This window comes from Alternaria infectoria (genome assembly GCF_024043175.1).
Source record: "Alternaria infectoria strain BMP 0036 chromosome Unknown scaffold_17, whole genome shotgun sequence".
Classification (NCBI taxonomy): domain Eukaryota; kingdom Fungi; phylum Ascomycota; class Dothideomycetes; order Pleosporales; family Pleosporaceae; genus Alternaria; species Alternaria infectoria.
In genome coordinates, this window is record NW_026250706.1 from 339,893 (window position 1) to 604,115 (window position 264,223).

General features: G+C 46.0%; 65 protein-coding genes across 65 annotated transcripts; 34 read left to right on the top strand and 31 right to left on the bottom strand.

Moving 5' to 3' along the window:
* Window positions 1-7,619: 7,619 nt before the first annotated feature.
* On the top strand, window positions 7,620-10,882 carry J4E92_008554 (uncharacterized protein; the record flags this gene model as incomplete). The annotated part of the gene is made up of 4 exons (XM_051499905.1): window positions 7,620-7,689; window positions 7,789-7,843; window positions 7,921-9,768; window positions 9,826-10,882. The coding sequence occupies 4 exons, from the start codon at window positions 7,620-7,622 to the stop codon at window positions 10,880-10,882; spliced, it is 3,030 nt and encodes a 1,009-aa protein (XP_051349918.1).
* Window positions 10,883-15,131: 4,249 nt separating this feature from the next.
* On the top strand, window positions 15,132-16,033 carry J4E92_008555 (uncharacterized protein; the record flags this gene model as incomplete). The annotated part of the gene is made up of 3 exons (XM_051499906.1): window positions 15,132-15,192; window positions 15,243-15,719; window positions 15,768-16,033. The coding sequence occupies 3 exons, from the start codon at window positions 15,132-15,134 to the stop codon at window positions 16,031-16,033; spliced, it is 804 nt and encodes a 267-aa protein (XP_051349919.1).
* Window positions 16,034-17,769: 1,736 nt separating this feature from the next.
* Window positions 17,770-18,303, top strand: J4E92_008556 (uncharacterized protein; the record flags this gene model as incomplete). The annotated part of the gene is made up of 1 exon (XM_051499907.1): window positions 17,770-18,303. The coding sequence occupies one exon, from the start codon at window positions 17,770-17,772 to the stop codon at window positions 18,301-18,303; it is 534 nt and encodes a 177-aa protein (XP_051349920.1).
* A 518-nt stretch (window positions 18,304-18,821) lies between these two features.
* Window positions 18,822-20,128, top strand: J4E92_008557 (uncharacterized protein; the record flags this gene model as incomplete). Its single annotated transcript, XM_051499908.1, has 2 exons — window positions 18,822-19,832; window positions 19,898-20,128. 2 exons carry the CDS (start codon window positions 18,822-18,824, stop codon window positions 20,126-20,128), a joined length of 1,242 nt encoding a protein of 413 aa, XP_051349921.1.
* A 66-nt stretch (window positions 20,129-20,194) lies between these two features.
* J4E92_008558 (uncharacterized protein) lies at window positions 20,195-22,901 on the bottom strand (the record flags this gene model as incomplete). Its single annotated transcript, XM_051499909.1, has 3 exons — window positions 20,195-21,052; window positions 21,103-22,737; window positions 22,797-22,901. The coding sequence occupies 3 exons, from the start codon at window positions 22,899-22,901 to the stop codon at window positions 20,195-20,197; spliced, it is 2,598 nt and encodes an 865-aa protein (XP_051349922.1).
* A 331-nt stretch (window positions 22,902-23,232) lies between these two features.
* J4E92_008559 (uncharacterized protein) lies at window positions 23,233-25,005 on the top strand (the record flags this gene model as incomplete). Its single annotated transcript, XM_051499910.1, has 1 exon — window positions 23,233-25,005. The coding sequence occupies one exon, from the start codon at window positions 23,233-23,235 to the stop codon at window positions 25,003-25,005; it is 1,773 nt and encodes a 590-aa protein (XP_051349923.1).
* Window positions 25,006-25,831: 826 nt separating this feature from the next.
* On the bottom strand, window positions 25,832-26,994 carry J4E92_008560 (uncharacterized protein; the record flags this gene model as incomplete). The annotated part of the gene is made up of 2 exons (XM_051499911.1): window positions 25,832-26,730; window positions 26,781-26,994. The coding sequence occupies 2 exons, from the start codon at window positions 26,992-26,994 to the stop codon at window positions 25,832-25,834; spliced, it is 1,113 nt and encodes a 370-aa protein (XP_051349924.1).
* Window positions 26,995-27,744: 750 nt separating this feature from the next.
* On the top strand, window positions 27,745-28,677 carry J4E92_008561 (uncharacterized protein; the record flags this gene model as incomplete). Its single annotated transcript, XM_051499912.1, has 1 exon — window positions 27,745-28,677. One exon carries the CDS (start codon window positions 27,745-27,747, stop codon window positions 28,675-28,677), a length of 933 nt encoding a protein of 310 aa, XP_051349925.1.
* A 672-nt stretch (window positions 28,678-29,349) lies between these two features.
* On the bottom strand, window positions 29,350-33,095 carry J4E92_008562 (uncharacterized protein; the record flags this gene model as incomplete). Its single annotated transcript, XM_051499913.1, has 8 exons — window positions 29,350-29,466; window positions 29,516-29,986; window positions 30,039-31,304; window positions 31,359-31,420; window positions 31,580-31,596; window positions 32,328-32,338; window positions 32,394-32,891; window positions 32,952-33,095. 8 exons carry the CDS (start codon window positions 33,093-33,095, stop codon window positions 29,350-29,352), a joined length of 2,586 nt encoding a protein of 861 aa, XP_051349926.1.
* A 930-nt stretch (window positions 33,096-34,025) lies between these two features.
* Window positions 34,026-34,613, bottom strand: J4E92_008563 (uncharacterized protein; the record flags this gene model as incomplete). The annotated part of the gene is made up of 2 exons (XM_051499914.1): window positions 34,026-34,378; window positions 34,445-34,613. The coding sequence occupies 2 exons, from the start codon at window positions 34,611-34,613 to the stop codon at window positions 34,026-34,028; spliced, it is 522 nt and encodes a 173-aa protein (XP_051349927.1).
* A 1,370-nt stretch (window positions 34,614-35,983) lies between these two features.
* Window positions 35,984-37,660, top strand: J4E92_008564 (uncharacterized protein; the record flags this gene model as incomplete). The annotated part of the gene is made up of 2 exons (XM_051499915.1): window positions 35,984-36,400; window positions 36,455-37,660. 2 exons carry the CDS (start codon window positions 35,984-35,986, stop codon window positions 37,658-37,660), a joined length of 1,623 nt encoding a protein of 540 aa, XP_051349928.1.
* Window positions 37,661-38,017: 357 nt separating this feature from the next.
* Window positions 38,018-41,193, top strand: J4E92_008565 (uncharacterized protein; the record flags this gene model as incomplete). The annotated part of the gene is made up of 3 exons (XM_051499916.1): window positions 38,018-38,041; window positions 38,096-40,985; window positions 41,042-41,193. 3 exons carry the CDS (start codon window positions 38,018-38,020, stop codon window positions 41,191-41,193), a joined length of 3,066 nt encoding a protein of 1,021 aa, XP_051349929.1.
* A 301-nt stretch (window positions 41,194-41,494) lies between these two features.
* Window positions 41,495-42,432, bottom strand: J4E92_008566 (uncharacterized protein; the record flags this gene model as incomplete). Its single annotated transcript, XM_051499917.1, has 3 exons — window positions 41,495-41,732; window positions 41,779-42,176; window positions 42,226-42,432. 3 exons carry the CDS (start codon window positions 42,430-42,432, stop codon window positions 41,495-41,497), a joined length of 843 nt encoding a protein of 280 aa, XP_051349930.1.
* A 580-nt stretch (window positions 42,433-43,012) lies between these two features.
* J4E92_008567 (uncharacterized protein) lies at window positions 43,013-46,332 on the top strand (the record flags this gene model as incomplete). The annotated part of the gene is made up of 4 exons (XM_051499918.1): window positions 43,013-43,828; window positions 43,875-44,306; window positions 44,361-45,408; window positions 45,455-46,332. 4 exons carry the CDS (start codon window positions 43,013-43,015, stop codon window positions 46,330-46,332), a joined length of 3,174 nt encoding a protein of 1,057 aa, XP_051349931.1.
* Window positions 46,333-48,806: 2,474 nt separating this feature from the next.
* Window positions 48,807-52,223, top strand: J4E92_008568 (uncharacterized protein; the record flags this gene model as incomplete). Its single annotated transcript, XM_051499919.1, has 4 exons — window positions 48,807-49,040; window positions 49,436-49,561; window positions 49,610-50,328; window positions 50,390-52,223. The coding sequence occupies 4 exons, from the start codon at window positions 48,807-48,809 to the stop codon at window positions 52,221-52,223; spliced, it is 2,913 nt and encodes a 970-aa protein (XP_051349932.1).
* A 1,830-nt stretch (window positions 52,224-54,053) lies between these two features.
* J4E92_008569 (uncharacterized protein) lies at window positions 54,054-54,861 on the top strand (the record flags this gene model as incomplete). The annotated part of the gene is made up of 2 exons (XM_051499920.1): window positions 54,054-54,176; window positions 54,229-54,861. The coding sequence occupies 2 exons, from the start codon at window positions 54,054-54,056 to the stop codon at window positions 54,859-54,861; spliced, it is 756 nt and encodes a 251-aa protein (XP_051349933.1).
* A 607-nt stretch (window positions 54,862-55,468) lies between these two features.
* Window positions 55,469-56,366, top strand: J4E92_008570 (uncharacterized protein; the record flags this gene model as incomplete). Its single annotated transcript, XM_051499921.1, has 2 exons — window positions 55,469-55,705; window positions 55,767-56,366. 2 exons carry the CDS (start codon window positions 55,469-55,471, stop codon window positions 56,364-56,366), a joined length of 837 nt encoding a protein of 278 aa, XP_051349934.1.
* Window positions 56,367-56,617: 251 nt separating this feature from the next.
* J4E92_008571 (uncharacterized protein) lies at window positions 56,618-56,862 on the top strand (the record flags this gene model as incomplete). Its single annotated transcript, XM_051499922.1, has 2 exons — window positions 56,618-56,759; window positions 56,798-56,862. 2 exons carry the CDS (start codon window positions 56,618-56,620, stop codon window positions 56,860-56,862), a joined length of 207 nt encoding a protein of 68 aa, XP_051349935.1.
* A 205-nt stretch (window positions 56,863-57,067) lies between these two features.
* Window positions 57,068-58,018, bottom strand: J4E92_008572 (uncharacterized protein; the record flags this gene model as incomplete). The annotated part of the gene is made up of 1 exon (XM_051499923.1): window positions 57,068-58,018. The coding sequence occupies one exon, from the start codon at window positions 58,016-58,018 to the stop codon at window positions 57,068-57,070; it is 951 nt and encodes a 316-aa protein (XP_051349936.1).
* A 1,747-nt stretch (window positions 58,019-59,765) lies between these two features.
* On the bottom strand, window positions 59,766-61,310 carry J4E92_008573 (uncharacterized protein; the record flags this gene model as incomplete). The annotated part of the gene is made up of 1 exon (XM_051499924.1): window positions 59,766-61,310. One exon carries the CDS (start codon window positions 61,308-61,310, stop codon window positions 59,766-59,768), a length of 1,545 nt encoding a protein of 514 aa, XP_051349937.1.
* Window positions 61,311-61,952: 642 nt separating this feature from the next.
* Window positions 61,953-62,914, bottom strand: J4E92_008574 (uncharacterized protein; the record flags this gene model as incomplete). The annotated part of the gene is made up of 2 exons (XM_051499925.1): window positions 61,953-62,327; window positions 62,378-62,914. 2 exons carry the CDS (start codon window positions 62,912-62,914, stop codon window positions 61,953-61,955), a joined length of 912 nt encoding a protein of 303 aa, XP_051349938.1.
* A 305-nt stretch (window positions 62,915-63,219) lies between these two features.
* J4E92_008575 (uncharacterized protein) lies at window positions 63,220-64,248 on the bottom strand (the record flags this gene model as incomplete). Its single annotated transcript, XM_051499926.1, has 1 exon — window positions 63,220-64,248. One exon carries the CDS (start codon window positions 64,246-64,248, stop codon window positions 63,220-63,222), a length of 1,029 nt encoding a protein of 342 aa, XP_051349939.1.
* A 471-nt stretch (window positions 64,249-64,719) lies between these two features.
* Window positions 64,720-65,743, bottom strand: J4E92_008576 (uncharacterized protein; the record flags this gene model as incomplete). The annotated part of the gene is made up of 2 exons (XM_051499927.1): window positions 64,720-65,451; window positions 65,507-65,743. The coding sequence occupies 2 exons, from the start codon at window positions 65,741-65,743 to the stop codon at window positions 64,720-64,722; spliced, it is 969 nt and encodes a 322-aa protein (XP_051349940.1).
* A 52,612-nt stretch (window positions 65,744-118,355) lies between these two features.
* On the top strand, window positions 118,356-119,132 carry J4E92_008577 (uncharacterized protein; the record flags this gene model as incomplete). The annotated part of the gene is made up of 2 exons (XM_051499928.1): window positions 118,356-118,998; window positions 119,053-119,132. 2 exons carry the CDS (start codon window positions 118,356-118,358, stop codon window positions 119,130-119,132), a joined length of 723 nt encoding a protein of 240 aa, XP_051349941.1.
* A 224-nt stretch (window positions 119,133-119,356) lies between these two features.
* On the bottom strand, window positions 119,357-121,880 carry J4E92_008578 (uncharacterized protein; the record flags this gene model as incomplete). The annotated part of the gene is made up of 2 exons (XM_051499929.1): window positions 119,357-120,655; window positions 120,702-121,880. The coding sequence occupies 2 exons, from the start codon at window positions 121,878-121,880 to the stop codon at window positions 119,357-119,359; spliced, it is 2,478 nt and encodes an 825-aa protein (XP_051349942.1).
* Window positions 121,881-123,834: 1,954 nt separating this feature from the next.
* Window positions 123,835-125,524, top strand: J4E92_008579 (uncharacterized protein; the record flags this gene model as incomplete). Its single annotated transcript, XM_051499930.1, has 2 exons — window positions 123,835-123,991; window positions 124,038-125,524. 2 exons carry the CDS (start codon window positions 123,835-123,837, stop codon window positions 125,522-125,524), a joined length of 1,644 nt encoding a protein of 547 aa, XP_051349943.1.
* Window positions 125,525-128,331: 2,807 nt separating this feature from the next.
* J4E92_008580 (uncharacterized protein) lies at window positions 128,332-130,637 on the bottom strand (the record flags this gene model as incomplete). The annotated part of the gene is made up of 2 exons (XM_051499931.1): window positions 128,332-130,420; window positions 130,471-130,637. 2 exons carry the CDS (start codon window positions 130,635-130,637, stop codon window positions 128,332-128,334), a joined length of 2,256 nt encoding a protein of 751 aa, XP_051349944.1.
* Window positions 130,638-132,064: 1,427 nt separating this feature from the next.
* Window positions 132,065-133,016, bottom strand: EMG1 (18S rRNA pseudouridine methyltransferase; the record flags this gene model as incomplete). The annotated part of the gene is made up of 3 exons (XM_051499932.1): window positions 132,065-132,541; window positions 132,593-132,858; window positions 132,926-133,016. The coding sequence occupies 3 exons, from the start codon at window positions 133,014-133,016 to the stop codon at window positions 132,065-132,067; spliced, it is 834 nt and encodes a 277-aa protein (XP_051349945.1).
* Window positions 133,017-134,157: 1,141 nt separating this feature from the next.
* Window positions 134,158-134,376, top strand: J4E92_008582 (uncharacterized protein; the record flags this gene model as incomplete). The annotated part of the gene is made up of 1 exon (XM_051499933.1): window positions 134,158-134,376. The coding sequence occupies one exon, from the start codon at window positions 134,158-134,160 to the stop codon at window positions 134,374-134,376; it is 219 nt and encodes a 72-aa protein (XP_051349946.1).
* Window positions 134,377-135,053: 677 nt separating this feature from the next.
* Window positions 135,054-135,892, top strand: J4E92_008583 (uncharacterized protein; the record flags this gene model as incomplete). The annotated part of the gene is made up of 2 exons (XM_051499934.1): window positions 135,054-135,173; window positions 135,227-135,892. The coding sequence occupies 2 exons, from the start codon at window positions 135,054-135,056 to the stop codon at window positions 135,890-135,892; spliced, it is 786 nt and encodes a 261-aa protein (XP_051349947.1).
* Window positions 135,893-137,238: 1,346 nt separating this feature from the next.
* Window positions 137,239-139,008, top strand: J4E92_008584 (uncharacterized protein; the record flags this gene model as incomplete). Its single annotated transcript, XM_051499935.1, has 4 exons — window positions 137,239-137,330; window positions 137,379-137,448; window positions 137,498-138,679; window positions 138,733-139,008. The coding sequence occupies 4 exons, from the start codon at window positions 137,239-137,241 to the stop codon at window positions 139,006-139,008; spliced, it is 1,620 nt and encodes a 539-aa protein (XP_051349948.1).
* Window positions 139,009-139,702: 694 nt separating this feature from the next.
* J4E92_008585 (uncharacterized protein) lies at window positions 139,703-140,812 on the bottom strand (the record flags this gene model as incomplete). The annotated part of the gene is made up of 1 exon (XM_051499936.1): window positions 139,703-140,812. The coding sequence occupies one exon, from the start codon at window positions 140,810-140,812 to the stop codon at window positions 139,703-139,705; it is 1,110 nt and encodes a 369-aa protein (XP_051349949.1).
* A 3,356-nt stretch (window positions 140,813-144,168) lies between these two features.
* J4E92_008586 (uncharacterized protein) lies at window positions 144,169-145,297 on the bottom strand (the record flags this gene model as incomplete). The annotated part of the gene is made up of 3 exons (XM_051499937.1): window positions 144,169-144,530; window positions 144,582-145,132; window positions 145,194-145,297. 3 exons carry the CDS (start codon window positions 145,295-145,297, stop codon window positions 144,169-144,171), a joined length of 1,017 nt encoding a protein of 338 aa, XP_051349950.1.
* Window positions 145,298-146,839: 1,542 nt separating this feature from the next.
* Window positions 146,840-149,343, top strand: J4E92_008587 (uncharacterized protein; the record flags this gene model as incomplete). Its single annotated transcript, XM_051499938.1, has 4 exons — window positions 146,840-146,927; window positions 146,981-147,212; window positions 147,260-147,573; window positions 147,624-149,343. Coding segments are annotated over 4 exons (2,354 nt in total), but the record flags the coding sequence as incomplete, so codon positions are not given.
* Window positions 149,344-150,020: 677 nt separating this feature from the next.
* J4E92_008588 (uncharacterized protein) lies at window positions 150,021-151,770 on the top strand (the record flags this gene model as incomplete). Its single annotated transcript, XM_051499939.1, has 8 exons — window positions 150,021-150,181; window positions 150,241-150,317; window positions 150,393-150,435; window positions 150,486-150,555; window positions 150,603-150,662; window positions 150,710-151,052; window positions 151,104-151,369; window positions 151,417-151,770. The coding sequence occupies 8 exons, from the start codon at window positions 150,021-150,023 to the stop codon at window positions 151,768-151,770; spliced, it is 1,374 nt and encodes a 457-aa protein (XP_051349952.1).
* A 1,439-nt stretch (window positions 151,771-153,209) lies between these two features.
* Window positions 153,210-155,684, bottom strand: J4E92_008589 (uncharacterized protein; the record flags this gene model as incomplete). The annotated part of the gene is made up of 2 exons (XM_051499940.1): window positions 153,210-155,509; window positions 155,570-155,684. 2 exons carry the CDS (start codon window positions 155,682-155,684, stop codon window positions 153,210-153,212), a joined length of 2,415 nt encoding a protein of 804 aa, XP_051349953.1.
* A 623-nt stretch (window positions 155,685-156,307) lies between these two features.
* ATG4 (Cysteine protease atg4) lies at window positions 156,308-157,747 on the top strand (the record flags this gene model as incomplete). Its single annotated transcript, XM_051499941.1, has 2 exons — window positions 156,308-157,224; window positions 157,282-157,747. The coding sequence occupies 2 exons, from the start codon at window positions 156,308-156,310 to the stop codon at window positions 157,745-157,747; spliced, it is 1,383 nt and encodes a 460-aa protein (XP_051349954.1).
* A 731-nt stretch (window positions 157,748-158,478) lies between these two features.
* On the bottom strand, window positions 158,479-159,049 carry HTB1 (histone H2B; the record flags this gene model as incomplete). Its single annotated transcript, XM_051499942.1, has 3 exons — window positions 158,479-158,569; window positions 158,625-158,784; window positions 158,884-159,049. The coding sequence occupies 3 exons, from the start codon at window positions 159,047-159,049 to the stop codon at window positions 158,479-158,481; spliced, it is 417 nt and encodes a 138-aa protein (XP_051349955.1).
* Window positions 159,050-159,537: 488 nt separating this feature from the next.
* Window positions 159,538-160,162, top strand: HTA1 (histone H2A; the record flags this gene model as incomplete). Its single annotated transcript, XM_051499943.1, has 3 exons — window positions 159,538-159,593; window positions 159,761-160,053; window positions 160,107-160,162. The coding sequence occupies 3 exons, from the start codon at window positions 159,538-159,540 to the stop codon at window positions 160,160-160,162; spliced, it is 405 nt and encodes a 134-aa protein (XP_051349956.1).
* A 1,693-nt stretch (window positions 160,163-161,855) lies between these two features.
* On the bottom strand, window positions 161,856-163,406 carry KGD2 (2-oxoglutarate dehydrogenase complex E2 component; the record flags this gene model as incomplete). Its single annotated transcript, XM_051499944.1, has 4 exons — window positions 161,856-162,545; window positions 162,595-163,025; window positions 163,075-163,205; window positions 163,258-163,406. 4 exons carry the CDS (start codon window positions 163,404-163,406, stop codon window positions 161,856-161,858), a joined length of 1,401 nt encoding a protein of 466 aa, XP_051349957.1.
* Window positions 163,407-163,706: 300 nt separating this feature from the next.
* J4E92_008594 (uncharacterized protein) lies at window positions 163,707-164,267 on the top strand (the record flags this gene model as incomplete). The annotated part of the gene is made up of 5 exons (XM_051499945.1): window positions 163,707-163,729; window positions 163,787-163,919; window positions 164,007-164,085; window positions 164,155-164,196; window positions 164,245-164,267. The coding sequence occupies 5 exons, from the start codon at window positions 163,707-163,709 to the stop codon at window positions 164,265-164,267; spliced, it is 300 nt and encodes a 99-aa protein (XP_051349958.1).
* A 195-nt stretch (window positions 164,268-164,462) lies between these two features.
* On the bottom strand, window positions 164,463-166,547 carry J4E92_008595 (uncharacterized protein; the record flags this gene model as incomplete). The annotated part of the gene is made up of 2 exons (XM_051499946.1): window positions 164,463-165,827; window positions 165,933-166,547. The coding sequence occupies 2 exons, from the start codon at window positions 166,545-166,547 to the stop codon at window positions 164,463-164,465; spliced, it is 1,980 nt and encodes a 659-aa protein (XP_051349959.1).
* A 191-nt stretch (window positions 166,548-166,738) lies between these two features.
* J4E92_008596 (uncharacterized protein) lies at window positions 166,739-168,069 on the top strand (the record flags this gene model as incomplete). Its single annotated transcript, XM_051499947.1, has 2 exons — window positions 166,739-167,576; window positions 167,624-168,069. The coding sequence occupies 2 exons, from the start codon at window positions 166,739-166,741 to the stop codon at window positions 168,067-168,069; spliced, it is 1,284 nt and encodes a 427-aa protein (XP_051349960.1).
* A 352-nt stretch (window positions 168,070-168,421) lies between these two features.
* Window positions 168,422-169,647, bottom strand: J4E92_008597 (uncharacterized protein; the record flags this gene model as incomplete). Its single annotated transcript, XM_051499948.1, has 2 exons — window positions 168,422-169,597; window positions 169,642-169,647. The coding sequence occupies 2 exons, from the start codon at window positions 169,645-169,647 to the stop codon at window positions 168,422-168,424; spliced, it is 1,182 nt and encodes a 393-aa protein (XP_051349961.1).
* A 1,646-nt stretch (window positions 169,648-171,293) lies between these two features.
* On the top strand, window positions 171,294-172,541 carry J4E92_008598 (uncharacterized protein; the record flags this gene model as incomplete). Its single annotated transcript, XM_051499949.1, has 1 exon — window positions 171,294-172,541. One exon carries the CDS (start codon window positions 171,294-171,296, stop codon window positions 172,539-172,541), a length of 1,248 nt encoding a protein of 415 aa, XP_051349962.1.
* A 506-nt stretch (window positions 172,542-173,047) lies between these two features.
* J4E92_008599 (uncharacterized protein) lies at window positions 173,048-177,829 on the top strand (the record flags this gene model as incomplete). Its single annotated transcript, XM_051499950.1, has 2 exons — window positions 173,048-176,500; window positions 176,552-177,829. 2 exons carry the CDS (start codon window positions 173,048-173,050, stop codon window positions 177,827-177,829), a joined length of 4,731 nt encoding a protein of 1,576 aa, XP_051349963.1.
* Window positions 177,830-179,000: 1,171 nt separating this feature from the next.
* On the top strand, window positions 179,001-180,368 carry J4E92_008600 (uncharacterized protein; the record flags this gene model as incomplete). Its single annotated transcript, XM_051499951.1, has 1 exon — window positions 179,001-180,368. One exon carries the CDS (start codon window positions 179,001-179,003, stop codon window positions 180,366-180,368), a length of 1,368 nt encoding a protein of 455 aa, XP_051349964.1.
* A 1,709-nt stretch (window positions 180,369-182,077) lies between these two features.
* J4E92_008601 (uncharacterized protein) lies at window positions 182,078-185,269 on the bottom strand (the record flags this gene model as incomplete). The annotated part of the gene is made up of 4 exons (XM_051499952.1): window positions 182,078-182,412; window positions 182,461-182,582; window positions 182,633-185,112; window positions 185,183-185,269. The coding sequence occupies 4 exons, from the start codon at window positions 185,267-185,269 to the stop codon at window positions 182,078-182,080; spliced, it is 3,024 nt and encodes a 1,007-aa protein (XP_051349965.1).
* A 421-nt stretch (window positions 185,270-185,690) lies between these two features.
* J4E92_008602 (uncharacterized protein) lies at window positions 185,691-188,464 on the bottom strand (the record flags this gene model as incomplete). Its single annotated transcript, XM_051499953.1, has 2 exons — window positions 185,691-188,142; window positions 188,265-188,464. The coding sequence occupies 2 exons, from the start codon at window positions 188,462-188,464 to the stop codon at window positions 185,691-185,693; spliced, it is 2,652 nt and encodes an 883-aa protein (XP_051349966.1).
* Window positions 188,465-189,326: 862 nt separating this feature from the next.
* J4E92_008603 (uncharacterized protein) lies at window positions 189,327-192,034 on the top strand (the record flags this gene model as incomplete). The annotated part of the gene is made up of 2 exons (XM_051499954.1): window positions 189,327-189,331; window positions 189,418-192,034. The coding sequence occupies 2 exons, from the start codon at window positions 189,327-189,329 to the stop codon at window positions 192,032-192,034; spliced, it is 2,622 nt and encodes an 873-aa protein (XP_051349967.1).
* Window positions 192,035-192,142: 108 nt separating this feature from the next.
* Window positions 192,143-193,405, bottom strand: J4E92_008604 (uncharacterized protein; the record flags this gene model as incomplete). The annotated part of the gene is made up of 1 exon (XM_051499955.1): window positions 192,143-193,405. One exon carries the CDS (start codon window positions 193,403-193,405, stop codon window positions 192,143-192,145), a length of 1,263 nt encoding a protein of 420 aa, XP_051349968.1.
* A 1,196-nt stretch (window positions 193,406-194,601) lies between these two features.
* Window positions 194,602-194,960, bottom strand: J4E92_008605 (uncharacterized protein; the record flags this gene model as incomplete). The annotated part of the gene is made up of 2 exons (XM_051499956.1): window positions 194,602-194,778; window positions 194,847-194,960. The coding sequence occupies 2 exons, from the start codon at window positions 194,958-194,960 to the stop codon at window positions 194,602-194,604; spliced, it is 291 nt and encodes a 96-aa protein (XP_051349969.1).
* Window positions 194,961-197,011: 2,051 nt separating this feature from the next.
* On the top strand, window positions 197,012-197,343 carry J4E92_008606 (uncharacterized protein; the record flags this gene model as incomplete). The annotated part of the gene is made up of 2 exons (XM_051499957.1): window positions 197,012-197,119; window positions 197,188-197,343. The coding sequence occupies 2 exons, from the start codon at window positions 197,012-197,014 to the stop codon at window positions 197,341-197,343; spliced, it is 264 nt and encodes an 87-aa protein (XP_051349970.1).
* Window positions 197,344-201,351: 4,008 nt separating this feature from the next.
* Window positions 201,352-201,993, top strand: J4E92_008607 (uncharacterized protein; the record flags this gene model as incomplete). The annotated part of the gene is made up of 1 exon (XM_051499958.1): window positions 201,352-201,993. The coding sequence occupies one exon, from the start codon at window positions 201,352-201,354 to the stop codon at window positions 201,991-201,993; it is 642 nt and encodes a 213-aa protein (XP_051349971.1).
* Window positions 201,994-202,478: 485 nt separating this feature from the next.
* On the top strand, window positions 202,479-204,251 carry J4E92_008608 (uncharacterized protein; the record flags this gene model as incomplete). The annotated part of the gene is made up of 4 exons (XM_051499959.1): window positions 202,479-202,601; window positions 202,649-203,245; window positions 203,293-204,011; window positions 204,065-204,251. 4 exons carry the CDS (start codon window positions 202,479-202,481, stop codon window positions 204,249-204,251), a joined length of 1,626 nt encoding a protein of 541 aa, XP_051349972.1.
* A 3,224-nt stretch (window positions 204,252-207,475) lies between these two features.
* On the bottom strand, window positions 207,476-208,528 carry J4E92_008609 (uncharacterized protein; the record flags this gene model as incomplete). Its single annotated transcript, XM_051499960.1, has 2 exons — window positions 207,476-207,977; window positions 208,029-208,528. 2 exons carry the CDS (start codon window positions 208,526-208,528, stop codon window positions 207,476-207,478), a joined length of 1,002 nt encoding a protein of 333 aa, XP_051349973.1.
* Window positions 208,529-209,459: 931 nt separating this feature from the next.
* On the bottom strand, window positions 209,460-210,472 carry J4E92_008610 (uncharacterized protein; the record flags this gene model as incomplete). Its single annotated transcript, XM_051499961.1, has 3 exons — window positions 209,460-210,183; window positions 210,232-210,329; window positions 210,377-210,472. 3 exons carry the CDS (start codon window positions 210,470-210,472, stop codon window positions 209,460-209,462), a joined length of 918 nt encoding a protein of 305 aa, XP_051349974.1.
* Window positions 210,473-218,450: 7,978 nt separating this feature from the next.
* J4E92_008611 (uncharacterized protein) lies at window positions 218,451-219,664 on the bottom strand (the record flags this gene model as incomplete). The annotated part of the gene is made up of 2 exons (XM_051499962.1): window positions 218,451-219,618; window positions 219,660-219,664. 2 exons carry the CDS (start codon window positions 219,662-219,664, stop codon window positions 218,451-218,453), a joined length of 1,173 nt encoding a protein of 390 aa, XP_051349975.1.
* Window positions 219,665-221,865: 2,201 nt separating this feature from the next.
* Window positions 221,866-223,286, top strand: J4E92_008612 (uncharacterized protein; the record flags this gene model as incomplete). Its single annotated transcript, XM_051499963.1, has 2 exons — window positions 221,866-221,872; window positions 222,052-223,286. The coding sequence occupies 2 exons, from the start codon at window positions 221,866-221,868 to the stop codon at window positions 223,284-223,286; spliced, it is 1,242 nt and encodes a 413-aa protein (XP_051349976.1).
* A 134-nt stretch (window positions 223,287-223,420) lies between these two features.
* On the bottom strand, window positions 223,421-226,037 carry MON1 (Vacuolar fusion protein mon1; the record flags this gene model as incomplete). Its single annotated transcript, XM_051499964.1, has 3 exons — window positions 223,421-223,936; window positions 224,420-225,291; window positions 225,344-226,037. 3 exons carry the CDS (start codon window positions 226,035-226,037, stop codon window positions 223,421-223,423), a joined length of 2,082 nt encoding a protein of 693 aa, XP_051349977.1.
* Window positions 226,038-227,061: 1,024 nt separating this feature from the next.
* On the top strand, window positions 227,062-227,845 carry J4E92_008614 (uncharacterized protein; the record flags this gene model as incomplete). The annotated part of the gene is made up of 2 exons (XM_051499965.1): window positions 227,062-227,065; window positions 227,091-227,845. 2 exons carry the CDS (start codon window positions 227,062-227,064, stop codon window positions 227,843-227,845), a joined length of 759 nt encoding a protein of 252 aa, XP_051349978.1.
* A 265-nt stretch (window positions 227,846-228,110) lies between these two features.
* J4E92_008615 (uncharacterized protein) lies at window positions 228,111-229,920 on the bottom strand (the record flags this gene model as incomplete). The annotated part of the gene is made up of 7 exons (XM_051499966.1): window positions 228,111-228,730; window positions 228,808-229,043; window positions 229,103-229,155; window positions 229,202-229,314; window positions 229,377-229,460; window positions 229,508-229,687; window positions 229,737-229,920. The coding sequence occupies 7 exons, from the start codon at window positions 229,918-229,920 to the stop codon at window positions 228,111-228,113; spliced, it is 1,470 nt and encodes a 489-aa protein (XP_051349979.1).
* Window positions 229,921-232,608: 2,688 nt separating this feature from the next.
* Window positions 232,609-233,487, top strand: J4E92_008616 (uncharacterized protein; the record flags this gene model as incomplete). The annotated part of the gene is made up of 1 exon (XM_051499967.1): window positions 232,609-233,487. The coding sequence occupies one exon, from the start codon at window positions 232,609-232,611 to the stop codon at window positions 233,485-233,487; it is 879 nt and encodes a 292-aa protein (XP_051349980.1).
* A 441-nt stretch (window positions 233,488-233,928) lies between these two features.
* Window positions 233,929-235,530, bottom strand: MCA1 (Ca(2+)-dependent cysteine protease; the record flags this gene model as incomplete). The annotated part of the gene is made up of 5 exons (XM_051499968.1): window positions 233,929-234,178; window positions 234,242-234,680; window positions 234,733-235,198; window positions 235,258-235,354; window positions 235,403-235,530. 5 exons carry the CDS (start codon window positions 235,528-235,530, stop codon window positions 233,929-233,931), a joined length of 1,380 nt encoding a protein of 459 aa, XP_051349981.1.
* Window positions 235,531-238,003: 2,473 nt separating this feature from the next.
* On the bottom strand, window positions 238,004-242,846 carry J4E92_008618 (uncharacterized protein; the record flags this gene model as incomplete). The annotated part of the gene is made up of 3 exons (XM_051499969.1): window positions 238,004-238,312; window positions 238,362-240,094; window positions 240,143-242,846. 3 exons carry the CDS (start codon window positions 242,844-242,846, stop codon window positions 238,004-238,006), a joined length of 4,746 nt encoding a protein of 1,581 aa, XP_051349982.1.
* Between the last annotated feature and the right edge of the window lie 21,377 nt (window positions 242,847-264,223).

Below are 264,223 nucleotides of genomic sequence, written 5' to 3' on the forward strand. Positions count from 1 at the left end.
GATAACGTATCCCACAAGCACTTAATGCACTAAACGTCCAAAGGAGGGACTGCCTGCAATTGCATGGATAATGGGAATGAATGATGTTCTCGATGCCCACACAAAGTCATTCTGCAAGTCACTGAGACTTACTCGTTGACTGTCCAACAATTAAATCCACTTCGTCACGTCATGACAGCCTATAACCATAGTCTTGCACAGTGCCAAAGATCGCCAGAATATGAGTCGCATCCATGTGAAGAGACAATTGTTACGTGCTATCTTGCATTAGTTCAAAGCAAAACCTCTCGAAATCAGACACCGAATTTCCTCCACGGAGACCGAGAATCCCATGATGAAAGCTCTTCTCCATCCACAGCGGCTTTGATAGCCGTCTATCACAGTCCGAACCGATCCCAGCATAGGGTGGGGCCGCTGTACAAGTAGGCATACGCCCGACCCCTTCCATTGAGTTACTATCGGTCATGATAATAACAAGATTGGGCAAAGTCACATGGGTAATGGTGGAGAGCTTTAATGGAGAAGCGTTGCGTTCGGAGTGGGTCATCATGTTCTGAAGGCTATGTGCTAGAATCCGAGGCTGCAAGTAGTTGTAATTGCATATTCAGTGACGATATAGACCATCAAGCCGGTGCACAGTGGAGTTGTGAGTTCCTTCCGGGTTTCATCGGCGACCGAAAGATTTCCCGCACCTAGATGCCAACAAAGGTGTAGAATTTCGGTGTTACAATGGGACGAAGAATCCAACTACAAACTTTTTGTAAGACCTTTTCCAGGGTTAGCAGTACTTTTGCTCTCCGTATGTCAATATTCGACGCCATAATGCGAAGGATGATTGCCAGTTCCACATGCTTGAATATTTTTAGGCGCTGCAACGTGGCTAGGTATCTAGGTGGCTATCTGGTTGTTCAAGAGCAACGGGAACAGCACGTTTAGATCACGGTGTAACATATACACGACGCTGTCATAGACCTACTGTAGTTCAGTCAGCAGCTCCTAGAGTGTTGATGCGGACTGAATCGAGCCTTTCCAAGCATCACTACTTCCTTGTTGTGTCCAAAAGGAGGCTTGTCACGAAAAGCGCATGTACACAGCATTTTCGTCAGGCCGTACATCGTGAGAACGCATGAGCCATCTCACCGCTGTATCGTGAGGCAAGTCGAATAGTGAGTGATCACCGTGCTTGTAGCACTGTAGGTATTATTCATTTCTGGTGTAAATCGTCTTCATGAGTCTTCAGACATTATCGTGCCGTAGCGACGCTGCATGCAACGCTTTCAAGGTCCGATGCTTGTACTACCCGATCTGGTATCACGGTACGGCATCCATCGACTGCATCATGACGCCTTCGACCCCTCGGGCGGACCTTCTGTGCCATGGACTTCTGAGACCCGTGGACAGTTCGTAGCACCGTGTGCTCAAGGGAAGCCACGCGCGTGAGCACTGAGCCACGTTGAAGCTATGCATCAAATCTCGTGGTGCATAATCTAGCTCGTTACACGACTTGAAGTCATGGTCGTGCGAGCGCAAGTAGCGGCGTTTGACAGCGGCTCGTCATCTCCGCCAGACTGCGGAACAAGCGATGGTTTTGATACCTATAGGTACGATGCAGGGTCTGCTCTGGCTTCACAAATCTGTGTAATGGTTTCAATACCGCGTAACTTTCGGTGCCTCGGTATGCTTGGAATGTGAACGCGGACACGATCATCCTACAATCAACCATCCGGAGCGCTGCTCCGTTGCATGCGAAGCCACATCAGATGTCGTGGTACTGCCTGTCGCCAGCAATATGACCCCGGGCTCTGGACTCGATGGACAATGGAGCATGCTACCGCAGCACTTCGCGTGTTCTTCTTGATTCTGGGATAAGCAAGTTTGGCTTCGGCATGATGTTCGTGTTACTATAGTGATGAGTACACTCCTGATATAGCAAACGGGGCAAGGATGTAGGCGACTCGGTAAACCCGTTCGCAGCCCTGATTTAGTACATTGCACATTCGCCTCGCAGGCCGCTTGCGAGATTGTGACTGCCTGGGGATCCGGATTTTTCATGCGCGCACATTACGGGATAAATGCAATGAAAGGGAGAACGCAAGTAAGACAATATACGTACTGGAGCCGCAGTCGGCAAAGTTGGCTCGTCGACAAATCATGGATAGAAATTGAGAATTTAGATTGCGCGACCATCAGAGACAAGTACCGACCCGGCGAGGCCCTCTCGGTCCGCTTTCCAGGAGCCGCGTTTGAGGGTAAAAGCGTGATACGAGGATTTCGCTTCCGCTGCACTGGTGCAGTCCCTGCTGATAAAGAAGTATAGCAGACAAGAACAGCCACAATCATGTAAACCGCTTACTGCACCTGAATACCATATCTTCAAGCGATTAAGATAGCGACTGCATGACAGCGTAAGAACCGCGAGTTGAGGATAATGCGTCGTCCGAGATAAGGCATGTACTTAATCTAGCATAAAACCGTGGCGTGATACCGTGAGGCTGTAATGTAATCTTGCTCCCTTGAGAATCACGGCCAGCTCACTTACCATCGTCTACGACCATGCGTTTAAGTAGGCATGATCTACCCACGATAGGCCGCAGCTTGTATACTAATCTTCCCTTTGAACACAGATCTAGACTCGCTCTTTCCAACGGATATGGCAAGAAGATTTTTCGTCTGCGCTAGAGAGCGCTCGCGACTAGAAGATCAACCTCAGTTGTGCCAGATCCAGCTCGCAGCTGACCTGCTTCGCTGAGATGGCAACCATATGGGTGGGATGGATTGTCGCGTTTGTTGTGTGCACGCCGAGTCTTCACATCCATCTTCCATTTAACATGTGAACATGAAGACTGAGATCATGTCGTCGTCTACACACACACTGGTGGGTTAGGGCAAGCCTAGAACACGCTCTGAACGCCACAAAGAACACAAGCATCCGCTGTCAAGAGCACTAGTGAGCGCCTAGCAGCGGGAGCTTCCTTGCGAAGTTTGGGTGTGCTAAGCAAGAAGCTGAGCCGTGGTGACATTATGAAATCGCAATCATGAGCCAGAAGCTGAGCGCAAAGCTGATGGCCATCGTATGTTGCCTTGCAATGCCATCGGAGAGATTGTGGAGACTAGTGAGATTTGGTGATGCTTAGAGCCCGATGGCGAAGGAACACATTACAACTAGATGTGCATCCGTATAGTAGTGCAAACTCGCGGAAGTAACGCAAGCGCGAGGCCATTTCCTAGACAGGCATAGCAGATCGTACTAACAGATTCGATAGGGCTTCCGCACAGTGTGCAAGGTTGTTTGGTTGGGAATAATGCCGAAGAGCGTTGCGGTATTCCGTGACCCACGGAGCTCCTCCAGCTGCAGGTAATCCTCTAGAAATTCCTTGCCAAACAAGACGTGGCGAGATGCGCGAGTCTCGTACGAAGGCGGACCTACCAGAGTCAATTTGGATGTCGCATTGCATACATCCAAAGCATTCCTCGATTACAGCTGACAGATGCGCAGCAAGTGGTGTGATTCCCGACAGCCTGTTGCTGTTGCCCCAATGGGAGCAGTCTGACCGAACGCGTCTTGTACCCGCAGGCTAAAGGTTTAAGCCACCTCGACTTCCTTGGTAAACGTTCTGGCGCTGCTTTCTTGGTATTCATTGTCGCCCTTCTGCGGCTTGCGGCTTGCCGTTTGAGATTGCTGGTGAGTAGATCCCCAGAATCTTGGAATGAGGGGAGTTTGCAGTCTGTTAGCGCAACCGCTGAGAACGCTAGCATCTATTGGGAGCTTCTGCTGGGCCACCAATATTTCTGTACATAAGCCCTGCATGATCGTCATCGATGATCAGTGCGAATGGTTTGCTGGAAATGCTGTCATCTTTTGTGTGAAACTGCCGCGGTGGTCGCGTTGCTCTTATCGTCAAGAGTCGCAAACGGTGAACGAGTGAGCAGTCTTCAGACGGGCTGTAGTAAGCACCGTGTGCCGGACGGGGAACCGGAACCTGAAAATACTACCCATCCACGTTGCTATAGTGTCTCAGTGTCTGACAGGCGCGCGATCTCTTCATAGCGGGATCTCTCGGCAGACAGCCCATCGCAGCTCCGCTCCCGCATTGCAGTTCCGTCCAATGGGCGATCACGGAGATTTCATGACGATCATGAGCTGTTCGTTCTCGTTCAAACTTCAAAGGTGTCGCATGCGAGTGCGAAACTCAATTGAGAAAGCTGACACGACCTAACAATGCTTTGATGCTATCAATTTCCGACAGGCGTCCAGCATCACTGTGAAGAGCTTTGCGCGGCCTTATCCATAACCTTTTCGCGGACCGCATCGTATGCTACCCTATCGCAGTCGCCCATGACTCGAACGTGAATTGTCCCGCTGGAATTCGAAGCCACGGTGGATCGAAAGCAGCGCTGTTAAAGCGTTCTTGATATGACGTTGCCGCACTGCACGGTGCGTCAGGTTCTGGCTGCTGGAGGACGAGCTGGCTGTCGGGGCGCCGCCCGCTCTCGGTGTTGCCGCTGGCGAACCTCCACACATCGTCAGAATACGGACAGACACTCAAGCCATCAAGCCACTCCAGCGTGCTTGACGTCTCAGCCTACGTCATTGTGGAGTTTCAGAGGCAGGTCTCACCTCAAGTGCCGCGATTCAACCGGCAACGAGCTCGAAGGTGACCGTAGGAGACTTTCGAATGAGTCTTTGGACGCGCTTGTATGGCGGGCTGCACGCAATTTGGTACAGTCCAGCCAGCCATAGACGCAGACTCCTCTTGGTACATCGTGCCAGGGAAACACGTTCGCCTCTGCATATGTTCACTGTTGCGGCCCAAAACAAGCCTCGTGTTCTTAATTGGGGTTGATTGAATCTTACCCACCGCGGTCCGCCATGCCCAGACTTCTGGTTGAGGGGATGGAGATAAGGCGGGTCGAACGCGTTCTAAGAAAGGAGTTTACAGTCTGCAATATGGCCAGGTGGATATTTCGCCTGCGTGCGTAGTAGTGAGGCAGCGGTTGACATGAAACAATAGTTTGGAAATGAGGTCGGCCGTGCGTAAAACATCAGTGGCGTTGGAGAACGCACGACGCGACTGCAAGAGCGTTAGAGGCCAAGCTTGTTTCAGTTATCGAGTGCCCTAGGTTTTGCGAATACCATTCTTAGCAATCGTTGTCACATTGGTCTGAGAGTCTGAGTCGTATCGCGAAATCGTCCGTCGTGGCTATTTTTGCTCGTGTCTTCACGAACCCGTCAGTGATGTGGCGTGGGACATGGCACCGAAGCGGAAGCGAATCGTAGGACCGACCTCGTTGGGCCGATCGTTTGGCTCGAGCACCCTGTTTCCGTCAAGATCGGCCTTAGGGCTGGCGTGGGGTTCCCGCATCTGGTAGGATGCTTTGAGAAGAAGCGATACCTGCTGGCTTCTAGTTGGAGGTCTCAGGCTGAGATGATGATCTTTGCCATTTGCAAAGTCGACTGCGGCTTTCAGGTAGCCTCTGTCGTGCTACGAGCGCATGTCTACATACATGGCGTGTCAGGCGTTGCGGAACGCTTCCAACACCGTCTGCATCATGGAAAAATGAGGTAACAGGCGTGTATATTACACCCTGAATGGATGGTGCAATCGCGACATTAGCCTCAGCGGCATACCGCAAGCTTCTGGGTACATACAGCCGGGTTCACCGACTGATTCGTGCGGTACACCGTGTACAGTGACCGCCCTCGAACTTTGGTAACCTCTGCGACCAAGGGAAAAAGCAGAAGTGAGAGCTGTCAGAGTAGACCGCAACTGATCGCCAAATAAAGCAATTCACTGTTGAATTGCAACAAACTTTTGACGGTGAGCAAGCAGCTTGTGGCTACAGGCGGGATACTGCATCCAGACGTGTCAAGCGCACCGCTTGGCCATCTAAAACCGCCCTGCGTTGACTAAACATGGAGCTGTAATAGAACCACTTTTGTGTTCCGGGGTCACGTGCAGTTTTGGTACGCGCGAGGCAACACGCTACTCGAACCTGCCATCCATGGATGGCGCCCGCGATAATCATAGCCCCGCCAGAGCCAGTGCCACATTCGGCTCACCGTTCGAAACAGTTGACGACCCACTGAAGTACGGGGACAGAGCAGGAGTATCCAAGTGAGCCGTGCAAGCGTCGAATCGAAGTGGGGTTCTCGGTTGGCGTAGTGAGCCACTGTCGCAGTGGCCTTGCAAAGCGCGAACCTTGCCGAAAATCGATATATTTTCGACGACATCAATCTGGGATGAGGGTACAGAGGACTTTTATCCTCCCTCGTTTAGTGGCCGCGGGACGAGAGAGAGCTTCGTGTTACGTTCCGAGACGGGTGGACAGACTCGAGAGATCTCCAGTGAGTCGGCACCTGTCAACCACGACTCAGCCGCGTGATGCTGACATACCTGAGTTGTTATCTCGTATGTCGCGCCCATCACTACCTGCGGGAGTAGGAAGACGCGAAAGGCTTCGTATAGCTCGCAACGAGAGCTGAGGTGGACTCACCGCTGCCAGCAATCTTAGTGGTTTCCTCGAAGGCGTCTATATAGAGACATTGGTGTATCTTACAGGCATGCCCAAGGCCCCCGCCGGTGCTGATTTGACGCATGTGCGGGCGCCGATCGTGGCAGTAATTTTGCCGTATTGCAGAATACATTACGGGTGTACGGGTGTCTTGCTGTTCTTTTCCCAGGGAGCCATGCGCCAGCTCGGTTCGCGGACTTGTGGCTGACGCGGGCTCGGCGCTCGTCCCCCGTCACTCTCAGCACGAACCTCCACCCTGCCCTCCACCAATCTAGTCCGCGGTGCAGATCTCCAAGATGCATCCCTGTTGTCGCTGAGTCTTATCATCAACGCCGTGCAGATGCCCCTGGTCGCTCGAACAAACATCGGGCTAACCGGGTCAGGCTCGACCCACCCAAGAGCCTGGCGCGCTGCATGTAACTGCGAGGCACTAGCTCATCCTCTCGTGCAGCAGGATCCCTCCTCAATTGATGAATTCATCGTCGCTCAGATGCATAATCAACACTCCCTGTTGGGAAAGCCCGCTAGTCAAACCCGCTCTTACATTTCCTACCTCTATACGCTTGAGAAATATCTCTCCCCACGCCAACGTTCTCCCCGTGATAATCTTCTATCTTTACCCATCTCTCGTCACCCACTCCAACGTGCTCAGCCTACTTGACAGCCGCTGTACCACGGGGCCTGATCTTGACCTCGTCCTTCTCAGACCACTGCTAGACGACTCGTTCTGCAGTCAGCGCCACAGCACTCTTAACACACGGCTTCCGTCTGACGTCCCAACGGAAAACGTCTAGCTGTCGACTTGACGTCTGCTATTTCTCTTAGCTCCAGACTGGTTTCCATGCCCGCCCCGTTTTAGAGCTCTCTCAGGACTACCGGACTTCGGACCCATTACTCCATCCTCGTCCCACTCGTTTGAGCCTCGCCAACCTCACTTTCGCCTCGATATCCCCGCCTTGGAGTTTATGGCATTGATCTCTTTCTGAACCTTGGTACACAATATCATCCTCAGACCCCTCCTACCACCCATCAGCCGGCCATCACCGTGTCGACCAACATATCAAGTCTACTTCCACCAGGATCACACGCTTAATTCCTCCTTCAACATGGTCTTTTGCACATACTGTGGACAGTCGTTCACCAGAGACGAGCATCTCGAACGACATATCTTGACTCGTATGTTGACCCCGCGTCTTTCGCTCTTTATATCTTCCTCACACCAGCTACCATCCAATCTTTCTTCTGGGATATCTGCTAATCACTGTGGATGAGCAGACACCAACGTCAAGCCTTTCAAATGCTTCACATGTCATATGAGCTTTGCTCGACGGTATGTGGCACCCTTCCTTGCTCTTTCTCATCCTGTGGCATCGACCGTTCGGAACAAAGTACTGACAGCCTCTTCAGAGATCTTTTGCAAAGACACTACACCGTACACGGCCGCAACCAGAACAACGAAGAGGGACTCCCCCCACAAGGCATAATACCAAAGTCCGCCGGCCGCACACCCATCGCCTGCAGTAATTGTGCCAAGACAAAGACCAAGTGTGACAAGAAGTTTCCGTGCACCAGGTGCGCTCAGAGGAATCTGAAATGCACATTGCGTCCTACAAGGCGGGCATCGAAAGGTGTCCAGCGGGTTGGCGGTCCTCCTGAGGCTGGGAGCGGGGACTCGAGCGAGAGTGGCAGCAACGCGGATAACCACAATACATCCGGCAATGTCTCTCCAAACCACGATAGCCAACCGAAACAAGCGATGTCGAAGTCCTCTCCTGCTCAGATCAACCAGACTGCCCATATTCCGGACAGCCAACCACCGTCGCAAAGACAATCGCAGTCGCCCTCGGCCCCTCATTCACGAAACCCTTCCATCTCACAACCGGTACAGCCACCGACACACATAAATCCCGAGGAGAAGTCGTTGCATCTTCATATGCCGATCTCCGATACGCCGCCCTTTTTCGACCAGTCCCCTTCCAACGGACTTGCTCAATCATCGTCGCTTCTTTCGCCACTCCCCACCCCGGTGAACGGCATGAATGGATTCGTCACCTCCACACCTATGTCAGGATATGACGACTTCGTCAGAACGGTACGGGACCAATCCGATAATGAGAGCCCTCAATTCATGATGGACCCTTGGAACGGCATGCCCATGGATACAACCTTTGATCCCATGCGGATAGACCCCGCGTTGATGATGAGCATGAGTATGGACATGAGCATGGGACCACCTCAGGATGGCATCCTTGGCATGATACCAGAAATGTCGCCTGCTCAAACATTTGGACAGCCTGTCCAGACACCTCGCATGGACGAGTCCTTTTCGGACCTGCAAATTGGTAGTTCGGCTTCGATGTTCTACCCCTCCAACAGGCACTCTTCGATAGCAGATGCCGGCATACCTGATCTTGGTGCCATCATCGCGGCTCAAGATGGCTGGACTGTTTTCCGTTGCACTCCTTCTATTGCTTCAAGCTCGTGTCCACGCACAGCGAGACTCAACCTCGAGCGGTTAGAGCTGAGCCTCAAGAATCACGAGGGCTGGGCTAACTGGTCCCCATCGTGGGATGAATCCGACTTTCAACAAGGCGGGCAAATCGCGGTATCGAAGTTGCAGGAAGCCACGCGAGACAAACTTCTCGCCATCACCCAAAGTTTCCTCCACAAGGCTTTGGACATCCACAAAGACGGAAGCAGCTCGTCCAGCAGTGGCGAGTCTCCAGGATCCACGGCCTCTCACTCCAACTTCGTTCTTCTTCCACCTGCTCGTGTCCTGGAGTACTTTCTCAAGTCATACGCCAACTCTTTCGAACGCTATTATCCCACCTCCGCCAGAGGTGTGCTCGATACGAATGAACTAATGCAAAACTACAACGACAAAGCGTCGAGCTTGCTCATTCTCATGATGATCGCGCAGGGCGCCATGACCATTCCATCCATAGAGGCCAGGTGGCTAACTGGTGGCTTCACCGAAGCCTGCCGGATATCGCTCTTCGACCTTATTGAGAAGAACATCATCATGGCTGGTGATCCTATCGTTCTGCGTGCAGCCCTCCTCTTCACTGTCCAGGCGGCGTGGAGTGGCGACAAATGGCAGATGGACATCGCTATGGGCCAGCGTGGCATGTATTTCTCCATGTTGCGACATTCCGGTATTCTCGATGTGCGACCGCCGGCAACGCCTCATATCAACGGAAATATTTCGACGGATGCGTTGTGGAAGGACTGGCTTCAGCAAGAAAGCCGCAGTCGGTAAGTGTTGAAAACTTCGGTACCGTCACGTGAACGCACTTACTAATATTGGCGCAGCCTCATCTACTCCTGGGTCATGGTAGACCAAGACTTATCGCTCTTCCACGATACCGCTCCACTGTTCTCAGTAACAGAGTTTGGCGCGCCGATGCCTGATTCGGATCGACTTTGGCAAGCGCAGACCGCCTCAGAGTGGTCTGAGATGTTCAACCAAGTCCATGAGTTCTCGAACGGGTACTCTTCAGTAGGCTCTGGGGCCAGACCACCCAGTCTCAGAGACCTGTTCCGTTACTTCCTAGATGACGAAATCGTCGTACAGGATGTACAGGAGATTCATCTGACACCTATGCACCTGCGTCTGCTCCTCCACCCCCTGCAGACTCTGGTCTGCCAGTATTGCCAGCTTCTCAGCTGCTTTTCCGATAGCGTCGCTTCACGATCGCGGAATCGCGCACTGACAGCAGCGTCGACCCGCGTGCGTCTCGAGGAGGTGCAGGCGTTGCTAGGGCGTTGGTTCGATTTGGCGCAACGGTACATGAAGTCCAACCCAGTGTGTCCGATGATGCAGGCGAACCTTGTCATGTTCCATCTTATCAGCTTGAACGCTGTGTCCAACTTTCCAGAGATAGAGCGCCTTGCGCGTCGAGAGGGTGTGGACGGCTCATACCAGCAGATGCTGTGGATGCACAAGAAGTGTCTGTCCGATGTGCAGGAGGCCATCACCCACGCCGGTCAGGTCCTTCGACTCATCCGTGAGATGCCAAGAGGTATCCGGCCGCCATGGTGGGCTGGCGCCGTCTACCGTGCGGGTTTGGTCTTCTGGACTGATTCGCTGGCACATGGCGAGTCCTTGAGTCCCAACCACCAAGGATCGTATCAGCCATCGAACTCCGCGTTCTCTGTGGATCGCCTTCCAGCTGACCATCCTACCATACTGAGGTACATGTCTCGTAGGGAGGGCATACCCACTCTGACCAAGCGCGACGGTGCACACGTCCCCTTGGATAACGGCTTCGCGATCCTGTCGCATTGTATCGACGTCCTTGATGAGGGTGTTGCCACCAGGTTCTCCGATGGCATTCGTAGTAAACTCGAGAAACTCGCGCGAGGATAACCTCCCACCTCCATCTCTTCTCTTCTCTCTGTCTTCCACCGTACCACCACGAGCTCATGATGTATTAGCGGGTGTTTAGGTGTTTCCCGTCTTATCGTTTCTTATCTCGTTCCATCTCTTTCGGGTGTTTTCCATCAGCATCGACATCTTAGGATGCTTGGGAAGGATATGCGCGAGGTTCCAAGCGTTGATTGGCGTTCAAGGGCATAGACACAGCATCGGCGTCGAGTGATGTCCGTCTCGGTCGCCGAGGTGCTTCGTGCCTGGAATGAGGTCATCAGAACCGACTGCAAGGCAGTCCATAATGTATAGTACATAGACATGATGATCAAATAGCACCAACCGACTTGGGAATAGCAAACCTATACACTTCAGCGGACTGTTGTTGACGATGAGTGTGAAGCGCTTCGAGCTGATCCTCGGCCAGCTGGTCGCAAGCAACGGTGGGTGTCTCCTCGACCAGCCTGCCAGTGAAAGTATACTGACCATCTTCATTCGCAGGAGGCTCTCAGCTTCGGATGAAATCTCTTCATGTCGTGATGGTGGATGCGGGGCTCTTCCGTGGCACGATGGTCGAAGGTGTCATGAGTGTATGCGTAACGGCTGATGTGCAACACATATGTCCCTTACCACCGTGTAGCCCCTCCGTCATCACTATCTGCGGGTTCTTGATTGCTTCGTTTTTCTCCTAACCCGCGCATGTGTTTCAAGCGTAAGCAGGGCATGGGTCGGATTGCGTAGATAATTGGTGTCTTCGAGATTGGAGGCTTGATGGCGGGGTCGGCTAAGAGTGCGAATGGTGTGTGTGTAAGGGCGGCACTACGGCGGCGGGGTTTCTTCGAACCGTGTGGGATGTAACAGAGTGTCCCTACGAGGATGTGGACTCGTCAGATGCGAACGATGCAAGGGTAGTAGAGGGGTTGAGTTCAAAGTGAACAATGGCCGAGGGAAGTGAAATGAGCCAGGATGGCATGTTTGGACTTCTGAAGTTGATTGGAGTAGTACTGTGTCTGCAATATGCTTCCAACAGTATTGGTAACACCGTGGAGAATGCAAGCATGTGTATTGAGGCACGTACCTCAACCTCTCCCACATAGTCCCCTCGCCTCTCCTCTTTCCGCGGACGTTATGCAAGGACTTCGTCGCACTATGATGGTGCCGCTTTATCCAGATCGTACTATGTCTCATTCACCCCCAGTAACCGTGCTGATGCATCGAAACCCGTCATCGCTTCCGAACAAACGGCAACGCAGTCTTACGATCGCCGCCTTATTTGGACTTCTCCAGCCCTCAATGTGGCCGGAGAATGGAGACCACTACCCGATGGAGTTACTAACCAGATTCCTTCTGGCCGTTAAGTCGAAGGATGGGTATATGCAGTATGCTTCCGTATCACAGTGACAGAAAGCCGGTACCAAGACGTCTTCCTGCAGGCTCATTGCTTGACAAGCTTACGCGTTCAGCGTGGCTACTTGCGTATGGAGGTAGCATATGCAGCCCTAATCAAGATGACTGGCTGTTCGAGCACACAGGAGCGGCTAGAATCCTTCGGTTCCAAGCGGCCATTGTTACACATCACAATAATCTACGACATGAAGGACCACTTTCCAACATTGAAGTACCCAGAGCAGTGGCTCTTGCTCTAATCCGCATGGCTGATACGAAGATCGTGCCAAGCCTACGGATGCCCGCACGACAGCCGTAGCTGTCAGGATGTAGCTGGCCCGTGCCATCGGGCTTTGATGTATATCACTCACCAGAGGGTGGTGAACATGCGAGTGACCCCTCGTGAGTTCCATCCAACGGTCGGTATGTCGGAGATTTTCGTCGCCGTTGCGGCTTTCACCCTATCAAGAGGTGGAGATGGATGTGGTGGTCTGGACGCGCTATCCTGACCAAAGACACGCCCAGTGCCGATCAATGCACTTCCGTATGCCAGCCGAGCTTGAGTTAAGCATCGGGGACTTACCGGGTAGTATCCGAACGGTTTGTGTCAGCGGAGGCTTCGTTGTGTCACTACTGCTGTACAAGTACCTCCATATATGTCTATCATCCATATCGTGCATCACTAGATGTTTTCGGTTAGTTGCAACATTGTTGTATTAGTAGGCACAAAAATGAGCATCGTTAGAAGACATATAAAAGCGAATGCGAGGTTCGATAATGGAAACCATGGCTGTCCCGTGAAAGAATGCATTAGCATAGGGCGATCTGGCAGAAGGTCGCGTGAAGCGCCCAACAACAGCCCCTTTCACCGCTATGTGTTTGACGGGAAACGGAATGAGGGGGAAATGAATCGATTCAGGTATAGCTCTGACAACTCCACAAAAGAGCTCCTTGAGACGACTACACCACCCCGTACTGAGACCGGGAAGGTATGTGATTCGTGCGGTATTGATAGTTTCAATATCTCTGAGCAATCAGGGTGCAAGTCTTCTAGTTGGTGAGTAGGTAGCTCCCACGATTGCATAGCCCTTGACGGATGATGCATTTCTGACATAGGGTTATCCGCTACGCTCTGCCACGCTGATGCCATGACGCGAAAGCATCCACCCTGGGCGTCTATACGCGTGGCCTTCCCAACAAGAGAACTCTTCTAAGCCCCTTGCATCCCCAGTCGTCTTCTAGAGAGTGACATTCCACCTCGTGTGGCTTTATCGGGTCACCCCTGCGGCTAGTACTGCGAGAACAGAAGCGCCACACGAAGAGCATCCGAAATATTCGTCAGCGCTGGATGTATAGGCACCGCGATCGGATACTATCGCTTGAAAGCAAGCCGTTCTGGGGACGAAAGGGCCGATGCGTGGTGGTGGAGACGCATTGGTTTGCAACTTTGGGTCAACGGACGCCGTCGATAAGACACAACATGGCCGGTGAAGACGACTCCCTGTTTCCAGAACAGGGGATTCAGAGGATTGAAAACCTCGCACGTAGACGCGCAGCTATTTTGTGCTCTTGGTACAGGTATGTAATCTGGATAAAGACTGGCATGCATCGTCGGTGTACGTGCTCGGTTATGGTCGCTCGTATATGGACTCTTTATTAATCTGTGCGCAGGTCCCTTATCTTCAACAGCTCGTACTCGAGATGAGAACGCTCACAGCTCGTTGCCCACCGTTTGGAACACTCCATCTATCCCGACGGTACAGCAGTTGGAAGATGAAGTGAAGTGAAAAACGCACGGATGTTTTGTCGACGGATCCCCGCTGTGGAAGCCGGCAGCACCCATTTCTGATTGCGACACCTAGCCACGCTTGGCCGACTTGTAACACACTTCCATTTACCGGGTCGAGTCCGGACTCTACGGCACTCAGGGAGTCATGATGACCGTTGGTGTATGGGGAGCCATTGAGGTTCCAGTACACGGGTGTGCTGAGAAGCGTCGGAGTCCTGCCGAACCCTGAGCGAGTTCAGGCTAAACCGTTCCAAGGGGTCCGAAGTTTGTCCCAGAACGTCACATGACCGTGTCGGATCTTCAGAACCCTACGGCCCTGGGCTTACCCACGACGGACCGAGTCGTCGCAGCGACGTTCGAATCTGTTCGCGTCACATCACGAAGCAACGAGCTCCCAGCAAAGACTCTCGGCTGATGGTGGACATGCGAGGATGCGAAAATAGATGTTTCGATGCCGCCGGTGTCGCATCAGCCTCGCGATTCGTTGTCACTGTCAAACGCGAGTCTTCGCAGCGTCATACCTGGTGCTTCACCAGCAGAACTCAATGAGATGCCAGCATTACTCGCGGTGGACAAAAAAAGATGTTTCGATCTCGTGAAACGGGTGCGTGCTGCACGAGAGGCGCTGGAAGTTTGGTGTTGCTCGGTCGGCCCTCGCAGCTCGTGGGAATTGTCCAATCGCAAGCGCTCCTGCCCCCTTCGGCCCCTCTGTCCGACGGTCTGTCCCTGAGGCTCAGGCTCTCCTACGGGGACAGGGACCACGCTACGGGACAGATGCGGCGCAGGTACACAGTTTCAGCCCTAGGACTCACGACTCCTGGGGGCGATGCTGAGTGCCGAACCGGACGCTTCGAGTTGGGGGAGTGGTATGGATGTTGGGATACCGGTGGTGGAGCAGATGGAAAAGAGCTACTCACTGAACGCGGTCTCCGCTGGCGTTCCGAATAGCGAAAGGGTATATATGTACTCGTCTTGACCGTGGAAGGGAATTATCATCATCACAACCACTCTCATCACTACTACAAACACCTTCACACTCCTCAACTCAAAATCTCAACACATCAACACATCAAAATGGCATCAATTGAGCAGACATGGAGCCTTGCTGGCAAGGTCGCCGTTGTTACCGGCTCAGGTAAGCTTCATCATACCCAAGCTTCACCTCCCATACTAACAAACATGTAGGCCGTGGTATCGGAAAGGCGATGGCTATTGAGCTCGCCAAGCGTGGCGCAAAGGTCGCCGTCAACTACGCCAACGCCGTCGAGGGTGCTGAGGCAGTCGTCAAGGAGATCAAGGCACTCGGCAATGGCTCAGACGCCGCTGCCTTCAAGGCCAACGTTGGCAACGTCGAGGAGTCTGAGAAGCTGATGGACGATGTTGTTGCCCACTTCGGCAAGCTCGACATCTGCTGCTCCAACTCCGGTGTTGTCTCTTTCGGTCACTTCAAGGACGTCACACCCGAGGAGTTCGACCGTGTCTTCACCATCAACACCCGTGGCCAGTTCTTCGTCGCTAAGGCGGCTTACAAGAGGATGGAGATGGGTGGTCGCATCATCCTTATGGGATCCATCACCGGTCAGGCTAAGGGCGTACCCAAGCACGCTGTCTACTCCGGCTCAAAGGGAGCCATTGAGACATTCACTAGGTGCATGGCTATCGGTAAGTCACATCATGCTCACTTCCACTTCATCTACTGACCCAACCTAGATGCCGGCGAGAAGAGGATCACCGTCAACTGTGTTGCACCCGGTGGCATCAAGACCGACATGTACCACGCCGTCTGCCGCGAGTACATTCCCGATGGTGACAAGCTCAGCGACGACCAAGTCGACGAGTACGCCTGCACATGGTCCCCTCACAACCGTGTTGGTCAGCCAGTAGACATTGCCCGCGTTGTCTGCTTCCTTGCTTCTCAAGACGGTGACTGGGTCAACGGAAAGGTCATTGGCATTGACGGCGCTGCTTGCATGTAAGCGTGTTGTCTTTGATAGAGCATGTTTTCTTTGGATGTTTTCCGCAGTCACGAGCTAGCATGTATTGGCGTTCTTCTTGAAAGAAGAAAATAATGAAATTTTACACCACCTCCATTCTCGCTTGAGTCTTTCGTTACTACTGCGATGCAGGATCTGGCAAAGCAATTCTCTCTGTGCACACCACTACAGTGTTGTGGTGGTGTGGAACCTCGCAGCGCGGCTTTTCTGCTTTTTCGGTCTAGGTCGCCTCAAGGATGTATTAACAAGACTCTTGACCGCCAGATCTCCTACTTCACCGCTGTCTTCATATCCTTTTTCGCGCCCGAGGAAAGATATACCACCATTCACCACCGTGTTGACGAAACATGCCCCGCCTTCACGAGTTCGACTAAGACTTCACCGTGTTTCTTGACGGCAGCTCGCTAGCGGCCTCCACAGATCATCCATTGGGACAGGATCAGCGCATCTACTAGGCATTCGCTCTAGCATCCTAAAAGTGCCTTACGCGAGTTCGGGACAGGACCGATGACTAAGAAACAAAAGATTGAAGCTATGCAGATACATCAGTACTGATGGTGGTATTCTTGGTATGAGCCTTGTGCACGGACGTTACCCAGGTAGGCAAAGCCAGATCGCTCCCAGAAGGTCCACCTTCGCGTGCGCGCCGCGTGGCCGATTCCACCACGACCCGGACTTCCGTCGTAACATCACCAGCCCCGAACCTTGGGGCATCGCGTAATACGCGCTGGAAATGATAACGCGCAAGCGACACTGTTTCAGGTCCTGGAATGAGGTCTTGAGCGGCGAAGAGGCGTCTCGGCATGTACCTACTTGGTTCTCGAAAGGGCAGCCCCTCCCAGATCTATAAGCGCTCACTTAGAACCGAAAATAGCCAACAATTACAAACAAGACCAAGACCATCTAGCGGACGGGAGGAATGTCATACTGTGGCACAGTACTCAGCTGTTGGACCTGTGTGGTGTTTCCATCGTCCATTCCTGCTAGGCGTCGACACGTGGGTCACCATCGCAAAGGCGCATGCGGAACACGTTCAATGAGCATCAACCAACACTACGAGCTGCAGCGAATGTTGTGATTACGCCCGGAATACCCTCTACAGTGGACTTAGTCGAGACCTAGTAGTAAAATGCTGACGATTGCGCTGTTCGTTGTTTCTCGTGGTGGGGCTAAGCCACGCCCTGGGTCAGCTATTTCAGCCGCAGTGGCAGGGCTGCTGGACGCTTATTGGAGCTGTGTTTAGCAAACGCTGGAACGTTTTCTATCCGAGATGGCTTTTGCGAGTTGTGACCTGTCTATCTTAGGCATCCTGTCATACTATTCTCCGCATTCTGGTCGTGTGAAGGGCCTGATGCGACGCTGCACTGACGAAGGATACATCTTACCATCAAACGGCAATTTCACCAACCGAGGGCTATGTGTAGAACATCAGCAACCTTTGATTTGTGAGCACTCTCGCCAGACGAGTATATATCTAGAGAATATCTTGTCTGTCAAGTTCATTTTCATCTTCAATACATCACCTTCTTCACAGCATCTTCATCACTACATCTGCATCACATCTTCCACATCAAACTACTCTCTTCACAGCATCCACAGTCCTATTATCGTCGATAGCACTTCATAGCTCGTCTCTGCTTCCTAGTCATCATCGCTTTAGTCGCTTCCTTGTCAGATCACCACTCCTACGACATCAACAGATAAACTCATCAGACAACATGGTTGCCTTCACATCTCTCGCCTTGACAGCCGCCGCCCTCGTTGGCCTCACCGTCGCCGTGCCAGCACAGCCAGTCCGGCCTACCGGAGTAGTCCACCGCGTCTTCGCTGGCTCCACCACCGCCAACGGCGGCCTACATTTCGAGCCCGAGAACGTAGTCGCAGAACCGGGAGATCTCATGGAGTTCCATTTCCTCCCCAAGGCGCACACTTTCGTGCAGTCCTCGTTCGACAAGCCATGCGAGCCTCTCGGCGGCGACAACTCCATCTTCTCTGGCTTCAACTTCAACACCACCGCGGGTGAAGCGCCCAACGTCTTCACTTTTACGGTGCAGGACACGAACCCCATCTGGTACTACTGCTCTCAGACAAACGGCAATCACTGCCAGAAAGGCATGAGCGGTGTTATCAACCAGAACTTCAACTCCGACAAGACGCTTGCAAAGTACAAAGAGAATGCAGTCAACACCGTCACCAAACAACCTTCTGTTGACCCGCTTGCTTCTCAGGGTGGCTCGATTGTGCCTTTGTGAGCACTTGGTGGAACCCGCTGCACGTGGCATGGGCGGCATGGCGATTGCATTTCATGCTAAAGACGGTCTCTTTCTGCACGGTTGATGTTTTCGCATTACATACTTGACTTACTTTTCTGCATGGCATTGGTGTTCTGGTTTCAGTCTTTTATACTTGCCCTACGCATTCCACACTACTACAGTAATGATATTTCTATCGCATTACAATTCATTACTCCTCCGTGTCGGATCAATGACCGTGCATTCTTACAGAACCTTTTACCTAGGCATGACGTCTGAGACCAAAAGTTTGCTGGGAATGAATGTTGCTTCAGATTGTCCCTGTCAATTCTTTAACGTTCTTTCTGTGTTGCACATCTGCAACATAGACAAACAATTGCTTTGCAGCTGATCTTCAGGACTCATTACCTCATTGAGTCGGTGTCATCTTTTCAGTTATGATACGATAACCAAAACAAGTGTCTACTTATCCGCAATCCCCCCCGGAGTCTTCTCGATACATCACTTGAAGTCCCATCATGGCACGAACCCGAGTCTGCAAAGCGCGTTCTAGACCTCCCTCTCGCAGCACCATCACCAGAGTGACTTCGGGACATGGATCTACAGTGGAGTCACTCCGTGCATCGACAGTATCCGTCGAAGATAACAAGGATAAGAGAAGTTACTTGCGCGGCATCGACGGAGAAGACAGCACCGTCAAGATCAAGCAAGAAGACAAAGACGAAGATGTGACAGCAGTAAACGAGACAAGAAAATCGCCAAAGAGACGAGCTCAAGAAACGAAGGCAAAAGCTCCGGTGGCGAAGAAACACAAATCCTCCCCGCCTGCTGTCGCCGCTCGTCTCACGCGCTCCAAGACTTTGCCGCACAGGAGAGAAGCGAGTAGTACCCGGTCTGATAGTGAGTCAGAGAGTGATATCGAGACCGACGCACGCACCAAGACGCGCTCCATCAACTCGCCTCTTCACCTACTACGCCCATACATGGCCTTCCAACTCTCCATCTCCGGTCTTTCGGGCAAAGCATACAACGCCGCACAAGCATCGATGAAGTCCGTCCTCGACGTCGCAGAGAACTTTGAGAAGCAGTGTGGTGGAACGCTTGCAAGGGCACACGACAGCCTCAGCAGTAGCAACAGTGAGGATTCCGAGAAGCGAGAGTCACCAAACAGACAAAAGCGGGGAGAAGAAAGACAAACATACAAAGTCGCGAAGCTTGGAGCAAAGAGAGACGACGACGTGTTACCGAGAAAACAGCAGGAACTGAATGAACAGACGAGGAAGAGACTCGCGCAAGAGCGAAAGGGAAGAGGAAGGACAAGACGAGATCTGAGCGACGATGAAGACTCATCCGCCCCTTCCTCTTCGCCTTCACCTTCCACCACGACCTCCGAAATGGCAACAGAAATAGCCAGTGACACCGAGGACGAAGCCAAATACCCGCCAATCAAGCAGCTTTCCGTGTCGAGTACGACCTCGATCTACGACTCGCTCCGCGCATCGACGACGGATTCTGGCGAACCTAGCTCGGTAAGTTCTTGCTTTGATTTGACTGTTGCCATGACAGTAATGATGATGCTGATCAATTATAGTAGGAAGGCGAAGAAAGCGATGTGATTGAACGCCGCGAGAAGAACGCATTGCGACGGCAGAAAGCAAGGCAGAAGAAGCGGAATGCGTGGAAGAGGGAAGAGCTAGAGTCGGAGAGCGATGCAGAAACGGAAGTGGATATTGTTGAGAAGATGGAAGAAGAGAAGATGCCCGTGTTTACGGAAAGTGACTGTGGGAGGGAAGTCACAGTAGATTTCTGTCCGATAGCATGGTGATGGTGCTTCGACCATAGACCAGCATGATAAATATTTTCATATTTTTATCCGGCTTACAGGGAGCTATCACATCTTGATCCTCAGACCCGTGTTTCCTGTCCTTTCTGTGCCTGATCTCCCGCTGGTGGCACCCATACTGTCTGCATCGCTATCATCATCTTGATAATCATCTTGTTCATCATCCATGCTGCCCAGTCCTAGCGTGCCGACTTTGAACGTGTTGACGCACCACTCACTAAACACGTCCGGATCCCAGACTCCATCTTCCCTTCCCTTACCCTTCGTGCTTCTGCTCGCCCCGTTTTGGTTGGAAAGAGATGGCGAGTATGACGAGTCGTACCAGTCTTCGTATGCTTGGGTGACAGATTCCATGACAGCAGCTACAAGCATCTCGCGTGTACGAGCGTCGGTGATGTATTCTTCCAGCTTCGATCTCAGGAACGGCGTCTCATGCTCAATGTTCTGCCGGATCTTGCTCGTGCGCGCAGGAGCTTCACTCACAGGCACCTTTTTGTTGCCCTTGGTATCGATCGGTGCCGTCATTCTGGCGACGAATTGACCAGTAAAGTCATTAATCGCTTGGCGCAGGCGTGCATCCACTTCAGCTTTGGCATCCAACATGTTCTCTACGACCTTGGGTATCAAAAGACCAACGAGATTACGCGGGTTGAAGAGGCCGCCCCGAGCACGCAGCTCCCAGAAAGTATTCGTGAGGCTTGCGAAATTGTACTGGACTTCAGTCTCAGGCGTGACGAACTCAATGTCGAAAGCTACGATTTGTTGTTTGAGGAGAAGGAGGTGCGAGACGAGGAAGAGGGCGGCATCGGTGGGTGAGGCGGATTTAGCAAGCAGCGTGCTAGCTTGCGCGAGAGAAAGCGTGGTGCTGTGGACGATGTGATGAGCCAGATCATCGAATACAGAAGACTAGGAGCACGTTAGCATGATGAAGGGTATGCGAGCGTTCAAGGACTCACATGAACGAGCCTGTAGATCTTGCTGAGCAACCAAATCGCTTTGCGCAATGTAGGGTACCAGTCTTTGAAGGCCGCTTCGGTATTGAAGTTCCACCGGGCATCTGGGTCGTCGTCTTCGACTATTGTGGGCGTCTTTGGCATCAAAGGGGTGGGCGGGACCTCGGACTTGGGCTGCTTCTTGCCAGACAGAACGGGTTGGTTCGACTTTGTCCCAGAAGTGGCGTGCTTCTTGTTCTTTGCTGGATAATCGAGATCTTCTGGTTTAGGCTTGTATCTCTCAATGTCGTCTCGCAGGATCGCAAGCGATAGGAAAACCAATCTGTTTTGTGCATCTTGCAGGGCGGGATGTACAATGACAGAAAAGTCCAGCTTGTTCGCCTCAACCGGCGACTCCTCCTCTTCTTCCTCCATGTATCGTGTCTGTATCAGCGTGCAGAGTTCGCATAGCTTGAGTATCTGTGTCTCGTGGATGGTGCGCGGTCGCAGGTAGTCGTATAGAGGCTCGCATACAGCTTCGAGGAAGTCGTACAATCCGCCGTCGCCCTCAAACCACTCTCGCCATAAGTCGCACTCGTCGAAACATATGCCACGTATGTAGCTTATGCTGCTCCGCGCAAAGGCTACGAGATCCGTCGATGTGCTTGGAGCTTGTGCGATCTCGCCAATCTTCTTCGTAACGATGGGGAGTATGAGTCGGCCACGAGTGGCTGAGTAACTCTGGTACAGCTCGTTCATCAGACTTTGGTATTCGGCTTCTCCGCCCGGCGCTGCTCCAGCCGGCAGTACTGCCCGCTTTTGTATCTCGATGCCTATACTCTTCAGCTCCGGCGCGCCGACGCGGAATTTGGCATACAACAGCGCAGACATGGTGGTGTCGTTCAGTTGTCTATCCGCTATCCGCTTCGACACATCGGCTGCGATTTCTCGAAGCGCTTCGGTGAAGTGGACGCGGATGAGGGTGAGAGCACGGGTAAGGAGCAGTCGGTATCTGGATCGGTACGTTTCGGCTTCGCGATGCTTGGAATGCGCCTGCATGTATTCGAGGCAGCTGTCCAGGTTGGCCAGCATCTCGACGAATTCTTTACCCCGCACAATCTTGCCTGCTCCCGGAGCATTGAGCCGTTTCGTGGTAGGTTCGAGGTAGAGGTAGTATCGCAGATTCTGCTCCATATCGTCTGCGAGCTTGGTGATGCGCTTCTGGTCGTCGATGAGGCCTTCGCATTGTGTACGGAAGGCGTTTGTTTGGGCTTCGACGATCTTGAAGGATTCGGAGAGGGAGGAGAGAACATCGAGGGTCGATGTTGTGTCGGAGATGATGTTCTCGAGGTGGTTTCGCGTTATGTGTAGTTGGTTCTGGTAGAGCCTGTACTCCTCGTGGCTGGCCTCGAGTAGCTCATCGCTGACACCGCCGTACCAGTCGGCAAACTCCAGCTCGGTGCTGATGTCTTCACGTGACTTCTTCTTCTCGAGGGCCCTTTCCTTCTTCAGATGTGCGCGCACGACGGTGTAGAAGTCGCTGTACGACTTGGCGCGTCTGGCCACGGTGGCCGGTGGAGGGCCATTGAGCTTGCCGGGTCGATCTTCTTCTGCTGTTTCCGCGATGGCCTCTGCGCGCTCGAAGTCAGCCTGACTCTCCTGCAAGTACAATCATCAGAAGTGCTCAGACGTACCCAGGCAGCGGATGGTGGGCTTACGTTCTCCTGTTTAAGCAGGCTCTCTCTGCGGCGGTGCTTGCCCTTCTCCTGGGGCTTGGCGGTGCGCGGCACAAAGGCAGTGTACCACGAGTCTGCTTCGTACATTCTGGCGCAGTTCGGGGGTTGGTGGGTTTGTTGTGTGTAGACAGCAAACACGACGCAGCTTCCACATGTCGGAGCTCGGTGATGCTCGTGGGGGTCCAGCGTGTAGTGCTAGGCCCAGTTCGCGCTAGACTCATCTGTCAGTGTGGAGCAAGTCTAGAGCGTCATTGATCACGCAGCTACGATCTAGAGAAACTATCCAAACTGTCCAATTACCAATGCTCCAACCGTAATCGGACCTTCGATCGTGCTGCAAATGTTGCTCTCTTGATCTATCCAGACGCCCACGGGACGACACCTGCCACTACGAGCCCACCACTCCATATACCACACTATGCTCAGCACAAAGTGTGTAGCACGCGCGACCCTCCGAACGCCGCATGCCCCGCGAGTATGTAGGAACATAGCGACCAGACCCCCGCAATCACACGTCCGGACCGCATCCCATCCCTATGCACAACGACGACAGCAACACTTCGTCCGATCCATAGCCACCGTCGGCGCTCTCTGGGCTACCGCCACGGCATACCAATGGTGCAACGGAGACTCGATCATACGAGATGCGCACGCGGAGGAACAAGAGGAACCGGAGCTGAAGTTTGAAGCGCCACGGCGGCAGGCCAAAACTGCCGATGACAATAGAAATATCATCAGCTCGCAGCATCTTCAAGTCATCAAGAGCTGGGAGAACCCTGGAGTCTACACATGGGGTTCCAACTCAGGCAAGGTCGTGGCACCCGACTCTGACGAAAAGTACATCAAGACACCAAGACGCTTGACCTTCTTCGACGGAAAGCTATTGCGGGACATCAAGCTCGACAGAAACTTCGGCGCGGCTATTGACGAGAAGGGCGATCTTCTACAATGGGGCACCGCCTTCGCAAACGACATCAAGGAGCCTACCAAGACTCTGACGGGCCATAACCTGACCTCCCTCGCCATCTCCCGCGATCGCATCATTGGCCTTTCCAAGAGCGGCTCCGTATACTCGATACCCGTTTCACAGGCGGAGCAGAAGGAAGGCCCAAAGCCGCCATCTACATCCTGGATCCCTTTTTGGGGTGGCTCCAACAACATCTCATATCGCAACCGTACACCTGAGAACCTCGGATGGAGCGAGCGCGTCACGGACATCTCATCCGGGCTAGAGCATGCGCTCATGCTCACCTCTTCTGGCCGCGTCTTCTCTTTCGCGTCAGGCTCACAAGACTTCCCTAGCAAAGGTCAGCTAGGTATACCGGGTCTATCATTCGAGAGCCGTCCCACTGGCGCGTTCGACATTCCCCACGAGGTCACTACCCTCAAAGGATTCCCCGTCAAGAGGATCGCTACTGGTGACTACCATAGCTTAGTTTGCGATTCCGAAGGACGAGCTTTTACTTTTGGCGACAACACTTCCGGTCAACTTGGTTTCCCGTACAACGCTGAAGCGCAAAGCGTAGATGCGCCATCTCTACTCCCAACACAAAAGCTATACTCTGGCTCGCTAGGCAAGGTGACAAACGTCTTCGCGGGCGGGAATACATCTTTCCTTGCTGTCGAAGCGACCAAAGGCAACAAGACTACTGCAGACACATGGGCTTTTGGATTCGGTCTCACAGGTCAACTTGGTGTTGGTCGATGGGTGCACACGCAAGCCGATCCCGTCAAGGTTCCCGCCTTCTCCGGTCTTTTCGAGTGGGACGAAGCCAAGAACACTGCAATTCCGATACGTCTATTGAACATCTCAGTCGGCTCAACCCATGCCGCCGCCATCCTCGACAACGTTGCCAGCGTCGCTGTGACCGGTCGGTCGAAGAAGCTCACAGACAACGACACAAACTGGGGTCGCGACATTTTATTCTGGGGTAACAACGAATACTACCAGATTGGTAGTGGCAAGCGGAGCAACTTAGCTACACCAACATACATCCAACCACTTGACCAGGCCGCTGAGCAAGAGCGAGCAGCATCTGCGGGCGGTTTTGGGAAACAACTAAGAGAAAAAGAGATGCATCGTTTCCAAATCACACCACGGAACAAGGTCAAGGTCAATGGCCGCACAGTCGAATTCGAGCAAAAAGTGGAATGTGGACGAGGATGCACTGCCGTTTACTCTGCTGTTTGATCTACCAGCTACTGTTTGTGTTTTTTCTTGTACATATACCTTCGCCTTTTAGGGCGGGCACCGCAACGTTTGATGACATGTAAGAGTAGGTTGAAGGATAGGCTATTTCTCTCCCAAAACAAATCAAATCAAGAGTGTTTGATCATCAGAATCACACCATCACAATGATGACAAAATTTCCACATCTGTTAGCGTGTCTGTGTGACTAGTGTCGGGTATAAGCGTCGCCCGGACGGCTGCTGGCGTGCGCATGTCGTGGGTCCGTATACTCCACTATTCAATCAATTTGAGATTTGTAGGGAGTTGCGATACGCGCTGATGCGATTGGTGGCATTATTCTCATACCGGAGAGTAAAGATGACGTCTGTGTTGTAAGAGGTAGAGAAAGGACTACAAGATGGTCCACGACACTTACCTACAGAATGTGGCCATGACAAGACGTGTTCGGAGCGATGGATTGAGGAGGGACACTAAGGATGTGGCAGTGGATTCGAAGAGGAGTTTTTATGGAGAGTAGCGGGAGAAAAGAGTAGTCATCGAGATGTTGAAATATGTGTGATTGCACCGACTACAAGCCTGTGTCGGCGACCTAACTAGCTGATGTGGGTATATGGTACAAGACGCGCGAAGCTACATGACTTTTGGTACAGATGATAACAATAATAAAAAAGAATAGCTCGCAAACTGGAGGAAAAACGTATGAACAAGAACGGCCTACGCTAGTACAGAAAGACAAGATTAGACAACCGAAAAACACGTACCCAGGCCGCCGAAGAAACTCCTCCGAGCTCGCCCGAGATTAAAGAAATTGGGGACGCAGAGTCGATCAAAGCCCCATTCGCTGGATCATTGCTCGTGATTCGGCTTCAGATAGTTCGTTGCCGTCGATGTTGATGCGACCTTCCTCGACTTGCGCGAGGTCCGGCTTGACGAGGCCTTCGTGGAGGTACTTGAGAAAAGATAGTAGCTTCTCTTCGAACTCGGCGTATGGATATCGTTCCTGGGCTGCTTCTATCGCCTGTAGACTTGATTGCGCCCGACCGTTTGGTAGTAGTTCGTTGATGTATTGGCGCTTGATCCTGGTCCACTCGCAGTTCTCTTCGCGAAGATTACCTTCAGCACAGAAGAGTCTCCTCATTGCTGCCACGTCCGCTGGTTCTTCGGCCCATCGTTCGACGCCAGGGCAGCCATAGGCGAAGATGGTGTTAAAAGCTTCGTCACCGTAAGCACCATTGCGAAGATATTCGCCGATAATAGCCTGTAGCATGAACTGTGCTGCCAAGTCGAACCACTCAGCCGTTGGCAGCCAGTCGTCATCCAGATTGACACGTGCGGCGGTAAGCTCGATGAAGACAGGGAGTAAACAGTGGAGCGAGGGCGTGCCTGCTACATCGGTCACCCACCTCCGCTGATCGACAGGCATTCTCAGTGCGGAGGCAAGAGCAGAGCGGTTTTCGTAAAGAGCGCCATCGGAAAGAGGAAAGTCCTTCTGCTGGTCGAAAGGGTCCTGAAGCGCAGCAGGATGCTGAGTTCGTTGCCGCCAGTACTCGCCACGGGATTTGTTCTGCTCGCGCAGACTGTTCAGTGACTCTTCGGTTGTCCAGGTCTCGTCGTGATGCAGCCGATGTGTGAAGATCAGGGCAAACTGCAACAAACGCGATCGAAATGACGCCTTGGCATCTAGGCGTCGGCCATGGTGTCTATGCCCGAGGAATGTCCTCCAATCTGATAGTCGTGAGCACGTGATGCATTGCCGTAACAGGCGCAAGTCATACCAGCAGTCATGTTGACGAGCGCATTGGGCAGATCTGAATGGTATGGATCACTGCTCGATTTCCACTCAAAGACCAAGTCAATGGCCTTGTAGACAAGGAAATCTAAGATGGTGAGATCGACGTCAAATTGGTCTTCCTCTTCAGTCTCCATGCGCCGGGTCAGGTTCAGGTAGCCTTCCCTGGGGTGTCCGTTGCTGTCGTGTGTGTTTGCCATGGCTTGGTGCAGGGCGCTGTAGGTGGGGAGAAGGGGGCGGGAGGCGGTCAACATGGAAGGTAGGGCGATATATAGGCAAGTGAATGACGGAAAGGACTGTACTGTGCAAAGGCTGGAGGGAGCTGAGGGAGGAAGAGCACTCGAGGCGTGATAGCAAACGGGTTATAGCAGAAGGATGCCCCCTCTAGACCCCACAGTTAGCCCACCCTGGAGGACAAAGACATTGGGCGGCTGGCTGGATGCAGGGTCGACTTCATGCGTCGTGACCCGAGAGTTTGTGTCGCTGCAGGGGGAGGTTCGCACGGCATGCGCAAGCGAGGCGAAGGAGTTCACGTCAAACAGACAGGCTGAGTCGCGGCGCAAAGGGCTCCACCAGCATCGGGTCTGAGCAACTGGAGGGGAGCGGAAGAGACCGCACCTGCATGGTGGCTGCCTGGCTGAGACGCCGGCGCCGTCGCAGTCGCGTCGGGCACGACTGGAGGGCGCGCGAGGCCGTGGAAAAATTATCAACCACGGCCAACTCCTGTTCGCATCCAGAGTGTCGCATGCAGCACGCAAGCGGCCTAGCGTGAGGTACCGATGAGTGAGCGATGGCGCCGGCCGCGTCTATCTCGCCCGCGGGCTGCTGCGATCGCCCATGCGCCGACGCCACCAGCAGCCAGCACCCCACACGCAGCACGCCGTCTCCCACACTGACACCTGCCTGGAGCTGGGAGATGCGCGCCCGTCCACGCCTGCCAGTGCGCGACAATGCTGCCCAAGAAGTGCTCCATCCTCCTGCCCTCGTACACTAACCTCAGTCCCCTCTACTACTCCCACGCTGGGAGCTGCGCAGGTCCCCAGCCGGGCAAGTCATGCCGTCATAGATTCGCACGTCCTGAGGCCGCAACACAGCGCCGCTCCTACGCCCAACACCAGGACGCGCCCGCCTACCGCGATGACGCAGAGCTGCTCAGGTGGCCGGACGCCGTGAAGCCGCACAAGACGCCCACGCCCTACCAGATCCTGAAGTGCCGCAAGGGCGACGCCTACACCAAGCACCGCTTCTATGCCCTCGTCAAGCTCTACCACCCCGACCGCTGCCATGCCGAGTCGGCCATCGCCCAGCTGCCCCTCCACGTGCGTCTCGAGCGCTATCGAATGCTAGTCGCCGCCCACGACATCCTCTCCGATGTCCAGAAACGCAAAGCGTATGATGCCTGGGGCCACGGCTGGGCCGGTCACCACCAGATGCCCATGGGCCCCCGTCATAACGACTGGCACTATGATCCACATCGCTGGAATACGGATCCGCGTACCAATGCGACCTGGGAGGACTGGGAGCGCTGGCACTACGAGAACGGCGGCGGCGCCAAGGACTCGGACGCCCGCACGATTCAGATGTCCAACTTTACCTTCATGGCCCTCATCTTCGCCTTTGTCAGCATAGGCGGCGTCGTGCAGGGCACTAGATTCAACACCTTCAACAACTCGGTCATAGAGCGGCGCGACCAGATCCACCGCGAGGCGAGTATGGAGTACAGCCGGAGCAGGAATGCCACTCTGAGCTCAAGTGGAGATCGCGACGAGCGCATACGCACCTTCCTTAATCACAGGGAGTCGACTATAGTCGGCGAGCAATCCTACCAGCGCTTACTCCCGCCCGCTGACACCTGCTCGCCTGACGAGATCAGGAGGCAGTAAAACGAGTAAAATGAGCACATTGTGGTGCCTGATAGATTTGCTATACCCTCCAGCACATTTTGGTGCTATATCGTACGACTGTTATTACTTCGCGGCATGAATGGAGCTAGGGCGTTCGGTTCTGTATGTATCATTCGGCAGGCGGCACATATGCGCGCGGCGGGCATATCCTAGCCCTCATGCGCTCAGACACCACGCAAATTCAACGACAATCACCAACAGCACCCCCGCCGTGCCTGTGATCGTGTACTCGTTTTTCTTCTTCCAGCACCCTGGCCGTCGATCGTAGTATGACGGCGGCGTAGAATATCGACACTGGCAATATATCGAAGATGATCTACGCCAGAAGCAGCATGGCTTCCGCGCTATCGTCTACACCTAGGGTAGCAGAGCCTCAAACACTGCTGCAACTGTGTCACGCGGGTCCAGTCCCCTAGATGATGTTCCAGCTTGGCAATAAGCGAGATATCTCAAGGGTAGGGTATATGACAAGTTTTATTACTACATGTATGCGAACGCATGAATGCTCGCGCCACCAATGCTCCATCTCAACGTTTACCGATGGCGATCAGTAATAACTTACGCGATTCTAGGTTTGCACCACCACCTGACATGCTCGCCAACAGCTGCACCTGCATCCACGACTCACCCCCTGCGCAATCGCCCCGCGACCTATGGTGTCGTTGACACGCCATTCCTCAAGTTGTCGAACTTGGAGTCGGGATACAGTAGCCAATTGGGCGATGACTCGATGCCTGCACCACTCCCGCCGCCCATCTTCTCGACAACCTTTATACGTTAGCAAACTCGTCTCCACTCTCAGACACCCACGACTCACGTTTGTCACGATGCTCCCGCTGTCATCTGTCCTGTCACCGCTGATCTCCCACCACATTGCGCCACCCAACCCTTGTTCTGCAATGTAGTCGACCTTCTTGAGCGCCATGGCCACAGTATCATAGCTGACGAACTCGCCACTCGCTTCGTCGTAGCTGTACGTTGCGCCAGCCTCTTCATCGTAGTACTCCTGTGCACCTCCAAGGGGCAAGTCCTTGAAGTCGTAGACGCCTCGCTCAAACGATCCGGTGCCGATGCCACTAAACGACGTTCCTAGACCCTGAGTGTTGGTGAAGGAGCGACCGTAGAGCGGCATGCCAAGATTGAGCTTGGAGGAAGGAACGCCCGCGGCGCTGTAGGCGGTCAGAACGGAAGCCGTATTGAATGGCGTGCTCAGGGGAGTCGAGGTCGACGGGTAAAGGTTCGATTGATGGCCAGTCTGGTTATCCCAGGAGCCGGCGTAGTCGTATGCCTATTTTCGCGTTAGTTTATTTATTACTGCATCTGGAGAGGTCAATACTTACCATCAGATTGATAAAGTCTGTGACTGCACTGATCTCTTTCAAGGGCAGATGCTTGTAGTTCTTCTCTCCTGCCGGTGAAGCAATCGTCAAGAGGAACTTGGGCTTCAGCTCGCGTCCAGACTCATCTTCGTACACAAGCGTATCGGCATATTCGTCCAGGTGGGATCTGATCTCCTTCAACAGTGCAAGTAACTGCCCGCCTTGCTCCTTGTCGGTAGGATACTCCCAATCCACATCAATGCCATCGAAGCCGTAGTCGCGAATCAAGTCCACACAAGACGACGCAAAGCGTTGCCTACCCGCAGCCGTAGCCATGGGTCCATCCATGTGCTTGGCAACGTTTGTATACGTCCAACCACCTACACTGAGCAACACCTTCAAGTTCCTGTTCTTAGCCTTGAGGATCTGAAGTTGCTTGATGGATCCATAGACATTGTTGCCCACGTCGTTCCAGGAATCAGTCGGATAGTGCTTTTCCGCGTCGGCGTATGTGTCGGTGAGAAAGACGGTGCCGTCGGGCTTGTTGTCGGCGAAGGAGTAGAGGAGGTGGGTGAGTTGCTCTGCGGGTATTTGCTGGGGTTGGAAGTTGCGTGCGTAGATGTCCCAGTTCCCGTAGTAGGCTACTGAGCGGTAGCCGGGGTGGGTGGGGATGTTGGGGTTGGTGGGTTCGGGTGGTGTGTCGCTTGCTGTGGGCTCTGGTGGGGGTATGGCGTAGGAAGGCGTGGCTGATACTGAGGGTTGCGTGGCCACATAGCTGGTGACCAGAGATGAGGAGGGAACGACAAAGGTAGATGCTGAACTTTGGGGTGGAGTTGTTGCGTATGAAGGCGTAGCTGAGACTGAAGGTTGCGTGGTCACATAGCTGGTGACTATGGACGAGGAGGGCACAACCCAAGTGGAGGCAGAGCTTTGAGGAAAGCCGGATGTGCTAAAGCTAGCATAGTATTCGCTTGATGAGCTCGGCACTGTGGTGGGGACGGTAGACGTTAGGATGGATGATGAGGAATCGATGAAGCTGTAGGCTGAACTTTGAGGCAGACCGGATGTGCCAAAGGTGGTGTAGTATTGGCTCAATGAACTCGGCGTTGCGGTGGAGACGATAGATGTTAAAGCGGATGTTGAGGAAACAACGAAGCTGTAGGGCAGACCAGATGTGCCAAAGGTGGTGTAGGATTTGCTTGATGAGCTTGGAGTTGCGGTGTAGGCAGCAGGTGTTGGAGAGTACGACTGAGCTGCATACGAAGAATAAGCGTCGCCACCGGGGAACTATTTCGTGGTCAGCATGATCGATACCGCAGAAGGAGATTGGCCTTGACTTACCAGAGCTTGCTCTATCTTCGCATACTCTCGTTCAAGCGTCTCAACCCTGAGAAGCAAGCATTCTCGATCACACTCGTCTTGCGTTTCCTGGGAAGAAGCGACAGCGGTAAGGAGAAAGATGGTGGCGCATAGCCAGGTTGGCAACGACCGAGTGCACTGGTTATTTCGTCAGTCTTTGGTGAATGTCTTCCCTACGTCTCTTCGGTTCTTCTCGAACATACCAGCATGTTTCGCATCACTGCACTTCAGTAACAGTCGTAGTAAACAAATGTATCATGTATTTTGTTTCTGGATACCAGGTACAGCGGGTTCCTCTCCGTTCTTAAAACATGCCCTCTCGCGCGTCGTTGCCCCATGCTCCCACCCTCCTCCTTTCTTATCCAGAACTTCCTCGTGGGATCTGCGATACTCGCATGCGTCTCAAGCGTTATTTACGACCTGTCTTAGTACCTTTTGGGCTTTTCGTTCCTTGGGTGGTAACCGTTGCGCACGCATGTTGTTGTCCGTTCTTGGAAAAGGGTCCCGCTTGTTTTGGTAAGCAGGGACTTCAGGGAGTGGTTTGCGAGGTCGGTGCATGCAGGTACGCTATCTCAACGTGATAGAGACTAGCGTGGACTGTGGGAGATGTGGATGAGGTGGGTATGAATACACCATGATGCGCAGAAGTTAGGAGACGGGTTTGGGGCCGAGGATGGCTGGGTGCGGTTGTTTGGGGCGACGGGATCATATCCTAGACCCCCGTGGTGGGTATTGAACGGTACACAAGGCTGGTACCTGGCGATAGACCGGTTGTTATTATGTGTTCGCCTCCTGTGCGGCGGAGGTCTTCCCGGTCAACATCTACTCGGCTCGAGGCCATGCATTTTCAGCCTCTGCTCTACCGCCTTCTTCGTCTTCCTCCTCCTGAAAACCAGCACGAAAATTACCACGGTCAGTAATGCAGCACAGGCCTGCACAATACCAACATACCAACTTGCACTCTGCATACTGCGTTAGCAGGCCCTCTTTTCAAATTCCTCAAGATCATGCGCTTACCTGCACATTACAATAGCTGCCAAAGTCAATGTCGCCCACGAACTCTTTTTGTATCGCCCTAGCACCAGAACTACACGTCCAACCCCAAAGATCATCGCTCTTCCCATTCTTATCCTTCTCAGTGCGATACACCGTAGCGGCTACACACCACACAATAAAGTTCCCCAGCATGTTGACCCAGCTAAAGGTACTCGTGACAACAGCAGCTACATTAGCCTGCTCGATACCGCAGTTATAAGAAAAGATTGTCGCGAAGTTGAGTAATACGGAGATGGCTGCAACGCCAAAGTACATGTATGTTGGCCATGCCCGTGTATTCTTCGCCCAGGGTGTGCGTAAGATGTTCTCGCCGTTTTGAAGTCGAACAATGCGGTGAATGTTGCGTGTGCTGAGGAACTTGTGCAGTGTAAGGGCAGTGAGGACGAGAACTGCGATAGAGATGAAGAGAGCGAGGGTGCGCGATACAACGCGTAATTTCCGGATACGTATCTTGAGGTCCTGGTGTATATGTTAGTACCACTGATGCTCGCTTACGGCACCTCTTTGTTGAGGGCGTACCCTGTCTTCGTTTGCCGCTTCTTTGAGCTCCTCGAAATCGCCATGAGGTAGCGGTTGACTGTACTGTGCGCTCTGATCGTCAGTAGCCAATTGGAGTGTGATCGCAGGTATCGGTCTGTTAGATGAGAACTTGGAAGAAGTCATGGTCGATGGTAGCAAGTGTTGTAGGTCTTGCTCCTGCGAGGGGCGTTGAGGCATGGTATGTATGCGCAGTCATTGGATGTTTGTTGAACGCAACAAAGAATTTCGTGTGTCCCTTTTACAACATGTCCGAAGTCATGTAGATAGTTGGGGTGGCTTTCAAGTTGGACATGGGGGTTTCCCGATTTGTACCAAGATCTTCGTGGTGATCTCCGTGTTGTTACATCAGCAGCCTCAGCTCCTCCAGCTCCAAACATTAGTCGATTGATAGTTCCGCCGATCGCGCCGTAATGTATCAGCAAAGCTGAACTGCAGTGCTGATGACGTGCCGCTTGTGGCTGCGGTTGACCGTAAGCGGTATCGTGGTCGTGGCTGAGCTGATCCTGATTCGCCGAGTTGCCCACAGACTGTGCTTAGTGATGATGTCGCTATTCTGGGAATTGGTTGTCGTCGGCTGTTCATTTGAGGATTTCATGCTCGAGCTGGGCTGTCTATCGGTAAGATGGCTTTACGCCCTTCCGGCAAGTGCACAACACAATATTGGAAAGAGCACCAGCCCATCAGTCGCTGCACTCCCTCGAATCCGCTTTATTCTTATGTGAGGACTAGTGGGTTGCTGCACCTCGTACATGGAGGTAATTGAACAGGTGCGCTGCAGTCTACGTTAGCATAGAAAACGAAGTTGGCAGAATCCTAAGATAATGTCGACCCTGACGTGATTTCTGGTGCTCAGTGTGGGAGGTAATCATTGAGAATCTCTTTTTCAAACAGGGTGGCTGTTCCAGCCGCAGTCGGTCTTAGATGGATTTGATTGTGTTGCATTCGGCGACGTATTCATGAGCGCATGGTACAGCTATTCCCCGCGTCATGCTGAGATGATTGCAATACTGACTAGCACTGGTTCTCCCTCGCGTAACCCCGTCAGAGTTGCAGCTATCGCTGGAGGACGGACTGCTGTGTGAGCCATTCCTCAAGTTTCTTCTGTGCATCTTTGTCCACCAGACAAAACTTGATGGTACCCATTTCACTCATTCCCTCTTGCTCGACGGGTACACGGTCCAGGCCGGCAACCTCTTTCACTTTCTCTGCAGTGTTCAACAGTCCACCCAATCTGAAAAGAAGCATCATCTCCCCATCAGCACCAGAGGTTGGTATGAAGGCGCTCTGGCTCTTGAAGACTTTGAGGAGGGAAAGATTGTGCTCATAAGCTTCGCGATCATAGCCTAGAGCTTCTTTTTCCGTCCGGACAAGTTCCCAATGATGGTCTGTAATTCGCTCTCGGGTGACTGTAGAGATGCATCAGTACATGACAGTTTCACATTTAATAACCAGGACAAAGCGGTGTCACTAACCATCTCCGCGCTGATCACTGATTAGACGGACAGCTTCGATTCGGGAATATCCAAAGAGTCGCATCCAGCGCTCGATGGTTTCCGGTGTCGGGTATTGGGAAGCAATCTGCGCGTCAGAGGCTGATGCTGCATGCGCCATGCGCTCCAACTCGTCCCAACCAGCGTCCATAGTCGTGTAGCTGAAGTAGATTCTTCAAAGGTTGACTTGCGCAGTGCGATGCGCAATGATGCCGGTCGCGTGCGCGAGGTGGTGCTGTGGGCACCAAAGTCGGCTATTTATGGGTTTCAGGCTGCTTTCACATCGCGCCTGATCATCTTGGTGTGACGCGCAGCTTCAGTCTCAACTGGTAGAGTGGTCGTTCTTTCCATGGTTTGAGTGAGGGAGTCACGACTGGAGCGACTCACCTGGGCACCACCTGGGCAGCACGGAACCATTCCGGGCGCACTAGGCCGTGTTTGGGACTTTGCGCGAACGTACCAGACTGTAAGGAATTATGACTCAGCTGCCCGCGACACTGCTGCGGTCTTCTACTTCGCTAACAGAACATGTTTTCGCGGCATGTGGGCGCGACCGAGAACAGTGGAGAGCCTGCACCGCCATTTTGGCGCTCATCAAAGCGGAGGAGGCTACAGGGTACGAACAGATAAGGGGAGAGTCAACGACTGAACTGCTGGCACAAGGTCAAGCGGGTAAAGGCTGTATATCGAAGATTCCTACGATGGCTGCCTAGGTGTTATCGGAAGCAAATATCGCTCCCATCGGGGACAAGCGACCACGCGCGTCGGGAATGGCCTGTCTTCTTGGTGGCATCTCGCAAGTTTCACCAGCTTCGGACTCCTTGGCAGCCAGATGCGCGCAGTACTCGCACGTTTGCAGGCTGCAACCTCATCCTTCTGCACAATCACACGCGCTGCTGCTGCGAGTTCCTACGAGACAGGCGTCTAGACACACGGCTTATCGAGTAATCAAGAAACGTTGCAGGTGGATCCATTTTATTGTAAAAGATGGCACTTTACTCTTAAGCGACCCTTACATGCGCCTGAGCTCTTTAGCCTCCGACGCAACGGTCGCACGACCATAATTACCGAGGCGTATTGCACGCGAGAAATGGACAGAATTCGTCCGAGTAAAAAGTACGACTTCGCCAGAGCCAAGATGTCCGATGCAAAATGCGGGGAACGCGTGGCATCTCCATGGACAGCAGACCCAGTGGACTGGAAGCAGAATACCCGTAGTCAAAAACGAACTCGGAGGTCATAACTATCCGCTCCCGTGTGCGAACAGGGCGCGATACGGTTCCGAGGAACTAACGCCTGTGAACATGTGTACGCCTCGTGGGTCTGGCTCCTCTTTATCCTTGCGGCAGTTTACGTGAATGGCTGTTGCAGCGGAAGCGCCACAGGGACCCTGGCGCGTTGGTAGTGCGATTGAGTTCTATACCTAGATACTTAAAAGGGTCAATCCTTCTCGAGAACTTCTCCCCAACAGACGAAAGCTGCCACGGCTGCGTGTTCACCTCACATAGTTCTGTTACCAACATGCACAACTCCATCCTCTTAGCCGCTTGGGCTGGCATTTCTTTTGTCCTCTACAAGATCATCTCCTCAATCATCATCTCGCGTCGCCATGCTGCTAGAGCACGTCAATTGGGCTGTTTGCCTGCCCCTGAGACTCAGCAGTCTCCATTCGATCCCCTTGGACTCCAGAATGTTGCCAAAATAATGAAGGCGGACAAACAATCCCGTATACCGCAGTATTTGAAAGGTCGCGTTGATGATGCGTGCGCGAGGGAAGGCAAGATCGTCAACACATTCCATCAAAAGATCATGGGCGCAGAGGGATACTTCACAGTGGAACCAAGGAACATCCAGGCTATACTGGCCACGCAATTCAAGGACTACGGATTAGGAGAAAGGCGAAACGGGAACTTTGCTCCACTACTCGGCCATGGCATTGTAAGTACTATTCTCAGGAATGCGACAAGAACGTCAGACGCTGACATCAAGCAGTTTTCCAGCGATGGCGAGCAATGGGCGCATGCGAGGTCACTACTTCGGCCACAGTTCGCTCGCGACCAAGTCAGCGACTTGGACCTTGAGGAAGAACATATGAAGAACATGATGCGCGTACTGCCTACCAACTCAGACGGCTGGACAGATGTCACGGACCTGAAGCCGCTCTTCTTCCGCCTGACGCTCGACAGCGCCACTGAGTTCCTCTTTGGCGAGAGCGTTGACTCTCAGCTGGCATCCCTACCCGACTACAAGTCTAGTAAGCCCCCAATGGCTGTCAACGAACAAGACTTTGCCACGTCCTTCGACCAGGCGCAGAACACCATTGCCCAAGCTAGCCGTCTCGGAGAGGCCTACTGGCTCGTATACGACAAGGCGTTCAAAGACCACTGCAAACGCTGCCACGACTTCATTGATCACTACGTCCAACTGGCATTGTCAAAGGAGAAGGGTACTACCCAGGAGAAGTCACATGGCAAGCAAAAATACGTCTTCCTTGATGGACTTGCAGAGTCTACCCGCAACCCCATCGAGCTTCGCGAACACCTGATCTCAATTCTACTAGCCGGCCGCGACACTACGGCATCGCTACTGTCGTACGTCTTCATGCTCCTCTCAGAGCACCCAGAAGTCTACAACGCCCTGCGCAGCGTCGTGTTGGAGACTTTCGGCACCTATTCGAACCCTAAGAACATTACTTTCGAGTCGCTGAAGTCGTGCAATTATCTGCAGTGGGTTTTGAACGAGACTCTGCGTCTTTACCCAGTCGTCCCTGTTGATGGTCGCCGTGCCCTCAAGGATTCTACCCTGCCCGTGGGCGGTGGTCCAGACGGCACAGCACCTCTCTACGTCAAGAAGGGCATGCAAATAGACTACAGCGTATACATCATGCACCGTCGTGCTGATCTTTGGGGACCTGACGCTGAAGAATTCCGACCTGAGCGCTGGAATGGAAGGAAGAGTGGGTGGGAGTATCTTCCTTTCAACGGCGGCCCTAGGATTTGCATCGGACAGCAATTTGCCCTGACAGAAGCTGGATATGTCGTCGTAAGGTTAATGCAGAGGTTTGAGGCGATTGAGGGTGTTGGTAATACTTGGGAGCCGAAGGAGAAGGGTGGCATGGGTTATGTCAGGAACGGGCTGAGCTTGACGACTTGCCCCGCGGATGGTGTCAAGTTAAGGTTGAAGGAAGCCAAGGAGTAGGCTGGTTGTAGATAGATTGGTGGATTATGATTAGAAAATGTTATCCTTCCATACCTCTATTGAATGATGCGACGAGATTGTACCAAGCATCTCGACAATACTGCAGTTGAACATGTGTATTGCTCGTTCGGCTGAACGCTGTGTCCACCCTCATCATTTTATCCTCCGATGTCAAAAGCAGCGCGTCCGTGATACTAATTCTAAGTCGAGGCGTGCAACTGAAGAGCGTGGCCAATCCCCCAGACTGTGGCGCGGCGCTAGGACCGACGGGCGAGGCAAGGATCCGTCGGCGGGACATTTCCAAACTTTTGATGCACTCCAACATCTTCGAACCCAACACGCACCACATCGCCCAATATGCGGAGAGCGCGTGGACTTCGGGTGAGGAAAAGCAAAGCCAATTATCAACAAACACATTCTGACTAACAATGGCAGGCTTCTTCAACCCGCGACGTTTGCATCTTCTGCGCCACTCGTCAATTGGCCATCTCGAATACGCTCGCTACATCATCATCGGACGCTACACAACGACGGCAACTCAACTCATCTAGTAGAGCCCCGCAATCGGCCGAGGCCATCCTATACAAAGATGCCAACGAGCGCAAGGAGCCAATGTCGCAGGCACAGCGCATGCGGCAGGCGCTGGCCGCCAGCGCCCCTCAGCCGCAATCACAAGGAGGCTTCATGTCGCCGGCAGAGAGGATGAGAGCATCATTAGCACAAGCACCTCCGCAGCATCAATCCCAAGCGTCACGGCAATTCCCACCAGAGCGACGCGCAATGAACAGAGGCGGTCCTTTCGATGGGCCGGGGCGGAACCAGAGCAGAGACCGATTTGCACCTGGTGTACGGAGGACGACCGGCAACGAGCGTGGCAATGACTATCGACCTCCGCCCCAGAATCGCTATACCGTCAATATGGACTCGAGACCACAGGTCAACACCCCGGCATTTGGCTCCGGTCACCTTAGACGACGAAACGACGCACAGCCCGAACGCTCCCCGTTCGGATTAGACGACCGAAGATCACCACAGGCTCCTAGACCTGCACCACAAAGAAAGATGCTGGATCAAGATGAGATATCAAAGTTGTTGGGGAATGCGGCGTCGAACTCAACCCCGAAACCCTACACACCACTTGCAAGGGACATAAATGCACAGAGGACATGTTTCCACTGTGGATCGAAGGAGCACGCGAGCAATATGTGCCCATCAAAGCCGGTGCTCCGCGAGCCTCAACGGCAGGAACAACCAGCACAGAAAACGGCCATGTATACACCACCACAACGTTACAAGGAATCGATATCGGATGCTGCAGAAGCCTGGGCGCAGAAATCGAAGGGCAATTTGGACATTGAACAGTCGGCAAGATGGCAGATAGAAGAGGATAACAGGCGACGCAACGACGTGGACAGCGAGAGAAGGCGAAGTCGCTTTGCCTTTGACGAGCCGGATGAGTCCAAGAACCGATACGAAGAGCCCGCGCGAAGGCAGGGCGGAAACAAGGGCAGGAGCCGACGCATACAACGGGACGAGGAGGACGATGAAGACCGGCCACACGTCAGCAAGCAAGAACGCAAGCGGTTACGGGCTGAGGCGAAGAAGGCAGCGCAGTCGGCAAAGGCCGGTCCTACACCGATCTCATTACCAGAGTACATCAGCGTGGCCAACCTTGCGGGTGCCCTTAGGTTGAGAGTCGAGGACTTTGTGCGAAAGTTGGAAGAGCTAGGGTTTGAGGATGTGCAGAATGATCACATTCTGAACTCGGAGCATGCTGGCCTTATTGCACAGGAGTATAACTTTGAACCGATCTTCCAGGCACAAGAAGATGATGGCGACCTCTATCCCGCAGCACCTCTTGAGCCTGAGGCCTACGCCGAGCTGCCTGCTCGACCACCTGTTGTCACCATTATGGGTCATGTTGATCACGGCAAGACGACTATCCTTGACTATATGCGTTCGACTAGTGTGGCGGCTACCGAGTTTGGCGGCATCACACAGCACATTGGTGCGTTCAGTGTGCCGCTGGCAAACGGAAAGAAGATCACGTTCCTCGACACGCCCGGTCATTCTGCATTCGAGACGATGCGCGCTCGTGGAGCCAACGTTACCGACATTGTCGTCTTGGTCGTTGCTGCGGATGACTCTGTCATGCCCCAAACTGTGGAGGCGATCAAGCACGCGCAAGCGGCGAATGTCCCTATGATTGTCGCCATCAACAAAATTGACAAGGCGCAAGCTGACCCTGATGCCGTCAAGCTTGATCTCGGCCGTCACGGTATTGAGATTGAGGACTTTGGAGGCGACATCCAGGCTGTTTGCGTCAGTGGAAAGACAGGACAGGGCATTCCCGACCTGGAAGAAGCCATTTCAACGTTGTCGGAGATGTTGGATCACCGCGCTGATCCTGCGACCTCCGTCGAAGGATGGGTTCTTGAGGGTACCACGAAGAAATCTGGACGCGTGGCTACCGTCCTGGTCCGCAGTGGTACCCTTCGTCAAGGAACAACGCTTGTCGCAGGAACTACCTGGACACGCGTGCGTACTCTGCGCAACGAGGCTGGTGCTGTGGTCAAGGAAGTCGGGCCTGGTATGGCTGTCGAGATCGACGGCTGGCGTGATCAACCCATCGCTGGCGACGAAGTGCTACAAGCAGAAGATGAACAGCATGCGAGTTCGGTGACCGATCTCCGCAGCGAGAAGGTCGACAGAGAGCAAATGGCGCGTGACATGGAAGCCATCAACGAGTCTCGCCGCCTAGAAGCCGAGCGTCGTGCGGCCGAAGAAGCAGCTGCCAAGGCTCTCGAGAATGGCGAGGAAGCTGAAGTCGCTGAGGAGAAAGAGGCTGGTCCGGAGGTCGTCTCCTTCATTATCAAGGGAGATGTATCTGGCTCTGTTGAAGCAGTCATTGACTCTGTCTCAGCACTCGGAAACGCAGAGGTATCTACGCGCATCCTCCGCCACGGTGTTGGCGCACCCTCCGAATTCGACATCTCGCACGCCGCCGACGCAAAGGGACATGTTATCAACTTCAACACCACAATTCCTGGACACGTTGCCAAACTAGCAGAAGAGAAGGGCGTCAGGATTCTTGACAGCAACATCATCTACCGCGTAGTCGAAAACGTCAAGGATTTGCTATCCGAGAAGCTTGCACCAAAAGTCATCCAGAAGGTCACGGGTGAGGTGGAAATCGCAGCCGTTTTTGAGATTGGCCTTGGTGGCAGGAAGAAGATGAAGGTTGCAGGAAGTAAAGTCAGGAACGGTGTTGTCGATAGGGGTACCAAGGCTAGGGTACTCCGTAGCGACAAGATTGTCCATGATGGTAAGTCATTCCCCACTCGGTTTGCACTTGAAACATATGCTAACACAAATTATTAGGCGTGATCGAGTCGCTCAAGAACCAGAAGAAAGATGTCGAGCAGATGCGCAAGGATACCGAGTGCGGTATTTCGTTTGAAGGCTGGGAAGACTTCAAGGTGGGTGATCGCATTCAGTGTTATGAAGAGAAGTTTGAGAAGAGGAACTTGTAAGATAGTGTATACTAGGTACATAGAGTAGCGTTGAGTGGTTTGGGCTGAGGGTTTGATAACTACCCTTCTTCGTGTATATATGTAGATGTATGGATATGTAACTATCAATTATTCCAATCACGCAAGATATGAGTGTGGTGCATGAATTGGTCTGCCACCACCCACGCTTGTGACCTGGATATTATCACTGCAGACCGTTTTCGAGGTACTCTAATGCATTCGTCATTATCCTATGCCTTATTATACTATGACGCCCTGACACTTCCTGTTGCAGACATACAACCCTTTATATCTTGGCCTATTAATGCTCGCCGACGTGTTTCCGTAGCTTGGCCCCCGTCCATAATACCGGCGCAAAGTGTGTCGACATATTAAAGCTGAACAGCGACACAAACCACAGTATGGCCATAACGGCGACTGGGACGAGGAGGAGCTCAGTGTGGTGGAGGAAGGGCAGTTCCTTGTAGCCCAAGAAGGTGATGATGAAGTAGTAGTTCAATGCGGCGAGGTAAAGTGTGTTCGAAAGGAGTAGCGAAAACCTAGACATGTCAGCGCATATTCTGATACTGTAAGTTAAGAACATACCAATGGTGTGTGCCTATGAGTGGCATGCACAGGAACTGCACAACGTAGAGGAACACCCAAACCGGCACAAAGGCCCGGATGGCAACATCCCAGCAGTATCCAAACTCGAGCTCTTCCTTGCCCGAGTCTTCTCCTAGGTTGTACAGTCCCCTCCTTCGTCCTGGTAGCAGTGTGTTGTCCGGGCCTAATAATCGGCCGACCAGGAAGAAGAATAGCGTCGCTATCAATAGCGAAAGCAGCAAGAAGTGCCCAAAAATGAAGACCATGGTTATATGGAGGGTCTGTGTAAAGCCATCGGCGTATGCGAAGCCCCATGCAAGTGATGTGAGGGTCAGGAAGAAGGAAAGTAGGTATGTGAACGACGGGTCGGGGCGGTGGTATGTCTTGGTGGTTTGTTTCTACACGCTGTTAGGCACATATCGTCACACAGAGACCAGAAATACATACATGGTAGTATATCTGCCGAAACACCTTCTTGGGTGCTATTATCAGGCTCATGATCTCCCATATGGCCATTTCAAAGTCCATCTGGGGGAATTTGAACATGCGCTTGAAGAAGCGCGGCATCTTGGTCTCATTCCGCCGTGTCGATGGGGTCGAGCCAAAGTTTGAAGGTCCGCCCGTCGGCCTTGGGAGTGATATGTGCGGGTTCATGTTGGGCGTGCTTTGTGAGCTGGTGGCCGTCTATAGGCAGCTGCTGAGTGAAGGCGCGACGCCGGAAATGGAGAGATTCGAATGCGCGTCAGGTATTGGTGTCACCGCGAGTCCCAGACTTCCATCGTTGGAGGGACGCGTCAATCGTCCGGTGGTTCGGTGAATGGTGGCTATGTGTTCGGTACCTGAGCGATGACGCCGCCGTGTGAGCTAGCGCCAAGAACGAGGCTGACAGGCTCCGCCGAGAGCAAGCCCGCAACGCCGACTCGCAACCTTTGCTCCTCTCACGACAACGCGCCCACCCACCTCAACCACGGCGAACGGCGCATCATCTCCACCCCCGCGCGCATCTTGGAAGATATCGGCGCGACCTTTGCACCTGCCAGACGCACCGTGGAGACCTGCATCGCGCCTCCCGCTTCCGCGCGCACCTCTCGACGCTCCTTCTAGACACTAACCACGCGACAAAGACATCCATTGTCCACGACACTCCCGCGCCTGAGCATATCGTAATACAACGCCCAACATTACTTCGCGATCAGTTCTGACAGCCCACCACAGCTCTCACGCACCCACAGCTATGGCGGACGACGCTGAGCTCGCCTTCCTCGAGGCGCAAAAGGACGAATACGACCCTTCAGCCGGTTACACCATGCCCGACGCTGCTGCTGGACAGGACGAGTACGACCCCGCCGCCACATACTCGCCGCAGTCCTACCAGTCGGCATCGATGCAGCCAGAATCCGGCGCAAACTCACCACCGGCCGCCGACGCCGAGGGCGAGAATGGGGTGCAGCCTCAGCCTACTCAGACCTCCACAGAAGGCTCCGCAGCGCCGCCGTCGAAGCGACCGCGCACTGTGGGTGGTTTTGTCGACGAGAGTGAGGACGAGGAAGAGGAGCCCGCTGTGCAGCCGCAAGAGGCGAATGCTACACTGAGTGCTACTGGAGCTTCAGAGACTCCCCAGCCATCTTTTACAAACTCTCCAAACAATACACTCCCAAACCCAGATGTACAGTTACATAGTGCACAAGATCAGGCTCCCGCTTCCATCTCTGCTTCTGTCGCTGTCAATGAGCCTGCTCCCTCTGTTGCTTCTCTTCCTAACGGCAGTACGCCTGTTGCAGACGCTACTAAGCCAGGTGCTCCCGACGTCATGACTGCTGCTTCGGCACGCCCGTCTGTAGCCCCAGCTACTCCAGCTCCTATGTCTGCTTCTCTACCAAAGGCTCGTCTTCCTCAGGACCGAGTGGGTATTCTCGAAGATCGCATTGCTGAAGATCCGCGTGGTGACATCGAAGCGTGGTTGAGTCTAATTGAGGAGCACCGTAGGCGACACAAGCATGACGACGCACGAGCTGTCTTTGAGCGCTTCTTCAAGATCTTCCCTTCATCAGTAAGCAGGACTGTCGATATCTCATGTGATGTACTAACATGTCTAGGGCGAGCAATGGGTCGAGTACATTGCCTTTGAGACGGAGCTTGACGAGCTGCCAAGGGTGGAACACCTCTTCGGTCGCTCTATTCCTTCAGCCCAATGGCTCGGCATCTACTCTGCTTACATCGACTTCATCCGTCGCCGCTTCAACCTTACCACTGACCAAAATGGACAGAACCGCCAGACCGTCACACAAGCTTACGAGTTCGTCCTTACTTCAGTCGGTCTGGATGTTCATGCTGGAAAGCTTTGGCTTGACTACATCGAGATGCTCAAATCTGGGCCTGGTGTCCTCGGTGGCAGCAGCTGGCAGGACATGCAGAAGATGGATACTCTGCGCAAGGTGTACCAACGCGCTGTTTCAGTACCACACAACGCGACCCTAGAGATCTGGAGAGACTACGACAGGTTCGAGACAAGTCTGAACAAGGTCACGGTAAGCTTCATTGCATTCAGTCCCTTGTTTTTACGAGGCTAACATCGATGACAGGGCCGCAAGCAACTCCAAGAAACCTCGCCTGCCTACATGACTGCACGCAGCGCCATCAACGTCCTCGACAACAACATCACAAGGGGCGTCAACCGAACCACACTACCCAAGCTGCCGCCCGCCGCCGGCTTCGATGGCTACGAGGAGTACATGAACCAAGTGAAGCTATGGAAGAACTGGATTCAGTGGGAGAAGAGCGATCCGCTTGAGTGCGCTACAGACAACCGGGAGTTGTACAATAAGCGTGTACTCCACCTGTACAAGAATGCGCTCATGGCCCTCCGCTTCTGGCCAGAACTGTGGTACGAAGCAGCTGAGTGGTGTTACGAGAACAACATCCAGGCTGAGGGCGACAAATTCCTCAACGACGGCATCGATGCAAACCCTGAGAGCTGTCTCCTCGCCTTCAAGAAGGCCAACCAGGTCGAACAACGCACCGACTTCGAAGATGGTCAAGCGGGTATCGTTGCTAAGGGCAAGGCTGTACGAGAGCCATACCAGAGGCTGCTCGATACCATCTACGATCTCACAGCACAAGTCAAGAAGCGAGAGGAACACTCCATCTCCCGTGCGAAAGAGCAGTTCGAGGCACAGAAGGCTGCGGACGAAGCTGCCCGCGCAATCGCACAACAGAACGAGGACGCTGACGACGAAGACGAAGTCGTTGCTGCACGTCGCTTGAAGGAGAAGGAGGATGCTTTCGCACTTCAACTCCAGGCCATGTCTGCTGGATACAATGCGCAAACACAAAATCTTAAGAAGACACTCACGTACACATGGATAGCTCTCATGCGGGCTATGCGCCGTGTTCAGGGCAAGGGAGATCCCAGGGGCGAGATTGGTGGCTTCCGTGGCATCTTCACGGAGGCTCGCAAGAAGGGCAAGCTGCTTAGTGAAGCCTACGTCGCCAGTGCGCTCATTGAGCATCACTGCTACCAGGAACCGGCTGCACAGAAGATTTTTGAGCGGGGTATGAAGCTGTTCCCTGAGGATGAGCAGTTTGCGTTGGAATACATTAAGCATCTCATCAAGCTCAATGACTCTACCAGTAAGTGACAAAGTCTTCGCAACACAGTTCCTACTAACATCATCAGATGCTCGTGCCGTCTTCGAGACAGTCGTCGGAAAGCTCACGGCTAAGCCTGAGACCGTTCACAGGGCTAAATCGCTTTTCGCCTTCTTCCATGATTACGAAGCCCAGTTCGGCGAGCTGGCCCAGATCACAAAGCTTGAGCAGCGCATGGCAACTCTCTTCCCTGAAGATCCCCAGCTGCACCGCTTCTCGCAGCGCTTCGCGACCCAGACCTTCGACCCGATCTCCGTCCGTCACATCATCTCGCCTCGCACACAGATGAAGCCCGTCATGCCAGCGACCATGCCATCGGTTATGCCCTCCATCGAAGAGCAGCAGCAACAGCAGCAGCAGCAACCGATGCCTGCGCTACCACCCCAAATCGTAGCCGAACAACAGCGCCTCGCGTCTCCCGGCATTGCGAACTCCCCACACCTCGGAAACCTCATGCCTGTCACGAACTCACCAAAGCGCCCTCTCGATGACGCGGACGACGGTGGACAGCCTCGCAAGCTTGTTAGGGGCGAGTCACCGCTCAAGGGTGCGGCAGGTCGCCGTCTCGATGCTGCACGCCGCAACCTAGCCACCACCGGTGCGACACCCGTTGGCCAGGCTCCCGGCCCGCCACCTCTGCCTCGTGGCGTTAACTTCCTCCTCGGCATCATTCCTCCTGCAAGCACATACAAGGAGACGCGCTTCAAGGCTGATGGGTTGGTGGCTCTGCTGCGAAGCGTTGATGCCATTCCAGTTCCACCAGGCCAGGGTCCTCCGCAGCCACAGCGCTGGGGCACCACCCCGACAACAGCGCAGCAGCTGCAGAGCATACAAGAGAAATACGGCAATGGTGGACACATGCCCATGCACCCAGCTATGGCGGGCGCAAACGCTTGGGGGCCTTAGGAAAGGTATCCAACGTTCATCTTACTGGAGCTTGTGCGCCGGCATTACCGCGTTTGAGCAAGAAAGAGTCGGATTATCTTCACTCGAAAAATGGTTGTCTAGACCAAGAACATTGCATGGATTGGCGTTTATTCTTCTCTACTCATTTGTACGGACTCGATCACCAAAACACCCGGATACTGAGAGCGTAGGGAAGGGGGGCCGCATGGGGTATCACTAATGGAATAATGGAGGTTTGACTTGGCTTTTGCCAGCCTATATGTGTGAGCGAGGCGTTGGGTTCTTGATTGCGCCTTGGGGCGGCATTCTCATCGAAGTCTTGGTGGAAGGACTTGTAGCCTCTTTCTTAGATGTCCTTAATGGAAAAGATGGTTCATCTATCCTCCTTTGGTCGTGTCGTGATGCTATTCGAGTGACGATGGTTCATGAGCTAGCTCTTCCTGGATAGAAAGGAGGAAGATCATCTGAATTGATGTCTTGTTCATGCGTCACACATGTTATCTATCTACTAATACATGAATCTCTTTCCCAGTTCTATGTTGCTGACCATGTCCCTTCGCAGCTCGCATACAATACACGGCACGGCATCGTGTATCCATCAATGTCATGACTCACTGCCCCACTCGGGGTCATTGGGCTAGCGATCGAACTAGCAACGTCGCGCCTTCCTGACCGACATGCTTCCTTCCTCCTGTGCTACACACATCGCTATACGGAGACCACCACACTCAGTCGATCAAATCATCGTCTCCTAAACATGCACAGGGCACCTTGCTTTGTCGCCGTCACATGGCAGCACTTCGCCGAGCAGTCTTCGAAGTTTCCCCGACGTGATCTCCGACTTAGGGGTGTATAAGAGCACGGAAGGAACGCAGCATCTACGAGAACACAATGCCTTGGGGGTGTAGACTGGACTCCTCGATCTCGTCGCGCACAAAGCCTATTTGCTTCGTACTAGGGGCTGGAGAATCGCTTCTCCAGAATCGCTGACAGAGTTCCGACCATGTGAAATGTAAAATGGAACTCACGTTGAATAACGTGCTCGAGAAAGTGCACCCGACACGTCAATGTGACCAAGCAGATGCTTGCATCAGTCGGCGAGTGTTGGAAGCTCGTCGGTCTAGTCTGGGGTTATGACAGGGTTGATATCCATCAGTGTTCTCTGGTCAATCTGGAAATGCTTCACGGTTCTTCAAAGGGTCCACTATCCGAATGTAGTCATTGGATTCTCGTTGTCATTATTAAATTCAGGGGGCGCACTTTCCAAGCAAAGGTGGTCTTGGTCTCTGGCCGTAGCACTCCGGGACAGATTCTGCATGTGTCCTTGTTATACCAAGGTATCATCAAAGTCACACTTCGGCATTTCTTCAACAACTCCGGCCTTGGGGCTCTCGTTGCTCCCGTGATCTGTTCAGATTACGCCACCGTCTCGTTCCCGACGACGCTTGGTCAGTCTCTCACCAGGCCTCGAAGGCGGTTATCACGTATCCTGCGCCACCCGCCGGCAGTCACAACACCACAATATCTCACCTCGTCTACAAACCCCAGCCCCACTTAAACCTCATCTTTTACCTGTATACACCTCCGGTACGTGTCCGAGATCTCAGATGCCAGCAATTAGCGTATTCTGTCTGTCCATATAAGCTTGCCCACCCACGGCCTCAAACCCTCTTTCCTTCCTCACACTACAACGACAACTACTCTCCCCTCCCTTCCTGACTTGACAATTCTCACAAGGGACAAGTCTTCTATTCTCTACAAGCCGCAGCTACTTCACCAACATCAAGCCTACCTTCCTCAACCGCAACAAGAGCCGGTCTCACAATCGTCACTGCAGGCAGTTCAGTCAACACCACTGCAGGCAGTCTTCCGCGCTCAGCACCTTCCAGTAAGTTCCCAGTTAAGCATTCCTCTTTCAGTCACCATGACGACGATGATGGTGATCATCATCGCACTGCTGCCGCTGCGTACTCTGTGTCACGTCGAGGTCTTGGTACCTGCCGCGCAGTCACCGCCCTTATCGGCACGGTCACCACAGCAATCTCATCGTTCTTGCCCTTTTTGTTTTGACGCTACCACATGACCCCGACTTGGCATAGCTTTGGAGCTCATAACTTCAACAGTCTCACCTTTTGTTTCTCACCCCAACACATCATATCCAACAACACTCCTTTTGTATGCCGCTCCTCTCCCATGCTTTATCGCACATCGCTTTTTGTTCTATCTCCCTGTCGCGAGCACATCAGTTCGCAGCTTCTACTTTTGAACTTTGCTGACTTGCCTCAGACCCGATCAGCGATCCGGTTCAAACGCTCACGTCCTCAACGCCAGTCCCGCACGCGACTCAGATCTGAGATCAACGTACGTGTCCTCCGCTGTCGCCTCTAATCGCGCAAGCTCTATGCCGTCGTTGACACCGCCGGCAAACGCGTCCTCGCTCTCGATCACCGCTAATATGACTTCTAGAGTACGCAATGGCAGGTCCAGCCAAGAAGCGCGCGCAGGCCGAGAAGCAGTCCAACGGCTCGTCCAATGGCTCCTCCTCTGAGTCTCGCGACCCTACTCAGCGCTCCGCTCCGAAGTCCATTCCCCGTGTCGACGGCAACCGCGATCCTAACGTCCGGGCTTGCGTTGACTACACCGACCCCCGAGACCTCAAGAACATCTCCGATTTCCTTGGTATTGCCGGTTGGTACCAGGCTCGTGGTGTAAGTACAAACACTCCTCTGTCTCAGGCCGCATGAACATCTTGCATGTATCCTTCGTGCAAACACACCTCCCCGCACTGCCCAAATGCAAACAGCTTCGGGCTCGCATCCTACCGAGATTGGTATGGCTACGCTCTCTAGGCTGTGAGCATAAGAGCTACATCTCCGTGTGGCTTCCCTTCTCTCATCTTTACCCTCATTCTTATTCAAAACACCATTTGGATTCTGTTATCTTCCACTCCCACCATCCATTCACATTATCTTCATACTCCCAATTTCCCTCATTTCCCATCTTCATCATGGTTGACCAGGACGCCGCTCCCCATCGCTTCTACCAGGACACCAGCCTCTACACTCCGAGGCACAACAATATTCTCTTTGCTAACGACCATCAGCTCACCATCCCGGGCTCTCTTCCTCAACGTCCCAAGAACTTCAACCAGTTCGGCAAGGCCGCCAACATCGTGCTCAACACCTTCAACGTCGTCAAGGCCCCCGACACCGTCGTCCATCAGTATGATGTAAGTTTTCCTGTCCCCCAAGTTTGACTTAATACTAACTTCTACAAGCTCAACTACAGCGGCGACGCCCTCGACTACACCAAGCGTGTCCTACTGAAGAAGATCTGGAACTCCCCTACTATCAAGGCCGAGCTTGGTGAACCCGCCAACCTCTGGGTCTGGGACACCAACAAGCTGGCTTGGTCCGGTAAGCGTCTGCCCCGTGACGATACCCGCATCACTGTCGACCTCGATGAGGAGGAGGGCCGTCCTACCAAGCCGGGAGCGCGTGGCAACAAGCACACCATCCACGTCCGCTGGACTCGTAAGGTCGACTTCATCAACTTGAACGCTTTCCTCGATGGCCAAGCTTCTTGGTCTAACGAGTGTATCGACACGATCAACTTCCTTGACCATGTCATGCGCGAGTGGCCTTCTCAGCAGTACACTCAAATCAAGAAGTCTTTCTTCCAGCGCGGAGAAACCCGCTTCGACCTTGGCGGTGGTGTTGAAGCCTTCAAGGGTGTCTTCGCGTCCCTTCGCCCCGTTTTGGACGACAAGTTCAAGAAGTCACTGTCGGTCAACGTCGATGTCGCCAACGGCACCTTCTGGCGTGCTCAAGAGCTCACCCGCGCTATTGGCCAAGTCTTCAACTGTAACCCGCCTCAGTTCGCCACCATGTACAAGAACGCCACTCGTGACTGGAAGGGCTCCATGCTCAAGAGGGACCTCCGCAAGTTCAAGAAAGTAGGTGTATCTACGACACATACTAAGGAGCCTACGCAATGGTAAGTTGTTCTTTTCGGTTTGCCGACTACATACGCGTGGTGTACTAACTTTTGATCTCAGGACGATCGATGAATTCGTCAACTTGGACGCTTCCCAGGCGACTTTCCCGGATCCCGATGACCGCTCCAAGAAGATCTCGGTTGCTCAGTACTTTAAGAAGAAGTATGGCGTCACTGTCATGGCTGGTCTGCCGGTAGTCAAGATGACCAAGAAGATCCGCAAGGAGCCTGTCTATATGCCTGTCGACGTCCTGAAGATCGACGGCAACCAGCGCTACACCACCAAGCTCAGCGATACCCAGACGTCCCAAATGATCAAGTTCGCCGTCACCCTTCCCAAGGAGCGTTGGGCCGCTGTTCAGCAGGGAGTAAAGTTGCTCAACTGGCAGAATGACCCCTACCTCCGCCACTACGGCCTGAAGGTTAGCTCCGCGCCTGCCAAGGTGACAGCTCGTATTCTCCCTTCGCCCACCGTTCACTTCGGCGCCGGTTCCAAGGAAGCCACCATCAAGCCTGCGGACATGATCGCCGGTCGCTGGAGGCTGGACGGTCGCAAGTTCGCCATGAACAACAAGGAGCGTCCTATCAAGGCGTGGGGTGTCTGCTGTGTCCAAGGTCGTGGCAGCCCTCCCCCTCAAGCCATTGAAGCCTTCTTCCAGAAGTTCGTCCAGATCTACGAAGCCCACGGTGGACTTGTAGCCGCGCACCCTCAGCATGGCAAGAAGCCATGGATGGGTCCCGGTAACCTTGCTGATGGTGGTGAGATGATCCAGAAGGTCTGGAACCAGACTGGCAACAAGTACGCCATGCCACCTAATCTGCTCTTCTTCGTCGTCAACGACCGCAATGTCGACGTCTACCGTCGCATCAAGAAGTCTTGCGACATTCGATTCGGTGTGGCTTCGCAGGTTCTCCAGGCCAAGCATGTCATGTCTGCTTCGCCCCAGTATATCTCCAACGTCTGCATGAAGGTCAACGCTAAGCTTGGCGGAGCTACTTCGGTTGCGAAGTCTCAGCTCATTCCCAAGGTTGCCCCGAAGTCAGCATCTATTCCCACCATGGTTGTTGGCGCCGACGTCTCTCACCCTGCTCCCGGAGCCGCTTCAGGTGAGGCTGCATCCTTCGCTGCCATTACGGTATCCGCCGACGTCCACTTCGCCAAGTACTGGGCTGAGGTTCAGACCAACGGTAACCGCGTGGAAATGGTCACAACCTCCAACATCAACGACCACTTCGGGTTCATGGCCAAGAACTGGATGCAGAAGATCGGCCAGGGCAAGCCTCCTCAGCGTGTACTCTATATTAGAGATGGCGTGAGCGAGGGACAGTACGCCGCTGTCCTTGAGGAAGAAGTCCATGACATGAAAGAATGCTTCAAGAAGCTGGGCTGCAAGGAGATCCCCAAATTCACCGTCGTCATTGCTGGTAAGCGCCACCATATCCGCTTCTTCCCTGAGGCTGGCAAAGGCGACCGCAATGGCAACCCTCTTCCCGGTACTTTGGTAGAGACTGGCTGCACCCATCCGTTCGAGTTCGACTTCTATCTCTGCGCCCACGTTGCCATCAAGGGTACAGCTCGCCCCATCCACTACCAGTGCATCCTCAACGAGGGTGAGTGGCTGTCGGCCGAGCTCCAGCAGTTTATCTTCGAGCACTCATACCACTATGTCCGCTCTACTACTCCGGTGTCCCTGCACCCTGCGGTCTACTACGCCCACTTGGCTGCCGACCGTTCCCGTGCTCATCTCAACGACAACCCGGTCTCGTCTGGCAAGAAGGAGTCCAAGGCCGACCAGCAGTCTTCCACTGGTTCATCCAAGCAGAACGTCGAGATCGCTCCGTTGATGCCGATGCAGAACGCACGCGGCCTCAGGGATGTTATGTGGTACATCTAAGGAACGAAGAGAGGTCAAGCCGGTCGGTAGTGCTGGATAGGATGGCTTCACTGGTTCGAAACACGATGGAGGACTCGGTTGCGACGATGGCGTGAATCTGTTCACGGCGCATCAAAAGTCGGTGATTCGGTGTCCTCTTCAATCTTTCCTTGCGATATCCATATTTCATGGTCCTAGCGAGGACATCTCATGATCTTAGGTAGTATGCCTCGCCCGTCAGCGGCCTCGCAGAATCAATATGGTATGAAATAACTCCTGCTGCTTTGCGACGTTGTGATGTTGCGCATACGTGCTCAGCTTCTCGCATTTTTTAACATGCCCACGAACTATCGGCCAGATCAGTTTGATACAGTGTCCATCGCCGGAACTGAGTTGAGTGTCTAAGAGGAGACCGTCCATAGGCTCAGCCTAGATTTTACCTTGCTCTTCACGATCCGAAGGCTAAACTACCGCAGGCTCTGACTGCCGGGTGCTTAGCAGAAGTATAGCCACGGCCTTGACAATCCAAAAACGGCGCCTGACCCTGAGGCGAGCTTCCAATCAGCCTAAATAGCTGTTGTATCGATCAAGTGGCCACGAGCCCCGGAGAGTCGATGCGCATGGAGATCTTCGTTTGCTCTCGTTGCGATCGGGTACAAGCTGTTAATTTCACGAGGAAACGCGGCCACGAAGTCGAAGATCGCAGAGCTTGCAACTTTGCGCCGAAGAATGGAAGTCGTACTCGTCGGGCTAATGGAGAGGACTCGCGTATTGTATGGAATAATAGAACAATGAGAGCCGGAGTAGGAGTACAAGGAAGCCTGTAGTATGTGTTTCCAGGCTTCGACACAATTGCAGATGCCTGGTTGACACTGGGTAGATCGACACAGACAGATTGCTGCCTGTTGTTATTGCGAAATCGTGTGCGAAGGTCAAGAAGCACTTTGAAGGCAGGCAGAAGACGACAGAGGCACTTCTGGCTTGCTGGGCGCGCCGCGCATCACGAAGCGCGATACCAGAGGACTTTGCGCTCACGGCGATAGGACCATTATGAGCCTCCTATCACAGCTTCAGCGAATGCGAAACGACGATGGCAGGGTATTTACATACTCGATCGAGTCCCGGGCGCAACATCACATGCAGGCAAGAGGTATGTACCGTCCAATATATTTACCTTCGCTCCACCAGCGCAAAGCGCAGAAGAGAAGGGGGTAAGCGAACGCATAATCATTCTAACCTCCATTTTCCCCTCCAAATCTTCATTGATGGGAAGACACAGAGTGAATAATGGGGTGTTCAGTTTTAATGAACAGAAGAGGATCGCGCGACGCGTTGATTTTGATGGCTGCGAAGATTTCGGATGACTAAGGGGCGCTTGCAGGGTTGGGGTTAGCAGCAAAGCAGGGGTCATGTGAGCGAATCAAGGCTGGCGCGTTGGGTGTGACGAGTATGGTGGGGCAGGGGATTTTGGGCGGCGGCGCGGGGTTTTGTTGTCGGCCTGTGGGAGTGACTCTTTGCAATATTGAGGATCAAATTGAAGTTCTGGGCGTATCAGGTGAATAAAGACTTTGTAGGCGGCGAACAACGTGGGGTGGGAAGCTAACAACCTGTAGTTTGATAGACCTGCACTCTCACACCCGCCCTTGTGAACGGAGATCCTTACACAAACGCACCTTACCCACTCTCCACTAAAGCTTCCCACGGTTCGGACTACTGCGAGAAGAACTACACACTCAACCGCAACCCCAAACCCTTCGATACCGACAAAGTCCCTCGATCAGCATACGGACTCGACCTGCAAGCAGTCACCGAACACTTTCCACTTCTCTACAAACAACTCAGACACACAACATGTCTTCAGCAGGACGTGGCCGCGGCGGCAAGTTCAACAAGGTCAAGCGCGGAGGCGGCAAGAAGTTCTCACGCGACCTACAACCGCTGAACGCAGATGGCGAGGTCGTTGGCATGTGGGGTGTAAGTACCTGATTTACCAAAGTCGCAGAGACTTTCTAACAAATAACCGCAGGAACAACCCGACAAGGTTGACGAAGAGTCCTCTGAAGAGGAAGAATCCTCCGAGGAAGAGTCTGGCGACGAGGACGGCAAGCCCGCACAAGAAGAACTGACGCGCGAGCAGCGTCGCGAACTCGCAAAGAAGCGCAAGGCGGCCGCGATCGCGAAGAAGTCACAGAAGACCCCTGAGGCAGGCGACATGCCCACCGACTCCTCCGAAGAGGAAGACGACGATATGCCCGCGAACCCAAACCACACTGCGAAAGCCCGTACACAAGCCGCAAAGGCACCTGTCGACCCAGACGCTGAGCCCGCTGCTGCCGCTGCTAAGGGCAAAGGCAAGCAGCAAGACCTGTCTCAACTCTCTCGCCGCGAGCGTGAGGCTCTCCAGGCACAAGCCAGCAAGGACCGATACGATAAACTACACGCTGAAGGCAAGACCGAGCAGGCTCGTGCCGATCTGGAGCGCTTAAAGCTGGTCCGCGAGCGTAGGGATGCCGAGGCGGCGCGGAAGAAGGCTGAGGCCGAGGAGCGTGCTGAGCTGGAGAAGGAGAAGAAGGAGCTCATGGACCGTGAGAACAGGCGGCGGGAGCAGGCCAAGGGCAAGGCGGACCGTCTTGCTAAGGGCGGCAAGAAGAAGGCCTAAGTCTGACAGTTATTGTTAGGCTTGGAGCTTTCGCGACGTTACCAGTTACCTCTGCGACGCCCGGATGCCAGTATACGTGTGCGAACGCACTCCGTTCCACGCTTGCGGTTCGCGCGGTTCGCGCACGGCGTAGCCACTTCGAGCTACTGGTCGATGCTCATGATGCGATGATAGAATCAAGTACAGGACGGCGGCATGGTGTATACCATGTAGCCTGCTGGATGTTCCAAAGAAGAAACAAATGTGATCCAAGTTCACGAACCATGAACATCGTTTTGCTTGCCGTGAACAAATGTACCAAGACTGAGAACATGCACGCCATGTGACTGATACACAATATATCCCACTCAGGTAGCCCTTATGCTGCACGGCCTCTCGAAGTTTCGAAAGCACATACGAGTTCGTATGCTAAGCCGTGAGCCCTCAAGCCGCCCTTGTGCTTCCCCGCGAGTTAGTGTCTCGCCTCGCGAACGCGAAGGTTCACGACTTCGTCATCACTCCCTCCACTATATGAACATCGCAATGGAGCCACTGATGCTTCTCATCATGCGCATACACGCGCAGTTCCTCTCGCACTATTGCCCATCGCGTTACGACTCTGTCGAGCATGGCTGAACCAATACCTGCTGAGGAGCAATCCAACTTCGAAACCTTCCGCGACTGCTTGAGTGAACCCGTCCTCAAAGCCCTGGCTGCACCGATCGAGAAGCCTAAACCGAAGAAGAAGAGACATGCGAAGAAGGGGTCGAAGGATGGGAAGGATGAAGTCGTGAAGCAGGAGGCCATACCAACGATGGTGGAAGCCCAAGAAACGGATGCGGAAGACCTGGGCGAATTCATAGAGGTATACCATCTCTACAAACATAAACACACCTACCCTAGAACCTTAATAACAAGAAGAAAAGTACCTAAGCACCCTAATCTTTCCCTTCCTACCCGCCGAACTACGCACGCTCACGCACTCGATCTTCAAAGACTCACCGACCCTCCAAGACCTCTACACGACGCCCCTCTCCTCCTCAACCTCCACCACCCTCCTGCACACCATCCCACCCACCGCAATCGACAGCCTAGAAAGCTACGGCCTCCTCCCACCCACGTCCGACACCATCGACCAACACAACCTCCTCACACCGCTCCTCACAACGTACATCTCCGCCGTCACCGCCCCGCCCCCAATCTGGAGCAGCACGCGCGCCACCGCCTGCGAGCTCTGCAGCAGAGACTGGGTGCCCTTGACATACCACCATCTCATTCCCAAAGCGGCGCATGCGCGCGTGCGGAAGCGGGGGTGGCATACAGAGGATAAGCTGAATAGTGTGGCGTGGCTGTGTAGGGCTTGTCATAGTTTTGTGCATCGGTTGGCGGGGAACGAGGAGTTGGCTAAGAATTTCTATACGGTCGAGTTAATACAGGAGGGTGGGGTGGAGGAGGACGTCGAGAAGAGGGAGAGTGTTGAGGGGTGGGTTAAGTGGGTTGGGGGTGTTAGGTGGAGGAGTCGATAGGAGGTGGGAAGATGTAAGGGCGTTGGATACGATGTTCTGAAGTTGTTTCTCGAACGCTTTGGAGTACTTGTTGTATTGTCCCTGGATAGATGCGCGACACTCTTTGGGTTGCGAGTACCATGGGACGGAGGCCTCGCTTCTCTGTATTCTGCCACCACTTTCGTGCTCTATCTCATATTCACGTCTCCGTCGCACACTTCCTGTCCTCTTTTTCATGCGTATCGACAGCTGATATCTCACGTCAAGCGACCATGCTGCCACCCTTCGTCTACTCCGTCTTCCGACTCACGGTCTACCCCATTTTCATTGCCCTCATCACGACCGTAACGGCTATCGTCACCATGGACCCATTCAAGAACACCACACTTCAGTACTTCGCTATTGGAAACATCGGTGTAGCGTTATGGGGTGTACTTGCGGGAGCCCTATAGACCATGAGAAGGAGCAGCAAATGAGAAGAGAAGTCACAAGAGCAAAGAAGCAAGCGGAGACATGATTGTGGTGTGATAAAAATGGTATCGATTCATCCATCAGAGGTCAAGTCAACCAGACGACCTCTGGAAAGCACATATGCACGCTAAAATGAGGATATACAACGGGTATCCAGCCCTCAAAACGCCGGTGTCGATATGCGACAATGCCTAATCCAAACACATGTAATCGTTGATACAAATCTCTCAAGTCCAGCTTGGGGATGATGATTATAATGGCGCGTCGTCCAGGAATCCCTTCTCGACTTCGTCCTCAAAGATCGAATATGAACGCCCGCGCTCGCTCATCTTGTTCTCCTTCTTTCTCGCATCGAGACTTGCGCGAACATGTTTGAGGAAGGCCTCAGTGCTTGGGTCGCTTGGTGTACGGTGGAGTTCGCAAGGCATGTTCGATGCGTTCGCGACGGGTGCTGGTGCGATGATGTTGGAAGACGTGGTCGCTGAAGTCTTTGCCTTTCGGTCCACGGTGCATAGTCTCTTCGCAGACTCCCTGAACTTCTTGAAGGGGTCTTCGACTTTGGTCTCAAGCTTCTCGAGCTTGTGTAGCATCTGGAACTCCTCGCGGACTCGTCGTGCTGCCCACTCGCCGGCAGGGAAGGATCTTCGTCGTTGAGTGGTGGCGAGGTAGTCGTGGTATGTGTCGCTACTTAAGCGAAGCTCGAACTCGCTTGCTGGGTTGCTATGTGTGGGAGCAGAAACAGGCGCGGGAGCAAGTATGGGTTCCGGTGCGGTGGGAACAGGTGTGGAGCTGAAGTCGACGAGTTGACCTGGATGCACTTCACCCGTGCTGTCACACCGTGTGGATGGCGCCAATACTGTCAAGGTCTTCTCGGTACTGTTCTTCTCGGAGGCGAACAGAGCTTCAGCATCTGTCGCTCTTGAATCGACTCTTTGTCTCTTGCAGCTTTCCTCCATGCCCGACCTTGGAGAGCCAGAAGCCGACGATATGGACGTTCGTGGGCTGACGTCAGGGGAGCGATCTTGACTCTTCCGCCGAGACCCAAAGCCAAAGCTGAAGTTCATGTTGAAGATCTGACTTGCCCGGCGACGACGCTTCTTCTTGAGGTTTGGGAATGACCATGGAGCAGCGCTCTCTGGTTTCGATGCCATAGGGCCGGAGTGAGGCAGTAACGATGGGAGTGGTCTGCTTGTGACTGCCATCTTGGAATGGTTTGGAGTTGAAGGTGTGAGTGGCGTAAGGGGTTGGAACGGGTTGGTGAAGTGCAAGTTGTTGTTGTGGTTGTTGTTTGGTCCTTGCTTGGTGACTCTCGGTAACGGGAGTGTACGATGTATGTTCTGTTGTGGAGGATAATAGAGTTGCAAGTTTCGTGCTACCTGGCTCGCGGCGGTTGTCTCACTGGATAAGTAGGCGTCTCGTGTGAATGCATAGAACAAGTCATCTTGCAGGGTGTGTTCACGAGGCGCTGGTCGTGGGAGACGTGGGTCCGCGAAAGGCGATGCCGGCGAAGTGTTGGTCGAGGTTTGCTGCACGGGGAAATTCGGAAAAGGGCTGGTTTGTACTGGCCATGGGGGCGTGGTGCAGTCATATGGTGTTGGCGCGAACATTTGACCTGTGATCGCGTGGGTGTGGCCTCGTGCCGAGCACGCGGATGTGACTCCGAAGTTTTCCCGATAGCGGATTGGAGTTGCGGTGTGGAGCTGGTAGTCGCCAGCCATGTGTTGGTGATTTGATGGTGTCTCGGCAAGCGAGGTCCGGTGAGGAAATGTGCTGGACTATCTGCTATGTTTAAAGATCGTCGCCTGGGAGGTAGCCGCGGTAGCCAGAGATAACGATTTTGTGTCCTCTTGACCGCTGAAGTCGACTCCACGTTATATACCGCCTGTTCTGCATCATGGCATCTGCACGAGCTCGCCGATGAAAAGACTCACCGCGCCGGTACACTTGCCCGTGCACCGCCCCTCAACCTGCGCATTTGCGTGCCTCGACACTGACAGACCCGGATATTCCAAAAAGATAGAAAAACAACCTCCCCACGGGTCCTGTCATCATACATCACTCTTACACCTCATGCCACCGTACCTGCGGGCCCACACGCCCTCTGCCAGCGGTACAACCAACAGCACACCGCACATCGTGACCAGGTCCCACGCAACTCTGCGACACTAGCTTGATGACGGCGCGCTGTTGGTGAAGTTGATCGCTGGTTGGTTGCGGGGGCGCGACGTGCCGTTTGGCACCCGTGGGTAAGATGTGCGTCGGATTGTGGGTGAACCGTGGGCGGCAGACCGAGATCGCCGACTAGTGAAGTTTGGCATTGAGATCCAGGGTCCATGACAGATCTCAACGCATCTAGATCTGAACGCCTTAGTGCGCAGCATGAACCATCGCGGAGAACAGCATCAAAAGCAACTTGCGAACTGAGAGTTGTTATAGAAACAGCGGAGATGCAGGAGACGCGTGCTGATCCTTTCATCTCAGGTACCAAGATCTGAGCTCGCTTCTCGCCGAGCCGTACCGGGTGGCCTCCCAGTCAGAACATAGCTGTGAGCTAGTATTCAGGAGGCTGTGTATGGAGCTGAGCGGACGAGCGCATCAGGGTGACTCCGTGAACACGTCGTGCCTTCTTCAAAATTTCATGTGCCGAGGTCAACTTGTCGTACCTTGGGCGAACCAGCAAAAAGCATCGTGGATGTTGACGACCTTCTAGATCAGCAGTGCAGGTCTGGTGACGCACTCTATCCATAAAATTTGATATACATTTACTTGAAGAGGTTGAAGATGAACTACTACACTGCCTCAATGTGTTGACTGCGTAACAACCTCGGTAGATGAGCGCGGCACAGCTAGGCCCAAGCCAACCAAGAAGCAACGAGCACGGCAGTTATTCTGTCAACACCGTGTTGATCTATGACATGCGTACCTTCATCACAACCAAAATTCACTTCCTTAGTGAGTCTTCGTCTTCGCCCTTCTCTCTAACTCCATAGCCCCAATAATCGCGCAACCAACTCCACTCCCGTCTTCTGCGCTGGTAATCGTAATCGGGCCATCTCCTCCACAGTCCTTTTCCTTCCATCCCAGCACTTCACCCAGTGCCTTAGCCCATCTCCTCTTGAATTTTGGATGCTTGTTTGCCACACTCCCGTCGGCAGCTACATGACCCTTCTCGATACTTTCCATGGTGCAGATGGCAGCTACACCACAGGCACACAGTCGCGCACCACGCACAGCGATCATCTCAGCTAGTCTACGCGAGAGCTCGATCTCGACGTCTGTGGGCTGGATCGAGAGTGTAGAGTGGAAGAGTTCGCGTGTTTTGGTGAACTTGGGCGACTCGTCGTCTTCTATCTGAGATAGGAAGCCTGTATCGATACTGTATGGCTCACGCAGCTTTTGTAGTCCCTGGTCTGAGGCTTGACTGAAAACGAGACTGCGATCGAGGAGATCTACGAGTATGAGACGAAAGATCTCGCCTAGGTACAGGCCAGCGGAGAGCTTCTCGAAAGTCTGCTCTCCAGGTCGCGGGCTCTCTGCGTCGATCTGCTCGTCGTACTTTGTCAGGGGAAGCACACGCTTGGCTTGATCGAAGGCGCCATATTCGCAATTGATCGCCATCTTCTCTTCACCCTTCGTTGCGCCGTTGTGGGATGACGCGTCTGTGATTCTGTCGTCGTTGGAGTCCAGTTTTCCAATTCTTGAGAGGCTGGCCATGAAAGCTGCATTGCAGCCAGTACCAAAAATAGCGCCAACGATCGTTTCGGGGTCATTGTAGGCGGAGGCCACCATGGCACCGACGGTATCGTTGATCACGCAAATCAACTCGACCGGTAGCTTCCTTTCTTGCAGCTTCTCTCGAAGTTGCTTCGCGGCGTCCTGGCCTTCTACGCCCTTGATGTCGAAACCCTTGGTCCATGTCTGCAGGACTGCGTGGTCGATACGTTTCTGTGTCGCTGGGTAACTGAATGTGAAACCCAATGGCATGGGCTTCTCCACGCTGTATTGCTGATCAAGCTTGTGATCCTGGATGAAGGCCGCTACCTTTTCTGTAACGAAGTTCCATAGACTATCGGCATCCCCGGTCTTCATCTCCTCTGGTAACTTGTATTGTTCTTGCTCCATGCTGTGCTTCCCATCTCCTTCTTTCCCGCCTTCATCTCCATGCAGATCTACTTTGCAAACCCTCAGATTCGTACCACCAAGGTCAATAGTCAATATCGTTCCCTTCTCTTTTCCCGAAGGCAAATTATGCACCCAGGTGATGTTCATAGGGATGCCCTCCTGCTTGTCTTTGGTAAGGCCTTCTTCCAACTCTTCTCTGAAGCGGCTGACGATCTCCTTCAGTTTAGAACCGGAGATCCAAAACTGTTTGTCGAGCCGTGAAAGTTCATCGTCCAGACTTTGTGGTAGATCGGCCATCTTCTCGAGTTCAGAGCGTTGGCGCCATGATGTATTCGCCTCCTCGTCTATGCGCCGGCCTGCAGAAGTAGACATAATGGAGATTCAGTATTTCAGAATATGGAAAAGGTGATGAGGATAGTCTCAAAGGTATTTAAAAGTGCTGTCTAGAAGCGAAGCGCATGTACAGATTGTTTTGAATTATTTTCATGTTCATATTTACTGCGCTCGACATGATGACATCACACGGCGCTTGCCACGGTCCTGACTCCTAATTCAGACATTTATCGCAATTGTAGCGGATCTTATCGTTCCTGGAGGCCTTCTTTCGTGTAAATGACGTGCGTTTGGCATAGCAGAGTGGGAGCCGCGTGGGTGCCGCGTGGGTATTGCTAAAGCCTCGGGCCGAGAACCGCCGTAAGTTTTGTTGTTGAGTGGGCCGTGGGTTAGGGGCTGAAGAAAGGCCAGAAAAGCAAGCGAGAGGTATGCGAAAATAGATAAAATTCTAATGGTATGACTGATGTGTTCGCGCTTTCTTTATGCAGCGCCCGTGGTATCGACCGAATCCTTTACTCCGTCTAATGCGTAATGTACCGTCTTGTGATTATTGTAATCGAACAAAGGAAATGGAAGTAGCTGAGAGTTCAGCAAACGAATGTTTCGACAATAGTCGTATGGCGGGCTGCCTTGTGCAACGGTGTAGCAAGACTTCCGAGTTGGTTGCGCAGTAGCTGTGGTTTACGCAGCGCACTTCTGCCCGAACATGCCATGCTCGACTCTAGCGTGATTTGTTCGGATGGTTACGGGTGCGTCGTGTGTCGCTAGATGCTCCTTCCCCTCCTTTGCCGCGGCTCTTGTGTTGAGCAGACTAAGGTATGTCTGCCAGCCAATGGCAATGACACCACCAAATATGCTTCTGTATTCTATCGGGATGTACGTGAAGCTAAATGCCGTGACCATGGGCCAGACTTTGCAGCTGTTGATCCAGCTTGTTGGCACTGTGTTCTTGATGCGTTCGACGATTTCGGGTATCGTAGCGCCGGATAGAAGCGACTGCATGCCGAAGAAGTAGGAGTTGAATAATGGTGTGAAAAACGCCTGGTTTATGAAGACCTGTTGGGTAATGAGCAAACGTTCGCAGAGGATGCAGTAGAGGCACATACTTTGGTCGAAAGCGACAGGATCTTGGATCTGTAGTTGAAGTTGTTTGACAGCCACATGAACCACTTGAACGATGGGATAGAGCTGACTCCTCCAATTATCAGCGCTCGCCCTGTTCGGGCCCAGTCACGGCCGTCGCTCCATTCTTGAACCCAGCCCTTGTCGTCCGCATCTTCTGCCACTTTGTGGGTTTCCTCGGGCGCAATGGTCTGCGCAACGAGGTCGCCGATAAAGTATATGACGAGCGAAGATATGAGTTGTGTCCTGTATGGCCTCCTTTGTTGTGCGCGACCGTATGCGCGGAAGGGTCCGACAATGGGCTGGAGCCAAAGCCAGCTTGGCCCAGGAATCGTCTGCGCATTGTCCGCGACTCTGCCTGCTGTGTTTGGCCCCGAGACATGTGGCCTGCGGACGACATTCGAGGGGTGGACGTTGATGCGTGCGCGTTCGAAGGTGCCGGGATTGCTGTTCCGAGGGGAAGGGGCGTTCGGAATGCGCCTCAAGCCGACACGGGTAAAGGCGCAGGAAGGAGCGATCATGATGGTGGTTTGTGAGCTCTCATGAGGTTGGAGAAGAACTTAAGGGGGCAGGTGAAAGTGAGGCATGTTGTGATGTTTTAAGACTTGTCAATCTCCGCAGAGGCCCAGACACGGTTGTCCGAGTGTCGGCGGCGAAATGATGAGATTCAGGGTCGTGTTGCGCAAATAGCCGGCTTAGTCAAGCATGGCATTTGACCTGGCCCGGGTGTCCCAACCCAGCCAGGTACACGCCGTGACATGCGCACTGGGGTTACCGGACCATCACACACGTGGCACAGCTGACGTCTCTGCGCCATTCACCGTCACTACCACCGGCTCCGTCTCTTTGCGTCTGGAAGCCACTCCTGAAACACTCTCCTGAGGCCCTGCCAGTCACCCTCCATGGTCTCGCGCTTCTCGTCATCCACGAACTCCGCATTGTTCATCCCACCGAAATCAATGGCCCAAGCGTTCATCTCTTCGTCAATGAGAATGTTCATCGGGTGGACATCGCCCCACACAAGGCCGTGAGCGTGGAGCTCCCGCACGATGGCTGTGAGTTGTTCTTCCCACTGTTTATGCAAATCTTGTCTGTCCTGAAGGCCAGCACTTCGCAAGTGGGTCCCCATGCTGGATGAAGTGATCAGTGTCAACAACATGCCGATGGTAGCCTCGCCCGACACCACCACACCCTGCAGTCTAGGCACTCTGAGCCGAGCTGCCAGACCGGCTTCGTCGATGCATCTGAGTACACGGAGCTCACGCTCGAATTCTGCCTCACGCAACTCCATTCGCGGTTTGAAGTAAAGCGGGACACCCTCTTCCGTTAGTACTCTGCCCTGAATCGCATCGAGGTTCTTCCCCTCATTTGCTGTGCGCGCTATCCAAACGTTGCGCGCCTCAAAGTGACGTAGTGTTTTGCATGGTCCAGGCAAGTCGGCTGTGCGCATAGGGGAGGTGAAGAAAGCTGGCGTGTACGCGCACTGGTCTTCTCCCACGATCCGTACATCCTCGTCACTGTCTCCTTGGATGAGCTCTAGATCATAAGTAGGCGAGTGGAGAAAGGCTTCAATGCTAAGGTCCTGGAGTGACGTCCGCGGAGCCAAGCTCTCAAGAAGAAATTGGCAGTATTGATGCACCAGGTCGAAAAGTGGCTTGTCCCTCGTCTTGCTCCACGAACGCCCTTTCCTAAGCTCCATCTCTTGTAGCAGCTTTCTACCAAAAATTGTGTCCTTCACTCGCGCGACGTCGACTTTGACGACGAATCGTGCGTGGCCGCGCAGCACTGTAATTTGACATGTATCTTCAGTAGCAAAACCTGAGGGACCCATGCTGATATGATAATCTTCATCCATGGTGGACTATCTCAACGCAAACGAAAAGTCCGTGTGTAGAGTTAATGTGTAAAGTGTCAGTCGCGAAGTATTGCAATTCAGGCAGCCACCTAGCCACCTGGGCAGGTACGCGAGGTTTCTCACATCACGTGTTTGGGCCACCTAGGCAGAACCAGATCCGTCACATATGAGCTGTTGACGTTCTCTTCTGACAACCGTTGAAATCACCGGAACAAGGAATAGAGTAGGTGTAGGCAAAAGGAGAGCAGCAAGACCGGTAAAGCCGAAAAGGCGTCAAATCCAATTCGTCGTGAGGATTATGTATGTACATAAGAATCGAATGCAGCGACGCTCAAGCCGCTTATTGCAGGAGGCAAAGCCTACTAAACACTAACAAAATTTTACCAAAAAGAAGTCCATCATGAACCACACACAAAGACACCAGCGAAACGTTTTCGGTGTCCTGATAACGCCCGCAGCTCAGACGAGCGCTTACAAGCACTGGGAGTACCAGTCATTCTGCTTGACGCACTTGCAGCCTGAAGCGCAGCTGGTAGCACCGCTGTAGCCCTGGCCACCGCACTGGCCGTACTTCTGAGCGGTAGCACCGCCGGCAGTAGGAGCAGGCTTAGCAACAGTGGCGAGAGTAGTCTTGGCTGTGGTAGTGGGGGCAGTAGCCTTGGTGGTGGTAGCGGCGGGTGCGGCGACCTTTGTGGTGGTAGGCTTAGCAGGGGCAGCAGGGGCAGCAGGAGCAGCAGCACCGGCACCGTTCCAGAGCTTCGGGCCCGGGATGGGGTAGCTGGAGTATGAGCCGTATAGGTTGAAGTGGACACCAGCGTCCTGAGCGCTGAGGTGACCAGGGATAGCAACACCTGCGGGCAGAGCAGTGGTACCAGAGCCACCGACCTTTACGTGGATGCACTCCTGGTAGAATTGCGCACCACCAATGCGATCACCCTCGTGGAGGGCAATGATCTCGGGGCGGATGATGTACTCGCCAGGTGCAACCTTGGGCAGAGTGAACTTGTGCTGTCCTGGCTTGCCAGTGTATGAGCCCTTGATAAGCTTGTCAACAGCCCATGATTTGCCATCGTAGCCGTCCTCGGCAATCTTTGTCCATGACATGGAAGAACCAGCCTTGGACATGTAGACAGTGATGGGTCCCATGTGGGATGGGTCGATGATGTCGTCGCTAGCGTCAGCGTTGTTGTGGTGCCATTCAACCTGGAGAAAATCGTCAGTGCTTGTTCTATTCAGAGGATATCATAGAGGTACCTACAGCAATCTCATCACCACCGTTGACGGCAACGGACTTGGAAGCCTTGATGTTGGCTACGTTGCACTCCATAGCCTTAGAGGTGACATCAACGATGGGGTTGTTGTTGGGAGGAGAGTCGATGTATCCGCCCTGAACGTTTCCGAGACCCTGGGTCTTTCCGTTGACAGAAATGCTGTAAACAGTCGTGTGGGCGCTAGCAGCACCGGCAAGAGCGAGAGCGAAGATGGAGGCCTTCATTTTGGACTAGGAACTTTGAAGTGTTGATTGGGTAGTTGAGTAATTGTTCTTATAAAGAGTGACTGTCTGAAGAGAACGACGAAGTAAAGATCGAAGAATTCAAAGACTGGAAAAGAACGTGTAGAGAACGAGTGTGTTGAGCGTCAAGCGTACCCCTTGAACGAAGGCAGGCCCTGTGGGCTTTATACTTGCTGAATCCTTCCATACACGGAGTCACTGTCCCAAGACATCGCCATCTCGCTTGGTGATTACATGTCAGTTCAGTGCTCCGCCTAAAACAGCCACCAGGAACGTGGCGGCGGTTAGACGTGCAGGCAAACATGAAATACCATCGTATCCTACGGGAGACTAGTGCTTGGAAGGGGCTAGAGCCGCCGTTAGAAGCAGCTGGGCCGTTGGGCAGAGGCTGGCGTGACAGGTGAACGTATAGCTATACCGTATGGGGCATGCAGGATCCAAGAGGCGGTGTTGCGACACTGTGCTTCCCCTGTGACGATCGGTTCTAGGTGCAGCATCTTGGGTTCTTGATTCAAGCAACATGAAACATGAGCGAGGACATCCCTTCGGATGATCTAGCAAAAATCCTTCTAGAGCCATCGAAGCCCGAGAGCCTCGGTATCGTCTTGCTAGAAGGCTCCTGACAATGAGAAAAGGCCGCTATACGGCGTTATGTACTTGACATGAAGTCGCTGTGACTGCACGTCTCGGGCCTGGAAGTACGCGGAGCAAGCATGGAATATTTCTAGCAACCCTCATCTCGGTTCAGTGTTTAGAACGCCATATCCGGCCGCCCAGAACAGTACTGAAAAGCGGCGTCAAGATGTTCCGTCATGCCGCAGACGCCCACGAAGAGTGGAAATGAGCGAGGGAGCGCGCGTCGCGTTGTCGAGAGATGTCCAATTTTTCAGGAAACGAAAGCACCAGAAGTTCGCCGGGGAATCCAGTGTGTGCGCGTCATTAGCCTTCGTGTAGAACGATCATAGTGACTGTTGTGACGATGCCGTACTGGAGTCGTTATGATCAGTTGGAGGGATTGTGCTGATCCTTGGTTGCCGCACGAGCCAACAGCACTTTCCGAGCCCGCGGCTCAGTGCCTTGGCGTTCACAAATCAACCCCGAGGACGGGACGATCGGTCCGCCCAGAACACGGATATTCAATACATACAGCAGGTTGTGTGTTTCACGACAACTACTTCATGCAAGCCTCAGGGCGAAATCAAGGTGTGCGCTGGCTGAGCAGGAATGTCCTCCCTCTTCCTGGACGTTCAGATCCGACGCGCCCCTTTGATGCACACCAGATGGTGCAAGGAATGGAGAAGGGGGCACCACGACTAGTTAGGGGGTGGTGATGTTACTATTCATTGTTCGAATTATCACCGTGTACTTCGTGGCGTCGCAATAGATGTCGTGGATGACATCTAGCCATGATTGTGCTAGGTCGCTGAGAGCTCTGCACGGAAGCAGCCCAGCAAGATCTTAGCCACCATCAAACCGCTCTTCACAGCTTACCAGACCATACACTTTCAATGAATTGGCTCTCCTTCCTTTCTTGTCGAGCGAGCTTCTGGTGGACATCTCACCCGTGGACTCAACAACTTCAGGCCCAGTGCAAGTAGGCTCGAAGGCCAGGGGTTCTGACTCCAGGGAAGCGTTGAGCGGCAAACGGGGACCGCTAAACATCAATGTGATGGGGCAATGTAAGCCATGCGATGTGTCCAAGGACGAGAAGCAACTTTTGACGTATGGGCAAGGACGTAGCGCGGCACTTTGTAGATGGAATCGCGGTACGGCGAAAGCCGCGATAACTGACATAACGCTCTCCGGCACATAGGGGAACAAAACATGAAAGCAAGCGCGAGCGACGCGAATGCCGCTTAGAGATAAAGAGTAAAGTTTTACCGCGCGCGGCAAAATCCTTGTATTTACTAATTATTACTTATTAGCTTAATTTACGTACTAGTAGAGCTTAAGCTACTTACTTAGAAGAAGTAGTCTTTTAAATAATTATAACTATTATAATAACTACTACTTATAACTATAGCTTTAGCTAAGTTAATTAAATTTATATATAATAAAACTCTTTACTATTTATTCTATTTTTTTTATATTTACTACTTTATCTTTATAGCTTAAAACTAGTTTTATATTAACTACGCTAGCTTTATAAGTTATAAGGTTTTATCTAAATAAGCTATATTTATACTAACTTTTTACTTTAAAGCTTACTTTTTAATTTTTTACTTCTTTACTTATACTACTATAATTTAGTAGTTAATAAGCTAGTAATAATTTATAAGTTCTTTTTTACTTTTTTTCTAGTTTTTTATTTTAAAGCTTATTAATTCTAATTATATTTTTATTCTTTACTTTAGAGTTTAGTATAATATTTTTACTTTTAGCTATAACTTCTAAATTTATAAGCTTTTTTTTTTACTTTTTTAGTAGCTACTTTAAGTAGTATAAAGTTAGCTTTTAATTTTTAGTTTATATACTATATTTTACTACCTACTTACTTACTTTTTACTTTAAACTTTATACTTTATAAGCTTTACTTTCTCTTTTTTAGCTTCTTTCTTACTTTATACTAACTACTTTACTTTTTAGACTTAGCTTTACTTTTAGTAGAACTTCTACTAAGATTTATAGCTATATTATAAACTACTTTACTATCTAACTAGCTACTACTTTAGCTATTAAGATTTTAAGCGCGTTTAGCTTAAGTAGTAATAGTACTAATACTACTATAAATAACTTTAGTAAAAATAATAATACTATACTTAAAACTAGTAAGAGCGTTCTAGATACTATTAAGACTAGTAATATTAAGGTTACGTAAGAAGATAATATAAGAGTCTTATAGAGATTAGATAATTAAAGTATATAGAGATAATAAAGTTATTATAGTAGAGAGCTTTAGAAGAAGCTATTAGAGGTAAATATATATAGTAGAGGTATTAGTCTAATATTAGGCTAATAGAGCTCTAGGCCTAGAACTATTATATATTCTCTCTCTAAAGCGCTTAAAGTTCTATCTAAGTATAAACTTAGAAAATAAGAGCGCCTCTTAATAAGAATACCTAAATAATTATAAATAGTAAGACTATTACTACTCTATAGGCTAGAAGCGCGTTGCGTAATCTATATTATAAAGTATTATTATCTCTTAAGCTACTAGAGTGCTATAGAGAATACTATTCTAGCTAAAGCTAATAGATAGTAAGTAGAGTAGTAGACTATCTTATAGCTACTAATAGCTATAAAGGCTAAAGTTAAGTAAAAATATATATTATAATTAGCCTAGTAGGCTTTAATAGTAATATAGCTAGAGAAGTTTTTAAATAACTAGCTAGTCTTTTCTAAGTACTTAAAGTCTAATAGCTAGAGTAAAGTAATAGTAAGCTTTTTATTATTATTATAGTTATAGAATATAATATATAGTTCTAGGTAGCTAGAATTATAATTATAGAAGTTTTATATAGACTTCTTATATTCTCTTAGATTACTATAAGTCTACTAAGAGTCTAACTAATTATTACTAACCTAAACTATCTTATACTATAATAGTTCTTATTTACTAGTATATAAGTTAACTATATTATATTAGATGTAAGAGTCTATAATCTAAAAGATAATAAACTTAGTAACTCTATTATTAGCTAAATAGACTTTAGAAAAAGTAGTATTACTAAAATAGACTTAGCTAGAGAGAGTGTTATTCTTATATAGTTATAGTAACTAAAAGTAGAATATAAAGAATATAGCTTTAAGCTATAGTAAGAGATCTAATTTATAAGCTATATTATTAATAATATAAGTAACCTAATATAGCTTTATATTCTTATAGTCTAGAGACTTAACTAAGCGCTCTATCTTAATATACTTTATATTAAGTATTACTTACTTACCTAGCGTAAACTTAGATACTAGTAATTAGTTAGTATTTATAAACGCTTTTATTTTATCTTACGCCTATAGTATCTACTATTATAAGAAGTTATAAGTAGTGTTAATACGTTTAGTAAGCGTGTTAGCGTTACGCTATTATTAGATAATAGTAAGTATATTACTAAGAGAGTAGAGTTAGTGTATAGGCTCTAGCCTAGATCTTAGCTACTAGCTCTTTATAGTAAGAAATAGAGATAAGCTTATAGTAGCGCTTATTACTAAGTTAGCTTTAAATTCTACTAATAGTAGTAACTAGGCCTAGTTATTCTATAGATAATTAATAAAGGCCTTTAAGTACTACTTTAGATTAGCGTTAGCATTCTCTATTTAACTATTAGTCTTTAAGTAATATATAGTAGATAGCTTAAACTAGGTTTCTATATAGTTATAAAAGTAAAACTAGAAGTATAAAGTAAATTAACACTCTTAGTTAGAGACAACGCTCTTTAGGTATCTTTTCTTCTTTTAGATATACTCTATAAACTTATCTATAACTATAAATACTTCTATATTCTTTATAGTAATAAACTTCTTAAGCTTTAATAGATAGTTAATAATAACTATAATATAGTAGTAGAAATATCTATACTACACTAAAGTAGAGAGAGGCGTAATAAAGTTAATAGAGATATTATTCTAATACTATATAAAGATAAGTAAAGAATAGAGCAAGCTATACTTTATAGTATAGTTAACCTTAGTCTAATAATATACTAAGTAGCTATTAGTAAAGCGCGTAATAGTGTTAGTTATACCTTACTAGTAATACTACTTACTAACCTACTAGTACGTAGTAGTCTATCTACTATATTCTCTAGGTAGACTATTATAAAAATACTTAATAATTCTAGTGCGTAGCTTCTTACTAAAAAGTATTACTAGGTAACTATTACCTATAAAGAGCTTACTATTATTACTAACTTCTAGGTTAGCTAGCTCTATACGTATGCCTTCTATAATAAGATAATAAAAGATATAGTAGTTATTAGTAGTAAGAGCTACCTTAATATCTCTAAGTCTAGAGTTACTAAGATATAGTTTGTATAAGACCTTCTTAAGTAACTAGGTATTAGCGTTATCTAGATTATTATAGAGGTTATAGCTACTTTTAAGTAAGAAATACGTAAGCCTAATAAGTAGTATTACGCTAGAGAAAGTAGCCTCTTTATCTATCTTCTAGATAAGTATAAGTATAGATCTAAGGTTATAGTTATTATCTCTTAGGTATACGCTAGTAAGCTAGATAGTAGCGTAACTACCTCTATTAGAAGAATAATAGCTCTAGACCTAGTAGTTATTACTAAGAATAGTCTAATACTAGTGCTAGACCTAATTATCTATAATCTTATTAGAAAGATTACTAGTATAGCGCGTAAAACTATCTAGCTTAGTATCTTACTTACTAGGCTAGTAAGTAATTTTAAAATTAAACTTCTCTATAAATTCTATCTAGTAAACTTACCTATAGTTAAGAGTTTATTTAGTATAAAAGTACTCTAATTCTTAATAGTTAGTAAGAATATTAATATTAGTAGAAACTCTAGCTAGCTTAAGGCGCTATTCTTTAAAGGCTTACATAACTATAAGAAGTTTCTTATTATAGATTTTATAGTTATACTCTATAGGTATTATCTTCTTAGATAAATAGGTAATAGGCCTAACTATTCTATTAACTTATACTTAAGAAAGAACTACTATATATATATAGTTAAATATATTAGTCTCTACTATATACTTTAAGTTAAGATTAAAGTACGTAAAAATAATATTACTATAAAAGGCAGCCTTTAGATTATTAAAGAAACGCTCTATCTTATAAGTTATCTTAAAAAGCTTAGAGTTACTCTAGGTAAGATATATAAGAGGCTTAGCTATATCTAAGAACCTATAAATAAAGTAATAGTAGAAGTTAGTAAAGTCTAGAAATACCTAAACGTTCTTAAGACTCTAGAGTAGTTTCTACTTCTAGATAGTAGAGACTTTATTAGAATCTATTTTAATACTATCTCTAGTAATAATAAGCTCTAAGAACTTTATATTATTCTTTATAAACTTAGACTTAAGAATATCTATAGATAGGCTAGCTTCTACTAGCTACGTAACTACTTATATAAGGTAGTTTTTATATTATTCTAAAGTCTTACTAAAGATAATAACGTTATTAAGATATACTATATAGAACTTATTTAAGTATTTATATAGAACGTTATTAATATAGACCTAAAAGGTTCTAGAACTATTATATATACTAAATAGTATTACTATATATTAGTATAAGCTATAGAGAGTAATAAACATAGAGAGATATTTATAGTTATCTTAGATATAGATTTTATTAAACGTAGTAATAATATTAACTTTAGAAAAGTACTTTGCCTTAGACAGCTTTAATAGTATATTTTATATAAGTAGTAGTATATTATAGTTCTTTACTATATAGGCGTTAAGGCTGTAGTAATTAATATAGATTTATATACTACTACTAAGCTTTTATACTATAAGTAGTAGCGTAGCCTATACTAATATACTATATTTAATATAGCTCTTTTTTATTATATTATTAACGTAGAGCTTTACTACTTAAGCTTTATTATAAGATATAAGTTAAAGGCGCTATAATAAAAGCTTAGGTAGCTAGCTAGACTTATTAGGCTTTAGGTTAATATTATAATCTAGCTTACTATAGTGCTTAGAAAGCTTATTAGCTTTCTTAGAATTAAACCTATAGTATAGAGAATATAGAACTTTAGGTAGTTACTTAATAATATTCTTCTTAGATATATATAGGCGCTCTATCTTATTCTAAAACTTATTATAGTCTTTAGAAAGAACTTTAGCGCTAGCTATGCGCAAAGTCTAAGTGTTTTTCTATTTATTATTAGATAGCGCTGCTAGTTAGTATACTTTATTATATAAGGTAATACTAATATCTTAGTTCTAGTAAACTACTATAGTAGCTACTTAACTTAAAATAAAAGTAATATTAATTAGAGAAGAAGCCTTTAGATAGTAAGCTACCTTCTAGCATAAATTAGAGGTTTAGAGAAGTAGTTATTTCTAATAGTAACTACTCTAAGTGTATATAGGCTTATAGTTATAAATATAGATATAAAGGTATTTCTTAGAGCTAAGAGTTAAGAATATATTCTTCTAGTTAATAATAGGTTTATAGATCTAGAACTATAGTATTTCTAGAATTATTTAGACTCTAAAGAGCTTAGTAATATATACTAACACGTCTTTAACATAGTTACTAAATATTACCTTAACTTAGGCTATATATATAATGTTTATAACTTTAGAGCTATTAGTAAGCTCTAGCGTAGCTAGGCGTAAAAGAAGAATAAGTTTATATTTATATATATAGGTATAAGAAGAATTAATAAAGAGAGAAGTATAGCTAGTGTTATCTATAAGTTTAGCGTGTTAAGAAGAAGAAGTATAGTTAGATAATAATATAGTTTCTTTAAAGACTAGTTACTAGCTTACTAAGAGCTAATATATATTACTGCGTATAGTAGCAGTAGTAATAGTTAAGATAGTAATATATAATCTAGTTAGACTTTATTTAAAAGTCTTAACCTAATTAGTAATTACCTAGAGAGTAGAGTTAGAATTATTATTATTAGTACTACTAACTTCTACTAAAGGCGTTAGAAGTAGAGTTAGAGAAATAGAATCTAAGTTAGAGTTAGACTTCTAATTAGAATCTAAGACTAAATCTTTAATATTCTTAACTAATAGTAAAGAGAGGTAACTAGAGGTATTAGGTACTAATATAGAAACTAATATATATAGCTTCTTATACTAAGAAGGTCTCTAGAGATAATAATTACTAGAGACTAAACGTTTTCTAAAAGGTTAGTGTTAATAGCGTTAATACTAAGAGTAGCTTCTAGAGTCTACTTAGAATAGATAGGCTTACTAACTAGAACGCTATTATTAGTAATAGCCTTCTCTAAGGCGTTCTAAATAGTAGTGTCTAACTTAAATAAGGTAGAGGCTTAACTAAAGTAATAGCTATCTTTAGTCTTATAGCTATAGTTCTTTTTAAGATAGTTATAGTAGTAGTTTAAGTAATATAGAACTTTAATCTAGATCTTAGAGTAGCTATAGAGTCTAAGATCTAATCTACTACTACTATTACTAGTACTACTATTACTATTATTACTACTACTACTACTACTACTACTACTACCTCTACTACGTCCTCTGCTAGTGTTACTCTTATTACTACTAGTGTAGAAGGTATTAGAAGCTTAGTGTAGGTTAAACTATTTAAGAAAGTAGAAAGTATAATAGAAGTTAAGGTAGGTAAGCTTAGGCTTAAGAATCTCTATAGCTATTATATTCTTCTACTAAGTAGAAAGATAGTTACACATAAACTAGAGTTTAATATAGTCTACCTATTAGAGAGTAGAGACACTAATATTAAAGTAGATAATAAACTTACTTATTAACTTGCTAGTCTTTATATATAACTAGAAGCTCTTATACTACTACTACGTAGTAACTATAGTGTTTAGAGAGTAATAGATAGTGTTAAGAATAGCCTAGACTTTATTACTATATATAAAGCTATTCTAGTTAAAGAAACTATTCTAGATATTACTAAAAGCTCTATTCTTAGTCTTTTAACGTAAGTAACTTAACTTCTTAGCTTTAGTAGTAAAGTTATACTAATACTTATTAAACTAGTCTAGAATATCTATCTTCTACTTAGTGTAGTTAGACTTACTAGTATTAACTTCTAAAAAGACATTAAGTTTAGGCTTTTTAGGTTAGTAATAATAAAGTCTCTAGTTATAGTTAGTAGTGTTACAGCGCTGCTTATAGTTACCTAGGCCTAGAGAACTACTACTAGAGCTGCCTATAGATCTACTATAAGAAAGAGAATTATTATTATTACTATTATTATTATTAGAGTTAAAGTAGTCTAGTAGAATTAGGCTTATATAGAGTTAATGCGCTGTCTTAGCCTTCTAAGTAGCCTTCTAGAGTTATAGTTTAAGGTTCTTAACCTAGGCGTTAGAAGTAGTAAGAGCCTAGTTAATAGTAGTAACTATATTATATTTCTTATAATACTTAGCCTTATAAGCTTTCTTATTAATAGTTATTTACTTAAGCTTATACGTAACTTACTAAAGGTCTTAGTTATTATAGTAAAGAGTACTACGTATATTCTATAACTACTCTTCTAGTTATATAACTTTAAAGTTAGTAGCTTTCTATTATTAATAGATAGTATTTACGTTAGTAAGCGCATTCTTTAGGTTACTCTAGTACGCTATAGTATTATCTTAGAATTTATAAGTTTACTTTTATAAAGATTTTACTAGCTTTATATACTCTAGATAGCGCTTACTAAGAAAGTTAGCGTAGCAGCGCTTATTATTAATATTCTAAGTTATAGAGCGTAGCTACTCTATAATATTACTAATAAAGGTAATATAGTTATTAGTATTAGTAATACTAATATTCTCTAAGTTAGTAAGCTTTACTAAACTATTCTTGCAAGTAGCGTTACTATTAATATTAGTCTCTTATATCTTAAAGGTAGTAAGATTATTATTATAAAGAAGAATAAATAACTTAGAAAGCTATTACTTATAGTATAGTTATAGTAGAAGCTTAGGCTCTAAGGTAGATAATAGGTTATAAGATCTAGAGCGTTATAGACTAGTCTAGGCGCCTTTAAAGTTAGAGTCTTTATTAACCTAGGCCTAATAGAAAAAGTAGTAAGTAGCGCTTATAGATAGATAGTAGAAGTTATAAGAAGTAATATAGCTATCTTTATAGGCGCTATTATAGAAGTTAGCACTAAAAGTAATAAACTTCTTTTTATAATAGGTAATTATAGTAGTAGACTTACTACTTTCTAAGTTAGATAGCTTAAGCGTGCGCTCTTAGATAAACTATAATCTATTAGCTTTATTATTACTATATAACGCGTATTAACTAGGTATATATTAGATAGGCTTTTAGAGTAAGTTATTTATATCTAGTAACTAAAGAAGAGTGCTAGAGTAATAATTAGTTATAGAAAGTAATAGTTATAATAAGAGAGCTATAGCGTATAAGTTTCTAATAGTATAGAATAACTATCTAAAGTCTTAGATCTAGGTATTACTACTAACGCTACTACTACTACTAGTAAAGATAGCGCGCGCGTAGTTAAGAGTAGTAGTAGTGTTCTACTAGTAACGTAGTATTAGAGCGTATAGGTTAGTTACTATAGGTAGAACTTACTCTAGAGTGTTATAGCGCTACGCGTAGTTGTAATTAGTATTCTATATAATAGAGAAGTTACTAAAGATAGAGAAGCTAGGTAGTAGAGTATTAGAACGTAGAAAATAGTCTATAATAGTTACTAGGCTGCTCTCTTAAGTTGCGCTAGTAGGTAGTATTTAATTAACTATAATAACGTATAAAAGTTTTATAGAGATTAGATAATTAAGGTATATAGAGGTAATAAAGTTATTATAGTAGAGAGCTTTAGAAGAAGCTATTAAAGGTAAATATATATAGTAGAGGCGTTAGCCTAACGTTAGACTAATAGAGCTCTAGGCCTAGAACTATTATAGATAAAGAGGCACTTAAGTATATTAATAGTAATAATAAAAATAACTACTTTATTTCTAAAGACCTTATTAATTTAATAGATAACTATAGTAATAAGAGTAATACCTTATCTCTATTCTCTATCTCTTCTAAGATTATTTTATAAACTTCTTATAAAAGAGTAAAGAAGTGTAATAAGCTATATTAGCGTAAGAGAGAGTAGCATAAAATAAAGAGCTACACTAGAGTTAGACTTTTTTATACTTTATTTAAGAATTAATAAACTAAGCTATAACTTAAAGAAAAAAGTAAGAATATATATTTCTAGACTTCTAATTTAAAATCTTATTCTTTTCTAGTAACTACTAATATCTACTAAGTAAAATATAGTATAGAGAATAAAGTTATATAAGTAGAGCTCTATTTTTCTATTTTTTTTCTTTTACTATTACTTTTTTTCTATTCTATTCTTCTAGTACGCTTAGCTTTACTTCTTCTTTTTTCTAATATTTCTTTAGCTCTTTATTTTAAGATCTTAGTCTTTCTAGTATTATACTAGTGTATAAGGTGTTCTTATATAAATTAGATCTTTAATAACTTAAGAATTATCTAGAGAGAGAATATCTTTTAATAAGAGCTTTTTAGAATTATCTTATTATCTATTATCTTATCTTTTACTTATACTTTTTAGTATTAAACTCTTATATAATACTTTAGATAATAGAATCTCTCTATAGTAAAACTCTTTTTTACTAAACTAACGCTTTTATACTTTCTTATCTATACTAATTACCTTATATTCTTATAGTAATATATCTTTATACTTTCTAATACTAGTATAAATAGCAAAGCCTATAGAGATATATTTTACTATATAGTATAAGAAGTAGTTAGTATACGTTAATATAACGTATATAGTAATAATAACTATAATAAATATAATAAGTATAGACTTAGCTCTTTTTTTTAGGTTAGCTAGAACTATAATAGTAGTTATATTTAGGCTAACTACGTTCTTACTACTAAGTAATATTAGATAAGATAATTGCGTAGATAAGGCAACTACTTAGAAATACTAGAAAACACTAAGTTAACTAATACCTAAAATAGTAATATTAGAAGTATAATAAAATGCTAGGCTAGTTAGATTAATATAATACTATAATAGTATATTTAGAATATATACTAGTGTAGAACTATAGTTTAATAGAACTAATAACTTAATAAAGTATTATAGTAAGTAAAACGCTAAGCTATACTAACTATAAAAGTATTTAGAGAAGTATTCTCTACTATTAAGTAGAGAGCATTAAACACTATTAAGTATTTAGAACTTATCTTTTAATTATATAATCTTTATAGTATAATATCTACTTAGTATTTAAGCTATTAAGTAAAGAAGTATTAGCTTCTTTATAAGTTATTTAGAACTATAATAACTACTAAAGAAATAAAAAAAGTGTAAAGTATTAAGAGATCTAGTAATTCTCTCTTCTAAGTATTTATTTACTACTTTTTTAACTACTTTAATACTAAAGATACTAAGCTCTAGAACTATCTCTAAAGTAGAGAGTATATTATTATTTATAATAGTAACTAATAGTATAGTCTCTATAGTTTACTCTAGACACGCTGCTCTAGTTTTTACTAGTAATAATATTACTAAGTTTCTTAAAGACTATAACTAATAAGCTAATAATAGAGGCCTCTCTAATAAGATAAGAGTCTCTATTCTTCTAGATTATATTAGTAATAAGAATTACTCTATTACTTATATTATTAAGCTTTTTACTAGTTATAAAAAGAAGAACTAAGCTAAGCTTAAAGTAAATATAAAGAAATACTAAGTAGATAAAAATACTACTATTAAAATAGGTAAGCGCTTATACTTATAAGCTTTTATCTATAAGTATATAAATAATCTACCTAGTCTTACTAAGTATTATACTTACTTCTATATAATAGTAGAAGCCTATATTACTAATAAGTAAGTTCTATAGAAGAAACTTAGCTTTCTTTTCTACTATAGACTTCTAAAGTATAATAAGTAGATAGTTACTTTTATAATACTTAACGCTTTTAAAGATAATAATTAAGCTAAGTACTATATAGATAAGATTTATATCTTTCTTAAGAAATACTATAGAAAAAATAACACTATTAATAATATATATATCTAAAAACGTAGAAGTATAGATACTAAGATAAAACGTATTATACTTACTAATAAGCGTGCTACTTTTAACTTAGAGAAGATAAAGAGTATTATTACTAATCTTAAAAAGTAATAGAAGAAGTAAGAATCTCTACTTTCTTCTAATATAAATTCTAAAGTAGAATAACTTATAACTTTACTAAATAGACTAAGGCTTAACATAGATATAGTTTATTTCTTTATAGTCTACTTATTAGTTACTCTAATCTTTAAGAACCTTTATAATACTTTATACTTTATAGACTATATAACTAAGAAAGAGCTCTTTATTAAGAAAAATAATAGTTCTTTTATTACTAAAGTATCTAGAAATACTACTTCTAAGAGAGAAACTATTTAGTATAGAAAGGCTAAGTATACTAACACTTACTATATATATAATAAGAAGAGTTATAAGATTACTAATTATAAACTCTATAATAACTTCTATAACCTAGATTAGATTAGTTACTATTAAAATAGTAAGCGTAAGTAAGAAATATACTATTTTAGCCTACTCTATAATTACCTTAACTAAATCTCTAGTACTTCTCTATTAATCTATAAGCTTAAATAGCTTAGGTCTAAGATTAAAAAGTATTTTAACGTTACTAATAATATAATAAAATAGCCTATGTCTAGTATTCTTTCTAAGAAGTTTAAAAGAGATTCTTACTCTAAGTATATTCTTAAGTAATTAAACTTAGCTAATATAATTACTTACTTAGACTATTACGTTAGTTATAAGAACGCTTAATAGTAGTTTATCTAGTTTTAGAAAGGTGTTAAGTACTCTAAGAAAGCCTAGCTACTTAATAATATTAATTCTAATAGTATTATTATTAGTAGTAAGAATACTACGTTTCTTTATAGTACTAAAAGTAATACTATTAGACGCCTAAATAAGAGTATTCTTAATAACTCTAATTAAGTTTATAATAGCTATATTAAGAAAAGAGGTAAACTCTCTAAGTAGTTATAAAGCTCTTAGCTATTATCTAAGAAGAATATAATTAGATAGGTTTCTAACTTATAAGTATTAGACACTACTATAATACTAGAGAGTAGTTAGTTAGAATAGCTATTTCTTTTATAAGCTTCTAACACACTATTTATAGTTATACGTCTATCTACTAATATCTATATTAATAATAGTATATTAGCTAATTCTAAATATTTATTATAAGGCTATAAGAAGAAGGTAGTTAAGTTCTTAGACGCTCTTTCTAACCTAGAACTTAAGAAGCTTATTAAAGAATAGCTTAATTATATTATAATAGTACTTCTAAGTTAGAAAGTATAAGAAGTAATAGTTTCTAATTTAATTAGTTAGAATAATATTACTAATTAATTACGTAATCTTCTAAAGAAGAATAGTATTAGTATAGATAGTATTAGAATAGTAAATAGCTTTAAGGCTAGCTACGCTATAGATTTTAAGTAGGCTCTATTTTTATCTAAAATCTATACACTTTCTTACGCGTCTATACTCTACTATTACGCCTTTTATAAATATCTATTATAATCTCTACTAACTATATAGTTATATTAATATAACACTAATACCTCTTATAACACTATTAATATATACTACTTAAATACGTAAACTTAATATAAAGTTACTAGTTATAGTAACTTATAGAGTAATACTCTTAACTATATACTTACTAAGATAGTATATAGAGTATAGAGACGCGCTAAATACGCGTTTATATAAATAAACTTACTAAAGGTATAAATTTATATTTATAGTAATTCTATTAAATACTTTATTAATATAAGTACGTAAATAAATATTCTTTATCTTAGTATAGCGCGTGTGTTAAAGATACTATATAAGCACTAGATATAGAAGCTTAGTAACCTACTATAAAGTATTACTTCTACTAATAGTAGCTATAAGCTATTTATTAGTACTACGTTTAACGTCTTTATACGCATTAGCACTATAGTTATTTATACTACCTTCTATATTATTATAAACTTTACACGCTTAGTAATACTTAAAGAACTATAGTATATAGCGTTATATATTAGAATATAATATAATATATTTAGTAGAGTATAATATTATATTTAGTCTAAGAATAGAACTAAGTTAGTTTTCTTTATTACCTTAGACTCTAAGCCTATATACCTATTCTCTACTATAGACTATAAATAAGAGAATAAGAATAATAATACTATAAAATACGTATAAGTTAGTACTATAACTAACTCTACTTTAGAGCTACTCTAAAATTCTTCTATAGTTTAGTACCTATACTAAAAAGCGTAGTATAACTTAATATATAGTTTTAGATAATATAATATACTATTTCTAGTAAGTATCTAATAAATATAAAGAAGATAGATATACTCTCTCTTTAATAATAGCGTAGAAGCACCTTAGGTAGATAAGAACACTAAGCTAATTATCTAGTATAAATAGAAGCTTACTAAGTACACTATTATATATAAAATTAACTATAAGAAGATACTTAATTACGCGCGTAGAACTTATTAGTAACTAGAAGTTACTACTTTATATAAGACTATAGATAAGAAGGTTTAATCTATTAATATTTCTTAAGTAGATAAGCTAATAGAGTTTAGATAAGAAGACTAGAAGAAATAAGCTATTTAGTGTTAATAACTTTATCTATCTATTTGTAAACTAGATCTAGAACTATATAATAATATCTTTAAACTATAATACGCTATATTTCTATAAGAAACTTACTTTATATCTAAGAGACTAGCTAACCTTTATATTAGATTATAAGTTATATAAGAAGAGAGAAATCTCTTTATCTAGATACTCTATAATAAAGAGATAGCTTTATTATAGAAATTTACTAAATCTAGTAGAATATACTCTAATATATATCTACTATATAAAATCTATATAGTTAAATATAAAGCTTAGTAAGTGTAAGGCTTTACTATTTCTAAGAAGCTTAAGCAGGTTATAGTTAATATAGCTAATACTTACCTTAATAGAAGTACTTAGAAACGCTATAATAGTTAGTATTATAACTTATAGTACCTAGTTTCTAAGAAAGATAAAGAAGCTAGATAGATCTCTAATATATAAAAGATTAATACTATTAGTATACGTAATATAAATCTACTACTAATAGTAGATAAGTTCTCTAAACGCTTTGCTAGATATCTTATTAACTTTCTTATAGATCTCTATTCTAGTTATAATTAGATTACTCTTTACACTATAAGCTAGAATATAATAGCCTTTTAGATACTAGTTAGTTTTCTTTATTTATATACTATAGTTATAGAGGTAACTAACTTAGTTATAGTATTCTAATATATTATAATAAAGATTTTTAAGAACTATTAGCTAAACACTATAGTATTTATTAATAATATTACTTATAGAGGTTCTAAGATAGACTATAGTAGTAAGATAGCTATACCTAGTGTTAGTTACTATATCTATAAATATATTCTCTAACTTAACTATATTCTTATAAATGTTAAGCGTATAGAAAGAATAGTCTTTAGTAAGAAATACTACTTTCTTATAAAGCGCCTAAAAGTTATTAGCTATAAGATTAGCTCTAAAGAACGCTATTCTAATAGTAAAAAGGTCTAGAAGCTTTTAGATTAGCTACTTTACTATAATATATATAATATTTACTTATTTCTTAAACTATATATCTACTACTACATCTAAGTAAAAGAATTTACTACTATTACTAAGCTTCTCTTCTATCTTCTTTATAGAAATATAAAGTATAAGTAAAGTCTAGATTAGAATTAAGTAATATATATACTTAAATACGCTATATACTTAGCGCTAGCGCTAGTAAGCCTTAACTACTTAGATATATTAAAGTATAAGATTTTTCTTATAACTAACGCTAGTTAGAATAGAGAAAAAGCTTATCTTAAATAGCTATAAGCTAATAGTAGACGCTACTCTATTTAATTTAAAAGTATACTCTAGTTAGTAAGAGAATATTTTTAGTATTCTACTAAGTTAGAATATAAAGTAGTACTATAGGCTTTAAAGAAGTTTTGTATATATTTATATAGTATACACTTTACTATTAAAACTAATATAGTAATACTTATTATCTAGCTTAATTACTCTTCTATAGATAATCTAGAATTAGTTATAAATTAGTAGATCTTATTATAGACTAGCCTTAGAGTTAGAATATACTAAGTATTAATAGAATATTATAAGGCTTAGAACTTAAGAGGCTACGTACAGAATCTAGAGATTTATGTAGTAAGTCTAGACTTTACCTATATCTTTCTTATTCTAGCCTAGACTTAGGCAAAGCCTAAGACTATTATATACCTCTAAACTTACCTCTATTATATTAGTTAGAAAAGTAGCGTAGTATTATAGAGAATACCTTTACACTAAGGTTATAAGCCTAATAAGTAATACGTAGAAGTAGGTCTACGTATATAGAGTTTTTAGACTATATAAAAATTTTACTTATATAACTCTTACTACGCCTACGTATAAAGTTATAACAACTCTAAACTATATCTAGACTAGAGTTATATTATAATTTTTTATAATTATAATATAGCTTTTATCTAAGGCCTTACTTACACTTTAACGTAACTTACTTTTATTCTATTTTACTTTAAATTTTTTACTTTATAACTTTTGCACCTACCTCTTTTAAAAATCTATTAGTTCTAGACTACGTCTATACCTCTTATTATAAGGTTCTATATTATTCTTATCTAGCTTATAGCTCTAGTGCTATTTACTTTAGCTAGTTTCTTTAACGCGCAAAATAGTAGCACTAGTATTACTACTACTAGCGCCTTTAGTAGCTAAGATTTAAGAAAGCTAACTAGTCTCTCTAGATATAGCTTCTTCTATAACTCTAAGGTAAAAGCTTTAATTAGGTCTAGACTATACTCTAACTAATATATAATAGAGTAAGTAGTACTGCATAAACTAGTATAAAGTTAAGAGTAACTTTAATAACTCTAACTTTACTAAAGCTAACTCTAAGAATTATCTATATATTCTATATATTATACTACTCTTCTAGTTTAGAAAGTATAAGTATAAGCCTAGTGCTAGTTTATTTTATTTAGGTTCTCTTAAGAGTCTAGACTATAAGCTAACTTCTTCTAAACTCTTTATATTTTTTCTATAGCTATTATAAGATAAAGTACACTTTATATATACTTAAGTTCTCTATTAACTCTAAGCTACGCTACGTATTCTATAATTAGAACTACTACGTTAAGTAGAGTACTAGGCGCAGAAACACCTATATTATAGATCTAGAGACGTACAGCACTATATAGCCTATAACTAGAACTATACTAAAGTTTACGCTATGCTTTTACGTTCTCTACTACTACTTTAAATTAACTCTTGCTATAGCTAAGTAAGGCTCTAGTCTAGCTACCTTTTATAAACTTTCTACTTAACGCTAGTATAAGGCTTTACGCCTATCTAATAACTAGATATCTTTATTTAATCTTTCTTAGAGAAATATAGTTATTTCTATAGTATCTAGTTATAGCTTAAATAATTTAAATAATCTTACGTGTTTTGTTAGCAGCGCTCTAAATGTTATTAGTAGTTAGTTTTAGTAGTAGAAGAATATATTTAGTAAGATTATAGTATAGGCTCTAACTTTTTTTATACTATCTATATATTAACTTTTATTAGAACTAACTCTTATCTAGCACGCTCTTAAAGTACTACTACTAAGTAGACTATCTACTTCTAAGCAGCTCTAGTTTCTACTACTAAGTCTACTAGATTAATAACTAGTCTAAGAATAAATATAACTTAGATAATAAGAAGTATAAAGTTTCTACGCGCTACGCTAACTACTATACTAATTCTCTTTATAACTACTCTTAAACTACTAGAGATACTACCTACTATAGTTACTATTACGTTAATATCTAGCCTAGCACTATTTCTTTCTTAGACTTAAGCGTATAAGCCTTCTCTATTATATATAAGTAGCGTAGTACTTCTAGGCGTAGTACTCTAGTATCTATCTCTGTGTAGAATTCTCTAGCGCTTTATATAGATATAGTCTACTATAGTACTAAAGCTTATAAGAATATTAAGCAGAACTAGAATAAGCTAATAGAGAATTTTGCTAAGTAGTCTAGCAACTCTAGACTAGCTCTAGATTCTACTCTATCTACTAATCTTTCTACCTCTAACTAACTCTAGCGCTATATCTTAATATTATCTAGCTAGCCTATATCTAACTCTAAGTCTAAGGCTAAATTAGAGGCCTATCTTTTCTAGATCTTACTATTATTAACTTTTAGTAGTAATACTTTACGCTAAGACTCTATTAAGTAAGAAACTTTTCTACTACTATATAATAACTATTTTATATACTACTATATTAAAGGCTAACTTATTTTAGAGCTACCTTTCTAGAGCTTTAGCTACGTTTAGAAGTAGCTTCTACCTAAAAAAGAGCCTTTTCTACTTAAGAAGAATCTAATTCTACTTAAGAAGAACTTATAATAGTAGCTAGAGTAGAAGTTTTCTAAAATTAAGAAGAAGATTCTAGAGCCTAATAAGTAGTTTAATATAAGTAGTAGTCTTTCTAATAAGTAAATCTATTATAAGATAGAAGATAACTAAGTAGACTTTATATACCTTTAGTCTAGGTCTATATAGTACTTATAAAGTTACTATTTTTAAAATTTATAGTGCGCACTAGATAGTGTAGACTAAAGGCTATTAAATTAACTTCTTTATTATAGGCCTAAAGCTAAATTTATTATATACCTTTTCTTTTCTTATTATAACGTACTAGTCTATTATAAAAATACACGTCTTTATATTTAGCTTTAAAATAATCTAGCGTCTTAGTCTTAGAGAGTTTAAGTAGGTTAACCTATATTAGCGTAATGTAGCTAGCCTACTTTACTAAGGCTTTTTACTAGCTTTAACTAAGAGCGTTTTTTATCTATAAAACTTTCTTTACTATCTATTTACGTAAATTCTTATTATTCTTATATAAGTCTACTATAGGCCTTAGTTATACGTCTATTAGTAGCTAGCTTAGTAAAAGATCTACTACTACCTACTCTACTAGATCTATATAGATAGTCTTATATAGGTTTCTAAGTAGGTCTAAGATAACTATAAGAGAGAATAGCACTACTATTATAGTATACTTTGCTTAGAGCTAGTCTAATTTCTTACTAGGCTAGTTTGTCTTAATATTACGTATAGAGAACTATACTCTATTACTAACCTAGAATTACTCTATAGAGTAGCGCAACTAGTTTATAGCCTTTTATTACTACTACTAAGTAAAAATAATTATAGCTTAGGCTAGATTAAGCCTAGACTTTAGGTGCTTTATAAACTAGATAGCGTAGCTTTTAGAAGTGTGCGTAGACCTTTTCTAAGGTAGAACTTACTATAGCGTCTCTACTATATATCTATTAAGTAGTAGATTTAAGCTAACTTCTATAATACTTAAGTTATAGTTATTTAAGGTAAGTTAACACGCTAGAAGATAATTAAGCTAGTTAGTCTATTTAAAGTTTACTATTATACGTAGTACTACTTATACCTTTTAGTTTATATACTCTATACTTTTATTAGTCTAGAAGTAGTATAATATTAAGAGTAGCTAGTCTACTTTTGTAAGCTTACATAAAGTAGTCTAGAAAGCCTCTAACTAGTTAGAGCTATAGTCTATAATAAAAGCTAAGAGAAATTTATAAAAATACTACTAGTAGTTATAAAATATCTACGTAATATAGTCTAAGGCTATAGAAGAAACTACTTCTAACTAGATAAATTTTAATAAATAATTTATAATAACTAAAAGATACTATAGTAAGGTCTTATTATAGGCTAGTAGTTTTATTATAAAGTTTATTAAGATCTACTACTAGTACCTATCTACTACTAGAATAGGCTATAATAGCTCTTAGCACTTCTTCTAAGAGAAGTAGATAGTATAGTAGTAGTAATTTCTAATATAACGCGCAATATTACTTAATATACTATTCTAGTAATAGTTTTAGCGTATATAGTAGAAAGTAATATTCTTTTCTAAATACTTTACTAAGCCTAACTTATAGGCTCTCTAAATTACTATTATAGTAAGTAGCTCTTAATTTAGTAGCTATAAAATACCTTTCTAAAGTAGTATACTATATACGCTAATAGCGTAGTCTCTAATTTACTAAGTTATATTAGTTTTAGGTAGAAAAGCTTTTATACCTAGATAGACTACTCTCTACCTCTTAACGTAGCTAGAATTTTCTACTAGTATAGTATTTTATAGGCTCTATATATAGAGGTTAAGAAATACTAAAAAGCCTAGTAGAGGTATATTCTCTATCTAGACCTAAGCTATATCTACTAAGATCTAGATAGGTATTATAACGCGTGTTAACTAGTAGAAATTCTTTATATAGTCTTACTTATAGTAGCTTAATATATTAGAGCGCGCTATAAGGCGCCTAAGCTAATAATATAATATATACTAGAATTTAGAGAGGTACTCTACCTAGTAATACTATTACTTACTAAGGTCTTATATACTAGTAAAGTACTCTAGATTCTTATAGTTAGTAAGAACTTTAAAAGGCTTATACACGCTAGTAAGCTTAGCTACTTATACTTTAAAGTAGTATACTATAGTAAGTAACTTCTTATTATAAATAGTATAGTTACGCTTTTTACTTATAAGAGCTACTAAATAGTAAGTAACTAGGTATAGAATACCTCTAATATACTATAAAAGATATCTCTCTAGAGTAACGCCTAAGTAGTCTATCTTAATAATTATTTAGTAAAAGAGGTTCTACTAATAAAAAATAGAGCCTATAATAAATATAGACTTTAATATTTAGAAAGCCTAATTCTTTTCTAGTCTCTATTTAAACTAGATAGCTTTTTTTATAAGTTAGTAGAAGAGAGTAGCTACCTTAGAGAAGTTAGAGATAAAGTTATAATAAAAGTTTATAAATCTAAGAAAACTACGTATATCTATTACTATTATAGACGCTTACTAGTTCTAGACTACTTAGAGCTTATCTAGGTCTAGACGTATAGCGCGCTCTGCCTTAATAATATAACTAAGGTAGTAGATCTTCTTTACTATAAATATACTTTTCTTAAGGTCTAGGTTAAGTTAGGTATTACGTAGTAGAGTTAGAACCTATTTTACCTTAGTAAAGTAGTTAGCTTTACTTTCTCTAGAGTAGATTAGAATATTATTAAGGTACGCTATTATAAAATTGCCTAGTACTTTCTTTAGCGTACTATTAATATACTACTAGAAGAATGTAAGTATACTAGTTAGGCTAAAAGAGTAGATAAGCTACTTAAATAATCTAAATTAGATATAGAACGCTATTTTTATCTTATTACTATTAGCTATACGCAGCTTATAAAATATAGTATAAATATTAACTTTAGTAAACTAATAAGCCTCTAAAAGTATGCGTAGCGTTTTCTTAATTAAGAGTAGTAGATAGTAATTTATAACTATAATTTTATTAAGGCTATAGTAGTTAATATAGAGGCGCTAACCTCTAGAGGCCTTCTTTACTAAAAGAACTAGTAACCTAGTAGAGAAGAAGCTAGCCTAAATCTACTTCTTATTAAGTAGGTCTGTAAGCTACGCGCGTAGCTCTAGTAGCTAATTACATAATATTAAATATAAAAGGCTCTATAGCGCGTTCTACTTATAGCTATATATATTTATAGATAAGTTAATATAATAATTAAAGTAGCTTTAGTAAAAGAGTAGTCTACTAGCTTTATTCTTATTAAAGAGGTTGTAAAACGTAGCTAACTTAGGTAGTAATTTACTTAGCTTAGACTCTATAAAGAGTTAAATACCTTTTAATAAGAAGTAGAACTAACGTAGAGTATAGGTAAAAGTATAGATACTTATAATAAGAACTACGCTTTTATACCTAGAAATGCGCGCTCTATAACCTACTATCTTAGCTACCTTCTTAATACTAATTATTATAATCTCTAGCTACTTTAGAGCCTAATTACACTTATACACTACTATTTCTCTAGTATAACTTATAGTAAGAAGGCTCTATAGAATGTTAAGAACAACGCTCTTTTAGCGTATCTATAGCTTATCTAGAATAATATTATAATATAAGTTTAGAACTATATAGATAATAAAGTAAGTTAGCTAACTATTAATATTATACTCTACTATAGCTAACTATAAGATAACAGAGTTCTATAAGAAACCTACTACTTAGCGTAGTAACTATAAAGTTAATTTAAGAAATTAGATACTTACTCTTCTAGTAACTACTTTATTAATTATATAGAAATATTTATACTCTAAGTTAACTAACGCCTATACCTACTTAGCGCTCTCTAGAAATAAAAATACTAAAAATAAGCTCTTATCTATAGACTAGCTAATATTAACTAAGTAAGTATTAAAGCTACGTATTAGTAACTTCTCTACTAATATAACTATAGTCTACCTCTAAGCTAGACTCTCTCTAAAGGTAGTTAGTTTCTTAAATATACTCTCTCTTTATCTAAACTAACTAATTATATTATAATAAAGCGTATTATAGCTATATTTAGGTATACTTTTATATAGTAGCCTGCGCGCCTATACTATATATAGATACCTACTATCTTACGCTTACTAAATATATTTATAAAAATCTAGTTCTTTTAGTTAGAAGCTAGACCTTTATAAAAGCTTCTAGACGTAGTATTTACTATCTCTACGTTTACTATATAAATATTACTATTATAGTTCTACCTTTAAGGCGCTATAAGTATAGAGTAATAGAGCTAAGACTTTTAGGTAGACTTTATTTCTACTATCTTAAGATTAACTATAATAGCCTTATATATAAGAACTATAGTATTATAGTTAGTATATAATACGCTCTAGTTTATAAAAACCTCTTTTATATAATTATTTAAGGTATTACAAAGCTAGCCTAGCTTATACTTATTAGCTTAGTAAAGCCTATCTACTTACGCTAGAGTCTAGCTAAAGGTAATAAAGAATTCTATAAAGAACTAATGTTTTCTCTAGCGTAGGTAGTCTAAGTATACTAGAGCCTACTTCTTACTATAGATATTACTATAGTAGAATAATAAGTAGTTAAAAAACTCTAGTAGATTCTAAGTACTATACTTACTTATCTTAAAGTATAGAGTAACTTACTACTAGACTATAGGTAATAGTTTAGCGTTAATAAATATAAACTATAACTTTTTATTCTCTAGAAACTCTTAGTCTATTACTAGCTTATACTTAATTATTACCTTCTAGGCTTAGAAGTACGCTTTATTACTTCTAAAGCACTCCTCTATTTAAAGAGGCCTACGCTTATCTATATATATAGGTAGAGAAGAAGAAGAAAATAGAGAGTCTACACTAGCGCTAAAACTACTAATAAGTACCTCTATAGTAAAAGTAGTGTTTCTCTTCTATAAAGTATTACTAAAGAAGAGTATAGTATTAAACTATATACTTAAAGCCTTAAGGCGTTAAGTAAGGTATTTATTCTAGACCTAAAGTATCTAGAATAAAGCGTAGTCTTCTATATAGTCTTAAGTTAGTTATTATAGTTAGTTTAGAATTACTTATAAAGTTATATCTTTAGCTATTTTTATTTCTTAAGTCTAGCTAGTCTATCTCTAAACTTATATATAGTGCGTAAGAAAGAAGCCTTATAAATATTATAGACTAGCCTTAGAGTTAAAATATACTAAGTATTAATAGAATATTATAAGGCTTAGAACTTAAGAGGCTACGTATAGAATCTAGAGATTTATATAGTAAGTCTAGACTTTATCTATATCTTCTCTATTCTAGCCTAAGCTTAGACAAAGCCTAAGACTATTATAGATCTCTACTATTCTTTTTTAGAACTTTAATATTATTTATATCTCTAGAAAGAAAAATATTATTATAGATACTCTCTCTTACTATTTTAAATCTAATAATTAGGTTTTACTAGAAGAGTCTAAGAATAATCTTAAGAAGTTTATTAATTATATAATTAGAAGTATAGAAGAAGAGCTACTACCTATTAGAGTGTTCTAGGTACTTAAGTATAAGTATTCTAAATAATCTAAATAGGTTACCTAGTTTCTTATTAACCTTAAGATTTCTAAGAGTATAATACTAAAAGAGCTTTATGTATAGAAGAAGAGAGCTCTAAACTTCTTTATACGTAATTACGCGCTCTTCTATAAGATTTTAAAAAACGTAGCTATACGCTATATTATTAATAACGCTAATATCTACTTATAAACTATATAGTTAATATATAAGACTATTAGCTATTATAGAACTAATACTATATACTTTATACTTTTCTAATATTACTAGTAGTCTAATATATATAAAGACGTTTAAATAAGAATTTAGTATTATTCTAAATACTAGCTTTACTTCTTTAAGAGAAGAGTTAATATATTAACTAATATATATAGCTTTATAATCTAGAAGTCTATTATAATTAATATAGTTTATATATCTTACTACTAAGGTAAAAAGTATCTTATTATTACTAGAGAATACTTAAGTAGATAGCTAGAGGCTAGAGCACTTTCTAATAATAAGTCTAGCACTATTACTAAGTTTATTTATAAGAATATTATCTATTAATAGAGTATAATATATAAGCTCTTAGTTAATAGTAGACTAGACTTTACTAAGGTAGTAAAGTATCTTATAGCTAACTATAAGATTAAGTGTATCTAGTTATTCTTATATAATCTATAGGCTATAGGTAAGATTAAGAGTAGATATAAGCCTATTATTAATGCTCTTGCTAAGCTATTAGGCCTATAAGTAAATAACTTACCTACTATTCTTCTTACTAACTATATTTCTACTTAGTCTTAGATAGACTATTTACTATACTAGTTAATTACTAGTTAAAACCTAGTTCTACTATTAGAATTAGAGCTTCTAATATAGCAGACTCTTTTATTCTAAGAAGTAAAGAATTATATATAACTTCTAGTAATACGCGTAATATAACTAGACCTCTAGAACTAATTTACTAAGAATACTATTATCTATACTAATTAACTACGTTAAGCTAAGAAGAATTATTAGAATAATACTAAGAAGATATACTATAAGAAGCTTTAACTTAGTAACCTAGTTCTTTTATAAAACTCTATATAAAAGATTAATATATCTAGAGATAAAAAGCTTAACGCTAGGTAGATAGGTTTCTATTATATTTAATAACTATAGCTAGAGTAAGGCACTTACTAAATTAAGAATCTTAATAAAACTCTACTTTTATATACTATTTCTAGTAAGAGACTAAAGCTCTTTTACTAATAAACACTAGAAGATATTACTAAGTAACATTATAGCTAGATAAAGCTTTATAACCTAGATAACTAGAAGAATACTAACGTCTCTACTAATATACTAGCTAGCTCTATTAATAATAATAAGAAAGATAGCTAAAACACCTTTTTCTAACTATAACTTAAGAAAGAGAAAGTAAGTAACGCTTTAAGGCTTATTAATTAGCTAAGTATTCTTCTAAGACTTATTAGTTAGCTAAGTATAGTTATTACTAAGCGCTTTATAGAAAAAGAATAGAGAGTATTTAGACTAGACTTTATTTTTTTCTTTAATTTTAATATATTATTAGTATTAGATAGAGAAAGAGCTTAGGCTATAAAATAGCCTTTACTTAAGAAAGAGAAGAAAAAGTTTACTATAGGCTCTCTTATCTAAAAGCCTCTTTAATAATATATAGTCTACTATTACTAAGTATTTAAAGTATACTTCTTTAGTCTCTTTTTATTTCTTTCTTTTCTAGTACGTTAACTATACTATAAAGAATCTTAATATTATAAATATATATAGACTATATTAGTTTTATAAAGAAGTATTTTATAAGTTCTACTAAAACTAAAGAGATAATACTCTTCTTACTTTTAACCTTAATTTATTCTAGCTTCTTTTCTACTATACTTATACCTTAATAGTAATAATAAGTCTTTACTTATTATACTCTCTTTCTAGCTTTTATTAACTCTTACTACTACTAGTAAAAAAAGTATCTAACTTCTCTATAGTCTTAAACTATACTAAATAAATATATTATAAACTATAAGATAAGTAGTAATAAAGATAGCGTAGCGCTTATAGCAGCGTTTAGCTAGAAGCTACTACTAGAGCCTAAGGTAAACGCTACTCTAAGTACTTCTTACTACTTCTAACTCTTTTACTATAATATTAATACTAAATAATATAAATAAAGAGTTTACTATATATAGTAATACTTCTTTTTATAAGCGCTAGGTAGTATATATTTAGATACTCTTAGTAGAGTATAAGTACTATAAACTTTAAGATAAAGTAAAGAAAATAGCTACTACTATTTTTACTACCTTACTATATTTTATCTTATATTAGATTCTTTACTACTAGTTTACTAGACTATAGAGTTATATAACTACTAAGGCGTTACCTCTACTTAGTAATAACTACTTAGACTTAGTTAATTTACTATTCTAAGCTTTTTAAGCTACTTAAATTAGAGCTTAAAATAGTAATTTCTAGTTATATTAGTCTACCTATAGTTAGGTCTCTAGAAAGTAACTACTACTAGGTAAATAAGAATATATCTATTCTACTACTATCTTAATATACTTAGAACGCCTAGAGAATATAGTAGCTATAATTCTATATATAATAACTAGCTATAACTCTACGTATAACTACCTAGAAACTACTATAATAACTATAACTATCTTATTTTTAGTAACTACTTCTCTATTACCTTTATACGCTCTTAGAAGTAATAAGAGAAAGAGCTATAAGTATTATAGCTTTCTTATAACTTTAATATTAGAAATACTAGTACTAATTATAATAAGTATTACTCTTTTAACTATTCTATCTAGCTTTAAACTCTCTTTAAACTATATTTATATAGCTATTATAGTTTTTTAGCTATAATTCTAATAATTATAGTTTATAATAGTTCTAATATATAGATTTTAGATAGGTTAGAATTTTATTTAAAATCTAGTTATTACTACTATAATAACGTAACGCTATCTATTTACTAATACTATTATACGCGTAAGAACACTACTAAGTATAATAGCTAATTATATAATTAATTACCTTACTTTTACTATAATTTTATCTTCTAACTTTACCTATTAATATTATAATATTATTATAGTAAAGTGTTAATGCAGAGCAGAGTAATAAAACGTAGTTAGTAACTCTATATAGTAATCTTAATATAGGTATATTTTCTAAATACCTTATACTTACTATATATAGCTATAATAATTAATAAAACTCTTTCTATAACGTTTACTATAGATATAGCGCTTTAATAATAATAATAATAATAACGTACTTATAGAGGGCAATAGTAATAGAGGCTTCTCTAGTATACTTAGAGGTAGACTTAGAGATAGTAATAAGTAAGCTATAGAGCTATAGAAATATTAAAATATTCTTAAAAGTTAACGTAGAAGCTTTCTAAGCGTAGGTAAACTCTAGGTTTAGAGTAATATTAAATTATAGTACTATACTACTATAAAATATAAAAAGATATTTGCGTAGGTAAACTATAGTATAGAGAATAGTAGTCTAGAAGAGAATTATATAAAGCTTTGCATATAGAGAATACTTCTCTTTATCTTATATCTTTCTTAATACTTTTATATATATTTAAAAAATCTACTAATATATCTACTAAATATAAAGAACCTCTTATACTAAACTTCTTTTCTATACTTATAATAGAGGCTCTAGTTCTTATAATAATAATAATAATAATAATAACGCCTAGCGTAATAGAACGTACTACACTAGTAGTTCTTACTAGTTACACGCGCAGCGTGTTTAACTTTCTAGTCTATTCTAGAGAGTTCTTAATAAAAAACCTATAGAATATAGCTATAAGAATAGAGCTAGAAAAGAGCTTCTATTAAAATAGTATAAGATAGATAGAGATAATTACTAGTAATAGAAGACGCCTTATAGCTTTATATATTATAGGTATATACTATCTCTTCTAAATAAATCTTTTTTTTAATATTCTAGTAATTATAAAGAAATAGTTTAACTAACTTAGTACGTTAGATAAGAAGCTAGCTAAGTTAGTAAACACGCTAGTAACCTAAGATAAGCTTAACTTTATTAAGCTTACAAAAGGTGCTGTTTTTCTTAGCTAGAGAAAGGTAGCGCTTTACTAGCTATAGAAGGTAGTATATATATAGTATAGTATTAGGCTATACTAATAGACGCGTAATAATAAGTAGAATAGATAGTTAGTATACTAGAGAATAGCGTAATATAGCTACTAATATAGCTAGCTTATAGATAATTACGTATAGAGTATAAGTTACTAGTAATTATATAAGTGTTATGTGCGTATTATATAGATATCTTAGGTTAGGTTAGGCTTTATACTAGTAGTAGGCTTACTAGGTTACCTTTTAAAGATGCGTAGTTATATAAGGCTAGTATTAGTGCTAGTTAATAGTCTAGATAGCTATTAGTAATATATAATAAATATAAAGTAGTTAGCCTATTACAATTACGTATATTAACTATTATATTAGTAGTAGAGGTAGTGTAGGTGTAAGTATTATAAGTTACAAATCTAGGCTTACGTTAGAGATTTTTTAAGTTTGTTTTTAGAGTTTAATATAGTAACGCGTTATTGCGTAATTACGTAATTATATAATTATTTAATTTTAAAAAAAGTACGCTGTAGGCTCTATCTCTTAGACCTAGAAGAGATTATAATATTATAATACTATAATAAAGAGAGGTCTCTTAATTATATATATATATATATATCTTTTCTTAGCTATTACTTTTTTTTTTCTTTTCTAACTTTCTTAATCTTTTCTTCTTACTTCTATATACTATAGTTGCCTCTTAAGAGTAGGCTATATCTTCTTTCTCTCTTTATTAACTTAACCTTTTTTATTTTCTACTTTAGTAACTATAATAATAACTATAACTATAACTACTACGCTTAGTATAGAGAAGTATAATAAGTCTATAGGCTACCTAAACCTTCTCTATAACTTTTAGTTACTATTAACTCTATATATAAGAGCGCGCGCTTAGCCTACTATATCTATAACTAATTCTATAAATAAGTGTATAAGTGTAACTATATATATATATATATAAGCTTAGTACTATTAGTTCTATACTTTAAGCTAGTCTAGTAAGAGTTTCTTTGTAAGAGCTAGTCTTAGATTACTAAAGAAAGATACCTACGCTACTAGAGACTTAGTAGAAGATAGCTAGTAATAAGAATAAGAGTAAGAGTAAAGCTATAAATACTAGAAAGTTAACTTTCTCTTATAGCTAAAGCTCTTCTTTATAAAAAACCTTTTCTTAGAAAGATCTATCTTTTAAGCTCTATATACTTAGTCTAACTAAGAATTTTACTACTTTAGGTATCTATAGTTAAGCTTCTAGAAGTAATACTAGCTTTCTTTTTACTACTTCTTCTAGTTTATAACTAAAGAAAGATACTCTTATAATTATCTAGGCTCTATATACTAAAGCTAAGAACTAAGTTCTTACTTTAGCTTAGAACTAAAATCTCTAGAATCTAAATATTAATAGTAAAGTAATAAAGTTTATTACTAGTCTTAAATAGTAGTTTTCTAAGTAATAGAAGGTTATTCTTAATATATTTATAACTAATATAATCTTTCTATTTAACTAGATTACTAACTTTATTCTTAAAGTATCTAATATAGTTAAGGCGCTACTAGAGCTTATAGATAAGTATAGTAGTGTTAAAGTATTTAATAGCTAGTATTAAGTCTTAAGCTAAGCTAAGAATACTAAAGATAAGTATATTATAGAGCTAACTACTACTACTAAGAGTATTAATATATTAGAGTTTAGTCTTATAAGCTACGTTTTTTACTTTTTAAGTAAGATTCTATATAACTACTAGACTATATCTAATATATAGTTCTACCTTAGGCGTTTAGATATTAGCAACGTAGCTTTTTTCTTAGTCTAAGTAGTAGCTATTTATGTCTACACTTTACGTAAAAGTACTAAGACTAATATTATTATATAAGACTAGGCTACCTTAAAAGATTCTATTAAGATAACTATTTAGTTTACTAAGAAGAATCTACTTTCTAAGATACTATCTCTTTTAAAGTATTCTATTAAAGTATTAAAAAAGAACTATAAGAAGTATAGTATAACACTAGGTATACTTAGTCTTACTACTAAAAATATTATAGTTTCTTTTACTTATAAGTATAAGAAAAACAGCACTTATAATAGTTAATATAAGTTTTAGTAATATATCTTTCTATATATAGCTAATAAGTATTCTAATAAGAACTACTAGATTACGTATACTTTTTATAGTAGTAATAATATAATAATTACTAATACTATAGCTAGATACTAGATAAAGCTTTACCTAACCTATTAATTAGCTATTTCTATTATAATAGAACTTAGATTATCTTTATATAAGTTAAGAGTAATTAATAAAAGTAGTAATTATATTAAAGTAGAGCTAAAGAAGATTAGAGTAAAGCAACTTAGTAGAGCTAAATTAGTTACTTCTTTAGTAAACTTAAAAAAGTAGGTATACTAAGAGCGCTAGGCTAGTTTTAAGATAGTTAAAAAGAGAGTAGTAGTAGCTAAGTTATAGAAATTAAGGCTTTATAGTATATAAACTAGTCTTTCTTCTCTACTACTACTATTTAGCGCTAGCGCTCTAAAATCTACTCTAGCTTACTAATCTTTATCTAAGAAGATAGATACTACGCTTAATAAAGATAATTTAGAAGATAAAGACTAGAATTCTAATAAGCTTAAGGCTTTAACTATAGCTAAGAACTATAAATATCTAGATAGAACTTCTAATTTTCTTTAACTAATTCTTAATAGCTACTCTAAGTACACTAAACTTAATAATTATAAACGTATTAAAGTTATCTAAGTATAGTATTAAGAAGTTTATATTAGTTACTACTCTAATAGCTTATTAATTAATAGTACTTATATCTATTAGACTTATATATAAGTAATAGCTACTTATATAGATCTCTTTAAGTAAGCTCTAAATATAAAAGCTATAAATAATATTCTTTTTCTTTTATATCTTTTTTAAGATAAGTAGTATAAACTCTAAACCTATTTAGTTATATCTATTCTCTTTATTAAGTAATATAAGCTTAGTAAGTAAGACTCTAACTTTCTTAGCTATTACTTTTATTTTTAGATAGCTTATAATTTATATCTAATTTCTTTCTAGAAGATAGTTAGTAAAAAAATAGGTTAGAGTAAGCTAGTAGAAGACTTTAAGTAGAAAAGTAATATTACTATAAAGAACTTTAAGTAGCTATTCTTTAATAATAAGAAACTTAAGAAGATTATTAAAAAATTCTTTAAGATATATTATTACTACTTCTAACGTATTAATAGTAATAAGAACCTTAGCTAGCTTTATATTATATACTATTCTCTTATTTAATAAGCTATCTATACTAACTTTTATTACTAAATACTTTACTTAGTACTTTATAAAGAATACACTATAGTTTTCTACTTTTACTACACTAAGTATACTATACTAGGTAATAAGATATTCTTCTACTATATTAATCTTAATCTATTATTTACTTACGCTTAAGATTAAGGTATAGATATAATCTAAGAATTAGTTTTAATTAATAATAAGAACTCTTAGAACTATATAGAGGTCTTAGAGGGCTTCTACTAATATATAAAGCTATACTTATAATAGCGCAAGACTACTAAGAAGAATTCTACTAGCTTTATTAAAGAATAGTATAATAATATTAATTAGACGCTAGAAGTATAGGTAACAGCGCTAAGTATTAAGTAGAAGAAGTCTATTTATAGAGAAGAAGATATTTATATTATCTACTCTATAACGCTCTATAGCTCTATAGAACTAGTAAGTAAGATCTATTAAATAATTCTTCTATAGTATATTATAGTATACTAGAGCGTTATAGAGATTCTAGCTATAGAAACGTATAATAAGATTTTAAAGGCTTATTATAATTTTATAGCTTCTTCTATAACACTATCTAGATATTATAATAAGTATAGTAGTATTAAGTAGATATTTCTAGTAGATATATATATTAACTTCTTCTTTTAGATTTAGAAGGCTATTCTTACGTAAGTCTTCTAGAATAACTTTCTTATATATAAGAAAGTTTATAAACTTCTTAGTAAGAATAAAAATAGTATTCTAGAGTATATCTAGAAAGAGCGTAAGTATATTATTAGAGAAATTAAGATACTATAGCTAGTAGTTAAGAAGCTTAAGAAGGCTGCCTTTACTAAGAGCGCTAATAGTAAATACTTAGATATTTCTTTCTTTACTAATAAAGGCATACCTTCTTTTTATAAAAGATAGTAGTATATTTAGAATTATAATTATAGTATAAGAAATACTATTAGTTATCTTATTAATAAGATTAATATAGAACTAGATATTTATTACTACTTTTATAACGCTGCTAACCTTAATACTATACTTACTTTTTTCTTTCTATTTAAAACTTCTTAGGCTTACGCTAGTAGCCTAGCGTCTAGTCTATTATTACTTTCTAGCTTCTTACGCTCTCTAATAATATTACTACTACTAGTTTTACTACTTTCTTCTTAGTTTAAGATACTAATACTAGCTCTATTAGCTTCTACTACTAGCCTATCTAAACTACGTTATAGTAGATAAAATATAAAGTAGACTAGACGTACTAGTAATATTACTAGTACTTAGATTTTAGGTAAGCTTCTTATTTTACCTAAAATCTATCTACTACTTACACTATAGTAGTATATTACTAATATCTCTACTTAATTATTTATTTTACTTTTTACTTTCTTTCTTATATTTTTTCTTTATCTTTTCTTTATACTATAAGTAAGTAATATATTCTAGATAGTATAATAGAACTATACTACTAGAAAGAGAAGATTTATACTAGTGTATAAAGTATTCTTATATAAATTAGATCTTTAACAACCTAAAAATTACCTAGAAGAAGAATATCTTTTAATAAGAGCTCTTTAAGATTATTTTATTATCTACTATCTTATCTTTTACTTATACTTTTTAGTATTAGACTCTTATATAATACTTTAAATAATAGAATCTCTCTATAGTAGAACTCTTTTCTACTAAACTAATACTTTTATACTTTCTTATCTATACTAATTACCTTACGTTCTTATAGTAATATATCTTTATACTCTCTAATACTAGTATAGTATTTATATCTAGACTTTACTAACTATACTACTATGTAGAATTATATTTTATAACTATAATAGAAAGACTTTATAATACTTATTCTATAAGAAAATAAGTAGTGTATATATAGCTTATTTCTTCTAGAGATCTTAGAAATTCTACTACTTCTACTAATAATATTAGTCTATACTCTCTAAGAAGAATACTTCTAATAGTACTAAGCTATATATAGTTTACTTTTATAGCTATCTTTTTACTACTACCTTTCTTAAAGCTATCTATATAAAGTAAGAGCTCTACGTAGTATACTACTCTAAATACTAGTTATTTTTTAGCTTTACTAATAGAATATCTAGAAGATAGCTAAACTCTACTACTATAATAATAAGCTAATTAAGCTAACCTAGTTCTTTAGTAAGTATACGCTTATAATTCTTACTATATTTAAGATATACTTTAGTAAATTTATAGTTAAGAAGGTATATTAAACTTTCTAGTAGTAAAACCTTAAAATATATAAAAAATATAGCTAATAGATTCTATTCTATAGGCGCTAAATATTAGTAATATCTAGGTAAAGACACTATAGAGCTAGATTAATACGCGTAATACTTTAGAAAGTTACTTTAGTATATACTTTTATCTTTTCTAATCTTTAGATAGAACTTCTACTAATTATTTCTAGCTTCTACTATTAATATTAATAACTACCTAATACTATAAGTAAATAGAAAGGTAGTAAAGGCGTTAAGAGTAAAGTTAGCTTAGGCCTCTAAGAAGCGCTTTATAGAGCTAGATAGTAATAACACTAATATAGAAAAGATACTAGTAAAGAAGAAAAGTTATTCTATAAAAACTTATAAGACCTAGAAGTTAATAGAGGTTTAGACTAGTATATACGTTATACTTACGCGCTGTTATACGCTTTCTAGAAAGTCTAGTTACTATTATACGTATAACACTATAGTAGAAGGTTAAGTAATAAAGTATATATATTTAAGGTTAGAATACTAAGTTATATAAAATAGTTAATAGATTACTTTTTTATAACGTAATATACCTTAATTTTTATTAATTATAATCTTTCTTATATAATATTATAAAATTTCTACTTTTATATAGCTAACTTTATCTCTAGCCTTTTAATATAGGCTAGTTTTATATTACTACTAAAGACTCTATACTACCTATACGTAATTTAGCTATTTTACACTTAGTAATTTTAATAGTATTAATTAGTTAGATTAAAACTTTACCTCTTAAAAGCTTTTAATTTCTTAGTATATATAGAAAGTATAGAATAATTAGTATAATTACTAACTTTAGAAAAGAGTAAAGTTTCTTATAAAAAGAAACGCGTGTTTTATAGAAAAAGTATAAGTAACTAAGGTTTTATACTAAAAAGCTTAGAAATACTTACACTAAAGGCGTAAAAAATTTTTAGTAACTATATATAAATGTAAAATAACTATATTAGTAGTATTATAGCTATTACTACTCTAAAAGTTTAATTATTAGTTTTACTACTCTTTTAACTATATATTTTATAAATTATAAAGGTTTTCTAGTAATTATAGTAATACTATAATTTTTTAAAGTAACTTTATATTATAAGTTAATTATAAAAAACTATACGCCTACTTATAATAATAGAAAGAGAATATAATAGCTAGTTATACTACGTATTCTATAGTATAAGCTTGTATTTAATAAGTATTTTATCTATAACTTATATTATTATTCTTACGCAAAGTACTAGCTATCTATATATCTTATTTTATTATACTACTTTAATACTTTAAAGTATAAAAATAATAGTATATATAATTAATAGAGTTATTTCTCTAGATACTTATTATCTTTATTACTATTACTAAAGTCTAGCTAGTTATAGATACTATACTATTTTATAGTAATATCTATATCTCTAGTTATTAGTACTCTCTTATTTCTATTCTCTTTATATAAGAATATATCTATAAACTTATCTTTTAGTAAAGTATATACTTCTACTACTACTAATTTATTAATTTATTATTATTCTTTATAAGCTTTCTTTATAATCTTCTTTTAAGGTAACTACTTCTAGGTCTTTACCTTTTTGCTACGCTTAACTATTCTATAGTATTCTAGCTAGAAGCTATTAGAAGAATAATATATTTTTTATATAATAACTATAGTCTTTTTATATATTAGCGTAATTATATTAGTTTTTCTAAAAGTTATATACGTTTTACTTACTCTAGTGCTTTAAGTATATTACTTAGAAGTTAGAATCTTCTTTAGTAGAGCTCTTGTAAATCTAAAACTAATAGCTAATTAGAATATTTATTTTATTAATCTATAGTAGTAAAGCTAAGCTAAAGTTCTAGTTATATATAAAAGTTTTAATATTATTACTATAAATCTTCTATTCTCTTAGATATAGTACTATACTAGGTACTACTATAATACGCTAACTACTTACTATAATAGCGCAGCGCTTAGAGCTATTATAGAAGCGCTTTAAAGGTATTTAGAGTTCTAGTATTATACTCTAAGTACTTATAGTAATATACTTAGTATTACTAATATATTACTAGTTATTTAGCGCAAGACTTATTAGTAGTAGATTTACTCTAGCTTTCTAGTGTAACTAGTAGTAGAGAGCTATAAAGAGTGTAATATACTAGTGTAGTTCTATATAGAAAGTAAGTAGCTACTAAGGTAAGTTTACTCTTTATAGTAGTAGTATTAACCTTCTATTATTATTAAGTTTAGGTATAATACTCTTATAAATACTAGAATATTTATCTATTAACTTCTTACTACTAGCTTACTAAAATTATCTTAATAAATTTATATAATATAAATATATATAGAGAGAATTAGTAGTTATAAGCTCTTCTAGTGTATAGTAGTGTATATTCTATTTAGCTAGGCGCCTTACGTAAATATTAGTATTATAATATAATTCTAGCGTTTTTATAAAAAGCTTTTATATATAAATATATAGATTATAAAGTCTTACTTTATAAAGTAGCTATAGGCTATAAATTCTACTATAGCTCTATACATCTCTCTTATATTAGCACTAATATTAGTATTTTTTATATTTTAGGCTATATCTATTAGTAGCGCTACTACTATATAAGATAGTAGTTGCTATTTTTTATAGGCTTATTATCTACTAGCTATAGTTATAAGTATAAGTAAATATATAGTTAAAATAGAGAGAATATCTTATTTTATATAAGAATTCTAAACGTAATATCTATTAATAGCACTAAAGTAGCTAAGACTAGCTAAAATCTAGCCTATAGCTAATAGTTTATAGCTACATTTTATATTAGAATATTAGTGCTAACTCTAAGAGCTGCTAAGAGCTTAGTCTAGCTAAGTATACCTAGTGCTTAATATTAATTAGCTAGTAATAATAAGAATTACTAAATAAAAAACTAGAAATAGTAGTACTATAATAAGAAGGTTAGAGCCTAGAGTTAATAGAAAGTAGGCTTTTAGGTCTATAGCTTCTATCTACACTACTCTACTAATACTTATAATATATTATACTAGTATTACTTTCTAAAAGCTCTAAGATACTAAGAATTATAACTATAGTCTAATACTTTTATAATCTTATTTAGACTATTACTTATAGTATTAGCGCTAATAGAGATAATATTTTAGATAGCACTAACTTTAAGGTTACTAAGAAGATAGCTAAATAAGATTAGGTTATTAAGAATATTAGAGCTAAATTTAGTAAAAATTTAGAAATAATAAGTAATTAATAGACTACGCTCTTTACTAGCGTCTAGAAGAATATAAAAGAAGTCTATACGCTACATATCTATAAGAGCTATACCTTATATATAATACTTTTCTTACTTAGACTCTTTAGTTTTAATAAGTTTATAGTTAAATTATAAAACTAAAGGCTTTTATAAAGTAGTATTACCTACCTAAGTATTAAGATATTAGTAGGCTCTATAAGTATACTTTATAAGTTCTATATCTTTAGATCTACTTTAGCTATAGAAAGAAACTTTATAGTCTTTTAGTAGATATAGAGGTTTTAGCGTATAATAATAGTGTTAATAAAGTAGATAATATACTCTATAAGAAGAGCTAACTTTTTAGGTAGTTTACTATCTTTACTATATAAGCTACTACTACGTACTACTACGTTTATAAGCTTAGCTAGTCTAATACTATATATACCTAAAATATTAATAGCTTTTAGTTAGAAAATCTATATAACTTAAACTTTATCTAGCTATATATATAGTCTCTTAAACGCTAAAAAGTACGTTAAAGCTTTATAATACTAAGGTAGTAATATTCTATATACTAACTACTCTAGGCGCGTAAGAGTATACTATTATCTAGTTAGAAAGCTATTACTAAGAAGGCGCTTAAGTAGTTATACTAATATAACGTAAGCGTAAAGTATAAAGCTAGAATTAACTAAGGTTTTTTTAATAAATCTAGAGAAAGACTTTAGAGTAGATACTACTAGTAACTTATAATAACGCTTACGTATATAGTTATATTTTATTATCTATTACGCCTAGATAAAGTGCTATATATTTAAGTGTAATATATCTACTAGTAGAATTATAAATTAAGTTAAGTTAAACTTATGCTAAGCTTTTACAAAACTATATAAGCTAGAGGTAAGTTTTTATAAATACTAAGGTTTCTATATAATACTTATAGAGGTATATAGACGTTAAGCTTTTTATTTTATATTTTAACTAGAAGAGGCTATAAATTAATATACCTACTCTATTAGTAAAGTAGCTTACTACCTCTAGAATTAAAAGAGAATACTTATTTATACTATTTACTATATCTAACTAACTAAAGCTTATAGATAGATAATAGAAGAAGCTAGTACTATTTACTAGAAATACTAAGCTTTTATACGCTAATACTCTATAGAGCTATATAACTTTCTTCTAAAACTTTTACTATAACCTATATAATATTAGTAAAGAGGTTTAGCTATATAGTAACTACTTCTTTTAATAAGAGGCTATATAGTAGTATATAATAAATAAGATATAGAATATTATTATACTTATTTAATAGAAAAGTTAGAGTAAGAAATTTAATATAGAAATAATTATTTAGTATATAATTAGCGTTTTTAACAAGTAGGCGTATAGCTAAATAGACTACTTCTATCTCTTCTCTAATAAGAATAGCTTATATTACGTATATAGAAGAAGCTATAGATATAAGCTTTAGTATAGTTATTAGATTATAGATTCTATAATAAAATTCTTATAAATACTAATAAATTTCTCTTTAGGTCTAGTAATATTATGTTATATATAGATTAGCGCTCTTTAGGCCTATTACTATAAACTATATAGTTCTACTACGTCTTTCTATCTTATAACTTTAAAATTCTCTATATACTTTATATTATAACTAACGCGTTGTAAATATAGATATAATACTCTATATTTATTATAATTTCTACTCTTTTTTATATAGTCTTTTACTTTTCTCTTTAATATATTTTATTACTAGTAATAGCTCTCTAATTAAAGAAGAATAGAAAGCTACCTAAACTACGCGCGTAAGAAGTTAGTAGAAAGTTCTAGAAGTAATAGAATAAGCCTACTATTTCTAAGGTTACTACTAATAGAATCTAGAATATTTATAATATTCTAGATAATAAGCTAGCTTCTATAAACTCTAAGCTACTATATAAAGTTTCTATTAATTCTATACTATATAGGCTACGCAGAAATAATAAAGTCTAGTAGTAATAATTTTAGAGCCTTTATTACTCTTTATTATACTTACTCTTACTACTTATACTTAATAGAGCTATTAATAGAGATAGAAGTAATAGTACTATACTAGATAAAGACTAGGTAGCACTAGTTAGTATATAATAGACTTTTACTTTATTAATCTAGTAAACTTATATAACTATAGTAAAAGCTCTAGAAATTAAAAAGTATAAAAAGTAAAATAGTTAGCTATCTAAGAGTAGCTTTACTAGCTCTAGAGGCTACTATAAGACGTGCTTACTAGTAATTACGTTAGAGAAAAAAACTTAAGAACTCTAAGATAATAGAAGAAAAGCTTTAGTAATTCTAAGAATCTATAGCTTTTATAATATTTACTTATATTAACTAGGTTTTGCTTTTAAAGTAATAGTAATACCTACTCTTACTATTATAGCTATAAGATATTATAGTCTATAAGCTATACCTTATTATCTCTAATATTCTAGCTACTAACTCTTAGTACTATAGCGTCTTGCTATAGGTAATAATAGCTCTAATAGTACTAAAGATAAAAAGCTTTTTCTATATAGCTACCTCTATAAAGTATCTATATTAGAGATATAGTATATAAAGAAGAGGTTTTTTATAGTATATACTAACTAATACTTATTTTTTCTAGTTTTTCTAATATTAATTCTTATAGAATATAAAGAATAAATAAGTAGAGCTTAAAAAAGTAGATAGCTAGATAGAGTATATTAGTTCTAAAACCTTTAGAAAATATAAACTACTACTTTTCTAATTCTAGAAGATAATATTTAGGCGCTTTAATTTTAATATAGTAGGTTATATTATATAGTATTTCTAGAGCGCCTTTTTATTATTAATAGATATAGCTATTTATTACGTCTAGAAGTATAGAAATAAATAGAAGATAAATTATTATATTATAAGCTTACTTAGAAAGCTCTCTTAAGTAGTAAAGCTTTTAAAAGCTTATCTTAATCTATACTAGTATAATTACGTACTGTACTTTTAAGAAGTATTTAGAGGTATATTCTATAATACACTTTCTAAGTAGCCTATAAAAGTAGGCTACGTAGTTATAATAAGCTTTTTTATTATAGCTAAGAACGCTAATTATATACTTATTAAAGTATACGTAGCACTAAAAGCTTACTTAGTATATATATACTAATTATAATATTACTAAAAATTATTTAATTAGCTAAACGCTCTCTACCTCTTACTTAAAATAAGAGTAAGTATCTCTAATTTTTATTAGTACGCTTACTAACTCTAGTAGTATACTTTATTATACTAATTAAACTAAGTATATTTCTCTATATCTATTTCTAAGCTTTCTAGTATTATATTAAAGAGAAATAAGTATAAGTATAAGAATAGCTACTATTCTAAGAATAAGTAGTTTAGTTCTAGCTCTATAAGCGCCTTTAAAGTAACTTCTTTAAGCTTTAGTTTTATAAGCGCGTTAAAGGCTAAGCTATTAAGCTCTAATATCTCTAACTTCTCTAAGTACCTAGCTACTCTCTTTAAGATAGAAAACTATAAGTACTTAAATAAGCTTTATAGTATTTCTAGAAGCTCTTCTAAGCGTAGTTCTTTTAGTAAGAAGTAGAGCTCTAGTTTTATAAGTACTTTTACTTCTATCTATAACCTATTTACTACTCTAACTTATACTTCTAAGAAGTCTAATCTATTTACTAAGTATAGTAATATAGTTACTTAAGAGTAGGCTAATAATATTTTATATTATAATAAGCGCGCTGCCTAGAAGTATACTAATAAGTAGTATACTTATAACCTTAAAGCTAAAAATAAAATAAAGTAAAAGTGTTATAATAAGATTACTTATAAGTATTATACTACTAGTTAAGCTATAAAAAATAAGTAGCATCTATATTATAAGTATAATAAGTAAGTTAAGCGTAACTTAGAGTATAGTAATAAGAATTCTAAAGCTAAAGTAATTACTAAAACTAAGCGTATTAAGTCTAAGAATAAGCACTTTATTAATAAGTAGTATACTAAGTAAAAATACTTTAAAATTCTACTTCTAAAGGCTATTAAGCTCTATTAAGAGATAGTTCTAGAAAAAGTAATTTACTAAGCGTAGTAGTCTACTAATTCTATTAGTATAATAGAAAAGTATAATAATAAGTAGACTAGTAAGACTATCTAGAAAAAGTATACTAACTCTAATTTAGATGTTACTACGCTCTCTTAGAAGCTTTTTAGTAATTTTTATAAGTATTCTACTAAGATTACTATTATAGTTTCTAGTTCTTTAGCTACTAGTAATACTTATTCTAATATTCTATTTTTAGATTCTTTTAGTCTTAAGAGCTCTACTTCTAAAAATTCTACTACTATCTCTTTTAACACTTTTAAGCTTTCTACTAAAGCCTTAAGTAAGCTCTCTATTTCTTAAAAGAGTAGCTTAGTTTATAATACTTTACTTTTCTTTAGCTTTACTTCTAAAAAGAAAAGATATTTTTTTATTATTATAAGTAGTATAGAGAGCTCTCTCTTTAATCTAGAGCTCTTTATCTAGTCTAATAGTTTAGATATTACTAATTCTTCTAATAAGTATAATAATAAAAAGTATAATAGTAAGAAGTATACGCTTAATAATAATTCTAATAATAAAAATAATAGAGCTTTAGTAACTAAGTCTATACGTAAGCGTTTCTTTAAGAAGTTTACTTTTATTACTACTAGTAAGCTCTATAAAATAGTATACCTCTAATACTTTTAGTCTATAAGTACTAGAAAGGCTACTAACTCTTTTTATAAAAACTATATAAGTATTAATAAGAGTAAGAAGTCTACGTGCTACTTTACTAGTGCTATTAGTAATTATAGATATAATAATATATATATATACTCTTTTTTAAGCTTAAGAAGCTTTACTAACTCTTTTTTAGACCTAAGTATATAAAGAAAGTTACTAAGCGTATAGTTAATTAGTTTTATAATATAAAGTAGAACTTAAAGACTAGTTATCTACTTAATATTAAGAACTCTTACTTTTATAAGCTTATTTATAACTATAATACTACTTTTAAGTAGTATCTTAAGTATAGCTATATAATCTAGAAGCGTAGTAAAAAGTAGAGCTTTAATACTTTAAAGGTAGAGTATAATACTAATAAGTTTAAAAATACTTCTAGTATTAAGTAGTCTTACTCTAACTTTAATAATAAAGCTAATAACGCTTCTACTTCTAAGTAGTACTCTTCTAGTAAGTTCTATTCTAGTACTCTAACTTCTTAGTGCTAATAAGCTTTATAGAACTTTATCTAGTAGTTAAGTAGATTAACTATAATAAAACTATAAATAATAGTATAGCGCTTTCTAATAATAATAATAGAAGTACGTCTTCTAAGACTATTACTAATAATACTATTATAGTTATCTATAAAAGTATTACTAATAAGCTTAGTTATATATTTACGTCTATAGAGAAAGTTATACTCTTTTAGTTCTTTATTTTAAAGTTTAAGTATCTTTAAGCTTATAAGAATACTACTAATAACTAGTAGTACTTCTTTAACTTTACGCTTAGATAACTAAAGAAGTATTACTCTAATTATAGTTTTAGGTATATACTTTCTTATCTTACTATACTTTTTAGAGTGTATACTTTTAATAAAAGCCTTTTCTAATAAGTAGTTTTTTATAGGCTTATAAAAGAGGCTACGCTTAAAATATACTTTCTACTACTCTCTAAGAAGAGTAGCTAAAAACTCTTTTATACTTTATAAGCTTTATAATACTACTAATAATTTAATATTCTTTATATTTAACTACTTCTTAAAGTAGGTAAATTACTAAACTAATAGATTTTTAGTAAGCCTATTAGCTAGTATACTTTTAGTCTCTAAGTACTTAACTCTAAAAGACTCTTTAGTATACTCTTACTTTAGCTATATATTTTAGATATTAATATATCTAAGACGTATTATTATATACTTATTAGCGCTAACTACTAAGTATATAGTCTACTAGTTATTATAGAAAATTATCTATACTACTTCTAAGGTAAGTGTAAGCTTCTAAAATAGCCTTTTAAGAGCTATTACTTCTTTACTAATATACTTAAGAGTAAGAAGCTCTACTTCTATAGTTAAAGTTATTATAGTTACTTATTATACTACTTTCTAAATAATAGTACCTCTAAAAAGTATAATAAGATAGCTTTATAAAGAGCGCCTAGTTTCTAAGTTATTTATAAAAGAAGCGTTACTATAAATTATAAGCTTTACTCTAAAGTATACTCTATAGTAGATAGTCTAATAGTAAGTCTTATATAAGTATATAATTACTTAGTTAACTACTTTAATATACTCTTTACTTAGATTTATAAGAAAGTGTAAAAGCTTTAAAATAGCGTATACTATATTAGGCTATAGTATAATAGCTATATAGAGTAGTAATCTAATACGCTCTTAGTAGTCTTTAACTACTTTCTTATCTACTTTATCTATTAACTTTATAAGCTTTTAGCTTAGAAGTAGTATAGTAGAGCTTAAAGAAGTACTTTCTAAGTTAAACTTCTTAGTAAGCTTATCTAAATACTTATTATATATAAGCGTTATAGTATAAGCAGCGTAATTATATAATACTCTTACTTCTAGAAACTATTTAACTAGACTTTTCTCTTTTAGATTATATACTACTTTTATTATATTAGTAACTTATAAAGCTTTTTAATAAGTAGTATAGTAATATATAAGTAGTATATTATTAACGTAAAAGAGTAGAAGAATCTTTCTTTATTTATTAAAAAAGAGATAAAGCTCTTCTTTAGAAGTAATAAGACTTACTTTCTTTACTATATATAAGAGCTCTTTATACTAAAGTAGTAGAGAGTTTTTTAGTTTATAGAGAGTACGCTTAAGCTTTATACACTTACTAAGCTTCTTAAAGCTATCTAGTATATTATATACTATAACTAGCTAGTACTCTTAGTGCGTATAAAGAAATACTTCTATAATATTAAACTAGAGAATTTCTAGATTAAACTTAGCTACTATTACTATTACTATTCTAAAAGAGCGTAAAGTAAGTATTACTATATACGTAAAGTATATAGAATTAATTACTTATAGATTACCTCTTACTACTATATAAGCTTTATACTTAATAAAGTAGCTATTCTAATTAACTTTATATATAAATATTTACTTTAGTAGAAGTAGGCGCTCTTATACTAAGAAGCGCTTAATCTTTTTTTAGGTACTTACTCTATAAAGTATATTAATTTTCTTTTTATAGGCTTTATAGAAGAGCTTACTATATAAATAGTTACTAAGATCTTTATACTTCTTTAGAAGCTATAGTAGTTAATTATAGTATATATATTTAGATAGCTTATACCTTTATAAAAGTATATTACTTAAGATTATAGCTACTATAATTAAGTAAACTATTATAAGCTCTTTCTAGTCTTCTTCTACTCTATATAAGTATTAGAAAAGACTATTTAGAAGGTTATTATCTTATATACTATTCTATAGATTATATAGCGTATAAACTTCTAGTTCTTCTACTTTTAGGCCTTTACGTTACTCTCTAATTCTAAAGCTTAATTATATTAGTTCTCTATAATTACGCCTCTAGTATATTAGTTTAGAAGTAGATAGTAGTTCTATTTTACTTTATTCTAGAGAAGTTCTAAATGTAAAGCGTATATAGAAATATAGTATATTTAGAAATACTCTATTCTAATAAGTACTATATACTTTATTCTAATAAAAGCTCTTTATATTAGAAAGCTATTTATTACTTAGTACTAGTAGGCGCTCTTCTTTAGTTTAGTGTACTTTCTAGGCGTTACTATTATACTTCTAACTAGTTCTTATAGTCTAGTACACTTTAGGCTCTAGTATTTACTCTAGAGTAAATAGACTAGTATACTCTTAAAAGTTTATATAAATTTCTAGTAGTTAGCTAGCTAAGCTTTCTACCTATATAGAAGTTATATTATATACTACTTATTAATTAGACTAGCTAGCCTATTTAATAGTAAGCTATAATATATTACTCTCTAGCTTTTAGATAGAGTTTTTAGAAGTATACTAGTCTTGTGTTTTATTTACTATAGTATAGAGCTAGTTAAAAATGTCTTTATACGCTTCTTCTATATTATATAGCTTATTCTTATATAGAAGATTAATAATATACGTAAGCTTTTCTACTAAGTACTTCTAGCTATCTTTAGCGCTACTCTTATAGAAAAGCTTTTTATTAAAGCTTATATTTCTTATTATAATTATTTAATTAAGCTTTAGAATCTATATTCTATAAATATTAGACGCTTTATATTCTACTAAGTATCTAATATAGCTTCTTAGTATAACTTTAAAGTTACGCTTATCTTATCTAGCTACTTACTCTCTATTAAGTAGATAAGCTTTATAGCTATAGGCGTAGATAGTACTCTAATTTAGGTAAAAATTAGCTATAATAGTATAAACCTTCTTACTATACTCTATACACTATACGTTAAGTATAGTATTAAGTACTAAGAGATTATAAGTATATAATAGGCTTATATTATATAGCTAGATTACTACTTCTATAATATCTAGCTAAAGCTTTTTAAAAAGATTTACACTAACTCTTATCTTAATAGACTTAGTAATTATCTTCTAATCTACTCTCTTTACTTTTCTATTTAGTTTATAAGTATAGATAAAGGTACGCTCTATAATAATACTCTACTCTTTAGCTTATATCTTAAAGTATAACTTACCTCTCTAAAGTAGCATTATAATATTATTATCTTAGATAATAATATAGATATTAAGCTTATACTAAGCTATAAGAAAGCTTATAAAGTTATAAAAGACTCTTATAATCTCTATAAGCGTCTTAGCTTAGAGAGTATATTAATAAATCTTACTACTATAATTATCTTTAAGTACTATAATCTAGAGCTTTTTATTATAACTAGTAGAAAAGTTAAAAAGATTTTATAAGATTCTCTAATAAAGTCTTAGAGCTTTCTTATATAGTTACCTAGAGATATACTATTTTATATAAGTAATAGTATAATACTTATACTTACTTTAGCTTATTCTCTTAATACATATATTTTGCGTATTCTTAATAAGAGCTTAGAGCACTTCTAGATCTAGATAGTCTACTTTTACGTGCTAAAGCTTCTCTAAATTAGACTAAGAAAGGCTTTTTTAGAATTATTATAAGCGCTAGTTATTAGTTATACTTATTATAGTTAGGTAAAACTTTAAAGAATTATATTTAATAAATATAAGCTTATACTTTCTCTTAAGCTTTACTAGTATAAAGTTATTAGTAAGTGTTTCTATATAAAGTGTTAAGTCTAACTCTAGATACTATAGTCTAGCTTTATTAAGAGCTACTTCTAAGATAATATTAATATAGAAACTTTTTATAAGCGCTATACTTATTAGAATAAAGTTCTTTATATATAGTCCTCTTTTTCTAGTTAAAGCGTTTCTAATTCTTTATATACTATATCTAAGTACCTAAAAGAAAAAGCTTTCTACTTTTATAGTATAGAATTTATATACTCTTATAAAGGTCTTTAGCTTAAGTAAAAATATATTATTAATAAAATATACTACTACTTTATTATCTAAGATAGTACTTATAAAGAGTAAGTAGATGTTAAAATCTATAGTAGAGTATATACTACTAATGCTTAGCTAACTTATAATAAGAGTAGAGTTAATACGTATTATCTATATTAACTCTAGATAAATAAAGCTTAGGCTCTTAATTTATACTTACTATAGAGTAGTCTATCTCTTCTTATTAAGAGCTCTTTATAGACTATTATACTTTAAGTCTCTAAGCTTAGTAGTAATTTTAGCTTTAGCTTTATTAGAAAGCTTTAGAAGTTTATCTATAAGCGCTGTTTCTAAATACTTATATATAGTAGTAGACTACTTATAATACTATTTATATAGATAATTCTTTTTAGACTTCTAGAATAAGTTATTATTATTAGAAGCTTATTATAGTACTTCTATAATAGTAAATATACTACCTCTACTAGTAGAGTAAGTAGTATACTCTTAGATTAGTGTAGTAAAAATCTTTAATACTTATTTAAGAGTAACTTAAGTTCTACTAATAGTAAGAGCTTTAATAAAGTTCTACTATATAAAGCGCTTCTATTTTAGAGTAAGTCTAACGCTAATTACTTCTAAATAGTTCTAGATAGTAAATATATTATTAACTTTAGTAAGTTTATACGCTTTAGCTTAAGCTAGAATATAAAAGTATTTCTATTACTAGCGCTTAGCGTTAATATATTCTTATTACACTTTCTAGAAGTATACTCTATACTATAAGTATATAAGATTCTTAGTATAGTTCTTTTTTAGAGAAAGTGTAAACTTAAAGTATTTAATAAGTACTTATAATATAGCTTTTTTCTCTATAGAGATAGAAAGTATAGTAGAAGCTAAAAGCTTTAGACTAATAGTCTAATTAACTTAGTTCTAAAGATACTTAATATAAGTGCTCTTTAACTACTATTTTATTACTTATACTTTATACTTTATAATAGATAAGTTATACTTATTAGTATAGAGCTTATTAACTAAAGCGTTCTATATAATTACTACTAGCTCTAGAGTAGTTAGAACGCTTATTTAAATAAAAGTAGCTATTTTAGCGTTAAAGTTAACGTTAGCCTAAATTTCTCTACTTAGAGTATAGAATTTAAACTAAGTAAACTACTTAGACTAATACACTAAGTTAGTAAGTATAAAAGCTTTTATAAAGATTATTATAAAGTTACTTATTATAAGTAATAAAGTAGTACTTCTATAAAAGTGTAAAGATTAGTAATAGAATTAGTATTACTATACTCTATTAAATACTTTACGTCTTAAGTATATAAATATAAAACTATATTATCTTCTTAAAGCACTAGGCTTATAACTATTATATCTAGAAGTATAGAAATAAATAGAAGATAAATTATTATATTATAAGCTTACTTAAAAAGCTTTCTTAAGTAGTAAAGCTTCTAAGAGCTTATCTTAATCTATACTAGTATAATTACGTGCTATACTCTTAAGAAGTATCTAGAGGTACGTTCTATAACACTATTTAATTACTATAGATAATAGAAAATAAAACTTATTACTTTTAATAATAAAAAAAAGTATACTACTATCTATTTTTATAAGTTTATATTATTATAATAATACGTCTATAGCTAATACGTAATACTAGAACTAAATTCTAGTTATATATAGTAAGTATAAAAAAAGTATAAGTAAATATAAAAGTAGTTGCGTAGTATATAAATATAGTCTATACTAGATATTTAAAGTTTATCTAATCTACTACTTTAACTACTCTTATAATATCTAGATTCTACTATTATAGCTTTATTTATTATAAGATTCTATTTTATAGTACTATATACTAACTAGTTATTTACTTCTTTACTTACTATAGAAATTCTACTTAGTTCTAAAGTACTACTACTTTATAGTAACTAGTAGGCTAGCTAAAATTTATAAGTTCTCTCTTACTTTTTTTCTAGTCTTTTATTTTAAAGCTTATTAATTTTAATTATATTTTTTTTCTTTATATTAAAGTCTATTATAATATTTTTACTCTTAGCTATAATCTCTAAATTTATAAGCTTTCTCTCTTACTTTTTTAGTAGCTACTTTAAGTAGCGTAAAGTTAGCTTTTAATTTTTATTTTATATATTATATTTTACTACTTACTTACTACTTTTTATTTTAAAACTTTATACTTTATAACTTTTACTATCTTTTTTCTAGCCTCTTTTTTACTTTATACTAACTACTTTACTTTTTAAACTTAGCTTTATATTTAGTAGAAGGCTTTGCGTCTATAAGTATAATAATTATAATACTTTTTACTCTACTACTATTTTACGTATCTCTTAAGTTATAGAAAAAAAAAGTTTATATAAAAAATAGCTATTTAGAGTAAATATTTTATTAAGACTAAGAATATTATTATAAATAGCTATTAGAACGCGCTTAATATCTCTTAGATAATCTTAGTCTTATACTAGTAACTTTAGAAAGAAGAATAATAGTTAAGATATATATATAGAGAATAAGTTTTATTTTATATTTTATATAGTAAATATTAATTAGACTATAAATATAGTAATAAGAATATTAAGCTCTAAACTTTTATTTTTACTAAGATTACGCTTTTAAAAAGCTAAAAGAAGTATAATAAGCTATAGTAGTAGAAGCGTATACTAGAAGAGCTTAAAAGCTATATTTAGATAGCTACTCTACGTACTAAGTATAACGCTAGATAGACTAAGCTAAACTTTAGAAGTAAGAGTAAGAATATATATTTCTAAACTTTTTAATTAGAATCTTATTCTTTTTAAGTAACTTTTTATATCTACTAGGCTAAATATAATATAAAGAATAAGGTTATATAAGTAGAGCTCTATTTTTTTATTCTTTTTCTTTTACTACTACTTCTCTTTTATTCTATCTTTCTAGCACGCTTAGCTTTTTTTTTTTTTTTTCTAATATTTACTTAGCTCTCTATTCTAAGCTCTTAGTTCTTCTAGTATTTATACTTAGATATCTATAACTTTATTTATATAAAATCTAATATTCTCTAACTAAATATATAAAGATTTAAAGTACTACTATAGCTAATCTATAGTAGCTTTATATATAGCCTATTTTTTCTTAAAATCTAGTTTCTTCTAATTATTCTAGATAGAATATATAAGAATATATAGCTTTTATAACTTTTTTATTTTCTACTTTATTACTATAATACTTTAGTAGATTTTATACTATAGTTACTATCTAGTATATATACTCTTCTTAGCCTACGCTAAATAGCTATTATAATTTTAGATACTTTATACCTATTTCTTAGTAATTCTAATCTCTACTACTTTAAATATTAGTAGTATTATACTTTAATATCTTAAAGACTTTATAGTAGAGTTTACTCTCTTTTATATATATAAAGTCTTTTATACTTTCTTATAGTAGCTCTTAAAAATACTAAGAGAATAGTATTAATATTTATAGTTTATACTACGCTAAATAAAAGTATACGCGTAGTAACTATACTATAAAGACTAGAGTAGTTATATACTTAGTATAGTATAAGCCTATAAACCTTTTCTTATATTTTCTAAGATTATAATAGTCTTTTAATATTTACTTTTAAGGTATTATTTTTATAGTTAAGTTAAAACTATAGCTATTAGTATACTTAGAGAGTATAATAGCTATAGTATAATAGAAGTTATATAGTTAATATATAAAAAGAATAAGAACTAATATATTAAGTATTATTTAAGGCTTAATACTTAGTATTTTTAAGATTTATAGTATAATTTCTAGTAAGTTTACTAACTTTTATTTTATTTATAGCTTTAAGAAATTCTATATATAATAATATATATTATATAAGTATTTATACTTAATAAGAGAAAGCTAAAAAGTACTTACTCTCTTTAAATATATAAAAAAAAAAGCTTATTAATACTTACTTTTCTTTATATACTATTACTATAACTTTACTTTTATATATAGTACTTTTAAATTTACTTTAGTACTATATATTATAAAAAAAAGTATACGTTTATAAACTTTATTTTTAATAAGCTTTTTAACTTTAGTACTTATATAAAGACGCTAACTTAAAGTTAAGTTAGCTTCTAGATTTTAGCTGCGCAAGTTTATGTTTGCAACTTTACCTCTTAGCGCCTAATTCTGCCTTTGAAGGAATTTGCGGCTGTGAGAAGAGATGACCTCAGGAGGTTGGGGATTGAGAGCGCGGCCAGATGCGGCTGCGCGCCTTGGCAAAAAGTGACACCTGAGAAAACAACGCCCAGGCTACCCTGTAGCCAACGTGGTTCCCCTAGCATCAGACGAACGATTGCAGCCATGTTCGGGACACTCCGACATCACGAGGACATAGTCCTTATGTCTAGAATTCAAGCACGGCTAGTACCGCAAGGTGCTGTCTTCGGCGAAAAGTCTCTCCAATTACTCCCGAGGTCCTTTCCTCCAGCAAGACAGCAGCTCAACCTGAGCATCTTTACAGAACTGCTTTGCTTCTAAGAGTTTCCGGAACAGCGAACCTCAGTCTCTTCTGGTTACATGCAGAAACAGATTTCCAGTTCTAGCAAGCGCACAAAGATACCTCCATGTACCATGCTCCCACAGCACGTTCAGCCAGGAACATCGGGCATCGTTTCCGTCGACTTGACATCCATCTACGGAGCTTGTACACATGGGAACTAAGGCTTGTCAAGTTTAACCAATGGTACTGCCTCATACCTACCTTGCCCATGGATCATCGAAATTCCACCGAAAAGTAGGTGAGCCGATTGTTACAGTTTGAGGACGGTGTAGTCGGAAGAGCTTACAGTCTGGGACATTGTTCCGGGGTTTTGGACGACTTCGAGCAGGCCAGGTTCCCGGGAAATGATAACGGCAAATATTAAGATTGACCGAGTAAATTTTCCGAGGCTGAAGTACGCGGGGAGACGAGAAACGCCAATGCACTCGACTAGAATAGGAAAGCCCATGCTCTTCTCATTGGTGAGGTAATTTGATTTCTCCGTAGTGGTCCTACACATGTCAGGTGTTCGCGTTAGCACCACTTGCCACGAGGTGGTTGCCACTACAATAGAAACATGTGGATGATCATTCGGAATCTAGGGACGGATCGCGCTTGACGAAGCTCATAATATATGAAGGTCCACTTGAAATATCACCACCGTCTAAAGTCGAGTAACAATGCCATGGGGGATACCTGTTAGGAGGACGCAATTTGGCAAGTACAAAAGGTCAAACGGTCCGCACGAAGAGATGGATTCCAGAACAGCAGGGAACTTTCAAAACCAACGCCCAGCCGCCAAACATCCACCATGAAGGTCGTTTCTCTCATCCTTGGCGCTCTCGCCTCCGTTGGCTTCGCGCAACAAGCGACGCTCTGCAAAGACTACGAATACTTCTCCAGCAACGGCTACCAGCTCAACAACAACATCTGGGGCCGCAGCTTCGCCACCTCGGGCTCGCAGTGCACCTACGTCGACAGCGTGTCAGCCACTGGCGCCAAATGGCACACCAAATGGACATGGGCCGGCGGAAAGGACAACGTCAAGTCCTACGTCTACTCCGGACGTCAGATCACCAAGAAGAAGGTGAACCAGTACACCAACCTGGCGACGGAGGCCTACTGGGTCTACGACACCACCAACCAGCGCAGCAACGTCGCATACGACCTGTTCACTGCTGCGGACATCAACCACGACACGTCCAGCGGTGACTACGAGCTCATGGTCTGGCTGGCCAGATACGACGTCTGGCCCATCGGTACCTCGCAGGGTATGGTCACTGTTGCTGGCCGATCCTGGGAACTCTTCTACGGCCCCAACGGCGCCATGAAGGTCTACAGCTTCGTGCCCCCTGTTGGACAGCCCATCTACAACTTCAAGGCCGACCTCAAGGAGTTCTTCACCTACCTCACCAACAACAAGGGCTACCCTGCTTCCAGCCAGAACCTCATTAGTAAGTTTCTCAGTGCTACTACCATGGCAATGCGTATGCTAACCTCCATCGTAGCTTACCAATTCGGTACCGAGGCCTTCACTGGTGGACCTGCTACGTTCACCGTGAACCAGTGGTCCGCTAACGCTTGGTAAATTGTCGTTCGCAACGATCATAGTAGTGGTGCGAGACACGCGCGATCGTCTGGAAGCCTGGAGCAGTTGCGTCTATTTGGGACTGGCATTGCAACCTTTCTGTACATACTTACACACTTTGGTTCTCAAAGCGTATATATGAATGAACATTTACATTTGCAACGAAATTTTGACATCGAAAAGCGAAGATCCTGATATGCATCAGGTTAAGAGGCTGCTGACTTCTACAAGAACGAAGCCAGGCCTATGACACCAGCCATAACGGCCCAACCCAGACTTCCCATCGTAGTCTTGAGCGCATTGCCTGTGAACGGCTGCGGCGCACTGCCATTGCCGTTCATGCCTTGCCCTGCAACAGCGATCGTGCTTGCACTCTTCTCCGTTAACTGGCCATCGCCACCCCTCAATTGCCCTCCTCCACTGATACTCGATGGATCTCCTGAAGAGCCCTGCACACACCCCATCGTGCCGTTGCCACGAAACATGCGGTCAGCAACACCCTTCCACACCTCCGTTACATCGGAGATCATCTTGCCCGTAAACCACATCCTGCAATCTGCGGCTTCATACATGAACTCTAACGGCGTACCGCTCGCATCGTTTTGTCTCAGGTTGTCTTTGAGATTGACGCCGCCGGCAATCTGTCCGCCATTGTATGCAGATCGCTTGAAGAGTTGGGTTGCGAAAGCGGTTTTGCCAAGATCCGTTTCGTCCCAGGCTTTTCGTTGCTCGGGTGAGCCCAGAAAATAGACTGACTGCATACGGACTTGGATGTCGTCCCAGGCGAAAACTTGGGCGCCTTTCGTACCACCAACTCCTTGCATCGGGCCGGGCTGAGGACGTCCGCCAACGGCGATCGTGCGTACTGCGCCTTGGTTCTTGAGTAGTTCGGAGATGATCGCGCAGGTTGAGGAGCACATGCCGTCGTGTAGCATGACCATGTCTTGGGCTTGGAAGGGCTGCGGTGTGCTGGTTTCGTTGGCATTGTCGTTGTAGCCAATTACTGAAAAGCCCTGGTATGTTGTGCTGACGCTGTCCGAAAAGTTGTACCGCAGCGTCGTGGTGAAAGAATCGTTATTGATCTGCTCGGGACCAAAGAGTTGGTCCCACCCACTCATGGCCTTGTTGTTGACATCGAGGATATGCTGATAGTTGAATCCGCTTGTGAGGGCAAAGATATCGGCTTGTGTGGTGGCCCGACCAAACACCTCCATGAAGGCGGTTTGGTTCGATTGGACAAAGGTTTTGTTGGCGAGGAAGTCTTGGGTTATCTTTCCAGCAGAGTTCAAAGCATCATTCGCGCGGAAGCGCGTGCCTCCGAATGGCTCCGCGACCGCCTGTGGGTATACTTGCTTGAAAGTATCGTAACCCAGAATCGCATTGCCTCCACCGTTGCCTCGTAAATCGAAGATCATCTTCGTTTTACCCGCTTTCTGCGACATCCTTATGAAATCTCGCATCGTGTTCTGAAAGCTTTGAGCATCAGGAGATTCGTAAGAGGGGATACTGAGAATGGCGACATTCTACATTGGTTAGATAAATAAAAGTAAAAGTGTGTGTGTGGCCTACCTCGTATCCTGAGCCATTGAGATAATATCCTCCAACAGCGAGATTGCGGTTTATCAGCTCAGCTTTAGGGTATCCAATATGTGAGGGAGTCGGTGTGGCCACGGGAGGTGCAGTCCTTGTGGAATTGCTTGTCGGAGAAGGAGCAGGAGCAGGAGCAGTCCGCTTCGGCCCAGTGCAAAACTTCTGGAAGAAAGCTTTGCCGCTATCAACACCAGTAAAGTTCCCAACTACAACAGCGACATTCATCTGGGACCAGGTAGTGCCATTTGCAAACTCAAGGGTTGTGTTGGGGCCTTGATACTGGCCACTTCTGAAGCTTCCAAGAAAGGTAGTGCCGGATGCGAGCAGAGCCTGCGAAGGAAAGAGGGCGTTCCATCGCGTGTCAGCGTCATGAAAATCGGAACTAGCAGATACATTTGCGAGATAGTCCTGAGCGCCCATGCCGTTGATCACCTTGATAGACGATGGTTTGAAGGAAGAATCGGTGTTGGCTTTGATGACATCCCTGTAAGTGAATATCTCTGGGAGCGCTGTACCGTCTGAAGAGACGGAAACCAGTTCTGACCCAGGAGGTCTCTGAAACTGCATCGCTGAAGCAAGGATGTCAGGCTGATAGGCGAAGTGGTTGTCGTACGCCTTCGTGAACGTGTTGAGCATCTTCAACTGGAATTCGTACTCGTTTTTGAAGGTACCGTCCGCTACCTGCTTTTGCATAGTGTCCAGCTCGCCCATGATGTCGAGGGGCTCTTCGGTGTAGCCTTTTGGTGGGTTCTTAAGGTATGCAATGTTCGATTGCCACTTGACCATGAGCTTGAGGTCGTCGATCAATTTGACATTGCCTTCCATGTCGAGAGGTACGGACTGCAGACATTGTACTCCTAATTCCGCGGGCACGATGGGTCGGGCTCCCGAGGGTAATGCTGCGATGGCCATGCTGACAACCGCGCAAGGTTCCTGTCCAGAAGAAGCTGATGCTGAGCTAGAAGAGCTCGAGGTTTCTGTAGAGCTTGCAGTAACGGTACTGTTTTCAGCTGCTGCCATCATCAAGTCCACGTCTGCTTGTGTCATGACCTCGTTCATATCGAGATCTGGGTACTCCGGAACTCCATACATCCATGGGTGTGGATTCGCAGTAGACAGGCCGCAAAGAGCGCCTAGGAGCACAATAGAGGAGCGCATCCTGATACGAGAAAGATCGTCGAGTGTGAATGGTAAATTGTAGGCGCCTGGTTCTACGCTTCACAGGAAACTCCGAAGCTTAGCCGTTGATAAAATTAGGTATTATAAAGAGCGATCCAGCGCTGGTAGTAAAGTCAAGCTGGGAACAAGAAACGAAAACAGGAAGAACGAGGCCTCCACGGCGGGACCGACGAAAGGAGGATGGAGCTCGCGTATCGCAGCCATGTCCAGATGCCCATATATGAGGCACATGGTGCATTTGATATCGTACGGCAATGCTAAGGAAATTTGGCCTAGGGCGTAGCAGCATTGCCGCGTTATCGAAACGTCTCGGTCTTACCAAGCAGTATGGTCGGGGAAGTCGAAACGCTGCCTTTTGCCATGCCTGACAAAATTACAGCACCAGCATACCAGAGCGAAGTTCTGGAACCACAGTGAACTTGAACTTGAACTCTCAATGACAGAGCACTATGTTAATGTCTATGGCCATTATTCTCGCATGGAAGATGCACGACTTGGTTATGCAGAGTATGCGGCGATGGTGGTTGAGGCGGACGGGCCAGGCGTGCGGTACGCGAAACAGTTGAAACATCAACGTGCTGATGTGCTAAGCCTGACTCAGCCTAGCCTGAGCATACAATGTCTCGAATGTTGTAATGCGAACTCCGTTGCGAACACCCTGAATTAGTCACATATACCTCGGGCAGACATCCTTGTGGCCATTTAGATGGCCATGGCGGTCGAGCCATGTTTCCAGGTATTGCGTCTTGTGTGTGACTATGCTGCGCCACCAGATAGAATATAGATCTGAGGCCCTAGGCTGCCTCCGCATCGTCCTGATACTGGACTTCCCGATCCCATGCTTCAACTTTCGTGTACGGGCTTCTGAGCCAATCATTCAACTCATGGAGAAACAGTTTGCTGTTCTCTCGGCCTAAGTGTTCCGCCAACAGATTCTCCGCGTGCCCGTTACTGGCCTTTATGTCGACCATTTTCAAGATGGAAACGATGTACGATAACAGAAACTCAGCATTGCTGCTCGTCGTTGCCGCAACAGAGGACGAGCCCGCCGGATCAGCGTGTAGGAAGGTGAAGACACGGAGTTCGCGACGAATCCAAGTACGTGCTTTTGACTGCATCTCAGGAGAGTTTGCGATCAGTTGGGGAGATATGTCGCGATATCCCGAGTAGCGATTGCTGCCGATGTGCAGCGAATATAGTTGCCTTCGGTACACCTCTCTGCGTCTGCGCAGCGCAACATCCTCGATGGGTGGTGAATATGGACGACGCGGACCACGGGGTCTACTAGGAAGCCCGTAGGGCGCGAAGAGGGAGCCCGGCCGGTCAGTTCGGCTATGGTGTGCGTTTGAGTCGGCGGGTGGTTGGCTGCGAGGAACAGCATAGCTTTTGTAGTCGGTCGGAGAGCGCCAGTCGTACTGCACGGCGATGACTCGTGCTTTACCTGCGTTTATCATGAGAGACGCTCTATAGTATGGAAGAGGACCACTTACATAGCGGGCAAGTCGACCGCTGCTGCAACCAGGACACCAGACACACGAAGTCAAATGTGTAGTGGTTGCATGGGGACGTGATGGCCCTCTCTGTTACCGAAGAGAGACATATTACGCACGTATCGTGTGAGTCGCCTTGGTTCGAGCCGGCCGTGCTTCCTGGCATGCGCTTTCTGGTGTCGTGGGGGTTGAGGAATATCAAGTGGCTTGGATGATGAGCTCATGGCGTCCGACGTGAGCTTGGGCTAACCAAAAGTGTCGCGACTCGACGCAAACGCAGCCTGTTCGCTCAACATTCACCCTTCCACTCGCTGCACGTGTCCAAAGGTGTGCAATTCATCGCGGACCTCCTAGCGCCCACTGCTGCGTAGGTTTCGCGCTGGATGCTCCTCGCCGCTACCCGACGCATCACATCGTACTCTGTTCGACGCTCCGTACCAGACATGCTAGCAACCTCAACCAGGCCGGCCGTCGCAGGGCCAAACGGAAAGGCGACATACCACACCGTCACTGCGCTGAAACGGTGGTCATGCGACGACAAAGAGCTGCCTGCCGTATCCGAGGTCAAGGCAATTCACATCTACGACTTCGACAACACCTGTAGGTCCATCGCGACTTCCTCTACATCCGAGGCTGACTTTCCTAGTATTCGCAAGCCCTCTACCCAACAAGCAGCTATGGAACAGCGCGACGATCGGCCAGCTGGGCTCGCCCGACATATTTCTCAACGGCGGCTGGTGGCACGACTCGGGCATTCTGGCAGCGACCGGCGAAGGCATTGAGAAGGAGGAGCCGCGCGCATGGCAAGGCTGGTGGAACGAACAAATCGTCGAGCTCGTCGAATCTTCCATGGCCCAGAAGGATGCGCTTAGTGTGCTTCTGACTGGCAGAGGAGAATCCGACTTTGCCGACCTCGTCAAGCGCATGGTCCGCAGCAAGCGATTAGACTTCGACATGGTCTGCCTGAAGCCCGCGATAGGTCCCGCAGGCCAGAAGTTCAGGAACACCATGGACTTCAAGCAAGAGCTGCTCAAGGACATCGTCTACACATACAAGGACGCCGAGAAGCTGAACATCTACGAGGACCGCGTGAAGCATACCAAGGCCTTCCGCGACTTCTTCTTCCAGTTCAACGAGGACCTGCTCAGGGCGCAGAACCAGGCGTCGCGCAGACCCATCACTACTGAAGTCATACAGGTCCCAGAGAATGCCACACAACTCGATCCCGTCGCCGAAATCGCCGAAATACAGAAGCTGATCAACGCGCACAACATACAAGTCAAGTCAGGCAGCGCTCCGCCTGGCACGCCGCCTTATCAGATCAAGAAGACCGTCTTCTACACCGGCTACATGATCCCCTCCGACGTGACCGAGAAGTTGACCTCCCTCGTCTCCTTACCTCAGGGCGCTCCGAGAGACGACATTCGATATCTCGCGAACAGCATACTCATCACACCGAAACCGTGCCCGAAGAGCATACTGGACAAGGTTGGCGGTATAGGTGCCAGGGTCAGGTGGAAGGTGACAGCCATCTCCTGCTTTGAGAACAAACTCTGGGCTGCGAGAGTGGAAGCCGTACCCAAGGGAACAAAGTTCTACAGTGAGAACCCTGTGCCGACGGTAGTCCTGGCTATTCGCAAGAATGGCCGGCCAGCAGATGCTGCGCGTATCGTGAACTGGCATCCCGTACCTCAGGATCAGGCATTCGAGTTTGACAGTGTTGTAGGAGAGAAGCAGATGTTGCGTATCGAGGAAGAGACAGCGAACGAGAGCGAGTATGAGAGTTACTTTCCCAACAAATCTCATCGTAAGGAGGACCAGAATGGTCGCAACGACAATTACCGGCCAAACCACGGCCGAGGAGGCAGGGATAGAGATGACCGGCAAGGCGGTTACCGTGGTGGCAACCGAGATCGCGGTCGTGGTAACAACAGAAACAACAACTATGGATCAAGAGGAGGTGCTCGCGGCGGCCACCGTGGAGATCGTGGTGGAGGTGGAGGTGGCGGCGGCGGTGGCGGCGGCGGTCGGGGACGTGGCCGTGGTGGAGGTGGACAGTATCGAAGTTTGGATGATGTCGACAACGGCTATGGAAACCGAAGCCATGACAACAACCCAGATGCTTTCTACTAAACCCAAGCTGTCGGACATGCGTCTCGCGGGTCTGTTGAAGCTGTCAGGCTCACCAACCGAACAGAGCATCAAGAACCAACTCGACAGGTTTACATTTCGCGGGCGTTGCGGGTGGCGCCATCTGACTCTTTGTTGTTAAGCTGAACTTCACACCGTTTTGATCCGCTACTGTAGTATGTTTTGTGAATAAGATACCCGATTTCTTCGCAAACAGATGTGGCGCACACAACCTTCCTTCGCCATGGACGTTGCTTTTTAGTAATGTCTCCTTCTCGTTCTTTTTCCATTTCTTTGAGAGTCTTTATGCTCTCTTCTTGAGGTTTTGCAAATGAGGAGGTGTCGGGGAAGCGGGTCCTGCGCAACCGGGATTGGGTCGAAGCATCGCATAAAGGGCCAACGCTCACACCGAGAGTGTTGTCTCGAATCAGGATATGCTCAATAATGCATAAGTATCCTGTTTCTGTCTCCGAACTGATGCGCTCAACGATTTTATTTGGTATTCACCACTTACGGTGCAGAACATGTCGCCCGGAAGGGTTGTATATCGATTTCTATACGGTCTCTCGATTGGTCGGCACTCGGAACAATGACAAAGGCGATCAACTCAAGAAACGATCACGTTTTTACAAACATCCTATATCGCCATGGCACGAGCTTCCGAAATGGCCGAGGGCAAGGCTGGCAATCGGCGATGACATTTCATCAACACCTCCCCCCAGGAACATTAGGCCAGTCAGCCCACCGCCAACACGACACGCCAGACTTTTTTCAACTGCCTCCCAGCACACATCAAGCCTAGTCCATCCTGTAACCACCTTCGGTCCGGTTTGAACGGTGACCTGGGTGGGACGCAACGCCCGAAGGAGGTGAATCGGCGATCGCATGCTGGGCTCCTAGGGTAAATCTTGATTGCGGGTTACTACAACTTTCCTCAGCTGCACGAGCTTAGTAAGGCGGGGTGATTGCAGAGTTTGAGGTGTATAAGTGCGTGAAGGAACGATGTGTTCGGGGTCGTTGTTGGACCCTGATCTCCCCTGCATTGTTGTTGGTGTGGTGTCTATCGTGGACTTCCTGTTTGGGCAATACCGATAGCTTATTAGAGCTATCTGGCCAACAGAAACGAGGGCTGTAAGTGATCTTCGCTCGTTCATCTTCAAAGGCCATGTCAGCCGATCGTTGATCTATTCATCAAACGTCACTGACGATCAAGCATTCATAGCACCATCAGACGAGTCAGACACGAAGATTACCCATCAGTCCTACCGAGCGCATCAACGCCGTCGAACGAAAGGGCACATGGTCTCATCTAGATAGCTCGCACTCTGGCCCGACATACATTCAAGTACATCAGCACTTTCGGACAGCTCGACGCTGCCACACAACTCTTCCATTCTACAAAATGCCAGTTCAGAACCACTACAACACCATAAAAGCCTGCCAACCACGACAAGACAGAGCAGATTGACGCCGGCTTCATCTGGCCCTCTCCAGACATCGCCCGCTCCCCGCACCCACACGTCACCGGAACACGATGTGTACAAAAGTCATCCTCAAGCACAGTACATGCCAACACGAGTTCTGGGTCAAACGAAACTGTACACGTCATCCAGAGTGCACCTTCTTCACACAAGTGTATCGGGAAAGAGGTGGTGAGTGTTGGGAGTGCGATCCGGGGCAGGCACCACCTGAGGCGCTTTTCCCGCGCGAAGTGAGCTGGCGCAGAGTCAAGAGTAAGGTCAGAGAAGGGGGACCTGTGAGTGTTTGAAGTGTGGTGTTGCCACGCCCAGAATCTTACTGTGATCAATGTCAATCCAATGCAAGCCCTCATGCATGAAGTATGAACGTCCTGTCACATATATCATGATCACGCGTCCCAATATATTGAAGAAGAAAGTACCCTATATCTTCGACTACAAATTTACTCTCCCACAGATCTCCTCATACCTATCCACCACACAACCTACACACCAGCCCAAGCCCACAAGTACGTCGACCAAACCTACCACCGACACCCTCTCGAACCAATCAACATACGCACACATAACACCAGCCAGCAACATGTGCAAGTTCTTCATCACCACTTACGCATGTGGGCACCATAGCCTCATAGTCCATCCAGATGCGGCTTGTGATCCGAGCGAGAGGGGCGGGACCTGCATTAACGCAGAGTTTCACGACATACACAAGGAAGAGGGATGCAATACGCATCTTTGCCCAGGGTGGCAGCCGAGTGACGAGGATGAGGATGAGAACGAGGGAGGCGATACGCATCTTTGCAATGGGCAGCAGCCAAGCACTGAAGACGAGGTATAGATGCTTGGGGCATGATAGAGCGTATAAGAGTGCAGAGTGGATCGGGTCGGAGCATCCCAACGTCGGACATAGTGCGGACTGCTGTGGTGTCAATCGAACTTTATGTATTCGCTCATATATCGGAGGAAAACATCATGTCAAGGATGTGCAGAAAGTCGATGTAAAGTGCATCAAGGAAACATCACACACTATCACAAGCATCTGGTCTGACGAAGATTTTTTCCCCAATCCGCCCATATACCGTTTGTATTCATTGCGTTTCGTTTAATTCTAATCTATGATAGTCGTACAAAGCAAAACATGACGCCATACCAATGCCGCGCCGTAAAAATGCCAGACCGCTAAAAAGGAGCAAACGATAGACAGGAATAACAATGACGCAATAACGTGAGAGAACATTACGCGGATGCAAAAGCATAAGGAGCAAAAGCAATCAAGCAACGCGATGCGATGCAGGGGTACAGTACCCCAGAGAGAGGAATAAGAAAGACAAATTAGTCATCACTGTCCCTTGCACGACCAGCCTGACTACCCTCAAAGTTTCTCATCTTGGTGGCATGGTTGTGGTTGATCATGCTGCGAATAGGGTTCTTGCGTGCAGCACTGACCATGCTGGGTGTGGGGCCGCCTCTGGAGGCGTGTACAGCGCCAGTACCATACTGGACTTCGTCGAAGAGGTTGTCGTACTGGCCTTGGGTCAGGCTATCCTTTCTTGATGACTTGGAGGGCTTAACGGGGCGGACAGTAGATACCTCACTTGGCTCCGAGATGATGGAAGGCTTGGACTTGGAAGAGCGGGATGAACGGTGAGGGCGCGAGGAGTCCTCGTCGTCGGCGGAATCGGCAGACGTCTTGCGGGAACGGTGCGAACGGTGAGAGCGTTTTGATGACTTGCTCATGATAGACTCGTTGTCATCATCGTGCTTCTTACTGCGGGAAGACTCTTTGTCGTCATCGTGCTTCTTGCTTCGGGAAGACTCTTTCTCATCGTCATGCTTCTTGCTACGGGAAGACTCTTTCTCGTCGCTGTGCTTCTTCCTGCGGTGACTCACGGAGGTTTCAGCGTCATCATCCTTCTTAGACTTGTCGCTCCGGTGGGAACGGTGTTTGCGTCGTGGTGCGTCGCCGATCTGGGAGATGCTGTCGCTGGGAACAACAGTGTCAAGATCATCCTCACTTAGCTCTTCAATGTCGAGGTCATCGATGAAGTCGTCATCATCGTCGTGCTTCTTTTTGTCGCGGCTAAAGATGCTACTGACGATCGACGCCGCCTTGGATGCAGCCTTAGTGGGGGCTGCAGACGGAGCCTTGGATGCAGGGGCTGGTGGAGAAGGCGATGAGCCACGCTCCTTTCGGCTGCTGCCACTACTACCGTGTTCCTTGTGCGAGGAATGTTTTGAAGATGAGGTATGAGAGGACCTGGCCTTGGACCTACCCGAACTACTCTTCTCATCTTCGCGGTCTGCTACGAACGATGAGATGAAGGAGCTAGGCGCAGCACTGTGAGCTACACTTTGCGCCTTTGAGACGACACTTTGAGGCTTGGACGATGGTCGCGGTGGCTTTGCAGTCATTGCGACACTTTCGGGCTTGGCTGTCGAGACGGTGCTCCTAGCCCTCTCGATCATCAACAACTCAGGGCTAGTATTTGAGCGGTGAGCAGGTGTGAGCCTCGATGGAGTCTGCGACGGGGCAACAGAGTATGCAGGAGCATATTCGATGGCGAGAGGCTCCGCAGCCCTTGAGCGAGGACGCTCGAATTGAGACGGTGAGTAGTAGTCGGCTGGCGCAGCCTCGATTTGTCGCGGCACGGAATTCCTAGGGATCTGAGAAGCTCGCGAATAGGAAGATCGCGCGTCGTCTTCAATGCGGTGTACTGGCTCAGGTGTAGGCGGTGCAATGGCCTGGACAGGTGGCTGCGCGGGTTGTGGGGCTTGCTGGGGTGTCGGGGGTTGGGATGAGGCCTGAGCGAAGAAGCCAGCCGCAGTGTTGACCGCGTTTTTGGCGTCCATGAAGGCGCTGAAGTCCGCCTCTTTCTTCGCACTATCTCGCTCGCTCCGCATGAATGCATATGTGACGGCTGCACCTGCAGCAGCTCCAAGTAATGTTCCGAGAATGTGCGTGGCCGCCCCACTGCCGGCATCTGATTTTGTCGTCGCTTCGGGAACAGGAGCGACTGTGGGCGCAGAGGCGCTTCTGGGTACAGGGCTTGGTGCCTTCGGAGCAGCTGATTCGGCTGTCGGTGCGACTGGAATTGCGCCAGTTCTCGAAGCACACGTGTGAGCGCTGAAGATACTCGGGCTCTCACGGAAGCTCTGCGAAACGGTCCTCTGCCATGTAATGACCCTGCTGTGCGTGATGATGGTCCCGTCATGTCTCATATCAGGTCCATTTCGGTAGACAACCTCGATGCTGTTGCCGTCAAAGTCGATTACTGCGGCGTTGAAGTGGCCATCCTCTGCGCAACGAGCACCCGGGGCCCCGTTAGGACGACCACCGGCGGTCAATGCAGCGGTATAGAAATTCCGGACTGCGGTCGTGCTAGGTGCGGTGAATGCAATGTGTGCAGCGCCGGCTTTTACGCTACTCAGCTGTCAGTTGCGGTGTGCCTGGTGATCCCTTGTGGTACTGACCCAGGCGTTTCTTGGCAGAGAAAGAAATCGGAATCATTTATTCCAAGGCCGATTTGGTTGCCATATTGGCCGATGTAGCGGTAGCCCAGTGGCTGCAGAGCTGAAAGAAAGAACGATGTCGAAGTTGGAAGATGCGATACCGTGAGGCCGATGTGGGAGACGGGCATTGCTGAACAGCGGTGAAGAACAAGAACGACAGGACGCGGCTAGAACAATCGCCAAACGAAGAATTGAGAAGGGAACGAGGCGGATATATGCACACAGTGAGGTGTGATCGAGTTGGAGCGGTTGGAGATGTATGGTGTGAGTAAGGGGGGAAGTATCGGTACGACCTCGAGGTTTATATCATAACCCCGTCCAGGTGCAGCGTCTCGATGCATCGTGAACCGAGTAGCAGGGCGTTCCATACCGTTGCGGGACAGACCCTACTAGCACGCCCCACCGCTGCAGTTAGCTATCAAGGAGGTCGCTGTCAACATGTTGTGATGCTGCCACATGTCCTGCGTCTGCAGCTAACAAATTTGTTAATGTAAGCGAGGTGTCGGTGTGTGACATTGGTTGTGAGCGCCGGCCCGGAGCCGCGAGAGGTTTAAGTCGTCGCACGCCTCACATTGCCCACTACGCTACATTGGATACGGAATCGTAGCATTTCGGTCGCTTGTCGCGTGCAACAGAGTATTTGCGGTCTGGACGCGCCACTTGTCGTCGCAACGCTCGATTGGACATGGTGTGACGTCGATGATGGGGCATCGTTCTCACAAGAACCAAGGACCAAGATGACGCTGTAGTGAGGCTACGATTGCAGGCATCGTCGGAGATTCTTGGAGTTGTCCCAAATGTCGGTAGGACTTGCCATGCTGTTGCTTTTTCTATGTTTACGCGAGATCATCATGGGAGATCGGCGATGCGGCTCCATGGATAGATGTTCTACCCGTTTCCCTCCCGCCACACGCGCAAAATGCGATGAGCCCCCAGAATGCATTCTAACCTTGTAAGGTATAGAGCGAGAGAATTACAAGGTGTATGCCTGAAAGAGGGGTTCAAGGGATCGTACTGCGAAGATGACGTGAAGTATACTTTTTCATTCGCCGGACATGTCATTCCTGACACTGAAGATCCTCCTACTCGTGAATCCTAGAGTGGATGGAGAGCCGCGATATCCTACAAGCTAACTACTGACAACCACGTTTCAAGGTCGAATGACAGGCCATGACAAGACCCAGTGGTACGACACCAAACACAGCGCGCATACAGACTAGCGGCTGTGTCGATGGAACAAGGTGAAAGAAAAACAGGTGCGGGGTAGGTTGAGCTGCCCCGCTATCTTCAAAAGAAGATTGATTGTTGTGCGTTGAGCCAGAGTAGTTGTTTTGTTGTAAAAAAACCTCAAGCAGACGCCCAAAATCAGATGCAGTAACGCTCAGGCTGTTGATGTTGCGATCTAAGCCATGAGCGTGTCCTGCAGCCTAAAAGTTCCCGTTATCTTCCGTTTGTGCGGTCCGTGATCCGACTCGTCCGCGGTGAGTCAGTTGTTGCTTGTGGGCTAGTTGGCGTGTCCAATATAGATAGGTCCAGCGCTTGATCGTCGGCTGAACTAGAAGATGTTCCAAACGTCTTCGGCAGCATGGCAGAACTTACTGCATGCAACGCTGGCACTGAGGTTAAACTGGCTAATCGCGATGCTGTCGTCCTTGATGTGATCGGCAAAGTCGTCGTTGCCCTTGGCCATAGCACCTACGAAGACTGCGATACTCTCGCCCTTGTTGAGATCGCCAATGTAATCGCTGACACGTACGACCTCGGAGTCGAAGCTGAGCGTGACCTTGCGGCAGTTGGGAGGGAGGTGATCGGTGATGGGGTTCTTGATGACCTCGATGAGCTTTTCTTGCGACGACGTCGACCGGATCTGGTGTCGGTGCAGGAGTTGGACCATGAGTCCGGCGAAGCGCTTGAAGGTACGGGGAATGCGCACTGTAGGGCTGACCCTGATGAGCACGTTCTTGGAGGTGTGGATGTAGATTTGGAGCTTGCCCGCCTTGTTGATTGGCGAGTCGAGTAATGTGAGCAGACACTGTGGCGCCACGTTAGCTGAGGGACCTGGCTAACCTCCTCTTGTACGCACTTGGTGGGTGATGTCGGGCCTGGCTTCGCTTATGTCGCGCCCCATCTTGCGCATTACGCCAATGTGGTCGTCACTGTTGAGCAGGTTGTACTTGTCCTCGCGCGCACCGGGGCCGCGGCCAGTGCCATGCGACGCCTTGTACGTCTCCAGCGTCGCATTGCACAGAACGACGATCAGGCGCTGTGTGTCTTTGTCGTTGGTCGGGATGGGGGCATGCTGCTCGGCCACTAGCTTGGGCAGCTCTGGCGGAGGCATTGACTGTGTTCCTGTGCGCAGTAGCGTAGCGTCAGCGTTGTCCGTGGTTAATATCGAGGAAGCAGCAACCGGACATACTTGCGCGCTTCTTGCCCCGCTCGGCGGAGTCTCGGGAGACAGGTCGTTCGGTGGGCGAGTTGGAGTCTTCGGGTTTAAGGAGGGGAGCCATTGTGACGAGAGAATACGCAAACACTGCGGAATGAGCTTGTGTATGTCTGTGTGACCTTTGGCGCAACGAGATTGGTTCTGGGCGTGGAAAGTGAGAATGAGATGTCGCTTCTCCAGGTACCTAAGGTCAGCAGCGAATGCACTTACAAAACAACTTCAATGAGTATTTTGGTCAGGTGAAAAAGGGTGGATATGCAGTAAGCTCGAGGGATGGCTGGGAACCATGCGGCCTATTTGTGCGAACTGTCGGTGAAAAGAGCGTTTTTCCTGCGTCCAATCACAGCCGAGCGGGCGGCATGATTACGTGAGACCACCAGCAATCAGATGAGTTGGTCCTCACCACCAACGAGCCATCGCAGCACTGCGCGCAGTACAACAACAAGATATCATGGCGCGGTGTTGGTAGCACGCAGCAGTCAGCTTACTGAGTCGTCCGGCAGTTGCGACGTGGTCGGCCATTGTGGCCACCCTGCTTGACTCGCCGTCACTTCTGTCGTGGGTGGATACCTGGGTACCTATGCTTCGGGACATTCGGGGGAATGCGGTGTACAGCCAGTAGAGCGAGGACCGAGAACGCAGGAGTATCCGAGGATGCGCACCCAACCCGGCACCAGCTGCAACTTACATCAAAACGCCCTGCAGGGCTCCATGCCCGAGCGAGCTCCTAGGCCGGGCGCCGGAACCTCTGCAACGAAAGCGTCTCACCATGGTCTCTTGGCCCGCCTTGCATTTGAAACAATCACCATATCATACAGTCGCCTTACGTCCAACATGGCTCTACACGCCGTGTGTATGGCCTTTTCTGTAAACATCATGCGATCTGCCAAGGATACTAAGAGGTCAGGTCATGCGCGAAACGAGTCTGGTTTGGCCGTCGCGCTGCCGCTTGAGCGGCTCTGCGGTGGAGATACATGAACGCTAAGTGCCGCATTTTGCGCATTTCTGTAGCTGCCATTGAACATCGCGTTTCCTTTCCTTACTTCGATTCTTCATCATCGCTGGCGATATCTTTATACATTCGTTTTAGTGGCAGCCGGCTGTCTGAACCTTGATCGTCATAGCAAGCTCGTCCTCACCCCGACAGAACGAATACTATCCCAGGGACTTCCCAAAGTTCAACGGACGCAACCAACAAATACACCATGGCTTTCGAATGGCTTGCACCAATCCTCACCCCTGCGGCCCTGCGCTCGGTACAAAACGACGGCCGGCCAGTCATCACCCTCTTCCTCGTCATCTTCGGCCTATCAGTCTTCGGTACCCTGATATGGTACGTCCACTTCGTCACATCTAAGATGTACCCGAAAAAGAAGGATCCGAATGCAAAGAAGGGCCCGTTGCTTGGCTTCATCAAGCGGTGATCTTGGAAAGAGAGCGGAAGAAGGATGCTGGGCTCGACGTAAAACGGGCGGGAAATGGCCATGTAAAACTCTACAGCTGTTGGGATGATGACTACGCCCATACTGTATCGACAAGTCGAATCTCCGTCGAGCCTAAATCAACATCCTCGGCCTACACCAACCTCTCTTCGACAGGACACCTGGACCCGAATCTTGCTGGAGCATTGGAGCGCGTATCAAACTATTCCCCTCGTTGCATAGGCTGGAGACAGATTACCTACAAGTACATGATGCTCTCGTCGCGGAGCTAACGACTTGCTGTACTTTCATATTCAATACATAATTCATACCCTTCACATGACCTCTTTCATCGTACGCCAAAGATCATTTTGCTTCCGCGATAACCATGTAACATCTGCTACAAAGTCTTCACAAATGCTTGCTACAGGCTGCACAGTCTCCTCCGAAGCTTATCGGCACTCGTGAGATTTATCGGTAGTAACGAACCGATGACGTATGGTCTTATCCACTCTGTTTACGATAACGTAGCAATTTAGAGTACAGTTCGCCACATCAAATTTATCGACTCATCATTTCTTATGTCACTAGATATGTGGGTGCATCGGTGTGCTATAAGATCTGATGGAAAGCTCACACTCCAGCTTCCTCTACAGACCACGTCTTGAGAAGTTGCCATCATGTCTGCTCCATCGAACCCAACAACGTTTCCTCTACAGGGTAAAGTCGCCATCGTCACAGGCGCTTCGCGAGGGATTGGGGCTGGCTTGGCGTTAGAGCTGGCGCGAAGGGGAGCAAAGGTCAGTCCAACGACTTCGAACCAAGTCAATCAAGACACTCATATGTGGAGTAGGTCACTCTCGTCTACACATCGCCAAAGAGTGGAGAGCTAGCGGAAGAGGTTGCATCGAAGATCGAATCACTTGGCAATGGTAGCGCATCGAGAATTGTTCAGGCGGACCTTAGACAACTCGATGCGCTTGAAAAGATTGTGTCAGCGACCAGGGAGGCGTTCGGTGACAAGATCGACATCTTGATCAACAACGCTGGTGTTTTGATGAACAGATCCATCACGGAGACAACAGCAGAAGACTACGCCGCCATATTCGACGTCAACGTTCGCGCGCCTCTTCTGCTGACCAAAGCAGTTGTTCCACATCTACGAGCACCAGGCCGCATCATAAACATGTCGTCCATAGGCGCCCGACTAGGTTTCGCGAACCTAACTCTCTACACCGCATCCAAGGCAGCGATAGAAGGCGTAACTCGGAGTCTGGCACAAGAGCTAGGCGCTGCAGGACACACCGTCAACGCGGTTGCACCTGGCCCCACCGAATCAGAGATGCTGGACGATGTGCCAAAGGACATCGTAGAGGCCCAGTTGAAGCAAACTGCTGTTGAGAACAGGGTAGGGACTGTGGACGACATCGCGAGAATCGTGGCCTGGCTTTGTGGCGACGACGCGAAATGGGTTTCGGGTCAGGCGATATCCGCATCTGGTGGTTTCCTGAAGCTGTAGTGGATTCTGTCATTGTTTTAGCACCAAAGCTTCTTGTTTGATATGGAAGCGTCAGGTGGAGCTCGGCCACGGTGTTTTGGTTCCAAGACCGGAGATGTTTGGACGGGAATAGATCGGATTTAGCAGCTACGCACCGTTCAAACATGCAGCTATGCAGAATACCACCGACCGAGTACGATTTCCGATCAGAAGTCGATGACGCCACAGCCTTTGGATCGTCGACATGTGAAGAACTGTGCGTGTATGCAGAGCGATCGTCATATGGGAGCAGTCGAATAAATTGCAATCATGAGACTGGACGTGACCGGTCGTGGAACCCATCCCAAGCTTCAGCCAAGGCGTGCGAACACCAAGCGCATCCGCCCCTTACAGCTGTCACTTTCAGCCATGCCGCGAGAGCATCGTGTACCATCGAAGCTTGTAACCAGGTCCACATGGCAAGGCGGTCGAAAGTCGGAGCATGGCGATGGAGTCAAGGCCACCATCGGCAGTTGAGGCTCAACCCACCGACTACCTAGGCAGGGGCGAGGTGCCCAGGGAGGCGCCCCATTCTAACGCACTAGGTTTTAGCCTCCCACGTCCCAAACACCTCTCAAACGCCTCGCTCTGCCATTTCGCATGCCGAAGACTAAAGCGCATGGCCATTCATGTTTCAGGACTTCATCTTGGCATGCGTCTAGCCCTAGCCACGCCATTTCGCGTCCCTAATTGGTCATGATCCCGTTGCGATACGCGCTGGTAGACGGCGGAGCTTGCTGTGTCGCAGCTCGCAGTGCAAAGCCATGGAAGATGGTTCGACTTCTGCTACCGTTTCGCTCTTTGGGCCCTGGATTGCTCATCTTCCAAGCCATCCGACGAACTGATACCCTTGATCCACTTCGCTAATGGCAGAGCGGACCTGACTTGTCCTGCCCCCCGTCGTAGCCGCTTTTCTCTCTGTTCGCCGCCTTGCAACGTTGCTTATAGGCTTTTGTTTCCCCTACTCACCCCAAGACTCGACCGATTTCATGCCGGTGCCTCTTTAGCCGGGTGACTGAACGCCTCTTCCTGTACCTTTTCTCTTCTTTTGTGCGGGCACTTTTAGTAAGTCAATCCATTCTTTCACGTGGCTTCCTGTACCATGGAGTCGTCGTCCCTGGTGGCTTTGATCTAACCTTTGTACAGATTACTTAGACACTCTTTGAACTCATTGCTACTTCGGCCACATTCAGCAGGTCTGAAGATCATCGGCATCCACAACACGCACTCAATCGCTGCTACGTTCGCTTCTTCTGTCAACTATGTCGTACACCACCAGTCTCACAGGTCGTGAGCGGTCACGATGGCCGCCGCTGACGCGCATGCTCATGTCCGGAGAGATGTCGGACCAAAAGGCGCGAGAGTTGACCCGGAAAGAGAAATTCGATGTGTGGATGGTCAATGAGGGTTACCGAAGATTGTACGTTACACTACACCGCATGTGAAGAGCCTCAACTAACGTATATAGTTTTGTTTTTACATTTGCAATATTGCACGTCATGGTCTTCGTCTTTGGTATGATGAACTACGGGCTAAAGGTATGATTGGATAGCTCAGATCACGACGAATACCGCTCACACGTCCTAGGACAACTCCATTGGTTCAAGACAAACCTTTGGTCTGACCTTCCCCATTGCTCGTTCAGCCGCTCTCGTATTGCACGTCGACGTTGCCTTCATCCTTTTCCCGGTATGCAGGAACTTAATCTCCATGGCTCGTCGTACGCCGTTGAACGACGTTATTCCTTTCGACAAGAACATCACCTTCCACAAGCTGGTCGCCTGGTCTATCGTCTTCTTCTCGTGGGTCCACACTATCGCCCATTGGAACAACCTTGCCAAGTTTTCGGCTTCCAATAACCTGGGATTCATGGGCTTTATCCTTGCCAACCTTGCAACTGGACCTGGATGGAGTGGTTACGTTATGCTGACTGCGCTCATGGCGATCGCTGTCACGGCTGCGGAGAAGGCTCGTCGCGCCAACTTCGAACGTTTCTGGTACATGCACCATCTGTTCATCGTCTTCTTCATCTTCTGGTCCATTCACGGAGCCTTCTGCATGATTCAGCCCGACTTTGCGCCCTTCTGCGACGGTATCGGTGTCTTCTGGGAGTACTGGATGTATGGTGGATTTGCGTACCTGGCCGAGCGAATCGCCCGTGAAGTACGAGGACGACACAAGACGTATATCTCCAAGGTCATCCAGCACCCCAGCAACGTTTGCGAAGTTCAGATCAAGAAGGAGCACACCAAGACCCGCGCTGGGCAGTACATCTTCTTGTGCTGCCCTGAGATTTCCATCTGGCAATACCATCCCTTCACGCTTACCAGCGCACCCGAGGAAGACTACATCTCTGTCCACATTCGTATGGTCGGTAACTTCACCAAGGCCTTCGGTCAGGCGCTTGGCTGCAACACAGACAAGAAGCCAGCTGGCGAGAAGGGTGAGAAGGGCGGGTCCAGCGAGGAGATTGCCCTACGTCAAATTCTTCCACGTGTCTACATTGACGGTCCTTTCGGTTCGGCCTCTGAGGATGTGTTCAAGTTCGAAGTCGCCGTCCTCTGCGGTGCCGGTATCGGTGTCACTCCTTTCGCGTCCATTCTTAAGAGTATCTGGTACCGCATGAACTACCCTCAAGGATCCCGTACGAGACTGAGGAAGGTGTACTTCTTCTGGATCTGCAGAGATTTCGGATCGTTCGAATGGTTCAGATCGCTGCTGCTGGCCATCGAGGCGCAAGATATCGATGATCACATCGAGATCCACACTGTAAGTTTGATGTCCACCTCCGGTTCTTGACGGTCTACTAACTTTCTTCACAGTACCTCACAGCAAAGATCAAGGCAGACGACGCGACAAACATCATGATCAACGACGCAAACGCAGAGCAAGACGCCATCACCGGTCTCCGCGCACCCACGAACTTCGGTCGCCCCAACTGGGACATGATCTTCAAGTCCATTCGCAAGATTCACTCACCCGCCGAAGCCGGTGTCTTCTTCTGTGGACCCAAGGGTCTTGGTTCCACGCTCCACGTCAAGTGCAACATGTATTCTGAGCCAGGCTTCAGTTACGTGTGGGGCAAAGAGAACTTTTAGACGCAGTCGGGGAGATTACGATAAGGAACGCGGAGAATAAGATGAGAAGTATACCATTTGCTATATTGAGCGAATTGTCACTTATTACATGGTTGTATATAATTCGCTCCTCTTTTTGGTTGTTGTTGGTTAATCTTGAAAGCTGCAAGCGGCTAAAGACACACGTTCAACGTCTACGATATCCCATAGAATTCTTAATGATGCAATTCGAATACCAAATGTCCGCACCCACAACATCCCATGCCGATCTACCTGTCCAGACTTGCCAATCTCATGATCAGCCTAATTAACCTGGCTCCCTCAGATTTCAGGCAGCCGTTGATCCCAAGTACCAGCATCACGCCACTGTCGTTCATGCGTCCAAGCCACTCAAACACTCCGAAACCCTGCGTGCCGCATCGCGAGATGAACCGCTCCTCGCCACGGGTAACGGCAATGCTCGGACTCCGCGGGATCTACGCTTGTTACCGAGCGATGGGGTTGGGTGGTCCTTGTCAGGACGCGGTGGCCATGGGTGGGCCGCGGACAGTGTGACGCAAACTCGGGAGAGGAGACGGTGGTCAAGCTTTTGGTGTCTCGGGAGCCAAGAGCTTGGTGTTGGAGCATGTGAATGATTACAAATATGATGATCGATGGAGGGTGAACACTATAGTTTGCTTACGATGAATTGGTCATCGTGATACTTTGGTGTGTTCTACATTCCTTTTTTCCATCCCTTCAATAACCAATCGTTGATCTCTACCAATCCTTCTATCTCCCTCACTCCGGGCTTGATGCCCTCGCCGACACTGGTATCATGGGCTCCAATGACCCACACATTGTCTTTCCGCGAATATTCTCTCGTGCGCAACATTGTATCCACTGCCTGTTCTGGGTCGGCGTGCATGCCTGACTTCGCATATGGTGGTCTCGCAGTGCGCTTGGGCTCTTTGAGAACGTCAAGGTGGTGGTAACAGTCACCAGCCAGCAGCACAAACGTACTCTCTTTGTCATTCGAGCTCGATGTTGTTCGCACTAGCATCATTTGATGACCCGGAGAATGTCCTGGCGCGTCCACGATGTATGCTGAGCCGTCACCGAAGACGTCATATGCGCGATCAAATGCACCGAGACCCATCCATTCGGGCTTCTTTAGATCGACAGCTGCATACTTTCCTTTTATCATGCCTTCCATGACCTGACCTGCCCTCTTATCTCCTGCATCTCTCAAGGCATCGTCCGGTACATAGCTCTCCACAATCTTTCTGCTACCATCAACCGGCAACGTCTCGCTAAGCGTAGGAGCCTTCTCATCGACCGGATAACCCGGTCTCGCGTAGGTACAGCAGGTCGGTCCAACCCACAACTCCGCCTCTTCAAATCCAGCTTTGGTTCCATCGCCAACATGATCAAAGTGCATGTGCGAGAAGATAACGGCCTTGACTTTCTCGGGCTGTTGATCAGGTGATCCATGCTCTTGCAGTATCTCGGCTGGAGACTTCGGTTCGCACTTGAAGTTTGGTAGAGCGCCTTCGACGAGAAGAGGCGGAAGGTTCTCCAGATCTTTTCGCATGCCTAGGTCGAAAATGTACTTATTCCCGGTGGCTGTGTGCTCGATGAGAAACACGTAGTCTGGAGCATAGAACGACTTTCGTTTTCCATTCTCGTCTTTAGAGTCGTTCGGGTCTTGCGGCTTGTCCGGACCGGGAAGCAAGACCATGTCTGTAGGAATGTGGATGCCGCCGGCCTGAATGAGGTGGACTTTGCATGTTGCGGTGGATGACGGTATGGAATACCATGGTGATTGATTCGATAACTCGGACATGATTGTGCTAGATACAAATTACTATTGGGATGGGAGTGTGCTGTTGAAATGGGTACGTTCAAACAGACTGTGTAGTTACTGACCTTAGTATGACATGCCCTTGTATCGATGACGTCAATCACATCCATTTCCACTATTGTACCGTGTATTGCGTACAAGCCCGCTCAGGCTCCAGCTGAAGATTGAGGGTGGCAAGCTATAGCGTATGTTTCGTAAAGCATGCATGCAAAAGTATCCTGCTTCGTTGCTGCTCTCGAGATCATGTCGGCGCCGGCGCACACATCCATCTTGTGATGAGGTTTGAATCAAACTCGCGTGAGCGCCGACTTGTCTTGCTCTTCGAAAGATTGTATCGTCTTGTATGCCGAAACTTTTACACCTAGGCATTCCCCTCACAGAGTAACAGAAGTGCGACCTTGGGAGGATGTGGAAGGGCCTCTTGCCGAATGCGGACTAAAATGACGCGCTAGCGACGCGAGCAATCAGGCGCGTCTACCAGCTCCTTCTCATCTTCCCTCAGCACTTTTCCTCTCACCTCATCTCGCAACGCAACGCAAGCGATCACGGCAGCAAGTCCCTCGAGGTCATCCGAGGCATACGAATCCACTCGGTGGAAGTTGATCACTCACACTAATCATGACTAACCCATCTACGTTACCTGACCCGGATCCGCAAAGGTACCAACGAGTGCTGGAACATCTCGCCAACGTTCGTGCTCATGGCTTTCCTCAAGCACCCGTACTAACACCGGCGCTACGATTCTGGGATGTTGGTGCCTCACATTGGTTACCTTCTCATCCCCCAGCTCAACCGCAACCCACAGCGGAACCTGAGCAAGGAACTCATTATCCTCAGGCAATCCCATTTCAACAACTCACTCTCGAAGGTCTAAATAATGATGTCCTTGCCATCGTCATTGATTTCATTTGCGAGGAACAGACACCTGAGACCAAGTACCGGAGACCTAGACACGCAGTGCCAAAGACGAAATTCGACTACCGCACGAAAGGAAGCTCCCTATTCTGCGTATCGCTCGTGAGTAAGAGGATGCGGGCAATTGCTATGCCCATTTTGTTCACGCACGTTTTCCGTTATGCGTCCTCGTTGGGAGATCTCAATCGGCGATTGAGAGACATAGAGGGCAACCCGCTTATCCCATCACTCCCCCTGGTTCTACCGGCTATCAAGTACGTACGGAACTGAGCAGTGCGGACTGCAAGTACATTTTCAACCAGTATACTAATGTGAAGCACGAAGGACCTGTGACATCGTCGCGACGTCAGAACGCAAGAACACATTCTGCAGGACTCGTCTTCCCAGAACACTTGCCAAGATGCATTCTCTCGCCGAGTTGTCTATCACGCATCGAAAGGATGTCGACATATCCGGTCTCAAAGCCACGTTCCAACGAGACCCACTTCTACTCTCTAGCATTGTTCGTCTGCGTATTCTGTCACATGGCAGTTGGGCTTTCCTCGTGGAGGCTTGTCCCAATGTCGAAATACTAGCTCTAGAGTACAACCTCGACCACGATGATCTGATGCTTGCGGCCGGGGCTTCAAAGAACCTGAAGCATTTCGAAATCTGCCGCGACACGTGGCGCAAGAAGGATGTGCAACGCCTGCACCAGTTTTTGCCGGAGATCGAGAGTCTAGCCTTACGAGGCAGCCTCGGCCAAGAAAAACTCAGTGTAAGCGCGAGCGCGACAGGCACCGTTCCTCTTCGTACATTTCGATACTTACTGGGCTACAGACCTTTGCTAAAACGTTCGGCTTATTCTCAAAGCTGACCGATGTCGCTATTACTGCCACACAACAAATCACTGACGCAGATCTGGAAGACCAATTTTCTGACGACGGGTCAGGATGTGGCAGCATCTTTGCAGAGATGGCGTGGGAACATGAGCTTGACGAAAAGCAACACTTTGTCGCTATGAAGTTCTTCGAACATTGCTCTGCACTCGAAAAGTTGACCATAGTACAAACTGGCTGCGTCACTCCATGGCACCCCACACGTGGAAGCGAAGGAGTTCTTGAGACCGTCCACTCTGCCCGGGATGACTACGAAACGTGGCAGACATACGATGATGAAGGGTTCCCCACGCCGTTCACTTTCCCTCGGCAAGCCAACATTTGCGACGAAAGCTTCGATCCTCCTAGTTATGGGGACGAGAGCCGCGAAGCTCTTGATTACAGGGTGATTGGACTTCCTCCCTACAGTTTAGATACCTCTAACAAATATCAGGTGAAAGAGAGAAGGAGATACAGGGCTATCATGCAAGAGGCTTACGACCTGGACTTGTGGGAAGGAGCCACTAGGATGTACTTATAGCTTACGTGCCGTCGCGTACACCGGCATACTTAGGTATGTCATTACTCGGCAGCCCCTTGGTAGATACCTATCAACCCGCACAGAGATACTTGTAGATTACATAACACTACGATGCGCGTGGCTACCCCTACCTTTATATCAATGTAATTAATAGCTTTTTCACTACCCTCAATCGTCTCACTCCATCTTCCCCTACAAGACTGTGCACTTTCTCTTCGCCTTACACTCATCACACTCGCCGCCCTCCTCCTCTTGATATACCACCTCCAAGTTCTCCAAAAGGTCCGGGCATCGCGCACCTCTACGATTAGAATCCTGGCACCCATTCAACGTAGTGTCCTCATGTGTTGGCCACTATTTCGAAGTCAGTGTATGTCTTGTATGCATTTCGTATGCCTCAGATCTTACCTCAGCGTATGGGTCTGATTGATTAGCATCCTCTTTGGCACTTGGGCGTTGGCGGCCTGGTTTGTGGATGGGAGAAACATGGCCGCATGCGTACTTGGTAGGTCGGAGGTAGCACATCTGTATTTACTATGGGGTTGTAGATGGTTTGCAGTGTGTGGTAGGTGTAAAGTGTTAGAGCTATGGCGATATCAATGGGTTGTGAGTCAAATGTACGTGATCAGTGTGCCTAATTGTTGATGGACCTGAGAAGTGAGAAGCGCTAGAATGAAGACCGGTGTGATATAGTGGCACATTAGCGGAGGATTAGCGTGGCGTTCTAGTTAAGGTTTTCTTTGCGTGAATGGACATTGTTGCTCGGATCTCTTCACAGCCTCCGCACGGCACCTCCGCTAGCGTGGCCGCGACTATGGTCATGACACATCACCAGCACAGTGTACACAATGGTAGAAATTCAAGAATGCTTACAAGACAGACTATGTGTATAACCGCAGTAACAATCAATGCCAAACGCCAGATTGAAATCAACACAACGCTCGGCCAGTCCGCCTCCGTAACCAAGTATAAAGTCGAATATATACACTTGAGATGAAGGTAAGGATATGCCAGCAAGCCAAGGCCTATTTGGCCAGTATCGGCGCTGCCTTACCGGCCTTTTCTGCCGCAATGTTCGCCAGCTTCTGTAGCTTCTCGGCGCGTACTTGGCGGAAGTATCGGAAGAGCAAGATGAAGGAGAGCTCGATGCGCTCCTTGGTCATCATGAGGAAACCCTGGACGAGCAGACCCTTGAGAATCTGGGGTCCAATGCCCTTAAATAGCGCCGCCGGGCCTTCGTGTTGTATGATGTACTGCATAACTTCGGTGAAGGACTTGAAAGGCTTTCCGTTCCTGGCTGGTGGAGGTTTCGATTGAAGACCGACTTTCGCAACGATGAGAGGCTGGGTTGCAATTGTGGCAAGCGTCTTGGACATGGCTCCGATGACTGGCAGATGTTAGTAGCTTTCCTTGACTTAGGGTAGTGGCCATGACTTACGGAACGCCTCGAGAGGCTTCAGCGTCTTCTTTCCTGGGTACATGACTTCCCGTAATCGCTGGTACGCTCCGTATGTGATTGATGGGTTGATGACGAGCACCAGACTCGCCCTAAGTCCTCGCCAAAGCCCCGTCCAGCCGTCATCGCCGTTGACCACGTCCATAGCCGTAGCGATCATGCCCTTGCGCTCCGCCTTACTCATGGTCTGTTGCCTCGTCGTTACGACTGCGACCGGGATTGTGAAAAGCTGGGCGAGCGCTCCCGCAAGCGCTCCAAGGGAGAGTTCGACCGGCGTGCTCGGTGACGTTTGAAGCGTGCGGTTCGCCATGTAGAGGCTGCGTACAACGGTATACCAGTAGAAATAGGCGAAGTTGGTCGATGCTACGCCGAGCAGAGAGCCTCCTATGCCGGCGTATAGTCCAGAAAGACCCTCCTGCGCAAAGACCTTCTGTAACGCGTCGATGGCGCCATCGTAGTGTTCGTGGTCGGCGGGTTTGGGGTCGTTGGACGTAGGCGAGCGCTTAACCTGGACCTGTAGTCGCGTCTTGATCCTGAGATCGTGTTAGTATCTTTTCCTGCTGCCCAAGAAGGCTCGGGGTATTTGCGACGTACAAATCTAGGGGATAGACAAGGGTGTTTGCGATGACGGCACCAGCGGCGCCCGCGACAGCATTACCCCATGGTGGCAGAGTTTCTACCTTTGACTGACCGGCCATGGTGGTGGTCGAGTACAGTTGCTAAGGCTTGGCGAAGTGTTGCGACTGCGAAGTGTGTGACGGGCGGAGGAGGGTATGGTGTGGAATCAGCGATTAATTCGGACTATCTCATCATGACAGCAATAATCTGAAGATTGGAGATAGCAGCATCGGAAGTTAGAAAAAGCGGGCAGGGGACGTTCATGGTGCCCGCAACGCGATAGCGCTGTCGCATGCATGGCTGACCTCTCCCGAGGTCCTAGAGGCCGAGGTTCAGGTTCGGATGACGACACACCCTGCTCCCTTGGACCTTCCTTCACCGCAGCCGCTGTCGATCACTTCGGTGAAAGTGAGCAAGCCGTGCCTGGCTGAATATGCCTCTCACGTGGAAGGAGACGTCTAGATTCGTCACTTATGCGCTGAAACTGGCTGTTCCTGCTGCAACTGGCAGTCGCGACGGCCGTTTGGCAGGAACGTGCGTCGCGCTAAGAGTCCGCCCCAGATCACAACATCACAACACCAAAGCACCATCACAGCTTCTTAGTGCGCCTTTGACTCCACTCACCCATAGTCAGTCGCATCGCTATGGCACAACGCAAGTAGCTTCGTCATCGCTGCTAGTATTGGTCAAATTTCTCTTACCGTGTCCTGTCTCAAGCCATTTACGATGGCTGACCGGGCCACCGAGATTGAGGCTTACAAGGCGGCCGCAAGCGTATGTGATACAGACAACTAACTTCTCGCTGCAACATCAAGTCCCGCGTTGTAGCTCCGACTAATCAAGCTACCAGGACTATCGCTCGCGGGTTGACAAAGCCGCTACCAAGGATGAAGCATTCAGTCTCGCAATTAGCGTGGCCGAGAACCTCATGGAAGCGATCCAACTATCGTCAAACTCAGACGAAAGGAAGGAGCTCAAGGCGCAATGCAGCGAGATGTTGACTCGTGCCGATCGCATCAAGGCCGATGAAACATGGACACCTCTAGTCAAATCCCAGTCCTCCAGCTCCAGAGATGAGCGAGTAGGTCAATGGGCCAAAGAGGTCGCCGGGACTGCGACTCCCGGTACAACTTTTGGAGACTCGACTACGCGTTCAAACACGTCCCGTTGGGCTCTTTCTTCGACTACAGGACCTATCGACGGTCCAGCAGCTTCAGGTAAATCATCAGCTTCTTCGTTCTCAGCATTCATTCATCAGTCAGATCTCTCTTCTGCCGTCCCTTCTTTCCAGCAAGATGCGCGCCGAGATCTAATGCCGCTCATTGATCTTTCGGATGACGCCTTTCCAATCGATGTACCAAGTGCAGTCACTGATGCGTCACACGAAGATAGCTCAAACGCCAACATTGACCGTGATCACCATCCGAAAAATGGACACGATTTCGTATTGAAGTCATCTACAGTGCCACAGCCCTCTAGCGCAGAGTCCCAGTCTGGAGTACCCGGGTCGCAAACAGCAGCTCTAACCCCCTCAACCGCACCTCATTCTCAGATACACAGGCTACGAGAGCCGATTTCAAGCAGGAAACTACCCACAAAAGAAAGCATCATCTTGTTGAAAGCCTCGACAGTTAATGGCTTCAAGTTTCCACCTTGGGACAAGACTCCATCTGCGGATGAATTCGTGTCGGAAGGCGAGGCTGCCTACACGTACGTTGCCTGATGGTCATACTGGGGTTGTTCAGACATACTGACAGCGACAGGGATACGCGAGATCTGAGTCTGTCTTCATACCAACAGCAGTTCTTTCTCGGTTGGCTGCGTGCCAAAGAAGCTGTGCCGCCACCCTCGCAGTTCCCTAACGGTAGGGCTGGTATCGGGCCCTTGATGTCTAGCACGAGGCCTCTCGATCTTGTACAGGATGCAGCTTCAGATTGCTCGGTGGTCACAAGCTTATGCGCTGGTATTGCTCGCTCAGAACGCGGTCACGATCAGGTTTGCCATTCCCAGAAATTCTGCAGTCTCGGTACTAAATGTGGCAGATGCTCACGAACAAGATATATCCATATGACAAGCACCTTGGAAAGCCGTTAACCTCATCTAATGGCAAGTACATCGTACGACTCAACTTCAACGGCTGTTGGAGAAAGGTGGTTATCGATGATCGACTACCAGTCTCAAAGACACATCGTCTGCTTCATGTCTTCGACCGCCGTAATCCAGCCCTCTTATGGCCAGCACTACTTGAGAAAGCATACCTGAAAGTTCGCGGCGGTTACGATTTCCCTGGAAGCAACTCGTGCAGTGATCTCTGGACCTTGACGGGCTGGATACCAGAACAGGTCTTCTTGCAAGAGTAAGTTGTTTCTTCTCTAATCCCATAGCTGACCATACTAACTCTTATAGGGCCGATACGGTTCCAGATCAGATATGGAAGCGCATACACAACGCCTTCCTGTACGGCGATGTTCTGGTCACAGCAGGTACTGGCAAGATGTCGACCAGGCAGGAGCGTGAACTTGGTCTCGAGGGCCAACACAGTTACGTCGTGCTGGACATGAGGGAGACGGAGCATGATCGTCTGTTGCTTATCAAGAATCCATGGGTCGAAGGCAAAGGCTGGCGCGGTCCTCGCCCTTCGGCTGTGACGGCCATGGATCCGCCTGCGTCTACCTCCAGTCGTGGTTCTAATTACAGCCTTGAGAGTTATCACAGGGATAGTGTCCCCACTCAGGATCGGCCGCATCCGACGACATTCTGGATTGGATTGGAGCAGGTCATACAACACTTCGAGAGCCTGTATCTGAATTGGAACCCTGGTCTTTTCCGCTATCGACAAGACATTCATTTCGAGTGGAACATAGAGTCATCGTCGCCAGGCGGTTGCATTGTCAAGCATCCACAATTCGCCTTTACGTCCAAAGGTGCTGGACCTGTATGGTTTCTTCTTAGTCGCCATTTCCGGGACGTACCAGCAGTCACCAAAGAGGAGTCAGATGCGTTCAACGACGGAAGCATTCGTCCCGACACTCAAGTCAACACCCAAGGGGATGCACCGAAGGGATACATGAGCATATACGTTTGCAACGGCCAGGGAGAACGCCTATACATGAAGGACACATACCTGGAATCGAGCGACTACGTTACTACACCGCAATGTCTTCTTCGCAGTGACGCGGATGCCAACTCGACATACACAGTGGTGATCGATCAAGATGACTTACCTCCATCACTGTACACTTTCTCCTTGTCTGCGTTTGCGAACTTTCCGATTACGCTGGAACAGGCGGCGCAGCGGTACCCGTTGCAGAAGACTGAGGAAGGTGCATGGACCAGGCAGACGGCCGGTGGTGGTACAGACTCATCGAAATATTTCGACAATCCTCAGTATTCGCTCACTGTCCGCGAGCGTAGCTCGCTGGCCATCTTACTCACCAGCACGAACCATGAACATCCCCTACACGTCAAACTTGCTCTAGGATACGGAAAGAGGTTATATCGCTTGCAGAGTCGCGATGTGCTAGCAGACTCGGGTGACCATCGCAGTGGATGTGTCCTCGCAGAGATCAAAGACCTTCAACCAGGCTCCTACACAATCATTTGCTCCTTGTTTGAAGCTGGTCTGACTGGTGACTACCAACTCGGAGTTGACAGCACAAGCGAGGTGGTGTTGAAGCAAGTGCCGCGCGACGGGGCGGGATTGCTCTCGATGAAGCTCGCTCCGGCGTGCTTTGGTGCCAGCATACATAAGGTTGCTGCCCCATTGTGGCCTAGGCGCTTAGCTTCGTATACCATCATCGCCAGATTCTCGAAAGCAACGAGCCCTCGCGCTGTCGATTTGGGCAAGCTAGCGCGCAGTCCGTTCCGATTGAGTGTCGAGATGGGTCGAGGCCCGGAGCGCAAGTTCATCATCGCAAGTGAGCAAGGAGAGTACTCTGACACTGCTACGGTTCGGTCCGAGAGCGTCAACATCGATCCGAAGCTCGGGATGCAAGGCGAACTATGGCTCGTTCTTGATAGGCTGTCAGGCTCTGGGGGACCGGTAGAGGAATGGTACGATGTGGAAATCTACACCGACACGCCCAAGGCCTGCGAGATTGGCGTATGGCGGGAATGGGATGATTGATGACTTTACGATAGCGCAGGGTACGATGGACGGCGTTTAGGGGTGGCCGACGGTCATTTGCACTGTCGATCAAATCGATCACGCATTAGCCTGCACGACTGGAGCTTTGGCGTCGTTGTGTGCATTTATTGGAAGCGAGAACATCAGGCTGCACCATCACGCTTGAGTTGATGAATCTGCGTCTCAGCAAAATAGATCATGAGTTCTCTTACACATCTCATGCGGTTCCACGTGTGTGAAGTGGGCTATTTGTAGTTGTGAAACCTGGTAGGGGGGAGAGTCGGGTGGCGAGACTGCACCCAATCAAGCGATGCACGATCTGTTATGCATGTCCCTATTGCGCGTTTCGACCTTGCAGCAGACGCGATTAGAGGTACGATAACGGCACGCTAAGCAGAAGAACAGCAGCCCCTACAACTTGAAGATAACCATCCAACTTGCATGTGCATGCTGTTTTCCATCTGCTACTGCTCCCCCTTCTCTCTCCACTACCCCGCTGCGACCAGGTTAGAGGCTATCGGCTGCGCTACGTCAGAGCTCCGGCGCGTGCCAAGGGAACCCGAAAAGCGCACCGCCTCAACACCTGACGACATCATCGATCGTTACCTAGATATAGCTTCGCGCTCCTATCTCCACTTGCTATTACTCTCTTGAGTAAAACCCATATCCCAGCAACCATGGCGGACCTTGCGCCAGAGAAGGCCCAACCGGGCTCTGCAACCACGTCCGCCCTCAACTCGCGGGACAATTCGCGGGCTGCCACACCGTCAAGCGCTGCCGTGGAGAAGGCTCCGGATGACAGCTCCAAGTTCAAGACCTTCCTGGGCATTTTGAGGAGGTAACGTAGCACCATCCGGTCACAGCAGACGCGCGAAAGCTAACTCTGTCCTTCTCCAGGTTTATTGGCGTCTCCGACCTCGCTGCTGTCCGCTTCTCCCTCCCCGCACAACTCCTCGAACCAAGGCCAAACCTGGGTACGTTGTATGAATATAGAACTGCGATGGCTAGCCTCGCAAGTCGCTGTAGCCGGACTATCATCTGACAGGGAGCAGAGTACTGGCACTACTTGGACAGGCCCGACACATTCATCAGGTTAGCATAAGCCAGATGCACACTGCAGAAGTGGTTACTGACCTCCACAGTATCGGAGATTCGGATGATGATCTGGGGCGCATGCTGGGGTGCTTGCGCTTCTGGTTTACCAAGGACCTGGTATGAGGCACGCTCCGGCGAGGAAGGCATAGCTAATGCTGGAACAGAAATACGTCAAGGGCAAGCCTTGCAAGCCCTACAACTCTACTTTGGGCGAGTTCTTCAGGGTACGCTTCCGTCGGAAATTACACGAGCTGGTTACTGACTCTCGCAGTGCAACTGGAAGATCGAGGACACCCACCCCACCCTCAAGACCCCCAACTCGGCTCCCTCGAGCGCCTCCAACAGCGTCAAAGGCGATGGCAAGACCGTGACCGTCTCCTACCTCACCGAGCAAACCTCCCACCACCCTCCCGTCTCCGCCTTCTATGTCGACTGTCCCGAGAAGGGCATCAGTGCGCGCGGTTATGATCAACTGAGCGCCAAGTTCACAGGTACAAGTGTACGAGTGGTGGCTGGAGCGCACAACCTGGGTATCTTCATCACCCTGAAGAACCGAGGCAATGAGGAGTACCAACTCACTCACCCAGCCGCCTACCTTGGGGGTATTCTGCGAGGTAGGCTATGAGAGCATATAAGTACCGTAACGGTGCTGACCTTTTCTACAGGCTCCCTCAATGTCTCTGTCGCGGACAGCTGCTTCGTTACCTGCCCAAAGACCGGACTGAAGGTCATCCTAGAATACCAGGAGGAAGGCTGGCTCGGCCGATCACAAAACAAGGTCTTGGGTGTCATCTTCAAGTACGACCCCAACAACGATTCGATTACCAAGATCAAGGATGTCGCGGAGAAGGACGTCCTCGCGCGGATAGAGGGCAACTGGCAGGACAAAGTCTACTATACCCTTGGCAGCAAGCCATTTGCCAAGGTCGCTGTAAGTACACTGAGCGGCGGTCTGGATCACAGCCTAACATGAAGCAGGAGAAGAACCTCATCATCGACCTCAATCCGCTTGACCCCGTAGCCAAGATCGTCCCACCGCTCGAGCAGCAGCTTCCCAACGAGTCCCTCAAGTTCTGGGACGGCGTCACGAATGCCATAGTAGGCAAGCAATATGGACTGGCGACGAACCTCAAGACAGAAATAGAAGAGAAGCAACGGCAAAAGGCTGCAGAGCGAAAGGCGGCGGAGAAAGAGTGGAAGCCACGATTTTTCACCGGCGCAGTCACACCTGTCGGTAGGCCAGACCTCACCAAGGACGGCGAGGAAGCGCTCAAGGGCCTGCACGCAGAGAACTATCAACTGCCACCAAACGAGGAATACGCCGCGTTTTGATCGAATCCGCTTGTTTCGCATACTTACCTTGGGAAGAGATTGCAGAACCCGGACGAACCAGTACAATAGGACCTTCACTACGATATCCATTACATCTTGACACTTTGGGGAACATGACACCCTCATTTGGCATCATTTACAACTTCGGCACGCGTTTTGTTGGTTAAGAAGGGGAGCATGGCTAGTTCGGCGTTCCGTACATAACATTTGGGGACTTACACACATGGTGTCTGTGTCTTTTCTGTCACGATTATCTTACGAATAGATCTCTCAGACTGCTTGCCTTGTTAGAGGCTTTCTGTCGGTTGACGCCCTTCAGTGGGAACTTTGACTCATCGAACGATTATCCAAATGCGCCTACTTTATTCCCACGCAACAGTTTGAGCAAGCTATCGCGACCAGTTTCAGGAGAATGTAGGAGACTAGGTGGCAGGTGGAATATGACCTACGTGCGAGGGTGTATATGTAGTCTCCGAGGTGCATTAAACCCTTGTTGTTTGGACAGTCAGGTCTGGATGTAGACTCCAGAATGGTGTTTTAGCTTGAGTCAATAAGAAACGATTTGACAATCGGCCTCTACCTTGCTGCATAGAAAGAATCGGACAATGGCTTATTCCACCTTTCAGCTTCATTGTATCGATGGGGTTCCATTGCAAGGTAGTCAAGTTCATCGAGCTGGCTAGATGGTTACCTCGTATGCATACCACGCGTATAAACATATGTGCGCGCGTTTTTTCTGCGATTTCTCACGTCCCAACGAGGCATGATGTCGAAAAGAGACTGTGACGCGTTATGGAAAGGCAAAAAGTACGCGTTGTGCAGTGTTATGATTTTTCGATCGATTTGGTGACATGCTTTATCGTGAAGAAATTGAACACCAAGAACCGGAGGTTTTTGTCAGTACTTACATCGGCCATATACATCACCAAAGCAACCTACGTAACAGTCACTGGGTTCATCACATTACGCGGCTCAGCTCATAATTTCTAGTATTTTGTTGGATTTTTTTTTGTACGATTTTGATGTGTTTTTGATGCCTACCCAAGCGATGTCGCGACAAGATCATGAGTCGAAGAGACATACTTGAGCGGCCTTGAGAAAAAAAGTATCGCGAGCTCCAAACGACAGCTGCATGACGAGCCGCCGCCGCGGTGGATCTGCAGGCGACAATGGAAGATCTAAACAACGCCGCCGGTGTCTGCCACGCAATGCAATGCCATCGCCCTGTGTGAACGTGCTATGATCGGTAACCCATCGTACGCCACAGAGTTCGCCAGTACTAATATACACAAGGATATACACAAGGTACTACATGCCATATCAAACGCAACCAGTGCTGCGCATGTGAGTGTGGTTGAGCAGGACGTCGTAAAACGCCACCTCGTAGACGTCCAGGAAAAGCAGCGTCATTAAGCGACGTCGTAATACAAACAGCGCAATCACTGCAAACCAGCCTTATTGGTCTTGACAGTGTGGGGAATAGGCTTTAGGATGCCCTTGTTGTCGCCAGCGCCCAGAGCTTCACCGTTGGACCATCCCATTCTCATCATCAAGGCATGGCCCTTGTTCTCAGGACCGAGCTCTGGCGCATTCGCACCGACGGTCTCGCCATCTTTGTAGCCCAGTTGAGGACGTGTGCGCGCACCACCTTGCTTGTGCTTGACGGTGGAATACTTGCCCGGACGGCCGCCACCACCACCCTCTGAGTAAAGAGGACCTTTGAGGCGTTTCTGGAAACCCTTCTTCGCAATCGCGATATCGAATTCGTCATCCGTATAGGTACGGGTACGGTTGGTCTTGGACAGGATGGTGAACCTGTCCATACCAGAGCCCCGAGAACGTGAGTTCAGATTGAAGAATGAAGCAGCTTGGTGGACGGTGGCGCGGCGATAAGCCTCCATGGGTGGGAGAGACAAAGTCTGCATGTCGCCTAGCAAGAACTCACGAAGCTCTTCGACAATGTCTTCCATATCGATGCCACCCTGGTACTTGACCTTGAGGTTGGGGCCCTTGCCCTTGCGACCTAACAAGCCTTGTTGACGCAACTCTTCGCGCTCGGCCTTCTTCAGACGCTTCTTGGCCCTGTCATTCGCCCACGCGCTTTGCAACTGCTCGTTCAGATCTGAATCTTCCAATTCTGGCGGTGGCTGACCACGTCGACCCTTCTTTTTGGGTTTAAGCGATGGGCGCTCAGTGTCCATGATGTCAAAGCCGCCATATGGATCCATTTCAAGGGCCGCGACCATGGCAGAAGCGGAGGGGAAAGTAGGTTCTCTCTTGCCCCGGCCGCGTCCCTTTCCCTTTTTGTTGGACCTGCCGTAACCGCCATATGAGTAGTTCTTAGATGGGCCCGATCCACCAAAATATTCATCGCCACCATAGAGCATCACTTCGTCGCCACCTAGGCCGAGTTCTTCTTGCTTTTGCAAGACCTTCGCAATAGTCTCATCGTCCCAATCTTCAGCTTCTTCATCTTCATCGTCCTCATTGTCCTCATCCTCGGAGTCGTCCTCGGAGTCGCTGCTGGAGAGCATTTGCTGCTCACGCTCGTGAGCTTCTGCCTCAAAAGCTCTGATCAGTAGCTTCTCGTCGCCAGATTTGAGGTGTGTAGGTGAGATCCAGCGAGCTTCATCTATTATCGAGTCTTCGTATACGCAGAGATATTGGAGACCACTCTTGCGCATGCGTTTTGACAGAATCCGGACAACTTTGTCCGCGATGTCTGATGCGGTGTCCATGTCGTCGAAGTCCTGTAGCATATCTGAGTCCCACTCCTCAGTGCCATCGCCTGCATCTTCATTACCACCGTCTTCGCTTCCAGATGCTGACTCCCAATCATTATGACTGCCCGCATCCAGATCCATCTCACGGCGTGCGAAGCCAGACGAAGCCATCATATCTTCGGTAAGACCAAACTCCTCCATGTTCTGCATGTAGTCATCTATCGCGGCGTCGCGAGGGTTTACCTCGCCGCGCATATAGGCGTCCATGTCAGGGCGGGCATTGCCAGGCAACCATCCGACATTTGGTTTGCTCCGGTGTTGCCACTCGGTAGTTGTGCCTTCCCATGCGGGTCTGCCTCCTCTTCGCTTTGAGAACTGGGTTTGATCAACGTCATCGGCATCAGAGTCCACCTCTACCTCCAGCTGAGATGTAGCGTTGCCTCGAATGCTGAGCTCAACCGATACTGGAAGCTTGGCTGTCGATGCCACGGATGCATTGTCTGTAGTAGAGGCAGCGGTGAGCTCGGGTGTCTGAACAGATGGCGTCTCTGTTGAAGGAGTCGGCTGTGATGGTCGCGCCGTCGCGTGTGCGGATGATGTGGGTGGCGGCTTCGCAGTAGAGGTGGCTTTGGATGCCTGTTGAGAGGACGAGGTGGCGGCAAGCGCAGCTGGTGGCTGGTTTCCACGGCCTCTGAATAGCACTTCGTCGGCGCTCGAAGACGAAGCCTCAGAAGGCGCGGGCGAGGGACTGCGAATGGCCATGTGTGCCATTGCTGACGTGTTGTCGGGCGTGGAGGAGGGCGAGGATGGTGTAATGGATTCAGCGCTGGATTCAGATGAGACGTGGGCCGTCTCTGCGTCGGGCGTGAGTTTCTTCAGCGTGCCTTCGAGGTGGCCGGCGCTTATGAACTCGATGGGCATGTGTCGCAATTTCTTGCCAGCTTCAAACGCAGCGGTGCGGTGACTGGACATCCATTTCGCCTCGTCTTTGAGGGAGAACTTGGAGGCGGTCGCGGCTGTGACGGTCAATACAGCCCAATCTCAATGTGGCGATTGGGGAAAGAGCGCAAACGTACTCTCCTCATGTACTGGCCATGATTGGTATGGGTGGCGTTTGGACTGCGCGCGCTGCGGTGTGCCCTTGGCCGAGCCGCCTTTGGCCTTGCTCTTGCCCTTTTTGCCCTTCGACATAGCGACAGCGGTGCGACAAGCCTTTTGCGGTGAAAACGAAGGAAATGAGAAAAGAACGGTGTTGGGGAGTGTTTGGAGATGATGCGCTCTTCGATGTCTCCAAGGGTCGCGAGTGGCGCGGGGCTAGTAATGATGCGCAGGGTTAGCTTAGCGGAGCTTATGACGATGGAGCCGCTGGTTATCGCTCCCCAGCGAGCTCTGGAGATGCGTGGACAGTGCACCAGCAGCTTCTGAGCATGGAAGTCATCGTAGAATGATTGAATGAAATGCGCTTGAATCGCGGTGATGTATACAAGGGTTGCGCATACTCCGGCCAACGCATTCCAGGAACGTGGTTGCCACGCAGTGACACAGCCAGGTGATAGCACCGCAGGCCCCTCCCCCGCGGAACCTGGCTTCGTAGAGCCGCATCTGACCCTCTGCAGCTGGCTGCACCAACCTACGAAGCTCCACATCGTGTTGCTCCTTTACATCAACCCACCGTCTGGTATCGTGGGTATGTGCAAATAGTTGTGGCAAGTACGAACGCGTGCAGTCAGCTCTAGGCAACCTCATCTCGGCACCTCCGCATCACCTCCGCATCCATCGTCGCCCTGGCCACAACACCTTCTGTTGCAGCCATCATGCATGACTTCGAGCGCGTCAGCCGCAACATCGTTCGCACCTTCTACGACCCTCCGCCGACCAACGACTCCAACGACCCCATATGGCTGCTAGGTCAGCGTTACGACCCCCGGCCGCCGCCGTCCAAGCCTACACCCACTGATTCCCCAGCTGCCGGGACGCCTGCACCCACGCCCTTGTCCGAACGCAACGAAGACGAAAGCTGGATAAGAACCAGCATCGAAGAGTCCGAACGCAAAGAAGCTCCAAATGGCGAGGATCCAGCACAATACGGCAACTGGCCCTCTGCCTTCCTCGATGATTTCGAGTCGCGCATCTGGATGACCTATCGGTCTGGCTTCGCACCGATCCAGAAGAGTCAGGACCCAAAGGCAACGAGCGCTATGAGTTTCCGCGTGCGCATGCAGAACCTCGCCTCGCCTGGATTCACGTCGGATACCGGGTTTGGCTGCATGATCAGGAGCGGGCAGTGTATACTCGCCAACGCGCTGCAGACGCTACGTCTGGGACGGGACTGGAGATACCAAGAGAAGCCTGATGTGCCTGAGCACCATGAAATACTCTCGCTCTTTGCCGACGATCCGAAAGCGCCCTTCTCTATCCACCGCTTCGTCGAACACGGCGCTGCTGTATGCGGAAAGTACCCTGGCGAGTGGTTCGGTCCCTCAGCCGCAGCACGGTGCATACAGGATCTAGTGCATAAGTACAAGGAAGCTGGACTGCGAGTATACGTATCCGGTGACGGCGCCGACGTGTATGAAGATAAGCTGAAGCAAATCGCCGTGGACGACGACGGAGAATGGCGACCTACGCTGATCCTCGTCGGCACAAGGTTGGGCATCGACAAGATCACTCCAGTGTATTGGGAGGCGCTGAAGGCGAGCCTGCAGATGAAGCAGAGCATTGGCATTGCAGGGTGAGGCGCAATAAGTGTCTGTCATACTTCGAGACGAGTTATACTAACTGTTCACAGTGGCCGCCCTTCAGCATCACATTACTTCGTAGCCACGCAGGCGAATAACTTCTTCTACCTTGATCCCCACAGCACGCGCCCACTCTTACCCTACCGCTCTCCTTCGTCATCCACTGAAGACCAGGAAACAGCCGCTCCTTCCACACTAGAAGCTTCAGCAACGTCCACCTCGTCATCCACAACCATCGTCCCTTCATCAAACTCATCATCTTACTCCGCCGAAGAACTCGCCTCTTGCCATACGCGCCGCATCCGCCGTCTCCAGATCCGCGAGATGGACCCCTCCATGCTCCTCGCTTTCCTGATAACGTCACAAGAGGACTACGATAACTGGAAAGAAGGCGTTCGCAGCGTGCAAGGCAAGAGCGTGGTGCACGTGCAGGACAAAGAGCCAGCGCCGCGAGGACAAGAAAGAGAGGGTGCTATTGACGAAGTCGAGAGTTGGGACGAAGATGGCTTGCAATAGGCAACTGCCGTCTTGATTGTTATGGCGTTTTCTGTTGGGTCTCGCAATGATATCAATATGGGTACATGCATATCTGGAGTCATGGGATTCGAGGGTTTGGTACGTGTATATCCGTAAATGACGCGTTTTGGTGCGCAATCCATAAATCCATAAATATTGGTTATGTTTGTTAAGGTGCAGACGTTTGCCATGTGGAAACTCGTGCTTGTCGCTTCAGTTTTGGATTTCAGTCGTTCCTGTCGCTGGGCGCCTACGTCATCTGAACCGAGGTCGTCCAACGCGCGGTTCCTCCAGTGTAGTCAAGATGTCGTGAAAGACGCGTTCGGCGCGTGTTCGTAGAGCACGGCGCGTGACCCCCAGTCACGCGTCGATATCGCGTATCGTCTCGAGAAAGGCGCGCTTCCAGATCTACGCGCCATGGTTGAATGACGAAGTGCGCTGTGTGGAACGGGAATCTGTGAGTTAGAGAAGAGGATGATATGTGCAGAAAGTGGGAGTCAAAGAAAATGAAGTCATATGTGAAGTTCGAAATAATTGATTCGTTCCCGTCTGCTGTGGTATAATGTACAGACCCTGATGGACCTCGTAGTCGAATACGACTAGATGATTCGATGACAGACAAACCGACCCATGATCACATTAGCAAAGGACCCGTGAACACCGCACCCCATAACCACTTGTCAAATAGACAAGAAAGACCCAAAGAAAACATCCGGCGAAAAGAAAGCACTCTATTTGGTGGAGGAAGAGTACTTGGTGACAGCCTTGGTACCCTCGGAGACGGCGTGCTTGGCAAGCTCACCAGGCAGGATCAGACGGACTCTGTGGTTGAGGTCAGTATATAAGACTTGATGTGGAAGAAGTGTGGAAAACGTACGATGTCTGGATCTCGCGCGATGAGATGGTGGACTTCTTGTTGTAAGCAGCGAGCTTGCTGGCCTCGGTGGCGACGCGCTCGAAGATGTCGTTGACGAAAGAGTTGAGGATGCTCATGGCACGGTTGGAGATACCGGTGTCGGGGTGGACCTGCTTGAGGACTAAAGACGCGTCAGCAAATTCTGCTCAGTGGATGCCGATGAAGCGCAAGGCCTCGGAGGCTGGATGACGCGCTCAGAACGCGCAAAGTGCAAACTCACCCTTGTAGATGTAGGAGGAGTAGGTCTCCTTCCTGGTCTTGGTGCGCTTCTTCTTGTCACCGGAGGGCGCGGCGGTCTTCTTGCCAGCCTCCTTCTTCTCAGCGGGAGCCTTGCCAGCCGGGGCCTTGCCGCCGGTGGTGGGAGTCTTCTGGGCCTTGGGGGGCATTTTGGTGGATTTGAGAGGTGGTGGTAAAAAAGGTGGGTTTGGGTTAAAAGCAGAAGCTTGGAGTGAGATGGAGTTGGTCGAGCGTCGTGGTGGGAGTTTGCGATGGATGAAGGGAAAGGTCGTCGACGGCGGGGAGTGCGCTACTTATGGGGAGCGCGCTCTCATGTTGTGATCCAGCAGCGGCTGGGAGGCCCGTGCAGCAGCTCTTGCCGGTTTGGTGGCTAAGCGAGGCCCGCCATTGATCTTGCGCAGTCTGGCGGCAGGCGCTAGGCGGCGTCGCTGCCTTTTCGCGCGCTAGCGTGGGCAGGTTGATCTCGCGCACTCACAACAGTCCAGCGCCGTCCTTATAAGACCGCCCCGCCCCCCGACAGCAGCAAGCAATCCATCGTCTCGACACTCCACGCCCACAACCAGCTCATCCCGCTCAATCTACTCAACTCTCCAACCTCTCCCACTTCCAAACCAACCCCCAAACCAACTCTCTCAAAATGACTGGAGGCAAGTCCGGAGGCAAGGCCAGCGGCTCCAAGTCCAGCGCCCAATCGTGAGTACTCCATCTCCCGCATCGCGCCTTGAGCTCCAGTTTGCCTTGCGCATTCTTTAGCATCACTTTGCATCCTTTTGACGCGTCTTTTGCTTGATCGACGCGTCTTTTCGCATTGCATTGCGCACTCCATCTCCAACATTGCATCATAGCTAACTCGTCCTTAGCCGCTCATCCAAGGCCGGTCTCGCTTTCCCCGTCGGTCGTGTCCACCGTCTTCTCCGCAAGGGCAACTACGCCCAGCGTGTCGGTGCCGGTGCCCCCGTCTACCTCGCTGCCGTCCTTGAGTACCTCGCTGCTGAGATCCTCGAGTTGGCCGGTAACGCTGCCCGCGACAACAAGAAGACCCGTATCATTCCCCGCCATCTCCAGCTCGCCATCAGGAACGACGAGGAGCTGAACAAGCTTCTCGGACACGTCACCATCGCCCAGGGTGGTGTCCTCCCCAACATTCACCAGAGTACGTTGCTCCACAGTCCACTCGCATCGCATCAGCTGCTAACATACTTTCAGACCTTCTGCCCAAGAAGACAGCCAAGCCTGGCAAGGGTCCTTCGCAGGAGCTCTAAACGCGTCCTGCATTTGAGTTTCTTCTTCACGGCGTGGTTACTTCATGGGTCTTTTTCATCTGCAATGATAATGGGAGTCGGTCTGGGTTTGGGTTCTCGGCTTTTTACGGGATTTATACCAGAGCTGTATATTAGCTGGTTGTATTGACGACCGCGAGCTCATGAGCTGAATCGAGAGCATATCACTTCATCTACCATCTTCTGCCGTGAATTCCATCTTGCTAACGTCCAGCTTTGCATACGCGCTATTTGGACTTTGCCATGCGCGCCGTGTAACCTTATCCACCAGCTAGCTACACCGCCACTTGTCGCGCTTGTTCATCTGAGTAACGCGCAGACTCCACTTCCCCTACACGTGCGATAACGTTGCGTCGCCCGTATAACACCATCGCGCATCCTCGACCATGCTGTCTTGACAAGCATTTCGCGTTCGAATAGAGACAATCGGGATTCTGGGTATTCAGCGACGAGAACAAGCGAATTGGGCAATAGGTGGCATATATGTGCATGGTAGAGATAGTCATATTTGCTGCGTTGAGCGCATCCCATGTGGTAGTCGACGGAGCTGTGTGACGTAACCCGGGGTACGATGTACCACCTACCGTGGACTACACTGCGCTCGGATAACAGTCAATTAGCACTTCTGGGTAGTTTAGCTGTATCTTTGGACGATAATGGTGCAAATATGCATACTATGCGTAGGTGACTAGTGTTCTTAGCGGTTCACCGTGAATGCACTGTGCACATGTCCACAGGTGCACCGTCTCAGATAACATGACTTGATATATCCTCCGTGTTCGAACTAATCCTCTTTTCATCTGTAATGTTGGCTATACTCGGTTTTCTAGGTCCAAGGTGTTCATTTCGCATGATGTGTGTTGGTGGATGTCTTCCTCGGGTCATGTACCCATCTGCATTGTTGACGGCGTGCTGAACGTAAAAGGCATGCTACGTATTTTATGCCATGAAATGTATGTTATACATCACGCGCAGCTGGTGGTATGATAGCTTCATGCTGGTAGCGTCGATTGGTTCTTTTCCTCGTGTGTTGTTTGTTCGAGATATGTTGGAAGGTTCACGTTGAACTTTTGGGTTAAAGTACTAACAGCAACTTGTTCAAAAAATATTCACGTTCCACCACCACACTCAAAACCTTTGAAACTGCATGTATCGACTAATGGAAACCCATTTTTCGTCATGGAACCAATTGTGGGTTCGATTTCCAACGTTGTGGTGTACACTTCATATAACAGCCTTCACGGTGTGCGAACCACAGACGCGACCACCGCGCTTTCACATACTAGACGCGTATACGCGCGTTTTTGTACATGCAAATAATTACAACAAAACGACCAGAGGCTATAGAGACGAACATATCTATTATATTCGTCATGTAGACATGAACGTCGACGCGTCAAGTACCGTCTGGCCTGCGCAAAGACGCGACATTGACATGGGAACACATCCACACACGATATCACTCAAGCAACGCCCAACCTGCACCAAATCACTCATGCACACAGCTGAAGCCTAATCAAACACATGTATGCAATACGAATGATTCAATGCATGCAAAAACATCTCGTTGATCCATTCAACCACACCTCTCTCTGCCCCGCTACTAGTTCCCGCGCTTTCGCGCAAAAACCTGCCATCCTACATATACACAAAGACACGATTACAGCATCAACGCTTACAAGAGCATCTTCCTGGGGTCCTCAATGTACTCCTTGACCTTGACGAGGAAAGTGACAGCTTCCCTTCCGTCGAGCAGTCGGTGGTCGTATGTGAGCGCAAGGTACATCATCGGCCTGATCTCGACCTTTCCGTTGATAGCGACTGGCTTCTCCTTGATGGCGTGCAGACCGAGAACGGCGGTCTGGGGAAGGTTGATAATGGGAGTACCCATCAGACTGCCAAAGACACCGCCGTTGGAGATGGTGAAGGTACCACCAGCCATGTCCTCAATGGTGAGCTTGTTGTCGCGCGCCTTCTTGCCGAGGTCGGCAATGGCCTTCTCGATGCCGACCATGTCCAAGCTCTCAGCGTTTCGGACGACGGGGGTGACGAGACCCTTCTCGGTAGCGACGGCAACGGAGATGTCGACGTAGTCGCGGTAGACGATGGTGTCGCCGCCGTCAGGGCCCTCAATGGAGGCGTTGACAGCGGGTACGTCGCGTGCGGCGAGAATGCAGGCGCGCGAGAAGGCGGACATGAAACCGAGCTTGACGCCCTTGTTCTTGAGAATCTCGTCCTTGTAGAGCTTGCGGAACTCCATGATGGAGGACATGTCGACCTCGTTGAAGGTGGTCAGGGAGGCGGCGGTGTTTTGCGACTGCTTCAAGCGCTCAGCGATGCGGAGGCGCATGCGGTTCATCTTGACCTGCAAGGCTGTTAGTATACATAATTGAGCGTACAGGAGGATTACATACGCGGCGCTCCTCACGGCTGCCAGGTGTAGCCGGCTTGGTCTCCTCGGGCTTGGAATCCTTCTTGGGAGGTGCAGGCTTGGATTCTTGCTTGGGCGGCTGGGGCTTCTCTTCCTGCTTGGGAGGCTCGGGTTTCGACTCCTCCTTTGGCGCTTCTGGCTGAGACTGCTCTTGCTGGCCCTCGGGTTGCGACGAAGTCTCCTGGTCCTTGGACGCAGGCTCCTTGGGCTGCTCACTGGCCTCCTCCTTCTTTCCGCCAGCGGGGGCACCACCAGCCTCAAGCTTTACGATGTCCTGTCCGACGGTGACGGTGTCCTCCTCGTTGACGAGGAATTCCTTGATAGTACCAGCCTCGGGCGCATTGACGGCGACGTCGATCTTGTCGGTCTCGATAGTCGCGATTTCTTCATCCTGCTCAACGTAGTCGCCAACCTCTGCATATTGTTAGCTACTGGCATAACCAATTGGACATGGTGAACGCACGTTTTGACCACTGCTTCAGGGTTCCCTCTGTGATCGACTCAGCCATCTCGGGCACCTTGACGATGGTGTCGGCATAGCTTCTTGTCTGCTCGAGGGTCCATAGGCGTTGTGAAGAGAGCTGTCCAGGCCGTCTGTAAACAGTTAGTGTTGGGCATTTTTATTAGATGTAGACATTTGCAGTACCTTGAAGCTTGGGCGAGGAGACCAGAGGAGTTCGCCTTGGAGATGGCGGAATAGCTGCGCGCGGCTGGGATGGCTCGTGGGCTTGCGCGCAAAGCTCGCACAGAGCGCATAGCCGCTGGTAGACGGCGGAGACACTGCTGGCTGGACATGATGGGCGGCCAGGCGAAGACTGGGAAAAAGGAAATTAAGATGCGAGTGAGAGCGATGGGCGACTTCGAGCGAACGAAGGTTTGTGTATGAGTCCCCTTGCGGCAGTTGTATGGTACTGAAGCAGACACGGCACCACACTTCTGACGTCTCGGAAGCCACCCTCCGTCACAGGCACAAATGCCAAGCCCGCAACCTCACGCTGCCCTCACCAAGCCATCTGCGACAACACCGTGGCATTGCGGCCACGACCCACGTTTCTCCCTTCCGCAACAACTCCCACTGGAAGGGCCATCGCCGTCATGAGCTCTAAGATACACGTCCTGTACGCCAAACCCCCGCAGGCGTCGCCCTTTACGCGCAGAAACTAACCCGGCCGCAGACGCCTCTACAGGCGGTCCCTCAAGCTCGCCCTCGACTGGAGCGTCCACCGATACCTCTGGCGCGGACAGGCCCTGTACATCCGCGAACTCTTCGAGGCCAAGCGCAATGTTACCGAGCCGCGACAGATGAGGGTGCGTCTCCCTGTTCCACCACCGCGATTACATCGAACTCCACATATATTACGGCTGCACAGAGGACTCTGCTGATGAGTCGCATAGGAACTGATCAAGGAGACGGAAAACCTGCTCGAGAAGTGGAAGCACCCAGACCCTTACCGCCCACCCACGGCTCCTGGAGGTTCGTTGCTAATGCCCGGATACATTTCCGCACCGGCCGCGGATATGAATGTACTGACGGGTGTTGTAGGATCAAAGTACGAGCGCAACCTGCCTTGCCCAATCATCGATCGTGAGTTCACCATCAAACATTTCCACTCCATCTGCTGACGGCACACAGCTCCACCGAAGATGATTTTGTAGTCGGGGACATTGGAACAAGCATGGTATCACGTGTACATATTACAGCTATAGTGCGACTCAACAGTAGTTCGCAACAAGAAGCCAAAACCTCCATTTTGTTTGTTCAATGAGAGGCTGCTGTGAAGGTCTCGAAGCACCAACCCCATGATTGCATTCCGTCTTGGAGCGCTAATGAACAATATCTCCAGCGTGAGGTCACGTCTGGAACTTCCTCACCCTCCGTACAGTGCTGAGGTATCCCATACCATCTACAAGGTCATCCTTCTCGACCCAAACGGGTAGATTACCAACACCTGTCGTCGATTTCCTCGCTTCTTCCTGCGCATATGCGTCCTCCAAGTAGGCCCATTCTGGCACGTCGCAGCATCCGCCTACAAAGATAGTCCTCTCGGGTGACAAGTTGTATAGCAGCGACTCGTGTGTCTTTGGTACCAGCACTTCTACAATCTTCTTCTCCGGATTGAAGCCCCGAATCATCGCCGTGCAGATTAGTCTCGTCGTTCGAGGATCCAGCGGCTCCACCATTCCTGTGCGCGCGGACTCGGGGAGATATGGAATACCAAATTTCTGGGTCCGTGGAAGCGAGCCTGGAACTGCAGCAGATGTGGATTGGATAATGTGTACGATAGATCCGTTCAGTGCATGCAGCATTGAAGATGGCTCGACTGGCTCAGAGTACATTGCGAAAGCCACTAGATCCTGTGCTCGTTCGGGCGTTTCTTCGTAGCAGAATTCCCATGGTACTAGACTTGAAAGCGCCTCCGGCGTCCAGCTGAGTACTTGGGCCTGGCTTGAGCTTGTACTGCTCGATTTGAGATGGAAGTAGGATTGCATCTGCATAGCTCTTAACTCATTATCCGACCTTACAGGTATCGTCTGGGCCTGTTGCGCGGTGATCTCATGGAATGTGCCGTGAAATTGCGACGTTGATGTCTGAAGCAAATGCAGCTTTGCCGCAGTTTCGGTGTCGATGGCCCGCGTATCCCCGAGATGTACGACATTGTGTGGTTTGATTCTGGCCAGCAGCTTTGTTAGGAGGTCGAAATGTGAAGAGTAGAGGAAGTCGGGTATGTCGACAACTAGTGGGAGAAAGGAATCCCGCGAGGAAAGGTTTCTGTATGCCAGGAAGAGATCCTCAACGCAAGACTGATAGTAGTCTGCGTAGTTGGCGAAATTCGCCGGAATTGGATGTGCGCGGATAAGCTCATTCCTCATCGCTTCTTTTGGTCCTGGTACAATAGAGGGGTGTGTGAAACTTGGGCCCAGGTTCAGATCTCTCACTATGGCAAGAGAGACTTGACCTGCGGGGACATGCTCTTGTTTTTGCGGGTCGAGATCCATCCAGCATACAGCTGGTACAGAGGGAGCGGTCTTGCCTAGACCTGTAAGGGAGCGATTTACGAGCCGCCGAGCGAATGTTGATTTGCCTGAGCTAGGTGATCCAGTCACTACGGTGATAGATGGGTTGCTAGCACAGTCTTCGATTGCGCGGAGCCAGTCTTCGGGTGTCACTTCAGGACGTAATGGCCGAGAAAGTGTATCCGCGTCTGAGTTGGTTACCTAACAGAGAAGTTAGATGGCCGTTATGTGTCGAGATCTCAACCTTTCTCACGCATGTACCGTCGCGATCAACGCTGGATAGGTGTATAAGGATGTGGCACTTACAACTCGGAACGAACGATCCGTTGAATCGCTCCAGATACCGTCAAAGAGTGGACTGACGTTTGCGAGGGGGGCAGATATCTTGCAAGTCTTGAACCTGATGTGGTTCGTACCATCTAGTCCGCGAATCTTAGACATAGGGTGCGTGGCCGGCACGCACGCTCGATGAACCTGGTTTTTCTGTCCATCACGACTGACTGTTCCAATATTAGCACCATTGATGTTGACGGCGCCTCGTAGAACTGTCAAATCAAAAGTGCCTATCAGTGTTATAGTCGCGTGTTTGTTCAGGTTGATGGTGAGTTCGGTGTCGGTATCTGACAGGATGTTTTGGGGTTCGTTGCGCCAGTTGCAAAGCTTGATATTCCGATGTACGGGCGCATGGGTCTCCTCTTCATCTGAACCTCCGTGCTCAGATTTTGCAGCATCAAGCAACGGGCTCGTTGGCACAGGAATCTGCTCCAGCGCAACTTGAGGTGTATTCACAACTTGGGCGGCAGCTTCCGCTTTTAGTCGAGCAGCCGCAATCGCAGTGAGCGGCTTTGCGCTGGGCGCACCAGCAGCCACATCTTCCCCTCTCTTCCGTTTCCCTGACATACTGACTTTGGATGTTGACATTGGTGTTCTGCGTGTGCCCATCATTTCAAAGATCAAACCAATGATTTTTGGCGCGCCAAGTCCTAATCGGGACTAGTCGCGATGCGGCTCTTCTCCGCCGCCCAGTGCCCGAGCGCGACAGTTCGCGGCGCAAAAAAGTTCCTTACGAACCTCGACTTTCTGGTCGCAAAGAGCATGGCTCCACCCACACTATGAGTGCCATACAGAAAACCAAGGTGCCGCTCCCGGGCTCCAAGCCGAAGTCAAAACCTCAGAACACCCCGTCGAAAGCGCAATTAAGCCAGGAATTTGTCGACAGCGACGATGATTCTCCCAGTGAGACCGCCGCGCAGTCCAAGAAGCCCGAGAAGCCGAAAGCTACCATTGGCATTCACGTAAACGGCGTGCCCAAAGCGAAGTCCAAGCCTAGCAAGAAAGACGTACCTGCCCCCAAATCAGCCTCGAAGTCGAAGGTTATGCCTAAGAAGCCCGCGCCCAAACAAATCGCGACACAGGAGGACGCCGAAGACTTGTCAAGCTCAGAGATAAGCGGCGACGACGCGCCGACCAGGGACATACAGACGAAGCTTCCAGGTAACACGCAGAGCAAGAAAGCTTCGAGCGACAGCGACGACACCAGCAGCGGAGACAGCTCTAGCGACGACTCGGACACAGGCAACGCCCCGCAACCGACCCGCAAGCCGACCCAAACACAGCCGGCACCTCCAGTGCAACCACAATCGCATGCCGTTGATTTCCGACCGACTCAGGCTTACGCACCCCCCAAAGGATTTGCTCCAGTCCCAGTCAACGATAGGACTATCTCCAAGTCGACGGGCTTGTTCGATAATCTAGAAGGAAAGCAGATATGGCATATCACTGCTCCCGCAGGTGTCTCGCTGAAGGACTTGAGCGAGCTCGCCATGGACAAAGCTATGAAAGGGGATGCCGTACTGAGCTACAAGGGTACAGACTACGGTTTCTCTCAGACCGAGAGTGAAGATGGCACCCGGGAGGTTCTATTACCACGGAACAATGGCATGAAACCAGGTTCGTTCATCAATTACTGCCTCTACCGACTATACTGACCTGTCTAGCCCCTACGCGGATATCTCAGACTTTACGCCTACGATCGGTTGTACGACTTCCCCACCTTACCACAAAGCAAGCAGACCAAAACACGGGCTCAGAAGCGGCCGCCTCCATAACGCGATCGACCATTCGTGCACCACGACCACAAGTCACAGGACTGAAGATGCGCTTCCTTCCCACCGGCTTCAGTGGTAACGACGCTGGGACTATCGGTGATTCCGACGAGGAGACTGAGGTACCACAGGCGATTGCTGGGCTTGCGATGCCGAACGGACTTAATTTACCCTCCAAAAAGCCGAAGAGGAAACACGCTGATGTCAATGGTGTTGATGCACCTGAAGTGCCGGCGAAGAAGACCAAAAAGCAACGGGATCCTGAGGAGATCAAGAGGAAAGAGGAAAAGAAAGCAAGGAAAGAGAAGAAGCGTGCAAAGGAAGCGGCTGCGGCCTGAGAAAGGCTCACAACTGCTTCAATTAGCACGGCATTTGCTCACACAGCGTTCTTATACCAAAAAGCATACTCGGTCAGAGCGATCGATATCTTCGCTACCTCCACAAATCGGTCTGCATACTACTGAGCGTACATATGAAGCGAATTGGATTTGACGGGGTTTGACGAGAAGCCGTCACAACGAGGATTGTTATTAGCGTTTAGCACGAGTTCATCATAGCATCAGTACTGTCCGGCATGGGAAGGATAGTACTCAATCAGTCAATAAGAGCACGGGTCCATGCCCCAATCAACACTGTCGCTGTCGTTGTCTCGAACTATTTGGCTTGTGGAATTGTTGCTACGTCTGATATCTAGGCAACAGCCTCAACAAACTTAGCAAAATCCAGTGTGCCCAGCCCAGTCGCCGCATCCCATCCCACAGCAGTCTCCCACCCAGGCTCCGCAGTGCGGTTAACAATACAACTACCCGACTGACCCTCAGTCACATCCACAAACACGTGCCGGAGCTCATCCGAGTAAAGCAAGGGGTTCAAGAAACCCAGCGCCGGCTTCCCAGCCCGCATCCTCTTGTCGTTTGCAAGCGCAATCATAGCCGCAATCACAGGCGTACTCGCACTCGTCCCTTTCTGCTTGATACCACTCTCATCCATCACGAATCGCGTTCCAATAGCCGAGAGATCGGGTATACCACGTCCACCAGGCGCATACCATCCATCATGCGACCCGTTTAGTTGCGCGATGTACTTCTTCGCGTCCGCGTCCTGCCACGTAGGGCGGTCAAAGTAGTCGCTAAACCCGCCTGCACTGAACCACTCTGCGCTAAGCGGGGAGTAGGCAGCCGTTGCGCCAACACTCGTGACGTATGGACAGTCGACGGGGAACGTAGGGCGGAACTTGTTGTTCTTACACTCTGAAGATCCGGTGCCGGCGGAGCCGCCGTCGCCGCTGGCTACGAGGACGGATGTACCCCGCGCTCCGAGCTGCATGAAGAGGTTGCATGCGCGCTTGGCGTAGGCGCGTGGAATCCATGCCTCGTCGTCGGTGTAGGATATCGAGAGCACAGTAGGTAGTTCATCGCGTTCGAGCAGTGCTTCCAGGAACTCGATCCATGGCTCATTAAGGCTGGAGGCGAGGGGCACTTCGGTGCCGTTCTCGTCGAGATACGGGCCTCTGCCGCCCGTGGAGAAGTAGGTTACGTTCATGGGCTGTACGAAGGGCATGCTGTATTGGATGTCGAGTTGGGCTTCCCCGCCAAAGCCGAGCTTAGTGTCGTTGCCGTCCTGGATCGAGGCGACGGTGAAGTTGTAGAGAGGGTTGTAGCCGGTGGTGTTGCGGTAGGGACTGAAGTTTTCCAGGAAGGAGTGTAGAAGGGGCTCGTTAGGGTATTCTTCCAGGAAGCCGGCGATGCCCAAAGTCACGGGGGAGTCGGAGTCGGGGATCTGGTAGTTGATGTTGTACATGGACATGATGCAGTCGGGTGTTGTGTCTCCACCAGGGCAGGTTTGCGATGCTAGGAGGATGGTCAGCTGGATTTGCCCGGTTTGTTGGGTGAGAGTAGCGCAGCTGTTACGTACATGAATCCTGTCTCTTCTCGGAATGTAATTCTGATGATGGCAGTGCTTTCTTGGAAGGCTTGCGGATGAATTGGGTGACGGGGTAGACAAAGTCAACGTAGTCTGCTACCGCACTGGGGAGGCTGTACTTTGTCGCGCGTAGAACAGGACTATCATCGTTGTATTGGTAGCGACCGAAATCAGCGTCAATGAGTTGGCTCGCTGTATCAACGGTAGTGTTGATTCGTAGCCACGACCCTTCAACTGAGAATTGTACTCCGTTAGCATTGAGCCATGAACGCACAGCGACAAGACCGTCTTGATCTGGCTGCTGAAAGTTGCTTATTTCGTCCTGAGATAAATGTGCCCCATACTTTGCGTGTGATGGATCGCTTAGTTTTTGGAGATGTGCTTCCAGCTCCGACATGCGAGGCTGCTTTAGAGCGACTGACAGCGTTAGGGGTAGAGAACCATCGGCTCCACCGACAGACTTCCAACCGTCTGGAAGCTCTACAACACTCTCATGTGCAGCATTGTCTTTTGCCGCCGATCGAGCAAAGGCGCCCAGAAAGGTCGCGCTCGAGACAAGAGTTGAGCCCAATCTCATGATGCAGCCGACGATGAATTGAAATGAAAGAAGAAGAGTCGATGTTTCGGGTATATACGAGAGCAATTCAGCAGAGCATCGCAGACTTATGAGCGCGCGAGAGGAGATGAAAATTGCAAAGACAGCATGATGCAATGAATCATGGCGAGCGTCGACCCTCGACCGTCAACACCTCCAATACGGTGCTATCTGAGGACCTTCCTAGTGTGACGTATCGCAATTTTCTACGACCCCAGCAGGGATAATGTTAAGCATTGACAACAAGCATCGCGAATGACCAAGAGCGGGCGGTATTGCTGCGACATGGGTGCGGATAATACTCGTATTTCGAGGTTGCGAGCACCCGGTCAGTCTCGCTGGTATTGCGGGTGCCAGATGGGATGTAGAGGTATTTGCCTAGCTCTGGTCGTATTTTTAGACAGCTAGATCTGCAAACACGATAGAATGTACACCGACGAGGTCCAAGGAGCGAGGAAAACAATGTAGAAGGTTAGAGAAAGGTTGGCTGTGTACCTGCCCAGGTGTAGCGTACTTCGTACCTAGGTAGAGCGAACGCGAATGTGGGTCGCTGTTTGACACTAGCAAATTCCCGTACCTGCACGCCGGGGTAGCTGCCGCGACTCCACTGGACGAGTAAACTACCTAGGTAACATCGCGCATGTTCCAATATTAGCACTCTTGCACCAGCTTTACTGTCGTTCACGACCTTCTTTGTGCTTCTGCGCTTGGACAAGAGGGCAGGATGGCCCTTGTAGCATCGTATCCAAGTCATGCGAATCGCTGACAGCAAGCAGCGCGGACCGAAAACTGTCGGTGCGCCCCTTTCCTGGATCTCACCGCAAGGCAATCCACTCCGCTCCCTGTATGGGACACTCGAAGGCATGAAGCGATAAGATTTTTTTGCGGCTAGCCGTCGTATTTGGCGGGATCAGTCGGCATGAAGCGACGGATACGGCCAAATTAGTCTGGCATCAAGCTTGACTTAAGACCTCTTCGCTATCTCTAAAGTCAGATCAATCGTCACCGACCTCACCGACGCTCTTCTTCTCTCTGCTCGTCAAAATGGTTCGATACGCCCTCACCATCTCCGCGCTCGCCAGCAGTGTCCTGGGTGCTGTGTCTACGGTCAACATACCACTGAACTTCGCGCACGGCGGCGCCCAGAAGATCTCAACGGAGCTCGTCGATCCCTCGACCAACCGCACCATCGAAATCGTCGTCGACCAAGGTTCCGAGAACTTCTGGGTGTTCGGCCCCGACAGCATCAGGAACTGGGGATGCACTCGTCTCGGCTGTGCAGGCCCTTGCAACGAGACGGTGCAGCCTTTTTACGACTACCCAAACAGCCCGTCCGCGTCTAAACCAGTACCCTTCCGATCCTCCTACTCGTATGGAGGAAACAGCAAGTTCATCACTGGAGATGTGGCGGTGAACGATACCTTTCAATTCGTTTCCGATGCGGGCCTTTCGTCGACCGTGGACACGGAAGTCGCGATTTCAAGCTACATGACATCGCGCCTCGGCGACAGCAGCGGAAAGTGTACTCCGACGTCTTCGTTTGACGACGGCATCTTGGGTATCTCCCCATACTACCGCAAGCCGACCTGGAACACGACCGGCCCGCACGTGCGCCAAAACCTACTCGAGGCTGGCGCCATCTCCGCGCCCGTACAGAGTCTGTGGTTCGACGAGGCGCCTGAAGGAATCGAAGATACGTTCACCGGCCATGTCGTCTTCGGCGGCGTCGACCACTCCAAATACACGGGCGACCTCGTCAAGGTCCCCATGGTTGAGGCTCCGTTCGGTGGTGTGACACTTGGCTACTACGTCAACCCGCCTGTCGTCTCAGTCAACGGAACAGCTTTCGAGAACTCAGACATCATCTCTCCCACCTGCCTCGTCGACTCCGGCACCACACTCGATTACCTACCCGTCAGCTACAGTCAAAATGACCAGTTCGCTGCTGCCGCTGGTCTCGTTGTCGACGAGTATGGTGTCATTGGCTGGAACGGTACATGCGAATCTATCCCCAAAGACACTACTATTGATCTAGAGTTCACTGGTGTCGAGGGCAAGAAGGTCACCGTCAAGATTCCGCTGCGCACTTATGCTCGCTCGGGTGTCAACCCGTCTACAGGTATCTGCTCGCTTGCGTTCTCCACTGGTGATTGTCTGTTTGGTGCGCCATTTGCTACTGCCGCCTTCTTTGCTGCTGATGATGCGGCGGAGACGGTGGCGTTTGCGCAGGGTGGTGTGTCGAAGAAGGGAAGCAAGCCCGATCCTAACTCTATCACTTTGGATCTTGCTTAGCGGGAGTGTCGTCGATGAAGTTCGATTCTAGTATATATGAAATTAGCAATGTCAATTTAGACCTGAATGATCATGGATGATAGTTGTCCTTCGCGGTGTCGTGTGTTCTTGAGCCTCGTTATTCCTTAGTCTCAGACGAGACAGCACTCTGAATTTTTTCCTACCACATGTTAGTAGTGTCACTTGAGTTTTGATGCTTTACGTGTTTATCACATGCATCAGACGGGTGAAGTTGTAAAGGTAATGTCACTTCAGCCCGGCAGGGGATCCGGTTGGCCCTAAGAACCTGGGCAGGGACCGGCCGCACGGTAGCCCAAGCTGACGAAATCGTACTAGCGCAAACAACGCGCGCTCTGTTGTCACTCAGGCGAGGGCAGGGAATCACCGCAATTGTCGTCAACTTTCACGACACTGCAGCCTCGGCCGTCGCACTATGCTGGTGAGCAGGCCTCGGAAAAACACCATTGCACGCGACTTCCACGCTTATTGCGCGCGCACCCACCCCCATGGCTACCGCAGACAACGCTCCTGCCCGGAGTGCTGAGGCCTCGCAAACAGACGAAGCCGACTCCACACCCTCCACCCCCACGCTGGCACCCGCACACGAAAACCACATGGCGCACGATATCTCAGACGCCGACGACGTCAGGGCTTTCGACCAGCCCGACTCGGACCTGCCGCCGCTACCGACCGAAGAAGACAGCATCATACACCATGTCATCGAGGAAGAAGACGCGCACCATGGCGAAAGCGTCTTCGAGGATCGCGAAATGCAGCGCCAATTGATGGACATTGAATCGAGCTTTATTCCCGAGGCGCCTGTCCACGTCGAAGCACCTCAAGGGCAGTCTGGCGTAGACGATACCTACCTGTTCGGGGGCTCGCCAGGAAATTCCCAGCAATCGGCTCGACCCATGGACGACGATGCGGATATGCAAAGAGTCATGGACAATCTGGAGGAGCTGACAAAGCCAAAGAAGAAGCCAAAGAAGCTCGAAGTGCGTAGTGGGAACACACCGACCAAGTCGCAAGCCAGGAACAGCCACCACAGCAACTCCTCCTCCTTTTCCGAGGCTGCGACGCCTGCCGACGCTTACAAGACGCCTGCCGCCAGACGTCTGGACTTCGGAGGAGAAGACGACTCAATGGATGCGAGCACCGCAACATCAGAGGTCGCACCTTCCTCGCCCGCTGCAGAGGCCGCGCATCGAAGCCAATCACGCGCCTCGGCAGGCAGGTCTACAGAACAAGCAGCTGGAGGAGAAGGCGCGCATCAAGCGAACCAAGCTGCAGCAGCTGCCCAGCTAAAAGAGGTGGACGTGCGACGGCCGACATCCAGTGCCTCGACAGTGAAAGCTCCCGATTTCTCGCAGATTGAAGAAGGTTCTTCTCTTACGAACGAGAACGAGTCTAGCGTGGATAGTTCAGCCATGCCTCCACCACTGGTTCCCGCGAGCGCGCAGAAGATCAGCAAGCGACCCAGCTACCTACAGCACCGAGGTTCGAGCCAGCGGTCATCCGTATCGTCCTTCACCAACCGTTCCGACGCGTCTGGAGATGGCGGAAGCAGTGCAAGTCTCGGCGCAGACTATGCTTTGCAGACTGGTGGTGCTATTCCTCGTTCGAGCGGACCACGGGGGATGAGCCTAGGACTGTCAAGACTGCCAAGCTTGGGTAGCATCGCCTCGTCTATGTCAGGATACAGCGATACCAACCCCTGGGAGAAAGGCCGGAGTATTAGCACGAACTCACTGTCCGCTTTTCTTCAGCCGGACAATAGTCTAGGTCGTCTGGATGAGGAGGTGCCTAACAGTGCGACTCCACCAGAAACACCACGCGCTCCCAGTGTGCAGCCCGCCCCTACCGACACCGTTATTGCTAGACATATCCAGGACATACAAGTGCCAGACTCTATTGCGCGCGACTTCCGGGCTAAGCACTCGCGATCGCCAGACAAACGACACATGGCTACTCCCTTCACTCGCAGTAAACACAATCTTACACTAAAGGAGCAGAATAGCAAAATCGACAAGCTCAGCAAAGAGAACTTTGATCTTAAGCTCAAAATCCATTTCCTCGACCAAGCGCTGCAGAACCGGTCTGATGAGGGAGTCAAGGAGATGATCTCGAAGAACGTCCAACTGCAAACTGATCTCGCGACGGAGAAGAAGGAAAGCCAGTCGATGCGCAAGAAGATTCGTGATCTGGAGCGAAGGCTCAAGGCTCAGGAAGAGGGACACGCCACTGCTAGAGATGTTGGCAGTGGCTCAGAAGACGGACGAAGTGTCCATTCATCTAGGCAAGCCGAACTGGAGGAAGAAATCGAGTTCTTGCGGGAGCGCCTAGAGTCTACGGAGATTACAGTGGACCAGTGGCAACAGGAGGCTCTTCAGAAGGAAGCTGATAATCGACGCATGGCTGATTACATCAAGACCATGCGAGAGAAGAGCTCTGGTGAAGACTCTGCTGGTGTTGACGAGGCTATCAACATGTGGAAAGAAGACTTCGAAGAGGAGCGTGCGAGGCGCGAGCAGGTGGAAACCCGCTGTCAGCAAGCAGAGACCGAGACCGAGAGGCTTCGAGAGGAGCTTGAGCGTCTGAAAGATCAAAACCAGCAGATGCAACAGATGCAGCACTCGACAACGAACCATCACATGAACAAGGTCTTTAACAACTCACGGCGCATGCACCAATCCTTTGCTGCCCGTTCGAACTCTGGATCTGATGGGAATGAGAATACTGCGCCAGTCTCGCTCGGCGGCACAAGTAGTACTTTAGTGGAACATCTGCAAAGCGACAACGAGAAGCTGCAACGAGATCTCCACGCACAAGCTTCCATGCTCACTTCAAGGAACCGAGAGAATCTTCGACTGAGGGAAGAGAACGAAGGCTTGAAACTCACAATTCGCAGAGGAGATGCTGGATCGACAGCCGGTGATAGCATTCTGGAACGATCCATCTCCCGCAACCACATGAGATCTGTTTCGAGAGCAAGCGGCGGAACACGTTTGACCCAGCAAAGCGATCCCGATCGAGAAGACTTCGAAAGCAAGAATGCTGCATTGCGAGACGAGCTATCGCAGCTGAAGCTTTCATACAAGGAGCTTGATGACCAGCTTAATGGTCATCTCGATATGCTTGAGACCACCGAGAACAAGGTCAAGGAGCTGGAGAGGGAGATAGAAGCACAGACAGAAGACCTACAGGCACTAGCAAGCGAGCGCGACGAGGCTCTGGAGCTGCTACAAGACAAAGAGCAGGAAACTGAAGAGCTCAGACAAGAAGCCCTGGATACGGTGCAAAGGTTGGAGATTGACCTCGAGCAAAAGCAAGCGGAACGTGACCGTCTCTACAACGATCTGGAAAACACCACTGAAGACTTCCATGCTCTACAACAAGAAATGAAGAATGTCAGTGAGAGTCTTTTGCAGCTCGAAGACGATCGGGATGCAAGCCTTCGCAAGATCCAGAACCTTGAATCAGAGCTTGGCGACGCCAACGAAGAACTGAACAGGCAAGATAAGCTCCTTAGTGAGGAGAGGTCGAAGAATGAACGACTTGATGTCCAGCTTGAGTCTTGTCAGGGTGAGATCGATTTCCTGAGAGAAGAGCAAGAGGGCGACAAGATCAAGATTGGCGAGCTGGAATCGGCGCTGAACCATACTCAAGTCACATTACAAGAGGCTAGAGAGCGATCTCGGGATCTTGAGGAGCGCATGGCCGAAGAGAGGCAGCAACGCGATGCCTTGGAGACCCAAGAGAAACAAGAGGTGGAGAAGATCATCACCGAACTCAATGGTCAGTTGTCGAAGCTTAAGGAAGAGAGCAGGAAGCTACGAAAGAATCTCTCAAGCAAGGAAGTTGAGGCATCCACTTGGAAGCAACGGCATGACGAGTTGGAGCAAATGCTTCGTGAGTCACTGGGCAACCTTAACGGCACGAGGTCGAGCCTCTTCAAGGTAAGTGATGTTACTCCCGATCGTCTAACAACATACTAACTGATCGTTCAGGATATCGCAAAGCTTCAACGAGATCTCCATGCGACTATGCAAGAGCTCGATGTCGTCAAAACCGATCTTGCGGAGAAAGACCGTTTGCTGCGCAACCGCGATGCTCTCTTGGAGAGCACTGGCATGGAGAGCCGCCGTCTTTCAGAGCTGCTCGAGCGCGAACGTCAAGGCCGTCGACAAGACCAAACAGCATTCGAAAACGCCAAGCGTGGTCATCAATCCACTACCAGGGCGATCCAGCAACACGAATCGAGGGTTCTGGAACTTGAAACCCTTCGTAGTCAGGATCGGCAGAGACTCCACAGCCTGGAGAAACAGTACAAGGAGCAGCTGCTAGAACGAAACAACCTGCTCTACGCTCTGTGGAATCGACTATCCACTCTTTGCGGCGCAGAATGGTCCCGCAATAACGCTCTCATCAACGGAGAACTGACTTCCATGGAGCTCATTTCTAGGAACGTCCCGGGCTTCCACAAGAACATTATTCTTGCGGTGAGGACCGTGGAGGGTGTCATTGGTGCCTTCAAGCAAAGAATTCGCAACATAGAAAACAATCTGATCCGCGACTACCAAACTCTCGAGCATAGTCTAGACTCTCGCGCCAAGCGACTTGACCAGCTCGAGAAGCTTGTAATGGCCCAACGGCAATCGATTGGAAGACCTAGCACTGTCCGTGGCGGTATCGTCGACCTCAACACCGCGGAAGTCAACAAACTGCGTACTGAGAACAAGACCTTACGATCCGAGGTCCAGACCCTCCGCGCCATTACCGCCACAACGCAATCCGGTAACGATGTTATTGTCAGCCGCTCACCATCACGTGCTGCCTCGCCGACCTCCTCCAAACGTGCCAGTATGGCGCAAACACTATTGCGTGCTCACTCCGCTTCTGTCGTGGAGCATTTTTCGACTTCGAATTCGTCGACGCCGACGCCAGGCCATCCCTATCCCGCCGCTGGACCGCTTCAGCCAAGCGAACAGAAGTGGATACATCGACTTAAGGAACTCGAACGGCGTTTGAAAGCTGAGCGTGAAGCCCGACTCCTTGACCGAAGCGGTGCCCGTAAGAGATTAGAGCAGAAGGTAGAAGAGAATGCGGACCTCAGGGCTGCGCTTGAGAAGGAGAGGGACCGTCGAGACGAAGATGGCCCAGATGATGTCCAAAGGACTGCGTCTGCGAGTGGCAGTCGCATCGGTGGAAGTGGACGTGCCAGTGTGGTTGGCAGCGTGAGACACACTAATGGCAGTGGCAAAGAGAGAGAAGAGGAGATGTATTAGTACATTTCCTATGCGGTGGCTTTTCCCTTCTTGTACCAACCTTTTCTTCCTTTCTTGATAGATGCTTTAGCGATTTGCGTTCGACTTTCCGCTTATCTTTTCTTACGACATAACGAGTGACGAGGTTGCTTGGTCGGCGCATGTAGGCATTATGGGTACACTTCACGGAGTAGTCGTTGCATACCACATATTAGAGGAGTGGGCGTATAGCATGTTTGTAATCGAAGGCGTTTCCTTACAACCCGTAGTACATGGTGTTCCTCCAAGTATTTGAGTATGCCAATCACGACTAACATGTTATGGACAGCACCTCAATGGCAAAGAGACACCCGTGTAAAGCAGCCATTCAATGTTAAGTGTGGGAGCAGATCAATCTGGGCATAGGTGAGTTAAATCGATCGGACGCCTTATCGAACGCGGCTCGCCGGAAGGTCACCTTTACCCGCTACCCGCTACCCGCTACCTTGTAATGACTGTCAACCCTCTCGGGTCTTTAAAAGATAGATCTCATTCTTCTCCAGTTTAAGTTCCTCCAATCTTCTCTGACGTCGCGAAGCACTGCCGGGACATGTGACAGACGCCGGCAAACAGCATACTCGCCTCCGACGACTCTCTCACCGCTCTGCTACCTAGTTGTTGAGGCATAGTGCAAGGCAGCATCCATCGAAGTTTGCATGTGCAACACTTCAACTACTACACGTACGTTCTCTACTGCTCAAGCTGCCCTCTCACCTGTACCGTTGTTGCGTACGATACGATACAGACAAAAATCTCTCAAGATTGAAAGATGGGATCCAACACTAATCTTACCTGCGATTACCAGACCGCTCGCGAGCGCTTATCTATAAGCCAAAGCCGAAGTAGTCGCAAGTCCGCAGCTTCACCTAATCCTTCCGTTGGGACTCCAACATCAAAAGCAACGACGCCAGCACCCTCACAAGCCCTGCCTGTATCTGGTCTGTTTGCTAGTTTACTATTCGATCGCCAAAAGGTATACCAGCATAAACCGCCTAACTCCACGATACCTCGGACAGCACAGACAGTCGACACAGAAGAGACTAGATCAACTGCGCGACAGAGTGAAGCTCGTTCTCATTACAACTCGCCGATACCCTCCAGGACTCATGTGCATCATCTCAAAGAAGCACATCCTGGCCACTTGAAGCCCACCATGGTACCGAAGAAACCTACAGTGAGTGGAAAACGAGCACAGCCGACTAAGCAAACACAAACTAAGAACACTGGAAAGGCTACCCTAAAAAAATCAAAGAAGCGCAATACACCCGCGCGTGTGACTCCACGAGCAGCGAAACGTCAGAAGACCGAGGCAAACAGCAAGAGAAAGCTGGACGACAAGGGCAGCATGGGCAACACCATGTCAACTATGTGGTCGACGACGGCTGGCAAGGAAGTCGACCTCATCACTCTATCCGACAGTGAAGACGACGGATATCAGCACGTGCGACAACGAATAATTACTCGTAAAGAGGAAGTGACCGCGGAATTGCATGGATCGAAAGTCGACATTGACGAGGACGCCAAGCCCAGTATCTCTGATTCCATGGTGACTCCAGAACCCATTCACCTCGAATCAAGGCCAGGACTTTCGATTTTCGACCGACTTCCTAGATGGGACTTCGGCGGCATCTCTCCTCCCACAAGCCCGGCCAACCTCTACAGTGCACCTCCACGTCTACGGCACAAACCTCAAGACAACATGGCGGATTCGGAGGAGAAGCATGCTAACGAGCAAGAACAGTCGCGTCCTGAAGTCGACGCCGTCAAGGCCGAGCTCGCCCGACAGAACCTACTCCACGAGAAGGCACAGAGCGATCGTGATTTGGCCCAACTCCACTCCAACAACGCAACTGATCAACAGCTCCAAACCCTTCACCGCGATCTCGAGACCGAACGAGAGAACCTGCTAAAGGCGAACCTGGACAGAGACAGGCTGGGCGTCAAACTCGACAACGTCACCGCAAGGAAAGACCAGCTAATCGGAGAGCTTCAGAGCGAGAAACAACTGAGAAAAGATGAGAAGGCGGAACATGAGCGCATACTCGAAGACGTCATGAACACCAAGGGTTCCGCTAACAACTACCTCGTCCAAGAAAACCAACGCCTTCAAGCAGAGAACGAGAGCCTCCGAGCCTCCGCCGCGCGCAAGTTCACGTTCACGTCTTCGCAGGTACCCCAGGCGCCGGCATACCCCTCGATCTTCACCCCGGAGTCCTCCCAAGCCTCTCAAGCCGTCTATCTCCCTTCTCCAGCCCCGTCCTCAGTCAACACGCCCGGAGAACTCACCGACCAGCAGAAAGCGGAGAACCTCAGGAAGAATTACCTCAACCTCAACGAGCGCAACAGCCGTCTCAAGTCTGCCGCTGAGAAACTCACCAACACTACCAAGGGCATGGATCTGACTAGCTTTGGAGAGTTCGGCGTGTATCTCAGGCAGATGAAGATCGTGATGGACAACGATGCCAAGAAGGGCAAAGAGAAGAAGGAAGTTGCCAAGAAGGATGAGGATGATACCAAATAAGACGGCTCACCAGCCTATGGATAGCATGGCCGCCGAAGCTGGAGCGTGTGCGATGAAGGAGCGTTTCTTCTTCGATATATCGTTCTGACGACGGGTCGGAAGCTAGGGTCTGGGTATTACGGACATTGAGTTTGTGCTGCGCAGCGATGAGCGCCTTTTCTGGGATAGGAAAAGTCAACTGCTTAGATGCACATGGGTCGGCTGGTTTGCGTAGAGTTATTCTCATCGGATCGTGTCTTTGGGAGTAGTTCTGCGCGGGCAGCGAGGCGGCGTGGATGAAACCAGAGACTCACATGAATGCGATCATTATCCTGAAATAGAGCCGGTCCTACAACTTAAGCATGAAACAGCTATAACGTGAACAAAACGACCATTAGCTAACTCCTCGTACAAGTAGAATGACGTAAACCCAGATTAGGTAGAGGAGGTTCCTAACAGTCTGAGCCTTAGAAGCCGTAGTGAACATTAACGCTGACACCGTCAACAATGCATTGCCACCCTGGATACTGTCAAAATATGTTAGCATGGCAACGAAGCCTCCGAATCTCGCATCTCAAACATACCTTGGCCCTCGCCCAAACCAACACACGATCATCCGGCTCCAACGCATCCAAGAAGCCTTCTCCACTCCCCGCACCCTCGTTACCCTCATCAACCTCACACAAACCACCTTCGTCCCAGGAAACATGATAGTCCTGAGTACCAGCCATAACACGATTACCCTGTAGGTACCAAGCAGAATGCCCCTCACCACCCTGCGGGCCTTGCAGCGCACTCTCGGGCCTCTTGACAAGCGACCAACCGCGCCCCACCATATTAGTATGATAATCCATCGGACTGCTAATCCAAGTATTCACCAACCGCGGAGTAGGAAGCAGACTATTGATGTTCGATGCATCGCGCAAGATGGACACCTCAAGCCATGAAGAGGTGGAAAAAGTACCCTGCGTATTTTCGCTCGTCCAGCCTTGGTCTCTACTCGTGATGTCAAAATCGATGCGCTTGATCTTTGCTGTTTCGCCGCCTAGGCTGGCTTCTTTCACAATGGGCGTGGAGTAGGGGTTGGCTTCGAGACAGAGAGTTGCTGCCGACGGGTTATTCATTCCGGCGCGGGCGAGGACGGTTCCGCCTGACCGGGAAATCCGTTCGACGGGCCAGTATTGCGCGTGCTCTAGTATGCTGAGGACCAGCTCGGTGGGTAGTTTGAGGGTCTTGAGCACGGCGCGGGCGCGACACACGTCGGCGTAGGTTGGTGTGAAAGGGCGAGTTGGTTCGGGTGGGCCTAGCAGCCAATGTATGCTTGGGAGCCATTGCCGGATGCCACTGCAAAAACTCATTGTTGTGAAGAAGGTTTGCTTTCTCGTTTCGATGTGATTATAGGAAGTGGTGGTGTGTCAATGTGCAGCAGGGTAGCGCACGGTTGAGGAAGTTGCCTTGCGCTAGCCGGGGCCGCTGACGAAGGGCAGGAACTGGCGAGATGGATACCGGTTTTGGATGCAACGGACGTGGTCATTTAAGATTCATGGTATCACAATCAAATCTTGCATTACAAGCACTAGAAGTAGGCCGCGACTTCTCCCTGCAGTTAACATGAAAAGTCTAGGAGTCCGGAATCGCTCCATAGAACGCCCAGCTCGTATTCGAAATCTTCATTGTAGCTATATAGCCTTGTACCATCCTGTATCATGTTTCCATGGGATGTTTCCGACTCAAAATCCGAATTTGCTCTTCATAGCACCCATGACTAGCCCTCTCTTCTGCTTTCCGACAAACTTGTTGACGTCATTTGCCCAACCTGCACTGTTTTGCGAAAGATTGTCCATACTATCCCCAACAATGTTGAGCTTCTCCGTACGCTCGTTGAGCTGGCGACTCGCCCAAGCACCCCATCCTTCTTGAGTCGGGGATACTTGGGTAGGATAGGACTGATATCCAGCGGCAGAAGAGCTGGCTGCGGTCGGATTGGCGCGGCGTCGTTCCTGCTCTGCCTCTGCTCGCTGCTGCGCCATTTGACGATTTGATAAGGGCCTATCAGGACCACCAACTAAGAGAAGTCAGTGATTGGTTGGGAATAGAAGTAAGAATAGCTTACTGAGAAGATCCATGTCGGCTGGTGTTACATATTGGGTGCCAGAGATCCATTGAATATTGCTGATAGTGGGTCGGGGCGGAATCAAAAGTTCTGGGTTAAGCAAGACATCCTTCGCACGTTCACTAGATTTGGTCAGTACATATGTCATGGCTGGGGAGATGAGTCGACTTACTATTGCAGTCCCGTTCCAAAGACGTTGACAAGAGCCATTTCCGCAGGCCCTTTCCAGCCAAAGATGTCGCCAGTACTTGTAATGACTGCCTCAGAGAAGCGCCTGATGTCTAAGAAATCACTGAGGTTGACAGACCCGATCTCCTTCAATGCAGGTAGCGAATGCGCTCTCGCATATCCATCTCCATACAACCCAAGCATTGCGTAGCCCTTGTCTTCGTACCTCACTACAGTCGCAGCATCGCACAAGAACTGATCAAAGGTTTTGTGCGCTCCTTTACTCGTGGCGGGACGGAATAACCTCGCGCCTGAGGCTGTTGTGGCTAAAAGGACGCCGCTAATCTTCGAGCCAGTCCGAAGTCCAGCAACGGCAGACTGCGAAGCATATGCTGGGCGACCAGTTTCGGCGTGCATGGGGCTGATGCTGATAACCTTGTCGTCAAGCGAGCACACACCCGCAGGTTTTACTGAGTACTGGCCACTTGATTCTGGCAGTAGCTTGAAGGTTGCCAGGTGGCCAAGATTAGTACCGACGTGAAGTAGAATGCTGGAATAGTCGTCATCTTCGAGTGTCATAACACTGAACTCGAGGCAAGTGGGCCACTCCGCTTTGGGTGCTGCCTGCGTTGAACTCCGTCGGAAGCTGGCGCGTTTGTCCGGCTTGACAAATTCCTGTATCGACGCTCTGTAGATAACAGCGGGCCCTCGCAAATCAATGATGGCCAGACTGCCACCCTCAAAGCCCGCAGCAACAAAGCCAACATCAGAATGTTTCAAGGCGGTGACTGGTCCATTGCCCTCGTCAAGCAAAGTGAAAGGCAGCAGTCCCTCTTTGAGAGCCGCTTCACTTCTTTCCGAGATATTGGTAAGCGCTTGCGGTTTGTTGTCACCGGGTGGGTACTCCTGTCCAGCATGCCTGTTTACACCCCATCTGAACACTACTACTTCACCACTCTTCAGCCCTACGGATAGTTCAGATGCTGCGCCTGCGAACGAAGTTTGTGTGACGTGTATATGCTCTGGGCGGCCGACTGCTCGAGCTACGTCTACCTGTAGCAATGCAGGGTTCTCAATCTCATCGGCATGTCCTGCGTCCCATAGTCTGATCGTGCCATCTGCATGAGCAGTCTGCACGATGTTTCGGTTCTCAAACCGCTTGAGGGGATGAACAGCCTCGGCACCACCGATGAGGAATTGCGGACCGTGTTGGCGCTTCTCGGTCATGCCAAGCCACCGTGTACGCTCTACAGGCGCGAGATTTGCATAATTGATATACGGATGAACAAGCGTCATGGAGAGGTGCAGTTGATTAGTTGGCGTGATGGGCATTCCGCTTGGAAAAGAGAGAGTGATCAACTCCCCAGATGCAAGTAAGGCGAGAATGGCAATGGGGTCGTGGCAGCCAGCGTAATGAGGGGACGTCCTTGGAATGAGGAACAAGTCCACCACCTCGGTCCCAGGCGGGCATGGAAGTATCCTTTGCCTCTTGGGATTCTCGAAGTGATCGGATAGTACTTGCCAGGATGCGGTCGCGTAAACCGGTGTTCTACCCAGCTCGAAAAGCGTCAGACTTTTGGCGGAGATGTTGGATGGCTGTCCACCAGCGATGAGGATAGCGGTATCGTCAGGGTCCTGATTCGCACACCACGCAATCTTGAAGATGGGGGACTTGAGTGCAAACGATCCTTCAACGGCACCTGGGCTGAAGCTGCCTGGACCGGGCTTGTCTACGTTTGTATCGGTCAAGGTTCTCGCTTGTACGATGCGGCCATCCTTGGAATCCCATATAACGATACTGCTGTCTTCGTGTCCAGTCAGAACAAAAGTGCCGGTTGGGTGCCAGACAGCCTGGGTAAGCGGAGGTTCGCGATCCTTGGAGACGGAGACTGGATCCGAGTCACCTCCAGGGGCTCCCTTGGGGACCACATAGTTGAAGAAATGCAGGGCTTTGTTTTGCTTGAACGAGTAGATGACTGCGCCGGAGTTGTACCCAATCAGGAGGGAGCCGATATCTCGAGGGTGGAGTGAGAGCGTAACAACGGAGGTCAGGCGCGAGCGAGGGAATTTCTCCCTCCACAAGTTGGGAATCTTGAAGGGCGTAAGTGCCTCCCTAGCCAGATCATAGGCGTACACCTCACCGTGCTGTGTACCGAGCAGCGCGTAATCGATGGTAGGGTCGCAGTGCAGCGCCGTAATGCGGGCGGGAGGGGAGTGGGCGTTGAGCAGCTTCTTCGTCTCGAGCGAAAAGACGGACAAGTCGTTCTTTGAGTCTACGCACAGCAGCTTCTCGGCGCAAAACTGCAGGATCTTGATCGAGGCGTTGCGCGTGGGCAGCGACAGCACCACTTCGACCCTCTTCTGTCCGAATATGTAGATCTGGCCGGGACCATACTTGCTGTCGCTCGTGCCGACGGCGAGGAGGGATTGGACGGGGTCGTATGCGACCTGGGTGACTTTGGAGTTGATGCCGTAGTTGCGGATCTTCACGTGCTGTTAGCTTGCGCGTAGAGGGCTGGGGGAACGGCGGGGCGAGAAGACAGCAGGCGCGTACATGGTCGAGCACGAATGAATCAGGGCCCAGGCCCAGGGAGAGGTCGTTGCTGACACCGGCCTGCTTTCCACGCAAGAGGTGAGCCATGGTGGTGTGTGGGTCTCATGGTTTTGTCCGCAGAGGCAGCGATGAGGACTGCCATCAGCGACCGTCTGCCCAGCTGCCTCGCCGGAAGGAACGCGTTGCGCGACGTCATTTCGGCAACTCTAAGCGCAATGCAGGGTCCACGCCACGTCACAGCCACAGCTAGCAGTCATGGATAATGCTCGACAGGTCTCCTTTTTAATGAATCTGTTACTTGCTCGAAAAGAGAGCCCGCTCAACTATGACACGCTGGCCCTATTAACTACGTGACATGTGTCGTCTACAAAGACAACAGTGCTTCTGCTAAACAAGAACATGTCCAGAAATGATAATCCTCCCGCTCGTTGCTACTGCCCGAAACGCCAGAAGCTGATCTATGGTATCCAGAACACCATGCAAATCCATGTCCGCTCATCAAAACACTCTAGGTCGACATGGAGGCCCCATTAGCGCCATACATGGAGCCGTTGGGAGGCTGCGGCGTCCCTGATCCCTGCCTACTGCTACTGAAACTATTTTGTGCCGCAAGCCGGGCTTGTGCTTGCTGCGCTTGCTGTCTTTCAAGCATCATCTGCTGAGGATTGCTGCCTGCGCCATTGTAGGGAGCAGCGGCACCAGGCGCCTGAGGAGTTGCGTATTGGGAAGGGCCGTAGTATGTGCTGCGCATCTGCCCTCCAGACACGGGCGTGCCATATGTTGGCCGTGTACCATAAGCCGATGGTGTGGGCGCGCCCTTGATGGGTGACACATTCCGTGGCGGCGGTGCTTGTGCGCCGTTGTACATGGGTGCCGCATTTTGTGAGCGAGGGTAGAAGCTGCTTTGGTTCTGCTGTGATGCATAACGGTTCTGGCCCTGTGCGGGTGTAGAATTATAGTACTGTGAGCCAGGAGCACCCGTGTAGCTGCTTGGCTGTGCCGAGCGTTGCGGGAAGTATTGACCAGAAGGAGTGGTTCCATAGCTTGGTCGCGGCGTTTGTTGGTTGTAGGACGGGGTTGCAGAGTACCCCGGCCGAGCGTTGGGAGCATAAGACGCGCCACCTGGTTGGAATGTCTGCGCCGCACCCGAAGGCGAGCGTTGGAGGTGCATCGACGATGATCGGTGGAGGGACTGTGGTTGCGAGTACACTGGACGAGCGCCTGACTGAGGCACCGACGGCGCTGGACGGCTGTACTGGTGCCCAGCTGCGGGATAATGCGCGTTGGTTCCAGAACTCGTTCGCGCCAGCGTAGCCGGCGTTGCAGCAGCCATTCCTGGTGTCTTTGCAAGTTTCGATAGCTGATCCTCCTCCAAGACGCCTTTGTACTCTTTGGTGTCGAACAGGATAGTTCGACTGATGTTCAGTTCGTCCATCTGGTCCCCATTGAGTTTGGCGACTGCATACGGCGGAAGCTGCGAAATCAACAAGGTGAGCTGTGACTTTAGTATCTGATAGACGTCGAACTCTTCCGACGAGGGTGTTGACGGGCTGCCGGCCAGGGTCGCGAGTGAAGCATTTTGTACAACAGGAGTGCGTGGGTTGGTTGTGAGGAAGAGATTTCGTATCCTTTGGTACGAGGCCAGTGTCTCGAGAAGTTCCGATATCTCCTTGAGCACCTCGTCTGTATCCTTCTCCTCCTCGGTCTTTTCCTCCATCCCAGGTAACACGTCTCCTTGAACCGGGGTGAAGTTCTCGACCGCCTCTTTGAATAATTCATCCTCATCGGTGGTCCCGTTAGTAAGTGCTTGCTTGGCCTGCTCAGGGTCGAGTAGAGCTGGGTCGATCGGGAACATTTCGTTGAAGCGTTTTTCACCAACCTTCTGCCACCAAACCATATTCTTAGTCTCCTCTGGAACAATAGCGGAGCTGTCATCCCGAGTTGGCGCAAAGCTAGAGTAAGCACTGCGAAACAAGGCATCTTCCTTGGCTTGTTGGACTGCAACAAGAATTGCCTCGGACGGTGGTTGCTGCGCTTCGCCCATGCTCAACGCCCGCTGTCTGCTCTTTTGCTTCGCTGTTGGCGAGGTCTGATCTTTCGGCATATCTACGCCAGCATACCCAAGCCAAAAGCCAGAAGACAAGCTCTGATGCGCGTGCGACTGGGAGCCCTTGCGACGAGGCTTGGGCGCTTCCTGGTGCGCAAAGGTGATGGTGCTGTTGCCTTTGCTCGTTGTCGGTCGGGCAGACTTGGGGGGACTGATCTGTGGCAAGTGGGCAGGTGCACGGAAGACCTCCCCAATAGTCGCAACCTTCTTTTTGATATCTGATTCTGGGATGGGGTATACCTCTGTCGTTGAGATGAGGTTGGGGAGGTTCGTCTCGCGCAAGGGTAGAGTCACCTTGACGGCGGTGTCGAGCGTGGATATTCCATGGGCGGGGGGTATTTTCTGGGGTTGCTGTAGACTGGAGAATAGCTGTTTCGGCGGCGCGCTCCCGTACAGCGTGAGAACAGTCCGGCTCTGGGGTATCTCTGCGTCTTGTTCTTCCTCCTTGATCGGCACCGGAGTGCCCTCCTCTCCTGAGGCTGGAGCGTCGCCATCGCCGTTGGCTTGCTTTGCTGAACCAGGTGCTTTGCGCGACCCTTCTCTAGCCACCAGGTTTTTCAGGACGGTCTGGAAGGCGAGCACTTTGCCCTGCAGCGCTGTGTCTTGGGGCGACGCCTGGGCTGCCGACGAATCGCTTGGGCCGCTGGACGCCAAAATCTCTGTGGTAGCGCTCTCGACATCCTTCTCTAGCGCGTGTAGAGAGTCGTACAAGCCGTCTTGTATCAGGTTGCTGATGGTCGCCGGGCCGTTGGGTGGGGTCAGCTTGGTGCGCTTCGAGTCGGCTTCTCCAGAGGCTGATCGCGTTATCGACGAGGTGATGGGATGCGATAAGATGGAGGGTGTGGTGTCGTAGCTATTCAGTGTCAACATGCGACTCAGAGGTGCGGACAAGCCCAGCCAGCGCATGCCGTGCATGGGCTGCTGGCATGACGTCGATAACGCGCGGGAGCGGGGAAGTCTTCGCAGGCGGCATACCTCTTGAGAACTGCCAGTATGTCTGCCAATACTGCCTGCAGAGAGCGTGCGCTGGCATCGGCGCTCTCTCGCGGTGCAGGCGTGGATGCGCCATTGACGGCAATGGCAGGACGCTCGGCGAGTTTCCGTTTGGCGGCAGAGGGCGAGTTGGGCGCCTGGGGGAGCGACGGCGGGGAGAGGGTGCCGTTGGCGGCGGCCATGGTGACTTTGGGGTGCTGTTGGCGATGCGCGAGTGATGGCGTGGGATGGAACGCGCTCAGGGCGGCCGGAGTCGTGCTTCGGCGGCTTCCTTCACAGCATGCCCTGTCCGCGATACCGGCAGGCGCGATGCTGAAATTTGGAGAGGCGCGTGACGGGGTCCAAGACGGCTTCCGGTGACGCGCAAATGGTGCCTAGGGGTTGGGCGTGCGGTTGGCGGCTGTCCAAAGTTGACTTGGCTTGGTGGAAGTAAGTGCAGCGATGAATGGAACGCGCAAAGGGCAGCGCCAAGACCACGCCGCAGAGTGCCGCAGCAATTACTGCCTGGCAACTGCTGACGACGATGGTGATTCTTTTCCTTTTGAATGACCCCTGAGTTCCTGTTTGCTAATTCAAGCGTGTTCGCTCTCCACACGCCTATCGCTCCTTTGGGTGACGATGTCCAAGTCGTCCACGGGTGGTTTGCGACTGTAGCATGCTGCGCTAGCGACGATGGGGCATGAGCTACCCACGATTTTCTCACTGCACTCGACAACTCTCCGCAATTGGTTTTCGCACGCGTCGCTCCACGTCTATTGCGTCTGATGAATGCCCTTAGTACTCTCCTTGGTAGCTCCAGGTAGCCCGTACCGCTTCGGCCGTCGTGTGACGCGCCTCCTACCGCACTGGGTAGGCCCGCACGCCATGTTCAAGGCTTACTTTGTGCTGACATGTTTTGCAAGTATTCTTGTAACCCCATAACCCATCTTCCATGGCGAGACATATCACTCCTTTCGACATGTCATCTCGAGATTCCTTCAGCGTCCCTGCTCTCCCATCGCCCCGCGACGCGCAAACCCCTCCGCGGTATAGCCTCTCCTCACCATGAGGTGCCTCATCGACTTTCGAGGCACTACTCCGCACCGACCCCTAATGATAACGCCTTCTTTGAGAGTTCTATAGATGCCTTTTCCAGCGATCTAGGTACAGATGCTCCATCGGACGCCTCTTCGCCGTTCCTAGACACGCTCGAGGATGCAGAGGAGGATGGTAGATTTCGACCGCAATGGTCCCGCGCCACGAGGAAGGCCAAGCGTCCCAGCAGACCTGCGACAGTCCTGGAATCAATGGATCGCTCGGCTAGAAACCTCTACTTCGTTTCGCCGCCCACTGCGACTGATTTATCCTACACTGCGCCCCGCTCTGCGTTGCGAGGACGCAAGCCGAAGCCTGTACCCTCAGTTAGCACCGAGCTGCTTCCTGAACCTGTCTCCCTTTACTCGATTCTTGCCCGATATCTCCAACATCTTACAGAAATGGCAACGGATGAGTCGACGTTCCAATATACACCGCGGGAGCTGGAGATACTACAAAATCGAGGCTACACGGTAGAAAGTGTTCAACGATGGGCGTCTTGTCTCACAGAACCGCGATCGACTGCAGCAGTCAAATGCTTCGAACAAGGGGTCGAGATACCACCTCTTTTCCTGCTTCTACTGTTCCTACGTCGCAAGCACATCAGAGTACCTGCTCTTGGTATCGTCATGAGGCACGTTGGTCGTATTGCGCAATCAGAATCGATAAGCTGGTCGGAGCTCAAGATCATTACGACCCGTTTACTTCGCCATGGGCGCGAGCTCTGGCCCGAGTCAATGCCATGGACTGCGTCCTTTTTCGTTGCCGAAGCAAGCCGACTCTGCGATGATTTTTCTGGATCCAATCCTCTATCCCTTGATATGCTTTCCGACTTGACGCAGTTTTGCAACACATTCCTGTTGCTACTATCGCTACCCACGTCTGCCCGCCCTGTAGTCTTCGCTGCCCAACAAGAAAAGGCTCAATTCCAGATCCTTCAATATATGGCGAGTAGGTCGCCTGCAATAACGGTGACACGCCTCGGTTTTCGGTCCGTTGCGCGCAATCAGCTGGCACATGCGAAAACGCTTCAAGAGAGAGAATGGGCTGAGCTCAAAGGGCCTACCTGGCCACCGTGGAAGGAGAATCGCACAGCAATGGATGAGGATAAAGGCTACGAGTTTGGTGCCTCGCGAGCTTCCCAGCTCTTGCACCGTATGTATGAAGCTGGGTACAGTGGTCGCCTCTGGGAAGATGTGGCGCAAGTGTACGCTGGCTGGGACACCGATTCTAGTCCTACGATACAGACTCGAACCTCTTTACCGCGCATCTCCTCCCAGTATCGAGATGCTAAACACCTTCGCCCTCTGCTTTGGGCTGGGCGTATACGAACGACACGCACGCGTAGGGAGGCCTGGGCATGCTTCCTCTCACATGAGCTGTCTGGAGAACCTGCTCATCCAGATATCTATCTTGCAATGTTCGAAAAGTTGTATCATGCTGAAGCAGAGCGATCGACCCGCACAGAGTTCTCGTCTGATGCAGAAAACACCCATGAAGAGGACACCACTCATATGTTACCTGGAGACATGAAGGAAGCAGTCCCCGACCCGCTATCTACGTTGCACTATGTATATCTTAGCGAACCCGTTCCTGGCTACCGAGGGCTACTTGGACGAATGCAGATGGCACACGTCAAACCTAAACGCCGCCTCCTTGCGTTCCTCTTAGAGACATGCCCAGAGTTCGACACGGGTCTAGGTTTACTAGACATGGCTAGGGACATTCAACACGGCAGGGTAGGCCGAATGCTCGACGGCATTCACGACCAGTACACTTCAGGCAAATCGATCCCGGGTTTCCTTTTCAAGGCGATCATTGACTTCTTGTGTCGCTTTGGAAGCATCGATCAGTCATCTTTTCACAAAGTTGATTTCCTACCTCCAGAACAGCACGTTCGTCAGCTCAGGTCGAACCGGCAATACTGTGTCGAATACGCATACATGCTTCTCAAATACTATCGACCGATCTACCGACCAGCCTGGGCTTGCATGATAAAGGTGCTGGCGTCTCAGAAAGGGCATAAGCATGTTTTAAGTCTTGCTCGGTATAAGCTCATTTGTTCCATTGTTGAAGATATGGAAGAGATTGATCTTGACGTCGACGATGAGATATTCCGTCTGGTCTGTATTGCGACTATGTACGCCGCTCAAGCCGTCGAACGAGGCTCCGCTTCTTTTGACGATACACGACATGTTCTTTCCACTGCCTCCTCTCGCCTTCGTACGCTCTTCAACGGCCTAGTCGGTGCTAGTGCAGATGTGCAGTCGCCTACAGGTGATCAGACAGCCAACGTCATTTCGCCACACATTCCGGGGCCCGCGGAGCTACATGCCTATGTACGAGGGCTAGGTATTCTCCGGGATTATGAGGGTCTTTACTCATTCACCACCTGGTTCACCAAGCATCATGCTGAGGTGACGGCGCGTGCAGAAGCTCAGCGCTCAGGCAGGCACCTTCTGTTCAAGACACTCGTGGCGTTGCGCCTAGCTGTCGATGGAGGAGGATTCGAACCAGGCAACGATCACACATCCGGTGCACCAGAAGACATAGCACTTCTCATCAAGACACAGATCGAGAGTGTTGAACACTGGGGCGGTTGGCCTGCAAAGGAATATGTGGACATGTATGCCAAGGGCCATTTAAAGTCCGCACCACCCGTTGTTGGAGGACGCTAGAAGACGGTGGAATACGAGCACTTTCTATTCCATGTTTTCACTGCTCTTGATATACTGTAAAAGTAGACCACTCGCGCATATCCGAGGACAGCAATCTAAAATCCAAAGTCAACCAATGTTTTCGAGACCGTGGCGAGAACTTCCCTCCAACCATGCCGTCGCCTCTGCGAAATCTTCTAGCCAATCCAACTCCGCGTCGCCGCGCGGAAGGACGGGCAAGCCTGCTGATTGAAACCGTGAGGCACGTATACAGAGTTTCGGAGTGAGCCTACGCTCGCTTATGTGCTGATTCTCCAATACCGTGCATAGGTCCGCAACCCCATCCACCTCTCCTTCTGCATCCTCCCGCGCCCAATCTGGTGCGTTCACCACAACAGCTTCGCCCTTTTTCAAAATCTCCATCGGTTCGAGTTGGTGTTTGTCTACCCCGTGGTTTCTTGCAACATCTTCAAGACAATCATGAAATGACTGTACCTGGCTCTCATACGGCACAAGTGGAGGATACTTGAAGCGGAAGGGTTTCACATCCTTGCTGTTCCAGCGAGCGGTCTTCGCCCGTTTAACCATCCTTTGTGCCTCGCGCCGCATTTGAGTGGGAATATGCTCCGCATTGAACTCGTCGGGAGCCTGGGTTCGGGGATCAAACGGCTGCTTTAGACGGGTGGGATGGGCCTCGTAAATATCCGCCAGTCGGTAGAGCTCCGCTGCTAGCGTTTCTGCTCTGACTAGACGGACTTGTTGATACATGTCGACAAAAGCTGCTAGTTTATCGGCGGAGAATACAGCGCCGTCTGCATGGTGCTGGTATTTGTAATCCCTCTCACCTAATTCGGGAATCCTAGAGAAGATTGCTGAAGCTTGCACCGGCAATTTTGGGAGAATCGGTACGACGATTCGGGAGTAGTCTTCGTGGAACGTGGTCCAAGTCTCAGTAAGGATGATCGCGTTTAACTCCGAGAGCCACCTTGTTCCCAGCTCCCCTCGTTCCTGTCTGAAACGAGTCCAGTTCTTATCCAATTCATGCTTCCAGTCTGAATTGCGATAGGTCAGAAAGTAAAGGCGGCCTTTCTCTTTGAAGACGTCTGGTAGATCTTCCTTGGATTCCGGTTTCTTGAAACATGCGAACTTTACGCGGTCTGTAATGGAGAGTAGTGTCTGCCATTTACTCATGTCTTCGCCGCGGAAGTATTTACCCCAGAGCGATCGGCTATTTTTGAGGGACCAAGTAAGACGTGGCCCGGCGCAAGAAGAAAGGCGAATTAGTTGCGAGTATTCCAGTTCGTCTAGTATATCACCGTGAAGCTCGCATGGAAGCTTCTCGAGGTCCTGCGCGATACGCTGGTATCTCTGAGGCGCCAGCTTAGTTTCCATCTTCTTGTCGGATGTAGTTAGAACTGTCGGTCGAAGGCGGGTGAAAGTGGTGCTGCAATGCGATCAAATTCAAATCGAAACTCAGTGTATTTGTCTGGTGTTTTTCATGAGGACGTTTATTCACAGAAGTTCTTCTCTTCATTGAGAAGCAATCTTGGAAGCTTTCGCTGTTTTCCTTGAGTCACGAAAAGGGCGCTGGTAGCTACCACAAATGGCCTTTATGTTGCCCGCGTTTCCTCTCATGCACAGAATCAGCAGGCACCGCCATGCCAACTCGATGCAACTTCATCGGACACCAGTTTTCCTGTTACTACGAGAGCGTTATTTGGTTATTTTCTTTCACGTTGATCTAGTCATACATATACCTCCATAAAGCCGCCATTCTGACTCATTACAGGCACCATACTACGCACCCATAGACACCCCTGAAAAAAATGTCCCGACGCTTGTGGGAAGACACCCGTCAGTGGCCCAAAGCCATGTAGCTGGGTAGTATGCCATCTACCCGGTTATGGTACGGATGGAGCATTTCAGATTGCTGCGTGCCTTGCACTGTCCTGATCTGGGCCACGACATCAAGGTACTCATATACGAGAACTGCCTCAGTAGAATCTGACCTTACTTGGACGAAGCGGCGTCAAACAGAACTTCAGATGGACCTGCCTGAGCATGCGTTACTTCCTTCGGAAGTCACGACTACCTTAACAGCCACTACACATCTGCAGAAGGCTGCTACATTCCAGCGCGGCACCACAGCTGATCCTCTCATGGCGCGGTTGGGGGAGCGCGTTCATCTTAGTCGATCCCCCAGCCTCAAGAGCCTCACCGCCGATCCCAAGCACCTCGGCGAAGCTTCTTCAAAGGAGATAGGCGGGTAGTTCTGTACAAAGGAGGATAACTCGGCTGTTAGAGTGGGGTGCGGGTACGCTAGTAACGGCTTAGTTCCCGAGGTCTTGCGGGGGTGCACCCTGCTTCTTTAATATATCTCATCACAATATGCACGTTCGACAGCAACTCTTGCGAGCACGATAATTGGTGGGCCGGTTTAATATTGTGATTGTCGCCTGTTTACATATCGCACATCCTGCTTAACCCATTACAACAAACAGCTCTCCCCACGTGTCCACCACAGCCCCGTATTAGCCGTCCACCCATCAAAAGCCGCTGCCGACTCCCGAGATCAAGCTAACGACCATCTACTGCTTGTAGCAAGAGGTACGGAACTGAGCGTTCCAGCCACTGACAGTGCTGTACTTTCCACCAGCAGCGCAGGCGGTGCCGACTTCAAGAGGGTTGTTGGGGTTGGTGGCACCATCGGCGCGGTGGGCGTTGGTGCACCAGCGCTGGCAGTCGAGGTCACCAATCTTGGGGTCCTAAAGAGTATCTCAAATTAGCATCCAAGATGCATTTTATCTTGTGTCGTTCATGAAGGGTTGCTCACAGAGTAGACGCAGCAGTGCGAGCCATCACCGAAGAGGCACTGGCAGAACTGGGCGGCCTGAGCGCTGATGGCGCTGGCGATGATGATAGTGGCGAGGGAGAGAATGCGGACCATTTTGGCGGTTGTGAGAAGTCTCGAAGAGGTAGTAGAAGAGTGTGGAATAGAGTGGATTTAGATTGAGTGTCTTGGTGCTGTCCAGAGAGGGTGGTGCTCTGATATTTAAGCTTGCTTAAGCTCTTGCTTATATCTACAGATAAATGAGTCGGCACTGATATTTGGCCGAGTTATGCTCTCATATCGCTCAAGATAGTGCGTTCAAGTTAGCCCAGCCTCGTACGGTCGTTTTCGACCACCGGATATTCACGAGTGTCGGTGTGTTCTAGGGGTATCTCCGTGTCAGCAATCGTGACATGCTGCGGCTACCGGCAAAAGGATTATGTGCAGGAAACTATTGCGTGTGAATTGCAAGGGAGAGGAACAAGCCAACGTAGACCAACGCAGGGGTCATGACTAATACGAGAGACCACTCAGGTCCACGCTTCCTTCTCGGCGGATATTTCCAAGATCACGAACTCACTAACCCAACTTCCAAGACTTGAATGGATCGATGGGGTCGATTTTGGAGCGGTATCTACGGTACCATCTCACCTACATGTTTGAGGGATCACGTACTAACGCAGGGGCGATAACGGATGGAGAAACCACGCTTCATTTTCGGTCGTTAATTCCAACATCACGAGCTCACTAGGCATGTGCTCCATCTACACGCTGCTGGAGTCCTCAACGAAGACACCACCGCAGATCTGGCCCTCATCAAGGTTGCTCTCCTGGAGACCAGCGGTGGCGACGTCGGAAGTACCCGTGAACCGGTGGGTTTCCTGGGGATGCACATCTGGAACTGAGGATATCATTCCGACTTGGCCAAAGTAGACTTTCCAAAGTTACTAGACATTGGGTTATATCTCGTGGCTGCAAGCGCTTTACTCGCAACTGTCTGATGGCAGTTTTGGTGGACTTCCTCTCATCCTCCCCTCGTGCTACTCATTATCTTGCTTCCATCTTCTAGAGTGCGGCATGGCTGCAGACTTCGTGGTAGTACATACCACAGTGAGCATACCGGCCCGGTCTGCACAGATAGTGACTGGCTTCGGGACATTCAGCGCGCATCTTTGGCCGTGTATTTCCCCCGTGCCGGTTTTGGTGATAGTCCACTAGTTGGCTGCTGACACAGTCCCCATAGTACTATCGAATGTACATGGTTTGGCCGTAGAGTGGAAATTTGGGTCCGAGGCGCTCATGGTCAACGGGATCCACAACAGGCAGTTCCAGTGAGGCTCTGCCACAACTCCAGAAACGTCTGGTAGTACTGACTCGTGACGGTCCGAATTCGGCAGTCGGCACTTTCCTGTAAGCACAGTAGACCACGTTTGGCAGGTTCTTCCAAATTCGGTCCACTGTTCGGTCATATTATATGCGCTGTTTAGAGCTGATCGGTGTACGTTGAAGGGTGACGTAGGGAGACAGGCGTGGGAACGTGTTATGTAAGATCGCTGCGGCTGTTCAAGCCCGTGCAGATTTTTGCGCCTCATCGTAATGGTGTGGTGGTGAAACTGTAGTTCTTTCTATTCGTACAGGTGCTTGATGCAATTAGTTGCATTGGTGTGTATGTAAGGTGTGTGTGTCGTAGGTGTCGTTCTATCTAGGTATCTAAACATCGTTTAGATCCCGTCTGCAGGTGCTCTCCGACTTCCGCACTGACCTCCGAACCTAAGGACCATTCGGCCCTACCTAGGTATCTAGGTATCGTTCCACTGACCTCAACATCACAATGGAATCGGCGCGACGACTTTTTTTCTACTCAGCTGACCACAATGTTTCATTGTGATAGACGAGGCCCTTGGAGTTGAGATACTTCCCATTCGAGACCATCCCCTTGCGCATGGGTCTTATGAAATGCGTGCCTTGGCGGGAAGGTACCCAGGTGTGGTTGGTGGGTCGTCTCCGGGTCGTCTCTGTTGTGATAGACGAACATGATCTTGCCATCTATATAAAGCAACAGTGATCTTCTCGATACCTAGCATACCGACACAGCATCTTCATTACCCACAAGTTTTACACACCTCTTCATCACACTCAACTATTCATTCACCTCGATCCACGACAAAATGGTCCGACTCTCCATCGCCGCGGTTATCTTCGCCGCCATCACTTCCGTCGCCGCTGATGGATGGTGCCAATGCCTCTACGCGGATGGCTCCCACTGCTGCGTTACTGTAAGCCAATGATAGCCCGAGTGGAATCAAACAGGAAATTCAAGCGACCGAATCTAACGATGTACTAGCAATACGGCATCAGGAAGGACTGCGTGGCCCGATGCATCGACAACGGAAACTCGGACAACAAGTGCAACGCTGGTGGCAAGTACTCGGACGTTAGCTCATGGAATGCTTCGTGGCGCCGCTCCTGCACGGATTGGACCATTGGAAACGCGAAGTAGAGGAGGAGCTCGTCAGGTTGCCCTTGCACAGTTCTTAAGCAATCGTCTCTTGGTATTGTGGCAGTCAATGTAACAATGTACCTTCTCTTGAGTTTCCTCAAGTCTCGAGATCCTAGGACCTCGATCGCTGGGAAGCTCCCATTCAATCTAAACTCTTTTCTGTAAATACGGTAATCGCCGCGTGTAATAATTGATATGACGGTGTGCCTTCTCACCGTGTGTGATTGATACGATGATGAACCTTTCCAAACGAAAACAAGCGTACTGTGGTAGACTCCGTGAGATTACTTGAACAGATCCAATGTGACCTATGCACGTCCCCCCGTGGGGTGCTTCGTAAATCCGCCGAAATATGATTATGACTCGTGTTATGCGGTCTCTTAGTCTGCTGGACTCTATAAAGATCGTGGTCTCTCTTCCACTCCTCAGCACCATTGCACCACCCATCTCATCTACCCATCTCATCTACCCATCTCATCTACCCATCTCATCTACCCACAACCCAACCCAACCCACCTGCATCCTACTCATCATCAACGCCCAACATGCGTCTTACTGTTGTTACCGTGCTCCTTGCCAGTGTAAGCAGCGTTGTTGCTTCGTACTGCCAGTGCCTTTACCCGGACGGCAGCCATTGCTGCGTTATCGTAAGTCGTCATGTATCACTTTACACTCAAGATTGACTTGCTCACCATCGTGATGTTTTCAGGACAACCTTGTCGATGATTGCCCGAGAATGTGCTTGAGGGCGTCCAAGGACAGCACGACTGCTGGACAGTGCAACGCCGACGGGAAATTCTCCAATGTCAGCTCATGGAACGCCCAGAGACGCAAGCAGTGCGGCAAGCCCTACATTTACTAGATTCGGTTATTCACTCGCACTATCGCCAAAGCTCCTGCGAAGTCGTTCTGGAGGATGGGACTGAGAGGGTTTTGTGGTGGAAACTGGTAGGAAGATCGCTCGGGGATGGTTCTTGAAACATGATGGGGTTGTGGATAGGGAGGCGGGTCGATCGTGGGTACCATTGCGGATGTAGCGAGTAACAGCGAAATGACACCTTGCCTATCTCCCCACCCTTCCGTACCGTTCGGAAATCATACCAGAAGCTTATCATGCGTATGTGAAAATCGGTTGACCGGAACTTTTCAGTGTCGTTAAGCTCGGGTTGTACAGGCGGCTTCATGGATGGCGGCTTACGGGTACCTGCGTTACTTGCTCAGCTGTTCAGTTGCGACACCCTCTCATATTTCCGTCCCTCTTCCGTGTATTACAAGTACCATACTCGTTTCGAAACTGCTGAATATGTTGCTGTTTTGTGACAGACAGGCCGATGCCAGCCATGTGGACCCCGTCGTAGTTACATTCGTGAGAGGAAGCCTGAAAAGACAATTTTTGTTCAAGAAGCCGGAAGCCTCAACATCTCCCATCTTCAAGTCAACAACTCCATCGTTTCTAGCATACTCAACCCCTCCAACACGCCAACCACATCCTACCATGTCCCCATCCATCGAGCTTACCACTACTCCTCGTCCCACTCCTTCTGTCACATCAAAATCCACACCGAAAGCCCATCTCATCCTCATTATAACCTCCCTCTACCTCGGCACCTTCCTCGTAGCCCTCGACACCATAATCCTCAACCCCATCCTGCTGACCATAACCAAAACCTTCCACGTCCTCGACCATCTCGCATGGTATGGAAGTGCGTATCTTCTCGCGCTCACAGCACTGCAGCCCACATTGGGGAAACTGTATAAAGTGGGGGATGTCAAGATGTTGTATCTTGTCTCTGTGGGGGTGTTCGAAGGTACGTCGGATGCTTTCTTGGTCTAATATGAGTGTAGGGTGTACAAAACGATAAGCTGATGTAACCATTAGTCGGTAGTGTACTCTGCGCGGTCGCACCTTCATCTGCAATCTTCATTCTAGGGAGAGCGGTGGCAGGATGCGGAGCAGCGGGATTAATGCAAGGTTCTTTTGCCGTGGTAACGAAGATTGTTCCTTTATCCCAGCGACCCTTCTTCTTCGGGCTGTTTGTCAGTGCGTTTGGGGTTAGCATTGGGGTCGGGCCAGTGGTGGGAGGTTTGTTGGCTGATCGAGGACTATGGCGGTGGTGTTTCTGGATGTGAGTATGCCGCGGATCGCTGATTTTGTGCTTACGAGTTACAAGTAATCTGCCCTTGGGTGCCGTGGTTTTAGGACTTGTTGCGGTGTTCTTGAGACTTGATAGAGGAAAGGGAGTTGGGAAAGCGAAAACTTCCAGCAGCGGACATGATGTTGGACGCTTTTTCCTCAAGCTTGATCTGGGAGGGAGTCTCTTGCTGATCGCGTCCATGTGTTGTCTCTTCGTGGCAATGCAATGGGGCGGCCATCGTGTTCCTTGGAGCTCCCCCATCATCATCGGTCTTTTCTCTATCTCCGGGGTCTTACTTGTGCTGTTCCTCTTAATGGAGTGGAAGATGGGGGACGACGCATCTGTGCCGTTTGGAGTTCTCAAACAACGATCCATCGCTTTCGGAGTCGTGTATCTATCCTTCTTCTCGATGCCGAATTTCTCGGTATGTAATTGCTCCCCCCACACAGCTTCCCTATTAGACTGACATGAAGATAGTATGGAATATACGTACCCATGTTCTTTCAAACAGTAAAGGGGTTCAGCGCGCAAAGGAGTGGTGTGGAGATTTTGTTCTTGACGTTGACGCAGATTTTGACTGTAGTAGTGGTCGGGGCCCTAGTTTCGAGATCAGGTTGTTACGTGAGTTTTGCGGAACGATCTCGCCGTTCTGGACTGAGTCTCGATAGACGCCATTCATCATCCTTGGGACTGGCCTGAGCGTAGTGAGTTCCATTTGGAAACTTTATCGCCAGGATTGACTGACCATCCGAATGAAGGTCGGATCCGGGCTCATCACATTACTCAACGTCAGCACCAGCCATGGTGTGTGGGCGGCATACTTCATCATATGCGGTGTTGGTACTGGTTGCGCGATCAATCTGCCGTACACAGCTATATCGGCTGTTTTGAAGGAGGAAGACATGGTCACCGGGAACGGTAAGGCTTTTTAACGTCCTGTCATCTGAAATCTGACTTTCTCTTCAGCATTATTACAATTTGCCTTTCAACTCGGCGGTGCAGTAGGCCTCTGTATATCACAAACCATATTTTTGGGTCGCTTGACAGCAGATGTCAAGTCCAGCCTTCCGAATTCGCCGGTGGGAGGACTGAACAGCAACGGGGCGAATAAGTTGGCTTATCAAAATGCCATTCGGGACGTTTTTCTCTTCTTGCTGGTGACGAGTGGGCTTGCCTTGGTTGCGTCCTTTGGGTTCGAGCACAAGAATGTCAAGAAAGTTGAAGAAGCACGGAAGATAAGCAGTGCGCAACGCGAGGAGGTGGAGTAATTGCCTTGTTAAGGTTCTGCTGCAAAAGCGTATGTATGGGGAGCCGGACAAGAGGATGTTGAGCTATCCGTACAATGACGACAGTAATGCAATTGCCTATTGAAGCATAGCTATGAGGCTGGCGAAGGCGCATGGACGCAGATCGTTGTGAGAAGACTCGACGATGCTTGGACGGGAGCAGGTATGATGCATGTGGTTCTGATCACGAGGGACGTTTGCCGCGTCTAAACGCTTATGGTCCGGCGGAGTAATATAGTGGTCACGACGCGTGACGCGGTAGGGTAATGACTGGGGGTTAGCTTGGACAGCTCTGCCGAAGCCAGCCAGCCCCGCGACACCTCAAGCAGCAATCGAGCATCCCTCCCGACTCCAGCACGCCGCTCCGTCAGTCCACTCTGGCGTTGGTACACGACCAAATCGCTTTCGGCACATCAATTCACTACAAAACCTCAAGTCGCATTGCCTAACGACGCCGCACCTGTCCACTTGGCTAGGCAGCCGTATCGTGGGGCCGTACAAGAACTTGGAATACGAACGACGATATCTGCACGCACCGACGAACCCACGCCTACCACCTACGACGAGCGGAAAAACAAGTGCACAGTATGGCAGCCTTCTTCGAACAGCTATGGGAGTCCATCTTCATCGCAGGGCCGACGCCCACGCTCCTTATCGCAACAAACGCCTCGTTCGCGGCGCTCCAGGTCCTTCTGTTCGTCATGCTCATCGCGACGTACAGCATACACTTCGTCATCCTGTCCCTTCTCTGCGGAGGTCTCTGGTGGTCGATAAACTGGTTCGCGACGGAGCTGAAGGCTGCGCAGGCTAAGGAGGAGGAAGCAAAGCGTATCCGGGAAGCTAGAAGAGGCGGAAAAGAAAAGGGAGGTGCAGCAGGCGACGACGGAGATGGCATGGACACAGGCGACGATACCGAGGTGGATACCGAGGTCGAGCAGACGCAGACGATCAAGCCCAAGTCGAACCAGCCTCGCGCGCCCCGCCCCGAGACACAGAGCACGGTCTTCGTTGAGCGACCTGGTGGAAGTGAGCCAGAGAATCCAACACAAGCTGCTGCTTCTGTTGGTAGCGGAGGTCCTGCCACTGCGAGTACTACGGGAACGACGACGAGTCTTGCGGCACCGGTAGACGAAGCGCTGAAGAGAAGGAAGGGCATGGGTGAATCAACAGGTGATCTATCTACCGATAGCGAATGGGACAAGCTATCGGAGGACTCAGAGGACAAGTGAAGATGGAGACATGTTGCTAGATACTATTCGTTATGTTTGGATACTAGACGCGATTAGATTCTGTGGACCTGTACACCGATGTCATTACACGTGAACACGCGCGGCCACCTCTGTTGCCCTGCATATCAGTCATGGCTGTTATTCAAGTGCCGTGGCTAGTCCACCATAATCTCTCTTGGACCATCGTCTGCCTTTATGCCCATCTTGTTCGCGATGCATGTGTTTGATGCCCAAGCTCGTCAAGTCGATCTGGTCGTGCTTGCCACGCGCCGCAGCAGAGCCCTGATTGCCCCGCCATGTATCCAGCATCCCCCATCCCCCATCACAGTGCCCTAACTTCCCCATGTCACTGATGAGGACGCGTCATCTCCAACCGCGCCGGTAGCGGTCCTGTTTGTCGCAAAGTTGTTGCCTTGAGGCCGTAATTCGCGAATACCTAGGCATACCTCACCCGCCCCGCCGCTCCGCAACACACATCCTCCGCAATGGCGACCATCAACACCCCCGTGAGCCTGCCCGAGGTGACGGAACAGGCCGGAAACTACACATACAATGCGCACATTCCCTTGGCAAATTGGCTGCGCACAGCCAGTACCATGCAGAAAGAGGTGTGTTTACTTGCCATGCCTGAGATGCGCATGCTCACTCCCGCCAGGCCCAAGTTTATGAAGCAGAGGGCAACGACGCGCAGACATACCTCCTCCTATACCGGCATGCCGACCTCGTCCTCCAGAAACTACAGGGCCATCCTGACAGGAACAAGCCCGAGAACCGAAAAGCGCTCAATGCTGCAACTGCAGCCGTCAGTCGCGACCTGAAGAAGCTCGAGGAAATCGCGCCGCGCATCAAGAAGAGGCATGAAGAGTACGAAGAGAGGAGGCGGAGACAGAAGGAAAGCCTGAGATCCTTGGAAGGGCAGGGCTTGGGTGCTCTTCCGCAGGAGCTGGACGGTTTGGCGATTCAAGATCGGGGGCCCAAGAGACGGTCGTTCGATTCGCGGCCCACGATCGATGCGCGCTCTCTGGAAAACCAGTCGCTTGCTGCAAGACTCGCGCAGAGAGAAGTGCGGAGGAGAGACACTGTCAGAAGAGGTGCGCGACAGCATGGCGTCTCGGAGGAGGAAGAGCATGCGCGCCGCAGTGGAGGCACCTGGGACAGCTGGCAGCAAGGGCCCGACGGAGACGATATCTCAAACCAACTGCAAGAAGTTGCCAGACTCCAGCAAAATGGCCACAGAGCATCATACTCTTCGGTAAGCTTCGTGCGATGGTTATGTGGCTGCTTTACTGATAAACCCAGCGTCCCACGTCTCAATCCGCTTCCCCATACCACTACCCTACCGTACCATACAAGACTGCCCAAGAAAGATGGTCAGACTCCCAGTCACGCGACACGGCACCTGCGCGACCTCCAAAAGAGCAGATATACAGGGCCTCTGGCACACCCGCAGCCCCACCGCCGTTGCCACCCAAGTCTCCAGCTTCTACGTACGATGCGCGATACGATCATTCACGACCTCCTCCTGTCCCAGGCAAGATCTCGGAAAGCGCGCCACCTTTGCCAAGCAAGATACCCGATCAGAGGCCATTGACTCCCTCCACCGAGCTCGACGAATTCACATTCAAGCCTTCGGCCTTTCTGGAGAATGGCGATCCCCTCCGTCCCGTTTTCCTCCCCTCCCAATTACGCAATCAGTTCCTTGCCGTTGCTTCCTCCAATACACGTCTCAACCTTGAAACATGCGGCATGCTGGGTGGAATACTAAAATCCAACGCCCTCTTCATCACACGACTCATCATTCCCGAACAAACTAGCACGAGCGACACATGCGAAACATTGAACGAAGAAGAGCTGTTCGATTACTGTGACAAAGAAGAGTTAATGGTCCTCGGTTGGATTCACACTCATCCGACGCAGACCTGTTTTATGAGCAGCAGAGACCTGCACACCCATGTCGGATACCAGGTCATGATGCCAGAAAGCATCGCCATCGTTTGCGCTCCAACAAAGCAACCTAGGTATGCCATCCAACTTCCCCTTGATTTCGTTTGAGACACTGACAGTGATACAGCTGGGGTTGTTTCCGCCTTACTGACCCCCCAGGCAAGCAAGCCATTTTGAACTGCAGTCGACCTGGCATATTCCATCCTCACGACGTCGATAACATCTACACCGAAGCGCTCAAGCCAGGCCATGTGGTCGAGCTGACCGACGCGCCCCTGGAAATCGTGGACATGAGGCCCAAGAAGAACTTTTAAGCCATCCTAATATTGTAAACATGATATGAGTGCACGAGCAATACCCATCATATGCAGGTCATCGACATGAAGGAACATGTCCATTGCATAGCGAGGAGTTTGGAGCATTTCAAGAGTACATACTGCTCACCGTGTTCTACGGAGTAGCTTACGGAGCATACAGTCGTGTATCTTTGTCGATCGATAAGTAAACGCACATATAGAGGTAGCTTAGGTGTGTCCTGTAGATTTCACACATTCATCGATGCCGCCTCCTTTCCGGTCTGATGAGGCGCTGTATACCTCCTCCATTCCCTCCAAACGCTAGTGGCCTGAGCTGTAATCTTGGTATCGCGCGCAAGTCAAGTCATCGTCCGATTGTATAAGAACGACTCGATGTCACTCTACATCGATCGCTGGTACTTTCGATCGCAAGTACGTCGATATACATGTATTGTGCTGATCCTCCCAGTATTCATAATTTATACAAAGAAGCAAGATGCAACAACGCACCGGCAAGTCCCGCTCGTTTTCCGATCAACACGAGAAAATGCAACGTAAAATTTCCCCAGCCCACGTGGGAAAAGGAAAACCTGTTCACGCCTTACCAGCACTTCGGGAATGACCCCAATCTAAACCCACGCACGACCGAGCCCAACCCAACCACCTTCTCCACTAACGCGATACCCCCATCGCGAACAACAAACATTTCCACGATCGTCGACGTCATCGTATACAACATATCAAACACACCACCACACTTACCCCTTACAGCGGCTATACATCGGATAAGGAACCGTGCCGATACCCGAAAGCCCCCTCAACCGATAACACAGCAGCCCGAAACATTTCGGGAGATCGACAAATCGACAATTGGCATGTCTGTCTAGTCCATTCTGTTCGTTGTGCATATGTGCATATGCCATATTGCCGAATGCGGACCTGAGAGTGCAGGTGGTGCTTCGAAACCTGTTTCGCTACTGTGATCATGGTCAAAGTCAGGCAAGACACTCGATGCGAATGCCGTATCAGTGGCCCGTACGAGGCTAGTTAGTCGTCTTCCACGACTATGGTGGTTTGGTAGCGTGGCCATTGTATTAGAAGCACTACGTGTGCGGATGGTCGGGTCTTAAGGCGTTCCATTGGTTTGGGGGATTCGGGTCGAGTGTAGGTTAGCCAAGGCAGGTTTCTTGTCCTTGTGTCGTTCTAGATTGGGGAACGTTGGGTCCGAAGTCGTGATTTCGGCTTGAGCCGAAGGGTTTGCGGCTAAGGGGTTGTGGATGGGACTTAGTAGGAGTGACTGTGAGCCATGTCGTGCATGCAGGCGGGTACTGTGGGTATTTGATAAGCATGTCCTTCCCGGGCATCGCTCAGGCACTCAAATACATCTGGGTGGTATTGAGATGAAGCTTCCATCTACCGTAAAGCTTTGCCAAGGTACAAACAGCCAGCCACTGTGATTTCAGTAATCACAGTAAAACATCAAGAGCAGTTCCTCGTGCCCGGCATTGAGATCGGCAAACCCCAGAGAGGGCGGAATATGCTTTCGGTATGTCTAAGCTAGCCGCATGGCTTTGCTTCTTCTACGTTGTACTGGGCTAGTCACCGGAGCTTAGATGTTTTAGCACATGTTGGGCGTGTATCGAAAAGGGAGAAAAGAAAAACTTCGCACCTTTGCCGTGATCGAGCAGAGAAAGTCTGTCGAGCCCGACATTAGGTGCCGCTGTCTGCTATCTGCTATCGTCGGCGGGATGATGACAATCGCTGGTAGGTATCGACGCGTACGTCTTATGATACCCACGCGGGTCTAGTCGGCGATGGAGTGCAAAAGTCAGCTGCATGCATCGAATCCAGTCGCCGTATCAGCAATGTGCCGACCACCGCAGTATCGTAAGAGGACAGCTCGTAATTGCCGAGGGATGTTTCGAGACATGTGGAAGTGAGGTGAGAGATCGACTGGATATGTTCGCGCAACCTCATGTCATCGTACGACTGGGGTGATGATTACCAGATTCGCGGTACCGAAAAAGGCTCGCGCGGCGGGGAAAGGGAGGCTGCACGGCTACACCACTTTGAGCGGTTCGGCCAAGCCCTCCAGGGCTTCTCCACAATTCTGATTGGTGGCTCGTCGTACATACTGGCCCAGATTCTGTCAAGAGGCTCTCTTTGACCATGGGATTGATTGATGATCACCAGCAACGCTTTCGCCGTTGCCTACGTACGGTGTAGCAAGGCGATCGATTCGATTTTACGCTACTCCAATGACTATCCCCCAATACTAAACCCCGCAACTGCTGTGGTCCTCATCCGGGTGTGTAAGCGCACGCCGCATGCGCGTACAGATGAACACATGCTTACAACGTGGTTGAGACAAGATGCGGGAACGGTGGGGACCTGGTGGGATGCGGAGAACGCTCCAGAATATTCAACGGGATCGGCGACTGCAGTTTGACGTCAAAAGTCGCATACTTCAGATAACCGTCGTCCCGAATTCTGATGTGGAGACGCAGTGGTATTTGCGATCGTGGTATGTTCAGTGACCGCCGTTGTGCTTTGGAGAGTTTAATTCGCATCGAGGCATTACCTGCAGCCACAGTGCACTGTCCGATAAAGTTTGCTTCCCATGCTTTGCTTCAATACGTTCTAGCGATACGGGAGAGCACCAAGTGCCATGTTACTTGGGTGTGTTTCATTGCACCATCTGCTCCACACTTTGTGGCGTACGTATAGCCCTAGTATGCTTCGAGAATATGAGGTTTGGATAACCTTTCTCGCTGGGGTAAAGGAACACGGATAAGCGGCAGAAGAGCCTTTATCTCTCACCGGACCTGGAGCTAGATGTTAGGCGGCCGCGCAAGCAACGTTGTGTGACGTCGTGCTGTGGGCCAGTGGCTGGAGGTCTGGACAACTCGATCTTCGGACGTTCCCGTCCGAGTGATGGTTACTGGAGGTGATTGATGAAAACAGTGGAGTGTTGAAGGCTGATTGCTAAATTAGAATTGACGCAGACGTACGGATGATGCGTGGGTTGACGTTGAGGCTTTGGTGACTTTACAAATAGGTGCAGTGACGGACTAGAGGAGCGAGTGTCAAATGACTTCAGCGTGCATGCATAATGTGGACTTTGTGAGAGACGTTGATGTATTTAATTTGTAGGAGTCGACTGCTGAGTCAACATCTTCAACTTGGTGCTAGTTCTTATCCAATATTGGAGACGGATTCCATCGAGATAATGCAATGAAGATCTACGCGTGCCAACCACGGTATACGATCTTAGTGCCGTACTTCTCACCCTTCTTGAGAACCATCATAGACTTGTATTCTGGAACGTTGACGGCGTTGACGTAGCGGCTAGGTTCGACGCAGAAGCCAGCGCGGGCGCCTCTGGTGGGAAGGTCACCAACGGCAGGTACGTCGATGTATTTACCAGTGTAGAACTGGAAGGCCGGTTCCGTCGAGTGGATTTCGAGGTGGATCTTGGTCTCTGGGTGGTAGAAAGACGCAAGCTTCTGCAGGGGCGAAGAGCGAGTGTCGATGGGAATGCTGCTGGGGTCTGTGTTGGCGACAAAGCAGTCGTCAATATCGGGCTCTTTCTCGCCCAGGGTGAAGGTCTTCTTGGCGCTGACACCGGGGTATTCCTCGATGGGTCCAGTGGGAATACCTCCGTCATCCACAACTTGGTACTTGTTTGTGATGAGGTTGACTTCAGTTCCGGTGATGGTAGGTCCTCCAGACAAGTTGAAGTAGCTATATGCACTCTCAGTAAGACGTCAATGAAAAGGATAATAGACAACTAACCTGTGGTTGGTCATGTTGATTGCGGTCTCTTCGACTTCATCACCGACCAGTTCAGCCTCGTATTCGATGTATAGGACCTCCTGTTGAGCGCCATCGACTTCCTCCTTCGCTTGGATATACCACACGCGCACCTCTACAGTACCGGGGTAGCCTTCCTCGCCATCCTTGCTGACGTATTTGAATAATGTAGCCTCTTTTCCATTACGGTCAACTGTAGTTGGTCCTTCGAATTCTCGCTTTCCCCAGCCAAGGTCGCCGCCGTGGAGAGAGTTGGGGCCGTTGTTGACCGCTAGTTGGTACGACTTTCCATTCAGGTCGTTGATCTTCGCTTTGGATACGCGGTTGGCGATGCGGCCAATAGTCTCACCAAAGAATGGGGCATTGTGCTGCTTGTACAGCTCCGCAGTTGGGAAACCCTGGACGATGTTCTTTCCGTTTACAACGAACTTTTGGATGATAGCGCCCAGTGGCAGAAAGGTGAAAGCCTTGGTCGAAGACATGATGCGATCGTCAACGTGACTGCTCTAGTTTTGTGATAGGCTCGCAGAGGCGATATTTGGTACGTCTGACCTGCGTCGATCTCATTAGTTGTGCTGTTCAAACGCTATAACGGGTGCCACTATTGCTGCACTTTGGTGAGGTCTGATGTGGTGTGATGAGGGGTAATGCGTGAGAGCGGGGCAGCTACAGGAGGGCACTCACCTCAGCGAGTGGTAGCTTGCGTTCAGTGTTTTGTTTGTTTTGGAACAGGTGACCGATTTCCTCGATGGCCGCTTGGATGTTGAGCTTTTGACTGCGAGAGATGAGTGCGCGCGATTGACCTTACATAGAGTACGTATGCGGTGATTGATTAGCCTAATGAGGATGTGGAGCACTCTTGGACATCCTTTCTGCCGTCGTCACCACGTGAAGTACGGCTGAAGTCTTCGCTCGCGAGTACCAAACGACCCGTCGGACGGCATGCCGTATGCGGTCATGGTTCGCCTGTGCCCATGGAGCTGTGGCAGTGCGGATGAATGTGATGGGGGCGTGGGGCGAAGGCTGCAATTAGTAATCGAGGGGCAGGGCGCGCACACTGGATTCCGCGAGCATTGAGAACAACATCTTCGACTATGATACAGTTGAGATTTACAGTAACGCCACCATTTCGATCGCCTTGCCGGTCGGTACTACCGACCTGAGGCCCTATTCGAATTTGCCGATCCGCGGAGCGTTGTCGCAACTATGCTTTGCGCGATATTTCACGTCATCGTGAACCGTCGAACTTTCGACACAGAAGATAAGGAAAAGTCGCCAGAAAACCACCAAATGCCGGCCGATTAACGCCGATTGCCATGACCGAAACGAACGCCGTATAGGATTGGAAAGCATCCCAGAACGCTTGAACGCTAAACGAAGAGACGGAGAGAAGCGGAGTTAAGTCCGGACCAATTATGCGCCGACTGGATTTTGTATGAAACTGCTGAAATCCAGGTCGCTGTGGATGTTCCAGTCTGGCATCATCGGATCGCTTTGGCTCATTGATAGGGGATCTACCATCATGTTCTGGTCGTATGCGCTGAAGTTGTCAAATCCATACATGGGCTTGCTGAAGTCTACGGGATCGTCCATCATAATGGAGTCGTTCATCCATGGCGCCCGTGATAGAGTGGAAGGATCCATAGCGCTGTTGTTCATGTATGGTGCTGGTGCCAATTGTGTTTCTTGCTTGATTGGCGGCGACACTACCTGGGACTGGCGAGGGAATGGGCTGTTCATCGGCGGTGTTGGCGGCGCGTTGTGGCGCGCAAACGGACTGTCAAAAGCGAAAGATTTGGTCGTCGGTGTACCGTTATACGATGAGTTTGGCGAAACGTGGCCATGTTCAGAGTCTGAGCTAACGGATGCGCGTCGTCGGGTGTATGGGGCGCCTCCTTCAACTAGTTTTTGTTGCATGCGGCTGCAATCTTCTTCGAAACCCTCATAGTGACTCTTGTCGTCTCCAGGTGATTGCAAAAGATCGAGGCGTTCCAGGATGTCGTGTGTCAAAGGATGGCCGCCTGAGGATTCTTGCAACGGCTGTCCTGGCCAACTCTCGCCTCGTTGCAGGCGACTGTACAGTTCCCTAAGACCGGCTACCAATTGGGTTTGTTGCTGTTCGAGCATCTCAACATATCTACAACAGTCAGATCGAAACTTATTGCGAGGGTGCATGGTAACATACCCTTTCGGGTACACTTTGTCTTGCGACTTCTTCCTCTCGCCAAATACGCAGATGGCGTTGTCGGCTTTGCATCGAGTGCAAGGGCTTGATCCGTCGCACTGCACTGGTTAGAAAGGCATACAGGCACAAAAGAGGTCATACATACCTTTGACTTCTTCAATCGGCATCGGTCGCATGCCTTGCATACTCGCTTCCTAATGTTGTCTTGGGCTTCCATCGAGTCTGACCTATGAGGTGACATGTCGATTGGTATGGTACAAAGTGGAGCAAAGGTGTGTTGGTGAGAATGGTGTGGCTGAGTTGGACTTCAAGTCAATGTGGTAGTGGTCGATGAGATGTGTGGTCGACCGAGTGGAGTATCTAAGGGTACTTTTATCGAGAGGTGGAAGTGGAAATTAAGGCCTAAATAAGGTCGTAGCCCTCTGTGGGTAGCAAAGCATTATATCTTTTCACGTCAGCGAACAGTCAAGGCGGACGTTCGGCGTTAACCTTGTGCCCTGGGTGCAAAAGCCCTGTAATGGAACTGTAATTATGAAATACGCCGGCGCTGGGCAGCTAAGCACCCCTGTCTCCTTACACATCATCAATCGGCGCACGTACGTTGGATTACATTAGTCGATGTGCAGGGATTCTTGGCCTGTTGCAGGGCGCCAACCTTACAAGGACTGGGCTCAGTTGGCGGACGACACGAGAAAGCGAGGGCGCGGAGTCGGCCAACCAGCGGACCGTGACCGTGGCCCACGAAACTTGCTATGGAAGAAAATCCGCACCTGTGGTGGCAGCAGAACAGGTGACGTGAATTCGGCGAATACGCGGGCGTAAAGTACGCTCGAAAATCTCTCCAGATCGCTGTTCGCTGTCCTCGGCTACCGGCAACACGACATCCACGACCAAAAACATGCGGACAAACACGCTGCCCGAGTTGCGACTCCCAGTCATTGGATGCTTTCCAGAAGTCGTCATCAAGGTCGACCATGTGGCTCACCATGTGCGCGGTCTGCAATCAGTCCACCGGTCATCATTATGCTTTATCACTAATTGTGTTATTTCGACCGCTCGTCGACGAAGTATCATGTACAGACTCAGGCCTCGGCCGAAGAAAAGCACGACGGGCTGACTGAGCGATCCTCCTCGTGCTTGCTGAAAATTCGCTCTTTCGGACGTTAGAAAATCGCTCGCGGAACGTCGCAAGTGACCCGTCCGAGCTGAAAGAGGACTGGAGCGCGAGATAAGCTGTACGATGGTGCGGGTTTCGCGTACGAACTCACGCAAAGTACCGTCAATGCCTGACCAGCAGCAGTTGATTAATCGGTGGACAGGCAAAGCACAGCTGTGCACGCATTCCTTCTTCAGGAGCTGCATGCTGTTAATGGATACCGTCGCTTGTCAATGTAAGCGCAGCTACTCTCAGCGGTTTGCATCGTTTAGAGTTGCTGACCGCGTCTTGTCCAGTCACGAACATGAGAATGCCCAATGCAGAATTTCTTTTGTTGATCCTGGTTAGCCACTTCGTTCCTGAGTCTTGGGTAGGCACGATCACCCATGCCTCAGCCACCGCGTACATCGGCCCCGGTTGTTCACTCATCCATACTCATCTATACTCATCTGCGACTTTGGTAGCTCTTTGCACTCAAGCACCGCTGCATGTGCCATTGGCAAGGCATACAACTACATTGGTTTGGGAGATTTGATATTGGAAGACCCACACAAAGCGTCGTCAGGTTGGGGGGCTGAGGTCATTTTCGTACATTGTTGCGAACGCCGTATTCATCACAAGTTCGACACGCCTATACGACGCCTACGCTGACAAGACCTGCCATGTCTTGGCGGACGTGGTCCTGGGGCGCTCATACAATTCACGTGCTGCGAATGTCAACGCCCGCAAACGTGTAAGCGCCTTCATCACACCTGCATGCGTGGAACTATGGGCAAGAAACATGAGCTATAATTGCGTTCAACGGTTCTCACGAGGTTCGCCCCTTGAATTCAGGGAACCCGCTGACGCTTGAACGTGTATATACGCCTCAGCACCCACGCTGTCCTCCCGGAGCCCATAGCTCGTTAGCGGTAACGGCACGTCTACTGTCCATCTCAATAGTGAGCGGCTTCGGCGAGTTATCTCGCCTTGCTGAATGGCGTACGAACTGACCAGTGCGGAGTTGGCAAGAGCGATCATGTAAGCCCATGATCTTGTTTGTAAATTCGGCGGTTCTCGAACACCTCAGGGTTCTTGTCGATCAACCCCGCTGTCATTAGGCCTTTGCTCTAATGGAAGCTTCCTAGCTTTCTACAAGTTACAGAAAGCGTCACTCAGGAACGAGCGTGTGCCAGAGCTGTATCATTACAGGAATGAAAGTAATCAGGTCCGAAGTTCAGCAGCTGTACGGCCTTCTTTCTGAGGTCAAATACAGCGGTCTTCCTTGTCGCGTTGGGCGAAGAGCACCTGTCCTGCCCAACCCCATCTTGGTAAAGTTTCATGGTTGTTGTGGGAATCGCGATGCACATCTCCCCATTGTCGCTACCTGCGAAATGATGGTCCGTTATCTTCACACCGTCAGGAGTCTGCGTGCGCTTACATGGGCCACGCATGAATTCCAGTGAGACCATCCGCACTCCGTCGACGATGATTGGCAAGATCGACAGGCTCTGGCTTACATAACTTGATGAGATGGCCCTATTCATATTGGTCACGACAGGGGTATAGCATCAAGACCTCGTCGACCCAGCCTGCGCCCTATAAGCGGCCTTACTCAAGGCCAAGCCCGACAATAGCACCTGCACTGCCAGCCAGCAAGGCATTGTCAATCGCAGGTCTTCGAACGCGCCGCTGATCTATGCAGAACCCAGATAATGCGAGCCGTGTTGAGTTTATCCATTGCACGTTTCAACACCAAGTCGATCACACGATCGTGCCAAAAGGAGCCAAGAGACAGATGCGTCTTGGATGGGTGGAGCGCACATGTCGAGTCACTAGCCACATCCGCCAGCCACAACGCGCGACCTCAGGCCTCGCTTGTTTTGACGGATCGCACATGAGCCGGGTGCCGAGTGGCCAACGGTCCCACGAAGGAACAGTACTCTGATGGGCGCACAACGATCCGTTTTTACCGAGTGACCACTGCAAATTGTAAACTCGTGGCAACCCTCACTAATTCGCGGAGACAGATTACTGGTCGGGCGATACTGGGTCGGGAGACCAAGACTTCCGCCCAGGTGTCGGTAGGTCAGCCTGAACTCCGCCTCATGATCTCCACAAATCGCTTCCTAAACAACGAGGACTAATGATCACGGGAACCCTACCTGGTCCCGGCGCCATATAGGGGCCTCATTTCGATTCGAGATCTAAGTGTAGAATACTTGCGCATCGAGCCACATGCCGCGCATCCTGGGCATCTCAGACTTCCAAGCCTCGAAGCAACGTGTACCTCGCAATGAGGAGTCTTCTGGCGCCAAGGTTTATCTGGCGGTGTCCATTCTCCGCTACTGTGGTAGGGACGAAAATACGCGGCACCCGTCATGCTCGGCAATGCAGTGGCTTCCGGCTTGGAACATCCGAAGCCGAGTCAAACGGTCGTTGTGAACACCGCGCGACCGAGCCTGGCCCTGATAGCTCTTCGCGGCTAGGGTCCCAGGTCCCTCGTCTTCGCGCTCGCTATCCAACGCGAAATGATGTCAACGAACCTGAAAACACAACTTCATTCACATGGCTAGCTCGCTGCAGCTTCTCAGTCATCGATAAGCCGATTTTCGCGATGAAATGTGGCTGACGAAAAATCGGCCGGTCTTCCTGTGCGGGCAAGCCGCACGTCGCAGCCGAGTTGAGCCTCATAGACGGGAATAGCAGTGAGGCGAATCACCAAGGTCGTTCCGTTCCCACTTGGTCCCGCTGGAAAATTCAAGGCTGAAAGCTTCGACGCTTGTGTACTACTACGGTCTGCCCACCCACGTCACATCGCAGACAGCCACGTTGTTGAGGTCTCGAACAACGGATGCTCACTAAGGAACAGTGCTTTGTGGATCTCTGAAGAGCCTGAGGAGGAAGGTTGACGCGAAAGCCGTACACCACCAAATACCAAGCTGAAGCACTATTGACTAAACCTTCGCCTGCTCGTCAGGCTTTGAGATACTAATCATGTTCAGACGGTGCTCAGACACTTCTCATGGCACGGCGCGTCTCAACGCACTGGACGGCATCAACATACCGACATTATAGCATGCATCACCCATGAGACAGCATTGCGAATTGCTGCAGCTATCACGTCTCGGCAATATCCGCAACGCGAAGGACCTGGTGATCAATGATCGACCCGTTAACAGCATATCCACTGCTGGATGGGGAACCCCAGCTCCAAGCGCCAGCACACTGGTTTCGCCGAGAGCAAAATGCATCCCCACTTGGACCATGACAGCGAGGGTCGAGACTTGTTTCATGAGTGCGCTTCTGCGTGTCAGCCACCGGCGATAAGTTTTGAGCATCAATTATGACGTTCTTGTGCAACCTTTTAGTCTAGAGTACCGCCATTTCTCCCTTATCAGATTGACTATCACGTAAGCTGTTCTCGCAGAGGCTGTCGGTAGACCTGCCGTGGTAGGCCACAAAGTAGTCACGAAGTAGTCACGATCTGAGAGACCAGCGGGTCCAAAGATGGAGATTTCTTTCGATACCAGAATTTGCGATCGTACGAACGTTGTTCGAAATAACTTGCTTTCGGCTTTTCGTACAGGAGCAATCGGCCCTTCCGACGCATTGATATCACTGACCACGATGACCGTCCGCGATCGACGTCCGGGACGGGACAACTGATGTCCTTACGTCCGCAATGTTTCCTTCGAAATACCTTTGGATGCCCGCGGTTTCGCATCAAAGCTGCGATCACTCAGTCAACTTTGTCTTGTTTCGAAACCATTACTGTGCTGGACAGGTCGGGAGTAATGGTGGATGGTGTGCTGATGCGATTATGCTCACGCGATCGCCAAAACCTGTAGGTCCTCCAGCCTGCCTGGTCAGAAAGAGCTATTGATTGGGAATGGCATGTGGGGTCAAGATACTTCATCTGGTACACGTGCGTCCTCACATGAGAGAGGGATGTGACTCGACTATCTTATGCTGGTAACAATGTGACCGCGGGATGTTGTAATTCCTCAATCACCCCCTCTGGTCGCAGCAGACCGGTACAATCATTGTCGCCAGCATACAGCAGGCTGTAGAGCGACAAGCTACTTGCAATTTATTGCCTTGGACAGCCAAGAGATTGCCTTGCAAACAATCTCTATACGACCGCCATACGACGGCTACACAGTCGGCTGATCGGCACCCATGTGGTACCCCAGTCCCAACACAAGATATGCGCGAAAGAGGCGAACAAGAACGGCTGAACAACCTCGCTTAGAGAATTCTCCAGCGATATACAGCTTTCGAGTGTATCACATCGCCTCGTATGCATTCGTTACACCAGGCGGCAAGTGGAATTTCTGCACAAGCAGGATTTTCGACGACGTCACCGTGTTCTCAAGACAGACCGAAAACGGGCTCGGTTACAGCCGCACTTGGTGTTTTTGGGCAATAACAGCAAGGCTACATTACCCCATTCGTACCCATGTTCGTCCTTCTCAGCGTTGCGAAGCCAAGCAAGCGGTGCCCCGCATTGCTCTGAACTCTGAATCGGACACCTTGGCCACAGCGAATCAACGGTCAGTAGGATGGTAAAACGGGTATCGTGGAACATCGGCGTGCGGATGCGGCTGAGTTTTGAAGCTTGCGTCCGTGGAGTCGAATTCCTTGATACCGCGCATTTACAAGGATAGATGGAGAACGGGCGACTCGTTAAGATGTCGATCAGTGGCACAGTCCGATACGTATCGGCCTTGTACCTGATAATTCGGCACGTCATCTCGTCAAGATTTACAGACAGTATGGCAAACCATTCCAATGATCGATCTGTAGCTTTTCTGGCGCACCACATGCCCAGACATCACCTTTTCGCAGGGGTCGATCATCATTTGCGGTTACCATCACCGCACTCGAGTAATGCGCAATATTACCATCTCCTGCTGATCTGTAACGAACCTCGGGATCTTCGCATCAACAGTACTCGTCAGTCGGCGACGTGCACCGGCGAGGTAATTACAACTGTTTATGCGTCGCATCGCATTTTCAACAAAACGTCACAGATGAACAAATGAGCTCACCGCTACGGAGACCTCTTCCCCCACCAGTCAAGGGAGCAGAACAGTACGTTCGACTGTGCCGAAGAAAATGCATGATCTCGGACGAAAGTTCCGCCCAACTAGTATACCTCCAGTTCACCTCAACAACCTTGGGTCCAACAAAACGGAGCCAAAAGTTTGTTTCGTTGCTGAAGTAAGATGCAAGGCAGATAGGCAACGTGAATGGCGCATATCCGTCGCGTTATCGCGTCATTCACGCCGATCGAGGCATTGCAGACGTTGAGCAACGGCGATGGATTTCGCTTCGGGGCCATAATGCGAGGGCAACTATGCAGTAGGCACTAATCAGATTCTCATTGCACCGCCCGACCAATAGCCAAAGAGCGAAGAGCAGGAACATGATTCCGTCATACGTCGAGTACTTTTTCAATTTGACCGTTTCCACAAGTTTGTCACTTGCTCGAAAGATACAACACCGCAATCCGATTAGCGACAATGACCATCATCGCAATGCTATATCGGAATTAATCCTCTAAGCATATAGCTTTCCAAACAATCATATCAAGCTCCTCTTTCCTGATCCCCACCTCTACCCAAGAGAAGGAAAAACAAATGGCCAAGGCATGCTCAAGTAAGCTTACACCGATGATGTACCTCCCACCCTTAGAACAACAAAAAAATCGCCCAACCTAGAACTCACGATAAGCGAAGACCGATGAACAAGTCTCGGGTCCAGGCCCCCTCACTTTCGCAAAAAAAGTCTCCGGTGGTGTGGCTTGATGATACGTCCCAAGGTGCGACATTTCGTTTCAAGTCGAAGCAGCTGTGACGAATTGATAACGAAAGGGACTAGAGTTGCGAAACAGGACTATTGTGGCTGCTTAGTAGTATGCAGGTAAGTACACGTCTTGAGCGAGTTGGCTGGCTAGGCAGCTGTAGCTACCTTGGTCAGCTTGAACGACGCGGTGGTACTTGAGGTTAGGCGATGTGAGGGTATTCGCGAGGGTTTGGTCACAGCGTGGAAGTCAATGTACAAGGCAAACAGATACAAGTTCTTTCGTCCAGAAAGCCCAGGAGCCAAGGTATCACCTGGGCAGGCAGATTTCCCTTCCCTCACACAGCCTCATCTATCTGTGCATCGTGAAGCTGCGGCAAGTACCCAGTCAAAACGCGGAGACATGACGCCGTCTTCGCTAGAGAAAACACAGTAAAGACCGCGAAAATCCGGGGCATCTTGGTGGTCTTGGTACACGGACTGAGTTCTGGGGGCAAACATGTCGTGTTTAGTAAACCCGTTGCGAAAGCTTATATAAGAGTCTAGAACTGTCACGGGAAGCGGAGCAACATCCAACGGACTGAGCGCAAATAAGCCCTAAAGGTACGGCCGTAGTGTGTTTCGCGATAACAACGAGCAACAGCAGAAAGATTAGCATGATAGCACTAAAAGACGCAAGACGGGATCCAGATGAACAGCGAAGAAGGATAGATCTAAATTACCAATAAAGCGCACGCACGATCGCAGACGATGCTGCTTTCGCTGTGCTTTGCTTACCGCCGCCGTGACCGAAAACCAAACCGACCCAATCCGAGGGGTATTCGCAACGCTATGCTTTCTGAACTAAAAACAGGACACACAATTAAACTCTATCTACGGCATCCCAGTACACAAACATAAAGCCAACAACCAAGGCCGAAGTAATACCCATCATGATCAAAACAACGTGATAACGGCCACAAACTTCCCCCAACGGAGGACGCGAACCCGGCAACGTGTCGTCGGAAGAATTGCGACGAGGAGAGGGCGGTGGTGGTGGCGGAGCAGGTTGCGCTTCGAGGTCAACAGCGCCGTCTTGCTGCTCAACCTCCCCATCTGCACCCACATTCTCGAGCACACCGCCGGTAATCACCATTGCAGGTGGCGCACCAGCATCTGTAGGAGGTGGAATAGTGTCCGCGAATGTATGATAAGACTGCACGGGTGGACGAAGCGGAGTCCATGGTGTCGCCTTCCTGCGTGGTCGGCGTGAAGGCTTCAGTAAGTGCAGAAACGACTATGTCTTGCCCTTCTCATACTCCATGTCCGCATCCTGAAGCTCGGCTTCCAGCTGTGCGCGTGCCTCTGCATCTGGCGCTGGCGAGCTGGAGGCACCCCGCGAACTCGCCGGTCGTGATGGCAGCAGCGTAAGGCTTTCGCCGGCGGCTTCGCTAACGTGTAACGACTTTTGGCGCTTGAGGGCAGGTTGTTCGCTATCGGAGGTGGGCGCTGCGATTGAGAGGCCGAGCTGGTTTGCTTCGTCGGGATGTTCAGAGATCCATCGTTCGCGCCATCGCTCGCGCATCACATCGTATATGAACTGGAACTGTATCTTTGACTGAACCATGCCAGCTCGCTGGTCTCGGAGCATCTCCACGACTCTCAGTACAGGATCCTCGTCCTCTGGTACATCGTCCAAGGCGCCCTCGTCAAGCTCCTGCATAAGCCAGTCGAGCGCAATGAAGGTGCCGCTGCGACCGATGCCTGCGCTGCAGTGGACAATGCGTGGGTTGGTCGCGTTGTCTGTGTTCTTGGATCGCGAGATGTCCACTAGCTTCAGCATGCCAGCGCGATCGTCTCCCTCTGGTACCGAGAAGTCTGGCCAGCCAGCGAAGAGCAGATGCCAGATCTTCCTCGACTCGCTGCCGTCATCCGTTGTCATATCGATTTCCCTCACTTGCGTCCTCGCCTCTTCATCTATTGTGTACGACGCGAGGTGAAGGTTGTGTACGAAGCCGTCTTCGAATTCGTCGTGCTCGTTGATGCGCATGTCCGGACTCGAGGGCGATTGCGGGTAGTAAGGGTAGCATTTCTCTCGGTTCGCTTCGTGGGTCTGGGTCAGCATAACTATGACTGCGGGCGACTGGTTCTCCTTCCATATCATACGCCAGATATGCGACCAACTGTCGGATTTGGGGCCTTGTGTCGCAATGTACTTGAGCGCCGCCCCAGACTTGGTAGTCTCGAGCAGTATTGGCGAGGCGTTGATGTAATCGAAGTGGCCTTCCGGTACGTCAAGATGCACTCTGTTGGACTGGTATGGGTCGACGTTGATGTATCGGTTGCGGATGGCGTAGTCTTCCCCAAAGCACCTTGCCCACTTGCCGGGTTCGTCGGGTCCAGTGCCCTGGGCCGTATCCCTGAGGCGCTCCATTTGCGCCATCTCCAAGCGATTCCATTTGGTACTTATGTCCTTGCTCTGCTTCAGGAAAGCGGGATAGGGAACTGCATCTTCGCCGTTGGCTTCGCTTGGGACGGGCGCAGTGGAGATGACGAGACTATTCGTGCTCACAGAGGGAGTGTTGGCGGCCGGGGTGTTGAGGGACGAGGTGGTGATTGATCGCGTGCTGTCCTTGCTACGGGAGCGCTTGGACGAGGTAGGCGAGATGGCATCGCCGGCTTGAGCCATGGCTGGGTCGGTCCTGATGAGGACGCCCTTGAGCTTCGCCTTGCGCCGGAGGGCGCGGAGTTTATGCAGCTTGAAGGAGGTGTTATGGGATTCCGGGAGCGATTCGGGTCCTGGCAGTGGAGGAGCAAGAAAGTTTGACGAGGGGATGGCGACGGGAGGCGGTTAGGTGCAGGCGTGGCGCGTCCAAGAAAGGAATAACGGGCTTGATAGTGGAGTGCCGCAGATGCTATGCCTCCACTGACACGTGTGCGACTCGTGGGGGTCCGGGGCCTTGCCAGATTGATATCTAGCGATGGAGCAGCGTATAGCAATACGCTGGGCGACGATGCGCACTTGTGCAGTGGCCGACCGAGGATGTTGACAAGCTGATGTCCAAGGCGATTCCGAGGCTGTTTTCGCGCGAGGAAGGCGACTGTAAGATTATCCAGCCAACGGCGTGCAGCGCCCAAGAACCAGGTTCCAGCGAGGCGTCTTCTAGATGAGGGGCTGTACGCGAGCGTGTAGTGGAGCAGCTGGCGGGGGTGCGCGGGCAGGTCAAGGCGTTGTCGAGCAGGCTGACAAGGCGGCCTACGTTATCCCAGCGATGGTAGAAGATGCAATCACAGAAAAGAAGATAGGAGACTCAAGATGTTTAGGATCTAAACATTTGTACGTTACCAGAAGAAACAATCGATGAAGCGAGGGTCCACATCAAACGTCAGGCGCGGTCGCGTCACAGGTGCAGGCAGGGCCACCTGGGCAGTCCCGGTTGTGTCTAGTTGCTTCCGCTCGCCATTCCGAGGCTGCTCCATTGATGATCCATCACTCCCACACCGTTGCCACCACCCCTCCCCCAACGCAACGCCTGCACGCATCTGCTATCTTGCCGTAGCAGCTACCCGCGCTTGTGAATGCTTGATTGAACAAACCATGGGTGCTCCCTGGTTCGCTCTCTTCGAGGTTTGTGCCATCCCCCACCCAAACAGAGACAACAAGCTGACAGCTGGGCAAGGCTTGGGCCGTCGCAAAGGCACGTCGACAATCCTCCATATCCCTATGCCGCTACAGCTACTGACTCTTCGAAGCTCATCCGCTCCCCGGCATTCAACCGAGCCATCCAGAAGGCCTATCGCAAGATCAACAGGCTGCCCGACTTTGAACAGAAGAATGGCGGAGGCAGTATGTCTTGATGACACCGGCTAGACCATTAAGTACTGACTTCTCCAGGAACTGGCCCATCATCCCTCGACCACTTCAGAGATGAAGTGAAGAACCAGTTCCGCGAACTTACATGGCAAAAGCGCCCTCCCAAATGAAAACACCTTCAATTCAAGACCGCTCCTCTCCTCTCACTCTATACGAAACGCATTACGAACACATCGGACACCCCGCGACACGCGACACCTGGCATCTGATTCGGCATGAGACGGAAGTACAATGGTCGAAGAGCGTACGACAGGCACAATACATGAGTCACGCGAACGAAGATGCGTCTTCTAGGGCTAGAGGGCAAACCGGCAAGACATGAACCTGTCGGACGTGCGGCTTCACAAAGCATCCTCCTATGCCGGGCATGTTTTTCACCACACATTCCACCAGACCATGCTGGATTCACTTTGTCCTAGCTCGACGAAGGAGACTACAAGCTTGGTCAGAAGACAGGACGGGACAGAAGTCCCTTTCATATGGTGACTGAGGCACGAACATGCGAGTTTCAACTCTCGATTCGGTGCTAATCTTGGATCCGTCTGCTCTATGCCTGCTACTACCATATGTTCTTTGGGAGCCATGGAAGCCAGGATTATTCGTAGCACTCTCTCTACAATGCCACGCATTCTCGCTCGACTCAAGTGTGCAACACATATACGAAGACACCGCTCCTAAACTGGGTGCTGCGATCGTGGCAGACATCTGTGATCGATGCATTACCGCATCGATACAATTCGCCGGATGCGATAGCCGTGAGCGCATCGCCGCCTCAGATGTACTATCGTGCCAAGTGGATGTTGATCACGAGGTCTAATCGTGACATACCTCTTCATGAATGCATTGTTACGTCATGCATGAATCACAACCATCTGCTTCTTATACCGTCACTTCACCCAACGTCAACTGACACAGCAATCGATTCACACAACTCACACACTACAACATGCCTTCTGCAATAGTCACCGGAGCAACTGGTACGTACCAAAGTTATTCCATTCGGTCCTATCCTCACCTCGCCTAGGCATCCTTGGCCGTGAGATTGTCTCCGAACTCAGCCAACACCGCCAACAATGGCCCACGATTCATGCCCTCTCGCGCAGCAAGAAGGAAGACTATGCCGACAATGTCATTCACAACCACATTGACTTACAATCTTCTCCCGATGAGATGGCCAACGATCTCAAGAACGTGCGCGGCGAATACATCTTCTTCGCCGCCTACCTAGCCCAAGACAAAGAAGAGGACGCCTGGGAAGTCAACGGCCGCATGCTCTCCAACTTCCTCTCCGCCCTCGAAAAGACCGGTGCAGTCTCAGATGTCAAGAGAATTATCCTAGTATGCGGTTGCAAGCAATACGGCGTCCACCTAGGCATGCCCAAACAACCCATGACCGAAGACTTCCCCTGGCTAACCGACACGTCGAAATGGCCACCAAACTTCTACTACAACCAGCAAAACATCTTGCACGATTTCTGCAACAAACACAATAAAGAGTGGGTAGCCACCTACCCCAACGACGTCATCGGCTTCGCCATGGGAAACTTCATGAACCTCTCGTCCGCCATCGCTCTCTACACCCTCGTGTCCAAAGAGCTCTCTGGAAACGAAGGCCTGACCTTCCCCGGCTCACCCGCCTTCTACACCAGATTCGACTCCTTCACTTATTCCAAGCTGCACGCTGAGTTCTGTGCCTGGGCTGCTCTGGAGCCGCGCGCTGCGAATCAGGCTTTTAACGTCGTCAACGGCGATGTGGAGAGCTGGCAGAACCTCTGGCCCAAGGTTGTTGAGTACTTTGGCGGGAGCGTTAAGCCCGATCAGTTCAAAGATGCGTATACAAGCGGTGGTGTGGGGTCTAGCCTCATCAAGAAAGTCGTGGGCAAAGAGGATATGTCGAGTGCTATGGAGATGGCGCCTCAACCTCCCATTAGCGTCGTTGCAGATGAGATTGGCATCCAAGGCACGCCGGCGCTGGAGAAGAATGTCGTGGAGCAGCACGTGGATTTGGTCAAGTGGTCGCAGCGGGCTGATGTCAAGGCTGCATGGGAACGTCTTGCTGAGCGTGAAGGTCTGGACAAGAGTAGTTTTGACAAGGCGACGTGGGCTTTCACCGGGTTCGCACTGGGGCGCAACTTCGATCTGGTGATCAGTATGAGCAAGGCGAGGGAGTTTGGTTGGACTGGCTATAGAGATACTTGGGCAAGTTTGAGAGACGTGTTTGAGCAGATGAGGGGAGCTGGCTATTTGCCAAAGGCTTAGTTGGAGATGCACTGCATAGTGTCTCTGATGATAGTCGCAATAAAGATGTTTGTGGTATACTATTATTTTCCCCTTGCCTTGCTTTAATGGGTATATAAGCTCTACCGATTGTAACACCTTGCGTGGTTGAAATTCTAGAATACAGCACCTCCAATGATGAACACCCTCTCCTCTTCTCGCCGCACCCACTGAATGACCTTGTTCGCACTCTGTGCAAGCGCTGCTCTCGACGTATTTGCCGGCGCAACAGCATAAAGCTCAAACAGCGGTGTACTCCACGCTAACGCTATACACGTCGTGTTGGTTTCATGATGCACCTTAAGCGTCGACGGCTTGTTGTGTAGATTACTGTGAAGTTTATTGTACAGGTCGATCAATCTAGGGGAGACGATAGTGTCAGCAAGCCTTCTTGGTATGCATGTGGGGCAGTTGATTGCGAAATCACGTGCCAAGGGTGGGGATACGGACCGTCTCTTCTCCAGATCGCCCTCGAAGTAAGGTGTATAGCTCGGCATAGTAAACTGAACGTTTCCCCTCGACTTGTACAGAAAGTGCCTCAGCGGACTGCCGGGCACAATGTCTGTACAAGTGGGACGGCCTTGCTGCACAGCTGTGCGTATAGCCTCAATGGATCCATTGCGTTGCAAGCTCTGCGGAAACACCCGTTAGCCCACGAAACATCTACCGAAAGCAATGCTGTTTTGTTAAATGATCCTGGCCATATTGGAACCAAACGAACGGGACCATCGAAGGACCGAAAGGACGCGGTGACCGGGGCAAAGGGAAGGGAATGCGGAATCCGACCGGGAGGATGGGCTAGGACCATCGGAGATGCTGACGTCCGAAGCCGAATCGCAAAGTTGTCCCGTGGGCCTCGTACGGGTATACAATTCGCGCTTACCGGCAATAAACCCATGAGAACCCATGGGAGAACACCGAGAATGAGTCAATTTCGCCTCCGAGCCCGTTCGAGCCCACATCGTTCGACGCATCAATCTTAAGGCACGGGACAACGTCCTGGGGCGGGAAAGAGAGGCCATTTGACTAGCATTCCACGCGTCCTCACGTCTCATCCCGGTCCCCCGTGTATTAAGGAGACTTTGCAGTAGAATGTAAAGAAACTGTGAGCTTACCTCGACTAAATCATCCCTCATACGTCTAAGCTCGAAGAAGCTTTCCTTCTCCGCACTGATCAGGAGGACCGCAACTTCGTCGTCGGCTCCATCGCTCGTGCGAGGCCGCTCTTGCATTTGCTCCGTTGGATGTTCGAGATTGAGGAAGCTTACGTACATGTACAAGTAGCCAGTGTTGTTGAACCCTGGCAAGCATAGTGGGATCCAGTTTTCTCCACCCCCAGCCTTGACGCTACCGGCTTCGAAGAGCATGTTGAAGATCAGGTGCAGGTCACCGGGGTGCAGACTATGCTTCTTGGGCCGGACGACGGACACGAGCTTCCCGGATGCGACGAGAAGACCGTAGAGCAGATTCTCGGAGCGGGTCTTCAAGAGTGTGTTGTTGATGGTGGTGCGATGCGACTTGCGGAGCTTGAGGCACTCGAGAGCGGAGAGCAGTGTCGATGGTGAGCCTCTTGTGAAGCCATCTGCAAGCGCTGATAGTAGTGTCTCTGTTCCCTGCAGCGGTCTGCGGAGATCGTAGTTCGCACGCGCAGCAAACATGCGCTCCATACTAGGAAGCGTGAGAGTGGATAGGATCTGCATGTAGAGTGCCTCGAGCTGTGACCGGAGCTGGGAGTCGCTCTCTGGTAAGCGCGTGATGGCTACCAGATTCAGCGGGCCCTTGGACATGACGACAAAGCGTACGTCTCCTGCTGTGAATCCTCTCAATATATCGTTGGTGGACTGGTAAAAGGATATGATGGTCTGCACGACACCAATGTAGTTCGTGATGAGCTGGTCGTCGCCATGTCGGCTGTAGATGGGCTTGCCGGCACTCGAGAGGATGAGGAAATGCTTCAGTTTTGCGCGCCACTGGTGCATAACGGCTTCTATTGACTACATCAGCGAGGGCTACCTCTAGGTACATGCCGCGTGTCTGACCTTCATTCGATCCGTCCAAGGCCATCTCGTCGACCTCATCGAACTCGCGACGAAAAGCCTCTTCAAAGTATGGGTCCGGTGGGAACATGCTTTGCGCTTCGGCATCGACGAACTTGTGGCCCAGCGTCCTGAGCAGTGACTTCTCTTGCTCGGACTTCTCTGCCTGGCCCATGACTTCGCCCAGGAGGCTCTCCTGATACCCTGCCGCCTCTATTGTCGGCGCATAGCTGCGTATGCTCGCGCCGTCGTCGGCATCGCTGAGGTTGTGAGCGCCTAGGCTTGCGCCCAAGACGTCGCGTGTCTTGGGTCCCGACGACGTGGGCGACTCATCTTTCGCGTCGGTCGCGAACGCCTGTGTCCGCGCGACAGACAGCTGTGTGGTGGCTTTGGAGAGGAGTTGGGGTCTCCCAGCGGCCGTAGAGTGCGACGTCGAGGGTCGCGAGAGTAAACCGAGGGCGGGTCGGGGTGGCAGCGGCGGAGGGGTTTCTTCTTTGGTCGCCACCGAGCTTGCCGACGTGCTGCGCGAGAAGTTCCGTATTATGCTGAGCGTCGGATTGGCGAAGTCCTGCTGCTCAATCGGCTCCCCAGTAATCGACTTGGCCGACGCATTGCTGCTCTCCTGCGTGGGTGTTGTGGGCGAGCTGGGTCCCTCAGAGATCGGCGTCTGGGGCTCAGCATTCCCAGTCTCGGCCATCAAGACAGCGGGCGAGGGTCATCTAGACAGCGGCGTCGTGTTTACTATAGCATGGCGCGTCAACAGAGGCGTGCATGTCGCGAAGCTCCGTGATCGTGACGCTTATCCATGTAATCCAACACGCTTGGGCCAATGACGTGGCTGCCCTATCATCGACACTGCACCACTGCATGATCGACTCGCGCTGACCCCGTCTCGCTTCTGCAAAGACATGGGCGTGACATGCGCGCAGGAATCCTATTCCTAGCATTCCGACACCTCACACTGGTGCGCGTTGCTCACCGGACCCCACAAATAGCTCCCATCTGCCCGTCTCACCTACCTACCCTCCGCTACACTCACGGTTACTTCACCGACAACATCAAGACTTCACAACTTCCTTCCTGTTTCTCGCCACGCGCAATCATGCGCTGACGCATTCTCGCCTCGTCTCGTACTCAGCTGTGCCAGCATAGCTTACTATTCTTAGCTTAACTAGGCGTACAGCATTTCCTCATCCGGTATCTCATAGGGCTCGTACAAAGTGTGGTTGGCATCTCAGGCGTAGTGAGAGTAGCGGTATGCATGATGACCTATTATCAGCCTCGTGTTTGGGCGACTTGACGAAAAAGTAAACCAAGTGAGCCAGATCAGAGAGCATCACGCGCCTTCTGCAGTACGGTCTGGGCAGCACGGTGTATTACAGCAAAGGAGTTCTCAGTTTGGTCAAAGCCATCGGACCTCACTCTCGCAAGCAGATTCCCCCGATACCTCACACTGGCGCCGGTGCTATGTATCGAAGTCCGAATCAACCGATGCCACACCTCTCAACCACAGACAACATAACGACCATCAACTATACTCTGGAGTGGCCTCATTTCGAGAACCCCAGCAACACCACCTTTGCCGGACAAACACAAATCGACATTTGTCGATGTCCAAGATCCGATCTTCCCTCGCAAGACAGCAGAGAGCCGGGCCACATCTACACTCGAAGCAAATGCGTCGGCCCCGAAGTCCGCTTCAAAACGAGAAAAGAAGAGCTATGGGTGCTCCAATCCGCCCATGGTCCAGTCAACATGTTGCGGCCGGCAACAAAAGAAGAAAAGGAGCGCCGCAACCAAGTCCATGAAGATGCCGAGCCGACAGTATACGAACGCCGCAACTTCCTTTTCCTAACGGGCCCATGCCCACGCGGACGGTACCAAGCGTTTGCGACTCAAAAGTGGTTAGAGAGCATCGGTCCATCTGCTCGCCAACACGTTACAAGTCTATCTCTTCTCGTGCAGCCCTACGAAGAAGACTGTTCAGCACAGGCTACCCAAAGAGCATTTGCTGAGCTGGCCAATTACATTCTGGAGCACTTGACCGGATTCAAAACGTTGTGTCTCAACATATGGGATGATGAGATGAGCCTCTGGGGTGCGGCGAGCGAGTTCAGCATCCTTCTACACAGAGATGATGTAAAGATCATAGTCGGGTGTATTTTGTGGAGTGGTGAGACAAGAGAGTACAGCAATGCTAGAGCATTCTTTGAGGCCATGACTACACCGCCACACACGAAAACCACGCGGCCATTCAGCAATCAAATAATGGGCGATGATAATGGGGAGGATAGCCCGGACGAGCAAGACCAGGCTCAGGAAGATTTTTCCAATGGACTCGCCACGACAGAGGATGAGATAAGGAATGACGGAGAGCCCAAAGAGACGTCAGCGTCTTCACCAGTTCTCAAATCCGACACCGAAGACGAGATTGGATCTGAGGATGATTGGACCGACGCAGCTATGAGTCCGATGGAAACTGAGAAAGATTGGCAGATATTATAAACACTCTTTGGGTATCACATTAGTTGCTATGACGCAGCAGGTAGAAACATGCCGGGTGAAATTCTGTCGTGACCTTTGGTGCTTGGGCAGCACTGACCCAGGGAAGGCATGTATCATGCACATTGAGAATGCACGATGAAGAACCCACAATACAGACGAGGTAGGTATCATCTAGATACAGTACCCAACGTCTATTTTGAACTGCTACCAGAGCTTTCCATTTGACTTTGCACTTTCGTCTCACAAGGCATTCGGCATCCCTGCCTCAAGACGTAAGTCTGAACATTGGATGATCATCACCCAGATTATCAGCATCCACCTCTTGCAGTCTTCCATCTCTCTCGCCCCTCTCCCTCTTCGCGTTCTCCCATTTGACTAAGAACAAAAGTCCGGTGCAAGCCGCAGCACAGATCCACAACAAACCCAGACTGGTCCCATATCCCGTCCGAAACCCTGGCAGTTCGCTCTCCAGAAAGATGTTACTCGCCACGACACCTCCCAGGTTTCCAAATCCGACTTGCATCGCAGAGCTAACAGAGCGCTTGTAGTGTCCAGACACCAGATTCGACATCCAAGCGAGCACGATGGGCTGAGTGATGAAACCGCCAGGTGTAACGAGAAAGAGGGCAAAGTACTTCACGCCAGCTGGGAGGTTCTCTTGGGCGAGAAGTATGATGTAGCCAATTGATGCGACGACGAGTCCGAATATGCAAAACCAATAGCGATGGCGCATGCGATCGCTCAGCCAGGCTGCTGCGACGGCTGCAATGGTGGCCACGATGAATATAGGTATCGAGCGTACTTGGGCGGCGGAAGATGTGTAACCGAGTCCTTTGACGATAGTTGGAGTGAAGATGGAACCAGCAGTACCGGTATTGACGACCCCTAATAGGTGGAAGCGCATGGTCAGCACGTATCCTACTGCAGATGCTAGGAAGTGAGATAGCACTGAGAATACTCACCAAAGTAGGCAAGAGTCCCCAGATAGATCTTGGGATCTGAAAAGATTCGCTTCGCAGCCTTCTTGTCCAATCTGTCCATGACCGCATCACCCGTGTCGGCGTTGAGACGTGCTAGAAGAAGGGTTTTCTCTTCCATGTTCAAGAATCCTGCTTTCTCGGGCCACCCAGGAATCCAGAAATACATGATGACGCCGAATGCAACGGTGACGGCACCCTCAATGATGAAGATCCAGCGCCTGATTGGTCCATAAAGTCAGTGTTTATTCCGTATGCAACGTTAATGAGGTGTACTTACCATCCTCGATAGCCTGCGATGCCGTCCATCTTGGCAATAGCGAATGCAAGGAGCTACGAGACGTTAGGACGAACTACCGATTGAAATATGTATACTTACGCCACCGAATGCTCCAGCGATGATGCTCGCGCTGAAGAAGAGGGTGATGCGCCATTGAAGCTCGTAACGCTTGTAATACATCGAGATCAGGTACAGGCATCCAGGAAACAACCCTGAATGTTGGTTCGTGAAGTCAGTAAATAGTGCACCTGCGATTCGTATCGAAAATACTAACCAGCTTCGAAAAGACCTAGCAGAAGGCGCATCGCTAATAGACCGCCGAAGTTGGTGATAAGGCCCATTCCGATTGTCGAAAGGCCTGAGGCTCGTTAGCATGGCACTCACATGCCAGTTTCCGCGACTAACCCCAGCATATCATGATCAGGCTAAGCCATGTCGAAGGCTTCATCTTTTTCAGGATGAGATTGGACGGTACCTCAAAGAGGACATAGGGGACGAAGAATATCGATAAAGCGAGGTTGTACCGATAGGCCAAAGGGCCTGTCATGTTCAAGTCCTCGGTCAACCCTTGGATCTTCGCATTGCCTATGTTCTATTAGCTCATAAACATGCTACTAGAGTAGCAGCAACGTACCAATGTTGACACGGTCCAAAAATGCTAGGAGAAATAGAACAAAGAGAGGCGGAAGAACGCGAAGGTCGCATTTCCGAAGGAGCTTCTTCTCAGCGTACGGGTCGATATGAGTTCCGTATGTATCGTTAAGCACCACGGTCTTATCGTCTGGCACACTCGATGATTTCATTGTCGGATTCTCCATGGTCGATGTAAGAGTGACGACGACGCTTAATCGGAGTTTGGGCTACAGGATATATAGAGCACGGCGATTTCTGGGATGTAGTCGCCCCGCAGCTGCAGCGTATTACTACCTCAGTAAGGGTTGATGAGGCGTGATTAACAGTAGCCAATTAAACGATATCGTCATTCATCGGCGTGCACACCCGGTGGACGGGCACGGTTCCGCGTTCTGGGGAAGCCTGCGAGGTAGTGGAATAGTGCCGCACGTCTTCCGCTGATCGACAAAGAATATGGGACGGCTTGGGACAGTAGTGACTAACCTCACATGGCTTGAGACGTTGGTAGCCAGGTGAGGCTGGGTAAAAAGCAAGGCAGCGACAAAGTGTAGACATCAGGTACGAGGGTGCGATACGGCAACGCCGCCTTCTACACTCAATAACCATGCACTGCTCTTTCCTGAAATTTCGAGACGTACTAAATTGCGTGTTGGAACTCAATATGCGTGTACCGGATCTGCCACGAAGAGAGTAGTTTCGCAAACGACGCCTATCTCGAGGGAGTATGTCGCTTTAAATGACAGGCCATCCTTCCCAAATGAAAAGTGCCGACGTCGAAGGGTACTTGTAATGACCGATTTTCAAGAAGTATTCAGGAATGAGGGCGGTGCCAAGTGACAGTGACGCCATCCGGTGAGGATTAAGTTGACATTGAAACTTAAAATCGCAAGCACGACCGGAACTCCAGAAAGTGTATGTGCGAGCTCGGGAGATAGCGATATCATCCCACCGAATTTAGGAAAGAGATGAAACACGTGGTAGAAGTAAGCAAGTTCGAAGTGTACATCGCCTTTAGATGTTGTAGACTTTTGGTCTTATATTAACGTAGGCTGAAGCCCAACTGTTCGGCCTCCCCTTATGTGATGTGGAGCCAGAATGCTGGTCATGAACTCTGTTGTGCGCGTGAAAGTCGTGTCGGCAAACCATGCGAGGATGATGCAACAATGGAGCAAACAGCGATATCGCGAGCCACTCTCTAGAATCCTTGATTGGTTTTCGAATGTTACCTGTGAGGACTGAAGACATGGTGATGTTGTGATGCCCACCTGGTGTTGCCGGTGCACACCTGGGCAAGCCTCGTCACGCTACCACTAGCGCGAAATCCCGCTCGCTTACGAGCTGCACCACACCTGGGCACAGCAAATTCGTTCCCCGACATCAGCTCTTCGACAATACCACACAGCCAAATCGACATCCACAACCGTCGCCATGGCCAGTACGTTGACGGTAGCTCACGACTTACATGGCCAGAATACTAACGGAGCTGCGCAGAATCCAAGAACTCGTCCCAGCACAACCAGTCCAAGAAGAACCACCGTAACGGGTACGCATCACCCTCTTCCATCGCACGCGCCATTGTCCCGCAGATGGACCATCTACAACGCGAAGGATCGTGGATACCTAGATGAGAATACAAGCTGATGCAATGGCAACACAGTATCAAGAAGCCCAAGACCCACCGTTACCCCTCGCTCAAGGGAACCGACCCCAAGTTCAGGAGGAACCACAGGCATGCTCTTCACGGCACCATGCGCGCTCTGGTGCGTACCAACACCTCACCGTCCCACGGGAACACGGCCCGCTAACAAACACACAGAAGGAGGTCAAGGAGGGCAAGCGCGACTCGGCATAAAGGACGATACGATCACGAGCGAGCGACGATGGCGGTTTTCGATTCCTTTATGAGACATCTGGTCGGCGTCAATGGCATTCGGACTTTCTATGACAGCTTCGAGCTCGAGGGATTGGAGCACGCGGCTTCACGCCTACTGCAGGCATGAAATGCGGCAATGAAACAAGTCGAAAAGTCAGGTCGGTTCCACCAGCGCGCGACTGTCCAAGTGATGTGTTAGGCTGTTCGATCGTTCGCAACGAGTCCAGGTAAGTCAGAGAGACCAACGAGGTGCAAACCTCAACCCAGCCATTAGTGTGTACAGCAACAGAGTTCTTCCATGCTCGACCTGCTGAAGGAAAATCTATCGTGGCAAGAACAAGCACCCCCATCATTACCAAACACACGACCTTCTACCCCGTAAGGTACGTGTGCATGAAGATGGGGTTACATACCAACTGTTGAATCAGTGCTTTGGACTTTCGGTGCATCTTCTAGAGAGTTGTGCAGTCAGTACATCGTGAGATAGCATACATCTATATGTATTCCAATCAATGACATTACACTATCCAGATTGTGCGTATCTTTTCACTCTATGACGCTTCCTAGACATACAACCTGATGGACCGACGGGGTTGTTACTGGAACCTCGACACTTCCCTCCATAGTCTGCGACCGCGACGCTCAAGTCTATCACCATGCCAACCTTCCTGAGCTGGTGCGAAAGCGTCTGTAGTCATCAGACTTCAATCAGACGCTCCTTAACACTGTCACACGTCTCTCCGCGGAGGTAAGTCAGCCGAGGCGTTCCCGTTCCTGACGTTGCTGCACAGCCCTGTCATTGCCCGATTAGCTAGCAGCCCTACACCCCGGATTCATCCGTCATATCTACCCGTCTTCTACTGCAAGACTCTTGTGTTCCCAAGCCTTCTTTCTCCGCCATTCAGTTCTTCCCGCCTTGTAGTCCTCTCCAACCCAGCCCACGCCTCTCGGCTTCCACCCACTCGCTCCGGTCGAACGTCACCGCCCCCACCATCCCACCATGGCTACCCAAGCGCACTGCGCGTTCTGCTTCGAAACGCTCGTCGCAAGCCTCGAGAAGCGGCCTGCCCTCACGCTCGCCCAAGTCGAACATCTCTGGGCCAAATACAACACCGAGCCTACCACAACCTCCGAGCTCGAAGACGAGACCGAAGCGGAAGAAGCAGACCAGGCCGCCGCACAGGTAGATGGCTCCCACAAAACACCCGCGATATCGCGTATCCTCGCCTCCCCACCCTCGTCCGCAAGTTCGTCAAGCCGGCAAAGTGCGAATTCGACGCCCAGTGGTCTAAGCAGCGAGACACCAAGTAGCATCACAAGCCAGAGCAGCAGCACTACAAACCTGGTCGATCAGGAGGAAGAGGCAGAAGAGCATCCCTTGTTCGTAACATGGAACACGGTATCGGGCTCCGGCGAGAAGCGACTTCGAGGCTGCATCGGAACCTTTTCAGCCCAGCCCCTCACCACAGGTCTCTCGTCCTACGCGCTCACAGCCGCCTTCGACGACACGCGTTTTTCGCCTATTAGCGCACGCGAACTACCTACGCTCTCCTGCGCCGTCACGCTCCTCACAGACTTCGAGCCCGTGGATGATGTTATGGATTGGGAGATTGGCACACATGGCTTGCGGATTAGCTTCCAGGAAAAAGGTAGGCGGTATGGGAGCACGTATCTGCCTGATGTGGCGAGCGAGCAGGGGTGGACGAAGGAAGAGGCGCTGGTTAGTTTGATGCGAAAGGCGGGGTGGAGTGGTAAGAAGGCGGATTGGAATAAGGTTGCGTTGAAGGTCACGAGGTATCAGGGTAAGAAGGTAGCGTTGAGCTGGGGCGAGTGGAGGAGTTGGAGGGATTGGGTTGATGAGGAGATTGCGGACGTCTAGGTGTGGGTGGCGAATTGCTTTGGCTCTTCGTGATTATATTACAGAAAGCTACGGATGGAAACGATGCATCATGATTAGCAATGATGATGGATAGCAGTGGTGCTACAGCAGGGATATACGTCGACGGACGCGATAGACAACAATGTTCGATACCCCTTGATAATGAATAACGACTTCTTTTACTCCAGTCGGACTCTCCATTAGCTACAGCAAGTGCTGGTTGACACACTACCGTCGTGTCGGGTGCCCCAAGTATATACAGAGGAACTCGTATACACAATCGTCAGTCATCCGTTTTGGTAGCAACCACGCTTTCCTTATCCAAGGATGTATGTGTCATGGTATCATCCATTCGTTCAGTTCAAGGGCCCCTGTATGCAAATACCGGACCCTAGCCCATATCATCTTACAACAATTCGTCTTCGTTCCACAATCATACGTTTACATAACGTACAACAGGTCCGTATCTACTCCAATTAGCTTGTCGTTCGTGCTGACAGCAAGGTAGAGAAAAGGCTTACTCAACGGATGGCTGCAGCTCAGCTGAGGCTTCTGTTGATATTTGCCCTCCAGCTCATCACGAATACTGTTGAGCAGTTGTACATAGCTCTGATTCGGGTTCTTGCGCAGCGAAGAGATGAAAGCCCACGACATGGCTCCGGTAGCTTCACCACCGATACTTGCGTCGGCCCTGTTGTTCCCCCATATCAGTATTGTCCATGTCAAGTCCAGAATCAGTCGGTAGAAAACTTACGAGGTCTGTGTGTCCTTGGATCCACTCCACATGATCACATCCGCAGGGCTAGTCTTTGTTCGCAGGTTCTTCTTGTACACTTCGTCGCCATTGATCGCCTTCTTAAACAGACTTGTGGCACCACCAATCATGCTGCCGATATCGCCGCGTGCGTAGCTCGACACGATACCCAGTAGACCCTGGCCAGCCTCCTTCGCCAGGTTGGGTTCCTTGAGCACACCTTGGGTGGAATAGATGTAGGGCAGATCGAGGGCGGAACCGGAGTGGCAGGAGTCGAAAATGGCGGTTAATCGCACACCGGGCTGGAGGGGTGCGACCATGATACGGTGCATCTCGTCGTCGACAATGTGGCCGGCGGTGCGGAAGTCAACTGGGTAGACTACTTCGTCGTAGCCATCGTCTTCGTCTCCGTCGAGGTCTTTGGTCTGGCCACCGTGCCCTGGTTCAAGTTAGTAGTCTGACAGTATGCTTGTGTATGAGGGAAGACGCACCCGAGTAGTGGAAGAACAACGAGTCGTTTGGTCTTGCGTCCTTGACCAGCCAGTGCATCGCCCGTAGAATATTCGCCTTGGTCGGCTGGCTCATGGGGTTCTGCTGGTCGTCGGTCAAAGTGACCATGTCCTCCCTCTTATAGCCAAAGAACTCGTTCAAATAGGTGCTCATGTTCTTCACATCGTTGATGCAACCACGGAGCTGACCTCGTTGGCCGAAGTAGTTGATTCCAATAAGCAGCGCTTTCCGCCGACCGTTACACGCTGAGTATTGGAACGAGTAGCCGTTGGGTGCGCCGTGACCAAAGTTCTGTGCGCCAGATGGTGGGGGTGGGGGAGCGTTGTGGTTTCCGTGTGTCCATTGGTTGCTGCCAGCTGTGGGCATCATGCCTGGACGAGGAGGCTGTTGTGGTTGTTGCGGAGGTGGCGGTCCATAGTTGCCGTACTGCTGTGGTGGTGGCGGGCCCTAAGCATGTCAGCTATCAATTCCGCGAGCGGTTGCTTCTCAGCATGCCATGTGCATACCTGATTGTATCCATACTGCTGAGGCGGCGGCGTAGGTTGGCCGTAGTTGTTGTTGAAGGGTGGTTGCGGGCTCTGGTAGCCGTATTGTTGTGGAGGTCTGGGTTCGTCAGCACCGGTCAAGCTTTGCACGTCATTGTCTACTCACGGAGCGCCGTATTGTTGCTGTGGAGGAGGGTATCCTTGGGGAGGTGGAGCACCATAGTTGTTTTGAGGCGGCGGCGGCGCGCCGTAGCCACCGCCACCGTGGTATTGCTGGCCAGGATAGTAGGACATGTCGAGTTGTGATGTGCGATTGCTGTCGAGGTTTCCTCAAGTGTCCGCGCGTACTGGCAGAGATGCCGGATAGCCGTGGATGATGATGCCCAGATGCCCGTCTTCGAACGCGCTCTTCAATGCTTCAGATAGGGATCGTGGCGCAAGTGTCGAGGTGAAGGAATAAAATGTCGTAGGGTGCACGAAGAAAGCTGTAGTCGGTCCCGTTATAGAGTGCGGCTGACGGTGCGTCGGTTACGTCGAGAGATGTGGTAGTAGCGCGGGGTCTGGCAAGGATGGCTAGGGCTGAGCTTTGACAAAGCTATGGATGCTAAGCTCCGGAACTCGTGGGCCAACTTTCTAACCTCACAGTCCAGACGTCTGAATCTAGAAGAGCAAACCACGAGAACAGGCAAGATGGGTGACGATCCCCTGGAGAAATAGGAAATCGAGTCAATTCAGGGGGCTACCGGATGGGAATGGGCCGTTGCGGAGATAAAAGAAAACGGGGACGCCTGTCAACAGAGTCTGGATGGCGGGTCGAAGGCGCATGGCGCATGGTTTGTGCCCATGTTTCCTCGTGGTCTACGATGCGACTTGCATGCCGCTATGCAAACCTACTGTAGCAGCCTACTGTGTACACATGCATCGTCCTTCGGCATTGCGTCCGCAGTCGAGCTACTCATGCGCTAGAAACACTGTACAACGGCGACTACAACGCAGACGCTTGTCCGTCATGGTCCATCCTACGTTTGCTACATCAATTGGGTAATACACGCTACATGCCTCCTCCAAGACATTTCGTCCACCTCATTTCCACAACTACCTACGTGTCTCCTCCTATGCAAGACGAGACCCCGGTGCCGAGTCTCCCGTCGCTTCTGCCCTCTCATTCGCCTAACCGCCCGGCACGCTCAATCTGTCCGTCTTCTTCCCGTCTGCTTTCCGCAATTTGTGACATGGGGGCGTGTGGGATGCCACGATGCCGGCGAGGTACAAGGCTAGTTAGCTCGTCCGGTCTCGTACGCGAGACGGCAACACCGACGATCCCCAGGACCGGGGTCCAACTAGGTGCAGATCTGTTTCCTGAGAGCTGGACTGATCTAACGCTGTTCTACAGCGCGTGCTTTGGAGAGAGAGAGTTTGCGATTCTTTCGGCGGTTTACGTGCTGTTGCTTTTGCTTTTTTTTACAGTTCCGATTAACGTTCGCAAATATGTTTACATGAAGCTTTCCTATCAAACGCAGACCCCCAACCCGCTCCGAGTTCAAACGGCCCTTTCCCATTCCCTATTCATCCAAGTCTTTCTTTCAGCCCTGTATCGTCCCCGGCCAGATCAAAAAGATGGCACCATGCACCCTACCGAATGGGGCGTGCAACGCGAAGGGTGTACGAGATCACTTGGCTACATACCTGACACCCTATCTTCAGCGCTTCCCAATTCGACCCATACCCCTCTACGCGATCCCACCTTGATGCACTGTACGCATCTGCGAGAAACCTTTCTGGCATCCTTCTGTCCAATTCGGTCCTTACATCAGAGCGGCGCTGCTTGTAAAGGCTGGCGCTAAGGGAGTCTAGCCCTTCCTGTGGCTTGCGCAGGACACCGCACGCCGACAGTGAGGGCCGATGGTAATTGGTCCATGATCCACGATGGTTGGAAGGGGAGGAGGGCCGGTGTATGCATTAGGCGCAACGCTGTTGGAGTTTCACAGCGCGCTGGAGTTTCTAGCTGCAGTGGTGGTGAGCAGTGGGCGCAATGGGCTTCTTCGAATGGCATCATAGAGGTCTTGGTGGTGGCTATGGGGTTACATTGACTGGTAGGCTGTGGTAAATCGAGCTATCGTAGCCTTATGAGTAGTTTAGGGCTGCGGTGTGCAGGATAGCTGAAGGTGATGTAACGATATGCTCATTCAAGCTGTGCGATGAACGAAACGTGCGTCTTCTCCCAGCTATCATGCACGTTACGGCGATGCACCAGGAATAGATGCGCGCGGTGATGTCAAGAGTGTCATGGAAAGATAGTGTTCAAAGTATGCTATTCGAGAACATGGGGTATAATATTCGAACAATTGCTTCTTCATCGTGCTCTCCCGCCCAGTCTAAGGATGAAATAATGAAGAGCGAGCTCCGTCCCAAAGTAACCATATAGATCATCAATCTTCCCGAGCTTGATAATGACTAGATGCGAATATAATCGTACAGAGTGAAGTCCGATTCAAAAGACTCTTGGGGTGGTCGTACGTGTTCGTTCGAAAGAAGAAGGGACGAGAAAGAAAGAAACCGAGGAAATTGCTGGAGACGCCAAACGTGAGAACTTCGTACAGATTACAATAGGTATAACAGTGAGTCAAGCCACCGAGTGCGGACGCTGTCTTAGGCTCGGTTTCGACGAATGAAGCAGACGCAAACGCCGTATTGTGCGCTTTAAGGGGGTAACTATTCGTAACAAAGAAATCAATCGTCAGTGTACGCCAAAATAAATAATTGGCGATCATGGATGTAAAAGGAAAGCTGCTGGTAGAGCAGGGTTCGGGATGGTCTTGGATGGAGCAGGCTCGGAAGCTTGGATCGCACCATCATCTTCAGTGTTCTTCGCACTGGCTTCTGCTTCCTTCTCTGCCTCTTCGAGCTCTTGCTGCTCACGAGCTTCGCGCTCGGCATAGATCTTCTGCTTCTGCGCTTGCGCAGTTGCCAGGGTGTCGATATAGGTGCGGAACTTGACAATCTCACGAAGGAGGTATTGCGACTTGCGCTCCCAGTTGGCCATGGCCTTCTGTGCATTAGGGTGGCGAGGGGAGAACTAAGAACATGTTAGTGACGTTCATGTGTAGTCTGGAGGTAAGTCTTACGGCAATGAGTAACGGCGCTCTCAGTTCATTGTGGTGCGAGAGCTCGTTCTCAATGTTCTTAACATAGTCGGTAAGGGCCCTGAGCTGGTCCACTTCCATCAGGGTACTAGCCATCATGCTAGACGCCGGTGGGCTCCAGTCAGATAGGGTCACCTTGTCACCGGGAAGTCTGGCCTTGGGCGTGCCGGTGGCATGGTCCATCGAACTACGAAGAGAGCTTGTGACACTGGGACGGGGCATGTGGCCTTGTACAGATGGTGCGCTGTCCTGCCGAATCAGAGCTGGGTTGATGACGTTCTCGCCCCAACCATACTCCATGCTGCTGACTCCACCCATTAAAGGCTCTTTCGAGAGACGAGCGGACCAGTAGTTGACGGTGCACACGAACTCTCGGCAAATATCTGGTGTACCGACCTGGAAGAGATGGACAGCACCTGTAGGCAGCGACAGCGCGAAAACGTGAGGCCTTGTCTTCGAGTATCCTGGGGGAGGTAGAGCACTTGCGATTGTCTGTCGAAGTGGGAAACTGTCCAGGGCTTCCGCATTGTCCATCCAGTTGCCGCCTCCTACAACACCGCCCACAGACGGCCGCAGTTTGCTCTTCTGCCGAACCGACTTGGAGTTCATGCTGAAAGAGAACAGACGCATGCAGCCCTTCTCAACAACAGCGAAGCACTCATTCCAGGCTCGATCCTTTGCTTTCCTATCCACCGAATCAAGGTGTCGTTTGTGCTTGAGAATACCTTCCTTGGCCCAGGGTGCTCCAACAAGCTCGAGCGTCTCGTCTTCCAACAGGGGGGCGACGCGGGAGAACTCTTCGTCGCTGGCAATAGTCATACCTTCCTCGCGAATGATAGCCTGACTGAGAGCATTGGCAAAGCCGATGGCCTGTTGATAGTCGCCAGTTGCAAAGTGCGAGCCAAGAGAGTCGACCGACATTGATGTGCCCGTCTTGCCGTAAGAGTAGCGACTCCAAGAACTGGATCCAGCGGGGCTCCACACTGATCCGTCGTCCAGGCTGGTACGACTCGATGCTACAGTAGACGAAGGATAGAGTCTTTGCTTTGAGCGGTTCTTAGAAGCCCAACGACTACCCACGTTTCGGAAGTCGTTCTGTGACCGACCACGGTAGCTGGTATTGTCCGAAGGTGCTTTGCTCAGCACACTGGGAGTGCGTCGTAGCATGTTGCTAACGGAGAGATTGTTAGATGAAGGCTGGTGATGGACAACAGGTTCAGAAGATCCGTGGAGAGGCAAGCGTTGCTTGCGGATGGAATCGTAGAACTCTTTGAGCACAGTTTCGATCTGGAACTCCCATCCCCGCATGGGGCCATTGTATGGTGAGTTGACGAGGGTGTTGGACTCTGACACTGCAGAGTCAAAGGAAAGCAGACCCTCTGAGCCACTCCTAGCAGGAGGGCGAATCGAGAGACGACTGCGGGTCTTCCTAGCTTCCACAGGCTCTTCCTCGTCCGCTGGAAATGTGGTGGCCTCGGCGCCTGGAGAGTTGGGTTCTGATTTGTCGTTCCACGGGAGAGAGGGTCTTCGGAAGTGGGCGTGTTGCGGCTTCAGTGTCTCCTCTCCTGCAGCCTTGACCGAATCTTGACATACGCGGGTGACGGTCGGGAGCGTGTTGCGGACGAACTGACTGCGTGTCATTCTCGACTCGATGTCGGCCAAGTGAAGGTCTGTGTTGAGGAGCAGGATGGAATAGCAAATCGTATGCACAACATCTGCAGTGGGTTAGCTTACTATATTGTCTCGGCGAAGTGAACACTTACCGACTGCCTTGAAGCCATGGCTGCTGTTGCATTCACACCAACGCTCTGAGAGACTCATGAGGATGCGATCAACCTGCTGCGTCTCGGCCTTGAGAATGATCTTGCCACAAAGGTCACGCATGGCGGCAAGGATATTCATGCCTGTCCAGTCAAAGAGGTCCATGAAGGCCTTGCGCATGCGAGTGCTGGACAGAGTGACATCGCCCAGCAGGGCAGCTGCTTGAGCCTTCAGACTGGAGGAATCATCACCGCTGTAGATCTGGAATGCGCGTTCACGCTCAGCATCAGTGGGCTCGCTGTGCATCGATCGGTCCTCGACAATGGCAGGCATGGTGTCGGATTCGCGGCTTTCAACTTGCACGATAGGCAGGCTTGTAGCAGAGTGGAAAACGTCATTAGGTGAGGTTGGAGTGTTGGCGTCTGGCGAAACCTTGTCGAGTGACTGCTGGGACGATCGCGCACCTTCCAAGGGTAACTTGAGATCGTCAGAAGTGTCGCCAAGCGTGTCTGGCAGAGTGGTGTCGAGCCACACGCGCTTCGCCGCCGGGCTCTTGCCGTTGGTAAGATGTACCTTGTCGGTTGATTCGGTGATGACCCAACCTTCGTCTTCGACCTCTGAAGCAGATTGTGACACTGACCCGCTCCTAGAGGTTGAGTTGTTGAGAGGTGACAGAAGCTCAGCCCGGTGATCGCCAGATGGCTTGCGGTTGCTTTTTCCATCAGATTGTCTGAGTGATGAGGGAGTGGGTCCTGTGCTTGGCCTCCGTGCTTCTTCGGTACCACTGTATTCTCCCGTTGGTGTTGCACGACCACTGCGGTCCTCATTGCCGCTGCTATCCGCAAGGAAAGTGTCTTCTTGCTGATTTTGGGCAACAGATTTTGCGTGCTTCAACTTCAACTTCAACTTCGGACTGCCTGTGTTGTTCGTCTCAGAAACCTTCAGTTTCCCTCCTCGTGAAGCAGGCGGTGTCTGGTCATCCCCACGCGAAGTCGGCTTGATCGTGCGGACTGTTGCATCTTTGTGTGGTTTGTAGTTTGGTGAGAATCCATTCGTGGAAGCGTCGCCCGACTGCTCATCTCGCGCGTCGACGGGTCTCTCAACGGCGCGCCCTGCATCGTTCAAATAAGGGTTCATCACTTGGCGCAGACTACTAACTCCGGGGCTGGGCTGTGGCGGAAGAACCGGTCTGTTTGGTTGTGGGATCTCGAGAGCGGCAACTGGAGGTTTTGTGTTTTCGGATATCGACTTCTTCCGACGGCGGAAGAATGATGATGGCTTCTTGCCCAATGTGGGGGGCTGCAATGCCTGGCCATCTCCATGCGAAGAATTGGCGGTTTGAGGGGCTTTTGGTAACGATTTTATTTGCGTAGCAATGTGACTGCTGTTATTGGGGGTAGTGCGGGGTCGTGCGGCAGAGTACATGGAGTTGACGTCGGCCGTCTGTGGCTTGGTGGAGACGGGTGTTGAAGCTTCTTGCGACAATGTCGGTAGGCCTGTGGGGGTTGGGAGTGGTGATGAAGCTTTGGAGGAGCCTCCGCCAAAGACGCGTCGGAAGAAGCCAGGCTTGGGCGCGGCTGGGGTTTGCACAGGGAACAGGGGACTTCTCGCGGCCACAGACGGTGAGGGAGCGGACGGGTCATGCCATGATGGCACAGGAGGCAACTCCCGCAAGGTACTGGCGTTGACAAACTCCTGCGCCTGGGCTCTCATGCTTGGTCCAGGCTGGCTCTTGTTCTTGCGCAGCGTCCTGTAGCTTGTGTTGGAACGCACGCTGCCTCTCCGGCCAGGTCTCGGTCCTTGTGGCGCGGCGAAGGCTGGTTGGGGAGGTAGAGCGAGGGGAGATTGCGGTGGTTCCTGGACCCTTCGAGGGCCAGCCGGGATGGTGGGCTCGGGAGCGGCATCGTATTCATCGGGATAGTTTTGATAGGCAACCCTGCCACGGTCCAAAACAGATTCAACTCTGAGAGGTGAGACTCTACCCCGGTCGCTTGCATTGCTATGGTCGAAACTCGCTGAGCGCTTCCCAAAACCAAGACGCTGGTTGCCCAAAATGCCAGACTGGCCAAAGTCCATGCTCGAGGAGCCGCTGCCCATGCTGCCCTTCTTGTTGCCGCCTCTCAGATGGCCCGCCTGTGGGAGCTGGCCATACTGGCCGGTGCCTTGGCGGCCCGTGTACATGTCCCGCGTGCTTCCCTTCCTGTGAATCGGCGAGCCGATGTTGTTGCTGCTGTTGCTTCGTCGTGCGCGCGAGTGGTGGACTGTGTATCGCGAGTGCTCGTCGGGGTTGAGGTCATAGTCGGAGGAGCGTGACGAGGCGTAGGTGTGGCCGCGATGGCGGGCGCCGGGCGGTCGGTACGAGTTGTCCCTGAGGAAGAAGTCGTCTTCGGCGTAGTTGTTGTATTGGGGCCCTGAGCTGCCGCCAAACAGGTTACCCGTGGAGAATTGGTCGAGCGAGAGCAGCATGTTGTCGACGACAGAGTCTCTCACGTTACCCCCCTCGGCGAAGGAGAGGTCGTGCGAGTCCCGGAGCGGATCGTGCTTGGAGGAGTCGTTGTAGCGGTCTACGGGGGTGGCATCGTCGAAGAAGGTCTCCTGCTTGGGCGGGTTGGTGTTGAGGGCTCGCATAGACCCGTTCGGTCGGAAGGTCCTCGAGGAGCCGGTGGGCGTGGAGGGACGGCCCTCGTGCTGTGAGTAATCCGCCATGGTGATGGGCGCTGTGTGAGGGTGAGCGTCGAGTACCTTCCCACACTGGGGCGCAGGAGCATTCTCCGGAAAGCCCAGACAGGTCGCTGAGGGCTATGCAGGAGCAATTGAGCAGCGTGCCGTGACTGCAGACGGCACGGACAGGTGACGGAGGTGGTCAATGGCGCGATGCTGCTTGGGCGCGCCGTTCCTCAGCCTGGGAAGCCAGCGGCTTGCGGCAGAACGATGCTAGGGGTGAGGTAAGGCGTCTCGCAGTCGCTCTCGCATGACACGCGCAGGCGGCGGAGGCTCTAAACTCAGTTTACGAGAGGGTTGCGGGGCTTCAGGGGTTCCAAACGACGATGGTGGTCGTGTTGCAGGACGAGGCCAAGAGGAGCCACGCGCGAGCACTAGGTGCGGATCTCCACCAGATATGGGGGCAGGCCTCAGTCCCCAGGCAATGATCTGAGGACAGGAGGGCAGGAGGGAGAGCAGCAGACGCCGTCGCGGTCGCACGACGCGTTCGGGGCAGAGAAGCGTTGCTGGCTGCGAGCCCCAATGCAGGAGAAGGGCAGCTAGCAACTTTTGAGATGCCGGTGCAGGACATCCCAAACTTTGTCGTGGCACCCCTGCACGCCCACGACCGAAGCATCCAACACGGTCGCGCCTGCGAGTCAACACGTCTTGGTCCCCGCGCCCGGACCAGCCCTGTGTGCGCCTGCCTCCTGGTCGCGCCCATGAAACGCTGCCGTGTACCACCAGCCATTGGCATCCTGCAGCCACACGGCAAATCAGGAACCCCAAGCACTGTTCACTTGTTCACTAACGCGGTTCCGTCAATAGGGTGACCCCCGGCCTGTTCCTGTTCCCATTGCCTCTTAAAACGTTCGGTATACCCATAGCGAGCTGACACAAAGTCGCTCCAGCGCGCGTTGATAGGCCCGCACGCGGCTGGAGTAATTATCAGTGACTATCCAACAGCAATTGTGCAGATGGACGCTCGGCTCGTCAATTAAAAAGGTACAAGTCCCGGGGGCTGCTGCACGGCGTAAGACCACGGGTCGCGCCTCCTGCGGGCAATCCACAACTCCGCTTTCCTGCATATCTTGCCTCTTCGTCCACCACCCTCTGGTGGAGAAATGCATTGCTGGACTTGCTTTTGCCCAACGGCACCAGTCACCACCCCCTGAATCCGCGAGCGCCAACTCATCCCGACCTTATTCCTGCCCACGCTGGCATTAACACGTCGCTGCCAGACCCGCCATCGCAACTGCCTCATGGACACGTTGTACTGCAATTCTCGCTTAGTGCTCATATCTCCGAGCCCGCAGATGCGTCACCAGAAATCTTCCGTACACAGGGAACACCCCTCCACAACCCTCCACCGCCTCAGATCTTGACATCGCGACCTTCTGATCTTGGGCACCCGCTCCGATAACATGTCATGTCATTCATATCTTGAGTAATCCAGAAATCAGCGACCGCAGTCTGAGTCAAAGGCGCACTCTATTCACGTAGCGTGACCATACCCGGGACGCGCACTTTCCTTTGTCGCTCCGGCTATACACGCTGCAGTGTTCCAATATACCAAGACCGGACCTGCATACGGAGCCACCCCTCAGTCGCCTATCGCGCTTGCCCAGCCATGCATCATCACTCACTTTCAATAGCCCCTGCTACCAGATCTCTTGTTTTTCGCAACCTAACCTTGCCGCGCCGTGTTCAAACACTCGAGGAAGGCCCGACGATAAGCCATCGTCCTAGATAGCCGAAACTCTATACTCTCCACGATCGCCCGTTGGTATTCGCGCCACCATCAACAGACCTGGCACAAAATACCCACGGCTTTCACATGTCAAGTTGTGAGTGCTTCTTCGTCTAGCGGCACACCTGCGCCGCCGCAGCGCGAACCCTATACTTGGCAGTTTATAGTGCGAACAGCAAGGGGGATTGACAGTGCCGCTCACTTCCAAATACTTGTATCAGAAATAACCACAATCATCCATCTTAGCCTCTTGTCCTACGCGCCATCACTATGCGCTATCTTGAGGTCAATCTCGAAACTCCTTTACCCGCGTTATCTTCCCCACAGTGGCGATAAGAGCAACATCAAACGTACCTCTTCCGGGCTGCGAGACAAGTATACCCAGCAGGGGTTTGTCTGACGCGGATCTAGATCTGACTTCTTGTGCGATTGCCGCACTTGAACCTTCCACTACCGCCGGGACTCGTTCCGTACCGCAAATCCATAAGCCCTAGAACGGAGCTGAACCTTACGCAAGTACCGAGCAGGCTGCAAAGAAAGCATAACTTCTTTGTATGCTTCCAGTGCTTAGAAGCCTAGACTCTGGCATACTACAGCCTTTGTGCGGTGTTTCAACAAACTTTACGATATGCCACGCCAAGCCACCGCGTCAATATGACTCCCGTCATTTACATGTGACTCTAACGCTCACACATGAAGTCAAAACGGCTCCGTCATTCCTGTGCCACTCATGGTCCAATCGCATCCCGGCAATGCTCCCGATCATCAGTTACATGTAGGATTACGATCTCTTTCTATGGAGGATCTTGACCAAATACATCATTTCGTCACATGAGCTACGAATGAAACAAAACGCTGTCCTAGGGCCTAGTACCGCTGTGCAGCCTGCTCTTCTAGTTCGTGCTGATATTGTTCAGAAGCAGCAGTCCATTCATCTGTCTCGTGTCTCCGAGGCGGAGCAGCTTCGCCCCGATTACCCTCACGATAACGAGCGTCGTTTACCCAGTCGGCGCGAGGTTGTCGCATCCCATGCGGCGTGTGTCCCAATGGCATCTCTTGTTCTCTTCGTGGTACCGCAGGCCCCCTCAACTCATAGGATGGCCTTAATACGTCTGTATGCTCAATCCCAATACCCGCGCTGATGAGTATATCGCCTGTTATCGTCTCTTGAAGATTTTGTCTTTGAGCCTCTTGCAGCAAATGTAGCATTTGCCGCAACCCTGTCAGCTCACATCGGCTATCGTTCACATGGACTAGTAATCTTGCTTCGTACGGTTCGTCCGACGTGACTACTATAGCGCGCACGTCCCAAGTGTCATCGATGTTAGGGTATGTCACTAAGCTCAGTCTACCTCCCGGCCAGGGGTTCAGAAGCGTAAGGTGACCCAGGATTGAGTTGCGAAGGTAGAGAAATTCTGCGGGTGTGTTTCGGAACATCTCTGCTGGTGTTGGTTAAGTTAAGGTAAGGCGATGCGAGTTGTGGTGGGGTGATACATAGTAGGGTGCTGCGGTCAGTTATATACACATAAAGTTATACGAGTTTGCTGTAGCAAGGCATGTGATATGCAGTGAGAATGATGCAGAAGTCACTCTATAGCTCTTGATAGTAATGGTGATAGGTTTCCTTTGTTCCGTCTTTGCTGTGTGAGTAGGTAGGATATCGACGGAGCCGCAAGAGCTAATACAACGCATTAGCATGATATCACCCAGCTTCTCTGTATGATGGCTTCCAGATTATGATTCTTTGCCTTGTTAATTGAGCTACATGTTCTTCGGTAGTTTGAGTTGGTAAGGGGAGTGTCACAACTGTGTTACCGCGACCAAGTACTTTGTCTCTCTCCGAAAGTAACGTTTTAGGCTCTTTGTACCAAGCAGGGCAAAATAAAGACGTCGCATGTTAGTCACATGCTTGTACACATGCCGTCTTCGCGTGTTCTCAGGCCCACATCGTCTCTAGTCGGCACGATGTCGGTCGCCCCACATGCAAAAAAACTTCAACAAAAACTCCAAAAACATACAACAGCGAGGGGGATTCTATTAAAACTTAACAAAAGGCTAGGCGGCAGCGGCAGCACTCTAAACTCCTGCTAGCGATTAAGGCGCTTCTTCTTAGCTCTAGGCGTGTGTTAGTTACAGCGCTATTTAGGGGAGGAGAAGCTATTGCAAGAATTCTATAAAAGATAGAGAAGTAGAAGAAAGTAAATAATAAGAAGCACTAGAAGAGAATAAGTCTTCTAAGTAGATAATAGAGCTAGAAGTAAAGTATTAAATAAACCTATTTAAAGGCTAATAACGCTAGTAACACCTTATAAGCGTAAGGCTAAGGCTATAGCTATAGCTAATAAGAAGAGTAGTAACTACTACGCTAGCTTAATAACCTTTAGCGTAACTACAATAGTGTCTACCTTAGACTTAGGCGTAGCCTTATAAAGTATTATAGCCTTCTTAGGTATAACTTTAGTATTAGTGCTATTATTAGCTTTAGATTTAGGCGTAGCTACTATTCTTATTAGTCTTTACTTTTTACTTATAAGGTATTATAGCTCTCTTAGAGGTAACTTTAGCGTTATTACTTTTTTTATTAATCTTAGCCTTACACTTATAAGGTATTACTAGCGTTATTAGCCTTAGACTTAGGCGTAGCCTTACGTAGTATTAGAGTCTTCTTAAAAATAACTAGTACTAGCCTTAGCCTTACGCTTATAAGGTATAGCTAGTATCTACCTAAGTACTATTATTAGCTATAGATTTAGACGTAAACGTAGGCGTAGGCGTAAACGTAGTTCTTATTAGTTACTTTCTTATACCTCTCTAATAGCGTTCTCTATATTAATATTTTTATCTTCTTTAGAGGTATTATCTTACCTCTATTATTTCTTACGCCTTTCTAATAGTGTTCTCTATATTAATGTTTTTATTTTCTTTAGAAATATTATTTTACCTCTATTATTATATCTATATAAGAACTAGTAACTTAAAAGTTACTATCTAATATAATTTTTATAGAGGTATTATATATTATATATAACTAAAGTAACTAGCTAGCCTTAGTCTTACGCTTATAAAATATATTTAGTATTTACCTAAGTACTATTATTAGCCTTAGACTTAGGCGTAGTTATAACTATAGCCTTACACTTACATAGTATTAGAGTCTTCTTAGAAGTAACTTTAGTATTAGTACTATTATTAGTCTTTATCTTTTACTTATAGAGTATTATAGAGTATTATAGCTTTCTTAGATATAATCTTAGTATTCTTACTCTCTTTTTTATCTTTCTTCTTAACCTTAGACGTAATATTATAGTATTAAGGTAATATTAAGCTAGTAAAAAGATAGATAGAAGATAAGATAAAAAAAGATTAAACCTAGATTCTTAGTTAGCTTTAGTAATAATAATAATAATAATAAAGGTAAAAAAAATAAAATGCGCGTATAGAGGCCTTAGAATATACTTTCTTCTTATTATAATAGTTATTAGAGGTTTTAATAGTCTATAGATCTAATAAAGCTTATTACTAACTACTACACTATACTACCTATATCTCTTAATAGAAAATAGTCTAGAATATATAGATTATATAGCTAAGATAGATTAGGTCTACTTCTTAGTGTATAATAGTAATAGTAACTAGATTGTAAGTAACTAAGCTAGAAAGGTAGAAGCGTAAGTCTATTATTAAAGAAAAAAAGTAGTACTATATACTAGTCTTAACGTTTAAGAAAGCTTATTTAGAGAGGCTTATCTATTATTAAGTAGGTCTAGACCTTAATATCTTAAAGTGCTTAGTCTAATAGAGAACTTCTCTTATTAGGTTATTAGAGTAGAAAGAGCTGCCTAGAGGTAGCTAGTTTATTATTATTATTATTATTATTATTATTATTAAAATACCTAAATATATAATCTTCTTCTTCTATCTTTCTAGAGCTTATTAGTACCTAGACTAATATATCTACTTACGCTAATATTAGTATTCTTCTTAGTGTACTCTTCTATACTAATTATATTATAGTCTAAACTAATACTATTTTTAATATAGGTTATACTAATTACTTCTTATATAATCTATATTACGTTAGAAGCTAAGTAGGTTTTGCTAAATAGAATTGCCTAATTAGATATACTATCTAAATTACTAAATCTAGTGTATTTACCTCTACTACTAAATAAATAGAAAATCTACTTACTTTTATATAGAACTGTTTAGGTTAATACTAGACTAATTAGAGAGCTAACTAGGTTAAGCTAGTAAATATAGAATAAAGAAGTTAGAGTCTAGTATTTTAAGAGTATAAATCTAATATATATAATTTAGCTATATAGTTAGAAATAAAGATTTAGATTCTATAATATAGTATTAGAAGTAGCTCTATAAAATAAGATATTATTATAACCTTAGTTAAAGGTATAGAAGAGTCTAAATTTAACGTAGACACCTAAGTAAAATCTTAATTCTAGTAGAGATAAGTAGCGTTAAGAGCCTAAAACGCTTACTATAAGATAGAAGTTATATAGTAGCTTATAGTAAGTAGTAAGCGCACTAGTTAGAATCTACTTATTATTATATATAAGTAGTAAAAAAGATATACTTTTAGTAGTATATATTAGCTATAATTACAACTATAAATAATAGAGCTAGTATATAAAAGAAAGCTATAATATTTTATAGCTTATAGTTAAGAGAAAAATTAGAAAGTATATATTATTGCGCAAATAAGAGTTATAAAAAGAGTACATAGTATAGTAATAATATAGATATACTAATACTTTAAGATTCTAGTGTTAACGCGCCTAACTAAAGTAGTAGTAAAAGTAGAGCGCTTAGCGCCTTTTCGCGTTATACTAAGCTATATTTCTAGTATCTAATATAAACTTTCTTTACTTCTTAATCTTTTCTTCTTTTATTTTATTACTACTATTATAACTATCTACTTAGTTTATTTCTCTTTTTAGCGCTACTACCTTTACTACTTTTTTTTTCTTTCTTTTCTTGTCTTTTTATACGCGTTTTACTCTTATTATAACTAACTACTATACTACTAGTAATATATTAGAATCTAGTATTAGTAAAGATAATCTTTAAGAACGCTATCTCTACTACTATAATAGTCTATCTAGTTTTAAATAGACTAGTATTAAGTCTCTAAGAAGAATAATACTCTTAGTAATACTATCTTAGAAAGCTAGTAAGAATAGCGCTAATATTGCGTCTAGAAGCATAGAAATAAATAGAAGATAAATTATTATATTATAAGCTTACTTAGAAAGCTCTTTTAAGTAGTAAAGCTTCTAAGAGCTTATCTTAATCTATACTAGTATAATTACGTGCTATGCTCTTAAAAAGTATCTAGAAGTGCGTTCTGCAATATACTCTCTAAGTAGCCTATAAAAGTAGGCTACATAGTTATAATAAGCTCTCTTATTATAGCTAAGAACACTAATTATATACTTATTAGAGTATACGCAGCGCTAAGAGCTTACTTAGCGTACGCGCGCTAATTATAATATTACTAAAAATTATTTAATTAGCTAAACGCTCTCTACTTCTTACCTAAAATAAGAGTAAGTATCTCTAATTTTTATTAGTACGCTTACTAACTCTAGTAGTATACTTTATTATACTAATTAAACTAAGTATACCTCTCTATATCTATCTCTAAGCTTTCTAGTATTATATTAAAAGAAAATAAGTATAAGTATAAGAATAGCTATCTACCTAAGAATAAGTAGTCTAGTTCTAGCTCTATAAGCGCCTCTAAAGTAACTTCTTTAAGTTCTAGTTACGTAAGCGTATTAAAGGCTAAGCTATTAAGCTCTAATACTTCTAACTTCTCTAAGCACCTAGCTACTCTCTCTAAAGTAGATAATTATAAGTACTTAAATAAGCTCTATAGTATTTCTAGAGGCTTTTCTAAGCGTAGTTCTTTTAGTAAGAAGTAGAGCTCTAGTTCTATAAGTACTTCTACTTCTATCTATAACTTATTTACTACTCTAACTTACACTTCTAAGAAGTCTAATCTATTTACTAAGTATAGTAATATAGTTACTTAAGAGTAGACTAATAATATTTTACGTTATAATAAGCGCGCTATCTAGAAGTACACTAATAAGTAGTACGCTTATAACTTTAAAGCTAAGAATAAAGTAGAGTAAGAGTATTATAACTAGATTACTTATAAGCGTTATATTACTAGTTAAGCTATAGAAAATAAGCAGCGTCTATATTGTAAGCGTAATAAGTAGATTAAGTATAACTTAGAGCGTAGTAATAAGAATTCTAAAGCTAAGGTAATTACTAAAACTAAGTATATTAAGTCTAAGAATAAGCGCTTTATTAATAAGTAGCGTACTAAGTAAAAATATCTTAAGATTCTACTTCTAAGAGCTATTAAGCTCTATTAAGAGATAGTTCTAGAGAAAGTAATCTACTAAGCGCAGTAGTCTACTAATTCTATTAGCGCAATAGAAAAGTATAATAATAAGTAGACTAGTAAGACTATTTAGAAAGAGTATACTAACTATAATTCTAACGTTGCTATACTTTCTTAGAAGCTTTCTAGTAATTTCTATAAGTATTTTACTAAAGTTACTATTATAGTTTCTAGTTCTTTAGCTACTAGTAATGCTTATTTTAATATTCTCTTTTTAGGTTCTTTTAGTTCTAAGAGCTCTACTTCTAAGAATCTTATTACTATCTCTTCTAACGCTTCTAAGCTTTCTACTAAAGCCTTAGATAAGCTCTTTATTTCTTAAAAGAGTAGCATAGTTTATAATACTTTATCTTTCTTTAGCTCTACTTCTAAGAAGAGGTATTCTTTTATTATTATAAGTAGTATAAAGAGCTCTCTCTTTAATCTAAAGCTCTCTGTCTAGTCTAATAGTTTAGATATTACTAATTCTTCTAATAAGTATAATAATAAAGAGTATAATAGTAAGAAGTATGCGCTTAATAAAGATTCTAATAATAAAAATAATAGAGCTTTAGTAACTAAGTTTATATATAAGTATAGCTCTAAGAAGTTTATTTTTATTACTACTAGCGAGCTCTATAAGATAGTGTACCTCTAATACTTCTAGTCTATAAGTACTAGAAAGGCTACTAACTCTCTCTACAAAAACTACGTAAGTATTAATAAAAGTAAGAAGTCTAAGCGCTACCTTACTAGTACTATTAGTAATTATAGATATAATAATATATATATATACTCTTTTTTAAGCTTAAGAAGCTTTACTAACTTTTTTTTAGACCTAAGTATATAAAGAAGGTTACTAAGTATATAGTTAATTAGTTTTGCACTATAAAGTAGAATCTAAAAACTAGTTATCTACTTAATATTAAGAACTCTTACTTTTATAAGCTTATCTATAACTATAACACTACTTTTAAGTAGTACTTTAAGTATAGCTATATAATCTAAAAGCGCAGTAAGAAGTAAAGCTTTAATACCTTAAAGGTAGAGCGTAATACTAATAAGTCTAAGAATACTTTTAGTATTAAGTAGTTTTAATCTAACCTTAATAATAAGACTAATAACGCTTCTACTTCTAAGTAGTGCTCTTTTAGTAAGTTTTATTTTAGTACTCTAACTTCTTAGTGCTAATAAGCTTTATAGAACTTTATCTAGTAGTTAAGTAGATTAACTATAATAAGACTATAGATAATAGTGCAGCGCTCTCTAATAATAGTAATAAAAAAGTATCTTCTAAGACTATTACTAATAATACTATTATAGTTATCTATAAAAGTATTACTACTAAACTTAGTTGCGCATTTATATCTATAGAGAAAGTTATACTCTTTTAGTTCTTTACCTTAGAGTTTAAGTATCTCTAAGCTTACAAGAATACTACTAATAACTAGTAGTACTTCTTTAACTTTACGCTTAGATAACTAAAGAAGCGTTACTCTAATTATAGTTCTAGGTATATACTTTTTTATCTTACTACGCTCTTTAGAGCGTGTACTTTAATAAAAGCCTTTTCTAATAAGTAGTTTTCTACAAGCCTATAAAAGAGGCTACGCTTAAAATACACTTTCTACTACTCTCTAAGAAGAGTAGCTAAAACTCTTTTATACTTTATAAGCTTTATAATACTACTAATAATTTAATATTCTTTATATTTAACTACTTCTTAAAGTAGGTAAATTACTAAACTAATAGATTTTTAGTAAGCCTATTAGCTAGTATACTTTTAGTCTCTAGGTATTTAACTCTAAAAGACTCTTTAGTATACTCTTACCTTAGCTATATATTTTAGATATTAATATATCTAAAGCGTATTATTATATACTTATTAGCGCTAACTACTAAGCGTATAGTCTACTTATTATTATAGAAAATTATCTACGCTACTTCTAAAGTAAGTGTAAGCTTCTAAAATAGCCTCTTAAGAGCTATTACTTCTTTACTAATATACTTAAAAGTAAAAAGCTTTACTTCTATAGTTAAAGTTATTATAGTTACTTATTATACTACTTTCTAAATAATAGTACTTCTAAAGAGTATAATAAAGTAGCCTTATAAAGAGTACCTAGTCTCTAGATTATCTATAAAAGAAGCGTTACTACAAATTATAAGCTCTACTCTAGAGTATACTCTATAGTAGATAGCCTAATAGTAAGTCTTATATAAGTATATAATTACTTAGTTAACTACTTTAATATACTCTTTACTTAGATTTATAAGAAAGTATAAAAGCTTTAAAGTAGCGTATGCTATATTAGACTATAGTATAATAGCTATATAGAGTAGTAATCTAATACACTCTTAGTAGTCTTTAACTACCTTCTTATCTACTTTACCTATTAACTTTATAAGCTCTTAGCTTAGAAGTAGTATAGTAAAGCTTAAAGAAGTACTTTCTAAGTTAAACTTCTTAGTAAGCTTATCTAAATACTTATTATATATAAGTATTATAGTATAAGTAGCGTAATTACGTAATACTCTTACTTCTAGAAACTATTTAACTAGGCTTTTCTCTTCTAGGTTATATACTACTTTTATTATATTAGTAACTTATAAAGCTTCTTAATAAGTAGTATAGTAATATATAAGTAGTATATTATTAATATAGAAGAGTAGAAGAATCTTTCTTTATTTATTAAAGAAGAGATAAGGCTCTTCTTTAGAAGTAATAAGACTTACTTTCTTTACTATGCGTAAGAGCTCTTTATACTAGAGTAGTAGAGAGTTCTTTAGTCTATAGAGAGCACGCTTAAGCTTTATACACTTACTAGGCTTTTTAAAGCTATCTAGTATATTATATACTATAACTAGCTAGTACTCTTAGTGTATATAAAGAAATACTTCTATAACATTAAATTAGAGAATCTCTAGATTAAATTTAGCTACTATTACTATTACTATTCTAAAAGAGTGTAAGGTAAGTATTACTGCATATATAGAGTATATAGAATTAATTACTTATAGATCTTCTCTTACTACTACGTAAGCTTTATACTTAATAAAGTAGCTATTCTAATTAATCTTATATATAAATACCTACTTTAGTAGAAGTAGGCGCTTTTATACTAAGAAGCGCTTAATCTTCTTCTAAGTACTTACTTAATAAAGTATATTAATCTTCTTATTATAAGCCTTATAGAAGAGCTTTCTATATAGATAGTTACTAAGATTTTTATACTTCTTTAGAAGTAGTAGTAGTTAATTATAGTATATATATTTAGATAGCTTATACTTCTATAGAAGTATATTATCTAAGATTATAGCTACTATAATTAAGTAAATAGTTATAAGCTCTTTATAGTCTTCTTCTACTCTATATAAGTATTAGAGAAGACTATTTAGAAGATTATTATTTTATATACTATTCTATAGATTATATAGCGTATAAACTTCTAGTTCTTCTACTTTTAGTTCTTTACGTTACTCTCTAATTCTAGAGCTTAACTATATTAGTTCTCTATAATTACGCCTTTAGCGTGTTAGTCTAGAAGTAGATAGTAGTTCTATTTTACCTTATTCTAGAGAAGTTCTAAACGTAGAGTATACGTAGAAATATAGTATGCTTAGAGATACTCTATTCTAATAAGTACTATATACCTTATTCTAATAAAAGCTCTCTATATTAGAAAGCTATTTATTACTTAGTACTAGTAAGCGCTTTTCTTTAGTTTAGTGCACTTTCTAGATACTACTATTATACTTCTAACTAGACCTTATAGTCTAGTACGCTTTAGACTTTAGTATTTATTCTAGAGTAAATAGGCTAGTATACTCTTAAGAGTTTATATAGATTTCTAGTAGTTAGCTAGCTAAGCTTTCTACCTATATAGAAGATATATTATATACTACTTATTAATTAAGCTAGCTAGCCTATTTAATAGTAAGCTATAATACACTACCTTCTAGCTTCTAGATAGAGTCTTTAGAAGTATACTAGTCTTGTGTTTTACTTACTATAGCGTAGAGCTAGTTAAAGATATCTTTATACGCTTCTTTTACGTTATATAGCTTATTCTTATATAGAAGATTAATAATATACGTAAGCTCTTCTACTAAGTACTTCTAGCTAACTTTAGCGCTACTTTTATAGAAAAGCTCTTTATTAAAGCTTATATTTCTTATTATAATTATTTAATTAAGCTTTAGAATCTATATTCTATAAATATTAGACGCTCTATATTCTACTAGGTATCTAATATAGCCTCTTAGTATAACTTTAAAGTTATACTTATTTTATCTAGCTACTTACTCTCTATTAAGTAGGTAAGCTCTATAGCTATAGGCGTAGATAGTACTCTAATCTAGGTAAAGGTTAGCTATAATAGTATAAACCTTCTTACTATGCTCTATACACTATATATTAAGTATAGTATTAAGTACTAAGAGATTATAAGTATATAATAGGCTTATATTATATAGCTAGATTACTACTTCTATAATATCTAGCTAGAGCTTTTTAGAGAGATTTGCACTAACTCTTATCTTAATAGACTTAGTAATTATCTTCTAACCTACTCTCTCTACTTCTCTATTTAGTTTATAAGTATAGATAAGAGTACGCTCTATAATAATACTCTACTCTTTAGCCTATATCTTAAAGCGTAAATTACCTCTCTAAGGTAGCGTTATAATATTATTATCTTAGATAATAATATAGATATTAAGCTTATACTAAGCTATAAGAAAGCTTATAAAGTTATAAAAGACTCTTATAATCTCTATAAGCGTTTTAGCTTAGAGAGTATATTAATAGATCTTACTACTATAATTATCTTTAAGTACTATAATCTAGAGCTCTCTATTACGTCTAGTAGAAAAGTTAAAAAGATTCTATAAGATTCTCTAATAAGGTCTTAGAGCTTTCTTATATAGTTACCTAGAGATATACTACCTTGCATAAGTAATAGCGTAATACTTATACTTACTTTAGCTTATTCTCTTAATACGTATATTACGCGTATTCTTAATAAGAGCTTAGAGCGCTTCTAGACCTAGATAGCCTACTCTTACGTACTAAAGCTTCTTTAAATTAGACTAAGAAAAGCTTTTCTAGAATTATTATAAGCGCTAGTTATTAGTTATACTTATTATAGTTAGATAAAACTTTAAAGAATTATATTTAATAAACGTAAGCTTATACTCTCTCTTAAGCTTTGCTAGTATAAAGTTATTAGTAAGCGTTTCTATATAAAGCGTTAAGTCTAACTCTAAGTACTATAGTCTAGCTTTATTAAGAGCTGCTTCTAAGATAATATTAATATAGAAACTCTCTATAAGCGCTACGCTTATTAGAATAAAGTTCTCTATATATAGTCTTCTTTTTCTAGTTAAAGTATTTCTAATTCTTTATATACTATATCTAAGTACCTAGAAGAAGAAGCTTTCTACTTCTATAGTATAGAATTTATATACTTTTATAAAGGTCTTTAGCTTAAGTAGAGATATATTATTAATAAGATATACTACTACTCTATTATCTAAAATAGTGCTTATAGAAAGTAGGTAGACGTTAAAGTTTATAGTAGAGTATACACTACTAATACTTAGCTAACTTATAATAAGAGTAGAGTTAATAAGTATTATCTAAATTAACTCTAAGTAGATAGAGTTTAGGCTCTTAATCTATACTTACTATAGAGTAGTCTATCTCTTCTTATTAAGAGCTCTCTATAGGCTATTATACTTTAAGTCTCTAAGCTTAGTAGTAATTTTAGCCTTAGCTTTATTAGAAAGTTTTAGAGGTTTGCCTATAAGCGCTATTTCTAAATACTTATATATAGTAGTAAACTACTTATAGTACTATTTATATAAGTAATTCTTCTTAGGTTTCTAGAATAAGTTATTATTATTAGAAGCTTATTGCAGTACTTCTATAATAGTAAATACACTACCTCTACTAGTAGAGTAAGTAGTATACTCTTAGATTAGCGTAGTAAAAATCTTTAACGCTTATTTAAGAGTAACCTAAGTTTTACTAATAGTAAGAGCTTTAATAAGATTCTACTATATTAAGCGCTTCTATTCTAGAGTAAGCCTAACACTAATTACTTCTAAATAGTTCTAGATAGTAAGCGTATTATTAACTTTAGTAAGTTTATACACTTTAGCTTAGGCTAGAATATAGAAGTATTTCTATTACTAGCGCTTAGCGTTAACACGTTCTTATTATACTTTCTAGAGGTATACTCTATACTATAAGTATATAAAATTCTTAGTATAGTTCTCTTCTAGAGAAAGTATAGACTTAAGGTATTTAATAAGTACTTACAACATAGCCTCTTTCTCTATAGAGATAGAAAGTATAGTAGAAGCTAAAAGCTTTAAGCTAATAGTTTAATTAACCTAGTTCTAAAGATACCTAATATAAGCGCTCTTTAACTACTATTTTATTACTTATACTTTATACTTTATAATAGATAGGTTATACTTATTAGTATAGAGCTTATTAACTAAAGCGTTCTATATAATTACTACTAGCTCTAAAGTAGTTAGAACGCTTATTTAAATAAAAGTAGCTATTTTAGTGTTAGAATTAACATTAGCTTAAATTTCTCTACTTAGAGTATAGAATTTAAACTAGGTAAACTACTTAGGCTAATACGCTAAGTTAGTAAGCGTAAAAGCTTCTATAGAGATTATTATAGAGTTACTTATTATAAGTAATAGAGTAGTGCTTCTATAAAAGCGTAAAAATTAGTAATAGAATTAGTATTACTATACTCTATTAAACGCCTTACGTCTTAAGTATATAAATATAGAACTATATTATCTTCTTAAAGTACTAGGCTTATAACTATTACGTCTAGAAGTATAGAAATAAATAAAAGATAAATTATTATATTATAAGCTTACTTAGAAAGCTCTCTTAAGTAGTAAAGCTTCTAAGAGCTTATCTTAATCTATACTAGTATAATTACGTGCTATACTCTTAAGAAGCATCTAGAGGTACGTTCTGTAATAGCTAATAAGAGTAATAACTCTCTAATTAGACGCTCTAGAAAGAAGATCTATATTAATACTCTCTATAGGTTTAGAAAACTATTATCTACTATCTAATATAACTCTTTTAAGTTTAATACTAACTAGAAAAGCTATAGTAATAAGCTTTTTATTATAAAAAGGTTAAAGTAGAAATATAAGTATACTTAAGATAAAGACACTAAAGGTAATAATAATAAAAAAGTTAAGAATTAAAAGAATAAAGCTAATAAGAAAGTTAATAAGTTTAAGAAGAAGCTTAAGAAAGTAGAAGAAAGTAATAATAATAAATTAAGTAAGAAGAAATTTAAGGTAATAGAGAAGAAGATAGGTATTAATTATAAGTAAGAGCACTTTTATAGTATTAAGCTTTATAATCTTAAAGAGAGAGTTATAGTATAAAACCTAAACTATTTATCTATTATACTACTAACTATATAATAGAAGTAAGTACCTAGTATTTATTTTTATTATAACTATAACTATAATTTATATAGTACTATAGCACGTAAGTTTAACCTACGTCTATCTAAACTATTTAATCTTACCTATATTTACCTTCTAAATACTCTTAACTTTAATACCTACTAAGCTTTTATTAAACGCGTATTTCTAGAATATACTAAGTAACTAGAAGACATATAGATTCTAAAGCTAGGCTTAAGGCGTATTAAGTAAGATATAGTGTACTAGAAGGCTTAGATAGTAAAGAATCTATGTATAAGTCTTTATTTTCTTTTTATAACTTACTACTAACTTTATTAGAAATATATAGCGCGTATATTTATTTTATCTAATAAAAATAAGTTTATAAAAGATAAGATTTTTAATATTAAGCTTCTACGTTAGTTCTTTCTATAGAAATATACTATTAAGAATTTTAAGAACATCTTTACTTTTATCTACTACTATATTAACCTTTAGTTTAGCACTAATATAGCGTAATAGTAGACTTAAAGTAAGTTTATAAAAGTAGCTATATATTATAATATTACTAATATTAGTATAGACGTTATAGTTACTCTTACTACCTTTATAAAATATGTTATTAATATTAAAAATAAGCACTTACTAGCCTTGCTTTAGAATTAGAAAGAGCTTACTAATAAGAAGCTTTTTAATACATTTTATAACTAAGGCTAAAAGGTAAGTTTTATTAAATATTAGCTAGCCTTCTATAAGTTCTATTTTAATAAAGATACTACTATTAAGAAGTATAAAGCTATAAAGAAGAATAAAACTTATAATTATAATACTAATACACTACTTAGTATTATAGAGCTACTACTTAGCTTTAATATAAGTAAGGTTTAAAACTATATATTTAATAATACGCGTGCTGCACCTACTAACTAAGTCTTTACTTATTCTAGGTATTTTAGAAAAAGAAAGGCTAAGTTAGACTAATACTTATTACTACTCTATATAGTTCTACTTATACTAGAATAACTCTTATACTTCTATATTTTAGCTATTAGCTTAACTAGCTTTTTACTTATTATACTTATTAGTTTATATCTTTTAGCTATTAAGAGACGCTATTTACTCTCTCTTTAGTGTTACTAGATCTAGTAACACTTCTATATAGTTATATTTACTAAGTTTAAGATAATTCTTTATTTTATAGGCGTTAGAGAAGTATAGTAAGATACCTAAGAGTCTAGAGTAATAACTATTTTCTCTAATAGTAGCTATATAAGATCTTTCTAAGTAGTGTTTATTTAGCTAAAGCTTTAGCTTCTTTTTATATTTTTATAGACACTTTATACTTATATATATTTAGTAAGAGCTTATAAGGCTATATTTCTAGAATAATTATTCTAGACCTATTAGAGTTAATCTATATCTATATTTATCTTCTATATATACTAAGTACTACTAATAGTTCTACTATATTATAAAGAAAAGGTGCCTTTACTAGTAGATATTTAGTCTACTAGCTAGACACACTAGTAATGTTTACTATTATTACTACTCTCTTCTTCTAATATTCTAAGCGCTTAGTAAGATACCTAACTCTCTAGTGCTAGTAGTAGAAAAGAAGATTAAATTGCTCTTACTCTAATAAACGTAATATATAATAATAGTATCTTCTATTAGTACTTAATAGCTAAGTAATATATTAAGTAGAGTATTATTACTAGTAATATATACTATGTAGAAATTATTACCTAGATATATATATATAAGCTTATCTCTTAATAATAAGTAGTAGAGATTATTAATTATATAAAGCTACTTCTCTAGCTTTATAAAGCTAATTAAAGAGTAGTTAATATCTATTAGTATTAGTATGTAGGCTATTTCTATACTAGTTAACTTAATTACGTCTTTAACTTTAATCTAGGTAGACTACTTAGATATATAGATTTTAACTATTATATACTAAAGCTAATACTAGCCTCTAAAGTTAAGGTGCTTTTAGTTAGAGCTCTAATACTAGAATACTTTAAGTAGTAAGTTCTATATACTATTACTATCTAGTGTTAGCTAGAGGTTATACTTATAAGTTTAATATAGCTAATAATTAATAAACTTATATAGTATAATAACGCGCTAGACCTTAAGTATATTAGCGTAGTTTTCTATAGTATTAGAGCTAAAGAGAAGCTTATAATACTATTAGTATAGTTTCTCTTTTACTTACTTCTAGTTTAAGCTATATTATATATTAAGAATACTTATTTATAAGATTTTAATAGCTATACGCTCTTACTAGCGTAGATATTCTCTAAATATAATATCTAGGCCTTAGAAATACTTTACCTTTAAGTATTTTAGCTTTTTACACTATTAGTAGAAGAATATACTTAGTAGTAGATAGCTAGCCTATAGCTTCTAGTATAATAAGTTCTACGTACTATCTACTAGTAGAGACCTAATTATATCTATAGTATTAAGATAAGTTTAATAGTAGGTAAAGATAGCTTAGTTAAGGTTTTTATAGAAAAGTAGAATGTAAGAGAGTACTTATATAAGGTATAGTAGTAGCCTATATTCTATTATAACTTCTAAGGTTACCTAGATAGATATAGTAAAGTAGAGTACATAAACTATAGAAGTATAGATATTATAGCGTAAGTATAGTATTAGTAAATATAAAATTAGACCTTAGTAGAGGTAGGCGCCTTAAGATTAGCTATATAATATAAGCTACTTTATATAAAGTAATAATAATAATAGCTTTTACTTATCTATTATTTACTTCTTACTTTTTATTTACCTCTTAATATTATCTACTATTCTAAGGTCTATATAGGTGCTATATAATCTCTACTTATTATACTTTAACTTCTATAGTAACTAAAATATACACTTCTTATAATAAGCTTAGTTAATATATTATTAAACACTATAAGATAAAAAACCTCTTAGTGCGCTCTATTCTGTAAATAGATATTATTAATAGAAAAGATAACTAAAACCTCTTTCTAGAGTATAGAATATTAAGTACTCTAAGCTAAGCTTCTACTATAGTATATACTATTAGTAGAAGTCTAAAGAACCTTATAGAAAAGATATTCTATAGGCATAGCCTAGTACTTAGAGACGTAATACGTATTAAGAGAATAGTATAGAAGTAAGAGTCTCTACTAATAAAGGCTATTATACTTAAGTATCTAAGAATAGAAATATATATTTAGACTCTATTAACTACTAAGCTACCTAACTAAAGTATATTTAACGTCTTATATATACTATATTAGATACTTAGAGACTTAATTTTACCTAGAAGTTATTAGATTTATCTAAGTTACGCTTAAATCTAACTAGAAGACGTTAGATAGTATACTATACCTAAAAGTAATAGAAGTTTAATTAGAGGCTATATAAAATAAGTATAAGAGAATATAGTAGCTTTTATAAAAAGGTAGCTACTACTCTTATATAAAGAGGTACGTATTCTAGTATATAAATCTATATTATTATAGAATAATAGCTAATATATTTATTCTTCTTAAAGTTAAGAAAAGTACTCTTAATAAGATTTAATCTTATAGAAGTATACTTCTCTACTAATAGCTACTAAACCTTTAGAGCTAAGAGTAAATAGAAATCTATTATCTATATTCTATTAACTTTTAGTCTATATCTTACTTACACTAATAGCTTTAAGACTATTTTATCTCTAGACGTATTACTAATTAGTACTTTAACTACTTTATATAGTATATTAAACGTAGATTATAAATCTTAAGAGATAGTACTATAGATATTCTATAATAATAAGCTAGAAAAGTCTATTTAAAATATATTTAAGAACTTACTAGTTTTGTATATTTAAGACGCAATGCTACTTCTACTAGTACTATTAGAACAAAAGTATAATAATATATTAGCTAACGCTTTAGATATAAATCTAAACTATAGAAAAGATAAAAAGTTTCTAGCTTCTTATATAATAGCTAACTTATAGCATTTAACGTAGCGTCTTAAGCCTAGTTAAGAGAATATATTAGCTATATTATCTATAGTAAATTATAATAAAACTATATATAAACTAGTAGTTTTTAATACTAGAGGTAAAGAGCGCTATACTTTATTATAGTTACTTATTAAACGTGTTAGAGCACTTAGTAAGAAAGCGTAGTTTAATTTTAGATAGAAACTACGTAGCTCTTTTATACTAGTTAATCTAGATAATTTTCTACTACTACGCTAAGACTAGATATAAATAAGTAATAATTTAGATAAAATAGTAGATAATATAGTAAGCTATAGACTCTACTATAAATATATTAAGCTCTATTAGCTTAGCTTACTATTCTATAAAAAGTATAAGTATTAGGTTAAGTATATTCTTAAGTTAAGTAAACTTACTAATAAATAGCTTACTCTTAGTTATATAATTCTAAGAGTAAGAATATAATTACTAAAATCTATAAAGTACTAGAAAATATTATTAAGGCTATATACCTATAGAAAAGCCTATATATAGGCTATAGATACTAAGAGATAGATACTAAGTATTAGTAATAAAGTAAGTATACTTTTTAAGATTACTATTATTAACTATAAAGATTATAAGTATAAGTTTTATACTACGTTTAGATACAAGAATATAGTTAATCTAGATTAAGTATATACTACTATTATTTAGTATAGTATAAGTAGCTTTATACGCTACACTACTACTTCTATTAAGAAGGTATACTACGCTATTCTTCTATAGCTACTAGAGACGCTATTAGAGATAAGAGAATAACTTCTATAAGATACTAGTTTTAGAGAATATAATACTTTAGTACTTAAATAAAGCACTATACCTCTAGATTATAAGGCTTTTAGTTATATTATATAAGAGCGTAACAAAATTATATAAATAAAAGAGAAGATTAACTTAGACTATAAGATTATTAACTTCTATTATTTATTCTAGAAGTGTACTAATTAGTAAGAGACTAAGATAGGTATAAACCTATTTACTATATAGAACTATTTTATTAATAAGAATAGCGCACGTAGAAAGTAGTATAGTACGTTAGTAAACGCTACTACTACTATAGATCTAGCTATCTACCTAATAGAATATTCTAATATCTAACTAGTACTACTTATATAAAGATATATTAATATTAGTATTTAACTAGGTTAGTATATATAAGCTAGACCTTCTTCTTTTAATAATATTTCTAATAGACTTTCTATTTAATTATAGTTATAAAGATTCTATAATAAATTATATACTCTTAAACTTACTTAGATAATATATTACTTAGCTATATTAGCTTTTATTTAGTACTATCTTTATAGTAATAGATAGAGTAAAAGCTTAAGCTAATATCTCTTAGTATAATAGCAAAATATCTATTGCACGTTAGCCTATTAGTAGTATAGTAGTAAAACTTACTAGTAAAGCTCTATCTTAAGAATAGCTCTAATTGCAAGCTAACTAAGCTAAGTAGCTACTTAATATTATCTAGTTTAACTAATATATAATTTAATATATAATAGAATCTCTTATAGTATAGTAAGCTACTAGTAGATACTATAAACTTATAAAGGCTCTTACGCTCTTTACTTTATCTAATATCTACTTTAGAAAGAACTATATTAAGAATAAATAAATATTTAACTTCTCTACTTCTAACGTAGAGGCTTAGCACTTTCTTACTTTTCTTATTATTCTAGTACTTATAGATATATATTACGTTTTCTAGAAATAGTGTTTTACTTTTTCTATTA